Genomic DNA, 288,358 nt, shown 5'->3' on the forward strand with positions numbered 1-288,358 from the left:
GAAGCTAACTACCTCGTTGTGCTGTTCTTCAGAACTCAAGTCAAGTTCACTGCTTGTGATATTGATAAATAAGTGATTTAAGGCCCCTTTTACCAAGCGGTGGTAAAATGGGCCCTGCGGTTATGTTGGCGCATGGGTTTTGCAAGCGCCGAGGCCTCCTTTTACCACCACCTGGTAAAAGGGAATTTCCAGGCAGGGGACAGCAACGGCCCTGCGGCAAGCGAAACATTTGTTGTGTGGCCATTTCCTGGTGGAGCCCGGCAGTAGCCAGGCAGTGTGCAGTGCTGCCCCATTACCGCCAGGCATATCCGTACTGGTCGTGCTAAAAAAAAAAAAAGTGCAGGCAGGAAATGGTGTCTGGCAGTAGAGCCAGATTGCCACATGCCATTGCTGCAGTAGCTCTACCTCAGCATTTTAAAAGGGCCCCTTAGTGATTATCTCTGGCAGTCTTCAAATCTAAGCTAAAAGCCCACCTTTTTGATGCAGCTTTTAACTCCTAACCCTTATTCACTTGTTCAGAACCCTTATTTTATCATCCTCACTTTAATATTCCCTTATCTCTTGTTTGTCCTGTTTGTCTGTCCTAATTAGATTGTAAGCTCTGTCGAGCAGGGACTGTCTCTTCATGTTCAAGTGTACAGCGCTGTGTACGTCTAGTAGTGCTTTAGAAATGATTAGTAGTTTTATTTTTCTTTATTTTTGTTACATTTGTACCCCGCGCTTTCCCACTCATGGCAGGCTCAATGGTAGTTATGGTGGACTTTTGAACTTTTTATATTTGCGTAGATTATATTATACAAGGGCACATTGTGTTAATACACATTGGACACTAAAAATTCCTGATTATGCATTTATGTTTAAGAGAGTCACCGGTGATGTATAAAAACTGATTGCTGACAAGAAAGGCAGGCTTTGTGTTGGATGCATTTCTCAAGCTGTGCGCATTACATCGTGGGTCTCTCTTTTCACTAACAATTTATTAGCTTGTGATATTTGTTATGATTACATTTGTTCATGTTTTTTATTTAAAACTGTTCTAGCCCGCCTGCTCCTAGGCAGATTACAATACAAACATAAAAACTACTAGCAAAAAACAATGCAAGCTCAGACACATAATGATGTGCATAAAATGATACCATGAGTCCAAGACAGGACTGCGTGGATAAATAAATAGGTTTCCAACTGTTTCTTGAACAAAGGCAACTCTGTGATATTCCTCTACTTTAATCGAGCAACATTCAATCCTCTTGTTCTGTGTAGGGGAGTTATTAGATGATTGCAGATATTGTTCTCCTCTTTGACATCATTTAGGGTTCCTTTTACAAAGCGGCGCTACCATGGGAATTGAATGGGCTTCCTCACATTCAGCGCAACGCTAATTGGTATCTTTGTGAAAGGAGCCTTTATTGTTAAATTTTGGAGTTTATCTAACCAGTATGGTGTTAGGCAACACTTTTCCCACTGGATCAGTACTGAACCTGTGTCTCAAGATGGTGCTGAACAGCACTCTTCCTTCCAAGTTATTATATAAGAACATAAGATGCATCGAATTGGGTCAAACCTAAAGGCCTACTGAGCACAGCATCCTATCTCTAACAGTGGCCAATCCAGATCACAAGTATTTGGCAGATCCCCTGGATTACATCCATTCTTCTGAGTTGTAAAGCAAAGATTGTATTGTAGGACTGACTGTTCAGGTGACAACTTGTCATCTGAACAGTCAGTCCTACAATACAATTTTTGTTTATATCATGAATAGCCAAGTACCTCAGGGGCCTTTTTACTAAGCTGTGTAAGTGTCTACGTGCGCCCAACGCACGCCAAAATGGAGTTACCGCCTGGCTGCTGTGTGGCTCTTGTGGTAATTTCATTTTTGGCGTGCACCCGAAAAATAATTTTTATTTTTGGATGTGCGTATTGGGCGTGTGCCAAGTGGCATTTGACAAGCGTAAGTCATTACTGCGTGAGAATTTACCACTTGGTCAATGTCTGGCGGTAAGATCTCAGACCCAAAATGGATGCACGGCAACTTTCATTTTGCTACACATCCATTTTCTCTTTATAAAGGTGGTTAAGAAAGTCCTACAAATCAATCAATAAATAAATAAAAATTGTAAATATGCTATAATGGTTGTTTCCCCTGAGATAGTGTAGAGAAACAATTGAGGTAAAAATTCACAATAAGGAATGAGTATTTTTAAAACAGTTTAAAATCAATAAATATTATGACAATTAAAATATAGTGGGGCTTTTACAAAGCCGAGCAAGTGTTTTTAGCTCATGGTAGAAATCAGCTGGTGGTAAACGCCGAGAGCCGATTATATTCCTATGGGTGTCTGGGCGTTTACCACCAGCTGATTTCTACCATGAGCTAAAAATGCTACCATGGCTTAGTAAAAGAGTAGGAGGAGTAGCCTAGTGGTTAGTGCAGTGGACTTTGATCCTGTGGAACTGAGTTTCAATTCCCACTGCAGCTTCTTGTGACTCTGGGCAAGTTACCTAACCTTCCATTGCTCCTGGTACAAAATAAGTACCTGAATATATGTAAACCACTTTGAATGTAGTTGCAAAAACCTCAGAAAGGCAGTATATCAAGTCCAATTTCCCTTTCCCCTTAGTGTCAAAATATTAAGATGTTCAAACTAGCAGAACTTAAAGTGCTAAATATTTATGTGCAAGTTGTTAAAATGTTTGTATGTTAATAGCTTCAATGGTAAAAAAAAAAATTATGGTATAAAGCCATTTTAATTCAAATAAAATTTACTATTCCGTAGTACAGTTCCTTTGAACAGAACAATACCTTTAATCTAAACAGCCTTTTCCAGGTAAGTATTATTTAAATGGTTTGCTATACCAAGAACCTTTCATAATTTCTTCCAGGAATTATTAACACAACCTTTTTCTCTTACTGGTTTCCATGGGGCCCTTGTGCTAAGAAATAGAACTTTTGTATGGATTAGACTCGAGTATGGAGTAACAGCCTTCATTTCTCCTCTGAAGAAGCCTTTGGTGAAAGAGATCCTCGTAGGGATTGAAGAGCAGAGCTAAGTGTTTGCATAGCGACTTTACATTGAGTTGTTGTGGTCATCCTGATTATTTGTGTTTTGGGGACTGAACTTATGATGTTGCACCTGGCATGCTGAAGCAGTCATTGGTGATATAAAGTAGGTGTATCTGTAAAGAACAACTCGCAAAGAAACTCCAGACCGCTCAAAACACAGCAGCCAGGCTGATATTTGGTAAAACACGATTCGAAAGTGCCAAACCCCTCCGAGAAAACCTGCATTGGCTCCCAATCAAAGAACGTATTACCTTCAAGATCTGCACCCTGGTCCGCAAAATTATCTACGGCGAAGCCCCAGGCTACATGACAGACCTCATAGATCTACCAACCAGAAACACAACCAGATCATCACGAACATACCTAAACCTCCACTACCCAAATTGCAAAGGACTAAAGTACAAAGCAACCTATGCATCCAGCTTCTCCTATATAAGCACACAACTATGGAACTCACTGTCAAAAGCTGTGAAAACAACCTACGACCATCTAAACCAGGAAATCACTAAAAACCAACCTGTTCAAAAAGGCATACTCTACCAACCCAACATAAATGCCTACACTCTGCAACACAGCAAAACCAAAGCTCGTAATGGACACTATATAACCTCTCTTCTCTTCGATCCCCATTGTGCCTGAACCTAATCGACCACAACATCACCATGTATTTGTTTCTTTACCGGACTTGGCGAACACCTTTATGGTACTATGTAAGCTACATTGAGCCTGCAAATAGGTGGTAAAATGCGGGATACAAATGTAATAAATAAATAAATATTTGAAAAATTAACATATTTGCACATTTGAAAAATTGACATAAAAAATGAAGATGGGAGATTTTTTTTTTGACCTATGATTAGAAGAAGGCTTTCAATTCCTGGTGACTAAAACAGCCTGAGACATTTCAGCTATGATGCTGACCTTATAAGGTCTTTTCTCCCAAATCATTGATATATATTTAGTGCTGTGTTTCTACTGGGTTTTTTTTTTTTGGTACTGTATATCATCAGTGAATATTTACCATCTTATGCACCTTCTGTAAGATCTGGGCTGTTAACCAAATGTCAATATGTTTTAGCAGTGGACTGTATGTTCTGGGCTACTTAATTTTCTGCTATGCTCTCCTTTCCGTTCCTTAGTGAACTATACTGAATGTAGGATAAAAGCTCTATATAAATGGATACATATTTGTTAAAAAATAAATGCAATTATATCTTCTATAAATCAGGAGTCAAGTAGCTTAGGAGGTCTTTTACTAAAGATTAGCATATATTATCTGCAGCAGGGTCCATAGGATTAAAATGTAGTAAAAGACCCTATGAGTGATTAAAGCAACAGACTGAGAACCAGCAAAGCCTGGCTCACTGCTGCTCTCTTGAGCTGCCACCGCTCCATCGTTTCATCTACAAACTTAGAGGCTCTTTTACTAAAGCTTAGCTTGTGCTAACTGTAGAAACATGAAGGTCTGAGACAGCAGTACATTGAAATAGCATGGTAGCCATAGGCCAGGACTGGCCATCCAGGCCCTAAGGCTAGAAGAAAGTCACAGTGCTGTTGCTTGGCAGATCAGGGCTGCCGGGAGACTGAGCTGGGCCTGGGGCAAGGCTGCCTCTCCCCCAGGATCGCCGCTGCCGCTGGGCCCCCCCAAGGATCCGCCACCCCATCCTCCCCAATCGCTGCTGCTGCCCACCCGCCGTAACTGTTGGGTACCTTGGCTGGCAGAGATCCCAAGGCCCTGCCAGCAGAAGAGTTCATCCTCTAGAGCTGCTGTTCTTCCTTCTGCTGCATGGCCTTCTCCTGTGGCTGCTTTTTCCTTCAGCCTGCTGTGTCTGTTCCTCCAGTTCCTCCCCAGCCTGGCTGATCAACTTCCCTCACAGGAAAACTTAGAATCTGCAACTATTTATTTTTCCTGTAGACATTATAAGTCTAAACTGTACCTGTAGAAATAAGATATTAATTGATTTTAATTTGGAAATTGACAATAAACTAAATGGATTAGAAATAACTTGCAGTCTTGCAGTATTTTAGTGGTTATTTTTGATAATAAGAAATATTATCAAAGTTTTCCCGTGTTAAAGGACATCTTGGGAGAAACTACCCAAAGGTTTAGCTTCTGCAGCCTTCAGAGACAAAAATCATAACCCCTCCCATGTAAATTGGACAAGGGTGGGCTAAACATAATGGATATTAGCATGTACTATATGCCATGTGCCCCATAGTTATAAAATAAGATGTGCAGCATTGAGGGGCCCTTTTACTAAGGGGTTGACATGCGGCAATAGGCTTCCCATGCGCCAATCTGGAGCTACTGCTGGGCCACTGCAGGAGCCCAGCGGTAGTTCCCACCCCCAGTGCGTGCCATTTCCGGTGCTACAAAAATATTTTCAATTTTTTGTAACGCCAGTGCTTACCCGGCAGTAATATGAATGCTGCCCAGTTACTGCTGGGTTAGCATCGGATCCCTTACCGCCACCTCAATTGTGGTTCACTTACCGCACGTCCATTTCTTTTCCAGAAAAAAAAGACAGCCTTTTACCCACTGCGGTAAAAGGGGGCCTCAACATGTGTCAAAAACACATGCGGATGCTAGCGCAGACCAGGGGCATAGCCAGACCTCTGTGGGATGGGGGTCCAGAGCACAAGGTGGGGGGGCACATTTTAGCCCGCCTCCCCCAGCTGCCGACCGCCACTGCCGCTGACCTTCCCCCAGCACTTTTGACCCCCCTGCCGCTTCAAGGTACCTTTGCTGGTGGGGGTCCCCAACCCCCACCAGCCTTAGTCTTCTTCAGCGCCGGTTTCAGGCACATTCATTGATCTGTGCTGTGAGTCCTGGCATAGGAGCCAATTCTGTGGGTGCTTGAGCACCCCTAATATTGAGAAAATTCATTGTGTGTATCCAAGGAAGGGTTATTTCCACTGGGCTTAGCACCCCCAATAATTTTGAAAAGTTGGCTCCTATGAGTCCTGACGTCCTGCACATTCCTTTACATGAAACTGAGCTCAGTTTCACTTAAAGGAATGTGCTGGACGTCAGACTTAGGACTCACAGCACAGATCAGCGAATGTGCTGGAGACTGGCACTGATGAAGACTACAGCTGGCAGGGGTTGGGGACCCCCGCCAGAAAAGGTACTTTACAGCGGCGGGGGGGGGGGGGGGGGGGGGGGGGGGGGGGGGGGGGGGGGGGAAGTAGAGGGGGCCGGTACTAAATCTGTGGGGGCCCATGCCCCTGTGGCCCCACCTAGCTATGTGTCTAGTGCAGACCCCTTTTTACTGCAGCTTAGTAAAAGGACCCCTTAGTGCACACTAATGTCTGTTAGTGCGTTTTAAGCTTTAGTAAACGGATCCCTTACATTGTAAGTGTCTGGGGACAGGGAAATTACTTAGGGGCCCTTTACAAAGCTGTGGTAAGCACTAATGCATGTTTAGCACAGCAAAAAATGGCTTACCGTGTCCTGCAGTAATTTGGGGACGTGCACGCGCTACCTGTGTGCGGAGAGGGTGTGTTCTGTGCTAATTGGTTAGCGCATGGACATTGTTGCACACTAACTGATTAGCGCAGGTTTCGTGTGTGAGTCCCTACACCTTACAAAATAGGTGGCGGTAGGGACTCATGCTCTAATGGGACAATTAGTGTGTGGCCATTAATACAACAAATTGGAAAATCGACCATTTACCCCAGTGGTAAATGGCCTTAGCACGTGAAAATGACCCGTGTAAGGCTGCACGAAGGTCACTTTTTACTGTTGTTTGGTAAAAGGGCTCCTTAGTGTATCTGAATGTAACTCACCTTGAGCTGCTATGGAAAAAGATATGAATTTAATCCAAATAAATAAAAACAATCTTTGAGGTTCTACACAACATGGCACCAGAAACATTGTGATTAAAACCGGACTGATGACTCAGTGCTGGCCAGGGTTGCCAGGTGGAAAATTTTTTTCTAGCCCAATCCAGCCCAAAAACCAGCCCAAAACCCGCCCAAAGACAAACCCCGCCCCTGACACCCCCACCCCCGCGTCATCACCCCCGCCCCCGCCGTCACCGGCCCCGCCTCCCCGTCATCGGCCCCGCCTCCCCGTCATCGGCCCCACCTCCCCGTCATCGGCCCCGCCTCCCACGTCATCGGCCCCGCCTCCTACGTCATTGGCCCGCCCAAAACGTCACTAACCCCGCCCAAAAAACGTCACTAACCCCGCCCCCCCGCGGCCGAAAAAGGCAAAAAGCCGCCCAAAAAACCACACAGAAACCCAAAAAGCCGCCCAAAAAACCGCAACCCGCCGCGGGCAAAAATTTCCCGCGGCGGGTCGCGGAAAACCGCCCAATTGGGCGGTAAAACCGCCCACCTGGCAACACTGGTGCTGGCAGAGGAAGTGGGCTTGCTTTATAGTGCTAGAGGGGAAGAGTCCTGGCTGCTGTACACTAGTGACACCTAGTGGCATGGAGGGTTGCAGCAGGAGCTTCACAATAAAAATTTGCCTACATCAGATAAGAGGTGATATAAAACTAGATGAAAAGTCCCCAGGAAGTTGTGAGTGAGAACTAATGCTACTGTGACCCACCAAAGACTGTTTTCAATTCAGTTGAAACTGAAGAAACACAAGAAAACTGCTGGGTCAAAAATAGAAATGGTCATGTTGTCCTTCTGTTATCTTTCCAAATAGCAAATCTATGTATGACATTTATTTCAGAGCCAGTCCATGCCTTTTTTCAACTGATCTACTGGCTTGCCTTGATGTCTTGTTTGTTTTTTGAAATTCCTTTTTTGTTAGTGTGCCCAAAATAGTACAGCACAATGTGGATCGATGGAACCTCAGACTGTGCTTGTTGGAATGTTTCCACGCTTCATCAGCACAATGTCTATCCTCCATATTGCACAGTATAAAAAAAAAACAAAAACAAAAAAAAAACATTAACAAAAACACATCCAGCAAATCAAAACATTCCATTTCAGTAATATATTAACCGCTGTGTCATTGTTTAATAATCTTTGTAATACTGTGTCCCGTGTGTGTGTGTGTGTGTGTGTGCAATCTCATTTGTGACATTAGCAAGTGAGGTATATTCTAGCATAGTAAATGACAGCAGATAAAGACCTGTATGGTCCATGCAGTCTGCCGAACAAAGCAGCCAGAGTTGTACCTGCTGTTTTGCGCAGGTTACACTCCTCCATGTCCTGTTTAAAGTGGTAAGGTCATTTAAGTTTTGTTTTGATTTCATCCTCTTTCTTTCTTTCTTTATTTTTTATTTATGCATTTTCAATATTACATTCATATTCATACAAATGCAGGAATTTAGAAATATAATACACAGGAAACAAAATTATTCTTTTCTATAGGTTAGGAAAAAAATGACTAATATATTGACCACATTTGGAGAGGGCAAGAAACAAGAAAATTAAAAATATAGGAAAAATAAAGAGTAATCACTCAGAGAGGGGAGCACATTATGCTCGCAAGCAGATTTCTACAGCATATTATCCTGTGCGAATATTCAGGCAGAAACATCTCCCTTTTCCTTAGATATTATATATTCCTGCATTTTCTTTGGATCAAGAAATACATAATTTATATTATTCATAGCTACTAGACATCTACAAGGATATTTTAACACATATGTACCACCTAAAGCGAGTATTCTCTGTTTTAAAGCCATGAATGCTCGCCTTCTTTATTTAAATCAGGAAATATCTGAACTTTTTCACCAAAGAATTTAGCATTCATATGTCTAAAGTACAGTCGAAATATATTATTCCTGTCTGGCTCAAATGCAAATGTTATTAAGAGAGTTGTTCGTTGTGTTACCACTTCTAACGAGCTTTCCAAGAATTCAGTAATATTAAGTTCAGGTTGAGGTTTCAAGGCCCGAGTTTTGATTCCTGTTATATATTGAGCTCTAACGATGGGTGGGAAACCCTCCGTTGGAACAGATAAAACTTCTCCAAGGCAGGGCCGTGCCAACCCAGTAAGTAGGGTAAGCACTGTAAGGGGGTGCCTGCCTTCAAGGGCGCCGTGCCGGCCGCGGCACTGCCGTCCAGTTGTATTTAAAAAATTTAAAAAAAAACCTTACCGCGTCGGCGCCTATGTGCATGCGCTTCTGCTGCCTTCCCGCGCACAGCGCTCGGCTCTTAGTCTTTGGCACCACCCACCCAGCTCTTCCCACGCGCCTTGGAGCCTCGCTTCTAAAGTACCGTGTTCGAGAGAAGTTACTGGGCTGGCAGAAAAAAAGCCAGTCACAGTGAGCTACGTTTCTATTGGAAACAGGTATTTTGTTTGCATTTTCTGTTATCTTTTAAAAGGAAATTTGCGGTTCAGTGGTAGCATTCGACAGACCTGGGTTTCATTTCCGAACAATGCAATCCTGCCAAACGTCTTTCATAACTGTCTTTCAGAAAATAGAAAGCAGACTCTACAGAGCACAAGCACTGGCAAGTTAAAGCTGAGTGGCTACTATCTTGTCTGCAAGACAGTAGTCACTCAGCCAAAGGGCAGATTAGAAATGGGCTGATAATTTGTGCTGACAGAGGGGTGAGCTTTTGAAAATTTCAAAGATGGATGAATATTTGCCTGTTTCTAATGAGCTGGCACTTCTCCGTATGTAAGACTATAATATGGAATGAAGAAAAGGACACCCCCCCCCCCCCGAAAAATCGTTTAATTCTGTTATTTTAAGAGCAATGTGGGGATAGGATTCAGTATAGAAAATGTAGATTTTACAGCAAGTAGAGTCTCATCAATAGTCACACTTGTAAGTAAATTGAATGCCTGTAGCAAGCAGCAGATTGGGTTACTACCAATGGCCACACCCGTGTGTAAAAATGTATAATACCCCAATTAAGTACCCTATCCCTGGGGTTCTATATTTGATGCTCAAAATTGTGCATGCTAACTTGGACACATGCCTAATTTGCGTGTACAATTTAATTGAGTAACATGCCCATTAATTGGGTGTTAATTATTAGCATTAATTGGCAATTGGCATGCATCTGGTTAAGTACTATTCTAAAAAAGATGGACGCATAAATCTTTTTTTAGCACACAACTGAAAGGGGGGTGTGTGGCCATAGGATGTTCACTAAAGATGCACGCAGTTTTATAGAATTTTTATTTATTTGTTACATTTATACCCACATTTTCCCACCTATTTGCAGGCTCAATGTGGCTTACAAAGTACCGTAAAGGCATTTGCCATTTCAGTTGATAACGAATACAAGATTGTGTTGTGGTCAAATGAGGTAGAGGTGAATCAAGCGTCATGGGTCGAGGGGAAAGAGGATAGTAAATTGGCCAGTACGATCTTTGCTTATGCTGTGTTGCAGGGTGTGGGGATTTATGTTGGATCATTGGGGTAAGCTTTTTTGAAGAGGTGGGTTTTTAATGACTTCCTGAAATTTAGGTGGTCATGTTTTGTTTTCACAGCATACGGGAGTCCATTCCATAGTTGTGTGCTTATGTAGGAGAAGCTAGATGCATAACTTGTTTTGTATTTTAGCCCTTTGCAGTTTGGGTAATGTAGGTTTAGGCATGGTCGTGCTGATCTGAGTCTGTTTCTAGTTGGTAGATCTATTAGGTCTGTCATGTGGTGAGTGATCATTTTCATGGTTAAAAATCATAAAAAATTGTTTGCGATCAAGTATTTTGCAAGAAAGGCTTGTAAGCCTTGCCATGATTGCTATTGAGAATGATATATGTGCCCAGTTAGATATCAAAGATTTAATTACTAATTTCGTGAACATGAAAGCACGAAAAGCTAAGTGGTTGTAAACTATTTGTTCAGCAATCCCACAAAGATGCACTCCATCTTTCAGCTCCTATTTCCTTTGCATCTTGTGCCACGCGGGGGGGGGGGGGGGGGGCAACTGATAGTCTGCAGGGGGGCACCAGAGACCCTAGGCATGGCCCTGCTCCAAGGTATTTTTTTAGCATATCAGTAGCAGGAATCATGGGTGCTTTTGGAAAGTTAAGGAACCTTAAATTGTTCCTCCTCCCTTGGTTGTCAAGATATTCTAGTTTCCTAACCAGAATATCCCTGTCCTCAATCACCGTCCCTATTAAGCTTTGCAAAGTCTTAATTTCTTCACTTAATAGTTAAGTTTTAGCTTCATTTGTTTGAACTCTGCCAGTCAAAAGATATTGAGATTGTTTTATAAGCAAAACTTCTTCCTTAATTGAATTTGTTACCTGGATAAGGGAATTGTTCAAACCCTGAATGGCATCCCACAGGTTATCCATTGTTATCACTGCTGGTTTGTTGTAACCTCTGGTTTCCAAAGAAGTAGCTCCCGGCTTAAGAGAAAAAGTGGGGTTATCCACCCTCATGCTCCTCTTTGATGGCATTTCTGGGGTTGAAGTAGCGGTAGGACCTCCTCCCTCTGCTCGGAGGCTCGACTCTTCGGATGGCGTCTCCTGCTACGAACCTGCCGCCAACAAACTACTTCCGGGTTGTGGGGAGCTGTAAGTGAAGGCGGGCTTAAGGAAGTCACTTCTATGCTGCAATCCGGCTGAAGACCGTCGGATCTATCCTGCACGGGCATCTGTGGCTCCAGTTTCTGGACCCCAAACTTCTTGAGGGTTGGCTGTCGAGGAGCGGGACCTACTGGGTTGGAGGAGGTCTGTAGCCCAATCTTCCCTTTCCTCTTCCCCATGTTATTTCTGGAGTTTGAGAGTTGCTTCCCCGATAGCTTTCACTGGAAGTCAGGAGCTCTCATACACACGACCTCTCCGGATGCCATCTTGCCCCCAGTTAAAAACGATTTCATCCTCTTTCTGTATATGGATCTTTTGTGTTTATCCCACACATTTTGGAATTCCATCATGGTTTTTGTCCCCATCACCTTCCCTGGGAGGGCATTCTAGGCATCCACTTCCCTCTTTGTGAAAAAGTATTTTCTAATGTTACTCCTAAGCAGTGGTGTGTTGGTAAATTTTATCAATGGGCGCTCTCTCTGGGCATAGCCAGCCCTGCAATTGGAGGGGGGATAGGGGTGGACTGGGGGGGGGGCAACACATTCCTCTACCCCTCACCATGTGGGTGTGCTAGGCATACCTTTGCTGGCAGGGATGCCAAGCCCTGCCACCCAAATAAATGGATTGCTTCTGCTCCTCACTGCTTGTTTCCATCTCCGAGCAGAATGCCAGGACTTCTCACACATGCTCAGAGCATGCGTGAGAAGTCCCGACATGCTGCTCAGAGCCAAAAACAAGCAGCGGAGAATAGCGGCAGTCTATCTATTTGACTTCCCTGCCAGCATAGTAAAAAGGGAGTTCAGGAGGAGGCCAAAGCTCAAATTTGGGGAGCTGGTTATTATTTATTTATTTGCTGCATTTGTATCCCACATTTTCCACTTATTTGCAGGCTCAATGTGGCTTACATTACATAGCAATGGCATCACCATTAACAGAGTAAGAGGTTCAGCATATTGTTACAATTAATGCACAAGAATAACAGGTAGGTAGGGTAAATAAAATGATAATACATAACATACAAGTGAGAGTAGAAACAAATGTAATGTTCAATAATGATAATATGATAAAATAATCAAATCAGAAGGGATCAGTATTGGTTGGTTCTGGTATAGATTAGGAAACAAGTCATTAAGAAGGATTCTTTTTGTAAGTCTCTTTGAACAGGTACATCTTCAGTAACTTCTGGAAGGTTGTCAAGTCGTGCTTAGTTTTTATAGTATTCGGTAGTTTGTTCCATAATTGTGTGCAGAGGTAGGTGAAGCTAGATGCATGTATTGATTTGTATTTAAGACTTCTGCAATTGGGGTAGTGGAGGTTTAGGAAAGTACGTGATGAACTTTTGGTATTTCGTGTTGGTAAGTCAATTAGACCTGACATATATGATGGGGCCTCTCCATGAATGATTTTATGAGCTAAGGTGCAGATTTTGAATGCATTTCGATCTTTTAATGGGAGCCAATGTAATTTTTCTCTAAGAGGTTTGGCGCTTTCATATTTCGTCTTTCCGAATATGAGTCTGGCTGTGGTGTTCTGGGCAGTCTGGAGTTTCTTAATGGTTTGCACTTTGCATCCTGCGTAAATGGAATTGCAGTAATCCAGATGGCTCAGTACCAATGATTGCACCAGCCTGCGGAATATCTCCCTTGGGAAAAAAGGTTTCACTCTTTTAAGCTTCCACATTGCATAAACCATTTTCTTTGTAACATTTTTCACATGGCAATCAAGGTGTGGGGGAGGGGGCTACTTTAACAATTGGCTCCCAAAATTCTTAAAAACTTAACAAACAGCTCTCGCCAGTGGCATAGCTATGGTGGGCCTTGGGGGCCTGGGCCCCTGGTTTGGCTGGTGGGGTCTTTTCCAGCACTGTTCTCTGTGCATTGCCTGCCCTGCTTTCTCTCATGTCACGTGCATGCTCGGTTTTAGTGAAACTGAGCATGTGTGACTTTGCCAAACTGTGCCCCCCACTTTGGACTCTGGATCCCCCAAACGTTGAGGTCTGGCTATGCTCCTGGCTCTGGTAAGCCGGTATGAGCTGGCTTGAGCACATCACTGCTCCTGAGTCTACCACCTGCAACCTCAGTTTCTGCCCTCTAGTTCTGTCTTGTGAACATGGCTGCTGTAGAGGTTTGAGGGAATTATGATGGAAATACTTAAGACAGTTACACATAATGGGGTCAATAAGGGGTTTAACAAGGCAAGAGAGGCTTCTACCTGGTTAAACCCTGCTGAGTTGGCTGGCCGATAATATTCAGTGACACTTAGCTGGGTAGTGCTTCCGAATATTGGCTCTAACCAGTCATTCACTAACCGGCTAGATTAGGAGCAGTCCAGGGACAGAATTTGGAAGAAGTCTGTACTTCGCCAGTTAGTGGCAATATTCAGTCCACTAACTAGCTAAGAAAGTTGATAAAGTTAGGATAGCAAAAACGCCATCCTAACTATATCTGCTGAGTTAACAAGGGGCTGGTCTGAATATTGGTCTTTGCTTGTTTAACTTCCAGGCTGTGAGTGACTTATAAGCTGCTTACCACTGCAGGTTGAATATTGGGCCCAATGATTTAATAGAAAAATTGCATTGGGTGTAACCATGATTGCTTTCCAAGAGTGCATTTGTACTACAACTGTATTGGTCTTGAAGAAAGCTGAAGTGAAAAATTGAACATGTTTCTAGTTAATTTATATATTCTTTTTTGATTAATTTATGTAAATTTCAAGTTTTAAGACACAGATATAAAAAGGAATGGGATGGTATCGGTTCTGCTCGTGTATCCAGACTGGTGGCCAGTCTGTGCTCAGCTCTGGAAAATTTTGCAGGATATCGGATGGTATGAAAATGCAGGCACAGAAGATCAAAACAGTGCTTGGGTAGATTATTTATGCATTAGCCCCTGCTTGTGTAATAAAAGTTTACACGTTAATACAAATAAGTTAATGTTTCCTAAAAGGTTCAACTTTCGGCTGCTCTCTGGCTTATTCTGTTGCAGCCCGGATGCTGTCATCTGTAAAGTGATCACCAAGATGTGAAGGATGAATTTAATATTGTTGACATTCTTGAATCATTTCCACTCTAGAGATGTAATGTTCCTGCCACTGGTAAGGTCTCTGCCAGACTGTGGAGGGCGGTGCCAACATCATCCGGTATTACAAAGGATAATAAACAGCAAGGCAGGCGGTCCGCCAAATCCAATATGGAAGATAAAACCAAGGCAGACCTTGTAAAAAACACACTTTTTGTTAATAGATAAAAGCTCCCAGAATTTCAACATAAAATGCCTGACATGGCCATGTTTCACCAGTACAGATGGGCTGTGTTGGCATTAGCGCATGGCAGCCGCTAGCATGGCTTAGTAAACAAAGCGGTTAGTGTTCATTGCAATCTTAGTAGTAGGCCTCAAACATTTTGCAAAACTGCTGCTAGGGGGTCATGATCACATCCACCCAATGATCACTGGATCACCAATGAAAATAATAGGAAGATCTTTTGGGAAATGGGGCTGGTCCTTGGGGGGTTGCAGGTCTTGATTGGGGGTTGGAAATGTGAATGGGATGGGAGCTTGGATCAGGGTGGGTGTGAGATGTGATTGAGGGGGTGGGTATGTGATCAGGGGTAGGGGGTTGGATTAGGGGTTGGGGGATGTGATCAAGGGGGTGAGAGCTTGGATTCGGGTGGGGGGTGAAAGAAGCTCTGACAGTCCCTATAAGAGGTGGCCTGGGAGCATCAGCTGCAGCTTTAAGGTCCAATATTCCTGGGCTGCTGGAATAATGCTTCTTGCAAGGTGGCTCGCAAGCAATGTTATTCATTTATCATGGTACTCAGCAACTTGCAGAACTGTTATAACACAGGCTGATGACTCCTGTGATAAATCAAGGTGCAGTAAAACTCACCTTTTACTGTACCTTGATAACTTTCCCCTTAAAGTTTTACTTATCTGAGAGTTTTTACTTAACTGGGGGTTTTGTTCACCCATCTCCAATAATCCTAGTTTAAAGCCCTTTTCAGTAGGTTGGTCAGTTTGCTGCAGAAGAATTTTCATCCATTCTTCAAAAGTAGACACCATCTCTACACAGCAGCCCTTGGAAAATCATCCCAGGGTCCAGGAAGCTGAATTGCTCTCAATAATACCATCTGTGCAGCCATGCATTCATCTCCAGTATGTAAGCCTCTTTGCTTTGGCCTTTACCCTAGACAGAAAGGATCAATGAGAACACCACTTGTACATCTATCTGCTTTACGCCCTCTCCCAAGTCATGTACTCACTTTTGATATATTCAATGGGATACCTAGCAGTATTATGCCAACATGGAGGAGCAGCATTACGTAATTGTCAATAGGCTTGATGAGTCTTGACAACTTTCAGTAAAGTCTCAAATTTTGGCACCAGGCGGACAGTAAACCTCCTGAGACATCATGTCTGGTTGGCAGTTGGATGTCTCTGTATCCCTCAGAATGGGATCACCAACCACCACTACCCTTTGCTTCCTAGTGATCATTAATTCAGCAACTTTAGCGTATTTGAGCTTGGTTTCTTCTGTTGTTGGGATGTTCTTGTTTCCTCCACTTCCAGGGCTGCATACTGGTTCTTCAGTTTGAGTGAAGGTGTTGATTCTGCAGGCTCTGGTGATCTGTGTCCAGTTGTCCTCTTTCAGCAGTGCTTCTTTTTCCCCTCTACTGGAGATGTGTCAAGAAACATTAAATCAATGTATTTCTTATTGCCATGGATACTCCTCAGACTCGCCACCTCTGGACTCAAGTCTTCCACTTCTTTCATGAAGGATTCAACCTGCAGACATCTTGCAAGTGGACAATCTGGACAGAGGCCGATGCTGTAATACGATAACGACTTTGGTGGCACTTTAGTTGTAAGAGCTTTTGTACCTGTTGAAAGAATAGAGACAAAGACTTACCAAAGTCCTTACCTTTTCCTCAACTGTTCTGTGTCAAAAGGAGCAGCTAGCTTCTTTTATGTGAGATCAAACCACCTGCTCAGATTCCTGTTTTTAGTCCTGCTTGCTTTCTTTCCTATTATTGGGGTATGCTCAGGTTCACTAAAAGGAGCATGTCGGACCGTGAGGGGAAGAGAGAGCAGGGCAGGCAATGCGGTGGCGCTGGAGACCAGTGCTAGATGAAGGCTTCAACTGGTGGGGGTTGGGGACCCCCAACAGCCAAAACAGGGGTCCAGAGCAAATTTAGGGGGGCCCAGGCCCTGTGGCCCCACATGGCTACGCCACTGGTCTTAAGGCTAGATAAGCAGATATCCTCTCCAAAGACTTTCAATCCAGTGGACAGTCACCCCAATGTAAAATTTTCCATGTCTGTTAGGGTAGAGACATATATGCATTAGCTTCACTCCATTTCAAAGTGACCAAACTGATCATTGTTCTGTTTGGCTGGAGACCAGTAACCAGTTTAACAAACACAGGTAACTCCACTGTTCTCATAGGCTGTATTCCCTGAACTGCAGAATTTAAGATGAGATGATCTACTGTTTGTGTGATGAGGTTTGCAATTGCAAAATCCTGTTCCAGGTTTTGCTGTTTCATTTGGTTTCCTGAGGAATCATCATTTAGGTCTCTCTTCTGCTTTTACTTTTAACTGCAAGCAGCAGATGTAACTAGATAAAATTATTACTTTGGTAAAAGTAAAAAATGTTTCCTGTACTTCTTTAGAAGTAAAAGTGACAAAACCTTTACTAAAGTACAGTAACTAGTTATATTTACTTAATTACTGTTAAGAATATTACTGTTAACAATGGTTAACAGTAATATTCTTAAGGGGACTAGAGGATTCCAGGAAAAGATGTGCTTCAATGTCATTGAACTACTGGTTGTTTACTGCCCTTTGATCAGACACTGAATAGGGGTGGATCATAGCTCCCATTATCTTATAGGTGGAAATCAGAGACTGGTGCTTCAAAACTACATGATCAGTATCATTTTCTAGATTTCTAGGTGTGTGATAAGTTACTGATCTCACACACAGCCGAGCAGCTGCTCTCTGTGTCCTTATTAACAAGCTGATAAGCCAAAAACACCTAGAGTAGAATTTTTGGAGCTACTGTTCCGGTATCTGTCACAGGATTGCTAGACCAACGATGTCAAAAATGACCACCGATGAGCTGGTTTTCTTTGTGAATGGCAAAAAGGTAAACGGATGGCACTGCTGTGTTTTGTATTACTTACAGAGATTTAATTTTCTTACCCATTTTTCTGTTCTCTGACTCTCTCCTGGTCAGTGTGAGCAACAATAAGAATAGTAGCAAAAGGGTAAAACATTCACTTTCTCTGTCAAAATATGCCTATTGGCAATAAGATTTTCATATAGACTTTAATGGGACAAGTTTGATGGGAAAGCGTAGAGAGCAGTGAATTCAGCAGCCTTGAGGTGTTTTGCACAGTTTATGAGAAAACAACAACAAAAAAAATCCAAAAACAAAGAGGAAAAAAGGCTGTGACTGTAGTAAATCAGTGTGAAGCGTAATAGCGTTGACTTGTTAAGCCTCAAAAGTTTTCTATGGAAAAGATGTTTTGTAAGTTTATTTTAGAAAGGGAGCAGTCCTCTTTCTTGGTTGGGTTTGCTTTGGCTGTGATTTTTTTTTTCACACATCCATATTTGGTAGGTTTCCAGTGGCTGCTGCTGCTTGTCTGTTGGGTTACACAGATCAATTTCTCCATTAACCAGCACTATTCTATTTTCATTGTGTGCTCCTGATTTTCTCTAATTTTTTGATTGAAGCACTTCCCCTCTCCACCCTGGCCAGCCAGATTCCTTCCAGTCCTTTTGGGCTTCTAACTCAATTGGAACTTGTCCATACAATGAGCTCAAGCTTTTCCTTCCATCCCATCCATCGCAGCAGTAAGTCACAAACTGCAAACCTGGTATTGATGCATCCCTAAAGAAAGCTGGGGGGAGGGGGGCTTTAAAACTCCCAGCCTCAGAAGCTGATGTCAAACTTGGGAACAAAACCCAAGTCTCCTGCAGGGCAGTAGTAGTAATTTGTACTATTGAGAGAGGTGTACCTCATGTAAACTCTGTAAATATTTCATATTTTAAGGCAGTAGTTCATCATAATCTATACATATGGGGTGGGGACTGCTCCAGGGGAAGTATTCAGGACTGGATGCAATTTGAAGGTCATGGAGAGTTGAGAACATGCGAGTCACAATTTGAAAGGAGGAAATCCCTAAATGCTGTATTTCACTGTATGAAAATTTCTATGCTGCAGAAGCCGGAATTCTCCCATAGAAATGCACTGAGGGATCTTGTTTTTCTTTTTTTAGGGGCGGGGCTTATTTGTTTGGAACCCCCAGCTTGTTCCGGCCCATTTTTAAACTCAATTTATCTTTTTCCTGGGTCTGTCCCACCCCATGATAAATTTCACCCCATTCCATTTAAGTTTTAGAGAATTATTTTGTCCCCAGAAAAATGGGCAGACAAACAGACATTTCTCAATCCCTTATGTATAATTCTTTCCAACTTCCATTGGGTCAGAAAGAACCAGTGAGGAAAGCAATAGCTTAGAGAATTCTTTCCAACTATTCTATGTGTGTGTGTGTCGTCTGTCCGTGTTTTATCTGCAGGTGTATGTACATCTTTGTTTTATATGTTTATCTGTTTTGTTTGTGCGTATTTCTCTTCTGTGTGTGTGTCTTTGTGGGCTGGTATGTCTCTGCATATTGGTATGTATATATGTATATTTGTCAGTGCATGAATACTTGCATGTGTGTGTGTCTGTGCGTGAGTGGGCATGACCTGTCGTTTCTTTCTTTACAACATCTGTAAAATCCGCCCCTTTCTTTCCGAGCACTCTACCAAAACCCTCATCCACACCCTTGTCACCTCTCGTTTAGACTACTGCAATCTGCTTTTTGCTGGCCTCCCACTTAGTCACCTCTCCCCTCTCCAGTCGGTTCAAAACTCTGCTGCCCGTCTCATCTTCCGCCAGGGTCGCTTTACTCACACTACCCCTCTCCTCAAGACCCTTCACTGGCTCCCTATCCGTTTTCGCATCCTGTTCAAACTTCTTCTACTAACCTATAAATGTACTCACTCTGCTGCTCCCCAGTATCTCTCCACACTCGTCCTTCCCTACACCCCTTCCCGTGCACTCCGCTCCATGGATAAATCCTTCTTATCTGTTCCCTTCTCCACTACTGCCAACTCCAGACTTCGCGCCTTCTGTCTCGCTGCACCCTACGCCTGGAATAAACTTCCTGAGCCCCTACGTCTTGCCCCATCCTTGGCCACCTTTAAATCTAGACTGAAAGCCCACCTCTTTAACATTGCTTTTGACTCGTAACCACTTGTAACCACTCGCCTCCACCTACCCTCCTCTCTTCCTTCCCATTCACATTAATTGATTTGATTTGCTTACTTTATTTATTTTTTGTCTATTAGATTGTAAGCTCTTTGAGCAGGGACTGTCTTTCTTCTATGTTTGTGCAGCGCTGCGTATGCCTTGTAGCGCTATAGAAATGCTAAATAGTAGTAGTAGTATGTTAGTATATGTGTGTGTGTGTGTATATCTATATCTAGGTTCTCACGTGTCTCTGGTCAAAGTTCAAGGAAGAGATTTATTTATTTTATTTATTTATTGCATTTATATCCCACATTTTCCCATCTATTTGCAGGCTCAATGTGGCTTACATTATGCCGTAGTGGCGATCGCCATTATCGGAATGAGAAATACAGAGTGGTATTGCATTAAAGTTCATAAGTGACAGAGTACTTTAAGTAGTCAGGTATAGAGAGTTCATTTCCGGAAAGAGAAATAAAGTGGTATTGCATTAAAGTTCAATGGTGATAGAGTAAATTAAGCAATCAAGTATCGAGGGTTCAGTTTTGTCCAGTTCTGGTATAAGTTTCATTATCTGGAATTTAGGCTAGATCATTGTGGTATGCCTTTTTGAACAGGTTGGTTTTTAGTGATCAGACTGTTATGACTGTTGGAAGGGGTTGGGGGAACGGGTAGGGGATAGGGAAGCCTTGTGGGGCCCTTATCCAGGTATGGGCAGCTCCTTGAAGTCACCTAGGTGCACCACAATTCAGTGGCAGTATCCAAATAACTAAGCAGACATAGTTAAAACTACATTTTATGTGGTCCTTCTTGCCCAGCTGGTTATCTGGGTACCAGCATTAAAAACTGGCAGCAAGAGATGAGAGGGGAGGTCTGTTTCAAAGGTGCAAATCTGAAATTGCTATATTAGTTATTGTGAATCAGCGCTGGTATGCTGCAGCTGTTTAGGGGTGGCATCATTTCTTTTCCATCTGCCACCCATGGCAGACAAAATGAGTCCGATAGTCAAAATGATTTACATGGGCAAGAGAGGCTCTTGCTCGGTTAAATCACGTGGAGTGGGCCAGCCACTGATATTCAGAAGCATTTAACCAGGCAGTGCCAATGAATATCATCTCTGACCACCCCGGCACAATCTGCACAGTGCAGGAGTGGTCTGGGGGCAGAGGTGGGACAGACCCAAATGTTATGCAGGTACTGGCGATATTCAGCATCAATGCTTGCATACCTAACTGGGCAGATATGAATGCATAAAATGAAATCTCATCTTTGTCTGGTAAAGTATGTGGGTACTGGTACTGAATATTGCCGACACTCACATAATTTCTGGGTCCACCAAAGACCCAGATATTCAGTGCTGATGTTCAGACATGGTCTGGCATGGAATATCCGGGTCTAATTTAACTGGTGGCAGTAAACATTAAAAAAAAACAAACCATTGACTGCTGCCAGCTGAATATTGACCCATTCATTTCCACAGCAAAGGAACTTCTAGCTCAAAGTCCCTTCGTGTAACAAAAGCAGCCTTCCATTGCTCTGCCCCCATACCCTTCCAATTGGCTGGATCCTACCCACATACTTTGCCTAGAACAGTACAAAGAGGATTGATGATATACATTTATCAGTGTCTCATCTGGAACTGTTAAGACTTCTAGACTCTTGTGATTTTTAGACAGTTTAAACCAGTGTTTCCCAAGTCCGGTCCTGGAATACCTCTTGCCAGTCAGGTTTTCTGGATATCCACAATGAATATGCATGAACTTGATTTGCATACACTGCCTCCATTATATGTACATTTCTTTCATGCATATTCATAAGTACATAAGTACATAAGTAATGCCATACTGGGAAAAGACCAAGGGTCCATCGAGCCCAGCATCCTGTCCACGACAGCGGCCAATCCAGGCCAAGGGCACCTGGCAAGCTTCCCAAACGTACAAACATTCTATACATGTTATTCCTGGAATTTTGGAGTTTTCCAAGTCCGTTTAGTAGCGGTTTATGGACTTGTCCTTTAGGAAACCGTCCAACCCCTTTTTAAACTCTGCTAAGCTAACTGCCTTCACCACTTTCTCCGGCAACGAATTCCAGAGTTTAATTACACGTTGGGTGAAGAAAAATTTTCTCTGATTTGTTTTAAATTTACTACACTGTAGTTTCATCGCATGCCCCCTAGTCCTAGTATTTTTGGAAAGTGTGAACAGACGCTTCACATCCACCTGTTCCACTCCACTCATTATTTTATATACCTCTATCATGTCTCCCCTCAGCCGTCTCTTCTCCAAGCTGTATAGCCCTAGCCTCCTTAGTCTTTCTTCATAGGGAAGTCGTCCCATCCCCGCTATCATTTTAGTTGCCCTTCGCTGCACCTTTTCCAATTCTACTATATCTTTCTTGAGATGCGGCGACCAGAATTGAACACAATATTCAAGGTGCGGTTGCACCATGGAGCGATACAACGGCATTATAACATCCTCACACCTGTTTTCCATACCTTTCCTGATAATACCCAACATTCTATTCGCTTTCTTAGCCGCAGCAGCACACTGAGCAGAAGGTTTCAGTGTGTTATCGACGACGACACCCAGATCCCTTTCTTGGTCCGTAACTCCTAACGTGGAACCTTGCATGACGTAGCTATAATTCGGGTTCTTTTTTCCCACATGCATCACCTTGCACTTGCTCACATTAAACATCATCTGCCATTTAGCCGCCCAGTCTCCCAGTCTCGTAAGGTCCTCTTGTAATTTTTCACAATCCTGTCGCGATTTAACGACTTTGAATAACTTTGTGTCATCAGCAAATTTAATTACCTCGCTAGTTACTCCCATCTCTAAATCATTTATAAATATATTAAAAAGCAGCGGTCCTAGCACGGACCCCTGAGGAACCCCACTAACTACCCTTCTCCATTGTGAATACTGCCCATTTAACCCCACTCTCTGTTTCCTATCCTTCAACCAGTTTTTAATCCACAATAGGACATTTCCTCCTATCCCATGACCCTCCAATTTCCTCTGTAGCCTTTCATGAGGTACCTTGTCAAACGCCTTTTGAAAATCCAGATACACAATATCAACCGACTCCCCTTTGTCCACATGTTTGTTCACTCCTTCAAAGAGTGCATATCCTGAAGGGGTACTCTAGGACTGGACTTGGGAAACACTGGCTTAAACTAATGAATGGTCAAAAGGAGGCAGGTAGTTGTCATCATTGAGTAATGGAGCCAACTCCCTTCGCTGTCCCCTCCTCTGCAGTTTCCCCAGCCATGACCACTCCAGGGTGAAAATCAGGCCCATCAATCAAATTTGTGTCTTCTGTGTGGTGTGCAATGCAAAGCTACTAACCACCAGGCCAGGCCAATGGCCTCTTTCCAAGGTCTATGTCCTTGCTGTCTTCTTGTTCTGACTGATCTTCAGAATCAACTTTTGCATGTTTGAGAAAAGGACTGGTCTTGTTTGTGCTTGAAGTTCAGTATAACTGATTATGAAAATCAGTCAGATGCTGTAAATTTGAAGAATGATAGGTGTGGGGCAATCCAGTGTAACCCTGTAGGGTTAGATTAAAACAAAATTAATTACCTGGCATTGAGGTCGAGTCCAGGTGTTACTCCAGGTTGCAGGAGATAGGATTGGGGCTGGCACTGCTGTGGCTGAAAAATGCCACAGTTGCTGGTTCCGGCGGGGAAGAGAGAGAGAGTGCCAGACAGGAGCTTGAGGGTCTGGGTTGTTCCGCACTTGTGCGGTTTCTCGTGCATGCGCCAGACTTCAGGAAAGGCAGGCTATGTTGGGCCTACATTGAGCATGCATGTTTTTTCCCGTGCATGTGCTAGGCTGCTGGAGATTGGGCCTGAGCAGAACTGGCCTGATTCAGGGAGCTGGATCGGTTCTGGCAACGGGATGTAGACTGCGAGGTTGTGGGACTTGTGGGGAAAGCTCCAGTGAGCTTTTCTGAAGATTTTATTGCTGGGAGCAGTGCAGGATTGGGACTGCTCTGTTCATGAGGAGTGAGCATTGGGTGCCAGTGGCTGCTGGCTCATGAGCAGAGCCATACAGCAGAAGGTGAAGAAGGTGAATAAATATTAAATGGGAGTTTGCTGCTCAAGGAAGACCCTGGCAAGATAAGGGGAAGTTGTGGTTTTTTTTGTTTTTTAATATTTAAGGTTGATCAGAGGTGCAGGCTTTGGGAAAATCTTGTTCTGTCCCCATAGTCATGATAGCAGGGCATATTGTTATATATATTTAGTATGAGTATTATCTGTATTCAATTACATTGTCTGTGTATAGATAGCAGTGTGTACTAGGGCTGCTATTCCTATAGTTTGCAATATCCTGTGATTGATTCCTTGTGAACTTTCCCCCTATTGGCTCTTAGGTCTGAGCCAGGGCCAGCCCTCACTGTCTGCCCCTGGGGGCTGTGTGAGAGAGTCCCAGTCTTCCTAGCATATCTTTGTGATCAACAGCTGTTCTAGGGGCTCATCCCTCCTTAATCTACTGTGATTCCATCAAAATTCTTCACCATTTCCCAGGGCATTTTTCCAAAGGCATTAGTCCCAACAATTGATTCCCGATATTCCCACACTTTCCCTTTGAGAATTACAGCTTTTCCTCTTTGCTGGGCTGAGGTTCTGGCTATCTCCTTGCCTCTGCTTGCAGAAGGTAACAATTCTTTCCAAGCAACTGAACTGTAATTTGATTTTCTTTGTTTGCTATGATTGCTACATTAAAAAAAGAGTTGGATTAAGAATTGAGAGTCAACTAGTACAGTTTTTATTTGGGAATGGTTTAGCTGGCTGTTGAAGCTCTGTGACCTCACCTAGCCTAGAACAGCACACAGGCAGAGGAGATGTCTATGGCAATGTGCTGACAGAACTCCCAGGAGAGTTCTAAATGGGTCATGTTAGTCAGTTGGGTGGGTAATGTTGAGAAATGGCTGTATGCTGAATGTGTGTGTGATAGTCACAATTTTAAAAAGGATTTTGGTGGATTTGATTTCTGATTCAGTGAAGTCTGACTGTAGCAGTTAAATTGTGAAGCCTGTAACAGACCAATTATGTTATGCTATGCCAGTTCTTGTATTCCACTTATACCTATACAATTCAAGGACAGATTACAACAATCAAGAGTTGGACCAATCAATCCAGGACTTACAAACAATCAAAACAAACCAATAACATAAACAAAACATTAGATAAATCCACCTTACCAAATAAAAAAAACTTTTGAATGTTTTCTAAATAAAAGATAATGAGTACAAGACCTCAAAAACAGCGGAAGCTGATTCCACAAATTAGCTAACTGGTATTGAATAGATTGTGTAAGATGCTTGATTGATTTTAAATTCTTAAACATGGGAAATCTTAGCTGAAAGAGGTTACAAGTATTATATTTAAAAGAAGACCCTTGTAACAAAGATACTAAATTCAGCATAAAATTAGGATTTTCCCCAATAAGAATTTTAAAGGTGGTGATACATAATTTAAACTGAATTCTCTCAGCAACTGGTAACCAATAAAGTTTAGAATAATAAGACTGAAGTGACTGAAATCGAGATAATCCAAAGATCAGCCTAATAGCAGAATGTTGTACCAGTTGTAAAGGTAAATTAGTGATTTAGAGCAAATGCCAGTGTAAGACTACAATAATCCAGTTTAGGAATAATTAGACTGGACCAAAATTCTGAAAATCCTCAACTTTCTCAGCACTATATAATAGTGTTTGATGGTTCACTGAATATGACAATACATATAAAATAAGTGATCCATCTCCACCCCCAAAATTTTAGAATGAAGATCCAAGGGAAACTAGTTACCATCTAAAGATATAAACTCAACATAATTAAGCCTCTGAAGGGGATGTTTTAATTATATTGACCAGATTGTGAGATTGAGAACAAGCTGTGATCACAAAACGTTTGTGAAAAATTAATTTAATATTGAAAAACTGAATATAAAGGAATTGCTCAGAAACTGCTGTTGACACTAGTCTGCCTGAGAAAATACATCTCTACTTTACCCCCCTGCCAAAAATTGTGCACACAAATTTAGGTGCGATCCCGATTTGCATGTGCAATTTAATAGAATAACAAGCCAATAATTGACTTTTTAACAAGCAACTATTGGCACTAATTAGATTTAATTGGGACTTACGTGCTTAAAATTTACGCGTGGCCTGGAAAAAGGAGCACAGAAATGGGACAGTCATGGGCATTTTGGGGCAGAATGGAGGCATGGTTTTTAATTACATGCATAATTATAGAATAATGGCGCTCCATGTGTAAATTTAGGCATAGGCATTTGCACCACGTTTCGTTGGTACAAAAAGCAGCACCTAAATTTATGCATGACCGTAACCCTTAAGTGCTATTCTATAAACTGTGCTGAACTTTAGGTGCAGCTTATAGAATAATGCTTAAGTGTTTTTTTATTGACACTGATTTTTTTACGTGCCATATATAGAATCTAGCCCTGTTTTCAGGTTCATCAAAGAAAACGTTTTAAAGAGTACCGAGTACGTGTTGTAAAAAGAAATTTTGTGAGAGGGTATAGCATGGATTTTAATCATCTTTTGTCTAGATAGTTAGGGAAAGAGGAGAAAAAAACACCACTTGGTCTCACCTGAGATAGTGTAGAGTTTTCCTTCTGTAAATAAAGGCGAAGGCAGAAGATGTAAAAGAAGAAGAGTGATGAGAAAAAAAAACCAGAGACAGAATTCTTTCAACATAAAGAAAAAAACAGTAGCATTTACTTATCTGTATCCTGGTACTCCTTCAACTGTTGTACTTGAAAGAAAAAAAAACATCCAAAAATCAATTCCTTATAATAATGAGGAAAATAATCTAGAACGTTAGATAAAGTTATAAGAAATAAGTTGTTAAGACTTAGCTGATGCTGTTCTTGTTCCTCTTAATTTTGTGAACTGGATCCAGTTAGGACCTGAAAGAAAAGATAAACTATTATTTAAAATCCAATTGCTTCTTAGTGTTCGTTCTTTGAAGTAGTATCTATATTAAACTGTTCAAATATTTATGGGTTTTTTTTCTGTGCATTTTGCTTCTTTGTGGAAAAAAATCAGACCTGAGGTATTGGCCACATGAAGACTACAGACATTAGTAAAGTAGGGTGTGCTTGTTCCCAAAGAGGTCAAAGGTCACACCATTATATTCCAAGAAAAGGAATTCAAAGATGGTTTATTTTTCTATTTATTTGTTTGCAGGTGGTTGAGAAAAATGCTGACCCAGAGATGACTTTGCTGACATACCTGAGGAGAAAATGTATCTTACTGTGTGTGCTTCAAGCTTAGTGCTTGTCTGTTTACAGCTTTTCGTGTTTTCATTTTTGCACTGGGCAGTTTACCAAGCAGATCCAGGTAGTCTGAAAAGAGAACAGAGGTCAGATGGCACCTACAGGCTAATGTTTGCAACAGACTGACTTTCTCCCCTGAAGAGGTTTGAGATTTTGGCAGGAAGCAAAAAAGAAAGAATGAGGGCAATTTTTGAAGAACAGACAAAGATTATTTTATGTGCATAAATTAACTATCTGAAAATTAGCGTCTTTTGGGCCCCTTTTACAAAAGTGCGCTAGCAAGTTTAGCGCATGCTATCATTTAGATGCCCATAGGAATATAATGGGCATCTACATGGTTACCGGGCACTAAAAACACTAGCACACCTTTTAAAAAGACCCTTAGTGACATTGAAAGAACATGTTCTTAGCAACTATTTAGGCCAGGGGAGGAAATGTACTCATTTAAATGACATTTTCAAATCTTTAGCAAAAAGACAGTGGGAAGTGGGCCAATGACTCAAGAGACTAGGATAACAGACAAATATCTGGTTACTTTAAGATGTTATTGCGAATACACTGTTTTAGCTCCCTCGCTGATTCTTATTAAAGGTCTTTTTAAGACCAACTACGTACTACAACATCTTAAGGTAACCATCTTTTTGAGATTTACCCATTCACACAGCCACCAAGACTCCTGAGACAGGCCGGTGGCCGAAACACAGGTCTGTGTCGAGTCTTCAATAAATCACTACATATATTTGTCTGTTGCACTACTGAGTCATTGGCCTACTTCCCACTGTCTTTTTGCTGTTGCTTTCTCGTGGGATTTTGGCGTTCGTCTACCTCTGGTGGACTCTTTGCTTTATTTTAAAATCTTTGCCTGTACTTTTCCTGCAAAATTCTACCCACACAAAAAGAAAGTTGGAATTACCATGTCTGGGTTTTACTCAAGGAGATTTTCAAAGTGAAATTCCTCATGAATGCAAAGTTTACAGGCAAAAAGCATCTGTGAACTTTGCATCAAGGCGAGCAGGTTGAAAAGAATCCCTGGTAATTACTAACTCTCCTACCTTTTGGGGGTTGGCAAAACCAGGAAGAAGAGGCTCTATAAAATATGCTTTCCATTATAACCCTTATCAAAATGCTTGGTCTGAGTTATATTGGCTCCCTCTACAGGTATGAATCTTTTAAATGTTGCTATATGATTTTCAAGATTTGGCATGTTTTGATACCACTGCAAGTTATTGATCTGATCTCCTATTCATCCAGACTAGGTTCTACATGCTCAGTGCATAGGATGGATTTGATTGGCCCTTCATTTAAGGGAAGAAACCCTTGTAGAGTTCTTTTTCATACTAGGCCGTTCAAACTTGGAATGATTTACCTTCTGGATTTAAAACTCAGCCCACTTACACATTATTTAGAAAGGGACTAAAGACTTTTGTTTTTGAAAAATATATGAACTGAGATGTTTGACTAATTGTGTGTATGCAAGGTTATAATATGTAATTTTATTGATGTTTTAAGTTGTAAGCCGCTTTGGACCTTTTTAGGGATCTATTGGGTTAGGAATGTCATTTTAGATTAGATTAGAACATGTGGCTCATGTCAGAATGGACATACTACTGGATCCTAATATTTACGATATGTATCCGCATATCTGTAGCCATTTAAGCATACCTCAAAATTATCAACATCTCCCTTTTTAACACTGGAAACGCTGAAAGATCAGCCAGGTCAATTCTACCCAATTTTCAGTGAGGTGCTTCATTCCCTCTCTGTTAACTTCTCCTCTATCGAACAAAAAAAAAACATTCATATAATCTTCCAAAAAGTGTGCACTACAATGTCATAAAATGGATAGAGAGTGAAACATGCCTACAATATGCTTGCCATGGTGTAACTGGACAGGATTGTAGGTTAATGCAGATGGAGATGGCTTGTTGCATTCACCTGGATATAACAAAAGAGAGGGAACGAAGTACAAACCAGGGGCGTAGCCAGACAACAGATTTTGGGTGGGCCGAGGCAAGAATTGGGTGGGCACCAAGTGTTTCCCCCCCCCCCCAAATAAAAACCAAATTAGCTCAGTTGGTGGGAAAACGCTTCTTTCCACCTTGGCAGCCGGTGTCGTGGAGAGTAGCGTTTTCGTTACCATCAGGGGAAATCTTCAGCTGGTGGAGCTTGGGATTCCCACCAGTTACCACTAAGCATGTGCTAGTTGGGTGGGCCTGAGCCATAAATGGGTGGGCCCTGGCCCACCCAAGCCCACCTGTGGCTACGCCACTGGTACAAACTAAAGTCCAAACAAAAAAACAGCACCACGGGCCTTTAAAAATGGAACACAGTTCTTTAATGAATGAGCCTTGACAAAAAGACCCGAATATATTCCTCTACAATATATTATTCCTTACCCCAAAGCAACAAGGCACTTTTACTTTCTGTATCCAAACGGATACAGAAAGTGAAAGTGCCTTGTTACTTTATAGCTTTTACTATATGAGACGTGGGGTAAGGAATAATAAATTGTAGAGGAATATATTTGGGTTATTCCCCAAGTTTTCCTCGTCACCACTGTGACCCCTGATGCAGGTGCTAGTCACCGAAACACGGCCCGTGTGGGTCTTTTTGTCAAGGCTCATTCATTAAAGAACTGTGTTCCATTTTTAAAGGCCCGTGGTGCTGTTTTTTGTTGCATTCACCAACAGCTGTAACTGTGGACCTCAGATCATATTCTGCTGCTGCAACCTCTTCCTTAACTACTGCTCTTCCAGTGGGGTTGCCAGGAACCAAGCTGGGCTGCGGAGAAGGTGGCTGTGGGGCCTGCACTGTAATGATTTCCAGATTTGATGATGTTGAGAAGAAAATCCTGTATCCTTTGCAACCTGAAAAAGGTTTGCTCTTGGCTACAATTATAATTTGGATATTTCCTTCCAAAGGTTAAATTCATAGATTTCTTTGGTTAATCTATTATAATCAATTCACAAACAGCACATGCTACTCAGGGTACATTTTGTAGAGAGGATAAGGACTGTCAACTGAGCACATTATTGCAAATAAGACACTGTTTGAAATAAAGCAGTGCTAAGAAGGTACTTCACTGGTGAACAGAATTACTCATTGTAAAATACGTTGGGCCTAGAGAGAAGAGAGGTTTAACTTATCAATATATTTTTTACATTTTGCTCTCATATATTACTTATACACGTTAATTTGAAAATTCATACAGTATAAATTGTGATGGATCACAAAATATGATGTATCACATCACTACAGTTGCAATTGAATATAAGCGGCTAATTAATGTCTTGTGTAGTGGAACCATGATTTATGACTGTGTTGAGTCATGCTTTACTACAATGACCCTGCTATTTAATGCTGTAATTAATGTGTTGCTACTGCAGTAGCCCCCCCTTCTTTCTCCCTGTTTAATATGATTTAAGGACCTTAACTCGTAGCTGCAGTCACTATTCTATCAATGCTTGCTTGGCCCCTATCTGCTCTCTGCACCATAAGGCAGTGACGACTGTTGAAGGGATAGGAAACACGAAGACAAGGCTGCATCCTATCCAGGTGAGCTAGTTCAGGTGTCTATGAATTCAAAATATAATGTGGGAGGAAGGGATGGTTCAGAGTTTTCCTCTGGTGCAAAAAAATGCAAAAAAAATGTGAAGAAGGATGCTATGTTGGAGAGACAGGTCAAATACTTCCTAGGCTCTTAATTATATTGGCACTACATTAAACACTACAGTGCTAATCAGGGTGACATCTCTGTAGGACAGTATTTTGCCAGACCAGAGCACTGCATGAATAAGTTGATGGGGAAGATCCTACTACTCTTCCCCACAATCTACCCATCTACTGGGTTACTTAAACAATAGATGGTCCTACCCTGTTAAGGCATCTTCTGAAGGTAGGGAGGACAGGTTAGGGTGCTCTTTGGGGCTCTTCTACTTGTCTCTGCAATGTACTTTTTAAATTCCTACTGCTCTGCCTTCTCCATGTCCTACTTGCGTTGACACTCCGCATCATGGCTTCTGCACTTCTTCTGAAACTCAGTTGCTAACACTACTAGTGTCCTGTGACTTATTTTTAAAATTGCTGCTGCTTCTGCCTTCCTGCTCTGCCCCGGGGAAGAAGCAATTAAATTTATTTTAACCCCAGGATACATAAGCAACACAGAGGCTGGTGGCACCCTCTAGGCAAACAAATTTATTGAGGCATATGTGTTCAAAGATAAGAGTCCACTTTGTCAGATGGAAGGGGTAACTCCTATCTCCTGTATTACAAAAATCTGTTCCAGATATAGCAGAAGAAAAAAAAAATGAAGTGCAACAGTGAAATTCCATCCTGCCTTGCATGATCTAACAGATCTGGGTTTCTGGTTTTTCTCCTAGGAGAGACTAGCAAAGAGTCATGGGTCCCAGTGTGGCTTCTGCACTCCTGGTATTGTCATGTCCATGTATACATTATTACACAATAATCCTGAGCCCACTATGGAAGAGATAGAAAATGCTTTCCAAGGTAAGTATAGCAGGTCATTTCATGGCCAGATGCCACTTCCCATCGTTATGCCTCCTGTTCTTATCCACTGATGAGATTTTTGCAAGTGTGCTTACCTTACCACTCTTTCTTTCCCGATTCATAAATATCATATTGGGCAACCTGAGCCCCTCAGCTTCCTTTGGGCTGTCAGAGGTATTTCATAGCAACATACAGTGGAGAGGATCAAAGTACACAGTACAAGCATAAGTACATAAGTACATAAGTAATTCCATACTGGGAAAAGACCAAGGGTCCATCGAGCCCAGCATCCTGTCCACGACAGCGGCCAATCCAGGCCAAGGGCACCTGGCAAGCTTCCCAAACGTACAAACATTCTATACATGTTATTCCTGGAATTTTGGAGTTTTCCAAGTCCGTTTAGTAGCGGTTTATGGACTTGTCCTTTAGGAAACCGTCCAACCCCTTTTTAAACTCTGCTAAGCTAACCGCCTTCACCACTTTCTCCGGCAACGAATTCCAGAGTTTAATTACACGTTGGGTGAAGAAAAAAGCACAAAGGGCTGTCAAGAATGGAACAAGTGTGCTTTATTGATGACTCGACATGGGCCATGTTTCAGCATAAAACAACGCCTGCCTCAGGGTCAATTCTAAAACATGAACAAAAATAAAACATTACATTCATAATATACATCAAAAATACAATAAAATAAGAACTATACTTTAATTGGAATCAAATAAACAAAGTACAATGATTCAAGACTTATTTACAGCAATCATCCTAATCAAAAGCATACTGAAACAAATGCTCACCCTAATGTGATTTAACATTCATTTATGTGGAAAAGAATCAATGTAAATATAAATATATTGTAACCAGGTTCCTCTAAGTGCAGCCAAGGATCGAACAATCTCCTCCAGCCACAGGCTCCCGGTACAGTCAAGAAATAAATGTCCACCAGCAACTTCAATCTTAAGGACTTTATTCCATGCAGGTTTCTAGTAGACCTGATACACAATTCCCAACAGCAGCATTCACCTTCAATCTTAAGCACATATAAGCCACCTGAAAGTGTGTGGCAAATAGTCCCCTTTAAGCAGTAGGCTATCAGCACATATCAGGATTCAATACAAGCTCACAGTCAGCTCCAGTCTGGGCTCTTTATCCAGTGCACAATAAACAGTAGTTCAATTCCAAATAAAAGCAGTTCTTTCAGTTTATCATCACAGTTAAATCACAAAGCAGCAGTTTCTACCTTCTACTCTCTTTACCTTCAGGAGAGTTCAATACTTTAGGGACTCCTCATACCCAAGGGATTTCACCCTGCATCAGTTTCACTGGTAAATTCAATACTTTAGGGACCTCCCTTACCCAAGGAATTTTAGCCTACAACTGCTTCTCTCCCACTTCTTCTCTCCTCCTGATGAACTCCTCTGGGACTCCTTCCCACCTGCCTAATCAATCCCTGACTTCTGCTCTCACAACCAATCATTCTCCTTCCACTAGCTTCCCCCACACCCATACCAGCTGAGTTAGGCATTAGACTAATGAGGAGCTCCTGCACACAGGGTTTCCTATCTCTCTTTCCCCCTAGTAGCAGCCACTCTACACATCCTGCCAGCATACATCCATGTCTTCCCTGATTGCAGCTAGGAGTCCAGTCCGGATTCTTCATCTCACCCCCTGGCTCCTTGCCTGCAATGCCTTCTGGGACTTGTATTTCAAACTGAAACTGCCTTAACCCAACTATCCTGGATGTGACTATCACAATATGTTATGAGGCATCTGCTGCACACTGTCCAATTAGCGCAGGGTTAGTGTGGGAGCCTTTAGGTGGCGGTAATGGCTCCCATGTGACAAAACAAGCATCTGCACTAGGAGTCTGAAGATCACAGAGGTGAAGAAGGATCTAAGTCTCCTCAGTTACCATAAGATTTTAAAGGATTTGGACACAACAATGGATACTTGTGGCTCAAAAGTTAGATGATGATCAACAACCACTCCCAGTACTCTTAATGTAGACTCCAACAGATAAACAGTGTAGTCAATCGTAAAACTTTCTAAAGGAGTTTGATCAAAAGGGTTAGTGAGAACCAAGAATTTAGTTTTGTCCCTGTTCAATTTTAATTTGAATTCAGAATCCAGCAGGTCTAAACCTGATTTAAACACTAACAGAATTTCTTGAAAGTCTCATGTACAAGGGATGTAAATTGTGACATCATCTGCATAAATAAAGAGATGGTACCCTTGTGCCTCCAACAGACTATCCAAAGGTGCCATCATGACATTAAATAATATGGGAGACAGAGGAGAACCCTGAGGCACACCACAATCAGGAGTCCAGGGGGATGAGATAGAACCAGACAATTTTACCTAATTGGACCTAGCCATTAGGAAACCCTGGAACCACTTAAGGACTTATTCTGAAGTGACCTAGCAAATGAAATAGTATGACATGGTCGACTAAACTAGAACCCTTCTTCCTAAGCTTATTTCTTTCCTTAAATTTGCCACAAGAGTGATTAAAACCATTTCAGTACTGTAACATGGTCTGAAACCTGATCGCGAACTGTGTAAATGAGAGAAGGTGGAAAGATATTCCATGAGTTGATGCCTGACTAATCCTTCCATTACTTTCATCAATAAGGGGATGGAAGCAACTGGTCTGTAAATAGTGACATCACTTCTTGAAATCAGCGAGTTTTTGGGGGTGGGAGTCAGGATAATAGAACCCTTCCTCTCAGGGGAAAAAAACATGTGACAGCATATAAGATATGTCAGTTGTAAGGAGATTGATAAGGGAAAGGGTACATGGGACTTGATATACTGCCTTTCTGTGGATTTTGCAACTACATTCAAAGTGGTTATATACAGGTACTTACTGGGGCAATGGAGGGTTAAGTGACTTGCCCAGAGTCACAAGAAGCTGCAGTGGGAATCAAACTCAGTTCCCCAGAGTAAGCATCTGCTGCACTAACCACTAGGCTACTCCTCCACTCCACAAGCAGCCTGTAGTAGTTAATTTGGGCAAGCATTCAAGGAGCATTGCTCAAAGTAAGTGGCAAGCTGATCTTCAAAAGGAAGTACTTCATTAACAGGTGATAATTCTTTGGCATTGAAAAGATTACCAATTCGATTGAAAAGCTTTCTAGTGTTCAAGAATTTGCAATAGTAGTTAGTTTTTGTTTCCTTTATAGTGTTTTTATAATCTCTGAGTGCTCTCCTTCATGGTAATCTACTTTCATTTATGCGAGCTTTAAGCCATTTCCTCTCAAGTCTCCTGCACTTTCACTTCAAAAGAATATCTTGATTAAACCATGGAGACAACTTATGCATTGGTCTAACCTTGATCTTCATTGGGGCTCTAACATCAAGGATAGACCTACACAGATGGTCCCACTTGGACATGAAATCCTTCGAATCAGTCATGGGGAGCCGTTGACTATTGAAGACAGCAGACAAGAACTTTACAATGTCAGTCTTACCCATGGTATATGACTGAGGGTTGTCTTGGTACTTTACAGTTCTAGCAGTTTCCTTCCAGTTTAGAGTGAATACTAGCGTGCTGTGATCAGACTAAGGGATAGGGATCCAGAGTTCATTATTAACAGAAAACGTTCCTGGATTGGAGAACCGGAAGGCTGAGAGGTCCAGTAGATGGCCCCTAGAGTGTGATGAAGGAGCAGATAACTGGAGAAATTGCCAGTGAGGAAGTCACCAAGACTTTTTGTTCTTGCATCTCCTAAATTATCTAAATGAAGGTTGACGTCACCTACTAGCAACACATTTGCAAACCTGAGGCAGATGCTAGAAATTAACTCCTAAAAATCCCCCTCAGAAGCTTCCCAACTGCCAGGTGGGTAATAGAAAAGGACAAAACAAACAGATTTATTTATTTATTTTTGACATTTATACCCCACATTATCCCGAACATATTTGAGTTCAATGTGGCTAACAGTAAATAAACAACAGACAAGGTTTACAAAGCCATAAACAAAATATCCAGTATAGACTATTGATGGCCAGTTGCAATCTAAGATACTACATCAATGGATACAAATCTCTTAAAGAGGAGAGTTTTCAGTCTTTTATGAAATACCAAGTAATTAGGCTGACCCTTGATTGCCATTGGCAGTGAATGCCACCACTTAGCACCCTGGTATCTAATGTCAGCAGAGTGAACTGACTTATAACGCACTTTTTTGCAATCTTAAAGATGAAGTCTAAGGTAGTCCCTAGAACCAGAGATTATATTGCGTAGGGGAATAGTTATTCAGGGCTGCATATAATTTGGTGGCATGCCATATCATATTTGAAAGACAAAAACACATCATTTAAAAATAATCCTGACTTTAATGGGCAACCATTGTAGCTTGCATAATAATGGAGTGGCTCTATCAAAACATGATACCTTGAGGACAAACCTAGCTGCAGTATTTTGGGCCATTTGTAGCCTTTTTAGGACACCCTCCTTACAACCAGCATAGATGGAATTGCAGTAATCGAAGAGTTAAAACCAAGGATTGAACTAGCAGTCTAAAGATGTCAAGTGAGATATATGATCTGATTCTTCTCAGCTTCCAAAGAGACCTGAAGGATTTTTTCACTACTGAGGAAACCTGAGGCTCAAACTTGAGGTGACTGTCAATTAATACACCCAGTACCCTAAGCATAGAGTCTAGGGCGTATGACACGTTGTCAATAGTAAAATTATTATATGCGGTACGGTCAAAGGGGTTGGTTACCACAAGAAATTTAGTCTTATCTCTGTTTAACTTAAACAAATTCAGAATCTCAGGATTTCAACAAATCCAGACCCAGCCTAATCTTAGGGGCAATTTCTAGAAGACCAGTCTTGAAAAGGATATAGATTGCAATAGCGTCCATGTAAATAAAAGTGCAGAACTCCACTGCCTCTAGCCTTTTACCTAATGGAGCCATCATAACATTGAATAGGATTGGAGAAAGCCGTGAGCCCTGTGGCACCCCACAGTCAGGAGACCAGGAAGGTGAGAATCTGACAGCTTCACCTGATACGATCTAGATTTTAGGAAGCTGTGGAACTATTGGTAGACCTACCCACACAATCCAAACTGATCCAACAGGCCTAAAAGCAACCCATGGCATATCAAATTGCATCACTAAAAACTTAAAGCCTAGACTTAAAGGACCTGTTTTCCTAAAATCAGATATTAAGGGTCAAGACCATCTCGCTACTATAACAAGGCCTAAAGCCTGACTGGGTTTTATGTAAGAGGGAGAAAGAGGAAAGGTGATTCATCAGCTGAGTACCAACTATTCCCTCCCTTAGTCAACAATGGGATAGAAGTGACAGGCCTGTAATTAGTAACATCTCCCAATAAAGATGAGGTAAAGTATTATGGAACCTTTCCACTGAAGAAAAGCCCCTTGAGTCAGCATAAGGAGTGGCGTAGTGGTTAGGGTGGTGGACTTTCGTCCTAGGGAACTGAGTTCGATTCCCACTTCAGGCACAGGCAGCTCCTTGTGACTCTGGGCAAGTCATTCAACCCTCCATTGCCCCATGTAAGCAGCATTGAGCCTGCCATGAGTGGGAAAGCGTGGGGTACAAATGTAACAAAAAAAAAAAATAAATAAACGAGATATGAGCTTGAAGAAGGTCAATGAATCCTGCTAGTGCAGCTTTTAATAAATAGCTTAGACACACATCCAGAAGGCAATGTGAGGAAGAATACTTTGTGAGAAAGGATTTGACAACCTCATGAGTGGATAACAGAAAGGAGGACCACAGTCGGTCAGCTGCAATACTAGCATTCAGATTAGGCTGCTTGAAGCAAGATTGAACGTCAGTGGCTTTAAGTTGCAACACAGCCCCTCCTAATGTTTGTTGCTTTTTGTTCGAAATGTGTAGCCAGTGGCGTAGCCACAGGTGGGCTTATGGCTCAGGCCCACCCAACAGTAGCACATGTTTAGTGGTAACTGGTGGAAATCCCAAGCTCTGCCAGCTGAAGATTTTCCCCTGATGGTAACGAAAACGCTACTCTCCACGACGCCTGCGCATGCTCAGTTTTCAGTGCATTGCTGCTGCCAAGGTGGAACGAAGCGTTTTCCCACTAGCTGAGATAAAAAAAAATTGGGGGGGGGGGGGGGGAGAACACTTGGTGCCCACCCAATTCTTGCCTAGGCCCACCCAAAATCTGTTTCTGGCTATGCCCCTGATGTAGCTAATTGGCTGAAGGAGTGGCTACAGTTGCTGATGTTAAGTTTTCAGTCAATACAAGCTTATTAATAAGGTTAATGAGCTTATGGGTGTTTAAGTGGTTGTGACCAATTTGCTCTTTATAATAGAGGGTTTTAGCTTCTACAATCTTTTTCTTATAATCCTGATAGCTTTCCTCCAAAGCATTTTATTCTCATCAGATTTATGTCTGGACCACTTCCTCTCTAATTTTCTACACTTCCACTTCAGGAAGAGAATATCCTGATTGTACCAGGGAGACACCCTATGGGTGAGTTTGGGCAAAACTTTGATCGGAGCTATCCTATCCAGGGTAGAACTACATAACTCATTCCACTTACACAAGAAATTCTTGCTGTTTGCGTCTGGAAGTTGTGGACTATCAAAGATTCCTGACCAGAATTTTACAAGATCAATTCTTCCTCTCAATTTCAATTTAAAGAAGAAAAGGTGACAGTGGACTGAAACAATCTGGTAACTTCCCTCCAGTAAAGAGTGAACTCCAGAGTTTTATGGTCTGACCAAGGGACATGACACCAGGATGAGTTTCCCAAGTAGAAATTCTCCATATGCATAGTTCTTTAAGTTAGCAGATCCAGCAAATGACCCCTAATGTGGGAGGATTGGGAGCGCGGCAGAAGAAATTGCCAGGATGCAAGAAAATCAAGTAAGCTCTTTGTCTTGACATCCCTAGGGTTATCAAGATGCTAGTTAATATCACCTACTCATAAAACATTAGCATATTTAATACAAATATTCGAGAGGAATTCAGTAAAATAGCTTTCCGAGGCAGACCAACTTCCTGGAGAGTGATAGAACAGAACATATGGGCTCCAGCAATGCAGGATCACTTAATTTGCAGGCAAAAATCTCAAGAGCAGAAGAGTTCAGTTGGGACAATAGTTCTACTTTGAAGGCCTTATAAATGATGGCAATTCCACCTCCTCTCTGTTTAGCTCTAGTTTGATGAAGGATGTTGTACCCGGGGGACATAAAGCATTGCGTAAAAGATCTTCTGTTGAATGAAACTACGTTTCAGAAACCAGCGACAACCCAAATTGTTTCTCCACCAACCAGTCCCTAATAATGTCAGTTTTATTGACCACTGACCTAGCATTTATATATCCAATTGGAATAGGGAGACAGGAGATGGAAACTGAACTAAATGAAGGTAAGGTGATTAAATGGCATCTGGAGAAGGAAGTACCTTGCTTCGCATGAGCGTGAGAGAAGCTTGACCGGAACAAGGTTGTATGGGCAGGGACTGAGCGACTAATCCTATGAGAGATTATGATAGGGATCGAACATGGAACATCCAGCACAGCAGCATGAGGACACAGCCACAGTGCACAGATCAACAAGCAGCAGAGCCAAGGAATAAAATTCACTCGAAGCAGCATGGGAAGTATTTATTTGATTTTGATCCCTTTGTAGACAGGCTAATGTACTGGTTCAATCTTCATTTTTAAATTAGGAACTGATTAATGCAAAAATTGCTGTGGTGACAGATTAGTGCATGACATCATGTTAAATTTCTTATGCATTACAGAAACTTTGTTGAAGGCAGGGGATGACCTAATTTTATCACTGTGTTTTTCTTCTGGATTTCCTTTTTTTCTTCTCTGTGGATCGCATACATTTTATGAGGGGTGGGGTGGCAGTTTTGGTGTATAATTTTGTCTTTTACAAAGCTACATTAATTGATCAGCCATTAGGCGCAGAATAGGTATTATTGCAAATAGGGTTACACTCAAGCTTATCTACTTCAATCTATCTACTTATCATTTCTATAGCGCCACAAGGCATACGCAGCGCTGTACACCATACATAGAAGACAGTCCCTGCTCAAAGAGCCTACAATCTAGATAGCAATTATGATAGTTTATAGAGTGCTAAAATGTACTGACACTTCTTTCAGTGATCTTCCTTACTTAAACTCTTTTATTACCAGGGGATCATTTTACCCCCCTGTTAACAAAGTTGCACTAGCGGCTGTAGGTGCGGTAATGCCGATACAACCCATTCACTTTGAATGGGCTGTGTTGGCCTTGCCGCATGGCAGCGGATAGCGCAGCTTTGTAAACAGGGGAGTTAATGGGTATATTGATGTTTTATTTCCAGGTACTGCAGTTAAGCGTTGTTTTGCTGGTTTGAGTTCAAACTTCAATGCCTTAGGGCATTATCATGTCAGGAAGCTTTCTTCAACAGATCTTGTGACCCCCTGAAGCAGGAGGTCATTACGCTGAAACACGGTTCTGTGTCAGGTCTTCTGAGATCTTATGTGGTGATTTTGCAATAAACATTTTAAACTGATCATACCGTTGGCATCCTGATTTATTTGTGAAGGATCATTATCCATCCCTTCTCCTTTTTGTTCTCTAGTGGTTTGCATAGGTTTTTCTTTCTGGTTCTTTTTATCTTTGTATTGTACAACATTTACCATATTTCTCTTATATGATGTTCTACAGTGCTTTTAGATGTGTATATTTCTGATGCTGTTTCATGTTAGTCTTATTACTAGGTCTCAATTTGCTGTTTCCAAGTTTACATCATTTATTGTATTTATGTTTATGTTTGGTTATTTTACTGTTATGAAGCTTTTAACAAAATTGTAAGTTTTGTGTTAAACTGTACCTGCTCTGCATTGCCTTGGGTGACTCTCTTCATAAAGGCAGTTAATAAATCCCATTAAATAACAGTGAGGGTTAGAGGAAGACCTATAAAGAAAACGATAAGCTAGTTTATAGATTGTAGTTGAGTGATTACTGTAAGAAGATAAGGGGGGGGGGGGGGGGGGGGGGAGAACAGCTCCATTTGGAAACCAGCCTAAGACTTCCCCCTTATCAACTTGTAAGTGTTGATAAGGGGAATCTTACAATAGCACACAATTTATCAGATTTTTTTTAAATGATAAGATTAAAGCTATTACACATAAATTTTCTCAGATGGTGCTGAATGTATATGTGTCTTCTGATGAAGAGTTCCTGTTGTTTTCTTGTCTTTCTGAGAATGCTCTGCAGTGTTTAATACAAAAACAAACCCTCTGGCCAATATAGCTGGTAAAAAGAATGTGATACTGTTAAAGTGATTGAATAATTTGCTTCTAAGTTGTGTTTTTCTAGATAGGTTGAAAAAAGCTTTAGATCATCCAGTCCTCGTAAAGTATGATCTAGCTCAGTGGTTTTCAACCCAATCCTCAGGAACCACAATGAATATGGAAGAGGTGCACTTCCTCCATTGCATGCAAATATGTCTCATGCATATTTATTGTAGATATCCTAAAAACCCAACTGGCCAGGTGATTCCCGAGGACTGGGTTAAAAACCACTGATCTAGATGTTAATGACGCCTGTTCCTATATGCCAATCTCTAATCTACCGTTTTTGGGTATAGTAATGGAGAAATTTATTGTTCTTCAAGAACAAGTGTGGATGGATGAACAAGATATATCTTGGATCCTAGTCAGATTGGTTTCTGGTCAAGTTAAGGCACCAAACTTTCACTGCTGGCATTGACAAATATGATTTGAAGGAGTTTGAATCAGGGTATGGACTCTGTTGATTTTGCTGGACTTGACTGCGGCCTTTGATACCATGAGCCACAATATTTTGTTGTCATACTTAAAACCTTCAGTATCAGAGAGTGGGACATAGCTCTTGTGGGGTTTGGTTCTTTTTCTCTCACATAGGTCCTAGCTACTTCTGTTTGTGTTGAAAAGCTCAGAGGTTAAAAGTTTACAGTGTAGGGTACCTCCTCATTTGTTAAATTTTTATATTCACCTTTTGGGAGGACTAATAAGACAGTGGGATTCTCTATATTTGTTTTATGCAAATGATAGACAAATTTTCATTGAGGTTGGCCTAAATCATGAGGCAGTCTTGAGTTGGGGAGCTGAGTGTTTAGAGATGCTCATGATTTGGATGAGTGCTAATAAATTGATGTCAAACAGTAGCAAGACAGAGTCTGTCTGTCTATCTTAACCAAATTAATATAAGCCTGCTGGCTTCAGCTTGGCAGTTTGCTGGGACAAGAAGTCTCATCCTTTCAGAACTGAGAGTCCTAAGAGTCCTTTTGGATGCTGAGCTGAACTTGTAGCCTCAGACTGATAACATCGTTAGATTGGCTTTTCTTCCAGAGTCAGTTTTAGGGACTTAAAACCAGAGCAATTGTCCTGGGCCTCCATGCTACAGGGGGCCTCCAAGCCTGCCCAAAGCTGAAGTAAGGCAATCTGCTGGTGGGCTTTGTGGCCTTCTTCTTAATGTATGCCCTGGGTCCCAGCATGTGTAAAACGAGCTTTGGGTCCCCCCCCCCCCCCCCACTTAAGACTGTTGTGTAATTTGAGGCCCTGTCTTGTAACAATGATCTATGCTTGGTGGTTAGCCATCTTGAATTGTAACATTCTATATATGGGGTTGGATAAGAAGCAGCTAGCTAAACCACAGTATTTGCAAAATACAATACAGTGAATAGAATTCTTTTGGGTCTTAAGCTCTCAGATCATGCCTCTCTGGCTTTGGATTTTTTTTTGGAATGACTTCCTGTATAACCCTGAAATATGATTTAAAATGTAAATTACTGAAGACCTACTTCTTTGTTGCAACCTATTCCACTAGTTCCCCTGCTGATTAATATTCCCTCACGTTCCCCTCCCTGCTTAGTTTTCCGCTGTTAGTCAGTGCCCCCTTGTTTTTATCTTTTTCGCTTATCTGTATCGTCATAATTTGTAATTCCTCCTATTTTTCTGTAAGCCACATTGTGCCTGCATGTGTGGGAAAATGTGGGATATAAATGAACCATAAATAAAAAAAAAAAGGAATGACTTCCTGTTTGCTTTCAAGTGAAAGATAAAGCTTTGTTCCTTATTTTGAAGACTTTTTGGGTTTTGCATTTACAACACAGGTAACCTGTGTCGCTGTACGGGATACAGACCCATTCTAGAGGGCTACAGGACATTTGCTAAAGTAAGTAGCCTTTTGCCATATGGTACCATTTGGAAAGGATAAGCTGTATGTAGGAAGGATAAACAGGTTCCACTAAGAAAACATTTCACTTTCAATTTGTTAAGCAGAAACTGCTTGTGGACAGATAATAATTTTTATCTGAGTAGAGCACTCCAGTTAAGATAATACTCTTAAATATAAACTGGAAGAGCAATCAAAGTTCTGAGGTGAGAGATTACTGCTAAACTCAGGGTGAGTCACAGGGAGCCACATTGCCAGCCTGCGTGCTATGTGATTTCAGTTCATTTAAACATATAGGAGTCAGCGCTGTACAGCCTAAGTTGTGGAACTGCTATTAGATTTTTTTTTAGTTAAATTTGATTGTCTACATCCTTTACAGTTCAGATTTCGACTATATCATTCCACAGAGCCAGTTTTATTGGCCATCGTCTCTGAGATAAAAACATTCCCTCCAATATTCAGCGCTATTTAACTGGCTATCTGCAAATATTCAGCGGGAGATAGCCGGTTATCTCCTGCTGAATATTCCCAGTCAGTGTGTAGCAGTTAACCGGTTACATCGCGCGATATAATGGGCTATCCACTAATATTCAGCACATCGTCAGCTAAGGGGTCCTTTTACTAAGGTGCACTGAAAAATGCCCTGCTTTAGTGTAGGCATGGGATTTGGGCATGCGCAGATCCATTTTTCAGTGTGCCTGCAAAAAATGCCTTTTTAAAATTTTTGCCAAAAATGGACGTGTGGCAAAATAAAAATTGGCTTGCGTCCATTTTGGGTCTGAGACCGTACCACCATCCATTGATTTAGTGGTACACGGTCCCTTGTGTTAACCATGCGGTAATCGCTTATGCTCATCAAGTTGGAATTACCGCCCGATTTTCGCTATTTTCTGGTGCACGTATAAAATGAAATTACCGCACGGGCCACGCAGTAGCTGGGTGGTAACTCTGAATTGGCGCATGTTGGGTGCGTGGAGATGCCTATGCGGCTTAGTAAAAGGGTCCCTAAGTTTGGCAGCCAAATTGGGCTACCGAAATAGCAGGCCTATCTTTGGCTGGTTTAAACTTAACAGCCAGCGCTGAATATTGGCTTGGCTGGTTAAGTTTAAACTGGCCAAAAATAAACTGGATATTCAATGCCAATCACTGGAAACGGCCTGGCATTGAATATCCGGTCTCACCGCCAACTGTAGGAGTTAGCTGGGCTGCCTCCTGTGGTCTGAATATCGCCCCCATTGTTTGCACATGGCAAAACTGCCATTCTTTTGCAGTTTGATCTTACTGCAGCTTTTGACATGGTAGATTATGATATTTTGCTGTATAAAATGTGTTCACTAGGGGTCACAGGTAAGGTTTTGGCTTGGATAAAAGAATTCTTTACTCTTAGATATTATAGAGTCAAAATGGTAGACCAAATTTTGGCTAGCTGGATTCCATCGTGTGGAGTGCCTCAGGGCTCTCCACTGTCCCCGGTATTATTTAATGACATCTTTTTGTTATAATTTTTTTTCTCATGGTGTTACATTTTTTTGTATGCTGATGATACGTTTTTGTTGATACCAATTCAGAATATATCACAACTGCCTTTATCACTGATTTTGTCCTGTATAAAAAGATTGGAAATATTAAGTACAGCACATGGGTTCAAACTTCATAGAGACAAAGCTAAGTTACTCTAGTTAGATCAAGTGGGGTAAAATATTTCAAAAGAATTTTCTCTCCCTGATGAGATTACATTAAAAGTTGACAACATTTCTAAGATGCTTACCCCACAATATTCAGCCGGCAATGGTTAGCGTTTTTTTAAAATGCTGATCATTGCTGGCTAAATTATCCCCCGATATTCAGTGCCAGGCCTTGTCCAGGCACCGGCATTGAACATCGGGGAATAATTTTGGGTGGCCTGGCCTTCTGGACCATTCTTTGGAGGAAAGGGTGGGAGAAGCAATGAAAAAGAGTAGAAGCGTTAATTTATAGGCTTTTTATTTCCTTGCTAGGATGGAGGAGGATGTTGTGGCCAAAAAGCTAAGGACCAAAGCTGCTGCATGAATAGCACCAAGGAACAGTCGGTGAGTGACAGAGAGCACCCTCTTCTTCCAGTTGCCAGTGCTGGTGCAGTGATAGAGAGAAGCAGAACATTGGGTGAGGGACTCCATAAGGGTCCTACCTTGTGAAGCCTGCCAGGAATATCATAGCATCCCAGAGGAGGAGTATACCCTGAGATTGCTCTTGCACTTTTACTTTAAATCTGGCTATAATATTGATCATTTTAGTGGTATCACCATCAAACAGTATGACTCCCTCCTTATGGATAGTACTGGATAATGAAGGCAGGTTTCGTTTGATTATAGTAACATGACACCACAGTGCCCAGATTATGGTAAGATGACATCATAGTGCCCAGTTGACTTACTGACCAATCCTTCTGTGGAAATTGGAATTTGCAGAAATGAAACAGGCTGACTGGCCAACATTGGGGTCCTTTTACTAAGGTGCGCTGGAAAATGGCCTGCGGTAGCGTAAACATGTGTTTTGGGTGCGCGCAGAATTATTTTTTAGCACACCTACAAAAAAATGCCTTTTTTTGCCAGAAACGGACATGCGTCAAAATGAAAATTGCCGTATGTCCATTTTGGGTCTGAGACCTTACTGCAAGCCATTGACTAGTGGTAAGATCTCATGCGGTAACTGGGTGGTAATGGTCGATGCGCGTAGCTGCCGTGCCAGAAAATAAAAAATATTTTTCAGACGCGCGTAGTGGACACGTGCCAAAATTGAAATTACTGTATGGGCCACATGGTAGCTGGGCGGTAACTCCAATTTGGTGCATGTGGCAGCTTAGTAAAAGGGCCCCATTGTTCTGTAACCCTATTAAGATGACACCAACTATTACAAAAAAAAAAAAAGTCATCTTTCCTGCCTTACAGGGACTGTCTAGCCTTTCCCCTAGGATTTGTAGTGAAACTATGTTGTCTAGTAGAGTGGTTTTCAACCCACTTCTCAGGGACCACCTGGCCAGCCAGATGTATTAGCATGCAGGTCCTCCATTGCATGCAAATGTTTCTCATGCATATTTATTTATTTTATTTATTGCATTTGTATCCCACATTATCCCACCTCTTTGCAGGCTCAATGTGGCTTACAATTCATCATGGATACTGGAAGTAGAAGAGAATATACATTTGGTTTTACAGAGGGTTTTGGGTTATATTCCTTATGGATATACTAAAAACCCAACTGGCCAGGTGATCCCTGATGACTGGGTTGAAAACCACTGGCCTAGTACATCAGGGAAAAGGTGTGTCCAGGAAATGCAATTGGTCTAGTTGAGGTGCACAGAATATCAGATTTTCTATCTCCTGGCTGTATTGCTTTCTGTATGACTTGGCAAGACCGTGCTTTATGACTTTACATGTATCAATGCTACCCATGCAGAATGCAAATGTATGTAGCCAGTTCCCTGCTGTGCTGGGGCTGAGGGTGACTGCAGGGGCAGGTACACATATTATTTTTATTATCCGTGGCTATAAAATCAAAGTCTCCTTCGAAAATGCACCTCTAAGCACATAGAACAGATATAAAGAATTTATAATCTCTGTATGGTCTCTGAACAGGAACATAAAACCCTCACTGTAAAAATAACTGAAGGAGGCTGATAAGGGTTAAAATAAAAATATCTCCCCAGGCACACAAAAATATATAAACGAAGAGCTATGACAACCCTTTTACTAAACTGTGGTAAAATCTGGGCTTAACATGGTTTAAAATGGGACTTTCCTGCACTCTAAGCCCAGATTTGTAGGGCTTTATCTTTTCTATATTTTCTACTGCAGGGCGCTTACCTGGCAGTAATTGGCTGTTGGCGTGCCCTGGACACTTACCGCCCGGTTAGTGCATGAGACCTTACCGCTAAGTCAACGGGTGGTGTTAAGGTCTTGGGCCTAAATTGGACGTGCGCTGGTTTTCATTTTGCCACATGTCCATTTTCCAGCATAATAAAAAAAAATCCCTTTTTTTCCAGGCGCCCTGAGGAAATGGACCAGCAGGCGTTCAAAACACGCACCTACACCAGCACCAGCACAGGCCACTTTTGGGTGCGCCTTAGTAAAAAGGCCCCTTAGTGTGTGCTAATCATAATATGCTATCTGGAATGCCCACTCTCCACCCAAGACATGCCCCCTCTGAAAAATAATTTTCAAAAATCAATGCATGGGTTAGTGCATGCCAAGAGGCAAAATAAACATAAACATAATAAATACAGATTTATAAACATAAAAAAACATAGATTTATAAACATAAAATACCACAAAATGCTTTAATGAATTTCTGTGGTAGCTTGTTGGCACTCAATAACCATGCATTAAGGGCTTTGTGAGACCCCGAGCGAGGGTTGGAGACTGGGCTGGTAAAATAACACAGCTGGACAAAAGGGGGAAACTAAAAGAAGTATTTATTCAAAGGAAACCTCGGGCCTGTTCCTTTCATAGGACCTGAGATAGAGGGTAGGAATAACTTCTACAGTTCAGTACATTCAGTTTTAGCAGGCTTCTGGCGGTAGGCCAAACACAGTCTGCGACTGCCGGGGTTGCCACACCCCAAACACAGCCGATAAGTTCTCAGTTCTCCACCGAGGATCAGGTCTGGCTCTAGCCAGAAATCAAAGCAAAACATAATGTTCAATCTGACAAATCAAATGGCTTACCTCAGCCAGGTTGCGATTATGGAACAGTAGCTTCCATGTCATATGCTGAGGATTCCAATCTTCCCTCCCTGGGCCCTCCTTAACCTCAGCCTGGCCCTGTGTTTTACACTCCCAGGTATGGGCTCCAGTGCCTCTCCTGGCTCACTTCCTCCTGGGGCGGGACCAGTGCTCTTAAGGTGGCCCAGGCTATTGGAGGGACTGTTCTTAAGGTGGCCCAGGCTATCGGAGGGACTTTTCCTAAAGGTCCCATTAGCCCCTCCTAAATAGGAGGCACTATGTGCATATGCATTAATTGCAACCAGAGTACTTTGTGCTAATGGACATATTAATGCACAAACTGCATAAGACATGCTGAGCACAGCTCTCTCTCCCCCAAATAGGTGCCATGTTAAATTTGCACTTATAGCATGTTAATTTTTTGTGTTAAGACATGGTAACTGTTAAATTTATCACACTTTACTAAAACGACCCCAAAGTCCATAAAAACAAAGTAAAGTGATGGCAAAAATGACTGTGTTCAAATTATTTACAGTTCTTGATCTGTTCTGTGATGTGCCTTCTCCTCTACTCTCCTGCTATCCTTTCACCAGTGGACAGGTTTTGAACCCTCTGTTCCCTTGGTAACTGCTTTTTCTCTTTAGCCCCCAGTCTCCTCTTTCTCCAACAACTATTTATTTATTTGTGACATTTATACTCCACATTTTCCTGTACAATTTGAGTTCAATGTGGCTAACAAGCTAAAAAGAAGTCATTAAAAAATACAAAACAAAATATATAAAACCACACATATCAATAAAGAAGAATCATAAAACATAGAGAATTCAATAATAGGGAAAATATAAGAGGGAGATTAGGCACCAGGATCAATTGTCAGAAATGTTTTGAAAAAGAAAAATTTCAAAAACTTACAAAAAAAAAATAATCATGTTGGGATCTTATATTTTTCGGCAAGGAATTCCACCATTTAGTACCTTGGTATAAAAAAGTAGCTGAATATATAGATTTATAAACTACTTTCGTACAGGTAGGAAAATGAGGATGCAGGTAGTCTCTTGCACCAAAAATTGAATTGCAAAAAGGCAACGTAATAAGGAGCAATATATAGTCAAGGGTAATACTATACAAAATCTGAAATATGAGAGCACAGAGGTTGAATACAATCCTGGTCCTAATGGGAAGCCAATGCAAGTATATCAGCAAAGGAGTAGCCCTCTCAAAGTGTTGAATATGCATGACAAGTCTAGCTGTGGTATTTTGGACAGTTTGCAGTTTCCTTAAGATACATTCAGTGGTAATAAGCATAGATAATACCCTCTTCTCTTAATCCCACACTCTGTCACGCCCCAGATTCTTGCAGTGCTTATAAAAAGTCCCGTCTCTTCTCTTTAAGGTTTAGGGCCCCTGCAGGAAATGGCCGTGCGGCAAGTAATGCACTTCCTGCTCGTCCGTTTTGGTGGGGGAAGCCCTTACCACCACCCATTGAGGTGGTGGTAAGGGCTCTCGCATTAACCCGGCGGTAACCGGGTAGAGCCTACACTCCTGTTTCTGTACTTCCTTGCAGTTCTTGAGGATGTACTACTATTGGGCTATCTCCCTCAAAGTGGAGTGGAGGAGTGGTATAGTGGTTAGAGCACCAGTCTTGACATCTAGAGGTGGCCAGTTCAAATCCTACTACTGCTCCTTGTGGTCCTGGGCAAGCCACTTAACCCTCCTTTGCCTTAGGTACAAACTTAGATTGTAATTTCTCCAGGGATAGAGAGGTGTGGTAGCCATGTTAGTCCACTTTTAAAGGTAATCAATAGAAATAAAACAAAGTAAAACATGAAAAAGAAAATAAGATGATACCTTTTTTATTGGACATAACTTAGTACATTTCTTGATTAGCTTTCGAAGGTTGCCCTTCTTCGTCAGATCGGAAATAAGCAAATCTTGGGATAGAGAAATACCCAGTGTGCCTGAATGTAACTCACCTTGAGCTGTTACTGAAAAAGACACAAGTAAAATAAAGATCATTCTTTCATTATAGTAGTTTGGCTGCCTCTGCTTTTTTGGAGCACGGATCCAGAATGTTCCTCCTGCCACTGCATAGGAAGTCACATTGTGGTGTCCTGCTACATAAAAAAAAAGGATAATGTTTTTTCTTATATTTCAATCGCCAGTTTGAGATAGTTGAAACAAAGTTCTGTTTGTACTGCTGAATTAAGTCACTGTTGGCAAAACCAGCTGCTTTTGGACTAATTGGATGAATGGGGCATACTGATCCACAAAAGTGACAAATTTTGGAAAACTGACTAGGAACCTGACTCATGATTTTTCCCCACACAATTTGAAACAGGATAGTGGTGTGGACAGCAGGATGAGTTAATAATAACAACAACAAAGGTAGAAAGAACAAAGTCCATAAAAGCTGTCCTTTTCTACCAAAATTGTGTTGGTAAATACTCCAGAGAGAAAAAAAAAAACACATGAAAATCTCTTGTTTCTCTAACAGCTCCCAGTCTCATCCGTTTTGTTTAATCCAGCTGAATTCCAACCCCTGGACCCAACACAGGAGCCCATCTTTCCTCCAGAGTTATTGGTAGGTGCATTCACCTTAACATTTACACCTCACCCTTTGTTGATGTTTTTCTGTTATTAACTTGCAGAAATGTAGCATAGGCACTACTGTTGGAAGGGCACTGTGATCCCTTGCATGCAGTTATTATCCATGGTGGGAACATATACTCATAGTAAATCACGCTGAACTATCAGTGCAGCAAACATTATGCGCCAAAAGGTGTTCTATAAAGGGCCTAACTTAAGTCTGCTGAACTTCAGTGCAGATCAGGTGTATTCTATAAGAATGTGCATAATTCATAGGAACACCCCTGAAATGCCCCCTAAACATGCTCACAAAAAATATGCATCCTAGGATTTATGTACAGCTCATTATAGAATACAATCTGTGCTTAAATCCCAATTAAGGCCGATTAATGCCAGTGATTGAATTGCAAGCACAAATCGGCAATATGCTCTGATTTGCGCATGCAACTTTAGTTGCCATATATAGAATCCCCCCTATAGTGTCTTGATTCTTATTCTCCCACTCCCCCCACTTTCCTCAAGCTGGCTCAGGAGTGGTTAGAAAATGTCCCAGTACTGATCACCACTCTGCAGCAGCTATAGTAGCATCATGAGCAAGTTCAGAAGTTGCAGTACAGACACAGATATTTCAGAGTGTTGAGCAGCTGTGGGACAAATCATGCTCGCCATGAGCCACAAGAAGATGCAGCTGTGTTGTCCTGCAGGTGATAAAGATAGTTCCAGAGACATTGCAGAGGTTAACAAAAATGGGCCAGAGATGGCCCGCAGCTTCAAAAGCTGGAAGAATGATAAGGGGAAAAGTACTGGGTCAGGATGGGCAAGGGGGAGGAGCTGGGAAGGTGGGGGCAGAGGGAGTCCCTGGAGAGGATTGGAAAGGAGCAGGGATGAAATGCCTTCCTCGCGTGCTGATCAAATCTTTATCAGATGCATCACAACTGAAAACCACAAATATGAACAGTTAGTTCAGGTTAGAAATAAGTAATAAAGAGCAGAGAAATTTCATATAAGTTTTCTGCAAAAGAACCAGTAATGTATATACTCTTCTTTCCCTAGATCTCAAAGAATATACCTCTGAAGCAGCTGTGTTTCAAAGGGGAGCGTGTCACTTGGATTCAGCCCTCGGACCTCAATGAATTATTGGCTCTTAAGGCTCAATACCCAGAAGCGAAACTTGTGGTAGGGAACACTGAAGTTGGTAAGAGATTTAAAACAGGCAACATTTTATTGAAGTAGTTCTATGAACATCTCTGAAGGATTTCATAACTCCTTGACCCTCCCCTGCCAAAGCTTTGCCTTAACAGGGCATTTTGCATCCTATGGCTTAAAAACCTTTTTTCAGCTGCTTGAGGAAAACATCTTGTAATTGTTTATATATATAAATGAGAGTTATGCCATTTAAAAATGCACAAAAGGGTTGGGCTTCAGTGCTCATGGAACACTAGAACACACCTGACTGTGAATTCTCAAAATGGAAATTACCTGGATGCCCCACATTCATCTGAATGGAAATTGATGGCATCAGAATGTTACAAAAGAGAGAAGGGTAGATAGTGTGGTTCCCCAGGGGTCTGAGCTGGAATTGCTGCTTTTTAACATATTTATAAATGATCTTGAGATGGGATAACTAGTGAGGTAATTAAATTTGCTGATGACACAAAGTTATTCAAAATTGTTAAATTGCAAAAGAATTGTGAAAAATTGCTTTATGAGACTGAGAGATCGGGCATCCAAATGGCAGATGACATTTAATATGAGCAAGTGCAAAGTGATGCATGGAGGAAAGAGGAACCAAATCTATAACTATGTGATGCAAGGTTCCACATTAGGAGTCACCGACTGGGAAAAGGATCTCGGTGTCATCATTGATGATATGCTGAAACCTTCTGCTCAGTGTACAGCAGCAGCTAAGAAAGCAAATAGAATGTTAGGAATTATTAGTAACTAGGAAAAAAGGCCCGTTTCTGACACAAATAAAACGGGCACTAGCAAGGTTTTCCTCGGTATGTGTTTTACAGAGTGTGTGTGAGAGTGAGTGTGTGATAGAGAGAGAGTGAATGTGTGAATGTGTGTGACAGAGAGAGAGTGAATGTGTGAGTGTGTGTCACAGAGAGAGTGAGACTGTGTGCAAGAGTGTGTGTGTGTGAGAATGAGAGTGTGTGCCAGGAGCCCCCTCCCACCCAGTTTCAGGGTCCGCCTGGCCCCCCTCCAAGTTCCAGAGTCCACCCAGTTCCAGGGTAGTTGCCCCCCTCTCTCCCTCCCTCCCAGTTCCAGGGTAGTTGCCCCCCTCTTCCCCCCCCTCCAGCCACCCTGCGATGTTTAAGTGAAAAATTAGGGAGCTGTGAGTGTGTTTGTGTGAGAATGAGAGTGTGTGCCAGGGGCCCCCTCCCTCCCTCCCTCCCAGTTTTAGGGTCTGCCCGCCCCCCCTCCAAGTTCCAGGGATGGCCCTCCCTCCCACCCACCCAGTTCCAGGGTCGTTGCCCCCCCTCTCCCCCTCCCTCCCAGTTTCAGGGTCTCCCCCCTCCCTCCCTCCCTCCCTCCCAGTTTCTGGGTCCGCCTGGCCCCCCTCCAAGTTCCAGGGTCCACCCAGTTCCAGGGTCATTGCCCCCCTTCTCTCCCTCCCTCCCAGTTCCAGGGTAGTTGCCCCCCTCTTCCCCCCCCCCTCCAGCCACCCTGCGATGTTTAAGTGAAAAATGAGGGAGCTGTGTAATGTAATAAGACACACCTGCAATGTTGTGAAGCTGACTCCGTGGCTTCATTGAAGTGAAGGGTTCGTAAGGTTCGTCAGTCTGTCACCATCTCTCTGGGCCCCGCCCTCGTGCCTCTGATAGGTCCGCCGCCCTCGACGTCAAAACATGATGACATCGTGGACGTCAAAACGTGATGACGTCGAGGGCAGTGGACCTATCAGAGGCGTGAGGGTGGGGCAGAGAGAGAGATGGTTACAGAGCGATGAACCTTACGATCCTTACGAACCCTTCACTACAGTGAAGCCACGGAGTCAGTGTCAGAATTTTGAAGGTGCCTTTTATTATAGTAGAGAAGGGATGGAGAACAAAACTGCAGATATTACAATGCCTTTGTATAGCTCCATTTTGTGACTGTAACTTGAATATTTTGGTCACCGCATCTAAAAAAAGATATACTGGCTGATATTTAAAACTATTTAACTGGCCAGGAATGGCTCCTGGCCAGTTAAATAGCCTAAAGCCCGCAAAGTGCTAATATTCAGTGCAAGATAGCTGGCTAATATTGGCTGAATATTACTGCTTAGTGGCTAGCCCAGCATGCAACATAACCGATTAGCGCTAATATTCATTGGCTGACCAGCTAAGTTTAGAAGCCAGAAAGACTCATGTAACTAGTAGGTCTATTTTTGGCCGCTATAACTTAGCTGGTCAGCTGATGAATATCAGCTTAACCGGCTATGTTTTAGCAGCCAAAAAACAAAAAAGAAATTCAATGCTGGTCGCCGGATATGGCCCCAGCATTGAACTTCTGGGTCCACCGCTGACCATCCTGCTTATTTTCAAAGGTGATGGCCGGCCATCTTCCGACACAAATTGGGAGCTGGCCAGCCATCTCCTAAACCCGGCCAAATCAATGCAGGTCCCTGGAGCAGTTTTTTGTGGGTGCAGTGCACATCAGGCAGGTGGACCCAGGCCCATACCCCCCTACCTGTTACACTTGTGGTGGTAAATGGGAGTCCTCCAACCCCTCCCCAAAACCCACTGTACCCACATGTAGGTGCCCCCTTCATCCCTTAGGGCTATGGTAGTGGTGTAGAGTTGTGGAGAGTGGGTTTTGGGGGGCTCAGCACCCAAGGTAAGGGAGCTATGCACCTGGGAGCAATTTTTGAAGTCCACTGCAGTGCCCTCTAGGGTGCCAGGTTGGTGTCCTGGCATGTCAGAGGGACCAGTGGACTACAAATGATGGCTCCTCCCATGATCAAAGGGCTTGCATTTGGCCGGGTTTGAGATCGCCGGCGTTAGTTTCCATTATCGCCGGAAACCAGTGCCGGCCATCTCTAAAGCCGGCCCAAATGCTGAGATTTGGCTGGCTCCGACCGTATTATCGAAACGAAAGATAGCCTGGCTATCTTATTTTGATAATACGGTTGGGACGCCGCTTTATGGGGCCAGCCATATAGATGGCCGGCGCCGTTCGATTATGTCCCTCCATGGGAGTTAGCTGGGCTCCATCCCGTGGTCTCAATATTGGCTCCGTGTGTTTGCTTTGGCTCTCACCTGGGCAGATTACCCACCTGGCTCTTTTCTCCCGTCCCTGGGAGATGTCAAAGGAAATAAATTCATGTGGAGCAGTCACGGAGTCCACAACCTGGTGGAGTGACCTAATGGTTAGCGCAGCAGATTGCAAACCTGGGGAACCAGGTTCAATTTCCACTGCTGCCTAACAGCCAGCAGTAGGTTGAGATCCTAGGGAACTGGGTTTAATTCACTCTGCAGCTCCATGGGCAAGTCACTTAGTCCTCCATTGCCCCAGGTACTATGTACTACTTAGATTGTGAGCCCATTAGGGACAGTGCAAGTACCTGTACAATTGTATGTAAATCGCCTCGACTCATGCTCAGAAGAAGCAGTATATCAAATCAATAAATCTCGTTACCTTTGCCTTTTTATTGAGAGGTTCTCTGGCCATAAGGCAACAAGTCAGCAACAGGGGTAAATCCAGCTTCAGTCAGCAGACTTATGTAACTCAGGACAAAGTTCAATAACAGTCAATGATTTAATCATAAAGTCTAGCCATTATCGGAAATGAACCAGTAACAAGAAATTAATACAACTTTTGCATATATACTGATTTCTGCTTACACATGAGTATGTAGGCTAAGATGTAAAATCAACTCTTAGTTCCTTGTTCTCACTTGCATATTACATACTTGTTTTAGACAATTTCCAAAATCTGCACAGGATGATAGCTATATGGTGAAACTCACAAACCTGCTTTGCTCATCTGAAATGCTTGCCCTAATTATTCCTCTATTCTTGCATCTAACCCCCCATCTCTTCTCCACCAATGTGGTCCATCATCTCTCCTCTTTCTTCCTTAATGTGGTGCAGAGTGGAGATCATCTCCCCTTGCTGTTCCCTCCATCTCATATGGTTTATGGTTTCCTCTTGTCAGGGCTGGTGCTAGACATGATGGGATCCACGGCAGACATTAGGGAGGGGACTTTCAGCTCGAAGGTGTGATGCACTCCCCTGAAACTCATAAGTGAAACCATCACAGAGGCTGGTGCAGCTGGAACAGTGTCAGAAGGCATTTTGGCTCCAATTTTGTTTAGCAGGACAGCTAATATTGTGGACTCTAACTTAACTGGTTGTCTGTGGAGGCTTCTAAAAATGGAAGAGCCTTGAATATCACTGTCGTCTCTCTGATGAGAGCAAGGAGCCTGGGAGTTCAGGTTTAGTTTGGAGGGAGGTTATAGCAGCCATAGGTAAGAGGGAGAGATCTTTATTTGATTGACTTAACAATTTTACTGAGAAATTCGATGTTTTGCAAACCCAAGTAACAGACAGCAAAGAGGGATTGGGCAGCCTAGATACTTGTTTGGGTACACTTGAACAGTAGATTGGTGAACTTCAATCTTGTAAGTTGGTTTTGATTAAGACAATTGTTCATAATGTTGGAAGCCTTGGAAAATCAAATGAGGCATTTGGATTTAAGATTCATGGGTTTTCCTAAATCTCCATTGATGTCTCCAGTTGATATGGTGATGCAATATCTTTGGGAAGCATTATAAATTCCCTAGAAAGCTATCCAGCTCATTTTCGAAAGTGATCGCTGGTCATTTTCCAACATAAATCGGGAGATGACCGGCAATCTCGGAAAAGCGGCCAAATCGGTATAATCGAAAGCCGCTTTTTTGGCAACATCGCCGCTTTCCCATCGTGTCGCTGGCCAAAGTTCAAAGGGGCGTGTCGGCAGTGAAGCGAAGGCGGGACATGGACGGACATGGGCGTGGCTACCAGATGGCTGGCTTTCAGCGATAATGGAAAAAAAACCCGACAATAAGCAGTACATCGCCGGGTTTACTTGGTCCTTTTATTTTCACGACCAAGCCTCAAAAAGGTGCCCCAAATGACCAGATGACCACTGGAGGGAGTGGGGGATGACCTCCCCATACTCCCCTAGTGGTCACCAACCCCTCCCATACTAACAAAATAAAACTAAAAACCTTTTTTTGCCAGCCTGTATGCTAGCCTCAAATGCCGTACCCACCTTCATGACAGCAGAATGTGTTGTTTCCTCCGAAAGCCTTTCCCAGGTTGCGATGTGGCTCTCGGGTGAGTGTGACACCTTTTCTGTTAGGTGCCCTGCAGAGTCACATCAGCAATGCATTGTGGTGGGTGTAGGGTACTGGGCTCTACTCCCATGGTGCTTTTCCCCCCTGCTAACTGGTTCAGAGTGTGCCCTGTTTTGTTTCCCATAGTCCATGAGGTAGTGGCCATTTTTGTAAGCCAGTTTTAGATCCCTTTCATGTGTCACCCATGTTAGAGAACTTAGTTATTACCTTGAATGTTGCTGAAAGAGAGCATTGTACACCATTCTGCCAGCTCTGACCTACTGCTAATCTCAGTACCAGGGAGACTCTTTGCCAGTGGGGCACAACCTCTGATCTGCAGTTAACTGTGAGTAAACGTGCTTATTCAAATAAAGGACTTTTTCAAAGAGATTAGTCTTCAGGTGTCAACTGGTGTGCCAAGGTTATACAGCAGCAAAAAGTCCTAGAGGCCTGCGAGTATGCAGGTCCCTGGAGCACTTTTAGTGGGTACCGCAGTGCACTTAAGGCAGGCGGACCCAGGCCCATCCCCCCTTACCTGTAACATTTGTGCTGGTAATGGAAGCCCTCCAAAAGCCACTGTACCCACATGTAGTTGCCCCCTTCACCCCTAAGAGCTTTGGTAGTGTTGTACATTTGTGGGTAGTGGGTTTTAGGGGGGGTTGGGGGGCTCAGCACCCAAAGTAAGGGAGCTATGCATGTGGGAGGTTTTTCTGAAGTCCACCGCACTGACCCCTAGGGTGCCCAGCTGGTGTCCTGGCAAGTCAGGAGGACCAGTGCGCTACAAATGCTGGCTCCTTCCATGACCAAATGCCTTGGATTTCGCCGGATTGGAGATGGCCGACATTTGTTTCCATTATCGCTGAAAAACAAACCCGGCCATCTCAAACCCGGCGAACTCCAAGGCATTTGGCTGGGCTAAACCGTATTATCGAAAAAAAAGATGGCCGGCCATCTTTTTCGATAATATGGTTCCGGCCAGCTGTAGCGCCGTCGCCAACATAGATCGCCGGCGATCTATTTGTCCGGCAACGTTCGATTATGCCCCTCCATGTCTCCTATATCTAGGGCTTATTATAAAAAACTTTAAAATCAGCCTGTGAAGGTGTCAGCAGACAGGTTGGAGTTGACTAATTTTATGGAAGATTCTTAACAAGCAGCATTTTCTTGTGCAACTTTGATAGCTACTTTCATCCTTGACCCTGATGCCAGTTGAGTTTTGAGACTTTGTTACAGCTACCACGATTCTTTGTTTATGGGTCAATGTATATTTGTATTTCCCTCCAGGCCTACTTAGGCGGGATGCAGAGCTTTTTTGACCTTGCGTCTGCAGACATTAGCCACAGGGGCTAGTTTTTTCCTGCAATTTCCTTGCAATGTTGTATTAAGTTGGGAAGTATTAATTATAAGGGTAATTTTATAATGGGTGCCTAAATTTAGGTGTCATTTTAATGCAGTAATTTATAGAATAGTCACACCTATCATGTAAATGATGTCACTGACATTTATGCACATAGGATCTAGGCGCTATTCTAAAAACAGAGCACCTAAGTCGCACAGCACACAACTGGAAGAGGGTGTTAACATGGGAGGAGTATGGGTGTATCATGGGTGTGTCATCTATCAATATGTGCAAGTTATAGAGTGCTATTAGTTGCGTGCATTGCAAGGTGCACCCACTTACACCTGCCATTTTGACGTGGTATAAGTGATTGCACCTACCATTAAGCATGCCAAACTGTTTTTACACTACTGTTCACTAATGGCTTAGGTGCACCCTGAAGACATGATCGGTGCTAAGCATGCCCCTTTGAGGTGCCTAACATTGGGCACCACTTTATAAAATTGACACCTATGTGTTCTTTGACCCTAAGGGGTCCTTTTACTAAGGTGCACTAACAGATTTAGTGCATGTTAATGATTAGCATGCGCTAAATGATTAAGAGGCTCATAGGAATATATGGCTAGATTTTATATAGCTGTCCTAAAAAAAAAATCGGCACTGAAATGTAAAAGGCCTAAGCGTATTCTATAAAGTGCACCTAAGTTTAGGCGTACCTTATAGAATAAGCCTAAATTTCCCCGTGGTTTACAGAATACACCGAGTGCTCGTTGACACGACTAAATCTATTTGTGGTTATTTATGCCACGTTTTACTTGGTGTAAATGCCCCCACCTAAATTAGGCACAGAGCGGGTGTATTCTTTAACAACATGCATAGATTTTAGAAACGCCCATGACCCACCCATTCCATGCCCCATTTTCAAGTATGGGGCGGTTTTACTAAGCCGCGTAAATGTCTATGCGCATCTAACGCGCACCAAAATGGAGTTACTGTTTAGCTACCGCATGGCTCTTGCGGTAATTTCATTTATGGTGCGCATCCAATACGCATGGCTGAAAAATTATTTTCGGACGCATGCCATGTGGCATTTGATGCATGTAGGTTACTGTGTGAGACTTTACAGCTAGGTCAATGGCTGGCGGTAAGGTCACAGACCCAAAATGGACGTGCGGCAATTTTGATTTTGCCACATGTCCATTTTCGGCAAAAATGTAAAAAAAGCCTTTTTTACAGGCGCGCGGAAGAATGGATCTGCGCATGCCCAAAACCTGCGCCTACACTACTGCAAGCCATTTTCAGCACACCTTAGTAAAAGGACCCCTATGTGACTTAGAATTTAGGTGCATCATGTTATAGAATACTCTTTACAGTTTAGCATGTAAATTCTAATTATTGCCAATTAATGTCAATAATTGCTTGTTAATTGGCAATTGTCTGCGCTGATTGGCTTGTTAACTAATTAAGTTGCATGTGAAAGTCCAGAATATGACTGGATTTGCATGCACAACTTTAGTTGCTCTATATAGAATCTGAAGGATAATGGACATCTTATCATTTAGTGCACGCTAATCATTAGCGTGTGATAAATCCATTAGCACACCTTAGAAAAAAGGACCTCTAAGAGACTGAAGAGTTTTACCACTCCTTCTGGCTTTGTGGTTATTGTTGCTCTATGCTAATTGAATGTGCATTATTTGGTATAAACTCCTGATTTGTTACTTTTGTTTCTCTCTACCTTTTTGTTTTATTTCTTAATTCCCTTTGAGGTATCCAGCTCTTGGGGGTTTTTCCTAATAAGTCCTCCTTGGGAAGGGCGGTATATCAAATATGAAATAAACTAAACTAAATAATGTTGTGATAATTGTCCTTATTATTGGATTGTGTGTCTCATTTATTCTTTAGCAATATTATCTTTTCTGTATTCAAGATTTTTGTTAAACAATTTTTTTTGTAAAAATTTATAAATTAAAAAAAAAAAATCCACCCAATTAAGCCCAACTACCATGTCCTTTGCATTGCTATTTAAAGAGTAACCATTGCCTTTTAGAGCTATATCTGCTGCTCCAGGAAGGTTCCCCTAATGCTTTCTCCTTGTAGATTTAATGGAATCATTCCACTACTGTTTTTTTATTTTTTTTGCTGTAAATGTAATTGTTATGACAATTCATAAGCATAATTTTTGAAGTCTGCATTTGTTGTGTTTCATTGTTGCTGTTAGTGCACACTCCATGTTATTCCTGTTCTGTTGGCTTTTAAGGCATTGAAATGAAACAGAAAAACATGCTTTATCCAGTGATTATTGCACCAGCCAAGATTCCTGAACTGACCTCTGTTCGGCTTACTGAGGAGGGTAAGTAGGTGATCCTTACTCTACCTTAATGTAACCTGCTTTGTAATCCTACTGAAAAGGCATGAGCTAAATTCCCTTCCCCCACAAAATCCCTCACCTTCCCATCCTAACCCACTACACCTTGCTTGAAAGAACATCACTGACCCTCTACAAATTATTTAATTGCCTGGATAGATTAGAAAGTTTAGAACTTCTTTGTGTGAATGAAGGTGATACTAAAGAATAAATTGATAATAACTCAGTATTATCTTATAGAGAGGGGTTGGAAAGGAAAGGGTAATGGGAAACTGGCCAAGGTCAAAGTAACCAGTTCTTGGCCATTATAAATAGATGGTTCATGCTCACCTTAAATCTTAGAGTATAATTCACCATTTTGGTATCACGGATAGTTCTATTATCTTTCTCTTTGTGCAGTTCTATAAACATTTTACAAACAGGAATCCTGCCAAAGAAGTATGTTCATGCATATAATTTATTTTAGATCTGCAATAAATTTACTCATCCATATAAGTTCAAGTATGCATTTGTTATTTCACATCATATCATAAGCTATGAGTTAATTTTGTGGGGCAGACTGAATGGACTGGCAGGTCTTTATCTGCCATCATCTACTATGTTATTATGTAATTTTTGCATTTCTTCAATAACTTTGGGCTGGATATTCAAAGTGAGTTAAGTGAGCAGGAGAGGTTCCTGCCCACTTACACGGCTCCTGGCTACCCAACTTCCGATATTCAGCAGCACATAACCAGGCAGTGCCACTGAATATTGGCTCTGACTGGAGATCCAAAAAAAATGGTTAGGTCAGGGGCAGTACTGGGGGGCAGCATTAGGGAGGTGCCAACAGTTATGCTGGTGCTGGTAATATTGAGTGCCGGCACCCGCATAGCTAAGTGGATGAATTTAGGACAGCTCTAAAGCTGAATTTTGGCTGGGACCCTCATAACAAAAAAAAAAAGATTGTGCAAAGGCCTGCCAATCTCCCGCCCCCCCCGGGGTCTGGTACTGATCCCTCCCTTTCATCCTGATACTCCTTCCCCTCTGAAGCAAGTCTAAGCCTTCTCCCCTCTCTCCGACCACACATATCCCCAACCCCACCTCCCACCCCTCCAACAACCCCTGGTGATCCTGCAGGAGGTGGTGGGAGTAGGAGTGAAGCTCACTTGCTCCTGCCTGTAGTGACATCCTTTCTAAAATGGCTGTTGTGACCTCTAGCAGTAGCCTCATGATACTTTGGTACCCCTGGAGGCATGCTGTAATTCGTCCTGTTCTGAAGAAACCCATGCTTGATCGCTCTGTTGCCACAAATTATCAGCCAATTTCTAACCTCTGCTATGTTTCTAAACTTTGACTTGTATCTGAACAACTACTGCAACACATAGAGGCTCTTCATGTGCTCCACCCTCGCCTGTCGGGGTTCTGCTCTAGACAAAGTACATAAGACTATGGTTACTGCCTTCCTTAGTGAGTTGCACTCTGCTCTGGATGAGGGTAAAATTGCCCTAATAATACCTCTTGACTTGACCACATCCTTTGATCTTGTTGATCATACACAATTCCTTTTTTGGCTGTGGTCAACTGGCATATCAGGCAATGTTTACCATGGGTTTCTTTCCTTTCTTCATGGTAAGTCATTTTCAGTTTACTCTCCTTCATCTACCCACCTGTTCTTACTTACTGTCTTGTGGTGTCCCCCAAGGATCAGTATTAGTTCCATTACCCTCTAACATTTTTCTTAGTGCACTTGCCACCCAAATACCGGATTATGGTATCAGTGCCTACTATTATGCTGATAATGTACTGTACATCTCTTATACTGACTCCCTCTATTTAAGTATTACACAGATTAGGTTTTAATTTGTTTTTAAAAGATACTTTGAGACTGAAAGATAATGAGAATGGCTATGTGGAGAGTGATGAAGATAAAACAAACGTGCTAAACAATTATTTCTCTTCCGTGTTCATGGAGGAAAATCCTGGAGAAGGACCGCGGTTGGCTGCCGAGGGAATGTCTGGGAATGGAGTGAATACTGCGTCGTTTATGGAAGAAAGAGTTTATAAACAGCTTGAGAATCTGAAGGTGGACAAAGCTATGGGGCTGGATGGGATACATCCCAGGATACTGAGGGAGCTCAGGGAGGTCCTGGCGGGACTTATTAAAGATTTATTTAATAGATCTTTAGAGATGGGAGAGGTTCCGTGGGATTGGAGATGAGCGGATATGGTCCCTCTTCACCAGTGCTTTTTTGTGCTGGTATGCGCTGGTACGGTGTACTGGCACCTTTTTGTTTTAGGTCCGGCAGCTCCCCGACGTTTCTGCCCCCTTTAAGTATTTACCAAAATCGCAGCGGTGAACTGGCGGGCGGCGCTAGTAAAAGCAGCAAGCAGGCAGGTTCGACTCCGTCCTTTGCTTCCCTGCCCTCTCTGCATCCCGCCTTCCTCTGATGTCATTTCCTTTCCGCGAGGGCGGGCGGGATGCTGAGAGGGCAGGGAAGCGAAGGACGGAGTTGAGCCTGCCTGCTTGCTGCTTTTACTAGTGCCGCCCGCCAGTTCACCGCTGCGACTTTGGTAGAGAGTGGAAGTAGGACATGGGAGAGGGGAGGGCAGGGGAGAGAGGGGAATCGCTGGACATGGGAGAGGGAAGGGCAGGGGAGAGAGCAGAATCGCTGGACATAGGAGAGAGAAGGGCAGGGGAGCGAGGAGAATCACTGGACATGGGAGAGGGGAGGGCAAGGGAGAGAGCAGAATCGCTGGACATAGGAGAGGGAATGGCAGGGGAGAGAGGAGAATCGCTGGGCTTGGGAGAGGGGAGGGCAGGGGAGAGAGGAAAATCACTGGATATGGGAGAGGGGAGAGCAGGGGAGAGAGGAGAATCACTGGACATGGGAGAGGGGAGGGCAGGGGAGAGAGGAAAATCGCTGGACATGGGAGAGGGGAGGGAAAGGGAGAGAGGAGAATCTCTGGACATCAATGGGAGGGGAGGGCAGGGACGAGAGGAGAATCGCTGGACATGGATGGGAGGGGAGTGCAGGAAACAGAGAATTGCTGGACATGGATGGGAGGGCAGGGAAGAGAGGAGAATCGCTGGACATGGTGGGGAGGGCAGGGAAAAGAGAATTGCTGGACATGGATGGGAGGGGAGGAGAGGGCAGGGGAGAGAGGACAATCGCTGGACAGATGGGAGGGGAATGCAGGGAAGAGAGAATTGCTGGACATGGATGGGAGGGGAGGGGAAAGAGGAGAATCGCTGGTCATGGATGGCAGGGGAGGACAGGGGGCAGAGAAGAATTACTGGACATGGATGGCAGGGGAGGACAGGGGGCAGAGAAGAATCGCTGGACATGGATGGCAGGGGAGGACAGGGGGCAGAGAAGAATCACTGGACATGGATGAGAGGGGAGGACAGGGAAGATAGGAGAATCGTTGGACATGGATGAAGGGGAGGGAAGAGAGGAAGGAGATGCACATGGATGGGAGGGCAGGGAAGAGGAGAAATGCTGGAAATGGATGGAGAGGAGAGCAGGAGATAGAGGAGAATTGCTGGACATGGATGGATGGAGGGGTTGGCAGAGAGAGAGGAGAAATGCTGGACTTGGATGGAGGAGAGGGGAGAGAGAATTATTGCTTTATATGGATACAGGGGAGAGAAGAGAGGAGAAATGCTGGACATGGATGGAGGGGAGGAAAGAAAAAAGAAGAAGATGCACATGGATGGAGATGAGGGAAAGGGAAGAGAGGAGAAAAACTGCACATGGATGTAGAAAATAGGCAAAAGCTGGATCCACGTTATACCTCCTCCAGTCAATTCCATGGAGGAGGACCCAGCTTTTACTTATGGATGTATGGCAAGAAATGAAGAAGAAAGAAGGAAAGCAAAGAAATAAATGGAAAGGAAGCTCTGGAAATTGAGTTAAGGGAACAGAGAGAGCAGCAGGATCAGAGACTGGGACCAATATGGATAGAAAAACAAAGTCTCCAGACAACAAAGGTAGAAAAAAATCATTTTATTTTCATTTTAGTGTTTGAAATATGTCTGATTTGACAATTTACATCTGCTGTCTTATTTTGCACTGGGTATACTGGAGCAGTAACAGCTTACAGAAATTATTTATAATGAAAAAAAATCACATTATTTTTTTCTCCTATACTAGTATAATATTTTCAATGATGTCTGTTTATATGCACCATGGCTGGTATAAGGGGTGTGGCTATCATAGGGGTGGAGCCATATGTGGTGACTCGCCCATAATGAGTACTGGCACCTTTTTTTTCTACAAAACAAAGCACTGCTCTTTATAAAAGTGGAGACAGGGAAGAAGTGGGAAACTACAGACTGGTAAGTCTCACGTCGGTGGTAGGAAAAATAATGGAGTCGCTGCTGAAAGAAAGGATAGATAACTTTCTAGAAGCCGACGGGTTACAGGACCCGAGGCAACATGTCTTTACCAAAGGAAAATCCTGCCAAACGAATCTTATTGACTTCTTTGACTGGGTGACCAAAGAACTGGATGAAGGATGGGCACAAGATGTAATCTACTTGGATTTCAGCAAAGCCTTTGATATGGTCCCCCACAGAAGACTCATGAATAAGCAGAAAGGGTTGAACTTAGGACCGAAAGTGGTGAACTGGATAAGAAACTGGTTGACCGACAGGTGGCAGAGGGTAGTGGTAAATGGAATCCGCTCGGAGGAAAGGAAGGTGAGCAGTGGAGTTCCTCAGGAGTCGGTGCTGGGGCCTATTCTTTTTAATATATTTGTGGGAGATATTGCTGAAGGGTTGGAAGGAAAGGTGTGTCTTTTTGCGGATGACACGAAAATAGCCAATAGTGTGGATACCCTGGAGGGAGTAAAAATGATGAGAAGGGATCTCTGAACCTTAGAAGAATGGTTGAGGGTCTGGCAGTTAAAATTTAATCCTCGCTAATTACTTCCAGATTCAAACTGAAATATTCTCTGGTACATTAACTCAATAATTCTTATATATTGTATGCCAGTGCATCTAATATTAAATACAATTTTTTATTATTTTGCTGATAGAGTCTTGCTGACCTGAATATGTATACCTTAGAGGAAAAGAGAAACAGGGGTGACATGATACAGACGTTCAAATATTTGAAAGGTATTAATCTGCAAATGAACCTTTTTCGGAAACGGGAAGCCGGTAGAACTAGAGGACATGAAATGAGGTTGAAGGGGGGGCAGACTCAGGACTAATGTCAGGAAGTATTTTTTCACAGGGGGGGTGGTGGATATGTGGAATGCCCTCCCGCAGGAGGTGGTGGAGATGAAAACGGTAATGGAATTCAAACATGGGTGGGATAAACACAAAGGAATCCTGTTTAGTACAAGAACAGTGCTAGGTAGACTTCTACAGTCTGTGCCCTGAAAAAGGCAAGGACAAATCAAACTCGGGTATATATATAAAGTATCACATACCATGTAAATTAGTTTATCTTGTTGGGCAGACTGGATGGACCATACAGGTCTTTATCTGCCATCATTTACTATGTTACTACGTAAACAGAATACAGAGTTGAGTATTTAAGGGTTGTTTGATGTGATATTTTATTGTATTATTAGTTTTGTTTGTCCCAGTTGTTGATTTTAAATATGTATGTGCTGCTTGTACTCTGCTAAGGATGTAAGATTGTGTGGATTAAAAATACAAAAATGGCCGGGGGGGTGGGGGGGTGGGGGGGGGGGGGGGGGGGCGTGTGTAATGGAATAGAATTTTAAAAGAGGAGTGGCCTAGTGGTTAGGGTGGTGGACTTTGGTCCTGGGGAACTGATGAACTGAGTTTGATTCCCACTTCAGGCACAGGCAGCTCCTTGTGACTCTGGGCAAGTCACTTAACCCTCCATTGCCCCATGTAAGCCGCATTGAGCCTGCCATGAGTGGGAAAAGCGCGGGGTACAAATGTAACAAAAAAAAAAAACCCTGTCTAGACCAAGCAGTGCACTAGGGGTCTGTATTATTGATTAGAAGTAATTCTGTTTCATTCATTGTTTAAGTGGTATCTTAAAGGATTGCTATTCAACCCTGTTTTTGTCTGATGATACACTCTGAAGTCTTTTGTCTCTGACCGAAAGTAACTTCTCTTGGAATGCAGGAGATAAGACACAGCTCTAACTAATTTGGTATGCAAAGGGGAGGATGGTTCCTGGTTCTTTCCCAGGCCCAGCTTGGCCACCTGGACTTGGGAAAACATGTGACCACGTAAGCATAGAAGCATTCTGTAATTTTCCTTAGCTGTATCCTTCCCTAGCCCTGGACATGGGTTCAGAGCCTAATAAATAGGGAGGGCTTGTCACAGCAGGGTGGGGTTCATCTGTGGGCAGACGTGTCGCTCATAAGGCTTGTACCTGGTCCAAAAAGCTCCTAGCTCTCTCGCTGTGTAACGGACCTCCCAGCTGATGAATAAGAGCCTAGATGATGAGAGATCAGTGTTGTATGTATGTGTGTGTGTATATATATATATATATATATATATATATATATATATATATATGTTTCATAGCTTTCTCTTCCTGGTCTAAGAGGTGCAGAGACGAGCGATAGAATGATTGTAATGATAGAGCTAATCATTGTGTTTGCTTCTTTTCCTGGTCTAAGAGATGTAGAGATCAGTGATGTAACCATTGTTTTCATATAGCTAATCACTGTATATGTGCTAACCATTATCTATCTATCTATCTATCTATCTATCTATCTATCTATATATTAACCAATTGTAGAATTTAGTTCCTCTAATAAAGGTTTCATATATCTTATTACGAATCCAAAAGAATCCACGGTAATTATTGGGTAGTCTGTGTTACTGAGACAGGCTGTAAATCCATAGCAGCCTGTCAAGATGGTGGCCTGAGCGTGTACGCCGATCGATTGTGTTGGGTCTGCTGGCGATTTCTTACCTTTTCTTGCTTTCAAAATGCCCCATACAAAGAGGAAGGGGATAGTGAAAGGCCAAACGCCAATGGCCAGAACTTCCTCCCCGTCCCAGCAGTCGATAGAACGATTTGCTACGCTCATTCCAACTACTAGGGTGTGCGATTCCGAGCTGAGGACCGAAGGAGGAGTGTCGGTCCTCCCGGACTTAGAAACATCATTGTCGCCGCCTGATAATCGACCTCCGTGTCCCGCGTTCTAAGGGCAGAGTGAGGAGGTTCAGACCCATATGAAAGTCGTTAAGGGTCAAACCTCGGATGGCGTCAACCCTGCCCGGAACGCTGAGGGAACAACTTTGGAAGAAAGTCCTCCCACGGAGATTACTCTTCAGGCGATATGGAAGGCTTTAAAGGGATTAAATCAGACTGTTCTGAGCTCTGCTTGGGAAACCTCTCAGCTTGTGAGTAAAATTGATTCTTTGGCAATCTCTCAAGAAAAGACTAAGCAGGAGACAGCCCTTCAAACTGAACAAATTCAACAAGAAGTTAAAACTTTAAAAACAGCTACCGAATCTTTGATAACAGATAAAATTACCATACACAGGAAAACAGAACAAATTGAAAATTTTAATAGACGATTGAACTTGAGAATATTGAATTTTCCTTGGGTAAAAAATTTGAGTTCTACGGAGCTGTTTAAAAAATATTTACAAGATATTCTGCTGTACCCGGCTTCAGCTATTCCCCCTTTCAACAAAACGTATTACCTGCCAATTCCTGTGCAAGCTGAACCTGGAAATAGTGACGACAAACTGGAACAGTTAAGAAATTTACCTTCTGGTCGTCAAAATATACAAGAACCTTTGGATATTTCTTTAATATTAGAAACATCACTTTCTGAAATAGAGCAACGTAGAACTCTTCTGGTATCATTTGTCTTTGAACAGGATTTAAATTCAGTGTTGAAGTTATACTTTAAGAATTCCTTGAAGACTTTTTGTGGTCAAAGAATTTGGGTATATCCTGATGTCTGTCAGACAACCCAAGATCAAAGGAAAAAATTTCTGACTTTTCGAGAGGAGACCCGAGCTTTGGGGGCAACATATTTGCTTGCATATCCATGTAAATGTCTGATTAAATATTTGGGTATAAAATATATATTTTATGACCCAGAACATCTTAAAGTATTTTTGGAAATGAAAAAGCTAACCACTAAACCTAAAGAGTAATGTGAATGTTATCATACTGATTATCAGAGAAATTAAGGGAATGTTAAGGCCAGGCCATATATATATATATTTCTTCTTCTTTTTTGGATCTCCTATTATCCTAATCACTCCTCCCTTTCTTCCTCTTTTTTCGGATTGTGGTCTAAGGAATTGTATAATTTGATGTATGGAAATTCTCTGTGTTAAGATTCCTCTAGTCTTATGTATTCAAAGATATACCACGTGTTACAGATGCATGTTAATCGTGTAAGAATTTATGAATATATAAATAAATAAATAAATATAAAAATACAAAAATAACTAACCAACTAAAGAGAGAAAGAAAGAAAGAAATACTAGTGCTTAGTACTGATTGAAAGACGTCTGTGCCTGACTTTCAGGAATCCATCTTCTTCTTTATCCCACCAAGACAGTGGCTTGCTGCATAACTGGTTACTCTCTCTGTCCCTCTCTACAACATCTCTATTAGACTACTGCAACTTGCTTCTCACAGGTCTTCTGCTCAGCCATCTCTCTCTTCTTCAATCTGTTCAAAACTCTGCCGCACGACTAATATTTTGCCAAAGTCGTTATGTCCATATCAGCCCTCTCCTGAAATCGCTTCACTGGCTCCCTATCCATTTCCATATACAATTCAAGCTCCTCTTATTGACCTATAAGTGCATTCACTCTGCAGCCCCTCACTACCTCTCCACCCTCATCTCTCCCTACACTCCTTCCCTAGAACTCTGTTCACTAGGCAAATCTCTCCTAGTTGCACCATTCTCCTCCATCGCTAACTCCAGACTCCGCTCCTTCTATCTCACCGCACCTTATGCCTGGAATAGGCTTCCTGAGCCATTACGTCTAGCTCCATCCCTGGCTGCCTTCAAATCCGGGCTAAAGGCCTACCTGTTTGATGCTGCTTTTGACTCCTGACTTGTCACTTATCTTATCCTTGTGTCCTTCTGTCTGTCCTTCCCTTATCCTTATTGATCCTGTCTGTTTGTCCTGATTTAGATTGTAAGCTCTTTTGAGCAGGGACTGTCTTTCTTCATGTTCAATTGTAAAGCGCTGCGTACGACTGGTAGCGCTATAGAAGTGATTTATAGTAGTAGTAGTAGTAGTATTAGAACCACTCCAGTTACTTTGATGACTACATTTAAATATCTGGGAATTTATCTTGACCATGAACTATCTTTCAAATGCCAAATCACTTCTCTGGTGAAATCCCGTTGTTTTGCCTTGTGCCAGTTCCATTCTTTTCTTGATACCTCTTCTTAGAGGACTCTTCTTTATACTCTGATCAACCCTCGACTTGACTACTGTAATACTGTAATGCAATATATGTTGGTCTGCCTCTCTATTCTATCAAGCATATTCAGGTTATCCAGAATACGGCCCTTAGAATTTTTTCCCATGCAACAAGATCTGCTCACATTCTCTTCATGAAACATCACTGGCTACCAATATATTACTGCATTCAATTTAAAATCCTTACTATTTGTTTTATGTATTTATTTTATAATTTTTAACCTGTTTACACCTAAGAGATCCATAAAATAAAACATACACAATATTTAAAAACAAACAACATCTTGATAATCTTCAAATAACAACAAAGCTATTATCACTACAAATTAAGGGACCCTTTTACTAAGCTGCATAGACGTGTACGCATGTTCTTCGCACGTCAATTGTGTACTACCGCCCAGCTACCATGTGGCCCGGGTAGTAATTTCATTTTTGACGTGCGTCCGCTACATGTGCTGGAAAATATTTTTTATTTTCCGGCGCACGGCGCTAACTGGGCAGTAATCAGCATTGTACACACGCTAACGATTACCGCCCGGTTAACGTGTGAGACCTTACCGCTAAGTCCATTTTCGATACGTTAGTGTTTTTAGCGAGATAACCATGTAGGCACCTATAGGGATATTGTAGGCACATACATGATGAACACACATACATGGTTAACACGCCTATAATGCTGCTTAGTAAACAGGGCCCCTAGTGATTAGTGCAGTGGACTGTGAACCAAGGAAGCCACGTTCAAGCCAAGTTTAAAAATAATTCTGAGCCTTCCAGAAACAGAAAATACCTAAGCTACCTAAATATATGACATCTGCAAGCCTGAAGGCTATTGAAGTGGTGTGCATTCAGGTACAGTAGGTATTTTTCAGGTCCTGGAGGGATCACATTTATGAAAAAAAGAGTTATAATGGGGTTTGAGCCTGTGTCCCTTGGTTTAAAGTCCGCTGAACTAACCACTAGGTTACTCCTCTGTTCTGCAGGGATATCTGTCTGACTATATTTTTGAAAATGATGCCAGACAAACATTCATGTCCCTGGTTTTTTGTTGTTCAAAAGTTGGACATTTCACTTTGAGAAATGGCTATTCATTTTGGACATTTTCAGTGTAAAAATGTCTGTCTCACAGCCATAATTGAACAAGAAATATAGACATTTATTTCCCTGTTTGATTATGGCTGTTAGATGGCCAGTTTTTTTGGACTTTATGAGCAAGATTTTTGTTTTTGGACAGATGTTTTTTTGAAAATGCCCCTCTGAATGTAATATAATACAATGTAGTGAAAATATGGATTTATAAATATGGTCTCCCAGTGAATATTGGTCCTTGCCCTGACCCTAACCCTGACCCATTAATAAACAGTATTTATTTTAATAAAGTAACCTGCCTAAAGCTTATCCAACAAAATAACAGCAGGAGTACTACCTTATTAATAGTTTTGTTTTCCTTTCCCTTCCAGGTATTAGCTTTGGTGCTGCCTGCTCCTTGACCTGTGTGGAGGAAGTGCTGAGCAAAGCTGTGACAGAGCGTCCTTACTACCAAACCCAAGTCTTTCAAGCTATTCTGGAGCAGTTGCGCTGGTTTGCAGGGCAGCAAATCCGAAATGTTGCGGTAAGCCCTCCTGCCTATTCACATAAAATGCTCTTGGACCACATTTCCAAAAAGGACTCCTTCCTTTCTGTGCCTGTGGCAAAACTATTTTGGCAAATATATGTGGAATGCTTTGTATAATTTTGCAACTGAAGACCTATTTTACATAGTTTTTAAAATCATCAGTGCAAAACCTATGTAATGTGTGTTTAAGTCGTTTTTTGGTGTTAACAGGTTTGCAAATGTCAGTGCAACTGAATGTAAGCAGTTTACTTATCCCTAGGTCTGGTATAACCCCTACGTGGTCTACCATGATTTCAAAATCTGGCAGGACAACAAAATAAGCTCGTACTTGTGTCTAATTCTTGTTTCATTTGCTCAGCAGAATTAGGCACATGAGTGCAGGAAGTGAATAAATAAATTGATAAATGCACTCTTACCTTCAGCTTATCTGTGCTTATGAGCGTGATACAAATGTATTTCGTAAGTCTGTGATGCTACGTAACTTAGCTGTTGACTCATGTTGTTCAAGTTTCTCGATCACTCTTATAACCCGTCTACAATTATTGTTTCCAGGCCATTGGGGGAAATATAATGACAGCCAGCCCAATTTCGGACCTAAACCCTGTGCTTCTTGCGAGTGGAAGCCGACTAACTTTTATTTCTAATGGTGAGTCCTGGTCTGTCCTTTCTACCTAAAAAACAGAGGGCAAGATGAAGAAGCAGACACGGTGGAAGATGAACTTAACAAGTCTTTATTGTAGAGAGTGGGTAAAAGGATGCCCGACATGGCTGTGTTTTGCCCAGACGGGCTGCTTCAGGGGTGATATAATACTAATAAAGATATAAAAACATAAATTAAACCAAATTGCAAATCAAGGGCCCTGTTTACTAAGCTGCGCTAAGAGTGCACTAACGATTTTAACGCTAAAGATACCCTTAGGAATATATGGATGTCTCTAGTGTTTAGCACACACTAATTTTAGGCGTGCACTAAAAATGCTAGTGTGTCGTAGTAAACAGGGCCCAAATATAATCAATAAATGTAAATAAATAATTGAAACCATATCAACATAAAATCAAAGTAAAATGAATACTTAAGCTGGTCAATAAATGCATACTAATATAAAAATACATAAATTGTCTGGAAACCAGTTACGGTGTTCATGCATATGAGTCATATGTGGAAAGTGATAGGATAATTCCTTGAGGGTATGTAAGAACACCATAAGTTGCTCCTCATACACTTTCTTTGTATTACATTTTTATATGTATGTTACTAAGTATATACAAGTAATTTTATTCAATCTCATGGTATTTTCAGTCCACATGTTTTTTTTAATTGATGTAATTATTGATGGATTTGGATTGCAATATGACTCATATGTACAGTTATCTATGCATGAACATCATAACTGGTTTCCAGATACTTTTTTATGCTTTTATAATATTTATGTTGGTATGCATTTATTGACCAGTTTAAGTATTCATTTTACTTTGATTTTATATTGCTATGGCTTCAATTATTTATTTACATTTATTAATATGTTTGTTGTAATTGCATTTTTATATTTTTATTAGTATTATATTGCCCATGAAACAGCCTCACTGGGGTAAAATTGGCCGTGTCGGGTGTACTTTCTACCACAAGAAATTAAAAAATACATGGGTCAATATTGACCCAGCGATGGTCAGTGTTTTTATAAATGCTGACCGCTGCTGGCTAATTTAGACCTAGATATTCAGTGCTGGGCCATGTTTGAGCCAGCAGCAGTACCTGGAGGTTATGTGGGTGTGGAAGTCAGTGCTGTATTTGCATACAGTAACTAGCCAGGCAAAGGTAAGACTGCTATTTAACTGGTCCTACTTGCCTAATTAGCTATGTGGGCATCAGTTCTGAATATCCCTGGTGGTTGCATAACTCCCTGCTCTGCCCAGACTCTACCTCCGGACTGCCCTGGCACAGAGGGGATATTTAGCAGTAGTACCCTGTTAAGTGCCATTGAATGTCCTCTCCTGACCTACCTGGTAAATCATTTGAATATTGGATCCATAGTACCTATTCAGAGAGGGGGGCTCCTGGAGAAGAATCACATTATTCTCTCTAAAAAAAAGTCCTGAGATTGAAAAATATAACGATAAATGATGCTGTATGTTGTCATATTACGTAATGGGTTTGGGGCCAAAGGACTGTTCTCAGGTGAAAAAAGGACCACTAGTCTGCAACACCTTATTCTTTATCTAGGGGACACGCGATGAAGCTACAAAGTAGTACATTTAAAATGAATTGGAGAAAAGTTTTCTTCACCCAACATGTAATTACTCTGGAATTCATTGCCAGAGAATGTAGTAAAAACAGTTAGCGGGGTTTAAAAAAGGTTTGGACGGCTTCCTAAAGGAAAAGTCCATAGACGATTATTAAAACGGACTTGAGGAAAGTCCATTGCTTATTTCTAGAATAAGCAGCATAAAATGTATTGTACTTTTTTGGGGTCTTGCCAGGTATTGGTGACCAGGATTGGCCACTGTTAGAAACAGGATGCTGGGCTTGATGGACCTTTGGACTGTCCCAGTATGGCAATACTTATGTACTTATCTTTTTGGTTGTATACCATGGCTCTTTTACCTGGCCAGAATGTTTTCATAAGACAAACATTGTCACTGCTTGGTCACTAGTGCACTGGTCCAAAACTCCAAAGAGAACAAGCAAATCATCTCACCACTTCTCAAAAGTTATCAATTCTATCCCTGTGCAGTCCAGACACCCAATTTTGGATGGGCCTGGGCCCAAGATGGATGGGCAGAAGAACCCCACCCCATCCCACAGGTGATTTGGTCTCTCTTTCTCTCACCTGCATGCCATATGGTCTCTCAAATATCACCCCTCTCCTGCAAACCTTTTAAATAGCAGATTTTCACCGGCAGTAAGCAGCAACTAATACACAGTACTCATGTTGGCCCCAAATCCTTCCCTCTGATGCAGCTTACTGTTTCTGCATAGGAGGGAATACGTCAGAGGGGAAGGCTTTGGGGCTGGTGTGAGCAGTATGTATCAGTCGCTGCTTCTTGCAGGCGAAGATCTGCTATTTATAAGGTATGCAGGAGGGACAGTTGTTGGGAGTTTTCAGCTTGGGAGTCTCTGCCAGCCACATCATAGGTGTGCTGCTACTGGTGTGCCTGAGCTCACAGTGGGTGGGCCTGGGCCCACCCAAGCCCACCCTTAGCTACGCCACTGGTGCAGTCATATTCCAAGTACTTCTCCCAAATTCCACATATACTTTTTCAGTCTGTAGAAGAAATTTGTTTAAGCTCCTCCTGACTTTCTTGCTTCTGGTGGCCTCCACCAGAGGAGGGTGCTGAATCACACACATCTAAGGGTGGCTGGAATCCGGTGATCACTCCTCAGCATAGATTTTCTTCAGATTCCATCCTTGTCACCATATAACAGGAGGATTGTGCCCATCATTCAGGAAAGAATGTCACTCACAGGAAAAGTCTGGGTATTATTGCCAAAACACAGCTTGTGTTGAGATTTGATTGTTAAGCACATCCTGTATACTGTACTTCAGACTGTATTATGAACACACCCTTTGGCTGTTAAGAATAACATATTTTTGGCCATCCTGGGATTTTGCTTTGGTGCCTTCTACTCTTTTCTTGACTGCTGACTTTCTGTCAAAGGATTTTTTCTTTGTTTTGTTTCTCTGGAGAAGGGGACAGACAAAGAAGCAGCGGCATACCAAGGGCAGGGCGGTGGAGGTAGTCCACCCTGGGTGCATGCTGCAGGAGGGGTGCAGGGAGCAGATGCACGGCTGTCAGCTCCGCCGGTTCCCTGCTCCCTCTGATGTTATTTCCTGTTCTGGGGCAGAGGAAGCAGTGAACCGGCAGACCCGACAGCCGCACAGCTGCTCCCAGCACCCCAGGAGGTAACACCAATGCACCCGGGAAGGGGGTTGGAGGTAATGTGCCGGGGGGGGGGGGGGTGATGCTTCATCCAGGGGGGGGGGACGCTGTACCCCGGGGGGGGGGGATGATGCTGCATACCGGGGGGGGGGGGGGGGAGGTGCGCAGTGGCGATCCGCCCTTGGTTGCAGCTGACCAAGGAACACCACTGCAAGGAGGTCTGATCCCGGAGCACAGCCTTAGATTATGCAGCCCAAAGGGATGGGCAAGAGGACTGGATGAGTTGTAGATTTGTATATACTGTAAGACTGTTAAGAGAAACCACACATCAAGTGAAAGAGGCTGTAACAAATGGTCTTGGTGACAAGAAACCTCTTAAACCAAATACTAGATGTACATAAGAACTTGTGCAGTTTGAGCCCGTTGCAGAGTTCAGTAAAGTTGTTTGGCATAAAATACCATCCTTGGAATGAAGAGTGTTCTTTTGGAATGAGAGTGAGGTGACTTCCAGACTTGATAAGGACACTCAGTAAAGCTTGGCTTAACACCCTATGGCCTTCTGGATCTTTATGCGGCCCTGGCTGCACCCAAGCTTGAGTGAGAAGAGTTAAAATTGACTGTGTGTGAACTGTTGATGACCCAGGTCAGGAGTGTCTGATCCCGAGAGCTAGTTGGTGCCCCAGGACGCTGGGAGTGGACCTGGGTTACACATGTTATATTTAAACATCCCAGTTGTGTTTAAAGTATACTTCTCTCTTCTTGTATTCCAGAAGGCAAAAGGACTATCCAGATGGATGACACATTCTTTACGGGATATAGAAAGACTCTAGTAAAGCCTCAGGAAATCCTACTGTCCGTTGAGATCCCCTACACAAGAAAGGTGAGGTGTATCATGGAACTGAGACTCAATGAGTTTAAAAGAAAAATGAATGCTACATACACCAAACTCCATCATATTTCAAAAAGTAAAACATACCTCAAATTTTTTGTGAAATTTTACCTTGAAGTTCTTGAAGGCTGCCTGCCTGAAGTCCTAGAAGCAACAAAGTTCATTATAGCAGAAATTGTTTTTAATATACTTGGAGGCTTATTTTCAAAGCACTTAGGCTTACAAAGTTACATAGAGGGGCATAATCGAACAGGGCCGGCCATCTCTAAGGCTGGCCCCGTAAAGTGGCATACCCGACCTTATTATCGAAACAAGATGGCCGGCCATCTTTTGTTTCGATAATATAGTCGGGGGCCGGCCAAATCTCAACATTTGGGCCGGCATTAGAGATCGCCGCCATTGGTTTCCTGCCGATAATGGAAACTAATGGCGGCCATCTCAAACCCGGCCAAATCCAAGGCATTTGGTTGAGGGAGGAGCCAGCATTTATAGTGCAGTGGTCCCCCTCATATGCCAGGACACCAACCGGGCACCCTAGGGGGCACTACAGTGGACTTCACAAATTGCTCCCAGGACCATAGCTCCCTTACCTTGTGTGCTGAGCCCCCCCCCCAAAAAAACCCCAAACCCACTACCCACAACTATACAACACTACCATAGCCCTTATGGGTGAAGGGGGGCACCTATATGTGGGTACAGTGGGTTTCGGGTGGGTTTTGGAGGGCTCACATTTATCACCACAAGTATAACAAGTAGGGGGGATGGGTCTGGGTCCGTCTGCCTGAAGTCCACTGCAGTACCCACTAAAAACTGCTCCAGGGACCTGCATAGTGCTGTGATGGAGCTGGGTATGACATTTGAGGCTGGCACAAAAATGTTTAAAATGTTTTGTTTTGGGTGGGAGGGGTTTGGTGACCACTGGGGGAGTAAGGGGAGGTGATCCCTGATTCCCTCCGGTGGTCATCTGGTCAGTTTGGGCACTTTTTTGAGGCTTGGCCCTAAAAATAAATGGACCAAGTGAAGCCGGCCAAGTGCTCGTCAGAGCCGGTCTTCTTTTTTCCATTATCGGCCGAAGCTGGCTATCTTATAAGCACGCCCCCGTTCCGCCTTCCATACCCTGCTGAAATGCCCCCTTTAACTTTGGCTGGCCCTGCAATGGAAAGCAGTTGAAGCCGGCCAAAATCAGCTTTCGATTATACCGATTTGGCTGGCTTTAGGAGAAGGCCGGCCATCTCCCGATTTGTGTCGGAAGATGGCCGGCCTCCTTCGAAAATAAGCAGGATTATAACCTATGGAACTTTGTAAGTCTAATCCCCCCTTTTACAAAACCACACTAGTGGCTGCCAGTGCAGTAATTCTGACACAGCCCATTCAAAGTGACTGGGCTGTGTCAACATTATCATGCGGCAGCCACTAGTGTAGCTATGTAAAAGGGAAGGGGGGAGGAAGTGCTTTGAAAATAAGCCCCTTTGTCTCATTTATCCATATAGAACATTATATCATACTTGACGTTGCACTCACAGCGACATCGTTCAGAACACCATCTTGATTTTCAGAGGGCATTTGATGGAAATCAAAAGTCTTAGGATAGGAGGTGATGTCTTATGGTGGACTGCCAGCTGATTAAAAGATGGAAAACAAAAAATAGGACTAAACGGTCAGTTTTTCCTAAAGAACAGGGTAACTAGTGGAGTGCCTCAGGGATGTGTGTTGGGACCAGTGTTAACATATTTATTAACAATCTGAAAAAGGGAGCAATGAGTGAACTGATCAGCTTTGTAGATGACATGAAAATATTCAAAGCAGTTAAAACCCAAGCAGACCCTGAGGAACTACACAAGGACCTAGCCAGATTGGAGCAGTAAACAACAAAATGGCAGATTAAATTTAATGTGAACACAGGTACAAAATGATGCACATAGGGAAAAACAATCCTAACTATATTTTCACAATGCTAGGTTCTGTATTAGGAGTCTCCACCCAGGGAAAGGATCTTGGAGTCATTGTGGACAATATGTTGAAATGTTCAGCTCCATGTGCAGGAGTAGTCAGAAAAGCAGAGTGCTGCCACTGCAAGCATGCCTTCATCCAGGCGTGCCCCTAATGCTTTTGTCTTTGGATGCTAGGCCAGGAACAGCAACAGCTGCTGTGTTAGGACAGAAGAAGCTCAGTGAGAAGTCTCAGAGTCAGTCCGTGTGCAGTCTCAGACCCAGCAGAAGCTCTGGCCCTGCACGGGTTTCCCTATAGAGGAAAGGGGTGGGGTTTCCACTGAACCAGAAGCTGCACCTAGGGGTAAGGGGAACTTGGGAAGAGGGCAGTTTCTTTCCTATAACTTCTGTTATTAATTTCTAGGAGAACCCACCTCCCCCCCCCCCCACATTCTTTGATATATTTTGATAGTGATGGGGTAAGGGCTTCCTTTTTCCCCTCTCCAACCCCCCCCTCCCAGAGCCTACACATTGCCAACAATTCTGACCCTGAATGGAATGTTAGGAGTTATTGAGAGAGTAATAGAGAATAAAATAAAAAAATATACCGCCTCTGTATTGATCCATGGTGTGCTTGCCTCTTCAAAATTGTATGCAGTTTTGGTTGCCCCTTCTCAAAAAAGATATAGCAAAACTGGAAAAACAGAGAAGGTCAACAAAAACAATAAAGGGAATGGAATGGCTCCCAGATGAAAAATAGGCTCTTCAACTTGAAGAAGAGACATTTCAGGTGGGAATCGTGGGATATGATAGAAGTTTATTGTCATGGTCTTACTATGACTTCTGGATCGGCACTAGACCCTTTGCAAGGAAGAAGAATTGAGCCCACTCAACGCCATCCTACGAGGCATTGTTGGGGCTGCGCTAGATTGCATGAAACCTGAAATGACGTCAGACGCCTGGCAGGGCATTAAACTCCTTCAGAGCAGGGCTTGGTGTTTTTTTATTGTTAACTGCCCTAGATTTATTTATTTATTTATTTGTTGCATTTGTATCCCACATTTTCCCACCTTCTTTACATTATGCTGTGATGGCGATCGCCTTTTCCGGAATGAGAAATACAAAGTAGTGTTACATTAAAGATCATAGATATTAAAATAAATTATAAAGTAATTTGGATAAACAATTCATTTCAGGCATAAGAGATAAGGGGGTGATACATTAATGTTCATTAGTAACTAATTGAAGTAGTTAGGTGTGGAGAGTAAATTATAAAGTAATTTGGATAAACAGTCACATCTCAGGCATAAGAGCTAAGGGGGAAATGCGTTAATGTTCATTGGTAATAAATTGATTGAAGTAGTCAGGTGTAGAGAGTTCGGATTTAACTGGTTCTGCTGGAGTTTTGAAGTTAGGTCATTTATGATGGCTCATTCTGGTAAGTCTTCTTTAACAGGTAGGGCTTTAGTAACTTCCGGAAGGTTGCTAAGTCATGTGTTCTTTTCAGGACCATTGGTAGTGCATGTCACAGTTGCGTGCTGATGTAGGAAAAGCAAGATGCATGTATTGATTTATATTTAAGTCCTTTACAACTGGGGTAGTGGAGGTTCAAGAATGTGCATGATGATCTTATTGTGTTCCTGGTTGGTAGGTCTATGAGATCTGACATATATGTTGGGGCCTCACCATGAATGATTTTATGAACCAGGGTACAGATTTTGAATGCAGTTCGTTCTTTCAGTGGGAGCCAGTGTAGTCTTTCTCTTAGGGGTTTGGTGCTTTTGTATTTCGCTTTTCCAAATATGAGTCTGGCTGCAGTGTTTTGGGCAGTCTGGAGTTTCTTAATAATTTGTTCTTTACATCCTGCGAAAATGGCATTACAGTAGTCCAAGTGGCTTAACACCATTGATTGTAACAGGCTGCGGAATATATCCCTTGGGAAGAAAGGTTTAACTCTTTTGAGTTTCCACATTGCATGGAACACTTTTTTTTGTTATATTTTTTTGCGTGGCTTTCTAGTGTGAGATTACGGTCAATTGTAACCCCCAAAAGCTTCAGGCTATCAGAGACAAGAAGGGTATAGTCTGGTGTATTTATAGTGCTATGCTATGCTCTTCTGTGGGTCCTGTGATGGCTTCTTCATTTCTACTTGGCACAGTTTGCTTCGCTGCCTGTCTTCAGGTTGTGTGGGTTCCTGGAAGCCTCTTGCTTTTGAATCAGTGGGTTCCAGCTTTGCTGCCTGTCTTTTGTCTCAGTGGGTTCCAGTGAAGCCACTAGCTTCAGTGTGCGAGTGGGTTCCTGTGAAGCCACTTGCTTCAGTGTGTGTGGGGGTTCCTGTGAAACCGCTAGCTTCAGTGTGTGAGGGTGTTCCTGTGAAGCTGCTTGCTTCAGTGTGTGTGTGTGTGGGTTCCTGAGAAGCCACTAGCTTCAATGCATGAGTGGGTTCCTGTGAAGCCACTAGCTTCAGTGTGTGAGTCAGGGGCATAGCCAGACCTCGAGGTGGAAGGGGGCCAGAGCCCAAGGTGAGGAGCATGTTTTGGTGGCTGCCCCTCTTTGCTGTCGCCCCCCTCCACCACCTCGCTGCCCCCTGTCTGCCGCCCACTGCTGCCACTGTAAACATCTTGGCTGGTGGAGGTCCCCAACCCCCACTAGCTGAAGCACTGCTGACACAATACCTTGTCTGGCAGGGGTCCCCAACCCCCGCCAGCTGAAGACTTCATCCAGTGCTGGTCTCCAGTGCTGCCGCATTGCCTGCCCTGCTCTCTCTTCCCCTCACATCGGGCATGTTCCTTTTAGTGGAACTGAGCATGCCCAATTTCACTGAAAGGAGCGTTCTTGATGTGAGGGGAAGAGACAGCAGGGCACAGCAGGCAATGTGACTGTGTTGCTGCAGACCAGCACTGAATGAAGTCTTCAGTTGGCAAGGCTTGGGGACAAGAGGCCCAGAGCAGATTGGGGGGGAGCCCAGGCCCCTGTGGCCCCACCTAGCAACACCACTGGTGTGAGTGGGTTCCTGTGAAGCTGCTTGCTTCAGTGTGTGTGTGGGTTCCTGTGAAGCCACTAACTTGTGTGAGTGGGTTCCTGTTACACTGCTAGCTTCAGTGTGTGAGTGGGTTCCTGTGAAGCCGCTAGCTTCAGTGTGTGTGTGTGTGTGTGTGTAGGGGGGGGGGGGGGGTTCCTGTTACACTGCTAGCTTCAGTGTGTGAGTGGGTTCCTGTTACACTGCTAGCTTCAGTCTATGAGTGGGTTCCTGAGAAGCCACTAACTTCAGTGTGTGAGTGGGTTCATGTTACACTGCTAGCTTCAGTGTATGAGTGGGTTCCTGAGAAGCCACTAGCTTCAGTATGTGAGTTGGTTCCTCCACTTCTATCCCACTATCAGTTGCTTTGTCTTGGGACTCTTCTTTTTTTCCATCTATACTTCTTCCCTTGGTGCTCTGATCTCATCCCATGGTTTTCAATATCACCTTTATGCTGATGACTCCCAGATTTACCTCTCCACACCAGAAATTTCAGCAGGAATCCAGGCCCAAGTATTAGCCTGCATGTCTGACATTGCTGCCTGGACGCCTCATTGCCATCTGAAACTAAACATGACCAAGACTGAGCTTTTTATCTTTCCCTCTAGACCCACCTCACCTCTTCCCCCATTCTCTGTGGATAACACTCTCATCCTCCCAGTCTCATTAGCTCATAACCTTGGGGTTATCTTTGACTCCTCTCTCTCTTTCTCTGCACATATCCAACAGACTGCTGAAACCTGTCGTTTCTTTCTGTATAATATCACCAAAATTCATCCTTTCCTTTCTGAACACACTACAAAGACCCTTATCCACAGTCTTATTACCTCTCACGTAGTCTATTGCAACTTACTTGTCACAGGTCTCCCACTAAGGTATCTCTCTTCCCTTCCATCTGTTCAAAATTCTGCTGCATGACTTATATTTCACCAGTGTCGCTATGCTCATATTAGCCCTCTCCTCAAGTCACTTCATTGGTTCCCTATCCATTTCCTTATACAGATCAAACTCCTCTTATTGACTTACAAGTGCATTCACTCTACAGCTCCTCAGTACTCAGTACCTCTTCACTCTTAGCTCTCCCTACACTCCTCCCCGGGAACTCTGTTTATTGGGTAAATCTCTCTTATCTGTACCCTTCTTCTCTACTGCCACTCCAGACTGTCCCTTTTATCTTGCTGCTCCATATGCCTGGAATAGACTTCCTGAGCCAGTACATCAAGCTCCATTTCTGGCCGTCTTCAAATCTAGACTAAAAGTCCACCTTTTGATGCTGCTTTTAACCCCTATTCACTTGTATAGCACCCATGTATTTATTTATTAGGATTTTTTTTAGTTTTAAACAGTTTTTTATTGAACAATCAATAAAACATTACAATCTTAAAGTTGTGTATCATGTTCATTTTTTCCTTCATTAAAGAATGTCTCGTCCCATTTATGTCAAAACAATGTCATTTCTCCAAGTACATTGGTTTCCCAAACTATTTCCCATCACCAGAACATTAATACAGCAAAATAATGATGGAAAAATACCTCACAGTCCTGTCCCCAGCTACTTCCATAGGCTCACATGAGCCGTCTTCTACTACTATTATTAACCCCTCTTCAACAAATAAACGAGAGTTCTAATGTTAACCATCTTCCAAGTATCTTAAACTTGTCAATTTCTTCCCCCCTCTCTCCTATAACCCCTCCCCTCCCTCCCCCCGTCCCTCTCCCTTCCCCTTCCCCCCCTTCCCCAAGGTCAGTTCTCTAAAAGCTGGTTGTGGCTGTCACCAGGTGTAATAAGGTACACTCTATCAAAGGCCCCCTAATTGGTTGAGAACTGCACTGCGTGCTCTTGGGGCCAAAACTTGTATATAACATTTCCATATTAAGTAAAACTCCTTTTGTCTCTTAACTTTCCATTGCACGTCTCGCAGCTCCATTAGCAATAACGCATGGACTCTATTGCGCCACTGCCAATATGTGGGAGCCTCTTTTTGAACCCAATTGGCCAGAATACATTTTTTACCTATTAGAAACGCTCTATACAACAGTAAATTATGATAGACAGCACCAGAAACCCCCAGCGCCTCCTCCCCCAACAACACACTCTCTGGTCTCATTGGTATGTGTTTATTCAGTATGTATTCCATAAAAGTACCCACCCGTAACCAAAAGCGCTTTATCTCTGGGCAGTCCCACATGGCATGAAAGTATGTACATTGTGGCCCTCCGCACTTACCACATTGTGGTGATTCCACCCCTCCCATTTTATATAATCGAAACTTGGAGGTATATGCTCGGAATAGCACTCTGCCCTGACATTCCCTAAGGTCCGCGTTGCTTATTCTCTTTGGTATCTGTCGCATGCTTCTCAATAATCTTTGTGTAGTGATTTCTTTTTGTAAATCCTCTGACCACTTCCCCACCAAGTGCGCCAGCGTTCTCTGTGTAGTATTTTGCATTAGCCTTTTATGTAGTAGTGAGATAGAGATTGCCTCCTCATTGGGCATTTCAAAAAGGTTTTCTAGCATGGTAAGCACGTCTATAACAAGTGATTGATGTGGGATACTGGCAATGTAATGTGAAATCTGATGGTATGCAAATTTGTCCATCCACATTAAATCTCCCATTCCCAGACAATCCAAATTTATGATATTCCCTTCAGAATCCACTATGTCTTGTAAGAGGATTATCCCTTTTTGTGCCCATCGTTTGAATCTTGGACTTTCTATACCTGGTAGAAACTCTCCATTCCCTGTTATAGGTAAAAGTCTGCTATGGTGTTCATCAAACAACCAGAACCGACTCAGTTCTTTCCATACCATTCTAAGGGGACTGATCACTATATTCCTACGTAGGTGCGCTGGCAATGTGGTTAACCGTGCCTGCAAAACAAATTGTAGTTTCAAGGGATGGACCCAATCCTCTTCCAGTTCCCTTGGAGTATAATATGAGGTTCCCAACATCCAATCCCCTATATGTCTTAGCAAACATGCTTTATTATATTGCCGTAAATCCAAGACCCCAAATCCCCCTCTATCCCATGGATCCATCATATTTTGCCAGCCTATCTGTGGTCGCCTTTTATGCCAGAAAAATTTGGAAAGCAGGCCCATCAACTTTTTCCAATCCCTTTTAGTCAGATAAATTGGCAAAATCTGAAAACAGTAAAGCCACCTTGGGAAAAGTATCATATTGAACAACGAAATCCTCCCAGATAGTGAAATTGGCAAATTATCCCACTTCTCTAGCATTTGTTTCATGTGTGCAAATAATCGAGTCACATTTAGTTGATATAGGTGTACTGGATCTCCTAGCAACTGCACTCCAAGGTACAGAAACGAGCGATCCGTTCTCCTAAAAGGACAATTTAATTGTGTCCACTCTTCATCTGACATCCACAATGATTGTACTTCAGATTTATCTAAATTTAGGCAAAATCCTGAGAAATCCCCATATTCTTTAAATATTTCCAAAAGAGCTGGCAGCGACTCCTTTGGGCTCTGAAGGATGACCAAGAAATCATCCGCAAAGGCAGAAATTTTAAATTGCTCGGTGCCTAGGCAGACTCCCCGCACAGTCTCGATGCCCGTGATGTCCCGGATTAAAGGGTCCAACACCAATACAAACAATAAAGGGGAGAGGGGGCATCCCTGTCTTGTTCCTCTAGCTATAGGAAACTGGCAGGAAGTCTCTCCATTCACCGACACCTCTGCCACTGGGTTCTTATATATTGTGTGTATGGCCCTCTTAAAAAATCCTCCAATTCCGTAAGTCTCCAAGACTGCAAACATGAAGTCCCACCTCACTCTATCAAACGCTTTATGCGCATCAAAGCTGATAAGTAGTGAGGGGGTACTCCCATACTTTGCCTGTTCCAATGCTAGCAGTATTTTTCTCAAGTTCTTTGCCACTGAACGTTCTCGTATAAATCCCACCTGCGGGTCTAGCACCAATTGTGGAAGAAACCTAGCCAGCCTATTAGCTAAGATCTTTGCAAATAATTTAGCCTCAAATGATAGTAAAGATATAGGCCTATAAGATTCTGCTCGGCTTGGGTCTTTTCCTGGCTTTAGTAAAACAATTATCTGCGCCGTCCTCAATGAACTCGGCATTTCTCCTCTGTGCACATGGGAATTGAATACCCTGGCCATACAAGGTGCAATATCCTCCACTAGAATTTTATACCACTCTGCCGTAAATCCATCTACCCCAGGTGATTTATATAGGGAGCTAGCTCTTATGTTCCAACTGACTTCGTCTTCAGTAATATCTACTTCCAATATCTCCTGTTGTTGTCTGGTAAGTTGTGGAAGCTTTTGTCCCTCTAGGTATGCTTTCGCCTCTAAACCCTCCTCCGGGGGAGGAGCATACAATTGGGTGTAAAAAGTTTCAAAAACCTTATTAATGTCTGTATTCGTATGTTGGCTCTTTCCCTGTGTGTCTTGGATTTGTGTCACCCATCTTCTGCCCCCTACTTGATGAACCAATCGCGCCAACAATTTCCCCTGCTTGTTAGCATGCTTGTACATCTGGTACTTATAATATATTTGAGACTGCTGCGTGCGAGTGTGTATCAATTGATTTAGCTCCATTTGTGTCTCCATATACAATTTCCTGTGTGTAGCGGAATGTGTCTGCCCATAAATTTGTCTCAGTCTCCGTACCCTTGCCTCCAGTCGCAGCATTTCAGCTTCTCTAGCTTTCTTTTTATGGACCGAGTATGAAATAATATGTCCCCGCAACACAGCTTTGGCTGCTTCCCAGAAAAGTATTGGATCCCGCTGATAGCTTTCCCTGTTTAATTCCGCATAGTCCTTCCACTTCTCCCGTATAAAGGAATGAAATGTTGTGTCATGGTATAATGCCCTCGGGAATCTCCAGCAAAATGGGCGTTTTTGGTCAATACCCCAGTCTAGTGTAATCCAAATCATGGCGTGGTCTGATACTTGTGTGGGACCTATCTCCGCCTGTGTTAGGTATATCGCTGTGTTCTGAGAAGTTAACAAATAATCTATCCGGGATTGTGTCCCATGGGCCCTAGATAAATGAGTATAATCCTGTTCTCCTGGGTGAAGTAATCTCCAAGCATCCACCAATTCCAAACAGGAGCATACCCATGGCACTCCTCTATTGTAATTCACCGGCTTAGCTCTTGAGGGACCTGTGCTGTCCAGCCACGGATCAAAAACCATATTAAAGTCACCTCCCATGATTATTGGAGTTTGTTCAAAACTCTGCACCTGTCTGGCAAGAGTCTGGAAAATTATTAGGATTTTTTTAACCACCTTTTAGAAGGAATTCACTCAAGGCGGTGTACAGTAAGAATAAATCAAACATGAGCAATAGACAATTACAGCAGTAAAAATATTCAAATAACAATACAAAGCATGGCGTGTATACTACTTACAATGTCAACACAATATGTAATAGAACATTTTATTTAACAGCGTAGGGTATAAGCAAAGATGGAACATATATGTAGGTAAGAGAGTAAGAGGAGTTAGAAAATAAGGTGATTAATTTAAAAAAAAGTTCCTGTATGTCATTCCCACCCTAGTAATTCTCTTATCCTTTTATTGACCTGTTTGTGATCAGCTCTGGGTACTTTGGTGTTGTTTCAGGTAATAATTATAAAAAATAAATAAATAAAAAAGACTTGCCTAAGGTCACAAGTATTGTTGGTGAGAGAACTGGGATTTTAACCCTGGATTCCAGCACAGTGATTTAACCACTCAGCCATTTTTTCCTTCCCACAAATTCTGACTTCACTGAAAAAAAATCTACCAAGAGAATGTTTCATGAGAACATCAGTGAGTTCCTGGGTATTGTTCCTCTTTCTTTTCTAGCTGGAGTACTTCTCAGCCTTTAAGCAGGCTTCCCGCCGTGAGGATGACATCGCCATAGTAACCTGTGGGATGAGGGTAAAGTTTAAGGAAGGCAGTCACCAGGTGGAGGATGTGCAGCTGAGCTATGGAGGGATGGCTCCTAAAACTGTCCTGGCTAAAAGAACATGCAAGGAGCTCACTGGGAGGTAGGAGAATACCTCAGCTGTTGCGCTTGGCTGAAGCCCACAATTAATGCCACAAAGGTTGATATTCAACCTTGGGAGATCTAGTTAAAAATATCTTTTAATTTAGATAGACAAAGACTTGGTTAAAATTAACCAGATATTCCTTACATTTAAGAAAACAAATATTCCAGATTTGGTACAATTCATCTAATTAGAGTTTGTGTAGGGGACAATTGGTCTAATGGAAATTAGTCCATTGCAAAACTTTGCCTAATGGACAATCAGTCCAAGATGTCAGTCCATCTAATTGTTAATTCTTGTCAAAAAGACAAGAGGCCTAATGTTAGAGGTAAAAGTTTAAATGTACTATGAAGTTTCACGTTTTTAAAGTGGAAAGATATTAAGATACCAGTAAAGAAGTACTATCTGTTATCCATCTGTGAGAGAATGGCATTTGTTAGGCCTATATCAAAGGACATTAGTGATTGTTTGGTATTTGAAGTGTGTGAAGATGAGGCTTCTCCTCCCGCTCTCCAGCAGGCCTCACTGGCCTGTGGCTCCTGAGCAGGACTCTGGCCGGTCTCTTCCCAGCCCCCTGAACACACCAACCTTCAGGATCCTAGGTCCCTTGTTCACTCAGGGTGACCTTGTTCTTAATATGCAAATTAGATGTAGATTAGACAGTTCTCAACAACAGCATATTCATCAGGCAGCTCTTTATTCCAGCCCCCTGGGCACACTTCTTCCAGCTTAAACACTTTCACAGGTCTTCCCACTGAGCCCTCACACACAGACACCTGGGCCCAGTGCTAACAGCCCCTCTGGCCTGAACAGGATATTCTTCCCCCACTCTGATGGTACAGCTCTGTCCTCCAGCCCCTGGATGCAAGTTCCCTGTTCTTAATACATAGTTCTATCTACAACACAGTTCATCAAAAGTCCACAGAGTCCAGCCAGTACCTTCAAGGGGATCTTCCTCCACCAGCCGCCAGGTCTCCAGCTCTTCTCTTTTCTCTCTCCTTTCACAAACTCAGGTAGGTATAAGGAGGTTGATTAGCTTATCCACCCCATTAGGATCTTCCCCCTAATTCCAGGCAGGACCCAGCCCATAACAACTTACACCTGTTTCTAGCCCAGGACTCTCCTTGGTCCTAGCAACCTCCACCTGGACATTCCCCTACTGGCTCCCTCTAGTGACTCCTCAGTAATAACATAACCTGGACATTTTTCCAGCGCCCTCTAGTGCCTATCCCGGACAGGACAGCCCCTTATTCTTCACAAGTGGGTGAGCAAGATAAGCATTCAGGTCCTATGACATGGTAAATTGAGACCAAGCTATAAAAGGTGTGAGCAAAAGCATTGTAACCGTTGTTATAACATGTAATTTTCTGCAGATTATTGTAAAACAAAGAAATGGAGTTTTGTAATTGGGTAGAATCCAAAAAAGAGAAAGAGAAGTTGGTTGCCAGGGTCTATATAGTCAGCGCTGTAATAGTCCTTGGTTGGAATCATACACCAGGCAAACTTGCAGTTCTGGGCCCTAAATCTAATCACAAGGTGTCGCTATTGAGCAACCTTTTTCTTTGACTTAACCTAAGTAAGGACACACTGTACAGCAACAAAGGCTGAAGACTTGCCCAGTAGACTTGTTGCATACAAGCTTTGAACCTGTGGCATAATCCACCATATCTCTGTGTTTACTCCCATGTATTGAGCGTACACACACAGAGAAATGGTGGATTATGCCACAGGTTCAAAGCTTGTATGCAACAAGTCTACTGGGCAAGTCTTCAGCTTTTGTTGCTGTACAGTGTGTCCGGTTAAGTCAAAAAAAGGTTGCTCAATGGCGACACCTTTGCTATTCTGTGCAATCTAAGCAGTGCATTTCTAGCCATCGTTTTACTCTTTTTTTTCGCTGCAGAGAGTGGAATGAACAGTTGCTTCGGGAAGCCTGCCTCCTGCTGGCTGATGAAATGTCTTTGTGCCCTGAGGCCCCCGGCGGTATGGTGGAGTTTAGACGCACCCTCACACTCAGTTTCTTCTTCAAGTTTTACCTGACTGTACTGCAGAAATTGTTTGTGGATCTCAATACAAATGTAAGTGGCATGTGGCTGGCGGCAGGGCCTCTGGGGTCCAAGTACTTGAGAAATAAATAGCACAGCTATGAAATACATCAGTGGAATTTTTCACAGATGTTCTAGCACAAATGTGGTGCTCAAACATCTATCACTGGAACGGGGAGGGAGGATGTAATAGAAGATTAGACAAATATTCATATAGGTTGGTTTGCGTATGGCAGATCCTATCTGGCAGTAGGGAAAGGGTACAGGTGACCTAGTTTTCCACAGGATTGATAGTCTGTGGCACTTATATAGGTAGGAGAAACTCCTTGCCAGATAAGTGCCACTCATCATGTCATACACAGATTTTCGAAAAAAGAAAGCACAAAAGGGAGAAATATCTCTCCGAGAGATATTAGAACATCAAACAGTGGAGATAACCAGCATGTCAAAGTAACAGAATACAGTATACATGCCAAAGTCCTTAAATAGAGTTTTATTCAATTGCTGTACAGGACTCAACACAGACTGTGTTTCACCTAAATGCTTGCATCAGGAGTCCAATCGAGTCTGCAGTATTTATAATCAGGTTAACAAATAACCCTGTCCCAAACAATTATTGTGCAATTGAAATGTGAAATCATAAAGCCAAAATTGTGTTGCCCAAGGAGGTTTGATTAACAGGAGACAGCAGGAGTGTGCTTGGCGCATTATCTGGCCTGAAGCTAGTAGGCAAAGCTTGTCACCCTATCAATTATATTGTTTTGAGTGTACCAAGATGGTGGCAGCTGCATTGGTGCCAGGGTGGTCCAGGGTGGAGCCTGGGCAGACCTGGAAGTTATCTAGGCAGTGCTGATATTCAATGCTGGTGCCTGGATAACTGAGCAACTAAAAGTGCACAAAAAGCAGTCCTAACTTTGCCAGTTAGTTATCTGGGTACCGGCACTATAACTTTCAGGGCCCACTAAAGTCCCGAATATTTAGTGCCAGTACTTGGATAAGGGTCGGTACTGAATATCTGAGTATAATTCAACTCATGGTGGTAACTGTTTAAAAACTGCTGATCGTGGCAGGCTGAACCTCATCCATTATTATTTTAGGATGCCGTAGTACTGAGCACTCTTACGGCCCGATATCTATAAGTACTTATATAACAGTACCAGCTGTATGGATAACTGGCATTGGCCGGATCTGACCATTTTCAGCATCACTATCTGGATAGTGCCACTGAAAATCATTATTGATCAGCCTGGCTTTATATGGATGGTGCCAGGGAAGAGTGTGGATGGAGCATGGGCTGTCCCGGGAATTATCCAGATATGGTGATATTCAGGCCACTATCCAAATAATTTAGCTGGATAACTTGGAACAGCAAAAAAGGCGGAGGAGGGAGGTGGCCTCCCTCCTCTTCCATCGGTGCTGCCTCAAAAATGGCGGCGCCCAGCCCTGTCCAGTGCATTCTGGGATACACTGGGTGGGGCTTCATGCCATATAAGGGAGATGGAAGAGGGGGTTAGGGGGGTGGGGAATGGTCGCTAGACCACCAGGCGGGGGGGGATTGACCCGCAGCCCACCGAATCTGCAGCCCCCCTGAACTTGTGTTGGGGGATCTCCAGCCCCCCTGAACTTGTGTTGGGGAGGTCAGGGGGACTGGAGGTCCACTGGACCTCCAGCCCCCTGTCACTGGGGAGGGGTCGGGTCAGGTTCCTTCAGAGGGGCTTCCACATTGGGGAAATGGGGGCCTGCTAGCATGCAAATGCATGCTGGACAGGGCTCACTATCTCTCCCCAATGGTCTGCAAATTCTAATGCCAGCTTCGAGCTGGTGTAGGGTTTGCTGAGGCCAGCGTGCCAATCTTTGGCGCGCTGGTTGCTGATCATTAGGAATGAATAGGTTTAGCATGCATTTGCATGATACTTGCACTAAGAGACCTGTTTTGCATGCATTTGCATGCTAATTGCATTCAGAGCCCGCGAGTGCGTTGTTTCACATGCTCAGGGGCTCTGATCATGGGGCGGTAGCAAATGCAGGTGTAACACCCTCTAGCGCCTGCGTTTGCTTCTGATCATTGGCCCATCGATTAACTAAGCTGTACATGAGTGGAGACACAAGATTTGAACACAAACTAGTTAGCTGTCATTATCAGGCTTATTTTCAAAAGTGAAGGACGCCCATCTTTCAACACAAATTGGAAGATGGGCGTCCTTCTCACAGGGTTGCCCAAATTGGCATAATTGAAAGCCGATTTTGGGTGTCCCCAACTGCTTTCCGTCGCGGGGACGACCAAAGTTCACAGGGGCGTGTCAGAGCGTAGCGAAGGTGGCACTTGAGTGTGCCTAACACATGGGCGTCCTTGACCCTTAATGGAAAAAAAAGGGCGTCCCTGACGAGCATTTGGACAACTTTACCTGGTCCTTTTTTTCTTAGACCAAGCCATAAAAAGGTGCCCGAACTGACCAGATGACCACCGGAGAGAATTGGGGATCACCTCCCCTTCCCCCCCCCAGTGGTCATTAACCCCCTCCCACCCTCAAAGAAACTCTTTAAAAATTTTTTGTGCCAGCCTCTACGCCAGCCTCAAATGTCATACTCAGGTCCATCACAGCAGTATGCAGGTCCCTGGAGCAGTTTTAGTGGGTGCAGTGCACTTCAGGCAGGCGGACCCATGCCCATCCCCCCTACCTGTTACACTTGTGGTGGTAAATGTGAACCCTACAAAATCCACCAGAAACCCACTGTACCCACATCTAGGTGCCCCCCTTCACCCGTAAGGGCTATGGTAGTGGTGGGTAGTGGGTTTTGGGGGGTTCAGCACACAAGGTAAGGGAGCTATGTTCCTGGGAGCAATTTCTGAAGTACACTGCAGTGCCCCCTAGGGTGCACGGTTGGTGTCCTGGCATGTCAGGGGGACCAATGCACTACGAATGCTGGCTCCTTCCACGACCAAAGGGCTTGCATTTGGTCATTTCTGAGATGGGCGTCCTTAGTTTCCATTATCGCCGAAATTCAGAAATGACCAAGTCTAGGGACGACCATCTCTAAGGACAACCTAAATGTCAAGATTTGGGCGTCCCCGACCATATTATTGAAACGAAAGATGGACGTCCATCTTGTTTCGATAATATGGGTTTCCCCGCCCCTCCACCGGGACGTTTTGTGAGGACATCCTCAGCAAAACTTGGGCATCCCGTTCGATTATGCCCCTCCATGTATTTCTTTCATTGTGTTTTATTATAATATTGTCTTACAATAAAACATACATAGGAACATGTGAATCTTAACAGGAAGAAGAAAATAAATGGTAGCATTGGTTTGGGAGAAAGTTGATAGATTTAATTGTCCATCTCACTTAGGATTTTAACCTTGGTGACCACGTTCCTGTGAAGCACAGAAGTGCAACTGAGCTCTTCCATAAGGATTCCCCGTCCAGCATCCAACTCTTCCAGGTAAGAAGGAAGGACAAAACCTGCATCCAAAAATATCAATAAAAATACCCAGACATTATAGCCCCACAACAGAGACTTTTACCATGATTGCACAGCTATGGTACACCACGATTTTCACACATGCCATGTTTTATCTCTGCACCTCATCAATCCCTGATGCATATTACCCTCTCCTCCAACTCTTATACCTCAGTCCTGAAGAATATTATATCTCCCTAGCAGCTGTAGTTTACTCCTCAGATACACTACACCCCTCCACTGACTTCTGTACCTCAGTACTAAGGTACTGTACATTACTGCCCTTCTTTGGCCTCTGTACTTCAACCTTGAGGTACACACTTCCTCCCTCCATCTTATCACGCCATGGCCTCTGCACCTGAGTGCTTGTATACATTATTGCCTTTCTCTGGCCTCTATACCTCAGTCCTGTGGTACATTATTATCCCTTCTCTCAGCCTCTGCACCTCAGTTTGAGATACATTATTACCCCTCTTTCCAGTCTTTACATCTCAGGGCTTAGGTACATTACTTACCCTCCCTCTGGCCTCTGTATCTCAGTCCTGAGGTACATTACTAACCTCCCCCAGCCAGTGTACCTGAGGACTGAGGTACATTACCTCCTGGGGACCAATGTGGGGCTAAGGATGGCAAAAAGGGGCTTATGCTGGCAGATGGTGGGGATGACTGAAAGAATGTGATGCTGGGGGGGGGGGGGGCAGGTGGCCAAAGGGGGCTGATGCTATGGCTGGGACAAGGGTCTGATGTTGGGGTAGGAAGGTGAGAACTCAGAGATAGCAGAGATTAGGGATAGGGAGTTAGGGGCAGGGTTTGGATAAAGCCGGGGTGGGTTTGGGGCCAAGCTGGGAGCAGGGTTTGCGTGGAGCTGGGGTGGGGTTTGCGCAGAGTTTGAGAAGAGCTGGGAGCAGGGTTTGGGCAGAGCAGGGGAGCTGGGACTCCCCCCCTCCACACACAAAAGGTGTTCCGCTGCCCCCCTGCAAACAAAAAGGTGTTCAGCTGCCCCTGCCTCTTCCTACCTCTTCTTTGGAAGGAGGGACCCAGAGTCCAGCAGCATTAGTGGCAGCAATCACCTTCTTTGGTGGTAGGAGAGGGTGGGGGACCTGAGTTGAGCGACTGGCAAGTCATGAGAATGAGGTGTATGGTGAAGAAATTAGAGAAGGCATGAAACATCTCCCCATGCACATAACCTCTCTCCTTCTTGCAGCTTATTCAAGCAGCTGACTTCTAGGTTCCCATAGCCACAGCAGAACCCCCCCACCCTGTGCTGCACTGTGATAAGGAAAATGCCCAACTCTTCACTCATATCTCCTCCCTCTGTTGAGAAAACGTCTTCTACGCTGATACGTAGAAGACCTGGATTTGATTTCTAGGCCTGGTCTTTGGTCTCCTGACCAGCTGGGGTTAGGGGTGCTGCAGAGGTCATTTTCACAAACTCCTGATTGGCTAGTGTGTGCTCGAAGCTGAAGAAGATGCAGCCTGCCACTGTGCTTTGGGGCCATAGCATGTATAACCTTGTTCATATACCACATATTAATAGTACTTTTATGCTAGCTATTATTTTTTAATACCGGAATTTCAGGTAGGCTGTGCAAAAAGCTTTGACTCTTGCAAAACATGACTACAAGAATGATTTTTAGCTCTAAAAGATATGACAAGGCTACTCCACTCTTGGTGCAACTTCATTGGCTTCCTGTACAGGCATGTATATCTTTTAAACTGGCTTGTTTTATATTATAAATTCATATCATCAAATTTTTTTTTAAACAATGCTTATTTTTATGTCAAATCCCAGTCGTTGTCTTAGGACGTCAAGATTGCTTTTTACTCTCCTTTACTTTTGTAAAGTGTGTCTGCTTTAAGAAAATCTGGGATGGCTGCGCCTTTTTTCAAGCAATTAAAATTTGGAGTGCATTACCTCTCACTGTTAAACATCAGCATTCTTACTTTTTATTTTGGAAACATCTGAAAACTGTTTTTTATATTTTACTTTGGAAAATTGTTAATTTTAACGATTGTTGCTTTTGGTCATTTGTTCAGTTGTTTAATTCCCCGTCTTTTACTGGTTACTCTTTTGTAAATCGCTACGAACCCTTTTGGGCATGTGCGGTTTATACGTGATTTGATTAGATTAGATTAGAATACTATAAACTGCCTACATGGTTCTCTTGATTGACGATATAACACATTTTAATAAATTGTTGTTTGAGCAGTTTTCCTTCTGAACTCTTTCCCAATGATTGAAAGGCCATACTGCACACAATGGCATTGTTACCTTTCTAAGAATACGCTTTCCTCCTATACATTTTCATCCTGTTTTGTTACAGGAAGTTCCTAAAGGACAGTCTCCCGAGGACATGGTGGGACGGCCATTAATGCATGTGTCTGCTGCAAAGCAAGTGTGTGGCGAGGCTGTTTACTGTGATGATTTGCCTTGCTTTGAGAATGAACTCTTCCTAGCATTGGTGACCAGCACCAAGGCCCATGCCAAACTAGTGTAAGTATGTGTGGTTGCATGACTAAACATCCTCAGGACTAGAGAAACCTCTTTACAGAATAAGGTCAGAAAGTGAGTAATTATGCTGCCTCTGCCCTCCCCATGCAGTCAAGCCCAGGTGGTTTTTCAGTGTCACCCAGAAAGCAGGAACACTTTATAGTGCCTGTGTTTCGACTAGAAACATAGAGCTTCTTTTACAAAGCCATGCTAGCGATTCCTGTGTGGCGAATGAGAGAAGGCCCATAGGAATTGAATGGGCTTCCTCTCATTTGCCGCACTGAAAATTGGTACTGCGGCTTTGTAAAAGAGGCCCATAGAAACATGACAGCAGATAAAGACCAAATGACCCATCCAGTTTACCCATCCACAGCATCTACTGTCTTCATTGCACATGCCTGTCCTATGTTTTCTTGAAGTCAGTCACAGTCTTTTTCTCCATCACCTCTACTGGTAGGCTATTTCACCTTTCATAAAAAAGTATCTCCTTAGATAAAAAGTATTTGCTTAGAAATCGTATCAAGGGAGAATTACTAGCTAAACTTATTCCATCAACAGCCTGTCTCTGTTGATTGACATGGAAACTAGCCTCTGCTCCTTGCATTGACCTGTATAGACAGCTGGAGAAAAATCCTTGACGTCATGTGGGTAGATGGAATCACATGACCATTACGGTATGAACCAGGTCCCTAATAAATGACCAACATCTGTCTTTCGAAGACCAAGCTCTTGCAGTAATCAACAAAATGCTCAAGACAATGTGGAAACTAAAAAGAGTTAGAAATTAACAAGAATTCATTTAGGTTACTAGTTCAAATACTCACAACTGGACTATTGTAATGCAATATATGTAGGAAGTAAAAGAATCTATACTTAAATTGCTTCAGCAGCACAAAATACAGTAGCATGATTAATTTATGGGGTACCAAAATTTAATAAAGCCATTCCTTTGCTTACTGCACTACATTGGCTTCCAATCCAAAGTCGAATTATGTTCAAAACATGCACATTAATATTCAAAATTTTCTTTTGAATATTAATGTGCATGTTTTGAACATAATTCGACTGTTTACTAAGGTGTGCTAGTGTTTTTAGTGCGCACTAAACATTAGAGATGCCCATATATTACTATGGGCATCTCTAGCATTACCTAGCATGCACTAAAAACGCTAGTGCGCATATAGCATGGCTTAGTAAACAGGGCCCTAATTGTCTTATCAGCTAGAAATACAAAGCCAAAATCAAGAGAATATTTGTTACTGCATCTACCTAGTTGTAAAAATGTTACTTACAAATCTGTTCATATAACCGGATTTAGTTATCTAGGATCGAAATGGTGGAATTTACAAAAGAAATTAGAAGCATAAGCTCATACCTTTCATTCCATAAAGCTTAAAAAACTTACCTGTTTAAAAAACATTTCTCTATGTAATAATTAATTGAATAATTATTATTCCAGTGTATTTATACTGTTATATTCATTGTTTTATTGTAAGCTACATTGAACCAAAATTCATTTTTTGGATAATGTGGGATATACGAATGAATGAATGAATGAATGAATAAATAAATAAATAAATAAAATGAATCCATGTAAAACAAACAATGCAAGTGAGATATTTTATGCAGTTTCTACCTACTCCTTTGCACTTCTAGCTATATTAGACATGGGGGCTGAGATCTGAGGCTGTAATCCTTCATTTGCAAATACCTAAGTTTCCCACACTTTTTTTTTTTAATATTCCCCTCCCAACCTAGCCCAGTCATTGCAGTGACCATCCTAGGCCAGGCACCACAGGCTGAGGGTTCACTCTGGCACCTGTCTAATGTGGAGCTCTAACCCGTGCTTGCTAGATGTTGCTGTTTCATGATGACTCAGGCTTTATTCTCTCAGGAGCTGTGAATGGTGCTTAGAATATCTGAACTGGGAACTGTATCAGGACCCTAAGGAAGGGGACCAAGGGAAAACCCCAAGTCTCCCACTCCCAAGAGCCCTATACACTCACACTTTTTACAGGATTACTAACATTTATTTATTTATTTAATTTATATCCCACATTATCCCAATAGATCAGGTTCAATGTGGCTAACAACCTATTGTAATTAACAGTACTTAAAGTGATGCAGTGGCGTTTCTAGAGGGGCTGACACCTGGGGCGGATCGCCGATGCGCCCCGCCCCCGGGTGCAGCGCCCCCCCCCCGGCGAAAGGACCCCCCACCCCAGTGAAAGAACCCCCCCGGGTGCATGCCGCTGGGGAGGGGGGTGCCGCGTGCCGGTCAGCGTCGTTCGTTTCCATGCTCCCTCTGCCTCGGAACAGGTTACTTCCTGTTCCAGGGCAGAAGGAGCATGGAATCGAATGACACTGACTGGCGCGTGGCACCCCCCAGCGGCGTGCACCCGGGGTGGACCGCCCCCACCGCCCCCCCCTTGGTACGCCACTGAAGTGATGCAGGATAGTATAAAATAAGAAGTAATAACATAAATGAGGATTGAATAATTACAATATGTAATATGGAAATGAATGCTAGATGCACAAAGGTAACAATTTATAGTCACCCATGTATAATAACAATTATAATGGAACTGAGAAATGGAATAATTGTACAGTTAGGAGTTTAAATTAATTATGATCATCCGTGAGTAACTGCTTAAACAGAGAGGCTTTGAAGTATTTCTGGAATCTACTATAATAAAACTCACCCTCAACGTTCTGAGGACACTGACGTCAGTGAAGCCAAGCCCTGACTTCCTTCAAAAAGGTTCGAAGGTTCGTGGTGGTGAAGCCACCAAAATTCCTCCGGGCCCCGCCCTCGAGGGCGGAGCAATGGAAGAACAACGAAGGGGTTGGCAGGGAGGGAGGCAAGGAGGGAGGCAAGGAGGGAGGCAGGGAGGCGGGGGGGGGGGAAGTGTTGCTCTGAAACGGGCCTCTTTTACTAGTATCAAATAATTAGGTTCCCATCTGATGATCTTATACCATGTAAGCTCTTTTTCAATCTTAGGCACAGACTTAACCACTTGCTCCAAGGGGCTACCCATATTTCAGTCACTCTGGTAGTTAGGATAAGAGAAAAAAAGAATGTGGAAAAGTGCAAATCAAGGGTATTGGGTACAAGAACTGAACTCAAATCCTCTTTATGGCAATGCAAGCAAGTGAGCCACCAGGATGGCCCTAAAAGTATTTTTGATAGGACTATCACTTCATAACCGTTTTTCTACACGTACTTTACTAATGATCCTTTGTGCTTGTCCTGTACCTCCTTGAATTTTGCTTCTAGTTTTGCTTCCACGACCTCTACTGGGAAGCTGCTGTATGCATCCGCCATCATTTCCACGGGGAAATATTTTCTTATTTAGCTCTGCAGAAGGATGTCTTCATATAGATAACTGCTTTTACACGTCATAGTACCTACAGGAGAGAATAGTGGTTTCCTTCCATGAGCATTAATGCAGCATTTATATATTTATTTATTTATTTAACCACTTTATATACCATTAAGTCAATGAATCTCAAAACTGTCCCATTCCTTGCTAAATTGTTTATGAACTCATTGCAACCATGTGCCCCTGTTTTTCATGGCTTTCTATTCCTTTTCTCCACAGCTCCATTGATACCACAGAGGCCCAGTGTATGCCAGGCTTTGTGTGTTTCGTTTCGGCTCAAGACATTCCTGGGGAGAATATCACAGGTGTTTTTCATGACGAGACAGTGTTTGCTAAGGATGTGGTAAGACTTTCTTTGTGTGTATTTGCACAGGTAGAGGGAGAGGAGATTGGCAGTGGAGGGTAGGCATATCTTCTGAGGTGAGTTTGAGTTTCATAGCTATACTCGGGGTACTTCCACTTCTAGAATATTGCATGAGTGGGGGGCAGTGTTTGAAAGAACCTAGCGAATTTCCGCCTTCTTCTGATGTCATTTCCTTGACGTCAGAAGAAGGCGGAACACAGTGAAGGGAAGGCTAGAGACGTCGGGAGCGCCGCCTCCTTCACTGACGCTGCGCTGCCGGAACCGCCACGGAGGTAAATTTAAAAAGGAAAAAAAAAGAAAAGGGATGTTGGGGGGGGGGGGGGGGGGAGAAGAGGGCGGGCAGTTGAGCAATGGGCTCAGGGAGAGAGGGGAATTGCTGGAAAGGGATGAATGGAGGGGGCAGGGGACAGAGGAGCATGGATGGGCATGGATTGGGAGGGCAGGGCTCAGGAAGAGAGGGGAATTGCTGGAAAAGGATGAATGGAGGGGGCAGGGGACAGAGGAGCATGGATGGGCATGGATTGGGAGGGCAGGGCTCAGGGAGAGAGGGAATTGCTGGAAAAGGATGAATGGAGGGGGCAGGGGACAGAGGAGCATGGATGGGCATGGATTGGGAGGGCAGGGCTCAGGATGGATTGGGAGGGCAGGGCTCAGGGAGAGAGGGGAATTGCTGGAAAGGGATGAATGGAGGGGGCAGGGGACAGAGGAGCATGGATGGGCATGGATTGGGAGGGCAGGGCTCAGGGAGAGAGGGGAATTGCTGGAAAAGGATGAATGGAGGGGGCAGGGGACAGAGGAGCATGGATGGGCATGGATTGGGTGGGCAGGGCTCAGGGAGAGAGGGGAATTGCTGGAAAAGAATGAATGGAGGTGGCAGGGGACAGAGGAGCATGGATGGGAGGGCAGGGCTCAGGGAGAGAGGAGAAATTGCTGGACATAGAGGGGAGGGAAGAGAGATGAAGGAGATGAAATGAGGGAAAAGGAAGAGAGGAGAAAAACTGCACATGGATGAAGAAAATAGGCAGAAGCTGAGGACCAGAAATGAAGAAGAAAGGCGGAAAGGAAAGAAAGAAATGGAAAGGAAGCCCTGGAAACGGAGTTAAGAGGACAGATAGCAGCAGAATCAGATACTGGGCCAGCATGATCAGAAAAAGAAAGTCACCAGACAACAAAGGTAGAAAAAAATAATTTTATTTTCATTTTAGTGTTTGGAATATGTCCACTTTGAGAATTTACATCTGTTATCTTATTTTGCAATGTATAGCAATTTGTTTCTAAGAATATTGCTGACAATTCCTGTCAGTGTGGCAAGTGGTGAGCGATCTTTTTCACGGGGGGGGGGGGGGGGAGGGGAGGGCCGCCGCCGCCAACTGATAGTCTGCAGGGGGGGCGCCAGAGACCCTAGGCACGGCCCTGCATGCCCAGCAGTTCTCTCCCCTGCCTCCTTCTGCCCATCCATGGCCAGCAATTCTCTCCCCTGCCCATCCATGGCCAGCAATTCTCTCCCCTGCCTCCCTCTGCCCATCCATGCCCAGCAGTTCTCTCCCCTGCCCCCCTCTGCCCATCCATGCCCAGCAATTCTCTCCCCTGCCCATCCGTGCCCAGCAATTCTCTCCCCTGCCTCCCTCTGCCCATCCATGCCCAGCAATTCTCTCCCCTGCTCCCCTCTGCCCATCCATGCCCAGCAATTCTCTCCCCTGCCCATCCGTGCCCAGCAATTCTCTCCCCTGCCCCCCTCTGCCCATCCATGCCCAGCAATTCTCTCCCCTGCCCATCCGTGCCCAGCAATTCTCTCCCCTGCCCCCCTCTGCCCATCCATGCCCAGCAATTCTCTCCCCTGCCCATCCGTGCCCAGCAATTCTCTCCCCTGCCTCCCTCTGCCCATCTATGCCCAGCAATTCTCTCCCCTGCCCCCCTCTGCCCATCCGTGCTCAGCAATTCTCTCCCCTGCCTCCCTCTGCCCATCCATGCCCAGCAGTTCTCTCCCCTGCCCCCTCTGCCCATCCATGCCCAGCAATTCTCTCCCCTGCCCATCCATGCCCAGCAATTTTCTCCCCTGCCTCCCTCTGCCCATCCATGCCCAGCAGTTCTCTCCCCTGCCCCCCTCTGCCCATCCATAACCAGCAGTTCTCCTCCCTCCCCTGCCCTTCCGCTCCCATCCAGGTCTAGCGATGTCCTTCGCCCCCCCATCCTCCCCTGCCGCTCCCATCCGTCAGTTTCAAATACCTGCCTCGAAGTGCCGCATTATTTAAGGCCTGCCTGCTGCCCGTCTACAGCTGCCTTCCCTGCTTGCTTCTCAGGAGTTTGGTTCGCGCCCTTAGTCCCGCCGCGGGAAAAGGAAATGACGTCAGAATGATGTCAGAAGGCGGGACTAAGGGCGCAAACCGAACTCCTGAGAAGCAAGCAGGGAAGGCAGCAGGGCTTTAAATAAGGCGGCGCTTCGAGGCAGGTATTTGAAACTGACGGATGGGAGCGGCAGGGGAGGATGGGGGAGGCGAAGGGCATCGCTACACATGGATGGGAGCGGGAGGGGAGGTAAGCATGGCGCCCTCCTGCCATGCTTACCTCGTGCAATGGAGCCGGCTCGCCCCGTACAACAACCGGCTCGCAAGAGCTGTCAAAATTTAACAAGCGGCTCTTGCGAGCCGGTGTGAGCCGGCTCCAGCACACCACTGCCTGGATGGCACCCCATCTTACCACTGATGTAATGCTAAAGAAAAATAAATGAAAACAAAAAAAACAGGCCAAAGCTGTCCCTAGCATACATATATAACTTTATAATTCATGTTGTCTTCAGACGAATCAACATCATATGAATTATGCCTCTCAGTCAGCAGATGGTGACAAAACCTAAGATCTCTCAGCTGTCCAGAAGATAGTGACTGACATTTCATATAGTTGAAAACTAGTCTGGTGAAGGAGCTTTTGGGCTCAGTTGGAGAACTGGTTACCTAGTTGAGCCTTGAAGTTAGAGAGAGTTCCACCTAGAGGAATCCTGGTTCCTCCCCATCCCAGGCAGGCCTTGCTGTTTTTTTTAACCTTCTTTGTTCCCTCTTCAACCTTCCCCCCCCTCCCCCCCCATTTCTTCCCTCTTTTTTGTTTTATTGAAAGGAAGAGGAAGCAGGTACTGAGTGGGGAAGAGGGCACATCTCTCAGCGGCACTTCTGGAGTGGAGGCAGTGACGAGTGGTTGGCTGAGCAGAAACGCAGGCATTTGGGTCTGTTGGCATTTCTAATGCAGTGGGAACCACTCTATTTGGCCCCATCCTGGTAGCTTTGAAGTGTTAGTGCCAGCACAATAGTGGTGTATAGTAATGCCTTTTGTTTGCCGGCACCTCAGCAATGATTCAGGATCGTAGAGGCACCCTAACATCATGCCAAAAGTTGCTCCCATTGTAGTGCACACCATAGTAGCATGGACCAGTGTAATGTTTACCTTTGGAGAGCTCTAGGTCAATTTTATCCTGCAGCTGCAGCATCGGGGACATGTTCTGAGCTGGCAGAGCCTTAGATTGTGGGCAAGCATCAGGTATCTTGGCCTCCTTGCTCAGCCACAGGTATGGTTCCTGAGAAAAACATGGGAGAGGCGGCTATGTTATTTTGGCAGACATTTCTTTCATAGTTGTCCATCACCTCTCTGTGGTTCCAAAGAAGGTTGTATTGGAGAGAGAAATTTTCCTTCCTTGGGGTCTTTTGGAGAAGGGGCAGAGCCTCGGATACAGCCTGAGGATATTTCCTCAGAATTTGTTCTGCTGCTGTATAAGGCCTTTTTAAGTGGGCAAAGCACAGGGCTTCATTTCAGGCCAGAGGATCAGAGAACACGCTAGCATGGTAGAGGAGGCTTTGCAGCCAGAAAGGCTCTATCTTAGGTTCTGGGAGGACTGGAAGGTACAGTCATGAGTCTATGATGTAGAGTCAAACTGGGACTAAGAAAATAATGTATATGGCAAGGGAGTTTTGGAGGCACACCCCTTGCAGGAGGGGCAGATCCCTGTGAAGAAAGAAGATGACCCAACAGTAGTCTACCTCTTCCAGAAGGACGAATTTTTGAGTATGATCTCATGGGCAATGGAAGTGTATTTTTGAGCCCCTTGTGGAGGAGTCAAAATCTACGGGGGTACAATTTTGGAAGCACATTAAAGTCTTCATAGTGAACCAGACAATACAAGCCCTGATCTCAGCAAAGTGGGATGCTCCAGAGGCCGGCCTTAGAGTAGGCAGGGTCATGGGTAAAATTTACCCTTTGGTGTTGGAGGAAAAGTAGAAGCTGAAGCTGCCAAATGTGGACACCTTGCTCACAGCAGTTACCAAGAAGATGATCATTCTTGTGGAGCAAGGGTTCTTAAGCTTTTTGTACTATGGACCCCTTTGAGAGTCTGAGGACACTTATGGGCCCCTTCTCAGAAAGATTTATTCAAATGCATAAAACAAAATACATATATATTGTAAACATGATGAGGTTAATTGTGAGGATGGAGCTCTCACCTCAGGCTCCCAGGTCCCTCTTTCACTCAGGGTGAGCTGGTTCTTAGTATGCAGATTTTATGCAAATTCAGATCCTACCCCTTTTTACTCGGGGTGACCTGGTTCTCAAAAAAAGCAAACAGAGTCAGGTCTTATCAACAGGATTTCTTCCATACAAATCTTTATTTCAGCCCATGGGGCACACCTCTCTTAGCTTAAAACACTTTCACAAGCTCAACAGTTCTTCCAGCTTAACCATTTCCTTTCTTCCTCTCAGTGCAATCTTCCAGTTTAAACATTTCTTCTTGCACAGTCCCATGTCCCTTTATTTCTTCCCCCTGAGCCCTTTCCCACTGGCATTTTGGCTCAGTACTAGCTCAGTCCAGGACACCCAGTCTCTTCTCAATATTAACTCTGGGACACACAGTACCTCTTCACTGTTCTAACCACAGCCTTGGCATCTGGGACACACAGTAGCTCTCTGAACACATAGTTCTTATCCTGGCACTCTAGGGCCTTCTTACCCCAGCCAGCTTCCCTGCCTTGCACCCCGTTCACCATAAGTCAAAAGGGCTCAGCCAGTACTTCACCTGGGGATCTCCAGCTCCAGCCACCAGCTCCTAGCTCCAGCTACCAGCTCTCTTCTTCAGCTCTCAGCTCTCCCCTTCTTTCTCCCCCTCCTCAGGTGGGGTATTAAGGGTTTAATGGCAAACAGGACCCAGCCCATAACCGGCTGCACCTGTTTCCACCCCCAGGACTCTCCCCGGTCCTAGCGAGCTCCAGCTATACCTCCCCTTTGACTCACCTAGCTAGCCCTTCTCCCTGGACATTTTAGGGGGGTCAGCGCCCTCTAGGGGCCTAACCAGGGTAGGACAGCCTCATAATCCTTACAATATAGATTGTATTATGAAAGAAAATTATGCTCAAATACAGTTATCAAAATAATTAAAAATAACATATGTAATATAGTAATAGATATATTTTTATTAATGCAAATTGCTATCGTAAATTGCCTAACCTGCCAACCCTGACTAGATGAGAAAGAGGCAGAGAAGGGGAAAACACATCACAGAAAGCAAACATGGAGTCCATTGAATGGACTCTTCCTAAAACTGTAGAATTAATGGCTTATATGGATATTTAGATGCAAAAGAATCTTTGAAATGCAAATTGTGTTGACCATTATCAATTGCATGCTTTCAGAGAAAAAGATATTTCTTACAACCAACTGTATTCTACTTTCGTTGTTTTAAGGTGTAATAATTTTAGAAAGTGAGATTTATTGAACTTAACATTTTTGGAGTCTAGAAGATAAATTACTTTGTTGGCTACATTCATTATTGAATGAAAAATTAAATTTCCAGTTATGTTTATTATGATTTATTAAATACTTAATATACTACCTTTAGTACAGGGCACAACAAAGCAGTTTACATAATAAAATTCCAAACAGAGCATAAAAGAAAGAAATGCCATAATTTAGCTAGAACAGGAAAGACCCTCCTCCTAAACGAGAGTAATATAGTCAAGTGAAGACAAAATTATAAAAAGAGGAGCAGCGTAAGTCTGGTTCTAGACCCAGTGGGCAATCATCAAAATGCTTCACTAGTTAAGAAAGACCTGGGCAAAAAAAATGCCTTTAAGGCAGCTTTAAACCTAGGTATGGAGGGAGGGAAAATTTGATTCTTAGCTCATGTGGAAAGGAGTTCCACAGGTAAGGAGACAGAAGAAAATGCAGAATGTTGAGTAGACTCCAAACTGGAACACGATACTACTAGGACTAGGGGGTATGCAATGAAGCTACAAAGTAGTAAATTTAAAACAAATCGGAGAAAATATTTCTTCACTCAACGTGTAATTAATTTGTTGCCAGAGAATGTGGTAAAAGCAGTTAGCTTAGCAGGGTTTAAAAAAGGTTTGGCTAACTTCCTAAAAGAAAAGTCCATAAGCCATTATTAAAATGGACTTGGGAAATCCACTGCTTATTTCTGGGAAAAGCAGCATAAAATGTATTGTACTTTTTTGGGGTCCTGCCAGGTAATTGTGACCTGGATTGGCCACTGTTGGAGACAGGATACTGGGCTTGATGGACCTTTGGTCAGTCCCAGTATGGCAACACTTATGTACTTATGTAATGTAACAATTTTTGGATGAACGCAAATAGTGACATAGAAGGATGAAGACTTATTCAGAGGGAGACAATAAAAAAAACTTCAAATTAATTATGAGTGGACAGTGACTTCAGCCTGTGTTCATGGAGATCAGAGGCAATACCTGACTGTTCAGGTCTCAATCAAAACCCCAGTGGGGCAAGCCAAGCTGGAAGTTGGAGTTTTATTTTGGCTTGGGACTATCCAGAATTTGAAGCTGTCCGAACACAGCTAAATACCATGCCAGAAAAATTGAAAGAAGAATAATTTCTGGAGATTTTCCTGCCTAGAATGCCTAAACTCCATGGCAATGATGGTTAGAGAAGTCCTGCTATACTCAAAAACTAGGGTCTGCATTAGGCAGGACCCTGAAGCATAGGAGAGCACTCACAATACTCCAGGTCCCTGACACAGCTTACCTGAGTGGACTGGGGAAGAAAATCCTGGGAATTTTAAGAGAGCTCAAATTGAGAACCAGTCCCTTAAAAATGCCTGAGCTCAGGTTCAAGTAATATATGGGAAGCCTGTAGGCAAACTCTTCTAAAGGAGGTCTACTGTACTTTAAAATGACCCTACTTAAATGCGTCAACTCTGCAACACAACATAACCTTAGATCGTAGTGGACATTATATATTCCTAATTATCGTTGACCCTTTTTGTACCTTATACCTTAATCTTACCTGACCCCTATTTCAATCTATATTTGTTTACCCCTACCGGACGTGTCGTTCGTCTTTTCGGTATTTTGTAAGCCACATTGAGCCTGCTAATGGGTGGGAAAATGTGAGATACAAATGTTACAAACAAACAAACAAACAAACAAATAAATAAATAAATAAATAATATGACTACAGGAGAGAGGAAAGCTAAGGTGGGTTACCAGTATGAAGTGCCTTATGTGTAAGGACAAGCACAGTTAGAGGTTAGTAAAAACAAAGCTTTAATTGTTTCCCATCCTCTGAAATTTATCCACAGACCCCTTGGGGGTCCATGAACCCCAAGTGAAGAACCCCTGCTTTAAAGGGTGTTACAACACTGAAATATATGGAAACTCATGTCTTGAAGCAGGCCTTTGAAGTGGTTGTCCTGGGTGTTCAAGCTGCTGTTTGCAGTGCCTATATGTCAAAAGCATTTTGTGCTAGATTCAACAGACAGAGGAGGACTCGGAGCAGGGTGATCATAGTATAAGAGAAGAGGGCGTGGATTATGTTGCAGATCCTTGTACAACCCAGGGGCATAGCCAGACCTCAGTGGGAGGGGGGGCAGAGCCTGAGGTGTGGGGGGGCACTGTTTAGCCGCCTCCCCCTGCCACTTTGGACCCCCCCCGCCGGCCCAACCGCAACCCCCCTGCCACCACCGCCGCCCGCCCGCCCCCTGCCCCGCCGCCGCATCAGGTACCTTGTTTGCTGGCAGGGGTCCCCAATCCCTGCCAGCCGAAGAGTCTTCTTCAGCGCCGGTCGACTCCAGCGCCTTCATAGTGTGATCATCTGTTTCTGACGTCTTATGTCCTGCACCGTGCGTGTAACCCCGTGCAGGATGTAAGGCATCAGAAACAGATGATCACACCACAAAGGTGCCAGAGTCGACAGGCGCTGTAGAAGACTCTTCGGCTGGCGGGGATTGGGGACCCCTGCCAGCAAACAAGGTACCTGATGCGGTGGCGGGGCGGGTGGCGGGTGGTGGCGGGTGGTCAAATGTAGAGGGGGCCAGGGCGTAATCTGTGGGGCCCATGCCCCTGTGGCCCCATGTAGCTACGCCCCTGGTACAACCTCATTAGAGTATTCAGCCAGAATTATGGCAGTATTAATCTTGACTAGATGGTGTCTTTGGCTCAGTGGCGTAGCCAAGGGTGGGCCCAGGCCCACCCACTTTGGTCTCAGGCCCACCCAGTAGCAGCACACCTATGATGTGGCTGGCAGGGATCCCCAAGCCCCACCAGCCGAAAACTCCCAACAACTGTCCTTCCTGCATACCTTGTAAATAGCAGATATTCGCCTGCAGTGAGCAGCAACTGATACATACTGTTCGCACTGGCCCCACAGCCTTCCCTCTGATGCATTACCGATTATGCGGAAACAGGATGTTGCCTCAGAGGGAAGGCTGTGGGGCCAACATGAGCAGTGTGTATTAGTTGCTGCTCACTGCCGGTGAAAATCTGCTATTTAAAAGGTATGCAGGGAAGGGGGGATGTTTGAGAGACCATATGGCATGCAGACAAGAGAGTGGGACCAAATCACTTGTTGGACAGGGCAGAGTTCTTCTGCCCACCCATCTTTGGCCCAGGCCCACCCAAAATTGGGTGTCTGGCTTTGCCCCTGCTTTGGCTACAGAATTGGTCAGAAAATATGGCCTTGAAAACTCGTCTTAGCACATTGCACTTTCAAGGAAAGCTACTTTTTGGGAAGATTTGGAGAAGATAGTGAAGGATCTAGAAGAAGTGAATCCTCAGAGACTGCTACTTAAGCAAAGGAGTTCTTCCTGCTCTATAGCAAGGGTCTAAGTTCAGAGAGGCAACATGATACTACCCAGGCAAAGGGGGCTCTGATCAGCAGTCATGACTCCAGAATAGGTCATCTTCTTTCATCTCAAGCACAAAAGAGGTTTTCAGGGGCAGAAAGCCATGAGAGCCTCCAAAGGATCCTCTCTTTAACAGAGTGGATAGGAAATTGACTGTTTGCATTTTTCAAGGTGTGGACCCAGATCTTAGTTGACCAGTGAATTCTGAAGGTGGTGAGGAGAGAGTTTATATGTTAGAGTATTTTTCATCACCTCACAGACACATGTATAATGTTTCCTTGTCGCACTTCAGAGAAAAAGGTGGCAGTTGTAGCCACATGTAAAGGCTTGTGACCTTAGGGGCAGGGGTTCTCATCCCTAAGGAGATGTTACCCTATTTTATGGTCCCAAAGAAAGAAAGTTCTTTCCATTCTATTCTGGATTTGAAGAGGTTAAAGTGGGTGTCTGGATTTCTCACTTCAAGATGGAGATGTTGCATTCAGTCATTTCAGTGGTGCAATATGGGGAACTCCTCATAGCACTGGATCTCAAAGAAGTGTAATTACATATTCCAATTTGGGGTGCACATGAGAGTTTTATGAGGTTCACTGTTCTGTGCCAACACAACCAGTTTCAGGTGCTTCCCTTTCACCTAGCCATGGCTCCCTGTACCCTTTTCAAAGTCATGGTATTAGTGGCTGTGATGTTGCACAGAGAGGGAGTTTATGTCCATCCATAGCTAGACAACTGGTTCATCAAAGTGAATTTGGAGACAGAATTCTCAGATTACTACTTGGGTAGTTCAGCTGCTGCAGCTTCTAGGTTGGGTTGCCAACTTTGAGAAGAGCATGTTGAAACCTTCACAGGTATAGAGTATCTGGAAGCTCACTTTGATACCTATATAGGGAAAATGGTTCTGACCAGATAGAGAATGTTGAAGCTCCAAGCTCAGATACAGGCTCTTGTGGTGAAGGCGGCAACTTGAGTGTGGAACTATATGCAGATGATGGGCTCCAAGGCAGTGACTCTTGATCTGGTCCTAACATATGGCCCCTGCAGTCATCACTTCTAAACTGATAGTTGGCACAGAACCAAAGTTTTGAGATGTGACTCCTATGGAGGGAAGAGGCGAAAACCTGTCTGAAATGGTGGCTGAGCTTTCGGAGCCTAGTGAAGGGAATGCATTTGGAAGCCCCTGATTGATTGGTGCCGATGATGGATGTGGTGGCTCAAGGAAGATGGACAACAGCCAAAACATTATGGCCAATCGACCATCTAGAGTTGTGATCCATTCGGAGAGTTTTATGCGACTTCCAGAACCTAGTGCAGGGCAAAGTGGTTAAAGTTTTTTCCACAATGATCTAGTGATGACATATATCAACCAGCAGGGAAAAGCCAAGAGCAGGTGTGTTTAGCAGTGCACATTGCAGGTTCTGAGAATGTACAAATGCATTTCCTTAAGTATGTTCTTGATCTGGGAGAATAAGAGAAATCCTTTGACATGATCTGAAGCCAGTGAGGAACTCCAGTGATTGATTTGATGGTGATGTCTCAGAATACCATGGTACCTTTATTTTTCAGTGATCAGAAAGATCATGGGGCCCATTTGCCGGAGTGGCCTCAATTAGGAATATTGTTATCTTTTTTCCCTCTTGGCCTCTTCTGGGCTGAATATTTGCAAAAGATAGTATTGCATCCAGAATTGGTGATATTTGTGGTGCCAGATAAACCTAGACATCTGTAATACAAATGGGGGAGAGCTTGAAACTGCTGAACGAGAAGGGTCTTATCATGCAGAGGCCAGCTCTCATGGATGACCTGTCTTGGTTTTTTTTTTGTTTTTTTAAGGTCTAGCTCTTGAATGTGTGCTTGAGGTGAAAAGGTTACGCATACAAGGTTATCACAAATGTGTTGCAAGCATGGAATAGGTCTACCTCTTTATCTTATGCTAGGATCTCAAGAGCTTTTGTGTAGAGCTAAGGGTCCCCCTGTCTAAAGGCATGGTTGCTCAGATTTTGTTCTTCCTGCAGGATGGCCTCAAAAGGGCTTAGCCTTGGCTTCTTTAATGATTCAGGTACCAGTGTTGGCTTGTTTTTGAAGTTGGTTGGAAGGAAATTTGTTAGGATTGCACCTAGATGTGGTGCAGTTCCTTGAGGGTGCCACTCAGTTGTGTCTACTGGTGCATCTTGTGTGGAATATCAACTTGGTTTTGAAATCACTGAGTTCTTTGCCCTTTGAAGCTCTGAAAAGAGCAATCTTGAAAGATCTCACTTTAAAAGTGGTGTTTCTGTTGGCAATTTGCTGGCAAAATGTGTTTCAGAACTGCAAGCCTTATCCTGTCAGGAACTCTATTTACATTTTTCTGAAGCTGGTGTTTCTATCAAGATGGTTCCCTCTTTTCTGCCAAAGCTGGTTTCAGTTTTTCATGTTAGCCAGGTCATATTTCTGCCACCCTTTCAGTGAGAGGACTTGTGGGATGAGTTCCATTTCCTTCATCTCTAATATGCACATAGTTCACTATTACAGTACTTGGTGTTAATGAATGATTTCTGCAAGTCTAATCATTTATGTTATTTGGTAGTGCTAAGAAGAATGAATCAACTTCAAAGTCTATAGCTGCATGTGGATTGAAGGAAGCAGTGATGTTGGCTTATATTCTTAAGAAAAACTCTGAATAACACTCTTTTATTCAATCTATAGTTGAACATGGGACTTTGATCAAACATAAATTTTTATATATATAAAATAGCCTCAACAGCCCAGGGAACCTAACACTAGGACTCCACTGAAATGGCCAACATCATAGGCTGGTTGAAGACTCTGGATTTCCTACTTTCTTGGTTCTTATTTGGAAGAGGTTTTTTGGTCATCATCTGCTTTGTTACAGAAATACTGGAGAGCTAAGACCAGCAAGGTGCTTCTTATGGGGCAGAGCTCACAGCCTATAGTTTTCTGTTCCTTCTGTTGGCTGAGGGGCATAACCCATACATTCCAGACTGTTCTGGTTATACTCAAGGAAATGAATATAGCAGGTAAGATCAAATGTTTCCATCTGTTTCTATATCTACAATATATACAGTGGTGGAAATAAGTATTTGATCCCTTGCTGATTTTGTAAGTTTGCCCACTGACAAAGACATGAGCAGCCCATAATTGAAGGGTAGGTTATTGGTAACAGTGAGAGATAGCACATCACAAATTAAATCCGGAAAATCACATTGTGGAAAGTATATGAATTTATTTGCATTCTGCAGAGGGAAATAAGTATTTGATCCCCCACCAACCAGTAAGAGATCTGGCCCCTACAGACCAGGTAGATGCTCCAAATCAACTCGTTACCTGCATGACAGACAGCTGTCGGCAATGGTCACCTGTATGAAAGACACCTGTCCACAGACTCAGGTGAATCAGTCAGACTCTAACCTCTACAAAATGGCCAAGAGCAAGGAGCTGTCTAAGGATGTCAGGGACAAGATCATACACCTGCACAAGGCTGGAATGGGCTACAAAACCATCAGTAAGACGCTGGGCGAGAAGGAGACAAACTGTTGGTGCCATAGTAAGAAATGGAAGAAGTACAAATGACTGTCAATCGCAAAGATCTGGGGCCTCAACGCAAAATCTCACCTCGTGGGGTATCCTTGATCATGAAGAAGGTTAGAAATCAGCCTACAAGTACAAGGGGGGAACTTGTCAATGATCTCAAGGCAGCTGGGACCACTGTCACCACGAAAACCATTGGTAACACATTACGACATAACGGATTGCAATCCTGCAGTGCCCGCAAGGTCCCCCTGCTCCGGAAGGCACATGTGACGGCCCGTCTGAAGTTTGCCAGTGAACACCTGGATGATGCCGAGAGTGATTGGGAGAAGGTGCTGTGGTCAGATGAGACAAAAATTGAGCTCTTTGGCATGAACTCAACTCGCCGTGTTTGGAGGAAGAGAAATGCTGCTATGACCCAAAGAACACCGTCCCCACTGTCAAGCATGGAGGTGGAAATGTTATGTTTTGGGGGTGTTTCTCTGCTAAGGGCACAGGACTACTTCACCGCATCAATGGGAGAATGGATGGGGCCATGTACCGTACAATTCTGAGTGACAACCTCCTTCCCTCCGCCAGGGCCTTAAAATGGGTCGTGGCTGGGTCTTCCAGCACGACAATGACCCAAAACATACAGCCAAGGCAACAAAGGAGTGGCTCAGGAAGAAGCACATTAGGGTCATGGAGTGGCCTAGCCAGTCACCAGACCTTAATCCCATTGAAAACTTATGGAGGGAGCTGAAGCTGCGAGTTGCCAAGCGACAGCCCAGAACTCTTAATGATTTAGAGATGATCTGCAAAGAGGAGTGGACCAAAATTCCTCCTGACATGTGTGCAAACCTCATCATCAACTACAGAAGACGTCTGACCGCTGTGCTTGCCAACAAGGGTTTTGCCACCAAGTATTAGGTCTTGTTTGCCAGAGGGATTAAATACTTATTTCCCTCTGCAGAATGCAAATAAATTCATATACTTTCCACAATGTGATTTTCCGGATTTAATTTGTGATGTGCTATCTCTCACTGTTACCAATAACCTACCCTTCAATTATGGGCTGCTCATGTCTTTGTCAGTGGGCAAACTTACAAAATCAGCAAGGGATCAAATACTTATTTCCACCACTGTATGTGCTATTAGTAATCTAGCAAATATTTAGCTTTAGTGATCAGTGAAATAAATCTGGATATTCAGTGTCAGTATAAAGACAGGGACTAGCACTGAATATCTGGATCCAGATAGTGGCAATGTTCTCCCTTTTTGCTGTCCTAACTTTATACAGATTGTTATCTGGTTATCTGACTATCATCACTAACTGGATAACTCCAGGTTCTGCTCTTACTTTACCCACAGATTGCTCTAGCGCTACCTGGATAGAGGAAGGGAGGGCAACCTTTCTACACAGAGGGCCACATGAATATCAGTACTACCCATAGTGGGCAGCAACATTATGTAATATTGGAACTGGAAATGTACAGAGCTCCTAAGACCTGTGATAAATAAATGAGAAGCAAAAATTTTACTAAAAATGATGGAAACAAACTGGAAGAGTAAAATATAGTATTTATAATCACTAAAACTCTGGTTAATGACATTTTCTGGGTATACTTTCCATGGTCTCAGGAGCTGCGGAAAATTCAATGACGGGCTGCTGTTTGCCCACTCCTGGGATAGTGCTAGTGTGGTTTTTAATGATTTTTAGCAGGATTATCCAGATAAGTAGATTGCTCTCGTCAGCAGCATTTATTTGGGTGCAGATGCTGATACCTGGATAAGTGCTTTTGAATATTGGGCCAATTCTGTATTTAACAAGCATTGTTTGGAAACTTTTTTTCCTCCAGTCTTTGAGTTACTCAAGTTGTGTGGTCTAACAGCTTCTAATCTTCATTTCCCCATTTTCTTAATCTTTCTTCTGTTTCTGTTTTATTAAAATTTGCTATAACACCTTTTACATTTAGTAGCATTTCTTGCTGCACTAACCAGTCTTTCAAAAGGTGTTTTGAACTGCCTACTGCTTACGAAGCAGCCTATTACTTTGGCCAGGAAGTGGCTGTAGAGTTGAATCTTTTATCACAAACAATTTATATCAGATCAATAATTCAGCTCTTTCTATGACTGTATTAAACTACTCAGAATGTTTATTTGATCTTTTATCACCTCATTTAACCGGCAAAAACATTCCAAACTAGTCCAAGCAAATTAAATGCTGGCCAGTCCATCACTCACAATTCATGACATTTTGAATTGATTGCTCCTTCTCACTCATTTTTCTGCATACAGCTTGTCTAATCAGCTAAGTCAAAAGCTCATTTCTTCTGTATACTACTGGATATTAATTAAGAGAGAGAGAGAGGTTGGCACAGCATCATATTGTGATTTAGTTAAATAATAGTTTTAGACTCCCTAAGACTAATACAACTTAAATTGCTAGGAAAGGATTATAATCATTGGCTGCTCAATTAGCAGCTAATGCTATAGGGGAGCCACAGAGCAGTTTTTAATGACTGGGCTAATAAATCATCACAGAGTGCATACTTAACAAGGCTAGAGAAAACAGATCAAAAGGGTATTAATGTGGGGCGTGAATCCTGCTGTCCAAGGTACTGAAACCATAGAGTAACTATGAACCTTGTAAAACCTTTCTTGGTGCTCAGCCACCATCTGAATTGCAGTGCTGCACGCACAACAGTGGGAATGCCATGGGAGCCTTGCTGATTTGAAGTGAGATCCTGGTGATCAGAATTAAACTGCATGTCAGCAGTGAAGGGGTTATCACATAGGGCAGTTATGGGCAACCTTTTGAGCTTGATGTGTCAAAATTCGCCAAAAAACTAGAATAACCTCGGGTGGTGTGTCACTTCGAGAAAATCACTGTACTAGGACCGCCCCCCGGGCCCCCCCCCTACCCGAGATCGCTGCCCACCCGAGGTCGCTGGGCCCCCCCCTCCACCCGCTACCGGGCCCAGAACTAACCTTAAGCCTCCTTTCATGTCGCAGCAAGCAGCAGCAAGGGCAGAACCTCTCCTCCTTCCTTCTGTGCTCCGCCCTCGCGGACATTACGCCAGGCGAGGGCGGGACACGGAAGGAAGGAGTGGCCTGCCCTGCTGCTGCTTGCTGCGACGTGAAAGGAGGCTTTAAGGTTAGTTTCCGGGAGCGAGGAGGGGGAGGGGACCCAGTGCATTTTTTTGTAGAAAAAAAGGTGCCGGTACTCATTATGGGTGGGGTCACCACATATGGCTCCACCCCTATGATAGCCACATTCACATTAGCCACACCCCTTATATCAGCCATGGCGCATATAAACAGACATCATTGAAAATATACTAGTATAGGAGAAAAACAATAACTTGTGATTTTTTTTCATTATAAATCATTTCTGTAAGATGTTACGCTCCAGTATACCCAGTGCAAAATAAGACAACAGATGTAAATTCTGAAATTGGACAAATTCCAAACACCTAAAATGAAAATAAAATAATTTTTTTCTACCTTTGTTGTCTGGTGACTGTTTTCTATCCATACTGGTCCAAGTGTCTGATTCTGCTGCTCTCTATCTGTTCTCTTAACTCCGTTTCCAGAGCTTTCTTTCCATTTATTTCTTTACTTTCCTCCTTTCTTCTTCCATGTCCAGCATTTCTCCTCTCTCCCCGCCAACCCCTCCATCCATCCATGTCCAGCAATTCTCCTCTATCTCCTGCTCTCCTCTCCATCCATTTCCAGCATTTCTCCTTCCTCTCCTGCCATCCCATCCATGTGCATCTCCTTCCTATCTTCCCTCCCCTCCATTCATGTCCAGCATGTCTCCGCTCCCCTCCCCTCCCATGTCCAGTGATTCTCCTCTCTCCCCTGCCCTCCTCTCCTATCCAAGTCCAGCAATTCTCTCTTCCCTGCCTTCCCCTTCCATCCATGTCCAGCAATTCTCCATTCTCCTCTCTCCCCTGCCCTACTATCCCATCCCCTCCATGTCCAGCGATTCTCTTTTGCCCCCTATCCTCCCCCTCCCTTCAATGTCCAGTGACTCGCCCCAGCCTCCACCTGCCCCTGAGATCATTCAAACCCCAGCCCCACTTTCCCAGCCCCCAGCCCCACTTGCCCATACACACATACCCCCAGCCCTACTTGCCCACACACACACCACCAGCCCCACTTGCCCACACACACACACCCCAGCCCCACTTGCCCACACACACCCCCAGCTCCACTTGCCCCCACACACACACCCCCAGCCCCACTTGCCCACACACACCCTCAGCCCTACTTGCCCACACACAACCCCAGCCCCACTTGTCCACACACACAGACCCCCAGCCCTACTTGCCCACACACACACACACACACACACACCCATCCCTACTTGCCCACACACACCCCCCAGCCCCAATTGGCCACACAACCCCCACCCCAGCCCCAATTGGCCACACAACCCCCCAGCCCCACTTGCCCACACACACACCCCCAGCCCCACTTGCCCACACACACACACACACACCCAGCCCTACTTGCCCACACACACCCCCAGCCCCAATTGGCCACACAACCCCCAGCCCCACTTGCTCACCCTCCCCTGCTCGCTCCCTGCTGTTTGCACCGATCCCTGCCTGGTAAAACTTATTTTTTCGCGAACCGGCAGACTGAAGAAATAAAACAAACAGCTGACAGGCTTGCCTCCTTCGATCGCGTTGGCCGCTTCCTTTCCCTGCATTCTCAGCGTGTCCCGCCCTCGAGGAAAGGAAATGACATCATAGGAGGGCGGGACGCGCTCAGAATGCAGGGAAAGGAAGCGGCCGACGCGATCGAAGGAGGCAAGCCTGTCAGCTGTTTGTTTTATTTCTTCAGTCTGCCGGTTCGCGAAAAAATAAGTTTTACCAGGCAGGGATCGGTGCAAACAGCAGGGAGCGAGCAGGGGAGCACTGGGCGGACCACACTGCAGCGCCGCCGCGTGTCATCAAAAATGACTACGCGTGTCAGTGCTGACACGCGTGTCATAGGTTCGCCATCAGGGACATAGGGTAACTTGGGACACTTTAGGGGTCAAGTCTGGTTCTTCAACAGCAGAGGGCACCGTTTCCTACTGCAACAGGACAGATCTGAGCTGTTTGAGGCCTTCACACCATTTGATTTACACATTCCCCCTACTGCAGGAGTGTCCCAAACTGGAATCCCTACCTGTGTGGTGCACCTCCTAGTGTCCCCAGCCCCGTCCACTGTGATGCATCCACCACAGGGGAGACAATGGAAAGGTAGCAATTTTTGTTCCACTGTCTCCCTTGTGTCCTGTGCGATTGCACTGCTAACACAGTCCTCTGGATGACCCTGCCCTACTGTAAAAAGAAGGGGCAGGGCAGGAACCACTGGAAGGAAAAAGGGGGGAAAGACTTTTTTAAAAATTCCAAGGTACATTCCAGAAAGTAGGAAGGAGGTGTTGTGCTTACTTTGTACAGTACTGCACATCCCATCCTATATAATAAAAAGCACCTCCAATGTTCTGAATCTGACTCCGTGGCACTAAACCTTGAAGCATTCGTGCTGTCTGAATTGATGCCAGTACTTCCTGATACGTCACACGCAAAAAGCTGACCACCATAGGTGGGAGGGTGGGCACAAAAGCTGACCAACCAGAGGTGGGAGGGCAGGCACACAGTGGCGAATGGATCGATCGTTCAGCGGACCTGCATGCTGAGCTGTGCACTGCAGCAGAGGTTGGCTGGTTGGCAGAGGGCAAGAGATTTGGCCTGTATTGTTAGGGGCAGGGGAGAAAGGAGCATCGCTGGGTGGCTAGAGGGGGGGCAGAGGAGAGAGGGGCATCGCTGGGTGGCTGGAAGGGGGGGCAGGGGAGACAGGAGATTCGCTGGGTGACTGGAAGGGGGGCAGGGGAGAGAAGAGCATCGGTGGGTGGCTGGAAGGGGATCAAGGGAAAATGGAGAACCGCTGGGTGGCTGGAGGGGGGGCAGAGGACAAAGGGCAATCGCTGGGTGGATGGAGGGGGGGCAGGGGAGAGATAACAATCTCTGGGTGGCTGTAGGGGGGGCAGGGGAGAGAGGACAATCGCTGGGTGACTGGAGTGGGGGCAGGGGTGAGAGGAGAATCGCTGGGTGGCTGGAGTGGGGGCAGGGGTGAAAGGAGAATCGCTGGGTGGCTGGAGGGGAGCAGGGGAGAGAGGAGCATCGCTGGGTGGCTGGAAGGGGGGGCAGGGGAGAGAAGAGCATCGGTGAGTGGCTGGAAGGGGGTCAAGGGAAAATGGACAACTGCTGGGTGGCTGGAGGGGGGCAGAGGACATAGGACAATAGCTGGGTGGCTGGAGGGGGGTAGGGAAGAGAGGACAATCGCTGGATAGCTGGAGTGGGGGCAGGGGAGAGAGGAGAATCACTGGGTGGCTGGAGGGGGGGCAGGGGACAGAGCAGACAAACTCGCACCCAGCAGTCTCACTGTCACACACATACACTCGCACATTCACTCTCTCTTTCTCACACACAGTCACTCTCACACACACTCTCTCAAACATTCACACTCCGACAAAAACCTTTCTACAGCCCGTTTCATTTGTGTCAGAAACGGGCCTGATTTACTAGTAAGTACATAAGTACATAAGTATTGCCATACTGGGAAAGACCAAAGGTCCATCAAGCCCAGCATCCTGTTTCCAACAGTGGCCAACCCAAGTCACAAACACCTGGCAAGATCCCAAAAAAGTACAAAACATTTTATACTGCTTATCCCAGAAATAGTGGATTTTCCCCAAGTCCATTTAATAATGATCTATGGACTTTTCCTTTAGGATGCCGTCCAAACCTTTTTAAAACTCCGCTAAGTTAACCGCCTTTACCACATTCTCCGGCAACAAATTCCAGAGTTTAATTACACGTAGAGTGAAGAAACATTTTCTCAGATTCGTTTTAAATTTACTACATTGTAGCTTCATCGCATGCCCCCTAGTCCTAGTATTTTTGGAAAGCGTAAACAGATGCTTCACATCTACCTGTTCAACTCCACTCATTATTTTATAGACCTCTATCATATCTCCCCTCAGCCTCCTTTTCTCCAAGCTGAAGAGCCCTAGCTGCTTTAACCTTTCCTCATAGGGAAGTCGTCCCATCCCCTTTATCATTTTTGTCGCCCTTCTCTGCAACTTTTCTAATTCCACAATATCTTTTTCGAGATGCAGCGACCAGAATTGAACACAATATTTGAGGTGCGGTTGCACCATGGAGCGATAGAAAGGCATTATAGCATCCTCATTTTTGTTTTCCATTCCTTTCCTAATAATACCTAACATTCTATTTGCTTTCTTAGCCGCAGCAGCACACTGAGCAAAAGGTTTCAATGTATCATCAACAATGACACCTAGATCCCTTTCTTGGTCCGTGACTCCTAACGTGGACATAGCTATAATTGGGGTCCTCTTTCCCACATGCATCACTTTCACTTGCTCACATTATAATTTAATTATTATTATTAGCATTGTATAGCGCTACCAGACGCACGCAGTGCTGAACACCTGACACCAAGAGAGACAGTTTCATATCATCTGCCATTTAGATGCCCAGTCTCCCAGTCTCGTAAGGTCCTCTTGTAATTTTTCACAATCCTCCCGCGATTTAACGACTTTGAATAACTTTGAGTCATCATCAAATTTAATTACCTCACTAGTTACTCCCAACTCTAGGTCATTTATAAATATATTAAAAAGCAGCGGTCCCAGCACAGACCCCTGGGGAACACCAATAACTACCCTTCTCCATTGAGAATACTGACCATTTAACCCTACTCTCTGTTTTCTATCTTTTAACCAGTTTTTAATCCACAATAGAACACTACCTCCTATCCCATGACTCTCCAATTTCCTCTGGAGTCTTTCATGAGGTACTTTATCAAACGCCTTCTGGAAATCCAGACTCTATATAATTATATAATTAGAATATGGAGCCCACATTCAGGAGCTAATTACTTTTTGTTATGCCATAATATATTTACTGTGCTATACAATTTGCATGGGGCCCGGCTAACTTCCGCAGTTGGTGATCAGCCTGGATATTCAATGCTGGGCTGTTTCCATTGACCAGCATTGACTATGGGTGTTTTTTGGCTGGTTTAAATTTAACCATCCAAGCCAATATTCAGCACTGGCCAGTTAAGTTTAAACTGGCCAAAGATAATCCTTCTATTTCAGTGGCCTAATTTGGCTGCCAAACTTAGCCGGCGAAGTGCTGAATGTTAGCAGATAACCAGTTATGTCTTGTGATATAACAGGTTATCCACTAAGGGCTAACCAGCAATATTCAGCAGAAGATAACCAACGATTCCCCACTGAATATTGCTAGATAGCTGGTAAAGAACCATTTAGCCAGCCAGGAGCCATTCCTGGCTGATTAAATGGGTTTAATTATCGGGGGGGGGGGGGGGGGGGGGGGGGATGGTTTCTAGGTTCTTCTACCAAAGAGTGTAGTAGACCAATAGATAGAGATACTGGATGCTTCTCCATGATCCAGGTACTGTGTTACTCTGCCGAACCCAGCGGTGTCACCATATAATCAATAGATGGAGCCTAGCCCTCCCCCATCCCCCAGTTAAACAAATCACATCTGCAGCTGCTTTTCTTGTCCTCCTTCTTTGCTTTTTCACTTTAGCTCATCATTTCTCATTGAATCTCTTTGTGCCTATAATAGGTTGAATGTGTTGGACATATTGTGGGCGGTGTTGTGGCAGATACAAAAGAACATGCCCAGAGAGCTGCTAAAGCCGTGAAGATCACCTACGAGGAGCTGACTCCCATCATCATCACAATACAGGTATGAGGCTCCTTTTCTCTGGGCTAGCAGAATTGAGGGGCACGTTCAGGATAGGTGGGGCACACTGCTTCCCCAGGCCCCCCCAAGGGTCCTTTGTGAATGGAGACAATAACAGTCTTTCAGGGCCCCGGGCTTCTGAGATTATAAATTTCCATTCCAGTAAAAGAGATATGCAATACTCCAGGCATGGGATGTTCAAAACGTACAGCTTTACTGTAACTTGAAACAAATAGGAAAAACCAGTACAATTAGGGGGCGATTCTATAAAGGTCGCCAACAGTTAGGCGTGAAGATGCAGCGTCTAAGTGCTAGTTCTATAATGGCATCTGGGCACTCAGATTCCATTTTAGAAGACTAGTGTAGATGGCATTTATGCACGCTTACACCATGTCAATAGCAGGCATAAACGCACGTGCCTAAATGCAGCATCTTAGCGCGTAATGTACAGTATTGTGTAAGTCACTGCATAAAGATGGGACCCACCCACTTGTACACCCCCTTGCATTTACAGGTTGAGCAAGTCATGTGCCTATATCATAGAATACAGCTGAGCACTTTCATGTGTAGCTGTAACAATCACGCGCATAAGGGCTAGTATTCTATAACTCACATGCGCAATTGGCACCTAATTTTAGGTACTAAAGTTACAGAACAAGGGAGTTAGTGCAGCCAGTCCTGTTGTACTACAGACAGAAACAGGATACACAGTCCAGAAATTCAAATAGACAAATGGAGTTTAGGGCTCACAGTCCAAATGAAACACACTAGACAGTATCTGCACACAGCACAAACAAGGGGCTTCTTCCTGCTCCACTCTTTAGCTTCTGAGGCAGTCCACTGGGGAACAGAACCCTCTCTTATTATAGAAACATAGAAAATGACGGCAAGTAAAGGCCATATGGCCTATCCATGTCATCCACTATCCCTTCCTCCCCCCTAAGAGATCCCACATGCTTGTTCCCTGCTTTCTTGAACTCAGACACAGTCTTTACGTCCACCTCATCCACTGGGAGGTCATTCCATGCATCCACCACCCTTTCTGTAAAGAAGTATTTCCTTAGATTACTTCTGAGTCTGTCCCCTTTTAACTTCATATTATGCCCTCTCATTCCAGATTCCTTTCAGTTGAAAGAGACCTGTCTCCTGTGCATTTATGCCACAGAGATATTTAAATATCTCCATCATGCCTCCTCTCTCTTGTCTTTCCACCAAAGTATACATATTGAGGTCTATGAGTCTGTTTCTATACACTTTATGATGAAGACAACTGACCATTTTAGTAACCACCATCTGGACCGACTCCATCCTGTTTATATGTTTTGGAAGGTGTAGTCTCCAAAACTGTACCAGTACTCTAAATGGTGCCTCACCAGAGACTTATACGGAGGCACTATCACCTCCTTTTTTGTGCTGGCCATTCCTCTTCCTATGCACCCAAGCATTTTTCTGGCTTTGGTTGTCACCCTTTCTACCTGTTTGTCTACCTGGAGATTGTCAGAAACAATCACCCCCAAGTCCTGCTCTTCTTTTGAGCACAAAAGTACTTCTCCCAGTGGTGTAGCTAGGTGGGGCACCAGGGGAGTGGCCACTTCCCCAAACAGAGTTTCCGGCGCCTATTTTTTTTTGTCCTGTTGCATGAAAATGTGCACCGGCGCCAGCGGAAGTCCACTCTCGCTCCCCCCGTGCCGTCAACCTGCCTCATCCTGGCTTCGCTTCTGACTTCTCCCCCCCCCCCCTCAAATTTGCTGTTAACAAAATTGTAAGTTTTATGTTAAGCTGTACCTACTGTACACCGCCTTGCGCGAATCTCTTCATAAAGGTGGTTAATAAATCCCAATAAATAAATGTATACTCTTATAAATTTGTGCTATATTTTCAGCCAAACTTAGGAGCCTAAGGGGTAAATATTCAGCCAATGGCGGTGAGCATTTTGCTGACTGCCACCTGCATTTTTCCTGCATATTCAATGCCAGCCATATCTGGGCTTTAGCATTAAATATCCAGTTTATGTGGCACCGGATAATACATGGCCAGTAAGTCAATATTCAGAACTTAAGTGGCCATGGATTGTTGCATGAAAATAGGGCTGCCTTGGCCTATCAAGTGCGGACTCTGGTCCGGAATGCCCCCAAAATAGCTGGCTTTCACTTATTTTAATTTTGCTCACACCTTTTCAGTAGTAGCTCAAGGTAAGTTACATTTAGGTACACTGGGTACTTCCCTGTCACTGGTGGGCTCACAATCTAAGTTTGTACCTGAAGTAATGGATGGTTAAGTGACTTGCCCAAGATCACACAAAGCAGCAGTGGGATTTAAACCAGACACCTCTGGATGTCCAGAGCAGTGCTCTAACTACTAGGCCACTCCTCCACTCCACTTAGGTGCTAACTGCTAATTTTCAGCAGTGATAACCACCTAGGTGCCACTGAAAATTAGTGGATAGCCCTGAACAAGCCATTTAACCAGTCAGCTGCCATTTCTGACCAGTTAAATGATTTTGCGTATCAGCCAGAATGTTTTTAGCTGAAAACTTCTGTACTGAATAGCATATCTTAGGCATAACAATTGACCGCAACCTAATGCTAGAAAGCCAAGCTAAGATCACGACCAAGAAAATGTTCCACACTATGTGGAAGCTCAAACGTATAAAACCTTTTGTTCCCAGGGATTCATTCCGCAACATGATCCAAACCATGGTGCTAACCCATGTAGACTACTGCAATAGTACTTACGTAGGCTGCAAAGATCAAATCATAAGAAAACTACAGACAGCACAAAACACGGCTGCCAGACTCATCTTTGGAAAAACACGCTTCGAAAGCGTGAAACCCCTCCTAAGAAGCTTACATTGGCTTCCTATTAATGCTTGCATAACATTCAAAATATGCACAATAGTCCAGAGAATCATCTACTACTACTACTTAACATTTCTAAAATGCTACCAGGGTCACGCAGTGCTGTACAATTTTAAACAAAGAAGGACAGTCCCTGCTCAAATGAGCTTACAATCTAAAGGACAAGCATGCAGTCAATCAATTGGGCACACACCAGATTACATGACGGAACTTATCGATCTACCATTAAGAAATGTGACGAGAACAACAAGAACCTACCTAACCCTTCACTACCCCAATTGCAAAGGTATAAAATACAAATCTTCATATGCCACCAGCCTCTCGTTTATAGGCACACAACGTTGGAACTCACTACCCAAAGACCTGAAACTCACAGAAAACTACCTACAATTCAGAAAAAACCTGAAAACACATCTTTTCAAGAAGTCTTTCCCCCTGGATCTGCCTAATCCCGCACCACCATACATCAAGAAAAGTTCAGAAATGGAAAACAATAATATTAACCTCTCTCACAATATGCTAAAATATCATACCTAAGCGTTTATTGTACTTCTGTATTATGTACTAGACTTGTACAAATCTAAATTTTGTAACCGCCTTTTTAGCAATATGTAAGCCACATTGAACCTGCCATACTATGGGAAAATGTGGGATACAAATGCAATAAATAAATAAATAAATAAATAAATAAATAAATAAATAAATATGTCAGCCGAATACAAGTAATGAAAAATATAATTCTGCTGAATACAAATAACAAATACAAATAACAGGCATGGAGCTTTAACATAACAAATAATAAAAGAAGTAACATGAAATCAGAGATCAAGTGTTTATTTCAGTGGGATTTAGCACAGTAGAGCCCCGGATTATTCGTATTTGAATTTAAATCACTATTCGGACAAAAAAAGTATTCGGGGCCAAATCGAATATGAATATACAGTACAGTCCTACATAAAAGTTAAATTTAGAACTGCCATTCATTTCCCTTAATTTGTGCGTGCTAATTTGGCCACATGGTCAAATTGCACGCACAACTTAATTGATTAACAAGCCAATCAGCACTGATCATTGGTACTTAACAACCAATTAGTGGTGCTAATTGGCTTTAATTAGAATGTATGCACACAACTTTCTAGGTGTATTCTATAATGTGATGTTCATAAATCCTAATGTGTGCAGTCAAAAAGGGGGCATAGCCATGGGCAGGTTCTAGGCATTTCAAAAACCTATGCACACTATCATAGAATACACCTGATCTGCGCCTAACTTAGGCGCAGCTTTTTAGGCCTGTTTTAGGTGGCCTAAATGGATGTGCCTAAATTTTAGTCACAAGAACTGCACTTAAGAATATTCTATAAACTATGCCTAACTTTAGGCATAGTTCATTCATTTCATTTCAGTATTTATATACCACTTAGACCTAAATGGTTTACAGTTTCATTTTACAGGTTTTTTTTTTTGGTGCCGATTTTTAAGGCGCCATCTATAGATTTTGACCCTTTGCCTAGGCTTGTGAGTCTAATTTATGAGCCTAGTTTTAAAAATCAGTGCTAATCTCCTAAACGTTTTTCTCACCCTAAATCCACCCTTGTTGCCACCCATTATTTATGTTTATGTTTATTAAAACTTACTATACCTTTTGGTTTTAGCAGGTCATAGTGGTTTACATAATAAAATGATACAAATAAATAGAAAAAGAATTTCATTTAAAATAGGACAGTCCTAAGCACTCATACCAAATTAGAAGGACAGTAAACCTTGCACACATACCCGAAGTCAAGTTTCAATGTGCCATTTGAACTCCTGAAGCCTGCAAACTGTATGGCTGCATGAAAAGTGTCTTTTTAATAACACTGTATACAGTATTTATGCTCCTAAATTTAGCAGTTTAGTGAAATTTTGATTATAGATGTAGACCCCCATTTTATATAGAATACTAGCCGTTAAGCCCATAAAAACGGGGTGAGTATTGCAGCCCTCCTCTCTCCCCTGGCTCACCTCGTCCACCGATCCTCCCCCCATATCCAGCAACCCTCCTCTTTCCCTTGGCCTCCCCCTCCCCCCCATGTCCAGCAACCCTCCTCTCTGCCCTGCTCTCACCACATGTCAAGCAACCATGCCCTCTCCCTACTGCCCTCCCCCCATGTCCAGCTACCCTCCTCGCCGCCGCTCCCTCCCCCCTCTGTGCCAGGCCCCCTGCACTGACCTGACAGTGCCTCTCACCTCCGTGTGAAAGTGCTACAGGCAGCAGCAGATCGCTCTGCTGCTGCCTGCAGCGCTTCCACACGGAGGTGAGAGGCACAGTCAGGTCAGTGCAGGGGGCCCGATACGGAGGGGGGGCGGGAGCGACGGCGGGATGGGGGAGGGTGGAGTTTGGTTCGTGCAATGTTCGTTTCCAGGCAGCAGCGGCGGCGTCTGACAGTCCAACTCCGTTTCCCTCTCTGTTCCGCCCTCTGACGTCATGACGTCTTGACGCGAGGGCGGGACAGAGAGGGAAGTCTGTACTGCGCATTTGCAGGTGAGTCGGTCACTTGCCGTTTATATGTTTGATAGAGATCAGAATTGAGATGTCCAGATTGGGATGTGCTCAGTTGCGATTGCATTGTAGAAAAGATTCTGCCGATGTAGAGGCTTTTCTAAATTACCAGCAGGAGTGTGGCTTTGTGCAGCAGAAGCAGCCATTTTATAAGTATTAAAATGGAAGACAATTGGCAATTTACATGTCTACATAGAAACATAGAATCATGATGGCAGATAAGGGCCTTCCTCAGTAACCACTAGCTCCTCCTTTTTCTAAGGGATCCCACGTGCCTGTCTCACGCTTTCTTAAATTCTGACACAGTCCTTATCTCCACGACGTCCACTGGGAGGCCATTCCACACATCCACCACCCTTTCCATGAAATAGTATTTCTTAGGTTCTTCCTAAGCCTATTTCCTCTTAACTTCATCCTATGCCTTCTCATTCCAGAGTTTTCCCTTCATTTGGAAAAGGCTCACCTCCTGTGCATTAATGCCACTGAGGTATTTAATTGTCTCTATCATATCCCCTCTCTCCCGTTTCTCTTCTAGCATATACATGTTGAGGTCCATGAGGCTGTCCCCATTTGTTTATGACAGAGACCATTTACCAGTTTGGTAGCCACCCTCTGGACCGACTCCATCCTGCTTATATCCATATATCCATCCTTTTATCCTTGCATGCAGTACTCCAAATGGGGCCTCACCAGAGACTTATACAAGGGCACTATCACCTCTTTCTTCCTGCTGGTCATCTTTCTTCTTTTGCAACCAAGCATTCTTCTGGCTTTGACTGTTGCCTTTTTTTACCCGCTTGGCCTCCTTAAGGACATCGGACACAATCACCCCCAAGTCTCGCTCTTCTTCTGTACACAGGAGCACTTCACCCCCTATACTTTATCATTCCCTTGGATTATTGTAACCCAAGTGCATGACCCTACATTTCTTAGCATTAAATCTTAGCTGCCAATTTTCAGACCAATCTTCAAGCTTCGCTAGATCTTTCCTCATGCCATCCACACCCTCTGGGGTGTCCACCCTACTACAGAGTTTGGTATCATCTGCAAAGAGACAAACCTTACCAGACAGCCCTTCCATAATATCCTCATAAAGTTGTTAAGAAGGGCCAGCTCGAGGACTGATCCCTGCGGCACACCACTGATAACAGCCCTTTCCTCAGAGCAAGTTCCATTTACCACAACCCTCTGTTTCCTCCCATTTAACCAGTTTTCAACCCAGTCAGTCATTTTTGGTTCCATACCAAAGGGCACTCAGTTTATTTATCAGTCTCTTGTCAAACGTGGAACCGTGTCAAACGCTTTGCTAAAATCCAAGTACACCACATCTAGCACCTCTCCCACGTACATTGTGAAATATCGACTTACAGGTATAAATGTTGTCACTTACATGTGTTATGTCATCCATTTTGTAAAACTATGAGGGGCATAATCGAACAGAAACGCCTATCTCCATGGGCGTTTATCTCCGAGAACGGGTCCGTGAAGGGGCGGACCCAAGCGTATTTTCGAAAAAATTAGACGTCCATGTTTTATTCGCCAAGTTGTGAGCTGGGCATTTTTGCTTTTCAGCGATAATGGACAATGAAATCGCCCAGCTCAAAAACGAATAAATCCAAGGCATTTGTCGTGGGAGGGGCCAGGAGTCGTAGTGCACTGGTCCCCCTAACATGCCAGGACACCAACCAGGCACCCTAGGGGGCACTTTTACAAAAACAGAACAAAAGGTAAAAGAGCTCCCAGGTGCATAGCACCCTTCCCTTGTGTGTAGAGCCCCCCAAATCCCCCTCAAAACCCACTGCCCACAAGTCTACACCATTACTATAGCCCTAAGGAGTGAAGGGGGGCACCTACATGTAGGTACAGTGGGTTCGGGGGGGGTTGGACGACTAAGCATTAAGCAGCACAATTGTAACAGGTAGGGGGGGATGGGCCTGGGTCCACCTGCCTGAAGTCCACTGCACCCCCTAACAACTGCTCCAGGGACCTGCATACTGCTGCCAGGGAGGTGGGTATGACATTTGAGGGTCAAAATAAAAAGTTGTGAAACATCATTTTTTGTGGTGGGAGGGGGTTTATGACCACTGGGGGAGTCAGGGGAGGTCATCCCCGATTCCCTCCAGTGGTCATCTGGTCATTTAGGGCACTTTTTGGGGCCTTATTCGTGAAAAAACAGGGTCCAGGAAAAGTGCCCTAAATTCTAGCTAAAAACGCATACTTTTGTCCATTATCTGTGAAATGCGCCCATCTCTGTTCGGCAGATAACCACGCCCCAGTTCCGCCTTCGCCACACCTCTGACACGCCCCATCAACTTTGTCCGCATCCGCGACGGAGTGCAGTTGAAAACGTCCAAAATCGGCTTTCGATTATACCGCTTTATTCGTTTTTGTGAGATAAACGCCCATCTTCCGATTTAGGTCGGAACTTGGGCGTTTTTCTCGTTCGATTATAAGCTGGTATATATGTCAGTGCTGCTCGCAAACCACAGAGGCCACAATCATAAATTGGTGGTTAAAAAAAGAAACAATAGGGGACTGATATTCAAAGCAATATAACTAGTCAGAAACAGGTCTTGTCCAGTTAAATTGCTTATTCAGGATAGTGCTGCTAAAAATGTCCAGTTAGCGCCCAATGTGAAACTGGATATTTTGGGGGCATTCCGGGACAGATTCAGCACTTGACCGGTTAAGTGCCAATATTCATCACTTAACCAGCTAAGGTAACCACATAAATAGGACCACATAAAAGTCAATCCTATCTTTATGTGGTTTGCCATATCCAGTTACAGTAAGTGCTGAATATCACACTTAACCAACTATTTATTTATTTAATACTTACATCCCACATAATCCAAATTCAATTACTCAGTTGTGTGTGGCTTACAAGAATAATAAATGGTATAAAGCATACAAAGATACATGTTAGATAACTGTAAAATTACAGAACATAGTTGAAATATTGTATCAGGAGAACGTCAATTATATAAACATCCGGTATAGCCATCTAATAAAGGAATATGTTGAAAACAAAAGCTTTCAGGAATTTACAGAAGGGCAGCAGAAGAGAGGGTCCAAAAATACACAAGTCCAATAAGCAACACAAACAAAGCACAAAAGGGCCTCCAAGGTTGGAACAACGTAGCAACTTTAATGGAAGGTGACCCGACATGGGCTGTGTTTCGGCGCTCTGAGTGCCTGCCTTAGGGGTAAAGAGCAAATAGACCGCATTGTGGTAAACATTCTGTACTGATTGTCACAAAAGACTTAAGTGCGTAGCAGCGGGTTCTATAGATCGCGATCATTAGTATTCAAGACGTCATCTTCTTGACCCCAGAGGCAGGCGCTTTGAGCATCAAAACATGGCCCGTGTTGGGTCACCTTCCATTAAAGTTGCTATGTTTTTCCAACCTTGGAGGCCCTTTTGTGCTTTGTTTGTGTTGCTTAAAGGAATTTACAGAAGGTTAAATAGTTTCTAAGATGTCTTATCTTGCTTAGAGTGGATTTATATTTGATATTCTTGTGATTAGGGAAATGTAAAATGAGATAATCCCTTGCATTTAGAGTAGAGTTACAAGTTGGAAGGTCTATCATCTCACACATATAATCTGGAACCATCCCATATATGATTCTGTAGATAAAAGTACATGTTTTAAAAATAATTCTGGCTTTGATTGGTAGCCAGTGCAGTCTAATAAGGAGTGGTAATGCCCTTTTGAATCTAGTGGTTTCGCCAGCTCTATATACCCGAATATTCAATGCCAGAGCCTGGACGTGGTCTTGCATTGAATTTCTGGGGATAATGCCAGCGGTGGTCAGCAAAACGCTGATTGCCACCAGCTGATTATCTGGTCCTAGGGGATTAAGTAAAATACTTCCCTTAATCACTCCTGTAAAAGGCTGGCCAAATAGAACACTTTTGAAAAACTTCTACTTGCAAAGGAGCAGGTGTAAATCCCGATGTGCACATTTTCTCATATACACCTGTATTTTCTTTGTGAAGTGGGGAATAAACATGTAGATTTTAGTCTTGCCCAAACTCTGTCCATATTACGTCCAAACCACACCCCCTTGAAATCTCTATGTACTGTGAAATTGCACGTGTAAATTTTGGCTTTCTGAAATTGGGTATTACATGTGTGTATGATAGAAATGTGTAAATACTAGTATTTACATGTACAAATCACAAATAAGCCTTCTAAAACAGCCACCATAGGCACTCAATCCAAGTAAATTTTCAAAGAGGCCAAGTTAGGAGCATAACGCTCAAAGTTAGGAGCATAAATCCTTTATATTGGTCTCTAAGGGTCCGAAAGTCAAAGGATTATGCTCCTAAATAAATTGGCCTCTTTGAAAATTTAGTAGAGCCGGGTGCATAAATTTTTACTCAAATTGCCTAAACTCTTAAATTTAGTAGCATAAAAAGTGGATGGCAACAGGGGTGGATTTAGGGTGGAGAAAAGAAGTTAGGAGTGTAGCACTGATTTTCAGTACTAGGCTCATAAATTAAGCTCACAAATCTAGGTAAATGAATGTCAGGCCTACATTTATTAGCATAACTTTTAAGCTCCTAAATTACGATTAATTTTCAGCTGAAAAGTTATGCTCCTAAGTTTGGCTGAAGATAGGACACAAATATCGGAGGCTAACTTAGGAGCATAAATTTAGGGGCTCAGCATTTTCTGAATACCAGGCCATAAATCAATAAATAACTTCATACATCTGATGCTACTTTTCAAAATCATAAACTAAATTGTAGTACAGCACAATCCAGACTGCTCCTATCTATATATTTTAGTGAAATTAGCAGGAAACAAATCCATAGCTTTATGATATCCCACATTCTTCTAAAATATCAGTCTACCTTACCTTGATTTTTCCAGGAAGCCATAGAGAAGCAGTCCTTTTATGGGACTCCTAAGAAGATAGAGAAAGGGAATGTCCAGCATGGGTTTAAAGAAGCTGACCACATTGTGGAAGGTGAGGATTGAGTCTTTGCCTTTTTTTGATTTACTAAGTCCTCTACATTGGAAGAGAGTCTCCTGTTTCAGGGGTCCATTTCTTACTGTCCCACACAAGAAAGAGAAATGCTTGCCCGGTAAAGGAGATTTGGGAGACAGAACAGAGGAGTCAGGAACTGATGTGTAGAATCTACGCTCCATTTCTTCTTTGGCCGATATCGGGAAGAGCTTTGGATCTCATTAGCTGAAGTTCTGTTCTGCGGATCTTGCAAGATCAGAAACAGGAAATGTCCAGCAGGATCCAAAGTTTTTTTTTAATCACTGTGATGGCAGAAAATGTACAGACAGTAGGCTGCTGTAGGTCAGGCTTAGCTCCTGCAGGGAGAAAGCACATGAATGAGCAATTTTAACTCTCATGGTTGACACTTCCTGCAGCTGATAATATAACTTATGTTATACTAGATTAACAGGCAAGATGTGTCAGCTGTGAAGTCTGAAATTGTTTCTGGTTACCTCATCAGCAGAGTAGTGGGCTCCCCACAGAAGCCAGCAGTACATGTGCCAGTGGTTGCTGAGCACAGCCAAATAGCCAATATTAAGCTTGTTCCTTCTCTGAGTCCTGGGATGGGTAATTATGTACTGTGTTTGGCATCCCTAATCATTTTGAAATGTTGGCGCTGCTGACAGGGGCTCAGCTGCTCCTGTGAATGGATAAGAAAGGCATTATTCTGGTGGGAGGGTAGAGTTGTGTGGGGCCAAGGCAGAAGGGCAGGGGGACATGTATGGAAGACATTTCTGCTTGAAAAATGCTCCCAATTGGCAGCTCTATTAATGTTTGTGGCTAAGTAGAATCCAGTCCATTAATGCAGCCCAAGATCAGGCTACAAGTAATCCTTGCTAACTGGTTTTCAAGTTTACAGGTCTGCACAGTGTCTGACTCTTCCAAATGCCAAGAACACCTTCCTGCTGTCCCAGGATTCCTTTTAATATATTGTTTTTACTATTGTCATGCATAGTGTTTTCTGCTTGTAACTCACTTCGGGCCTATGTGGATAAGGCATGGATAAAATGTAATGAAATGAATAAAGCATTTGTTCTTTTAACTGTATGGAGAGGAAGTTTTCCTGGGAATGAGTTTAGGACCTGCAATGGAAGGAATGCATATAGCTTGTATATTCAAATCTGTGTCGTCTTTTTCATGAAAAGTGTAACTACAGAAGCAGATGGAAATGTCTGTGGGTACTTTGTCCCTGGGACAATGGAAACAAAATTATATGTGAACATTTGCTTAGAAAATTGATGCAAAATTCACAGATTGAAAGTTTTAAAAATTGCGCCTCGCTCCCCTTCTAGCCAAGATCATTTTAATGCACCTTTTCTGCCTCCACGTGCAATTTTTCCTTAAACTAGTCTGACTCCTGCTATTCTCTGTTATCTATCTATGTGTTCCACCTCTACTTACCCCTTATGCTAATTATTAAGATGTTTTAATGTCAATGGGTTGACATTATAAGTAATATACAATGGTATTATTCCCTTGATTTTATAACCGGTTGTCTAAGTTTAAGCTTCAATTATGTACTTAAATTTATAGAAAACTGTCTTCTACATGTGTAAGTGTACATTTGTGCACAGAAATAGCAGGTGTGTGCTTATTGGTATTCTATAATTTTAGTACTTCCGAGCTGTGTGTGCAAATAAATTGGATAATTAGCTCTGAAACTGATGTTAATTGGCACTCTTTAAAATTTGTGCGTGCATCTGGATGCGAGCCATCCTATAAGGCATGGTGCTTAATTCTCATGGCATGAATCTCAAAAGGGGGCGTGTCAGGGGCATTCTGAAAAGTTGCACATGGAATTAAAAATACTGCCTAACCATGCCTAACTTGCATTTACACCAGGTTTCAGCAGGCGTAAGTCTGGCGCCCAAAAGTTAGACACAGGATCTGTGCTAAACACTATTCTATATAAGGTGTATACCCTTTATAGAATAATGCTTAGCGCTGAAGTTTTTCAGCAGCTAAGTTTTGGTGCCATTTACTGAATCTGGCCCTTAGTGCTTAAATGCAAGGGGGATGTTTGGTGCATAGATGAGGCATGGCTGGGATTGACAGTTACAGACTTAGGGGCCCTTTTACAAAGCTGCGGGAGGGCTAACACATGGGTAGCATGTGCCAAAACGGCACTACCGCTGGGGTAGTGCATGCACCCGGCAGTAATTCCAAGTTTGGCGCACACTGAATCCCATGGATGAAAATATTTTTCTATTTTCTATCACGAGGGGCGTACCCAGAGGTAATTGACAGTGCTGCCATGTTGACGCTCGCTGCATGGTTACAATGTGGGTAGCGCGTGAGCCCTTACCACTGGGTCAATGGGTGGTGGTATGGGCTCAGGCCGTAAATAGGCATGCACTATTTTTTTTTTGCGCACACCCATTTCCCAGCCCATTAAAAAATAACCTTTTCCCCAGCCACGGTAAAAAGTGGCCTAGTGTGCGCCCAAAAGACACTCCCACACTACCGCAGGCCACTTTTACTGTGGCTTTATAAAAGGGCTTCTTAGTTTACAGCAGGGGTCCTCAAATCCAGTCCTTGAGGTCCACAATCTGGCCTGGTATTCAGGATTGCCACAATGAATATGTATGAGATCTATTTGCATTCACTGCTTCCATTGCATGCAAATAAATATCATACATATTCATTGTGGAAGTCTTGAAAACCATGCCGGGTTGTGGACCTCAAGGACTGGATTCGAGGACCCCTTGTTTACAGAATTTAATTGCATAAATGTAAAATTTAGGTGCTAGCATTTAAGCCAGTCATCGACTTGGCATAAGTGCACATGCCTAAATGTAGGCGTATTAATGCTGGCTTACGCTAGTAATCTGTAAGAGTTTTTGAGTGTGTAAGCACTCCTATAGAATAGACTCACAGCCCATTTAAAGTGGGCATCTAAACTGTGGCACCCAGTTGTAGAATTACCTCCATGTGTATTGTTTAAATATTTTCAACTGCTGTAATTGTCTATTGCCTACGTCCAGCATATGCTGTACACTGCCTTGGGTGAAGTTCTTCAAAAAGGCTAATAACTAAGGGGGTCTTCTACTAAGATGGGGTAATGTTTTTAGCTCGCGGTAGAAATCAGCTGGCGGTAAATGCCAGCTGATTTTTACCTTGAGCTAAAAATGCTACCACAGCTTAGTAAAAGACCCTCCAACTAAGTAAATAATGCTGCATCTACAGAGGTTGAGTCTCCTCGTCTGAAAAATAACCAAGATGTCCATATTCAGCCGTTGGCGTTATGCCTGAAAATTCCGTACTGGGCCATGTCTGGGTTTCAAAATTCTGGGTTTGCGGAGCCGGCTATGCCATAGCATGTTACTGGTTATGGGTTTCTACCTAAAGATAGGACTGACTTTTATGTGGTCCTATTTATGCAGTTACCTTGGCCGGTTAAGAGCTGAACGTCAGCACTTAACTGGCCAAGTGCTGTCTCCACCCCTGAATGCCCACAAAATAGCCAGTTTTGAGTTTGGTGCTAACCAGGCATTTTCAGTAGCACTTACCAGTTAAGTGACACTTAAAATTAGTGGTTAGCCACGAAGAGGCAATTTGACAGGCCAGGAGCCAATTCTGGCCAGTTAAATCACTTCGAATATCGACATTTAAGGGGTTGCGTATGTGTTTGCATGTGAAGTGGTGCTTAGATGGTGACTCTGGTTGCATCAACTAAGACCAGTTCTGGTCTGGGTTGTACATTCTGAGTACCGCATATGGCTTTCCAGTTTAGGATGGGCTGGAGAGAGCTTTGACGGAAACTCCAGTAATTTGGAACATGAGGACAGTGCTGGGCAGATTTTACATCCTGTGTCCCACAAAGGATAGGACTAATTTGGTTAGGCTGGAGTGGGCTTTGATGGCAACCCCAGTAGTTGGACGCAAATCGAGAGGGTAATACAGCATACACAGAAAGTATCAGGGCTGCCGAGAGACTGGGCCGGGCCCGGGACAAGGCCGCCCCCGAGCCCCCCCGGCCCTGCCCCCTGGGCCCCGCCCCCAGGTTGTCGTCGTCGCCCCCCCCTGAGGGGGGCCCGGCGCCGCAGTCCCACCTGCCACCGGGCCCCTTCCACCCGAACCCCCGCCAGCAGAAGTGCTGTCTTCTGTTCTGACTCCGGCGTGTGCGGCCCACACAGACACACTCCTCTCAGCTGATCTTCACTGTACTCTGCAGGGCTTCTGTGCTTCTGACGTCCTGCACGTCAGATGCACAGAAGCCCTGCAGAGTACAGTGAAGATCAGCTGAGAGGAGCGCGTCTGTGTGGGCCGCACATGCCGGAGTCAGAACAGAAGACAGCACTTCTGCTGGCGGGGGTTCGGGTGGAAGGGGCCCGTTGGCGGTGGCGGGTGGGACTGTGGCGCCGGGCCCCCCTGGAGGCCTGAGCCCTGGGAATTTTGTCCCCCCTGTCCCCCCCCTCGGCAGCCCTGGAAAGTATACAGACAAAAAAAGCAATACTGGACCTTCAAGACTGGGACAATTGAAATTCTTTATTAATGACCCAACACAGGCCGTGTTTCGGCATAAAACAACGCCTGCCTCAGGGGTCAAAGAGAAACACTGTAAATTGCACGTAGTGTAGATTCAATGCCAGTGTCTCTAAGATTGGAATCGGATAATGCGGTCTTAGAGACACTGGCATTGAATCTATACTACGCGCAATTTACAGTGTTTCTCTTTGACCCCTGAGGCAGGCGTTGTTTTATGACAAAACATGGCCCATGTTGGGTCATTAATAAAGAATTTCAATTGTCCCAGTCTTGAAGGCCCAGTATTGCTTTTTTTGTCTGTAATCCCAGTAGTTGGAACATAAGGACAGAACCGGGAGGACTTCTATGGTCTATGTCCCAGAAACAACCAAAGAAGGACCATGATCAAGTAAATAATATCACGTTTATTGTTGATTTAAATCTTGAATTGATAATGAATGTGACTGTTGGGCAGACTGGATGGACCATTCAGGTCATTATCTGCCATTACTTACTATGTTACTATACTATAAGTGATGTTTTTTGCTAACAATGTTTGGCTGCCTCTTCCTGCTACAAATGGGACAAATTCATATTTGGCCAAGTTGCTGACCACCCTTTGCTTGGTTCTTTAGGAGAGATTCATATTGGTGGGCAAGAACACTTTTATTTAGAGACCAACTGTGCCATCGCTGTGCCAAAGGGGGAAGATGGAGAGATGGAACTCTTTGTATCCACACAGAACCCAAGAGAAGCACAGGTACTGTACTATCTGATCTGGGCCCAGAGACTTCTCTGCTTGCCAGGTAGAAACTCAAACTGGGAAAGGCGCTGGAACTCCATCATTCCAAGGTCCAATGGGTGACCCTGAAACAGGAAGTTTAGAACTGTTACCTATTAGCTTCGGGTTTTCAGAATAAGCTCATTTGTTCCTGGTTCTAGCACATTGTGAGGGTAATTTCAGAAATCATTTCTGTGCCTAAAACACTGTTTTAGATGCATAAATGAAATCTTATAAAATCAGGTGAAGCCTAAAAGTTTGCATGATGGAAATCAGCTTGTTCAGACATGCTCAGGGAGGAGTTAGGGTGAGGCATGGACACAATTTATGTGTGCATTTTATAAATTATATACTTAATAATTAGAACAACTTGCTAAGTGTATTCTGTAACACACAGTGCCTAAATTCTAATGTGAGGAGCCAAAAAAGGACATGGTTATGGGTGGGGAAATGCCCCTCTGCGCCTAAATCTACATGCCGACATTTATGCCACATTTCCCTTGGTGTAAATGGATGCAAATAGTTCTAGGTGCTGGGATATCAACTAAGCGAATTCTATATACTGTGCCTAAATGTAGGTGCCGCTTATAGAATATGCTTAGGTGGAAATTTATTCCCAATGGTTTTTTCAGGCGCCATATATAGAATCTAGCCCTTAGGGGCCAATATTCAGACCATGGGAGGCAGCCAGGCTAACTCCTACGGTTGGCAGTGAGCCCGGATATTCAATGCCAGGCCATTTCTGTTGACCAGCATTGAATATCCGGTGTATTTTTGGCTGCTATGAACTTAGCCGGCTAAGTCAATATTCAGCACAGGCCAGCTAAGTTTGTAGTGGCCAAAGATAGGCCAGAAAACTTAGCTGGCCAGTGTTTGAAAGTTTGTGGCTAGCTGGCTAAGTCACATGACATGGAGGGGCATAATTGAACAGAAACGCCTATCTCCATGGGCGTTAATCTCCGAGAACGGGTCCGTGAAGGGGCGGACCAAACTGTATTTACGAAAAAAATAGACGCCCATGTTTTATTCGCCAATGTGTGAGCTGGGCGTTTTTGCTTTTCAGCGATAACGGAGAATGAAAGCGCCCAGCTCAAAAACGAATAACTCCAAGGCATTTGTTCGTGGGAGGGGCCAGGATTCGTAGTGCACTGGTCCCCCTCACATGCCAGGACACCAACCGGGCACCCTAGGGGGCACTTTTACAAAAACAAAAAAACAGGTAAAAGAGCTCCCAGGTGCATAGCACCCTTCCATTGTGTGTTGAGCCCCCCCAAATCCCCCTCAAAACCCACTGCCCACAAGTCTACACCATTACTATAGCCCTAAGGGGTGAAGGGGGGCACCTACATGTGGGTACAGTGGGTTTGGGGGGGTTGGACGACTAATAAGCATTAAGCAGCACAATTGTAACAGGTAGGGGGGATGGGCCTGGGTCCACCTGCCTGACGTCCACTGCACCCCCTAACAACTGCTCCAGGGACCTGCATACTGCTGCCTGGGAGGAGGGTATGACATTTGAGGGTGAAAATAAAAAGTTGTGAAACATCATTTTTTTGTGGTGGGAGGGGGTTAGTGACCACTGGGGGAGTCAGGGGAGGTCATCCCCAATTCCCTCTGGGGGTAATCTGGTCATTTAGGGCACTTTTTGGGGCCTTATTCGTGAAAAAACAGGGTCCAGGAAAAGTGCCCTAAATTCTAGCTACAAACGCATCCATTATCGGCGAAGGGCGCCCATCTCTGTTCGGGTGATAACCACGCCCCAGTTCCGCCTTCGACACGCCTTCGACACGCCCCCGTCCACTTTGTCCGCATCCGCGACGGAGTGCAGTTGAAAGCGACCCAAATTCGGCTTTTGATTATACCGCGTTATTCGTTTTTGTGAGATAAACGCCCATCTCCCGATTTAGGTCGGAACTTGGGCGTTTTTCTCGTTCGATTATAAGCTGGATAGCCAGTTAGTGGCTAGCCACTAACTGTGAATATTCAGCAGAGATAGCCAGCTATCTCCTGCTGAATATTAGTGGTTAGCTGGCCATACACTATTTAACCAGCCAGGTGCCATTCCTGACCAGTTAAATAGCGCTGAATATTGGGCATTTAGCATGTAGAATATGCATTAACGTTTACAGCTGCTGCCCAGTAGATGTAATGCCTGTGGCTTCAATCTAGGTGTGATTTCTGCAGGATTTGTGCTAGTATTTTATGTAGACATATAGGCGCCTGTGTATCTTTACAAAATAGGTGCTATCCTGCACTGTTAACCTCAGGGCTGGTCTTAGCAATTGCGGGGCCCTGTGCAGACCAGTTCAGTGGGCCCCTGCCTGTCCCCCGCCCGCCACCATAAGCCATAATTTATCAGAGATTAAAAGGAGGTTTAGAGCTCTCGGAACCCTACCTCACCCCATACCTTGATGTGTATCCAGCACATTTCAGTAGAGAGTGGCAGACAGTGGCAGCGATTTTCATATCCCGTCAGCTGCCGAGTCCAGAGCCTCCTCACTGCTGCATCCTGCCTTTGCGGAAGCAGAAAGTGACATCAAAAGGAGGCAGGACACAGCAGCAAGGAGGCTCTGGGCTTGGCAGCTGATGGTATATGAAAATCGCTGCCGCTGCCTGATGATCTCTACTGAAATGTGGATGCACATTAAGGTACAGAGCAAGGAGGTATTCCAAGACAGGAGGACAGATGTGCCAGAGATGCAGGGCCTCTAGGAGTGTGGGGCCCTGTGTGACCACCCCTGTCACCCCTGCCTAAGACCGACCCTGGTTAACCTAGTTACGCTGTTAGAAAACTGCTCTGATTAGTTGAATAAAAAGAAAACTTAAGTCAATGCTGAGCAGAACCAGAACTGGATTAGGCTGTTCTGGAAAGAATAGAGCATATACCTCATGAATATTCATTGTGGATAGTCAGAAAAATCAGGGCTTTGGGGTGGGAAACTGTAGGGTCAGATAAATAATACCTAGGGCAACAAGTACCCACAGATTACTTATACCAAGATTCCCTGATGCATAAGTCTGCCTAACAGACTCACTAGCTCTGTCTAGGGTGAGATACAGGAATCTTGCTTCTGGCACCTCTCCAGGTGTTTTGGTGTGTAGAGTGAAAAAGAAAGACACAGCTGATAGATATATATATTAGCTTTATTATGGATAAGAAAATAGAAATACTCTGCGCTAGCTTATGCAATAAAAATATCCCTTACTGATATGAGCACTACCAAAATATATTGTCTAAACTACACTCTGATTATCCTGAGACTAAGTACAGTAATGATTAGAACAGTACAAATGATAACCTAATAATCCTTATGAAACTTATCACATCTTATGCAAAATACACATTAGCTGCTTTCCCTGACCAAGAGCTGACATAAACCAGTCGTACTTAGATAAAACCACTGCCTAACCCCAGACCAGGAAATATATCACTGTGATCTTACCACGCTGTCGTGATGACGGCTTCAGATAAGACCGGAGCAGAATCTCCCCAGACGCTATTTTAGCTGTCGGTGTCTTAGGTAGTGCAGGTCTTTATTAGCCCACGTAGGTTCCCGTCACTCCTTTGGTTATCAGAGCCAATATCTCTGCCACAGGTATTTGCACCAGGATGCAGGTCACGATGTTGGTATCATACAAAGTCTCTGGCTCCCCCCGAGCCTTGCTGGATCTCTCAGGTCCTCTTACCAGTTGCCCCTCTTCCAAGGGTCCCCGACTCACTAACTTACTTCTGTTCCCGCTTTCCCCGTCCCTCTCGGTCAGGTGACGGTAGGAACCAATCGTGATCTTGTCCAGTTCAGTACATGGCAAGAAGAGTTCTTTGTTTTGTGACCTTGGAGAATGGTAACTTCTGGAGCCATGTCTGCCTCCCTACTCCGTTCTCAGGGTGATAGAAGGGGGTGTTTAGAACACAGACTGTCCTTGGCTTTAGCAAGCCTGTCAGTGATTTTCCACAAGCTGAAGCTGGATCTTGCTGACACAGAGATGCTGCAGCAGCCATCTTATTATACCAAGATGTCATAGGCTTGTATAGGCCAAGACCAGCTTAGGCTAGATCACAGGGAAATACCCCTACAAAACGCTCCTGTAGAAAGTGTGTTGGCAGCAGAAATGATCAGATAATTGAATTAGCTATCCCATTAAATGTTCTCATCTTTCACTTGAGACATCTGTGGGTATGGGCAGTGGTCTCATGATTTTGTTCACCATGGCAGCTGCTATCGCTCAAACCAAAACTGGATCATAAAGAAGAGAGATAATGACTAGCTGTGTCTGATGCTTTTGGGTTTTTAATAATATTGGTTATCTGTCTTCAGAACTTTTCTTTTTAATTTAAGTCATTCGTGGCTGGCGCCTTAGGGGTCCCGTTCAATCGAATCGTGGTTCGAGTAAAGCGATTGGGAGGAGGCTTTGGAGGGAAGGAGTCTAGATCCAATCTTTTTTCAACTGTGGTCGCGGTGGCCGCTCACAAGTAAGTTTCACAAAGGACAAAAGGTTTCTTCTTTACACAACGCAGGCATCAGCTGCAGCCTTACCTTCTGCAGCCCCCCCTCTACTCCAGTCACTCCAGAATATCCCTTCTCACCACTACAGTTTTCTTTTCTGAAGTGTCCACAAGCTCTGGGAGTGTTTCTTGGAACTTGGGCTGCATTTTATGGCTTGCTATAGTAGATTGACTAATTTCTATTTTTTTTTTTGCCTGTAAATATGTGTGTAAGAAGTCTTGCACACAAAGCATGATCAGTATGCACTACATTCCAGCAGTTTAACCTGAGAATGGAAGCGAGGGGTCTTCTGCTGATCATGCTGTGTGTTGTCTGAAGGATTTTGGCTGAGGAGTTGCAAGTGTGATTTGATGTGCGTGTGTGTGCATGTATGCAAAACTCTGTGAAATACTAGCCCTTTTCAACCATACTGTTAACCCGTTTTTGCCTTTTCACTTCCAAAAGCCTTGCAAGGAAATCAGAAGTCATGGGGTATCTTTAGTAAGTTGTACCTGTTAAAAAATAAATATAAGCTTGAATTGGTCAGTCTTAATACAAATATTGTCAGGATGAAAATTGTGACAGAAGGAAATCCCTATTGGGATGGATACAGAGAGGGCAGTGATCAGGACAAGGAGGAGAGATAGCTGGAGATGGAGGAAGCTCTGTGGTGACACAATGATGGTTGGATGCACCCAGAGGCCCTTCTTTTCCAACAGTTTATTATGAGCCCAGTATCCAAAGGATTTAAGCTCCTTCTTTTCCATGACCTAAATCTGCCCCTGTTGCTACCACCTTTTTTTGCTCCTAAATTTAGGAGTTCAGTGCAATTTTGAGTATAAAGTTATGCACTCAGCCCTAGTAAATTTACAAAGAGGCCAATTTAGGAGCATAACTCTCAATGGGACCCTTTTACTAAGCTGAGGTAAGCACTAACGCATTCTTACCTCAGCAAAAAAGTGCTTACCGCAGGGCACGCTCAGGTGTCCCTCTGTAATTTTTGCATGTTTGTGCTCTTCCCATGCACTAAAAATAAACTTTATTTCATAGAACTGGGGGGTGGGTCGGGGGCGGAATGAAGGCATGTTCTGCGTATGGCTAGCGCGTGAGCCCTTGCCACCTACAAATTAGGTGTAGTTAAGAGCTCACGTATGAATGGCCAGATGCTAATGGGAAAATTAATGTGTTGGTCATTAATGCTAGAAATTAAAAAAATCGTACATTTTACCCACATGGTAAAAGTGGCCTTGTGTGGGAAAGACCTGCATAAGGGCACACTAAGGCCACTTTTTACTACAGCTTAGTAAAAGGGCCCCAATTTAGGAACATAAACCCTTTGAATATCGGACCCTAAATTTATAAGCATATCTATTAAGCTCCTAAATTAAGAAGAATTCTCAGGTGAAAATTTAGTTTGGCCTAAAATAGGTCACAAAGTTCCAAGCTTAGCTGTTTTTTAAATATTAGGTCCAGTGTTATTAAGTTTGATATACTGGAAGCAAAGGATACGAAGATGGTGCGACTGTTACACCACTCCACTGTAGCTAGGCTAGTCTCAGCTCTAACACTGCTTCTATGTTTATTTCTGTTCCCTCAATAAGGATTTGGTTTGGTACAGCACGTCCCAAGTGTGTCTGGCAGTAGAGGTATGTAAGGCCATTTTCTAACTTTAGAAAATGGTGCAGTCTTGCATACCCCCTAGGCAGCTGGTGCTTTGGTTTGTGCCAGCAGAAGGTGTACAGGACCTTTCTGGGAATGTTCCAGGTGTGCCCTTTTCCTTGATAGTTGAGAGGGAGAGAGGGGTGACTGTGAGGGAGTTAGTTTGCCCTTCCACAGATGGCAGATGACTTAAAGGAAAGATCTTTCCTGAACTTTGAAGATGGTGTAGAGAGTCCTTTTTTGAAGAGCAAAGGGTGTCGAGTGAGAGTTTTCCCCAATAGAGGAAAGGAGTATGTCTAGAGAAACTGAGGGGGTCCTTTTACAAAGGCGCACTAGCGTTTTTAGTGCACGCTAAAAATAAGCGTGCGCTAAATGCTAGAGATGCTTATTTATTCCTATGGGCGTCTCTAGCATTTAGCGCATGCTAATCATTAGCATGTGCTAAAGATGCTAGCGCGCCTTTGTAAAAGATCCCCTGGGAGTCTTGTGACTAGCTTGTGGATGAACCTTCACAGCTTTTCCCATCTCCCCAGCAAAGGTTCCATGAGTGGGAAAGCGTATCTGAGAAGAGCCTGTTTAAATACTCCAATGGGATGGATGGAATATTCCCAGAGGTCAACATTCAAAGGGGTTTAACCAACCAGGAAAGGCTCCTGCTCAGCCAAACCCTTCTGAGCTGGCCAGCTGTTAATATTCAGCGGCACTTAACCTGTAGTGCCACTGAATATGGGCTTTAATCAGCCATACACAAACCAGTTAGGTTAGGGGTAGTCTAGGGTGGAGTTTGGGCAGAGGCACTACTTAAAGTTAGTGGTAATATTCAGTCTGCTAACTGCCTAAGTAAGTGGATAAAGTTAGGACAGTAAAAAGGTTGTCCTAACTTTATCTGCTGAGTTTACCAGGCACTGGTCTAAATATCAGCTAGCGCCCTGTTTAACTTCTGGGTGACCACATGTACCTGGATATTCGATACCAGAAGCCGGACATGGCCTGGCATTAAATATCTGGTCATGATTCAGCTCTGGGCTGTGAGTGGCTTACAAGATGCTTATTGCTGTGGGCTGAATGTCAGGTGCAGAGTTTTCAGTAATGGCTGAAGGGCATTCAACTAATAGAATTAGCTACATGGGTGGTTGATGCTGGAGAAGGGGAGGTACCACTTTTTAACTGCGACTGTCTTTACAATATGAAAGAGCAGACGGTCTGAGTTGTAGAACAGGGTAAGAGAAACATGAATATCGCATACTGCAACATGACTGTGAAGAGACTGTTATCTTTTTTAATGATGTGTGACAATTGTCTGCATCAAAATTTGTAAAGTCCTTTGAACATCAAACACATTTGTTGTGTGCAAAAAGATTTCCACGTGAGAGACCTAAAACTGTGTAGGTTTGCATTGTTGAAATTAATATTTGTGTACATAAGAACCAAAGAATTACTGTACCTGATCAGACCAAAGGTCCTTCTAGCCCCATATCCCGTTTCTAACAGTGGATTGGCAGAATCCGAAAAGTAACAAGATTTACTCCCATTCACTCTTCAAACTCACCAAAAGCAACTAGGCTACAAAGTCATAATATTTGCATTACAAAAGTAATTTTGTTTTAGGAAGTCTTTAGGTGCCCCTGGCGAATATAGTTAAGACAGTACAGGTACACAATGAAAGGGCAGCAATCCAATGACCCATGTTGCTGAAGACTTGGGTAGTTTTGCATTGATTGAATGACTTATGGGGGCTGCTACTTGTGTGACGGTTTCTTGGCAGACTATTAGCAGGATGGTTTGCCATTGCCTTCTCCAATCATCTGTAACCCCCCCCCCCCCCCCCCCCCTCAGCTCAGGCAAGTTACTCATTTACAGATTGAAGGTGAGTGGATAACTGAGCTGGCCAGAGGCCAAAAGAAATTCTAGTGCGGGATTCAAGCATCTACATGCATCTATGCTACCATCTATGCTACCATTCTAAACATTTACATAATTAAAGCACATGTAATTATCAGCAGCTACTTTATAGAATTGCCCTGTATGTATTTATACCATGGACACAACACCGAACAATGAATAGAAAAACCAAAGCAGAACTGGAGTCTGAGAAATTCTTTACTGAGATAGACCCGATGTAGCCGCGTTTCGCCAAATAGGCTGCATCAGGGGTTAACAAACCACTATTTAGAATACATATAGAAATGTAGAAAAAATATAAGGGTTAAAACATACACAAAAAAAGGTTGCATATCAACATGCAAAATTAAGAGCAAGCTAATATTCCAACATACAAAGGTAAAAAATACATATTGAGAATCTTAAAAGAATAAGATAAGAAAATATCAGACTAAGAAATCACTAAAAGGCGGACATAAACCAACAGACCTTAAAAGATGTGACATGTCAATAAAAGGTGCCTACAATCCAGTAGAAATGGTGTAACATATCAATCATATGAACTCAGAATGAAAATACATACAGTTAAAAGTGAAAAGTGGCATAATATGTTGTGAAATTGAATCAAGATAAACATTGTGAATCTGTGAGTGCCAAAGTAAAGTTTCAAACCATAGTGGACACATACCTAACAAAGGGTAAAGCAAAGCTTCCCCTGGCTAGTAAAAGCACATCCAAGACTGCCTAAAAATGAAAGAATAAAAAAAGCTAAAAATAAAACCTTAAAGGAGCAAAATGTATTAAAAATGAACAATTACTAAAAAAGAGAGGAGATAGTAATATTCTGCTGACAAACAGCAGCTCCTGAAAAGCAGAAAGATGTAGGGGCAGAGCCACAACTTCTCAGCTTACTTTCACAGAAACAGAGAGCAAGTAGCCATCTTGGAAACAGAGAACTGCTCTTTATGCATAATGCAAAGGTCAGAGGTGACGTAAAAATATATTAAAAGGCTCATAATTCATAAAACATATGAACCTGTTATCATAAAAACTCATTTGAAAGCACAAAAGAAGGTAAATAAAGCCACTTCGACCTGATCTTAAAAGTGAAAGTGTATTAAAAAATCATGACATAATTTCAAAATTAAAAGTCAAAAACGAAGGTGAATTCGACTTGCTCATACTGTGCTCTTCTCAAAACACTATTTTTATCTAAAAATGCTGCTGAAATCACTTAAAAACATTAAAATAGTAAAAAAACGCTATGCATTCCAGTGGTCACCTTGTATATGTTCCAATGATGTCATCGATGTCATGGGAAAATGAAGGATCCAAAAAACAGCATAAACAATGAATATTGCTGTAGCTTATAGATGCCTATTGAAAACTAATTAAAACTGATACAGATTGTATACAAAAGGCAATAAAACTTTAAAATAATCACATTAAACATTTTATAATGCAGAAATATATAAATACCCTTAATTGTTTTTTCTTTATTAAGGCCAGATTAAAATTGTATACAAAAACCAATAAATATAAAACTGTGTTAGACATCATATAAATTATTTGCATGGGCCTATACTCAAATTATGTAAATGTAGATATAAACTATAATAAATACATAAATATGACACAATATATAAATAATATAGAAATATATAATGTATTACTGGACCCATAAATTTTGTCCGGGTGTGTCTCAATAAGGAATTTCTCAAACTCCAGGTCTGCTTTAGACCATGGATGCTTCACTCTGGTGCAGAGCTTCCCAAACTGTTAGTTGAGACCCTAAATTGGGTCATAAAAGCTGCCTTTGGGGTCTTGACCCAGGTGGGCTCTCCATAGGTTCATCATTATTCTGCACCTCCAGGGGGTCACACAGTTATTTGCTACTCTCATGGGGTCACAGCCACAAAAAGATTGGGAAACACTGGGTTTGGTGTTCTAGATAACATGACTCTTAAACTAAATACCTGTAAATATATCTCATGATTGTTCTGAAAGCCACCCCTGTGTGCATCTCACAGGGTCTGGAATTGGTTATCCTTGCTCAACATGATCATTCCAAAGAGCACATCTGTGCAAACAGCAGTGACATCAGTGCTTGATACAGATCAGAAGACCTGTGTTTTATAAATGAAGAGTGAAAATTTTATAGTGATCCCACACATGGAAGGAAAGCCCTTCTGAGCTCAGGGGTCAGGCACAGGAGAGGCTTGCAGAAAATCTATGTTATTTTATTAATAGAATGAGGTTCATCAAGTGGAAAGCTATGATGAGATCTGATAAGAAATCAACAACTGGGATAAAACATTGGGTGTTGAGTGTGATTGTTGGTTTCATTGGTGTTTTGCTGCCTTGATTTCCAGTAGGTTTGGCCACCAGAACTACTTTGGGTGACTGAGCCTCTGTTCATCATTTTTTGCCTGAGGTTGTGATAATGCCTGGAACTACTAAAGGTTTCTGTTACAGGACTCGCCGCCCTATACGATGCATGCTGGATAGAGATGAAGACATGTTGATAACTGGGGGCCGACATCCTTTTCTGGGACGTTACAAGGTGAAAGGCTTTCTGATATAGCTAATGATAAAGGAAAAATAAGCTGCTATTTTTCATATTGGCCTAACTTAATAATTTTTTTTTACTAACTTTCAAAAGGAGAACTTTGAAGGTGCTCTCATTTTCACGGTCTCTTATTGCCCTTCTCGCACACTCCTCTCCCTCAGTGACCAACATCTCATCCTCCCAAGCCCAAAGCAAGCTTTTCTTCAATCAACCAGATGCCAGGCATTTTTCTTTCCTGCCTCAGCTCTCTGGAGCATCCTGCTCCCTCCCCAACACCATTAGAGCAGAAGCATTCATGAACAAATTGAAATCATTCCTCAAATCTTGGCTTTTTCTTAACCCATGCTGCCCCCCCTCACTGTAAGAAAGACCTAGGCAAGATCTAAAGACATAAATTTTAAAATTTAAATGTTTTGTGACTTTTGCTGCCTCGCCTTTTTATTTTGTCTGAATGTGTGGTTATCTTATCTTTTCTTTTGAATCATAAATTGTAGCTATTTTCCTACATGTTTTATGTTATAAATTTTGAAATTGTGGACCGCTATGAACTGCTTGCTAAAAAGGGCGTTACAGTAAGCTTCAATAAATAAATAAATACAATAAATAAGCACTAATATTCAGCATGAGATAATCAATTATCTCCGCTGAATATTAGCACTTACAGCATAGTGGCTAACCGGCTATATTGCGTGATGTAACTGGCTACGCCAATATTCAGTGCTTTGCCAGCTAAGTTTAATGGCCAAATCAGACCACATAAAAAGCAATCCTATCTTTGGCTGCTATAAACTTAACTGGCCAGCGTTGAATATTAACTTGGCTGGTTAAGTTTAAGCTGGCAACAAAAAAAAAAAAATCAAACAAAATGGATATTCAGTGCCAGTCACTGGAAACAGTCCAGCACTGAATATCTGGTCTCAGCGCCAATCATGGCATGAAGCCAGCCTGCCTTCTGCAGGCTGAATATCAGCCAGATAATTTATTTGTACAGCATTTATACTAACTACATCATATGCTGGAAGAAGTATAAACTGTTGGATGCTTGGTTAGAATATTTCCTCCCAAAGGGGGACCTTGGTGTTGCGTTTTCAGCAGAAACAGAATCACAAGATGATGAGTTGGATGCAAATATGAAGTGACAGGTGAAAACACGTCTAAATAATCTTTGTTTTTGCTAGGTTGGATTCATGAAAAACGGGAGAGTTGTAGCTTTAGAAGTCACCCATTACAGCAATGCTGGCAGCTGTCAAGACCTTTCCCATGCCGTAAGTCAACCTCAGTATTAGGGATGTGCATTGGTTAGCATACATTCAAGTTCATTGGCATGCCTTTAAAAATTAAGGGGTCCTTTTACCAAAAAGCGGTAAAAACTGGATTTAGCTCACCCTTATGAAGGTCATTTTTACTGTTTGAGTAAAATGGTTGATTTTCCAATTTTTTTGTATTAATGGCCATGTGTCCATTAAAAAATACAAACAAACACACAAACCTGAGAAGTTAAAATCCAGAAACTTAAATCTAGTTTGTGTGCAAAAAGCAGAGGAGTTGGCACATTGGCTTAACAATTCTGTTCAGTTCCTTTCAGAATTAATTACTAGGATTCACAAACAGATCCTTCTTAGAAACTGTTCTAAATCTCAAATCGCTTTCAAACATAAGAATCAGAATTCAGGAACAGTCACAAAATTTACAGAGCTTCATTCAGTTGAACTCTCTGAAAAAAAAAAGGAATTAAGTAATATTGTTTAAGTGTTAAACAATATTTAATTCCCTTTTCTATCAGAACATCTGTTAGTCCTGACTCAAAGTTGTTTCCACATTAACCTCAGCTTAGAAAATATTCTTTACACAGTAATAGCATCACTTCTAGTTTGAGCTTAATATTTCTCGCAAATCTTAACCAAATATGACAATATTTAAAATATTCTCAATCTTTACAGAGTCTCACACATATAAACATCCAACCTCATCCCCTTCAGCCCAACCCTCTTCTCCTCTTGATCCTCAGGAAACAGATTCACGCTTGACCTGTACAGCCAGATTCCTGCTCTCAGAATTTTGAAGTGGCAGATTGCAGGCTCACACTGCTGCAAAACTCAAATATTCATAAAACCACCAGTTTTATACAGTCAGGGGAGGGAGGTGAGAAAAATGCCAGGATTGGGGGGTGGGAGACAAGATGAAGGAAGAGGTAGCGTTGCAGGGCCCAGAAGGGGGAGAGAGAACAGAGAGGAACACTTGCTGAACCCCTGGGGAAGGGGGTAGGAGGGAGGGAAGACAGAGGGAGATTTTAGGGGGGGGGGATAGGGTTATGTTTGACAGGATAAGAACAGGGTCAGAGAAAGGAGAGGTGCTCAACATGGTGGGAGGATAGGGGCAGGGACACAGGGGCGATGCTGGGCAGGGTGGATAGGGATGAAGAGAAAAGATGGATGGTGGACATGGAGAGACAGGAAATGCCAAATAGACAAGGAGACCCTGGCAAGACAGTTAAGAATAGACAGAGGAGAGGAAAGGAAAGCAGAAACCAGAGTCTGGGACCAAATGAGAAGAAAAATAAAATGACCAGACAACAGAGGTAGAAAAATAATTTTATTTTCTATTTATGGATTAGAATATGTCAGTTTTTTTGGCATACATCTGCCAGAACTGGTTTAAAACCCTCCAGTATTCTCCAGCATTGAGGGGATACATTTCCAGATTTGGGTCTTTGCAGTACGCGTTTTATTCAATACTGTCAGTTAGGTGCCTAAATGCAGCAGTCAGGCACCTAACTGACAGTTTTTAATAAAGGGAGGGGCATGGGCAGGTCTTGGGATTTCTATTTCAACTCGTACTTTACTGTCAGGCACCTAACTGCTGCATTTAGGTGTTCATATTTACAACTGCCATAGAACTAGCATAAGTAGTGGCTGCAGCATGACTGATAGAAGGCTGCAAATGGCATGACCACATCACACCCTTCCCACAAAAACGAAATTGGCTACCAGTACCTTACAGGGCTAAATTTAAAACTATGTGTTTGATTTTCAAGGTCCTCAGTCAAAATGGGCCAGAATACTTAAAGAATACACACCTTTGAAACCTCTAAGGTCCTCTCAAGGAGCATCACTATCTGTACTCTCATCAAAAGAAATTGTACGATGTGATACCCGTCAGCGAGTCTTCTCAAGAGTAGGTCCCCTGCTTTGGAACTTGTCCAACTCTACTTCAGAAAGGAGGTGAAAGCCTGGCTTTTCTCCCTAGTCTTTAATATACAGGATGACTGACTACTATATACTCATTCCTCAGCTGGAGTAGCTTGCTGCACAACATGGAACTTAGACCAGTTCCTTATATCTTATTTAACTGTGCAAAGAACTTGCCTTATGTTTAGCCACCCATTTATTTATCCCAACTGACTCTGTACCACCCATCTTGTCCCCATCTATATATTTGCACTTGGCCCCTCGGCTACATAGTAAGCTATACTGTAGAAAATCATTAGTCAATGATTGAAAGTGGGAGTAGTAATGCTGTATTTTACAGTGATATTCACAGTCATAAGTAACCAAATTTTCTGAGGCTTTTACTACTCCTTGATAAGGGAACGGGATTTGATATGCCATATTTCTGTGGTTTTTTGCAATTACATTCAAAGTGGTTATGTAGTATTTGTACCTGGGGTGATGGAGAGTTAAGTGACTTGCCTAGAGTCACAAGGAGCTGAAAAAGAGTGGGTTTTATATACAACGTAAAAAAATAAGATAACAGGAAAAATGGTTAAAAGAATGAAGATGTATAATTAGGATATTTATAGGTTATTTTGGGTAACAAATCTGGGATATTTGAAGATATAAGTTATTACAGTGGGATTCTATTAGAACTCTTTATTAGAAAATCATTAGCATCATATCTATGTTATTTGAATGTTCTAATGCATGCTTAGGTGTTTTATTAGTATTATGCTGACATCGTATTATATCTCTGTTATTTGAATTTCAGTACTGTTAAATGTGTATATTTTTGATACTGTTTCATGGTAGCTCTATTATTAGGTTTCAATTTGCTGTCTTCAAGTTTACCTCATTTATTGTATTTATGTTTATATTTGGTTATTTTACTATTGTTATGCTATTAACAAAAATGTAAGTTTTATATTAAACTGTACCTGTTATACACCGCCTTGGGTGAATCTCTTTATAACAGTGGTTAATAAATCCCAATAAATAAATAGGTAATAAATAGAAATAAATCAAAACAGAGAAAATAAAATAAGATGATACCTTTTTTATTGGACTAACTTAATACATGTAAGATGTATTAAGTTAGTGCAATAAAAAATGTATCATCTTATTTTCTTTTCTATGTTTTGATTTATTTCTATTTATTACTTTTAAAAGTGGACTAACACGGCTACCACACCACTTTACTCAGTAAATAAAACTTTCAGTTGCACTGTCTGTATAAGCCCAATAAAACATTCACATAGTGGTGGCTGCTATACAGATAATTCCCTTTGAATATCCAGCCCCAAGTGTTGATGTATAAACTAACATTTTTACAACATTTATTTTGCTTGGTGTTCGTCAGGTTATGGACAGATCCTTGTTCCATGCGGATAACACCTACAAGATTCCCAACATCAGAGTTGTGGGCTACGTCTGTAAGACCAACCTGCCTTCCAACACTGCATTCCGTGGATTTGGTGGCCCACAAGGCATGCTGATTGCAGAGTGCTGGATGAATGACATTGCTGTCACGTGTGGGCTGCCAGCAGAAGAGGTAAAATCATACAAAAAAACCCAAGCAAAGATAATACTCCCAAATTTATAATCACTGAAATGTATTTAGTGCTCATACTGTAAGCAAGCCAAGGTGTGGCATGTACATATTGTGTAGTCAGCATACTCTGCCTACTCTGTATCTCCTTGTTTACAATCATTTTCAGCTTTCAAAAGATAATATTTTTGGTAGACAAATTATACCCCACCAAAAAAACCTATATCAAAACACAAATGGTTGATATTCAAAGCGATTTAAGCAGCAGGAGACGTTTCTGCCAGCTTAAATTGCACTCAACAGGCTAGTCATAGATATTCAGCAGCACTTAACTGGGCAGTGCCACCGAATATTGGCTCTGGTGGCCATTTTTGAAGTTTGCCGGAGACCAGCGTTCCGAGGTCAGAGCTGACAGCTGTATAAGTGCCAGCAATATTTAGCGCTGGTGCTAATTTATGTAAGTGGCCGAATTCATTTTTAACTACCGTTATCTGTGGCTGTTTCACTCCCATGTTGGTGATTAACTACCATTATTCCCGCTGTTTCACTCCCGTTTTGGCACTTAACTACCATTATCTGCTGCTGTTTCACTCCCAGTTTGGCATTTGACTACAGTTATCTGCTGCTGTTTAACTCTCGTTTTGGCACTTAACTACCATTATGTGCTGCTGCTTCACTCCCATTTTGGTGATTAACTACCATTATTGCTGCTGTTTCACTCCTGTTTTGGCGTTTAACTACTGCTATATGCTGTTGTTTTACTCCCATTTTGGTTTTTGACTACCATTATCTGCTGCTGCTGTTTCACTCTCATTTTGGCACTTAACTACAATTATCTGCTGCTGTTTCACTCCCATTTTGGTGATTAATTACGGTTATTGCTGCTGTTTCACTCCCGTTTTGGCACTTAACTACTGTTATCTGCTGCTGTTTCACTCCCGTTTTGGTGATTAACTACCGTTATCTGCTGCTGTTTCACTCCCATTTTGGTGATTAATTACGGTTATTGCTGCTGTTTCACTCCCGTTTTGGCACTTAACTACTGTTATCTGCTGCTGTTTCACTCCCATTTTGGTGATTAACTACCGTTATCTGCTGCTGTTTCACTCCCATTTTGGCATTTCCATTATCTGCTGTTGTTTCACTCCCACTTTGGCGTTTGACTACCGTTTTCTGCTGTTGTTTCACTCCCATTTTGGCATTTCACTACGTTATTGTCACTGTTTCACTTCCAATTTGGTGATTAACTACCTTTACGTGCTGCTGTTTCACTCCCATTTTGGTGATTAACTACCTTTATATGTTGCTGTTTCACTCCCATTGTGGTGCTAAATTACCGTTATTGCTGCTGTTTCACTCTCTTTTTGGTGATTAACTACCGTTATCTGCTGCTATTTCACACCCATTTTGGCGCTTAACTACTGTTATGTGCTGCTTTCGTGTCTAAAGGTAGGTGCCTAATTGGCACCTAACTTAAGGCACTCAATATAGAAGTATTCCGTATTTGTTTTCCTAAGATCAATCAATGTTTTTTCAATTTTCATTGCTTGGACAGGTCCGGAAACTGAACCTGTATGAGGAAGGAGACTTGACACACTTCAACCAACGCCTTGAAGAATTCACTCTGCAGAGATGTTGGGAAGAGTGCCTGATGAGTTCCAGGTTTCACCAGAGGAAGAAACAGATAGAGGAGTTCAACAGGTAGGCAGCAACCACTTGCTCAGTGTGAACAGAAAGCAAGCAATCAAAGCATGCTAAATCCAAACCATGAAAATAAGGCCATTGCATTGCTACTGGAGTAACCAAAACAAGAAGCACAAAAGGGCCTCCAAGACTGGAGCAATGATACAATCTTTAATGAAATAAGATCTGACATGGGCCGTGTTTTGGCGCAAAAGTGCGCCTGTCTCAGGGGTCAAACCAATGTCCTTAAAAGTAAAAAAGACTCAAATTTTCTTTTGGAAGACTTTACACAGCAGATTGTACTGAACACTTCTGAAGGTAACAGCGGTTCAATGGAATCAGCTGTTACCTTCGGAAGCGTTCGGTACAGGATTTCATGATTACCACATTGAATATATATGAGCTAAATGTGCATATATTGGAGACCCATTTTATGCAAATTTATCTCATGCATATTCATTGGCGTAATCCTGAAAATTGGACCTGCTAAGTGTGTCTTCAGGAGAGGGTTGAGAAGCACTGGGCTAAGAAGCACAGCTTGCAGATCCCTTTAGAACCTGGCACAAGTATGCTGTTATGTCAGTCAACTAGTGTCACCATTGGTCCAAGGTGCAGGAGCCAGAGTCAAACTGTGTTATTGTGAGCAGGGCTTAAGGCACTGTGCCTTCACAAATACAGGCAAACCATAATATAAAGGAACATTAAACTGTTTAATGGCATTTAAAGCAACCATGTGCACAAGCCTTTTCATTCTCTTCAGGCATAGAACTCAGTAGTTGCATAGATCAGTTTTCAATCCAACTATAACTCAACTAAAGAAGAATTGCTCCTGTCAAGCCTCAACAAGCCACTACTGCACAGGAAGGTCAGCTTGAAATGAGTATCACCTGATAGCCTGGTTCCTGTCAAGCCTCAGAATTATACTTTATGCAGTGTTACAAGTACCTACCTCAGCTTTGTGGTCTGCAGACCCTGGCTCCTACAGACACCCTGGAAACCTTCTCTTCCTGCTCTGGGCCTTCCCCTCTTGTTTATACTCTGGGGTTTTTAATTCCATTTAGCAGGACCCCACCCTCCTGGTTTAGCAGTCTAGTTAGCTTTCTCTTAATGTGGTCATGTGAGGGACTGCATTTAAGGGGATATGTGTTTACATGCTGCATCACACAAACCTTGGGAATCCTTCCTACATAGCATATGAGAGTGAAAAGGCATTTTCTGTTTCTCGACGAGTCAGGCCTTGAATAGCATGCATGTGAGTGTGATAGAAGGGTAAAGTATAATGTTCTCTTCTCAGTGTTTGCTTAGTGTGCCTGTGAGTTTAATGGAAACATGGGGTGTAATACTGTGTTCTTTCCAGGCAGCAACGTTGGAAGAAGAGGGGATTAGCCATTATCCCAACTAAGTTTGGAATCAGCTTTACATTTACTGTACTGAATCAGGTTTGTGCAGCTGTTTTCTATTTTCTTTTTTAAAAATTCCCTAATATTTAGAAAAGGGTGTGAAGTTGCTGCTTATGAAAGGACATTTTTTATTTTCTATTTACTGTGATGCCCTGTCAGAACCAGGAAATTTCACTACTCCTGATGATTAGAGGGGACGTGTCTTCCCTTCGGCACCACTTGTTATAACCATCAAAAGCCATCACAATAGTGGTGGCCATCTTCCCTTCCTCCCAAGGATCAAGTGCATCATTTACTCCTGGGGGAATTCTGTGCTACTGTGTATTGAGAATCTTAGAATTGAGACTACGGAAGCAGTGTGACTCACATGATTCGATCTTCACCTTCCTCCCCCAGTGCATATACACTAAGCTTAGTCCCTCTATCCCTTCCCCCAACCCTCACGGCATGGCCACCCCTCCTGCAGAACCCCCATTATGGTACAAATCATTTCTAATATTTGCCTTACCTCCCCTCCCCTCTCGTATCTTCTTCCTTCACTGCTTGGGGCTGACTGCAATATTTGAACTGCAGGACTCTACGGTGTCTCACACTGTTGAAATACTGCAGTTGGCAGTGGGTGGTGGAGGAGGAGGATGAAGCCTGCTATACAGCCACTTTCCTCCTCAGTGGCTTTTACAGCTTACATTCTGGGGGGCTGAGGCAAATGTATCAGAAAAAAAACAGGAGAAAAGACCTCTATGTCTGTACGCCAGTAGTGCAAAGAGAAGTAGAGGGTGACACAAATGACAATCAGCCGTTGGAAATGAAGTCAAAGGGTCTTTACTGAAAGCACCAGCATTCACGGGCCGTGTTTCGATGGGCACAGCCACCTGCATCAGGGGGTTGCAAATTAACCTCAGTATGCACAAAACAAGGAAGATCTGGTGCATAAAGATAACCAGTAAACACTGGACTGTACTGTGAACTTGATTCACAGTGACAAAAAAAACATATAAGCATTGGAAACACAGTCATGAAAGCAGGGAGATATGCAAGGAGGGTTGTGGGGGAGGGGGAGACAGAGCTGGAGGACTGTATGCATGAGGGGCTATGCCTGAGGGGAGGAGGGTGAGCAGGAGGGGTGTGTGCCTTGGGAAAGGCTGTGTGTGAGTGATGTAGATGGGGAGGGGGAGGGGAAGGCCACATTTTAGGTATGGAGGTAAAGAGAAGGAGGTGTTTACCTGCAGACATGCCAAGTCACATGCATTTGGCATGTGACACACACATTCAGGCACCTTCTCTAGCTCACAAGCTTAAGGGACCCAATCTCATGTATTGGCTCCTGGCTACTCCCACCGTCCAGCAACTCTCCCTCCTGTGGGTCCGGCAACTTTCTCCCCCTCTCCCCCCTACTACTGGTCCAGCTTCTGTTCCCCTGTCCTTAGAAACCAGTGACTTGTGGGCAGTGCTAAAGACGTGCTGCTGCTTCTTGCTGCCGGTCCTTCTCTCTGCAAATTCCTGTGTGCAAAACCAAGCACAGTGAGAGAGGAACCGGCAGCCAGAAGCAGCAGCACGTCTTTAGCGCTCTCAGCAACTCGCTGGTTTCCGAGGACAGGAAGGGGGAACATATGCTGGATCAACAGTGGGGGAGGAGGGAAAAGGGAGAGTTGTCAGACCTATGGAATGGGTGGGGAGGGGGGGGGGGAGAGAGGAAGAAGTGCCAGACCCACTGTTGGGGGGAGAGAGGGATGCCAGATCCATGGGGAGAGGGCAGGAAACAGGTGCTGTACCAGCTTGCAGTGATGACAGTGTTATTTCTTGTTTGCTTCATTATTAAAAATCAATTAAAAAAAACTTTATAGCTGTAGGCTGCTGCCTGCTTCTTTCATTTCTGCATTGCTGCTGGTAGCTGAATCCTGACTGAGCTTGGTTGGGAAAACCTTCAGCTGGGTGCTGCTTTTATTCTCCTCCTACTTTCAAGTTTATTTATACATGCATATATGAATTTAAAATGCTTTTAGACTGCCCACGCAGGCTGAATATATTTTTGTAGACTTGCCTTTCCATTCTATCCATTCTTACGCTAGCTGAGATTATATTCAAGCACCATTCTAACTTCATGTGCAACTTTCTTTAATTTGTCCCCTTATTTTCTAACTCCTGTTACTCTATCTTATCTATCTCCCCCCCCCCCATGTTTACCAAGCTGTGTCAACATTAACGGGGCTTAGTAAACAGGAGGGTATATGTTCCCTCTTTGCTTAAACATATGCTGTCTATTAAAATGATATATTGCATATTGTATTGACATAACATACTATGCAACACCTTGTATTATGCATTGCCTATTTTTGGCATACTGACTTCAGTGAATTTCTTCAAAAAGGCGGTAAATCAATGCTAATTAAATAAATAAATGAAGTTCTAGAAGTCCAAGTGAACTTTGCCCATTTGCAGTGAATCTATCAGCAGAATATTTAGAAATTCAGGTGCATTGAGCTCTGTTCATGTGCTTGGCAAAAGGCTGCATTATCTAACTTGGTTTTAATATTCTCTGTTATAGGCGGGGGCTCTAGTGCATGTGTACACAGATGGTTCAGTGCTTCTGACCCACGGTGGAACCGAAATGGGCCAGGGACTTCACACCAAGATGATTCAGGTAGAGAAATATGCAGAATACTATTACCCTCATGGGTAAATGTACACCTTATACATATAAGTGCCAGTCAAGTGACTAAGGGCACACCTAAGTGACAAAGAGGCATATTTTCAAAACACTTAGACTTGCAAAGTTACATAGAGGTGTATTTTCAAAGTACTTATAAAGTTACAAAATGACCTGTGGAACTTTGTAAGTCTGTGCTTTGAAAATGAGCCCCAAAGTGAATAAATGCATGGGGATGCATGGGAGGGGCAGGGCAGGGCTGCCATCTAATGTGCTCAATTTACAAAATGCTGTATGAACCACTGAGGTCATTATGTTCCTTCCAACAGGATTATTTTGTTGTTCCTAATGGATTTAAATTGTAGTCTACATGTAAGCAGTTTGTTGGAGTTCTGGGGCCTGAGCTGTGGAGTGGTCTCCTTTTGGAATTAAGTCATATGCAATGCTATGTGAAATTTAAAAAGCATGGTTATATAATAAGACATTTATGATTAAGAATTAAAATTGGGATAAGAAAGATTTGTGGGATAGAGAAATTAGTTTTGGTATTTTATTTGAATATCTTTATTGATTCATTAGAGTGATAAATAAAAGAGGTAACATTTTAACAGTATGGTAAGAACTTTTTCCATGAACATAAACACATCAAGAAAGGATGACTCCGTTTGTTTTCTTATGCCTCCTCCTTGGAACCCTCTAAATTTGTATTGCCACCCACCTCCCAAAACAAATCTCCCAGGCAATATCGTAGCCTCCATTCTGGACCCAGCGCGCAAGCTAGCTTTTAACCCATCAAGTGAATAATGTCTAAAATCTTGTTGTCGTCTATCCATGACATATTGCAAAGGATGCTGCCCCATCACCATTTGGTTACTTCATAGCAACAGCCTACAAGGCCCTTGTTGACTGCCAGGAAAGGCAAAAACTTGATAAAAATAGATTCTTGAAAATTAACTGCATAGTGTGATACCAACGATGAGGCGTGGAGGGGTATAATCGAACACAAACAGCTATCTCCATGGGCGTTTATCTCCGAGAACGGGTCTGTGAAGGGGCGGGCCTAACCATATTTTCGAAAAAATGGACGTTTTTGAGCTGGGCGTTTGTTTTTTTTTTAGCGATAATGGAAACTAAAAACGCCCAGCTCAAGAACGTCCTAATCCGAGCCATTTGGTCGTGGGAGGGGCCAGGATTGGTAGTACACTGGCCCCCCTGATATGCCAGGACACCAACTGGGCACCCTAGGTCAGTGTGGTGGACTTCAGAAAAAGCTCCCACATGCATAGCTCCCTTACCACGGGTGCTGAGCTCCCAACCCCCCTCCCCCAAAACCCACTACCCACAAATGTACAACACTACCATAGCTCTTAGGGGTGAAGGGGGCACCTACATGTGGGTACAGTGGGTTATGGAGGCCTCCCATTTACCAGCACAATTGTTACAGGTAGGGGGGGGGGGGGGTTGGGCCTGGGTCCACCTGGCTGAAGTGCACTGCGGTACCCACTAAAAGTGCTCCAGGGACCTGCATACACGCAGGCCTCTAGGACTTGTTGCTGCTGTATAACATTGGCACACCAGTTGACACCTGAAGACTAATCTCTCCGAAAACGTCCTTTATTGGAATAAGCACGTTTACTCACAGTTAACTGCAGAGGTTGTGCCCCACTGGCAACGAGTCTCCCTGGTACTGAGATTAGCAGAAGGTCAGAGCTGGCAGAATGCTGTACAATGCCCTCTTTCAGCCACATTCAAGGTAAGAACTAAGTTGTCTAACGTGGCTAACACAGGAAAGGGAACTAAAACTGGCTTACAAAAATGGCCACTACCGCATGGACTACAACAGGAAACACAACAGGGCACACTCTGACCCAATAGGCAAGGGGAAAAGTACCATGGGAGAAGAGCCTACCAACTACCAACATCGTGAGACTGTAACACAAGCTAATGAAATCACGGAGCCCAATACCCTACACCCACCACAATGCAATGCTGATGTGACCCTGTAGTACACCCGAGAGCCACATCTGACCCAGGGAAAGGCTGTGAGAGGATCGAACACATTCTGCTGTCATGGAGGTGGGTACGGCATTTGAGGCTGACATACAGGCTGGGAAAAAAGTTTTTAAAGTGGGTTTTTTTTGGTGGGAGGGGGTCATCCCCGATTCCCTCCAGTGGTCATCTGGGCAGTTGGGGCACTTTTTTGGGACTTGTTCGTGAAAAAAAAGGGTCCAAAAAAAGTGACCCAAAATCGCGGTAAAAACGCCTTTTTTTTTATTATCAGCTACAGACGCCCATCTCTCCTTGGCTGATAACCACGCCGAAGTCCCGCCTCCGACACCCCCCCGTCACCTTTATTCGTTTCCGCGACGGAGTGCAGTTGGAAACGCCCAAAATCGGCTTTCGATTGTACCGATTTGGGCACCTTTGCGAGAAAAACGCCCATCTCCTGATTTGGGTCGAAATATAGGCGCTTTTCTCTTTCAATTATAAACTGGATAGTGACTCAGTTAATAGTATGAATACTAATCATGAGCATGGATCTCATAGCTCTCTTTTAAAATGTTATAATCTATCAACTTAGCCTAATTTGTTTCTAGTAAGTGCAAGAGCATTGGCATTCCCTTGCCTGACCAATGCCTATAAAAGGGTCAGCCACCACCCCCCCTGGCAACAAATCACCATTACCCACAATCAGAACAATTGTGATTGTAACCCCAATTTTTTGTGTATGATAGCCCATGCCTATCTGATCGGTTTAACCAATATCTGTTGTTTCAATTGAATGGATATTGAAACAATTCAATTTCAATGGGTAAGGTTTTGAGCTCTAGCATGGAGAAGATACGATAATACCTGATTTCCTCCTATAAATTTCTCAAGAATTCTATTGCAGAAATCTGGGGTATTCTACCATACAATACAATACAATATGCATACAATACAATAGACTTTAATATCAGGGACACCCAACCTCCATCCTACCGTTAAAGTTGCAAATTATGTAGCCGCAGTCTAGCTTTCTTTGTTCCCCGCAGAAACTGCCACAAATTATCATTTTCAACAACTGGATCTTATCCCATAGAGAAAGGGGCAGGTGCTGCCATCTGCGGCAAAGGGTTTGTGTATCTCTGAGCAGTGGTCATACATTTAAATGATAAAGTTCAGACAACTGGCAAGGGATAAGGAAACTCAAATAGCACAGATGAGCACCCACCCAGTTGAAAGGAAATGTACCTATCTAGCATTTGCTAACTCTTTAGAGAGACTTAGGGCTTCCGATTTGTTGGAATTGACCAAAAGGCCTGACAAATGTCCATTAGATGAAGATGTGTATGGTAATGTAATCTGGGGTCTTGTGAGCATAGCCAACAAATATTGTGTACTCAGGGTAGTACCCTGGACTGTTGGGTCTTGTAAAAGTTTTTGAGCCAAGGGTTCAATGTACAATACATCAATGCCGGGGGCAAAGGGCATCCTTGACATGTGCCTCCCTCTTTAAAAGACTCATCTTCCAGTAATCCATGTGGCATACTCCACATAGGCGAGTGACCATGCCTGGCAAAATGGAAACTCAATTTATTCATGGCATGGTCTGAGATTCTTCAGATGATTATGTCTGTGAAGTGTTCTAGGACTAAAAAATAATGTAATCTGCTTTCCATGAGATGCGCTTGGGAAATTTGGGTAAATGTTCATTCTCAGGGGTGAAGCACTTGCCATTCATCTATTAAATGTAAGCTTGTACAAAGCAATTGCTCTCCCCACAGATTTGAATGCACTCCAAGTGTCGCTATTCCAGTTTTATCAATTAAAGGGTCTGCTACTGCATTGAAGTTGCCTTCCATTAATATAGTATTCCCTGAGAAACTCAATAAAGTATTCAATAAGTTGGGAAAGAATCCTCTGTCATATATACTGGGTGCATAAACTGACGCCAAAACATAAGATTTCCCATAAATTGAACATTGTACCACCACCCAGTGGCCCACATTATCTGTATAAACTTTAAATTTCTCAAATGGGAAATTTTTGTTAATGAGTATGGCTACTCCAGCTCTCTGATGTACTGGTGCAATCAAATAATAACAGTGGCCCACCCACTCACACAACAATTTCTGGTGCTTTATTTCACTAAGGTGGGTCTCCTGCTTTGGCATAGAGCAGTTAAGAACTTTTTCCTTTTAACCAGGGAATTAATACCACAAATATTCCATATTATTACATTTGTTCAAGTCATCATACTTTTAACTCTATGAAGATTCTATAATGTCTCCATTTCTGCTCCGAAAGGAGTATCAGATGTCTCAAAGGTGCTACAGATGGTACAGAGCAGATATCTACCAGTATCTACCAGGCAAATCTAAGGTCTCACCCTGCCTATCCATCCTCTTCCCCGATGATCCCATAGTCCTCCCTTATCCTTCCCCCACCAATGAAAGTAATATATTCAGATAATACATGCAGTGATGCCACAGAAAGGAAAAACATAATAGTGTTATAACTCCTACTGAAACTCTATTACCAATAAAGTTTACATTGAGAAACATCACTTAGAAACAGCACTCATTGATATTAACATCAAACTTTCAGAGAATAACCAGGCTGCTTGCAATTTAATTGTACTCTATTCAGACTGCAAATTTGCAGCAGGGGAAGTGTCATAGAGTGATAATCTGACTGCAATTAACGCTGGCAAATTGAATCTTCTACCAATTCTGAGGACTGGCACTTAAGATGCTTGCCTTGGTCCGGTAGCCAGTGCCACTTTGGAGTTACCCATCGAGTGGAAGAATCTTGCATGCAAGTCGGTTCAGTCTCTTTCCAGAGTCTTGCTTTTCTGAGACTGTCATGGGCCTCTTTCAGCATTTTAATTTTGTATGTAGTATCAGTGACCACATAAGTGAGCCAAAACGACATAACCACTTATATCGCACTCTATCACGTTGGATCAACATGGCCGCTTCCTTTAATTTGTGTCTTTTTTGAAATGTTGCAGCTAAGAGATCTTGAAAAAGCGATATTGGTATATCAAATATTTCAAAGATCCTATTCTCTTTACTTTATTCATCAGCTATTGTTTTGCAGAAAATTGTTGCAATCATGTTATAATATCATGGGGTCTGGTGTTGCGCTTAAGGTCTAATGCCCTATGAACTTGATCCATTTTAAGAATACAGTCCAATTCCACTCCTGCATATTCTGTTCCCAAGATCTTTCTGCCAATGTCCTGCACTATTTGGACACAGTTCTCCTTGCCCACAGGCTCAGGGATACTGTGGATAAGGATATTGTGGTGCCTGGAGCGATTCTCCACATATTCGATCTTCTCTATTAATGCCTCCAGTATTCCCTCTGCAGTCTCTTGCTTTTTAAAAACTACTATCATCGTCTCAGCATGGTCATCAACTCTCCACCCAAATTCTTCAAGGCCGCCGTGCAAGTTGCTGATCAAAGTATTTAATTCTTCCAAGTGGTCTGCCACATCTTTTTTAAGGGCATGCTTAAGTTCTGAGAATGTTAGTTGAAGATCTCTCTTAGTAAGCGGAGTAGTTCGGCATTGTCTGGAGTAACGGTGGATGCTTAAAAGACACCATGTGAGCCGCCATGTTCCTCTCTGTCCGGTGCCTGAAAATACTGCTTTATCTCTGTATTCTTCTTAGACATTGCTAAATGTGATGTTGCAAGTTTGATGCTCTTTCACAAAGAAAATAGCAGCAGTCCAGCAGAGGAATTGCTAATTACACTGCATTTTCCTTGTGGTTAATGTGGTGCTCCAGGCTGCTGTATCCATCTTCTAACGACGTCACCAGAAGCTCCCTGTAATGTTGGTATTCTATGTGCAAATCAATATTTTAATTGCAACTTACCTCAGGCTCATATGGTGAAACATGGCATCAAATATTGCAAAGTAAAGTAAAGTAAGTTTCACGTACACTTGCTGTGTTTACATGACCACAGTTATGGAGAAAGGAAGAGAAGAGAAGCAGACCGTGGTGGGAAGCAGGACTGGTGGTTGGGAGGCAGGGATAGTGCTGGGCAGACTTATACGGTCTGTGCCAGAGCCAGTGATGGGAGGCAGGAATAGTGCTGGGCAGACTTATACGGTCTGTGCCAGTCGGTGGTTGGGAGGCGGGGCTGGTGGTTGGGAGGCGGGGATAGTGCTGGGCAGACTTATACGGTCTGTGCCCTGAAGAGCACAGGTACAAATCAAAGCAGGGTATGCACAAAAAGTAGCACATATGAGTTATCTTGTTGGGCAGACTGGATGGACCGTGCAGGTCTTTTTCTGCCGTCATCTACTATGTTACTATATGTTACTATGACCATACAAAAAACAGTCTTTATTTGCCCAGGTGTAAGCAAGGTCACCTGACATGGCCATGTTTTGCCAAACAGCTGCCTCAGGGGTTGATGAATACCAGCTGGTGTGACATCTCAAGCCTCTCCAAACTGATAAAAATGGTCTGGCCGATATTCAAAGTGAGTTAACTGGCTGGGAACAGCTGCTGACTGGTTAACTCGCTTAACGGTGGCTATCCAGTCATTTACATCAGCACTTAACCGGTTATCATTGCTGAAAATGCCCAGTTAGCATTGAAGTGCAAGACAGCTATGTTCGGGCGTTCTGGCCAGTATTAGCGTGTAACTAAGACCACATAAATAGCAGTCCTATCTTTATACGCTAACGAAAGGCCGATTAGCTCTGAATATTGAGTTAACTGGGCACGTGCTAGCCAGCTTTTAAAAAATGGATATTCAATGCTGACAACCAGATATGTCCCGGCATTGAATATCTGGGTTAAATTCCGCCAGCGACTATTAACGGTGGTGCTCACCACCAGATGAATAATGGGGAGAATGTCTCCAACCTGGGTTAGTTTGTAGTCAGGCAGCTTTCACTTAGTCACTAACTGCTAATTTTCAGCATATGTGCCACTGAAAATGAGCGAATAGCCCTCAAACAAGCAATTTAACTGGTCAGCGGCCATTTCTGGTCAGTTAAATCATTTTGAATATCGACAGAGATATGAACAAGATAGGTCTCAAGGGGAACTGGAGAGAAAGGTCACTTGCAACATTTAACCTGTAAGTATAAGGGTTACAGGACCAAGTAGGGACATATTGCACATTACCTAAAATATATCTTAACTTGTCTATTCCATACCAGCTAGCCAACCTATGGAATCAACTTCCAATATTTATAAGATCGTGCACACATTATCTTCAATTCATAAAGTCTCTAAAAACCTTCTTATTTCATAATGCTGGTCTGCCAACTGTTTAACCTAATATCTGCTAATGAGGATACACTTGATGTTAAGATATGTCACTGGTTATTCCATCCATCTGTAATTTCTGCACTGATTAATCCAGCTCTTGGTTAAAAGTGATCCATCCTTGAACTGAATAGGTATAGGCGGAATACAAGAGCTGGCATAATAGTAATAATAATTAGCTAAAGGGTGTCAGTAGAATACAAGCTGAATGTAAACATGCATACATGGCAGTGGGGGCAGAACAGAAGCAACATCATGCATTTGCAGTTGCAGAAGTCCAAGGGCAAAATACCTTTTCTAGAGGTAAGGAACTAAATAGCTTCATGAATATTCTATAAGATCTGCACATTCATAAAACCACTTTCACTTCATTTCAAAGAGAAAATTCACCGGAAAATATAGAAAATGGCAAAATATGTTGTTTGTGCCTTTTAAACCTCAGTTTTTTAAAATTATTATTTATTAGTTTTTTATTATTAACAAGTTAAACTGATTAAAAACCTCAGTTTTAAAAGGAAAAATAACCATGGCCTCCATTATTTTTGTACTTTTTTCATATTAGAATTTGTTACATCCAAAAGACTGTTGCATCTGACTTCACTGCCTATGTATTATGGGGGAACTCTGAAAAGTGAGCTAAAAAACAGTGGTCCTTGGCTCCGCCTCCCCCAGATTGTCCCAGATAATGCTGGGCAGTTAGTGAAGATTTTCAGTGGCATTATCCAGGTAATGCTACTGAAAATCTGAGTAATGTCTCGGAGAACGACACTTATCCAAGTAGGAGCTCCTCCTAACAAATAAAAGCCACTGAATATCTGGCAATAATTGCCAACTCTTATATTTGGACGTAGCCAAAACTGGTAGTTCCCCATATATGTACTGAGAGTTATATGTGAAAGATACTGAGTGCTGTCACTCTTTTTCTGCATGTGTATGTTGCTAACATCACTGTTTTCGCTGTACATGTCACCAAGGGCCCTTTTTACTAAGCTGCGTTATAGGCGCGTTAACATTTTAAACGCATGTTAACCATGTATGCACATTAACCATGTAGGTGCCTACAATATCCCTATAGGCGTCTACATGGTTAATGTGTGCGCTAAGTGTAGGCGCGCTAAAAACACTAATGCACTTTGGTAAACAGGGCCCCAAATGTATGTGTGTTTGATGGCGTTCTTATATGTATTTTGCAAAATGTGTGAGTGTTCATCGAATCTTTTCTAAAACATTGGAATAATTGTGAACATCCTGTTCTGGACATCCCAATTCCTGCCTCAACCTCCTATGCAAAATAGGGTTTTTTGCATGATCATTGATTTCATTACCTTAGGGCATGGAGTACGGAGTAGATCCTTAACCAAATCCTGAAAATGAGTTTGTACCAGTGGCGTAGCCATGGGGGGGGGGGGGGGGGGGGGGGGAGGAGAGGAGAGGGGCATGGGGCCTGGCAACTCCACTTTGGGCTCAGGCCCCCTCACAGATTGAATATACCTGTGCAGCCATAAAGTGACTATTCAGGGAGTAACTTTTGTTCTGCAGGTTGCTAGCAGAGCCTTGGGAATCCCCACCTCCAAAATTCACATCAGTGAAACGAGCACCAACACCGTCCCTAACACTTCTCCTACTGCTGCATCAGTCAGCTCGGACCTCAATGGAATGGCCATTTACGTACGTATCTTCAGAAACTTTTTATGCTGTGAGAACAGGAAAACTTAGCAAAGTGATTAAGAAAACAGGAGAGTCTCCTGCCTGGTTAAATTGCTTGAAACTGGCTAACCAGATAGTGCTGCTAAATATCAGCACTTACCACCCCCACACTATTTGGATAGTACTGGGACAGTCTGGGAGTAGAGTCTGGGTAGGGCCTACACTTATCCGGGCACTGGTGATATTCTGTGTTGGGACCTGGATAGCTCCCTGGGCATATGAAACTACATAAAAAGCAAGCACTGGCTAATTTCAAGGTAGCAGCCTATCATGACACTGCCTAGCAGTATTTCCCCTCCCAACCTTCACCACAAGAGCTGACACCACTACTCAAAACCCCTCCCCTTAAGATCAGATGCCTCCCAGACCTTTAACTAGGAACCCTCCCTTTTGAGGCCTCATCAATCCTGGGTCTAGGCAGGTCATCAGGGGAGGAGTAAGCCACATTCACTTCTGCCTATGCTGGCTCTGGTCACAAAATGGCTGCCATGACTTCTAGCAGTAGTCTCGTGGTACTGGAAGGTGTGGTGGGGGGAGGGTTGTTCAATAGGAAAGGAGGCATCTTTGGATGGGGACAGCTATTATGAGTTGGGGGTGGGTGGATGGTGAACATTTGTCAGGGGCTTTGCTCTTGGGGAGAGGGATTGGACACTTGTCAGGGTTTGCTGCTATTGGAGGGTCAGAAGGGTGTAACATTTGGAAGGACTGCTGTTAGTGGGGGGTTGGGAGGGGTGGACACTTGGGGGGGGCACTGGTATTAAGGGGGAGGGATCTGGAAGAGTCCATGGCCGTGGAGGGGATTGGAATGGGGGGGGGGGGGGGAGGAATCTGGACCAGAAAGGAAGAGAGTTCCCTTATGTAGGTCCCAGCCAATAGTCAGCCACATAAAGAGCTGGTGGCCAGCACATGACTAGACAGCCCAGGATATTCAGTACCAATTCCTGGACAGGGCCTGGCATTGAATACCCTGGCCTAATTCAGCCTGCAGTGGTCAGCGCTTAAACACTGACCGCTTCTGGCTGAATATTGTCAAGTTAGCGATCTAAAGAGATGCTAGATGCTCTACACCTTGGAAACACTGTATTATTAGGAGATACATTAATTTTTTTCCTAGTTCTAAATGCTGCACTATACTGTGTCAATAACAAGAAAAATAAGGCAGAAGTTTAGTCAGTAATTATCCATTAATTAGCACATTACTACAGATGTGGTGGCTTGATCTGCTTGTTCATCCTGGGGCTTGATTTTCATTACAGTGAACTGATCAGGTTTTGACATTCATGTGAAGACCAATCATGGTGCTAGAATTTACTGTATTGGGGTTCACTGGAAACTGATCAGTGGTTGTTGCAAAATACATAAAACTTTATCCAAAGCATCCCATGGATGTCTGTTTATCCCTGTGTTGCTAAAGGCAAAAATGGAAAGATGAAAAGTGTTACAGATTTCATGCATCTGCTTGATTTTGTTAAATATGGTCATTTTTGAGAAAAAAGTAAGCAAAGAAAGCTGTATTAAGTATTGTTCTCTCTTTTTTTTCTTTAGAATGCATGTCAGACTATTCTACAAAGATTGGAGCCATTCAAAGCTTCTAAACCCAAAGGATCCTGGGAAGACTGGGTATACTGGCTTCTAAATAACCGTGTTTCCCATTGCAATTCTGACCACTGTATTTGTGTCCAGTGCATGCCTGTGACTTTCTCGTTTCTCCTTTGTCTGTCAACCTATGTTTGCCAGGCCCTGACTATCTGTGTGTTGAACTGGTAGGAGACAAGATCAGGTTTACCCTTTGGTTTCTTTTGTTTAGAGACATGTACAAGAAGCATTTTTCCACTGACATCAGCGCTCCACTCAGGCTGTCTCCAGGCAACCCGCAGTGCCTTTCCTCTGCCAGATCCTGCCCTTCTGATACAACTTCCTGTTTTTGGCAGGCGGGATCTGGCAGAGGAAAGGCACTACGGGTTGGCTGGAGACAGCCTGAGTGGAGTACTGCAACAGGGCCTTGCTGTTCCAACTGTGGGAACAGAAGCAGCAGTAAGTAAGAATAACAGGAGGGCCTAAACGTGTAGTGGGGAACGGGGGGAAAAGGAAACTTTTCTGTAGGTAGCCACAGAGCTAGCCCAACTTTTTTTGTGATGGCTGCTGCTCTGGATGAGAAGAGAGATGGTAGAAAAGAGTGGCAAGGAAGAGAGTAAAGGAAAGAGAAAAATAAATGAAAAGATAAACTATTTCAAGAAACTAGAAAACTGAGATTGAGCAAAAGGAGAAAAGTCAAGCCAAGGACACAAATCTTAGTAAAATTTTGTGATCATGAATTTGTCACATCTCAAAAATGTATGTGTATAAAATGGAAACTAGTTTAGCAGTGTCAATAATCAACAACATCACAGTATATTTTTTCTGTTTATAACACTGTATAATAATGGTCTTGTATTAAATTGTTAGAACCTTTTTTTTTTTTAATCCTAGAACTGTGCCAGAAATAGGCGTTGTTGGCAGACCAGTTAACTACATATGGCTGAAATCTAAAAGAATCCTTCCATAGGGCTATTAATCTGAAAAGAATGGAAAGTTTTTCATTTTCCCAAAGTAAAATCTTGTCCCGCTCATATCAAAAACAATTATATTAAATTATTTTGGAAAACCAACAGTTTGGGGGTATTTTTAACAAGCCATTAAAGTTATGAAAGGAAAACACCCCAGAACCCTGTCTGGAGTTCACTTTTCAACCACCAGACTTTCAAGGGCAATCACCTCATTGACTGAAAACACACCTTCCATAAAGTTAGTGGTTTCTTAAAGATACCCACAAAATGTTGTGGTTCTGTTCCAAAACAATTTAATATAATTGTTTTGATACAAGCAGGACAAGATTTTACTTTGGGTTGGGCTGTACTTGTTCCATTGTCCTTTAGTATTATTCATATGATTTTCTGATTTTCAGTGTTCAGCACCTGAACATTAACATCCATTTTGCTGTCTTTGGAAGAGTCATTTGCGTATGACTAAACTATGTTTATATGATTGAATAAAACTGCTGCATTCGTGTCATGTTCAAAAGTAAAGGAAAAGTAATTAGTTACTCCGATAACTGTAAGTAGTAATTAACTACTTTCCTGGATGGATAATTTATTACTATAACTAATTACTGTAAGCAGTAATTAATTACTTTTGATGGGTAATTGGCACAGCATTGCTGGTAAGCTCTTCTGCCAACAGAGTCAAGAAATCTGTATACTTTGTGTGGTGAGTTGCATTCTTGTAGATTTGGACTTCTTGAATGTTGACTCAGAGACCATGGAATTGTGGGGCAACTGAGTGTGAGAGTAGCCCGGGGCTGCTTGGACTGCATATTTAAGTTTAACGCACCAGGAGGTTGTCTTTTCTGACAAAGGCAATTGCCAGATGCTGAGTTGAAGGTCCTGCAGGAGTTGGTGGACTGGGAAGCACTAATGCCTCTTTGATGGTGCTGCAGGACGAGGATGGATTGGAAGTCTTTTATTTAGCAGAGTCTGGGTGGCAGAAAGTTAAAGAGCCTTGTTTAAAAGTTTTAGAGAAACCAAGGTTAGGAATAGTCCTCGGTTGGTCCTGGTGGGGAGATTTAGGATGAGGTAAGGAGGCAGAGTCCTCTTCCTTCTCAGCGGTCCAGTCCATATCCTCCAGCTGGTCTTCAGGCTCATCTCCTGAATAGTGAATGGAAACCAGGGACCAGTTGGGTCTGACAGTCATATGTGGAGAATGTGGGAGCCCAGAGGTTATGACTGGGGAGAATGGAAAGACCAGGGTAATGTAAGGTGGTTACACGGGTTTCTGTGTTCACAGAGATTGCTTGAGGAGAGTGGTGGTCTTGGTCACAAGCTTATATAAATGCTGGAGGGCCAAAGAGCTGGAGCCCTGAGGAGCTGGAGAGGGAGGAGGAGCAATGACAGGAGTGAGTTGAGGCATATTTGCAATTTCCGTGGATGGTGCAGCCCTGAGTCCAGACAGGAATGCTATTGGATTGCCATCTTGGTGGGTGGAGGGAGGCACTCTCTGATTCAGAAGATGACTGCCTTTTGGTAGTGCTCTTTGTTAGCTATGTCAGCAGGCACTTTTGGTGGGATTGGGGTGGTGGATTGGACTACCATGTTAAGGAGAGCTGCTGAGCCTGGGGAGGAAGAAGGCCCCAAAGTTTGTTGGGATGAGAGACCATGTGTCTCTATGCAGTTGAGATCAGAAGGAGAGAGCCATGTGTGGGCTGATGTGTGGTGTTACTGAACTGGGGATCAGTGGCGGGGGCCATAGATGTAGCACAGTTGGCAAGGGAAAGTGGAGAGGGCTTTTTTTTATTTGTAGTTGGTTGGTGATTCCTGCTTATGGAGAGGAGAGAGCTGTTTCCAGTTTAGACATGCAGATTAGAAAGACTGACCTGGAGCAGGAGTCCCATGCATGCTTACATACATTCAAAGGAAGATTCCTCTTGAGAATGCTTCTAGGAGTAACGGTGGCCATTTTGAGGCTAGATTCATGATGAGCAGGAGGGATTGGGTGTCACTTCTGCGTGTACAAACACTACCAGATAGATGGGGTGAGGGTGCTCAGGCCAGAACTATCATTCTCTTTGGTAGGGAAGAAGTTGGCATTAGGATGGGGAGGACACCCAAAACCTCTGTTGCTGCTACCTAGAAGTTTACGGTGGGTAGTGGATCATGAATTCAAGAGGCAAGGACAGTGATGTTAAAGTCAAACAAATTTTATTGATAAGAGATCAGAGTACTGTGTTTCGGCCACAGGCCTGCTTCAGGAGTCTTCTCAACGTGATCTCAAATATAAGAGTATACAATGTACAATACGCCTTGGGTATTGATGAGGTAGCCTGGCCTATAAAAAGACCTGCATAAGGTGCAAACCAAGGCACCAAGTGTGTACGTCTCACAAAGAAATGGCAAAACACTGAGCTGCCAAATCTCCCTCATTGAGTGGGAGACTCCAGCTTTGGCCGATCATCTCCCACACTCCCGCCAAAGCAGGAAATTCTCCTGCTGGTGCTGAGACAGACTGCCACCACCGCACCACCACTGCTGCTTCTCTCCATGAGCAGCAGTGGCGACAAAGCTACAGAAAGCAACTGCAGAGCAGTAGCTTTCAGGCATGCGCTGTTGCAGTGTTGTCAGGTAGTCATGGAAAAATAAAGTTTTGCTTAAAAAACAAGCATAAAACAAGAAATATCAGTTCCTAAAAACTGAGTGCCGGCTGACACGCTTACTTGCATTGTTATCACAGCGACAATTGTGGGCAATCAGCAGTAGATCAAGTCAAATAAAAGAAAAAAGAACAAGCTCAAAAACAAGCTACCCAAGAGTTCAGAAAAAATCCTGCAAACTAATAAGCCCAAACTCATAGGAAATAAGCTAGGTTGGCAACACTGTGCTGTCGGCTCTGCCAGTCCTCTGTCCCTGCAGATGTCAACTTTCCATTCTGGGGCAGAGGACCGGCAGAACCGACAGCGAGTGCCTGAAGGCTGCAACTTCACACTTGCTTTCTATTGTTTTGCCACCGCTGCTGCTCATCAGGAGAAGCTGCAGTGGGTACAGGAATCAGAAGATACCAAGGGGAAGGAGAACGGAAGGGAAGGGGAAAGGGGTGTGGGAGAGAGAGGCAGGAGATGCTAAATGATGATAGGGGAGGAAAAATGATAGAAAAGTGGTGATGCTGGAGGGATAGAGATACGGAAAGAAGGAGAGAGAGAGATGAGTGGAAGCAAGATGAGGAGAGTAAAGGGGGACACAATGGATGAAAAAGGGCTGGAGAGAGAGAAGATGGGGAGAAAGAGGGAGACCATAGCTGGAACGATGAAAAGAGAAAGAGGGAATTTGCTGGATGGAAGGAGGGAGAGAAAGAGGGAGGATGCTGGAAGGATGGGGACAGAAAGAGGGGAGACACTGGATGAGAGGATGCAGAAGGAAGACACTGGAAGGATGGGGAGAGAAAGAGGGAAGGTGCTGGATGGATGGGTAGGGAGAGAAAGAAGGAAGACACTGGATGGAAAGGTAGAGAGAGAAAGTTGGAAGGTTAGGGGGAGAAAGAGAAAAGATGCTGGATGGAAGGATGCAGAGAGAAAGAGGGGGAGACACTGCAAGGATGGGGAGAGAAAGAGGGAAGATGCTAGATGGAACAGTAGGAAGAGAAGGAAGGCACTGGATGGAAGGATGCAGAGAGAAAGAGGGGAGACAGTGGAAGGATGGGGAGAGAGAGAGGAAATGATGAATGGAAAATGATAGAGAGAGAGAGAGAGAGAGAGAGAGAGAGAGAGAGAGAGACTGTATGGAAGGAAGAGAGAGAGGGAGACATGATAGAAGAATCAGGGGAGAGGATGGAAGGATGGGGAGAGAAAGAGGGAAGATGCTCAATGGAAGGGTAGGGAGAGAAAGAGAGGAGACATTGGATGAAAGGATGCAGAGAGAAAGAGGGGGAGACACTGGAAGGATGGGGAGAGAAAGAGAAGACGCTGGATGGAAGGGTAGGGAGAGAAAGAGGGGAGATACTGGATGGAAAGGGGGAGAGGATAAAGTTAGAGACAGACTGGAGAATAAGAGGAAGGGGCATAAGGGTGAGGGAAAGATGAAAAGCCATAGATAGATGAAGTAAAAAGAGGGAAATTAAAGACTGGATAGTAAGAATGAATTAAATGTGGACAGAGAGGTAGAAAAAGAAATTGAAGAAAATTGAAAGAAACAGGAGAGAGAAAATGATAAATAAACAGGAAGCCCTGACAAGAGAGTTAAGAGAAGACGAAGGAAAGCAGAAACAAGAAAATGGGTGGGGCCAACACAATTGGAAAAAGTAAATGGCCAGACAACAAAGGTAGAGAAAATAATGTTATTATTAATTTAGGATAAAGTAATGTAGTTTCTGTGTTAATAAAGGTTAACAAATACAAATAAAACACAAAATAGAAAATAAGATGCTACTTTCATATTGGACTAATTTTTTATACATTTTTGACTAGTCTTCAGAGACCAACACTTCTTTCCTCAAGTCAGAAGATGATACCATATCAGCAGTGACCTGACCTGAAGCAGAAGGTTTTGGCCTCTGAAAGCTAATGGAAAAAGGTATTAGGCTAGTCTAATAAAAAGGTACCATCTTATTTTTCATTTTCAAGTGCCTGAACTGAGCATATGCAGGAGGTCCGGCTGAAGCATTCTGCTGACTGCTGCACTGCTTAAACAGCACGGTAGGGAGCTCATGCAGTGGACCTCTTCAGCTAGCGGGGCTTGGGCATCTCCACCAATGATTCAACCAGTGCCACAATTTTGGAGTGGGCTTAGACTCAAAATGGGGGGCTGAGGTCCCCTTGTGGTTATACCCCTAGGAGGAATAGATGCTGGATAGGGTGTATAATAGAGTGAACTGAAACACTCCCTCTTAACCATCCCTGCAGTCACCGGTGTAAATAAAATATTTTCTACAGTGGCTGTGGGATTGAGATGTGCCAGGGGGTGGAGTCATGAGGTAGAGTGGGTGGGGCTGAGGCAGAGTGGGGCGGGACTAGGGGTGGGTACTGAAATCTCCTTGGAGATATTTAGCAGCACTTAACTAGACAGTGATGATGAATAACCCCCTCTAACTGCCTTTGCTGAAATCAGCTAGTTTGTGGGCAGTTCAGGGGTGGAGTTAGGGTGGAGCGGATATCTAGCTGGTATGCAGAGATTTTCAGTGTGCTAACTGGATGAGCAACTGCCTAAAGTTAGGACAGAAAAAAGGCTGCCTAACCTCAGGCTGTTGCGGTCAGAATTAGCCCCAGGTATTCAATGCCAGGCCATGTCTGGCCACCGGCATTGAATATTCGGGGCTAAGTCCTGAGGTGCTGGCTGCTGAGTCTTATGTGGGACCCAGCCAATATTCAGCCAGGATCCACATAAGACACTTCTGTCAGCCGGGACCCACATTACTACTACTACTATTTAGCATTTCTATAGCGCTACAAGGCGTACGCAGCGCTGCACAAACATAGAAGAAAGACAGTCCCTGCTCAAAGAGCTTACAATCTAATAGACAAAAAATAAAGTAAGCAAATCAAATCAATTAATGTGTACGGGAAGGAAGAGAGGAGGGTAGGTGGAGGCGAGTGGTTACAAGTGGTTACGAGTCAAAAGCAATGTTAAAGAGGTGGGCTTTCAGTCTAGATTTAAAGGTTGCCACATAAGTATATCTGCCTCCTTCTGATGCACACTCTTCCATGCCTCCCGGAAGCACATTAAGAACCTATCCTCCAAAACAGCAAGTGCCCCCCCTCCCCATGGTTGCATGTTTACCTGCCCATTTCTCTAGTGGTCCAGTGAGGAAATGGGCAGAAGCAATGACCACTCACTCCTGCCCATTGCTTCTGGCTCCCTGAAATGGCTGCTGCAACCTCTAGCAGCAGCCTCGCTATACTCCATTTTAAGGAGGCAGCCACAATGGGCAGAAGCAAGTAAGCATCGCTCCTGACCATTTCCCCACTGGACTACTAGAGAAACGGACAGGTAAGCCCGCGAGTATGGGAGCATTTCAGGCCAGGACCCAGAAGTTAACCAGGTACTGGCTGATATTCAGACTGGTGCCTGGTTGATTTTATATCTACCCCTATTTATAAATGTTTATCTCTTCAAAGCAAAGGAGTCATTCAGGCTTATTTTCAAAAGAGAAAGGCGCCCATATTTCAACCCAAATCGGGAGATGGGCGCCTTTCTCCCGTGGGCGCCCAAATTGGTATAATCGAAAGCCGATTTTGGGCGCCTCCAACTGCAGTCTGTCGCGGGAATGAACAAAGTTGACAGGGGCATATTGGAGGCGTGGTGAAGGCGGGACTGGGGCGTGTTTATCGGCCAAGGAGAGATGGGCATGCTCGGCCGATAATGGAAAAAAGAAGGGCGGCAGAAGCGAGAATTTGGGCCGCTTTTTTTGGACCCTTTTTTTCACGAACAAGTCCACAAAAAGTGCCTCAACTGCCCAGATGACCACTGGAGGGAATCTGGGCTGATCTCCCCTGACTCCCCCAGTGGTCACTAACCCCCTCCCACCAAAAAAAAGAACTTTAAAACCTTTTTTTTCCAGCCTGTATGCCAGCCTCAAATGTCATACCCAGCTGCATCACAGCAGTATACAGGTCCCTGGAGCAGTTGTTAGTGGGTGCAGTGGACTTCAGGCACGTGGACCCAGGCCCATCCCCCCCTACCTGTTACACTTGTGCTGGTAAATGGAAGCCCTCCAAACCGCCCCCAAAACCCACTGTACCCACATCTAGGTGCCTCCCTTCACCTATAAGTGCTATGGTAATGTTGTAGAGTTGTGGGCAGTGGGTTATGGGGGGATTTAGGGGGCTCAGCACCCAAGGGAAGGGAGCTATGGACTTGGGAGGTATTTTAATTTTTAATTTTACTTTTTACAAGTGCCCCCTAGGGTGCCCGGTTGGTGTCCTGGCATGTGAGGGGGACCAGTGCACTACGAATCCTGGCCCCTCCCATGAACAAATGCCTTGGATGTGTTCATTTTTGAGCTGGGCGCCTTCGGTTTCCATTATCGCTGAAAACCGATACCGCCCAGCTCAAATCTGCCCAAATCCGATGCATTTGCCAGGGCACCAACCGTATTATCGAAACAAAAGATGGACGCCCATCTTTTTCAAAAATATGGTCTGTCCCGCCCCTTCGCGTACCCGTCCTCGGAGATAGTCGCCCATGGAGATGGGCGTTCGCGTTCGATTATGCCCCTCATTGGATCTCATGTTTTAGGTACTATATGTTAACAGTGCCATGTCATGGCATGAGCCATTTGAAAAATTTTTCTTAAATCTGTGTGGAGGCAATGCACCTTTCTTTTCTTGTTTTGAAAGCGTATCCAAACTGAGACAATTACTAAACTGCAGCAAAATTTGCAGTTCCTGTGGCTTAACGCCGGACTTTACTGCGTGGTAGCTGCAAATTTAACACAGCAACTATTAAGGGCTGTCCCAGTATTTGCCATAAAAGGTGTTGCATTAAAATGGCACGGAGCACATTGTACTATTCTTGGAGTTAGTACGGAAGCACCTAGCGCCTTCTATTTAGGAGGCGGTTAGTGGTCCTGCATGAACTTGAAAAGTGCCAATTAGCATGTGGTATTTGCAGCGCACTAACTACAAAACACCTTCAACGTCTGTTCTCTGCCCATGACATGCCCCCTAACACAAAAGCTCTTAACATAAGTTTACCACACAAGAATTCAAAACTACCTCAAAGCCCGATATCGTGATTGTACGCTAGCAGTTTTCAATGCTTCTGCTTCTCAACGTACACAATGGTCTTTGCTGCAGAGTAGGCAAACACAGCGAAGGTAACACAAAAGATGCTGTAGGAGAAAACGTCTAATGGACTCAAAGACCTCACATCTGAAGTTTTATTCAAAAATATGCAATGCACTTGACATCTAGAAGTGTGCGTTCTTGTGTTTCTTTTACCAGATACTGGGTCATTTCTTTCAGATGCTATAGAATGCTGAGAGGTTCTCCTTTAGCATTATACAGGAACTCCTGAGGCCCTTGTGGCCAAAACACGATTCGTGCCGAGTCCATTGCATATTTTTGAATAAAACTTCGGATGTGAACTCTTTGAGTCCATTGGACGTTTTTTCCTACAGCATCTTTTGTGTCACCTTCGCTGTGTTTGCCTGCTTGCATTGACCTGTGCAGAGGTTTTTTGTTCTTCTGTGCTTGTCGATTCAGTCTTTGCTGCAGAGTTACCATGTTGCATTTAAATGTGTAATTGTTTCATGTACACATCAACACCCAACATAATTTAATAGTTTAATGCAAGATTTTCCAGGCCTATCCTAGTGGCCCCACATCATGTTGGGTTTTCAGGATATCTACAGTGAATATGCATACGAAAACCAGACTGGCTGTGGGTTCACCAGCACAGGTTTGGGTAGTCCTGCATTAAGTCCTGCATCACATTAAGGTGGCAGATTTTGGAAATTTTGTTTGTTCTATGTTGTACTCCTTTCCAATCTTGTTCACTAATGCTTCTTCTTCTTCCAGGTCAATGCTGCCTATGAAGACAGAGTGAGTCTGTCAGCTACAGGATTTTACAAGTATGTGACTCCTGTTAACCCAGTGCCACACTTATCTCCTTATCACTCTGGACACCGTCTTTCCAGTACTAGGCGATATGACTGGTCATGATTTATTTCCAAATGTAACGACCCAAAATCTGGGCTTCTTTCCATGGTCACCATACAGATAGAGCCTTGTGCTTTCTCTCCTGTGATTCCTATCGCTCAAAATCAGAACCCAACTCCCACACAGTCACTATGAGATTATAATTGAGAGTGATTTGCCAACCCACTGAGTATAAATGATATTCCTCACCTGCCATTCTCCCTCTACATAAAGAGAAGTGGCGAGAGCATAGAAAATGCAAGTAGAAAGCAATTCCCTAAAACAAGAGTTACAGGGTGAGGCAAAAAAAAGAGTAACCCCTTAGAGTTTTTTGCCATTTTCTCTGCAACCTCTTTGAATTTCAGTAAGAAATGACATGTACTTATTTAGTCATCATACTTATATATTGCTATTAAACTATATTTAATTATCTTAAACTATGTTGATGTTACTGACATTTTAGTGTACTGCCTAGCAATTGTTGTGCGTTAAAAATGTTTCAGTTCTGTCACTTTGGGAAGTTCATAACAGCTTTGTTGATCGGTCCCAGTGACAGGCTGTCCTAGATCACCTGAAGTGCTTCCATGAGTTTGGCGATTGTAGCTTTGGGTGTAGCTTGTGATAAGCCTCCAACATTGCTCCCCAAACAAAAGTCTCCAAAGGCTAGTTGAAGCGTTTTTAAAGCTTTCTTAAAAAGCATTAAATTATATTCCTACTGGAGTGAAAGGGGGAGAGTATCCTACAAAGATGGGGCTAAAAAGAAAAAAGCTGTCTTCCTAGAGGACTCCCATCTTACACTCGAGTGGCATGTAAATGTGGGCATCCAGATATTGTCTTTTTGATGTCTGGTCCAGTAGCCTCTCCGTTTATCAGGAGGGTTTATGTTTCTGATTGTCAGGCCATAAAGGGCCTTATTCTACAAAGGTTATGCTCCTAAATGTATGCTCCTAAATTACGAGCATAATCTATTGGAGCATAGATTATGTTTGTAATTTAGGAGCATAAATTAGGAGCATAACCTTTATAGAATAAGGTCAAAAGTGGCAACTTTCGATGGCGTCAGGTTAAGACGTGATAATCCTACCTCGGATGGTCTTACCTTAAATTTTTCTGTTTTCCTCCGTAAACTATGCCCAAAAGGAAGGGAAAGACGAGGGGGGGGGGGGGGGTAAAAGCTCCTTACCCTCCACGATACCTCCTCGAGGGCAAATTCCGATTACGGATTTCACTGTCTCTGTCGCTAATCTGGGCGCTCCGCTAGCCGAGGCAGAGAGGAGCCTTGGCCAGGAAAGTGAATTATCACTTAGCCCAAGAAGCCCGCTTTTGCCCCGTGTAGCAGGAAGTGACGCCGGAGGAAGTCCTGTCCAGCAGCCCGAATTCGAAGCTGCGGTCTTGGGGAAGGAGCACTCCCTCGACGCTACGCTGTTCCCGCCGAGTTTTTCCGGCGAAGACCCGAGCCAAACATCCACCCCTAGGAGTAGGGGCAGCATGAATAACATCCAGGTGGAAGCCCGAACCGCACAGGAGATGGCGGATCGACAGCTGGGACCTGTATTGCAACTCCTACCCCTAGAGAAGCCATCTAAGGTGACGTTGGAGTCTTTGTGGGGGGCGATGGAATCTTTGCATAAAATATGTTTAACTTTTGTTTCTAGCTCACAAGCTAACACTTTAAAGATAGAATCTTTACAGAACAATTTGGCTTCTCAAGCTAGTAATTTAAAGCAATGTGAGACTACCATCTCTTCTATGAAAGAACAAGAATGTAAACTGTTCCAAAGTGCGGACTTGATGCACAGGAAGATTGAAAATCTAGAAAATGGGGCTAGAAATTTAAACTTGAGGTTTTTGAATTTTCCCTTTGTAAAATACACCCCATTAAGAGACATGTTTCATAAGTTGCTGAAGGAAACTTTCAATTATTCTGATACAAACTTCCCCCCAATACAAAAACTTTATATGATTCCTGCTCGAGCATCTAAGGAAAAAGATAATGAGCATACTGAAAAAGTTTTGGAACATTTAGATGTATCCGCGTTGCTCGAGCAATCACAAGAAGTGGTTGAGTATAGATCCACTTTGTTGGTATCTTTTGTTTTTTTGGCGGATAAGGAAGCTATCTTGAGGCAATATCTGAGACAAACCTCTTCTATGATTTTTTGGGGGGAACGATTCCAACTATTTCCAGATGTATCGAGAACCACACAGGAATGGAGGAAAAAATTCCTGATGATGAGACAAGAGACAGTACAGATAGGAGCTAAGTTTCAGCTCCGATTTCCTTGCAAATGTGTAATCTCTTATGAAAATAAGACTTATCATTTCTTTGAGCCTTTGCAACTTCGTTCATTTTTGAATGCAAAGCTCCCTAACCTGCCATAAGGATCCAACAGAGCGGACTCCATGTGTTTATTAGTGACAACCTGACGCCATACTTGTATTATAATTTTTATATTTCTTTGTCAAATATCCTTATCCTCTTGTAAGGTTTCATTTCAGTCTCCCTAAATAGAGGACTATGAAGGCTAATAGTTTCCTATGGGATTCTCCCAAATAATGATTATTGTAATTGACATTATTGTATTATTTCTTGACAAAGCTTTGCTTTGGTATGTAATTTAAAAGTTATAAATAAAAAAAAAAAAAAAAAGTGGCAACTTTGTTCTAAAATGGACAGTCTGAAAGTTGTCTCTTCGAGGTATTGTTACGGGCATAGTGCAGATTTTTCAGGCTCTAAGCAATTCACATAGCAGGATGCTAAATGTGGAAGCAAACTAGCTGATCAGATGACTCTGAGAGGAAGGGAATGAAAGCATGTGGTGTGAGCAGGGCTAGGGCTACCACAGGGAGAGGAGGTGCAGTGCTTTTACAGCCCAGTTTTCAAAAGGATCACTCCATTTCACCTCTGTGGGCAAACTCTTAGAAATACTTACTTTACTCATGATGTCACCAGAGAGGTTGGAAGGTGAGATGAAGAAGCAGAAGGGGCAGAAAGCGAAAACGAAAAGTGGGGAGGATGGGAAAATGAGACCAAAGAAGAGCAGGGGCAAGAGCAAAATAATTAGGAGAGTGGGGTTGAGATGGAGAATGAATGCAAATCATGGGAGAGAGAAAGGTGAGAGTCAGAGCAGGGGATGAGACAGAGTGGTGACAAACAGCTGGCCTGCTCTTGAAACCGAGCTGAAGATGAAGTGAGGAGCAAGCTGGAGAAGAAAGGGAGGCTTCAGAGGTTTTGAACAGGTCTTGTGTGACGTGGGAGCTCACTGTGGAAACATTGAAAATGGGGCTATGCAAAAACAGGATTGTATTATAATTTTTCTGATTGCTTTTTAAACTCCTTTGTCCAAATATATATAGAAAACTGAGACATATTCCACAAAATCCACTTTATAAAAAGTACTTCCTTGTTTATTTGAAGTAATAAGGTTGTTATATTAATCTACTTGAACACTACAGCTAATCATAAATAAATATGTTTAGTCTTATAGATCAGCTACCTCTTTGCTTTCTTTTTGTGTGTCAGACACAAGACTGTACAGTAGTTTTCTTTTTTCTCATGAAGGACACCTGACATTGGATACAGCTTCGAGAAGAATGAAGGCAGTCCATACAGCTACTTTTCGTATGGGGTAGCTTGCTCTGAGGTTGAGATCGACTGCTTGACTGGCGACCACAAGGTTTGAGCAATGCACTAGAAAATAAAAAAACGGTTTTATTTTTAGATTAACTATAAAAAATAAACAATGAGCAAGACTTGTAAATGATTTACCAGCATTTCAGTTGTATAACTTGAGGTAGGTTTTATTCTTTTTTATGTTATGTTGTTTTTCAGCGGACTAGCCAATCTGAAGTAATTGGTTTTCTAAAGGTCATATATAAGACCAATGATGAAATACAGAAACAGAGAAAATGGCAGTAGATACAGACCATACAACCTATCCAGATTGTACATCTACACCAACTACTAAGCACTATAATCTCTTCCTTTCCCATGCGTTCTTTAGTACAGATACCTCTTCTCTGCCACCTCATCTGGGAGACCATTCCATGTATCCACCACCCTTCCTTTCCATATAAAGATATATTTCCTTCAATTACTCCTGAGGCTATCATCTTTCACTTTCATCTTATGACTCCTCATTCCAGAGCTTGTGTTGAATGAAGTCTGCCTCCTGTGCATTTATACAATGGGGGTATTTCGGTGTCAGTTGTATCTCTCCTATCCTGCCCTTCTCCAGAGTATGCCTGTTTAGATCTTTAAGTCTCTCCCTATATGCGTTGATGCAGTGGTTCCCAAACCTGGTCCTGGAGGCACCCCGGCCAGTCAGGTTTTCAGGATACCTACAATGAATATTTCTATGTATGCCTAGACTGTAATCAAAATACTTTGTGTAAAATGTGATATAGAGAGTCACAGAAAACAATCCATTGGATTCTTCACTCATAGCATGACTGCCTTTCTTTGATCTCTGCAGAATCTTCGTACAGACATTGTAATGGATGTTGGAACCAGCCTGAATCCAGCCATAGATATAGGGCAGGTGAGTGAGATTTAACATGCAATATTACTTATCCCCTTCTCACTATGTGATCATGTTATCATGTAGCTACAGAAAAAAACATCAAATTTATGCAGCAGCCCAAGAGAAAAATAACTTATCATAGCAGCTCTCATGATGTTCTGATGATCATGATATATACAAAAGACATCATATGAGTAGGAAGGCAACTGGATGTGAAATTATAGCTTAACAACTGGCTCCCTGATTTTCTGTTGAACATGAGCAATCATTTTACACTCTGAATTGGTGCTCAGAGTTTGGACTTATAGGCCATTGGCATAGAGAATGTTAACAGAAAATGACCACTTACCCAGTTTGACCATTTGTACCTCGTTGTTTTGTCACAGGTCTTTATCAGATATTCACCTTGCCTTGCAAACAAAGGTCCCTATTTATCCTGTATATGTTTGAATTCTGCCAACATTTTAGAGCTTATAACCTTCACTGGAAGTTTATTCACTCTCTCAGTGAAAACACAGTTTCCTTATTGCCCTACAGATCAGTCCAGAACTTATGGGTTATGTCCATCAACCAGTGGATGGAGACAGAGAAAGAAAGTAGTTCTTTGTGATCTTCCCCTTAAGGGTATTGTGCAGCTATAGGACATCAGTATTATTTGTCTCCAGTGGAAAATGGTGCTTTGTGCAGTCTCTTGGCTTCTAAGCCCTTTTGGCTTCTGAACTAGTTTATTTCTAGAAACCAGACACTTAAAATTTTCTTACCTTACAGGATATCTGCACGTAGGAAATATTTAAGCCCTGTCCTATTTCTCCTCCTTCCCTGAGAGGAGTGTGGGGTTGAGCTGCTTCTGAACTATTCATCTGTGACTAAATGCTGGTCCAGTTTCTTGGCTGGAAACCAATTGAGTATGGGGTGTGCTTTACTGGAGATGGTTAAAAACCAGAGGGCAACAATCAGTGGTGCTGTCCCTTCCCTCACCATGAAGACCTACTGTCTGGAGATTTCCTTCTGCAAACAGCAAGAATACTCTGCCTTTGTTTGCGTTTGGATTAATTTAGTACTTTAAATGTTCTCTGGTTTCAGACGTATATTTCCTCCCTGCTGTTTTTAATGGAGTGCTTAATATTATGGCACTCCTTTCAGTTATCTGTGAGGAATTACTTTCCAGCGTAATGGTGACACCATTCTCTTTGTCTCCTTCCTGCCCTCTCCCTTCCAAAAAAGTGGCAATCTGTCATTTTATTTCTCTGTATTGACACTTCTTTTTCTCTCTACAAACTGTTTTTGCTCTACTTATGCATCTTTGCCCTCAAATTAAAATGTTTTTTTCTTACTGAGGATGGTATTTTTAGACTGCTAGTGATTGCTTCACCGCGATGCCATAGCTGTGTGGTTGGGAGCTTCTGCCACAATTAAGTTTTTTTTGTGCTTGTATTATGTCTTTTATTATTGGGCATATTTAGTGTTCCTATATTATTTTATTAAGCTCTCAATGTTATACACCTTTCATTTAACGGGCCTGAGTCCCCTCGTTATTTTGACAGAGGTGGTTACTTAAAAAAAAAAAAAAGAGAGAGAGTAAACCCTGGAAGGCTTACTTACCCATACTTCATTAGTGAAAATTTCTTCAGTTTGCTTCAGTGGGGACAGCGGTAGCAATTTTGTCCTAGCCCTTTTGTGTTCTGCCTACAGACTATTGGATCAATGTTCAGCCAGCAACGGTCATGCTGCTGTTGCCAACTAAATTTGTGCCGGGCCATGTCCAGCCACCTGCATTGAATATCCAGGGCTAATTGTCCCTGTGCTGGCTGCTGGATCTTATGAGGGTCTTGACTGATATTAAGCCAAGGCCTACGCAAGACAGTTATGTGGGCCCAAGCTGAATATTGGCCAAGACCCGAATAGTGCTGAGCCATCTCGATCCCCCCATCTATTCTGGTCCCGATCCTCCCACCCCCTCCCCAGTGATATCAAGTCTGTACCGGGTAGATCAGCTTCACTGATTCAGAGAGGGAAAAGGCTGGGATGAGCATATGAGGTGAATCCCAACAGAGTCTGTTAAACATAAGACACTTGTGTCGGCCTCAACTGAATATCAGCTAGGACCTGTGTTAGGTGCCCTCTGCTTCTACTAATCTCCCCTCCTTCCTCTGTGACCCAGATCCCTTACTTCCTCCCAGCCTGCACATATCTGAGGGCCTACTAAGGCTTTCCTGTCCACCCCACACCACCTGTAGGCCCCTCCAGGTCTACTTATAAATACCTGGTGATCCACTGGGGTCATATGGGAAGGAGTAATGCCCATTTCCTCCTATCTGTCATGGCAACTGTTGTAAAATGTCTACTGTGACCTCTAATATTGTGAGACTTCTGCTAGAGGTCATGGCAGCCATTTTACACTGGCCGGAGGGGGGGGGGGGGGTTACAGGGGTAGGTGGTGGGTGAAGATGCCTTAGTTGGCCTTAAATACATATAGGGTGGGAGAGGGATAGAGGGGGCAGTAGGACAACTAGTGCTGCAACCTGGAAGCTAACTAGGCGCTGGCCAATATTCAGAAAGGTGCCCAGTTAGCTTTGCAGCTAAAGTTAGGACAGCCTTTTTTCTGTCCTAACTTTAGTTGTGTACTGTCAGCATTCATTGTCTAGGGATGGTCCTGGGTCCAGTTCACAGAGGCAGTGGGTTCCCAAAGAATACACAATCCACACTCTTTAGCCTTTATTTTCTTTTCAAAGCAAGTGGCTGATAAAATAAAGGCTAAAGAGTTAGCATTCCAGAAATACAAAAAATCTCAAGTAGAGGAACACGGGGAGGAATACCGGATGAAACTGAAAGAAGCCAAGAGAGAGGTACGTCTGGCGAAGGCACAAGCGGAAGAACAAATGGCTAGAAATGTACGGAGGGGAGACAAAAACTTCTTCAGGTATATTAGTGAAAGGAGAAAGACTAAAAAGGGGATTGTGAGACTAAAAGATACAGCAAAACGCTATGTAGAAAATGATGAAGAAAAAGCCAATTTGCTAAATAGATACTTTTGTTCTGTTTTCACTGAAGAAAATCCTGGGGAAGGACCGAGAGGGACTGGCAAAAGTACACCTGAGAATGAAGTGGATAGAGCACCGTTCACGGAAGAGAGTGTATATGAACAACTTGGAAAGCTAAAGGTGGACAAAGCCATGGGGCCGGACGGGATCCACCCCAGAATACTGAGGGAGCTCAGAGAGGTTCTGGCGGGTCCTCTTAAAGATTTGTTTAATAAATCCTTGGAGACGGGAGAGGTTCCGAGGGATTGGAGAACGGCGGAGGTGGTCCCTCTTCACAAAAGTGGTGATAGGGAAGAAGCTGGAAACTACAGGCCGGTAAGCCTCACTTCGGTTATTGGAAAAGTAATGGAAGCCATGCTGAAGGAAAGGATAGTGAATTTCCTGGAAGCCAATAAGTTGCAAGATCCGAGACAACATGGTTTCACCAAAGGAAAATCGTGCCAAACGAATCTCATTGAATTCTTTGACTGGGTGACAGGAGAATTAAATCAAGGACGTGCTATGGACGTCATCTACTTAGATTTTAGCAAGGCTTTTGACACGGTTCCCCACAGGAGGCTCTTGAATAAACTAGAAGGGCTGAAGATAGGACCCAAAGTGGTGAAGTGGATTAGGAACTGGTTGACGGGCAGACGCCAGAGGGTGGTGGTAAATGGAGTTCGCTCGGAGGAGGGAAAGGTGAGTAGTGGAGTGCCTCAGGGATCGGTGCTGGGGCCCATTCTGTTCAATATATTTGTGAGTGACATTGCTGAAGGGTTACAAGGTAAAGTTTGCCTTTTTGCGGATGACACCAAGATTTGCAACAGAGTGGACACCCCGGAGGGAGTGGAAAACATGAAAAAAGATCTGAAGAAGCTGGAAGAATGGTCTAACGTTTGGCAATTAAAATTCAATGCGAAGAAATGCAAAGTGATGCACTTAGGGAGTAGAAATCCAAGGGAGGCCTATGTGTTAGGTGGGGAGAGCCTGATAGACACGGACGGGGAGAGGGATCTTGGGGTGATAGTATCTGAGGACCTGAAGGCGATGAAACAGTGCGACAAGGCAGTGGCCGTAGCGAGAAGGTTGCTAGGCTGTATAGAGAGAGGTGTGACCAGCAGAAGAAAGGAGGTTTTAATGCCCCTGTATAAGACGTTGGTGAGGCCCCACCTGGAGTATTGTGTTCAGTTTTGGAGGCCGTACCTTGTGAAGGATGTTAAAAAAATGGAAGCGGTACAAAGAAAAGCTACGAGGATGGTATGGGAGTTGCTTTCTAAGACATATGAAGAGAGACTTGCTGACCTGAACATGTATACTCTGGAGGAAAGGAGGAACAGGGGTGATATGATACAGATGTTCAAATGTTTGAAAGGTATTAATCCGCAAATGAATCTTTTCCGGAGATGGGAAGGCGGTAGAACGAGAGGACATGAAATGAGATTGAAGGGGGGCAGACTCAGGAAAGATGTCAGGAAGTATTTCTTCACGGAGAGGGTGGTGAACGCTTGGAATGCCCTCCCGCGGGAGGTGGTGGACATGAAAACGGTAACGGAATTCAAACATACGTGGGATAGGCATAAAGGAATCCTGTGCAGAAGGAATGGATCCACAGAAGCTTAGCTGAAATTGGGTGGCGGGGGGAAGAGGGGTTGGTGGTTGAGAGGCTAGGATAGGGGAGGGCAGACTTATACGGGGTCTGTGCCAGAGCCGGTGATGGGAGGCGGGACTGGTGGTTGGGAGGCAGGAAATACTGCTGGACAGACTTATACAGTCTGTGCCCTGAAAAAGACAGGTACAAATCAAGGTAAGGTATACACATATGAGTTTATCGTGGGCAGACTAGATGGACCGTGCAGGTCTTTTTCTGCCGTCATCTACTATGTTACTATGTTACTATGGTTTGGCTATATATAGAAAGTATATTGTATGTGCATATATAGGCTCACAGCACTTAGTACAGGGAAATAGTACAATGCTGTATCTGTGTGTGTGTTTAGATGGGAATCAATGAGAGAAAGAAAGGATAGTGGTGTTCAGAGGAAGAGAGACGCTTTGGGGTAGAGCTGGAGAAGAAGGGGGGAACAGAGAAAGAAAAGCGAGAGCAGAGCCATGTGCTCTGGGGCTCAAGATGGTGGCGTGCAGAGAAAGAAAGAAGAACTGCCAGCCCAGAGCCCTGTGCTCAGGGGCTCAAGATGGTGGTGTGCACAGAAAGAAAGAAAAAGGAGCTGAGCAGAGCCATGTGCTTCTGCTTTATATATATATATCTAATAGGAACAGAGAGAAAATCAAACAACTTTCTTTCTTCCCAGCCTTTGTTTGTCAGCTCTTTCCTTTACAAACTCCAGTTTACTTTCCTGAAGTCAAGGTGACCATTTTCACAGGTTTTTCTATTTGAAGTCCCTAGTTCTGGAGTCTATCTGTCTGGCTTTGGTTCTCAAGCCCTGCTTCCAGATAGGACAAAAGGTATGTTAATCAGGGGTAATTGAGAAACAAAAGGGCTATCAGGCCGCTGGGCAGCATTTGGTCCATTTGCCATCCTTAGTGATTCCTGAGGGAGGGGGGAGTTCTCAGAAGTCAGAAGCTGGTTTCATCAATCCTGACATGCAGCCATCCTGACTTCTCCACCGCTTTTTTTTTTTCCATGGAGGCAAGATGGAAGCAAACCTGGATACCTTTCATGTTCCCATACCTCCAGTTATATAGCTCCTGCTGCATGTCAGGATTGACGAAACCAGCTTCTGACTTCTGAGAACTCCCCCCTCCCTCAGGAATCACTAAGGATGGCAAATGGACCCCAGCGGCCTGATAGCCTTTTTGTTTCTCAATTACCCTGAGTAACATCAGGGGCGTAGCCAGCCTCCCGTGGGGGAGGGGTCCAGAGCCCGGGGGAGGGGCATATTTTAGCCCTCCCCCTGGTGCCGCCCCCCCCGACATTGCCGCCCCCCCTCCCGCCGTGAAACCGCTGCCGCTGCAGCCTACCTTTACTTTTGCTGGCGGGGAATCCCACTCCCCGCCAGCCAACATCTTCTTCTCAGTCGCTTCCGGCTCTTCAATTTGTTTGCTGATGTCAGACTCAGAGAACAGAACTGTTCTCTGAGTCTGACGTCCTGCACGTACAACGTGCAGGACGTCAGCAAACAAATTGAAGAGCAGGAAGGACTGAGAAGACGTTGGCTGGCGGGGAGTGGGATCCCCCACCAGCAAAAGTAAAGATAGGCGGCGGCGGGTTCGCCGGGAGGGGGGTCCGGTGGCGAATCTGCGGGGGCCCCGGCCCCCTCAGGCCCCACGTAGCTACGCCACTGAGTAACATACCTTTTGTCCTATCTGGGAGCAGGGCTTGAGAACAACCAAAGCCAGACAGATAGGCTCCAGAACTAGGGACTTCAAAGAGTAAAACCTGTGAAAATGGTCACCTTGACTTCAGGAAAGTAAACTGGAGTTTGTAAAGGACTCTAATTTGGTGTTCTACAATAGCTGCTGATTTTATGATTCATCTGATTATTATTTAATTTCAATAGTTTCTGCTTCACTTACAAAGTTCATATCAGTGTGCTATGTTAATTCATCTTTAAATTGGACAACTCTATCTCAGTTGCCTAGAATAGCTTATGTTTCAGATGAACTTTGAGGGCCTCTTCGTTGCACTAGTGCCTTCTTGATTTAAGTAATGCTTGATTATATTACATGCTCTCTATAAATAACCTCCATTGCTTGATCATTTAAAATACTGAGGTTCTATGACTGCACAATACCCTTAAAGGGTGGGTCAGAAAGAACTACTTTCTTTCTCTGTCTCCATCCACTGGTCAATGGACATAACCCATAAGTTCTGGACTGATCTGTTGGGAATAAATAAAAGTAAATTATCATGTAAGACATACTTTTTCCTTCTCACATTTCCATCTTTCAGATTCATACGTTGACCTCTTGTTCTTGAACTTTACATTCTGTGGAAAAAGCTACATTAGGGTAGAGTATCTCTGGTGATAAATTTTCTGTGGAGCACTCAAGGAAAGATGTTTTGCTAATCTTACAATATTAGTTCAACGGTTCAAGGAGAACCTTGAATTGCTAGTGCTTTAGCTGTTTTCATTCGGTTGAATGAGAGAGGGGACCTATCTGTAAAATGACAGCCTGTTTGTTCAAGCCCATTTTCATTCAATTCTTTACCATACACATGCAAGAAGCCTCCAGATCTCTAGTTTTTACGTTTACATTGCTTTTAGTACTCCTAAGGGAAGGATGAAATAAGAAAAAAAAGAGACTTGGCGTAATAAAATTTGTGTAATTTTTTTTTGTTCTGCAGATAGAAGGAGCATTCGTGCAAGGCCTGGGTCTGTTCACCTTAGAGGAGCTCCGCTATTCCCCAGAGGGTAATCTGTATACACAGGGGCCTGGTTCATACAAGATCCCTGCATTTGGAGACATCTCCACAGAGTTCAATGTATCCCTCCTCCGTGACCATCCAAACAGCAAAGCCATTTACTCCTCCAAGGTAAAGATAGCATTTCAGCTTCTGGTTTACAAGTATTGCCATGTGCATTTTTTTGGCAACCAAAATAGCCTTTGTGTATCTGGCACAAAATAAGTAGGCACCCTCATTGGGACATTGGTCTCACATATGTGTGTTTACGTATGTTTTCTGCGCTTAAAAAATCCATGCAGAAAACATTTCCACCTAAGTGTATTCTATAAGTGGTGCCTAGATTTAGGCGTAGTATATAGAATACGCTTAGTCAATATCCTAGTGCCTAAAACTATATGCATTTACATCAACGAAAATGTGGCATAAATCCCAGCACATATATTTAGGCGCAGAGGTCCATATTCTATAACAACACGTGTAAATTTTGGAATGCCCACAAAATGCCCATTTCCCCACCCATACTACACCCCTTTTTTCCTGCACACATTAAAATTTAGGCATAGTGTTTTACAGAATACGTTTAGGGAGTTGTGTGCATAAATTCTAATTATTGCCAATTAGTGCTCATTATTGCTTGTTAAGTGCTGTTAACAATGCTCATTGGCTTAATCAATTAAATTACACATGTTATTATAGAATACGCTTGGATTTTGGCATGGAATGCTAGGCACGCTATATAGAATCCAGGGAATAACACCAGCAACCAGATTATAATCCTATGGGTGAGAATGCACCAACCAAATAAAGCACACAATAAGCTGATTCCCTATTCTACTTGCTATTGAGTTCTATATTTCTTGGATTCTAGCTTCCTTGATAATGAGTTGAGTGTTTACTGGCTCACTGACCTTCCTCTGCCATTTTTAGTTTATCTTCCATCACTGCCTCTGATAGGTCCTTAGGATCTTCATTTCTCCTCCCTCCACCCCCCCCTAATTATTAAGTCAGAATAACTTAAACATTTACCTCCCGATATTCAAAACCATTTAACCTGCCAGGAATGGCATCTGGCTGCTTAAATGGTTCTTAGCCGCTGATATTCAGTGGAACAAAGCCAGATATCTCTTGCTGAATATCCCCGGTCAGTGGATAGCAACTAGCCAATTATATTGCGTGATATAACCGACTAGCCAGGAATATTCAGCGCCAGTTAAACAGCCAAATGTGGCCAGATGTGGCTGTGTGAAAAGGTGGAATATCTTTGGCCGGTTCAAACTTAACCAGCTAGCGCTGGATATCAGCTTGGCCAGTTAAGTTCAAACCGGCTAAAAATAAACTGGATGTTCAATGCCTGTCACTGGAAACAGCCTGGCATTGAATATCCGGGCTCAGCACTGACCGCAGGATGCAGCCCGGATATCTCCTGTGATCTGAATATCGGCCCTCACTACTTAGAAAAAAGTGAGGGCAATAAAACTGTTACAGGAGAAATGACTGCCATCTGAGTCTGGGGATGCTGCAGAGGGAGCAGTCACAGCTTTTGGAATGGGGTGGGGGATGGGAGGGGGAGGGTGGAGTTCAGGACTTTATTCATTTCACATCTTGATCAGGCTCAGGTTCTTTCACACTGGGTTCCAAGAGGAGCAATAGTCTACAGTCCTTTATGAATGCTAGGCTAAATGGTGTGGAGTTTTAAAAAATGGGGTGGAAAGACTGGGTAGTTGTGAATGGAGGCTCTTGACACAATAAATATTTCTGGATGAACTGGATTTTCAAAGGAGCAAGAGAAACTGCTGGGCAAAGTGAGAGAGAGACTGCCACCAAAGAAAGACTCAGGTGATCCACTGAGAAGATATTCTAGCCCTCCCTCTGTAACCATAAATCCTTTTTTACATTCTGAGCAGCCTTCTGGGACTCTGGTGAGTTGGTAAGTCTCTGTGTTCTTTCCCCAGGCTGTTGGAGAGCCTCCTCTCTTCCTCTCTGCCTCGATCTTCTTTGCCATCAAAGACGCCATTGCCACAGCAAGAGCCGAGTCTGGCCTGACCGGTTTATTCAGACTAGATAGCCCAGCGACACCGGAGAGGATACGCAATGCTTGTGTTGATGACTTCACCAAACTGGTATGTCCTTTTTTCTTTGACTCTTCCGATTCTTTCCTTCCACCCATTTCCCAATGTATTTTTCCTCTGAATCAAAAGTTGGATGATGGGGAATAAGCTGCAATTGAATGCATCTAAAACAGAATTTCTCTGAATTCAGAGAGATAGCTATAAATTTTCCCATCCATCTCTATTTGGGGAAAGGGCTATTGTAGTAGCTAAGGATCAGCTTCGTAGTATGGATTTCTTTTGGATGCAGGACTAACTTGATAACCAGATCTCTCAAACTGGTTTCTTCTTCTTTTTATTATTTGTGCCAATTGCGTAAGATTGAAGGTTATTTTTCTGAGTCTGATTTTGCCCAGTTATTTAATGCATATGTAATCTCACGCATAGACTATTGCAATGCACTGGTTGTGGGTTGCCTAATAAGAGTTTGAAAAGGCTTCAGCAGGTCCAGAATTTGCCAGCCACAGGTGAATATATAACTTCATTTGAACATTGGCCTGATATTTTTAATAAAACTAAAAGGAAATGTGGACAGAAGAAAACCAGACCAAAATTCAAAAGATATGAGCAATGCAACAAAAGACTCATCTTGGAAACCAAATTAGTGTAACCCCAGGCTGCTGATTTCTGTAGAGTCATGGATTTGGTATACCACCTTTGTGTGGTACAGCCAAAGTGGTTTACATTTATTATATGCAGGCACTTTTTCTATCCCTAGTGTGCTCACAGTCTAAGGGGTCATTTTACCAAGATGTGGGAAAAAGGCCCTGGGCTAGCAGCGGTGGCCGTTTTTCCCATGCTCCAAGGCCCTTTTTACCACAGCGGATAAAAAGCCCCCAGACACATATGGCCATGCAGTAAGAGAACGTATTGAGGTGGCAATAAGGGCTCCCACGCTAACCTGGCGGTGTGTACTGCCTGGTTACTGCCGCGCAAGCCATTTCCAGGAGTTTTCTTTTTCCCCCGGAAATGGCGTGCACTCAGGGCGGGACCGCTGGTGGTAGTCCTGGAAGAGCTAGTGGTAAGCCCATGTTGGGCTTACTGCCGCTCTGTAAAAGGGCCCCTAGGTTTTTGTACTTGGGGCAATGGAGGATTAAATGACTTGTCCAGTGTCACAAGGAGCTGCAGTGGGAACTGAACCCAAATCCCCAGTGGGTTCTCAGTCCACTGCACTAACCATTGGGCAACTCCTCCACTCCAGTGTGTGGAACAGGATTGTACAATAAGGAATGGCAATATGATGTGATACCCTAAGAAGATCATCCTCTTAGTCCCTTCACAGAAATACTCCAGACACTGAGTTTTGTTCCAAACAACAAACTTTATGGGGGTACAATATTACAGGCCAGAAAATCACAGGGAACAGTTTGTATGTTTTCACATAAATACACAGATCAAAAACAGAAAAATATGACATCCACACAAATAAGTTCTCAGGTTTTTTAAGTGATCTGCTGGAATCTCTCTGGGGCTTCCAGGCCTCTATCCCTCCAGGACCCTTCTTGCAACCTCTTCTTACGCATAAAACATTTATCAAATATCTGTTTTTTGTCCCTGTTGAATATAAGTAGGTTTCCTTCCATCAGAGAAGTGAGACAAATACCCTCCAAACTCAGTGGACTTGAGTTCCTCCTGGAACTCTTTCGAGCTTCTCTTTGTTTCAAAAATGTTTACTCAGATTTCCAATTAGCAAGTATACAAAGAAATAAAAATAACCAAACTTTAACCTTAAGGTATCTACAGTAAGCAATAACAATGTACAGGAACAGATCCTTTTGTCTTCCTGGAGACTTGCCTCACAGTCCACCATTGTCCTTCAACTTCTTTAAGGCCTTTGCTGACTCCACAGCTCTTTGGACCATGTCTGCACACATTTGACCAAATTCTATAAATAGCGCTGAAAAAATAATGTGCTGAGCACTATTCTAAAAACAGCGCTTGAAAGTAAGGTGCCGTTTATAGAATATGCTTAGGGCTGGGATTGGCGCCTAATTTAAGTGAGGATTTACACCAAGTAAGTCCTGGTGTAAATCCTTGCATCTAAATTAGGCATGGATCCCCCTTATTCTATAACAGCGTGCATAATTGTAGGACCTTCCCATGGCTGTGCCCCCTTTTTGCAGCCACGTGCAAAATTTACACACAGATCTCCACAACTAAAAATGCACGCATACATTTCAATTAATTCTAATTAATGCCGATAATTATTAGAGTTGAATGTGACAAAATGAGCTTATATATAAAATCCTACTTGTAAAATATATTAGAAAAGATTTTTGGGGGGACCTCAGTGGAGAATTTAGATAGAAATAACTGTTTGGTTTTTTTTACCACCAGAATAATTATCTCCAATATCGTCACTGGTCCTATTTTTAACTTTATATTATCTTGAGATCACTCCAAAACTCTTCATAAATTTATATGTTCTCAAAAGTGTGCAAACTTATAGATGTGTAGAAAATCAATCACTTAACTTAAAAGCGTCGGATCTGGGGGTTCTTATGGTCCGACATGAGTCATGTTTCGCCTACTGGTTGTATCAAGGATGAATGGTATGGTGAAAACATTTTATGGTTGATCCTTTACACTGAAAGTGAATTCTCTTCTTCATTTGCGAATGTTTGAAGATGCTGCCTAACAATATGGTTAGCTAACAGCAGAATTTCTAAAAGGCTTATAATAAAGTAATTCAGTAGCCATGTTAAGTCCATGTGGGTATGAAGAAGGTCAACAAACAAAGCTGAAAACATTTTATTAGATTAACAGATTAGTGACTAACTGCTCAGGTCATTTGGCAATGTCATCCTTAGCTCAGCTCTGAAGGAAGCTCAGCTGTTGAAAGCTAGTTTGAAATGAATTATTAGGCATCATACACAAGGTGCCTATACTTACAAGACTTTGGCAACCCCCTGCATCTCATTATTGCCTTCGTTTTTGTGGCACTTAACCAATGTATTGCTGCTGCTCATATCCAAGCACTACTGCTACAGAAAAGCAGCTCCAGTAAAAACTCGTACAAGACCTGAGAACTAGACAGAGATCAAATTAGTACATCTGTATTATAGTCTGTCTTTGATTTTGTCATAGAAACCCTATAACGACCACCTTCAGGACAATCAGTAATGTGGTCAGCATCTTTGTCTTAAATTTACAGAATGCAATGGACATTGCCCCACAAGTTTGGTTGCAATATAACACCTGTATCCTACTTTTCTGTTTTTTTCCAGTGTCCACCTGCTGAACCAGGGACGTTTAAGCCATGGAATGTGAGAGTATAGTGGATGCATACGAGTAACAACACTGCTGGACTATTAATATAGTTGGTGATGTCAGAGGCCACCTGCAGTCTAGCAGCATTGACTTTGTTGTGGTTGTGAAGGGGTTGAGGAAAACATGTTCAGACTTTCATTAAGAAGTTTAGATGCACTTTAACCAGATATTCAAAACTGTATCTAGCTATATCACCGCCACTGAATATACTTATTTCAAGCTAAATGGATAATTTTAGGTAGTTATGATTCCAACCAGAATTAACCGGCTACCACTGAATATCAGCACTATCCAGTTAAAGTTTAATTGCACTGTAGTCATACATGGGTGTGGGAGTCCTTTTCTACTCTCCAAACAACTGTGTTCACCAGCACACTTGGGTTTTAACACAGTTTGAGTCAGGGTAGAGAAGTGAGACGGTCTGGGTTTTATGGTTTTTATTTTTTCCATAAACGTTTCACTTTTAAATCCCAATAATCCACTTTCAAATCCCATTAAGGGTCCAAAACAATAAGAAAAAGAGTCCAAACAAGTAAAGAAATGTTATTACTCTTTGCAATCCTGGTAACAATTCCCTTGAGGTATATTCCAGGTTATACATTTTAGCAGTTCCTCAGCAAGGATTCCTCCTAGGTATGCTTAGCTTGTAAAGTTCAACAGTTCACAAAAAAAAAAAACAACCTCTCAGGCCTCAGCAATTAGCCCTTATGTCAAGAAGGGCTGGCAGCTCACCTCCCTCTACGCAGCTTGATTCTGGCTGTGTCCTTCCACAGCTGCATTTACTTGTTAGGCCTGCTTTTGGTCAGTGGCTTCCCACTCCATTTCACCATTCTGTCTCTAGCAGGTTCTAGGGGTATCTCCTTCTTTTCCTCAGTGTAGTCCATCGGTTCCTCAGGAAGTCACCAGTTGCTTCTGGTTCAGGCTGGGCTGAGGGGAGCTCATCCCTCAGCCTCCGCTCTCCAGGTCACATAGGGGCCCTTTTACTAAGCTGTGTAGGCTCCTACGCGTGTCCTACGTGCATCAGTTTTGAACTACCACCCGGCTACCACATAGCCCGGGCAGTAATTTCATTTTTGATGCACGTCCGCTACGTGCACCAGAAAATATTTTTTATTTTCCAGCACGTGGCGGTAACCGGGCGGTAATCGGCATTGTACACGTGCTTTTGATTACTCCCGGTTAACGCGTGAGACCGTACTGCTAGGTCAATGGGTAGCAGTAAGATCTAAGGCCCAAAATGGACGCGCGTCAATTTTCATTTTGCCAGACGTCCATTTTCGGCAAAAAAAGGGCCTTTTTTGCAGGTGCGCTGAAAAATGGACCTACATGCACCCAATACAAGCATTTATACCAGTGCAGGCCATTTTTTGATGCATCTTAGTAAATGGATCCCAGACTGTCTTTTTATCCAGGGGAACTGCACCTCATCCCTACTGCCCCCTCTAGTGATCACTTGTGAGAATAGCAAGACTTTCTCTAAGAGATTCTTCCTGATTCCCCTTCCTGGAGTACTATCCAGGTCTTTGGCTTCTCCTTTCTGTTTATGCTTCAGGGGGTTCTATGGGTTCGGTTTTCCTAATGTTTCTCCTTCTGGTGTGGTTTCCTAACCTTGCCTTATCACACCTCTCTCCCTTCCCCTATTTAACTGGCTAACATTTGTCCCAGGCTGCAGGATGAGAAATTCTCTAGGTAAAATTGGGGGGGGGGGGGGGGGGGATAACGACACTTCCAAAATTTCCCAGATAAATTTTTTGAATATCAGCCTCATTGCATTCACATTCTGCAGCTGCTTTCCTTTTGTATTGGTAAGTTGTAAAATCTGTGGCACTCGCTCCCTGGTCCACCCCTGTGATAGATTCACTGGGTAAAAGATGTAGAGCTGTGGGATTTGAAGTTTCCACTGCACGGCCTAAACCTACTGCATGTCTTTCTCTGAAACCTATATATTATTTTACATCATTTCTTATAGTCCACCTCCACCTATGCAGAACCAATGTGTCCGGGAATTACAACAACCAAATATAATTACCAGAAAAAGCATCAAAAGGGGCCTTTTTACTAAGCAGCAGTAGGGCTAATGCGTGGGTAGTGCATACCTAATCACTACCAGTGGAGTATGTGGGCACCTGGTGGTAATTTTGAAGTTGGCGTATGCTGTTTAACATGGTAGTAGAAACAAAAAGGTGGGAATATGAGCCAGACTATCCAATAATTGGACCTGAAGTTAAGTTAAAATAAACAAAATTTAATTAATATTCAAACAAATATTCACCATTAAAAATGACTCTAAAAATGACTCGACACAATGTTGTGTTTCAGCTGGATGGCCTACATCAGGAGTCTTGTGGCTAGTGACGATGATAAAATATGATCATCAAGTGACGTGATGAAAAGAACTCAAGTCATGAATGAGAAAAGTGCAGACAAGGATTTTAAAATGGTCTTTAAAAAGACCGTTTGTTAAATGATCCGTCTGACGCTGCACGTTGCAAAAACAATTACAATGTAAAAGCTAACTGTACTTTAGATTTCCCCCATTAAAAAAAGCCTTTTTTCCTAGCCACAGTAAAAAATGGGCCCAGTGTGCATCAATTTAATATGTCCAAACTACCACAGGCCATTTTTTACCGCAGCTTAGTAAAAGGGCCCCTAAGGCCTGCTTTGTGAAAGAAGAAAGGTTTTCACATTTTTCTAAAACAATAAATAATGTGGGCAGCTTCGCAGAAATAAAGGTAAAGAATTCCAAATGTTAGCTATTTGATATTGAAGTGATGAAGAAAAATGTTTAAATGATTTAAATTGGGAAACAGTCGGAAATCGCAGGAGAAACTGATTCCTAGTACTAACTCTATGTAGTAGCACCACTAGATCAGTCATGTATGAAGCAGCATCACCATAAAAGATTTTAAAAACCATTACACTCACCTTAAAATAAATATGGGCATTAAAAGGCAACCAATGTAATTTTAAATAATCACTGACTCATACCTCAACAGATCGAATATCAACCTAAGCGCCATATTTTGCATTACGTGTAAGCGGTCAAGAAGAGCTTTAGAAAATCCAATCAACACAAGACTACAGTAATTAAATCCAGATAAGCGATTGGACGAACAACTGAAAGTTATCCAAAAGAAAATATTTTTTAATAGCTGTGAGTTTCCTAAAGGTAAGATAAATGTTCTTCAACATCACAGACACATGGAGGGGCATAATCGAACGGGGCGTCCAAGTTTTCCTGGGGCAGTCCTCGCAGGACGGCTCTGTGAAAGGGTAGGGAAACCCATATTATCGAAACAAGATGGGCGTCCATCTTTCGTTTCGATAATACAGTCGGGGACACCCAAATCTCAACATTTAGGTCGACCTCAGAGATGGTCGACCTAAATGTTGAGCTGGTCGACCTTAGAGATGGTCATCCCTGGTTTTTGGCGATAATGGAAACCGAGGACACCCATCTGAAAACGACCAAATCCAAGCCCTTTGGTCGTGAGAGGAGCCAGAATTCGTAGTGCACTGGTCCCCCTGACATGCCAGGACACCAACCGGGCACCCTAGGGGGCACTGTAGTGGACTTCACAGATTGCTCCCAGGTGCATAGCTTCCTTACCTTGGATGCTGAGCCCCCCAAAACCCACAACTGTACACCACTACCATAGCCCTAAGGGGAGAAGGGGGGCACCTACATGTGGGTACAGTGGGTTTCGGGTGGGTTTTGTAGGGCTCACATTTACCAAGTGTACATTTACAAGTGTAACAGGTGGGGGGGGGGATGGGCTTGGGTCCGCCTGCCTGAAGTGCACTGCACCCACTAAAACTGCTCCAAGGACCTGCATGGAGCTGGGTACGACATTTAAGGCTGGCGATTTGGGCGACCCTGAGAGAAGGACACCCATCTCCCGATTTGTGTCGGAAGATGGGCACCCTTCTCTTTCGAAAAAAAGCCTGCTGGTGTTCTATCGTTAATAGATTATCTACCTCAAGAATTTTTAACTGCAACTCTAAATAAAACCTGTTCCCATCCACAAAAAATGTGATAGATATCTTGTATCCTCCTTGGACTTAAGGAAGATACAAAATATTTGGGTAAAGAAATTTGGTTCTCTCGTTATTTATTTCAAATGATGAGCAGAATTCCAAGTATCAATTAGTTTCATGCATAACTGAATATGAGACAAAGTTTCAGACCAAGACGAAGAATATGGCAAGAATGCAGTTATACCATCCACATAAATGAAGTGGGTAAATTTAAATTGATCTAACAACATGCCCAGAGATCTCATCAATAAGTTAAACAATATAGGGGATAATGGCAAACTCTGCAGGACTCCGCTTGGAGTCCTCCATTTAGCAGACAAAACTCTGTCCTTGTTAACCATATAGCAACAATTCTTCAGGAAACCCTGTAGTCAGTCCAGTGCCTTGTCCTGGATTCCACATTGATTGCAGATATTAATCAAAGTCCGTCAATCTGTTGTCGAGCTGGAAGATAACAGCACACTGACTCTTACACAATATACTCTTTCCATGAGAAACCAAGGTGCCAAGAACTGTCTCTATACTATAATTTGCTCTAAAGCTGAATTGAGTAGCGGGAAGAAGTTCATGATGGGTTAGATATTTAATGAATTGTTTGGTAACATAACCTTCCATTATTTTAATAAACATAGGGATGGAAGCAATCAGATGATAGTTGCTAACCTCTGAGAGGCTGGCTTTAGGATAATTCTCCCCAGTCCTACCCATTGAATTTGCTGAATGCTTTTATTTTATTCTGCACAGCACTTTGATTTAAAAAATGTTCATAAAAACATATATGCTAGTGATAACAATCACAATAATACTTCTACTTTAGGGCAAGAATTCTAAAATTGATTATTGTAATACTTTGTACCGTGATCTCCTTTTGACAGCACTTAATGACCTGCAGTCAATCAGATTATATTGATTAAATTGTTAGAAAGGGTGAAACGATTCAATCATGCCTCCACATGTCTTGGCCCTGCTGTACTGTTCATTTCTTTGTTATGTTTCGAATAACAATAAAAATTATTTGAAATTTTAAAAAAATGATTGTATTGACTCTTTTGCTCCACATCAATCAACCTTATACCTTATTCCCTTGCACAGAGCCTCCTCTCCTCTCAAGTTTCATTATTCATTCCACCTCAGACTCGGATATGTTTAGACACCTCATACCACTTTTGCTTTTTTTGTTCCTTCTCTTTGGAAAGTTCTTTCATAGTATTTACTGCAGGAACCTTGCTTTGTAAAATTTAACAGGGATTTGAGTCTGGCACTGAGGGTCTGGCACGGTGGAGTATTCTGCGACTCTGTTAATTTCTGATAATTTGTTTATTTTATTTTTGTGTTTTGATGTTTTACTTGCTATTTTAGTTGTGATTGTTCTACACCTGCTCGATGAGCTTGATCTCAATGGGTGGTCAAACAAAACTTTTATATGCAAATGAATAAAACAAAACTAAAGAAATACATATATTTGATGTTTTGCATCATGTTAATATCTCGAAGTGAAGTGCAACCATAAATTAAACATAATAAGGTAGCACAGACTTAAAAAAAATAGAAATATAAATCTAAAAAAATTGGGGGCCCGGTACGTTAACGCACGCTGAGTGGGCTGGTTAAGTTATTCAGTGGTACTTAACTGGGCAGTGCTGCTAAATATCAGCAATTGGCCATGTCAAAATTGGGCAATGGAGAGGCAGTCCAGGAGCAGAATTGGGGAGGAACCAGGAGTTAGGCAGGTGCCAGTGAAATTCAATGCTGGTGCCCACATAGCCAAGTGATCAGACATTATCGCACAAAGGGATGTTGTATGTCTGAATAGCTATGTGGGTGCTGGCATTGAATATCAGTCAGCACCCACATAACTTCTGAGTCACAGCCTAAATCCTTCTCTGTGCTCTCCCCTTCCCTCCCTCTTCCCTTCCGCCTCCCCCTCCCCTCAACAAGATTGGCCTATCTCCTAGCCCCCAAGAAGATTGGACTAGTGGTGTAGCCAGGCAGCCAATTTTGGGTAGGCCTGAGCCCAAAGTGGGTGGGCACAAAATTTTCTCTCTGCCCCCATCCCCCTCTTCCCCCCACTCTCCACCCCTCCCTTAGCACCTTCCAACTCAAAATATACTTTAGCTCATAAAGATCCCCAAATTCTGTCAGCTGAAAACTTCCTCCAAAGACAGCCAGAAATCCCTTTTACCAAGCTTGGCAGCCAGCAGTAGCAACAACTCCTTGAGTTACCGATGCTGGCACCCCATGCATACTTAGTTTTTGGTGGCTCAAGGATGTTATCGCCATCTGCCAAGCTTAGTAGGAAGGAGTTTTGGCTACCTTCAGAGGAGGTCCTCAGCTGATGTAGCTTGGGGATCCCCACCAGCTACAGCAAGGGTCAGGACTAGTGTTAGACATGCTAGGCCAGAAAATAAAGAAGCCCCCTTCCCCCAATTCCCTCTTTTCACTGCCTCCTCTCCAATCTTCCCACCTACCATTACAATCACAATCACAGTGGATCACAAATTAGAAATAAAAATTAATAGACAAAAATTGAACTCAGAACCTCAGCATATACTGCTACAGTGGAGAATTAAAATCAGAAACGTATTTATTTTTCTACTGAACACAATGAAATGATATCTGCTATGCACATTTCTCAAGCTAACATATTTCAGTTTCTAAATTCAAGATAAAATGCCTTTTCTACCTTTGTTGTCTGGTCATTCTATTTTTCCATCATGTAGGTTCCAGTTTCTCTTTTACACATTCCTGTCTTTCTGTTAATTTTCCTTCAAGCAGCTGCTGTTCATTTGCCTTTTGTCCACTCTTGTTCAATTCCCTCACTACACTTGCTTCTGACTTATTGATCTTTCATTTCATCTCTTTCCTATCTTTTTTCTTTCCTACATAAGTACATAAGTATTGTCATACCGGGAGAGACCAAAGGTCCATCAAGCCCAGCATCCTGTTTCCAACAGTGGCCAATCCAGGTCACAAATACCTGGCAAGATCCCAAAAAAGTACAAAGCATTTTATACTGCTTATCCCAGAAATAGTGGATTTTCCCCAAGTCCATTTAATAATGGTCTATGGACTTTTCCTTTAGGAAGCTGTCCAAACCTTTTTTAAACTCCGCTAAGTTAACCACCTTTACCACATTCTCTGGCAACAAATTCCAAAGTTTAATTACACGTTGAGTGAAGAAAAGTTTTCTCCGATTTGTTTTAAATTTACTACATTGTAGCTTCATCGCATGCCCACTAGTCCTAGTATTTTTGGAAAGCGTAAACAGACGCTTCACATCTACCCGTTCAACTCCACTCATTATTTTATAGACCTCTATCATATCTCCCCTCAGCCGCCTTTTCTCCAAGCTGAAGAGCCCTAGCCGCTTTAGCCTTTCTTCATAGGGAAGTCGTCCCATCCCCTTTATCATTTTCGTCGCCCTTCTCTGCACCTTTTCTAATTCCACTATATCTTTTTTGAGATGCAGCGACCAGAATTGAACACAATATTCGAGGTGCGGTTGCACCATGGAGCGATACAAAGGCATTATAATATCCTCATTTTTGTTTTCCATTCCTTTCCTAATAATACCTAGCATTCTATTTGCTTTCTTAGCCGCAGCAGCACACTGAGCAGAAGGTTTCAATGTATCATCAATGACGACACCTAGATCCCTTTCTTGGTCTGTGACTCCTACCGTGGAACCTTGCATGATGTAGCTATAATTCGGGTTCCTCTTTCCAACATGAATCACTTTGCACTTGCTCACATTAAACATCATGTGCCATTTAGACGCCCAGCCTCCCAGTCTCGTAAGGTCCTCGTAATTTTTCACAATCCTCCCGCGATTTAATGACTTTGAATAACTTTGTGTCATCAGCAAATTTAACTTCACTAGTTACTCCCATCTCTAGGTCATTTATAAATATGTTAAAAAGCAGCGGTCCAAGCACAGACCCCTGGGGAACCCCACTAACCACCCTTCTTTATTGAGAATACTGACCATTTAACCCTACTCTCTGTTTTCTATCTTTAAACCATTTTTAATCCACAATAGAACACTCCCTCCTATCCCATGACTCCTATTTCCTTTGGAATCTTTCATGAGGTACTTTGTCAAACACCTTCGGAAAATCCAGATGCACACTATCAACCGGCTCACCTTTATCCACATGTTTGTTCACTCCTTCAAAGAAATGTAGTAGATTGGTGAGGCAAGATTTCCCTTCACTAAATCCATGTTGACTTCGTCTCATTAATCCATGCTTTTGAATATGCTCTGTAATTTTGTTCTTAATAATAGTCTCTACCATTTTGCCCGGCACCGACATCAGACTCACCGTTCTATAATTTCACGGATCTCCTCTGGAACCTTTTCTAAAACTAAGGGAAAAATGCCTATTTCTAGAGAAACTTTCAGTTTAAAACTATGGGGAAAGGGTTTGTACACCACGGCAACTAGTTAATAATGCTTGCTTCTCTCTCTCTCTCTCTCTCTTATCCCCCCTTAATACTAAACTAGATCCTGCAGTGCCTGCTAGATTATATCTGTTAATGCTGTGGTGTAAAGTTTTTAAAAATAAGTGGAAAAAACTAGGGAGATTAGTTGATAAAATTTGCTTTTTATATTTTATCTTGCCTATCACTAACCTATAATTCCTCCTTTAAATCTCAATCTTTAAGTTCCCAAAGCACAAAGCAAAATAGTGTTCACTTACCAGAGAAATGTCCTTTTCTCTCGGAACGTCTCTACTACATACATGTGTGCATGCATATGCAGACACATACCAAAATACAAACACACATGCACAGACACACATAAACCTGTACACACACACACACACACACACACACACACCACACACACACATACCCCAACCTCCTCCTCCAACAGATACATAAAGTCACACACATGCATTTATATGCAGAGAGATTGGAAAGAATTCCATGAGCCATGTTCTGGATACCGTCCTCACTTGCTCTGTATCTGTACCCACTCAGGTTTTACCTCCAGTCATCAATGTCCCATTTTTACTGCAGCTATTTACAGCTTTCCATCTTCTTCACATCCAGTGGAATAGCTATGGAGGGTGGAGGGGCTTGGAGGCCTGGTCTCATCTTCTTCACATCCAGTGGCATAGCTATGGAGGGGGAGGGGCTTTGCGGTCTGGCCTCTCTTAACTGTGGGCTCAGGCCACCTCCAAAATTGTAGCACTGTATAAATGGCTAGTGGGGATGCTCAAGCTATGCCAGCTGAAGAGATTCTGTGGCTGAACCCTGTCCGTGTTGCCTAAGCAATGAGAAAGCTGGCGGGGCACTTCAGTCACAGGTGCCGGCACTTTTACTCATACTTTGAAAAATAAGAGAGACTAATCTGCGGAAAGGCCGGCATCCACAGCTGAAGCACCCGTTGGCTTCCTTGTTGCTGAAGCAGCATGGGCGGGGGCTCAGCTAGTGAATCTCTGGCTGGTGAAGCTTAAGTGTCTCCGCCAGCAAAGATAGGAGTGGTGAAGGGGAAGTAGAGAGCAGGTCATGGTTTGGGGTGGGGGCCAGAAGAAAAGTGCTGAGAGAAAATTCTTGGCCCCCCACAGTTCACCTCTGGGTCCCCCTCCCCCCCCCAAAATGGACATCTGACTATGCCCCTGCTCACACTAGTCCTCCCCCTCTCTTTCGCTCCTTTCTCTGCATCTCACTAACTCTGTCTCATGTGCTAATTCAACCCTTTTTCAGGGTTTATTTAAACAAGGGATTTTCAAAGGCCCCACTTCAGAACACCATGACACCAGGAGAAGTCATCTGCTTTATACAGGTGTAGTGGACCTCTTAGATAAGTGGCATTGAGGCAGATAAATAAACCAGGATAGTGGTGACTGTGGCAAAAACAAAATATGTATAAATCTCCTCTAAATCCCTTTCCCTATGCACATAAACTAAAACAAAACTTCCCAAACTGTGGGTTGGGCCCCAAATGAGGTCACAAATCCCACATTTGGAGTCGTGACCGAGGTAGATTCTCCACAGGTGTATCAGTATTCTGCACCTCCTGGGGGTCACACAAATTTATTTGGCTGTAATCATGGGGTCACAGCCACAAAAAGGTTGATAAGCACCAAACTCCAGGAGGGTCTCCTAAATGGTAGAGAATTCACCTAGAACAAAGCCTGCGACAGACACATTAAAATCACTTTGAAAAATAAGAGCCTAATCTGCAATAATAAAATTCTTATTTAGTGGGCTTTTCAAAATATGGCCATGAAAATGTAAAGTAGCTGAAAAAGATATGAAAAATGCAAAAAGAATCATCAACGTGCAATAGGATTTTGCCAAAGTGCAATAGGATTTTGCACTAACCATGTGTTAGCAGCAAAATTTACTTTAAAACAATGGCATTCATCTCCAGCATTCATACCCTTCTCACATATCCTTCTAACTTTCATCTCCTCTTTGCCCACCCGCCCAGGAGAGGAGGAGAATCATCAGTATTAAAAAAGCCCTCCCACTTTCCATTTGGACTGCTGCAGCCCTGCTGTCCACTGTCTCTGAGGGGCATGGTTTTTAACAGGGTACACATCCAAATCTTTGCGTATCCAAGGAACCTTGGTTCCCACATATAGAATATACATCAAGGGTGTCAAACTGCCTGGAGGGCTGCAAACTAGAATGGTTTTCAGGATATGCCACGTGAATATGCATGATATATATATATATATATATATATATATATATATATATATATATATATGCAACCAATGGAGGCAGGACATGCAAAAATGACTCATGCATATTCACGAGGGATATCTTGAAAATCTGACTGCTTTGTGGCCCTCCAGGATTGTGGTTTGACACCTCTGATATATACTGTAATGACCTTATGTTTAGCACTCAGAGATACTGCTTCCACTCTTCTTTGAGGATCATCCTCTAATATTCAAAGCCAGCGTTAAAATGCAATAATAGCTATGTATAGCCAGTGATTCTCGGACTTTGTATCTATATCTAGATTTGTGTGGCTTTTGTTTTGGCTTCCATAATAAAAGAACAAATTTTACTTCCACATCATTATTCCACTGCAAAAAAGTGATGTCTGTATTTAGCACATTCGGTCTGCAAATGTTTTGCAAAATTCACATACTCAGAAGATTATTTGCAGTAAGTTTTAATAGGAGAACTTCCACAGAAAGAGCAGAACTTGAAGAAACTTTGACAGATTAAAACAAAAAAAAAATGGTAGGTGCAATCAGAATGTCATGAAAAGGATAAATGTCACTGTTTGTTTTTATCAAAAATGTCTCCCTCTTGTTTTGTAGTACAACTAGCAGGTATATTTCTCTGAATATTTCCACAAAGGTGAAAAGCTCAGCTTTTACAGTGTTTGATTTTCTCACATTTCTCTGAAATCCAAGATGGTTCCTGAAACATGTCCAGCTGACCCGAGGAGTGAGTGTGAGCTGGAAATAATCTCCTATGTGTCTGCAAAGCACAGGATTAACTCCTCCTCCACCCCAGTTAGATTGGCCATGCATGACACTATTCTCTCCTCCATAGGAGTGAAAAAGGTGACAACTTAATTTTGAAGCTGACTGTCAGGAAATCCAAAGGCAGCAAAGTCCCACAGAAAGGCCTTGTGTAGCTGCTTTTTCTGCTCACTTGACAGCTCACTTGCTAGCTGCTTGCCTAGCCAGCTATCAGTCCATTTGAACTGTGCGTCTGCAAACTCTGGCACCAGATCAGTGGGCATTCCCAACCTGCCCATCAAATGGTGCACCTCCTGCCCTAGGAACCCATACTTCAGAATGTAATCATAGTTCACTAGGCAGGGCCAGCACAGGCTGACCAATGGCTTCCACAGAACATCCACCTCCCTGCTCTTGGTTCTGAGAATCATCTGGATGAAGTCATTAAAGGTGATCTCCCCTGCAAATCTTTGCATGTAGGCAGTAACCAGTCTCTGGAAAGGGTCCTTGATGAAGAGGACTTTGGTGTAAGATCTCAGGATCATCGCGATCGAGGTTGCATTGAAATCCCTCAGGTAATTCACAGGAAGAGCTGAAAGTGGGACACTGATGGAATTCACTGGTTTCCTCATGGTTAGATGTCTGCTTTCTGCAAGTGTGTGCAAAAGCTGTTCCCAACTGTCCATTCCTAGTGCTGGTACCCAGCAGTACACAAACTCAAGCTTGGTGTTCACCATCATATGCAAGATGACCTGTTGAAGATTATCTTGGCTGAGGAACTCTTGGAATTCAGTGTGGCTTCTGCAGAAAGACCTCAGTTTCTTCTTTCTCAGCTGCTGCACATGCAGAAAGGTGTCAACTGTAAAGGTGAAATTCGTTTTCAAAGGATCACCTGTAAAAATAACAGTTCAGCAGAGACATTTTATTACCAAATTGCAAACTGAATTTCAGAGAGGTGATGCAATTTTTGCACAAAAAGAAAAGACATTTTACACGTGGAATGATCCGTCTTTAAAACAGATATGAAGGAGGTTTTGTTATAATAGGACTTATGAACGTTATTAGTAGAGATAGATCAGGGACAGATTTGTGCATACGCTAGACAAGCTATAACTTAGGGCCTCACACTTCACTAGCATGGAAAACAATTAAACCTAAAATTTACTTCCTACTGAATCAGGGGAGGGTATTTTTTTTAAGTGTTACAGCTTAGGGGCCACAATACTCATAACTCTGGCCCTGAGATGGAGACAGAAAAGCAGACAAGTTGAGTCAGAATCCAGATGAGAAGTTAGGACTGCTTCTTAGAATTAAACAAAAGCCAAATTGAATGATTTAGCATTGAGGAAACAATGTCCAACTGGCATCCTTCCCAAGTCTAATATAAATGCTTTCTAGTCTTTGGCATGTCTGTTTTCCTTCTCTCTTCCGTCCTACTGTCTCTTCTCCTTGCTTTCTCTTGTCCAGACTTTCTTTCCCCTTTATCTTCACCTCTAGCAGCCTTGCCTCCTCCTCTCATTTCAATATATACACATAGGAGGAGGAGGAGCTTCAAAGTGGGAGAAAAGGTAATGGGGGAAAGAAAATGGAAGAGAAGAAAACGGTGGCAAGGGATAGAGGAAGTCAGACAGTAAGAGTGGAAGAAGTGAAAAATGTGTTCATCTTCTCTTTGTCCAACCCTCTGAATTTTTGTTGTCTTTCTCACATTCCAGTTTCTTCCCTTGTTTGATATTGCTAGTGTGTGCTGTTTTGTTTGTTTGTTTGTTTGTTTTACTAAGGTTTAGTATTCAGTGGGACTTAATTGAGTAGGAGCAGCTTCTACCCAGCTAACTCTTGCAAACTGGCTTCTGGCCAAATATTCAGCGGCATTTCACTGAATAATGCTGCTGAGTATCTTGTCAAACCACCTTGGCACTATCTGGGTAGTTTGATAACACATGCACAGATATACTAGAAGAGAAGAGCACTTAGGCACTCACCACAAAGTGGAGAAAAAAGCCTCAGTATAGCCACCCAGCCAACCAAAGTTATAAGGCATAGGCACGGCTCACCATCACAGGACTGAAAAAAATTCCACTTCTACCGAGTGCTCAAAGTGCTTCCAAACATCCAGCAAAGCATCAAAACGCATGCATATCACACAGGAAATCAAAAATACAGTCACCATTTAAACGGCTTCTAACATGCTGGGCTTCTAAAGTGCCGTTTAAATGGTGACTGTATTTTTGATTTCCTGTGTGATATGCCCAGCCAAGCCCACCCGTAGCTACGCCCCTGGGTAGAAGTGGAATTTTTTTCAGTCCTGTGATGGTGAGCCGTGCTTATGCCTTATAACTTTGGTTGGCTGGGTGGCTATACTGAGGCTTTTTTCTCCACTTTGTGGTGAGTGCCTAAGTGCTCTTCTCTTCTAGTGTATCTGTGCATGTGTTATCAAAATACACACAGAGATTGTATCAGATAGATTTTCTGAATATATTTTTTGGCTTGTGTGAACTTTTTGTCATTAGACTATCTGGGTAGTGCCAGGTGGTCCAAGGGCTGAGTGAAGGTACAGCCGAAAGCTTTCTGGGCATCATTGATATTCAACGCCGATGGCCAGATAGCTACCCAGGTAAGTGAAGCCAGAGGAAAAGCTGTCCTAACTTGCTTGGATAGCCATACCAGTATTGGCGCTTACACTGGCAGGCGCCGAAGAGCCCACTGCTATTAAGGTATGGACTAGAGCTGAATATTCAGGCCTAGGAACATCCACAGCAGCCAGTGTTTAAAAAATATTGACTGCCGTGTGCTGAATATCAGGTGGTTAGTTACTTTTTGCTAATGATCGTCTTACCATATTGTGCTGGACAATTTTTCTAACTCTATTCCTCATGTATTGTTTTGTCGGATTTTGCCTCTATCTTTTGGCCTACTGGTCTTCAGGGTAGGAAGGATGCCCAGTCACTCCTGCCCAGGCCAGCTCCCTCGTCAAAATGGCTATTGTGACCTCTAGCAGCAGTCTGGCTGTAGTGCGGTACTGTAGGCATAAAAAGTGAGTGGAGAAAGCAAGATGAGCTAGGGGAGGATGATAGAGTGCTAGGGGGAAGTGCTCTTTTCCGGTGTTTATCAAAAAAAAAACAAAAACACCTTTCATTTTTTGCTTCAGAGATGTTTTGTTGGTTAAAACCTAAAATCAAAAGCCTTACTATTGTATAATGCCTTAATGTGTTTTTTGATGGGTGGTTAACCAAATTCAGACTTAAATATTCAATATTTTTCTTGCTGAAGCAAAATAATTTCTCATAGTAGAATAGTTGAACATTCTGACCCTTGGACTTGTTGATTATCTTCCTTCCACTAGTAGACCAACATCAACCCAACCCCACCTTACCTGAGTGGGCAGGTTGGTCCTTCAGTAGCCCTGCCCTCTTCTCACACACAAGATTCATGTTCAGTAAAGAACCCCATGGGGGAGAGAAAGCCACTCTGGGCCTGTAATCATGGGTTCAGAGGCCCTGTGCTCAGTGAGTGCCACCACTGCCACAACAGGGCAGTAACACACAGGGTATAAAAGGTGATAGCATCACTCTGTGCACAAAGAGGCCAATATTTGGCAAGGTGATGAGCAATTAAGTTATCTGGGTGACTTTACTCGGGTTTCAGAAGGATTGACAGATAAGTTTGCGGCTGAATATAACTGGTTAAAGTTATTTGGACAAAGTTGCCCAGATATCTTTAGGAGAGCCATCCACCATTATCCAACTCATCTGGGTAAGTTTAGCCTGCCAGACAGATCCAGCTATGTGGGTCCCTTTGTTTACTTTTTTTAAACGTATTTTTATTGATGAGATTTATTTTATGTTTCTACTAACAATACAAATTATTTGAAATAAAAAAAACTTGATACCTCACTTACCACTAGTTAGCTTGAATAAACATAAAAATAATGCCAACACAAAACTGACTTTCAAAAAAAACATGTGAACAAGCAGTAATGTAAAAGAGAAACAATACCGACCATTACACAGTCTAATCATTTGCACTGAATACAACATGTATTATCTCCTAGTTGGTATGTGTGTATTCAGTGCAAAGAGCTCCTGCCTCTGAGGGAACAAATCTGATCTCTGGAGGCTAGAATAGCAGACTTGAAGGAGCTGAAGTAGGCTCAACAGGAGACCTTAGGACATAGTAAAGAATTCCCATCTCCAGTCCAGCATCCTCTGTGCTGTCATGGAGAAGAAAGGTCACTTGAACGAAGAGCATCACCTTGATGTGGCAGGAAGTAATCCTGTAGCCAGGACTTGCCCTCCCAGTGATCCAGTATCCTCTCATTACAAGGATGTGTCTCCAAGGGCATGTGCCCAGAAAGGGTTAGGGAGGCTGTTGTAGACATGTAGATACCTGGGAAGCTGATAGACATGAAGTTTGTTTGATAACTTGTTTGCTTGATGTGAATGTGGCAGACCTTATATGCCACCTCGTAGATGAGATTTTAGAAAGCAGTAGGGAGGAGCCAGCTGTCGGGGTACATGTGGGTACCAATGACATATGAAAGTGCAGGAGAGTAGTTATAGAAGCCAAATTTAAGGTTTTCAGTAAAAAAAAAAGTTGAAATCCAGAACTTCCAGGATAGCATTCTCAAAATGCTCCACATTCCTCACACAGGACCAAAGAGACAGAGAGCTCTGGAGTCTCAAAGTGTGGATGAGACAATGGTGCAGGGAAGAGGGATTTAGATTTGTTAGCAACTGGGCAACATCCTGGGGAATGTGGCTTATTCTGGAAAAATGGATTCCACTTTAGTTGGGGTGAACTAGTGTAGAGCAAGCTTGAGAAATAGAGGCGAGACACAGGCACAGGTGAAGGACTAGGCTGTGGTTTATGTTTCCTGTGACACAAGAGTCACAAGCTTTAAGCTCAAAGACAAGTACTGCTGAAAAGGCATTTTTGCAGAGCCAGTTTGAACAAGTTCTGAGAAGACGGTGAGCAAAGGAAACACGTACAAGGAAATTCAGGAAAATTTTAGTATATAAATAAGTATGTAGTACTAGGATTCAGGCATTGTGTGTCTGGATTCCTTGGTTAGTGAGTAGAAATTGCAATGCTCCCTCAGGAACCTTCACATATTTGCTTCTTGAGCCTTTATTAATTCTCTCTTCATTTCTGTAACATTTAAACCACTGAATAAATCTTGCTTGACTTGATTAATTATTTTTTGTAGATCCCATTTATTTCAGGTTTTTGAGCCTAGGGTCTTAGAAGGCTTTTGGGCTCATTTTCGAAAGGGAAGGACGCCCATATTTTGACCTAAATCGGAAGATGTACGTCCTTCTCCCAGGGTCATCCAAATCGGTATAATCGAAAGCTGATTTTGGACGTCCCGAACTGTTATCCGTCGCGGGGACGGCCAAAGTTCAAGGGGGCGTATCAGAGGCATAGCGAAGGTGGGAATTGGGCGTGCCTAACACTAGGACATCCTCGACCCATAATCGAAAGAAACAAGGGAAATTACAGCATCCTGATAGAAAGATTGCAAGAACAAACATAGTTGAAAGATTACAAATTATCCCTGTCAGCTCCTTATCCAAGTCTGATCTCATCTTCCCATATGGGGTGCCTATTTGGAGGCAAAGGAAACCACCAAAAGGTGGAGGAACACAGGAATCCCCATGGAAACAAGAACACAATGTCCAAAAGAAATAGAGAGATGGGATGGCTCTTCAAAAGCATACCAAGGAACAAAATGTTAATAAAATATGATGTTTATTGATGGTTGATACACTCATACACTTTGAAGACTCAAGACGGAATCATGTTTCGGAAAGATGCCTGCCTCAGGAGTCCTTGGTCTTGCAGAGATATAATTTGAGTGTAATGAGAAAACTGAACCAATTGGACACAACACTCTTTAAAAAGATCCTTTGTTGTTTGGAGAAGTTGCAAAATTCCTATGCGCTGGTACATTGCATCACTAAAGGCTCCTGAGGCAGGCATCTTGCCAAAGCACAGTTCTGTGTCAAGTCTTCAAAGTGTTTGAGTGTACTGACTATCAATAAACATCATATTTTATTAACTTTTTGTCCGTTGAAGAGTCATCCCACCTCCCCATTTCTTTTGGACATTTTGTGTCTATTTGGACTCTATTCTATAAAGCAGTGCTTCTCAACTCTCTCCAGAGGCACACCTAGCCAGTCAAGTTTTCAGGATTATCACAATGAATGTGCATAAGGGATATTTTCATAATACTGGGTCTCCAACAAATGCAAATGTATTCATGCATGTTCATTGTGGTAAGGATAGATGTGCCTCAAGGAGAGGATTGAGAAATAGTGCTATAAAGGAAAATAGGTACCTACTAGCATAACAGGGCAAATATATGCGAATATTTTAGGCACAGTCATTTACACCAGTCCACATCTAGACTGCTAAAACATGTGCATAAATTAGAGTTTTTATAATGTATGAATATAATTGTGCACCCTGCCTATACTCCACTCATGTGTACACCTACCTTCAAACTTCATGCCATCACATTTAAGCTCCATTTTATATTTTATTTATTTATGCCACTTGTTATACCACCATATGGCCTGGGCTAGGCTTCAATGCAGTTAACAACATTAAAAACAAAGAGGAGGAGACAGTAGAAGAGGATGCAAGAGGGGGAAATTAATTAACAGACATTAACAGCAGGGCAGAAGGACTGGGTAAAGAGATGAGCTTTGAGATTTTTGAAAGCAGGAAGAGTGAGTTGATTCCTAATATGGAGGGGAAGTTCATAAGTACATAAGTATTGCCATACTGGGACAGACCAAAGGTCCATCAAGCCCAGCATCCTGTTTCCAACAGTGGCCAATCCAGGTCACAAATACCTGGCAAAAACGTTAAAACATTTTATGCTGCTTATCATAGAAATAAACAGTGGATTTTCCCCAAGTCCATTTTAATAATGGTCTATGGACTTTTCCTTTAGGAAGCCGTCCAAACTTTTTCTAAAACCCACTAAGCTCACTGCCTTTACCACATTCTCTGGCAACGAATTCCAGAGTTTAATTACATATTGAGTGAAGAAAGATTTTCTCTGATTCGTTTTAAATTTACTACTTTGTAGCTTCATCGTATGCCCCCTAGTACTAGTATTTTTGAAAAGATTAAACAGACGCTTCACGTCTACCCATTCCACTCCACTCATTATTTTATAGACCTCTATCATATCTCCCATCGGCCATCTTTTCTCCAAGCTGAAGAGACCTATCCAATTTAGCCTTTTTCCTCATAGGGAAGTCACCCCATCACCTTTATCATTTTCGCTGCCCTTCTCTGCACTTTTTCTAATTTCACTATATCTTTTTTGAGATGTGGTGACCAGAATTGAACACAATATTTGAGGTGCAGTTGCACCATGAAGCAATACAAAGGCATTATAACATCCTCATTTTTGTTTTCCATAAACCTAAGTAGTGGAAAGCAGTTTTAAGTGATGAGGTGAGGTGTAGGTCTGATAATGAGGGTAATGAGAAAAGATTGTTATCTGTGGAGCGAAAGAACTGGGGAGCATGTAGAGAATGAGAAGCTTACTTAGGTAGAAGGGGGCAGAGGGTTAACATGATTTGTGAACAATAATGAGAAGCAGCGATGTACCTACCTTATATGGCACCCAGGGCAGAGCACCCCCGGGAAGTGCACACTCCCCTCCTCCACACAAGGCAGTGCATAGACCTGGTGTGCATTGTCAGCTCTACCAGTCCCCTGCCCCCTCAGACATCAAGTTTTTGTTCTGGGGTAGGGGACCAGCAGAGCAGACAGCGCGTGCCTGCTCTGCTCACCCCATCACTGCTGGCACCAAGGGCGGACCGCCTCCACCGCCCTACCCTAGGTATGCTAGAGGTGAGAAGTTTGAATTTGACCCATGCAGTGACCAGAACCCAGTGTTCAGATTGAAAGGGGGGGGGGAGGTGATGTGATCAAAGCATTATGTATTGTGAAGTAGTTTAACAGCTGTAGATTGAATGAGCTGTAAGCGCTTGAAGGAGTAAAGGGGAATACCAACATAAAGGGAATTGCAGTAGTCTAAGTGTGAAGTTACTGAGGCAAGAATAAGTGGGCAAAGAAGCGAGGCAGGAAGAAAAGGTCGGACCAAGTGATTATGGTGGAGAGTGAAGAAAAAGGTGCCAATGATTGAATCTTTTTGAGGCTTAAATGTAAGCTTACTGTCAAAAATGATGCCTAGAACCTTGGTGTTCTCTTTATAGAGAAGGACACGGTCACCAACAAATGGTGAGGGGGAGTAAGGGAATGTGCCATAGGGGAAGGGAAAACAGATAGATTCATACTTTGTGGTCTTAAGACAGAGAAGATTAGATTTGAGTCAAGTGGAGACCTGCTTCAAACAATCGTTAGAAGAGAGAGATAGAAAGTGAAGGATCCATTACACGGCAAATTATTTGGATGCCATCAGCAGCTTCAATCTGATCAACCACTCCATTTTACTATATCACCTACATTGAATAGGGATTACTGACACAGTCCTAGATTGGTTTAAATCTTTTCTTGCAGATCACTCATATACCATAACTTCTAATGGTTCCACTTCTGCACCTTATCAGCCTGGTCTTGGAGTCCCACAAGGATCTCTTCTTTCATTGACACTCTTCAATATTTTTCTGGCACCTCTACTGACTTTAGCTCAATCATTAGGTCTGACAATGTACATTTACGCAGATGACGTCCAGATTCTTTATCCTTTAGATTCCTGCACTACCCTAGAACTAGAAGAAATTCAACCAAGGCAGTGTACAGCAAGAATAAGCTGGACATAGGCAGTAGACAATTACAACAGTGAAAATATTCAGATCACAGTACACATTACAGCATAGCATGCAATTTACAATTTCAACACAATACACATTAAAACATCTTTATAGACAGCAAAGGGTGTAAGCGGAGGTGGACCATGTAGACAGACTAGAGTAACAGGAGTTAGAGGGTGACTAATTTAAGGAAAAATTACATATGATGTCTGAAAAGGTGCAAGAAAATGATCTCAACTAGAGAAGGACTGGTTAAGCAAGACCTGCCATAGTATGTGTGACTAGTGAGTTAGCTGCTTCTTCCATTAAAGACTTGGGAGAAGAGTCAGGTTTTTATTTGCTCCCTGAAGCAGAGATGATATCCAGTTCTTTTTTGCATTTGATGACTTGATGTCTGATACTTTGCTTAGATTAGGATTGCGTCTTTCTGCTATTTTTATTGTAGGAGTTACCTGTATTCTTTTGTGATTGAAGGAACAATTGAGTGGAATTACTTGTCTGTAGATTTAAGGATGATGCTTGACACACATTCTTTTAAACGGCAAGTTGAAAGCACTTTTTAATATTTCTAAATTCTCTTTATGAGGTTTGGCAGCCATGCCCATACCATTTTAATAGATGTGCTTTGCAGGTTTATTTGGTTGTTGAGGAGTGAATTGGGCACTGGCAGTCCATTTTTGTATTGTATTAATTTTGTTTTTATTATGATTGAATTTTGTGTTTGTGTTATTGTACATATAATTATGCTTGTTTAGATGTATGATAGGCAAACTTAAATACCCAAAATAAATAAATAAGTAAATAACTCCTCCTTTTACAAAACCACGCTAGCGGCTGCCAGTGTGGTGATGCCGACACAGTCCATTCAAAAGGGGCCTTTTACAAAGTTGTGCTAGCATTTCTAGTTTGTGATAAAAATCAGCCGGTGGTAAGTGCTGAGATGCCCATAGGAATATAATGGGCATCTCAGCGTTTACTTCCAGCTGATTTTTACTGCGAACTAAATATGCTAGCGTGGCTTTGCAAAAGACCCCCAAAGTAAATGGGCTGTGTCAGCATTACCGCATGGCTTTATAAAAGGAGGGTAAATAAATAACAGTAACTGAACAGAAAGTAATGAACGCACAATATCTGAACCCCTAAACAGTACAAAGCCACGTAATGGTCTTACAGTAGATTGCAGTTTCTATAATATGATAGCTTGTAATTTGTGGTGGTTACTTATCTATCTGAACAGATTTCACTAGGATTTCTAACGTTTCATATTAAACACTTCAGCATTGATTCTGGCATCCTCGATATCTAATGTTGAACTACATAAATATGCCATTATGATCTAAATTTACTAGGAGGAAGGTTTAGAGGAAATATGAGAAAAATAGCTCTTTATTAATCAGGTGGTGGAAACCTGTAGGGCCACAAAATTCAAGCATGCCTGGAATGGATAAGGAGAACAGTGCTTGGGTGGCTGCAGTATTGAAAACAAATCATCCTTCACTGAGAGATGCAATGGGACAGGTGATATGGAGAAAAGAAGGCGGCACACATAAGGAAACATGAACCTGGGACACGACTGATCTGGGATAGCTGGGTGGCAGGCAGCGGGATACAATCACCTAGAAACCAATGAGATTGATGCTAGCAATGGAGACATAAATGACCAGAGGTTCAGGCAACAGCCTCATTAATTCTGGTACCTATTAAGTTTATTACAAAGCAAGACTTGGGGATGGGAGGGCCTGAATTTTGAATTAAACATGGAAATTTGTATGATTTTCTACCCCAGATCGGAAGATAAGATCTGACTTGGATAAGAAGCAATATCCAACAAGCAACTTCAACGAATGGCAACCTTAGCAGTGCAAAAGAGAATAATTGGGCAGACTGGATGAACCAATTAGTCTTTATCATCTATACAGTACAGCATGTATCTAGTAGCAGGTAACCCCCTTTAATTTGTTTAATATTATGGTGGGGAGAAATGAAGTGTCCTTGAAGCATCTTCAGTGCTTAGCTGCTAGCACAAAATTAAATCCCCCTTTAAGAAGGATGCCTGTTGGATATATACAGTGCCTCCAATTTTCAAAAGGTGATTAGGATGCTCCGGGCATGTCTGTACAACATTGTAACATGACCACTATCATACTTCTTTCAATCAGAATAAAAATGCAAACTTAAAGGGAAATCTACAGCAGGAAGAAACCCTTTCCCTAAGTGGAAATGTTAAGTGCCACTCAAAGGCTCACCTTTCTACACCTGGTCCAAGAACACCCAAACTCAGATTTCAACTGCCTATTCCTCACCTTTGTTCTCGCATGGCTTCCTTGAACCAGGATGCCAAAAATGATTTTTTTCTTCTTCTTGGAAAACACACAATATTTGAAAACAAATAGACACACAATAAGAATCAAAAGTGTAGGGTACCAGCCAAGTGCAATTGAGATGGAATGTCAAGCACGTGAATCATAAGATCTTCTTTCTTGCATCTTCAACATTATTGGGGTAGATTTCTTTTGCCTTGATGTGCAAGAATCCATCACCACTGATGAGCAAGCATACAAAATAGACTCACAGACATAATACTATGCAGGCATACAATGTTCTCCCCTGTCTGTATTCAAAAGAACACTGTGCACTTCCTCACATGCTGTAAGCGTGCACATAGCTAGGTAGCTGCTCATTGCCAGGTACAGTCATGATACAGGCATGCAAAGGAAAGCATGATATTACAGATATGCCACTTGCATTAAGCAATCTCCAAGGTCACCTCCCAGCCCTGCAGAGATGATACAGCAGGCTCACTGTAGCACTTCCTAATCCTCCCTTCAGAAGACAGAAATAACCTCTCTCATTTGGCCATAAGTTACCAGGTCTCTACTTTCTCCTGCAATGTTCATTTCAGTGGGGGCTACACTAGATTAAGAAAGATTAAACAACACCAGAATGGGCTTCTGAATATAATTTTTAACTGACAAACACTGGTAAAACACCCCAATGCAAAAATTTTAAGTAGGTATTTATTGGATAAAAACAGAAAAAGCCCCATTTCTCTCTCCTGGCTTGTTTTGTATCCTCCTCTCAGTTTTGTGCCTTTTCTACACTAAGCAACACAAATGCACATGTTTAATTGCACTGGAATGGTCTGCAGCAATAGCGCGTGTGACACGAAAACACTGGTGGGTTGACATTCAAAGCGATTTAACTGGCCAGAAACAGCTCCAGGCCTGTTAAATCTTTTGGCAACCCCCCCCCCCCAAAAAAAAAAAAAAAAACCCAAAACAAAACAGAAAAGACAAAAAAAAAAAGAAGTACAAGTGTTTTGCTCATCAGGGGCAAACAGTGTTGAAAACTGGACACCTCTCCACATATGTCAGAACAATAGAACACAAAAAACACACACAATGGCATCATCAATCCACCAGCGTTTCAGCTTACCAGCCTGTGTTGGGCACTGTTGATTGATTAAATTTACTTCGGACTTCTTTTTTTGTGTCTTTTCTGCTTTTTATTTTTGCCATCTTGGATTGTGCAGATAAACTGCCCTGTTGCTTCCTCGGTTATTTAGCGGCACTTAACCAGTTAGTGCCCCTGAAAATGTCCAGTTGGCAACCAACTCATACCTGGCTATTTTGGGGGCGTTCCAAACTGGCCAGTTAAGTGCCGATGTTCAGCAATTAACTGACCAAGGTAACTGCATAAAAGCCAGTCCTACCTTTATGCAGTTCGCCATAGCTGGTGAAGTGCTGAATATTGCACTGAGGGCCCCTTTTACCAAGCTGCGGCAAAAGGGGGCCGGCGCTGGCATTGGTGCTTGTTTTAGAAGTGTGCCGAGGCCCCCTTTTACCGCAGCTGGTAAAAGGGGAGTCTCGACTTCCTGCAGAAAATGGCCATGCGGCAAGTAAAGCACTTGCCATGCGGCCATTTCGGGGGAGAGCCTTTATACCACCACCCATTAAGGTGGCGGTAAAGGCTCCCATGTTAACCTGGCGGTAACTGGGCAGTGATTACCGCCAGGTACACTCCAGTGCTACAAAAATAAATACATTTTTCTGGTGCCGCAAATGACGGTGTGCTAGAGGTGGGAAGTACTGCTGGGCTGCTGCGGTAGCCCGGCGATACGTCCTGTGTAGCAAGTGGTAAGCCCGCGTTGGGCTTACTGCCGCTTAGTAAAAGGAGCCCTTAACTGGCTATGGTTTTGCCGTTTTCCATAAAACCTGAAACTTCAATGCTGGAGCCCAGACATGGTCCAGCATTGAAGGGTCCTTTTACTAAGGCACACTGAAAAATGGCCTGCGCTAGTGTAGACGCGTGCTTTGGGCATGCGCAGAATTAATTTTTCAGCACACCTACAAAAAAATGCCCTGTTTAAAATTTTTGCAGAAAATGGACATGTGGCAAGATGAAAATTGCCGCGCGTCCATTTCGGGTCTGAGACCTTACCACAAGCCATTGACCTAGCAGTAAGGTCTCACGTGATAACAGGGCGGTAATGGTCTATGCACGTCAAATGCCACTTGATGTGCGTAGCTGCCACGTCAGAAAATAAAAAATATTTTTCAGACATGTGTAGTGGACACGTGCCAAAATTGAAATTACCGCAATTTGGCACACATTGGGCACGCGTAAATGCCTACGCGGCTTAGTAAAAGGACCCCTAAATTTCCAGGTGTAGCGCCACCAACTGAATATCGACTCCTGGTTTTATGTATCTTCAAAAAGCCCCTAATTAGCTGAAAATAAACACCTAAATTTACAAACACCTAAGAATAGAAGCCCTAATCAGATTACACTGCTAGCACACATCACATTAGGTTGCCATAACCAACACTGCAACACAGTCACTGAACTGACTGCTCACATGGGAATCATTACACTGGGGAACTTCAAAATCCTGCCTCTGTGACTCCCTGTATGAGTGTGTGGGTGTATACACTGTTCCCTGACCTTACAGGCTGCCAAGGGCATCTTAGAACTGGGACCAGCCTTTTCTGTGTCCAGGGCAGTTATTAAGGATTTCCCCCCTCCAAGCTTCTTTATTTGAGCTCAAGTTAGTTGTAGAAACCCGGAACTGTGCAATCTCTGCAGCGGCATCTCTGTTATGGAATAATCTGCCAGACTAAGATGTTATGTTAGTTTACAACAGTTCAGGAAATTGTTAAAAACTCACTGTGTTGTAAAGACTTTTAAAAAGAAATTTTAAGGATGTTATTGAAGTACTTCATATATAGGATTTAATGTTCTAGAAATCTTGTTCTTTGAATAGATATGATCTTGTCTAATTATGTGTGTATTTTGATTATGTATGTATTTTTGTAACCCGGTTTGGGTATAAGCGGGATATAAATTTTAAAATAAATAAATATTGCCCTTCTCTCCACTCTGATCCACCCTCTTCCCTGCAACCACCTCTCTCTCTCCCAACCTCCTCCTACAAGTCTCTTCTCTCGCTCCCCATCTACTTAGCCCCATCTCTTTCTTACTACTCTCTCCTGATCATAATCATTCCTTGCTCCCTCCCCCTCCACATCTCACCCAGTATTACCCTCTCACCTTGCCCCACCCACAGCTATCACTCTCCCTCTCTTTCCAGTTACCCCTTCCCAACACCGCCTTCCTTCTCCTCCTTGCACAGTATCCTTCTCTTGCCCTCTCCCTCCATGCAGCATCTCCCTCCTTCTCCAGCAGCATGAATCAGACTCAGGGTTTATAAGGTTCTGGGATTGAATTAGTTAGGGCTGGGTTGCTATCGGTCTCTGCGATCACTCCCTCTGCCACTCACTTTCATTTAGAAACTAAAAGTCCAGTCCAGGGTTTGTTCTGAACCAAGAAAGGTTTCCTGAGAGGTTTTTGCAGTGGACAATAATCCAATCACAGGAGAACTGTATATAAAAATGGTTAAAATATCATTCATATTTCCTTCCTGGTGTTCTCGTCCTAAGCAGAGGACAGTCAGTGGTTCGCCATTTCCTCTCCCTTTACTTCTTGCTTGAAGGTACAATCTCTACCCTTTCATCATCTGCAGTCACATGAATTTTTACGTGTTAAAATGGGATCACATTGGATAAAAACTTGGGAAGCACTGGTATAGAGTAATTAAGGTCACACAGGAAAAATGACAGGAAGAGGCAAAATGTGACTTGCCTGTTGTCAGAGATAGAGGCTGAAACCAGCCCAAAATCTCTTTTCTGCCCAGTGTCGGTTTCGGCTTAAAGGTTATTTTAATATTTGGCCATGCTTTCGGTTTTGGCCGAACTCGACCACATGTTTTCGGTGGAAGCTGAATATTTGTGCTTTGTCCCATTTGTCTCCCTCTCCTCCCCGAAGAGAAGTAACCCGTCCTCCCACACCCCACCTGGGCCTACCTTACAATCCCTGTAGGTCTAGGGGTGTAGTTGGGGCAGGAGCAATCCCCAGTTATGCCTGCCCATTCTGACTCTGCTCTCAAAATGGCTGCTGTGGCTGGGGAATCATTTCTACCATGATCTCAACACTATCACCAGGAGTTGTAAGAAAGTTCTGGGGCAGAAGAGCTACTCTTTCTATTATTATTTTTTGTACTGAGATTGCAAGTCATGCAGTTATGATCTTGCACAATAGCTTATATGGTAAATAGAGCGCTCCTAATAAATGCTTTTGATACAACGGACCCAATTTACTAAGCCGCGCTAGAGGCGCGTTAGTGCTTTTAGCGCATGCTAACCATTAGTGTGCACTGTGTAGGCGCCCACAATATTCCTATGAGTGCCTACACAGTTAGAACGTGCTAATTTTGTGCATGTGCTAAAAACGTTAGCGCATCTTAGTAAACAGGGCCCAACATTTTAGCAGAAATTTAAATATGCAAATTTAGGATAAGTTCCTTAGGAATTAGCCTCTCTGTGGAGTTATGACATCAGTTGTCATTCCACCTGTGGTGCAAAGTCGACCACTGTAAAAGCACTGTGGCTTTTAGTTTCAGTTTTCATTAGCTGCTGTCTATGTGCGTGGAGGCTATTTTGTTTGGAGGTAAAATGGTAAAATTAGGGCTTACCTAATAATTTTCTTTCCTTTAGTCGCAGCAGATGAATCCAGGAACTGGTGGGTTGTATCCGCCTACCAGCAGGTGGAGATAGAGAACACTAAAAGTAGGCATAGACCTCCTGAACACAGGTCTCTCTACCTTTAGTATAGAAATAATTCCAAAGCAGAGAAAAGAAATAGAAACATCACTTAACTCACAATGAAAGAAACTCGCTCAACTGGAGCGAACCATACTCAAAACAGAGTAACTAATGGAATAAAGACCATGAAAGTCTCTCTTAAATTTGTACAGACAGTGTCTGAAGGCTTTTCTTAAATTTGTATCAGACTGTAAGCAGGGAGGGATCCTGGATTCATCTGCTGCGACTAAAGGAAAGAAAATGATCAGGTAAGCCCTAAGTTTACCTTCCTTAGCCTCAGCAAAAGATGAATCCAGGAACTGGTGGGATGTACCCAAGCACTCCCTAAACCGGGTGGGAAGCTGCAGCTCCTCGAGAGAGAACCGCCGCTCTGAAACGTGCATCCTCTCGAGTCGCAACATCCAGGTGATAATGTTTAATGAATGAGAGATGAGACGCCCACATCACCACCCGACAAATTTCTAGAACTGAAAACATGCTAGTCTCCGCCCAAGAGGAAGCCTGCGCCCACGTGGAATGTGCCTTCAAGGCCTCCGGAGGAGATTTCCCAGCCAAAAGATAAGCTGAAACGATGGTCTCCTTGAACCATCGCGCAATTGTGGCCTTAGAAGCTGGAAAACCTCATTGCGGACCCGAAAAAAGGACAAACAGGTGATCAGAGCACCGAAACTCATTTGACATTTGTAAGTACTGCAAAAGTACGCACCGGACATCTAAAAGGCGTAGTTGTCGAAATGACTCTGGACAGTCCTCCTTTTGAAAGAAAGAAAAAGAGGTTGATTCAGATGAAACACAGAAACCACTTTAGGAAGAAACGATGGACCCCGGATTCTGAAAACTGCAAGAAGGGATCTTGACATGAGAGAGCCTGAATTTCCAACACCCTACGTGCCAACGCCAGCACCACCAAAAAAAACTGACTTAACCTTCAGATCTTTCTCCGAAGCCTGTTGAAGTGGGTCAAAAGGCGCCAACTGCAAGGCCCGCAGCACCAGCCACAAGCTCCAAGTAGGACACAGATTACGCAACGGAGGATGAAGCTTCAATGCCCCCCGCAAGAAGCGCGCAACATCCGGATGAGCTGCCAGCGAAGAACTCGCTACTCGGCCCCTAAAACATGACAGAGCTGCCACTTGCACTCGAAGCAAATTGTATGCCAGACCTTTCTGCAGACCCTGCTGCAAAAAAGCCAAGACCTGGGATACTGAAGCCTGCATCGGCTTCCGATCATGCTCTGAACACCACTTCTCAAATGTTTGCCAGACCCGAGCGTAGGCTGTAGCCGTGGACCGCTTCCATGCTCTAAGCAAAGTTACTACCACTTCCTCAGAATAACTCTTCTTCCTCAACTTCGCCCTTTCAAGAGCCAAGCTGTAAGATCAAAGCAGCAAGGATCCTCCATAACCACTGGCAGGAGTGGTGTGGAAGCAGGAGCCAGAATTTCCTGCATAGCTCAGGGGGAGAACTGATCCAGAGAACAAAGAGAGAAGGGAGTGAGCAGTGCATACAGATGAGTGTCCTAGAGCAAGCTGCTGGCAAGGAGCAGTAGAACCCTTTATGCTCTCATGCTGAGAAAACTGATGCTCCTAGAAGGCTTATGCTATACAATACATTTGGAATCTTCCCTGCTAAAGGTTTTAAGTGAACCCCCACCCTGAGTACAAAGGAATTATTCTTTCAGTAGAGTAGCAGAGTGAAGTAGACCGCAACCATGTCAGTAATAGTGAATAGAGAATGCTAACACAACTGGAAGTGGAAACTAGCACAGTTCTGCCCCAGGACGGTGCATTAAATCCAATAACCCATAAAACGTTAGTATTTATTTAATTTGCTGCATTTGTATCCCACATTTTCCCACCTCTTTGCAGGCTCAATGTGGCTTACATTATGCTGCCATGACAGTCGCCATTAGCGAAATAAGAAGAACAAAGTATTATTTTGATTAACGTAGATGGAATTCATGAGAATCAGAAATAAAGAAATAATTAATACATTACAAGATATGCAAAGAGTAAAATGACAATATGATTAAAGTAGCCAATTTAAGGAATTCAGTATTGATTAGTTCTAATATAGATATGAAATGAGCATCATAGTTCAAATACTCAACACTGATGTTTAGAACAGCTAAATCTCATGGTATTGGTCCCCTCTGGAAAAACAAGCTGTTTAGCTTCCTGTGGAAATAAGGTCAGACCAGTTTTGCAACCACCATTCTATAACTGTGTTTCTTAGGATACAACAGACTGGGATTGTATGTACTGTCACCCAGATGATTATCACCTCTACAGTATGCCCTCAGCTAGAACCCAGAGCTGCCAAGTTACCCATTCCAGGAGGGAGATTTTTTTGCCCATCCTGGATTTCTGCCAACTTCATCCTGGTGCATTATGGGACCTGCAGCACTGATTTCAATGGATAGAATTATGGACTACAAATACTACACGACTTTGGGATGTAAGTTTAAAATCAGGACTGGCCAAGAAGTCTCTCTCCTGGAATGGATAACTTGGCAGCTCTGAGAACCCTAAACGTACTCAGACATTCTTCCCTGAATACCAGTTACATACTTAGTACTGGAAAATACAGAAAGCAGGTGCTACATTACACTTCTCTCCTATGTGGAAAGAAATTCCACTTTCTTAAATGTTGGAAAAGCTGATTGTGCTACTCCTATTTGTTCTTCTTACATTTCAATGACTTAACAGTTCGAGCAGAAATAATAATTTTACCTGGTGCCTGTAGAGGTAAAGAAGGACCAGCATGCAACCACCAGCAAAACAGGGACATTGTGCCAATGCAGGCTAGGATGATGATGATACGGGAGGAGAAACGCATGTTGTTTGTCTTTCTTGTGGTCACTCGACCCTGTAGAAAACAAAAAGGTTCCAGGTGCTTTATGGGGAAACCCCCCCAGAAACAGCCATTGACGAGACCCAAGAATCAAAAATAGCCTTGCAAAACTCTGTCCCTGCCTTTGCCCTTGTGGTTAGTCACCCGGAGGTAAGGTTAAAGTACTGTTTGCTTATAGGCTGGACATTCCACAGTGCTGTGCATGACTTTTTCCAACTTCTTTATATGAGCTCTGGACTCACAATCAACAACAGATTGAGTGCAACTCCTGGATATTAGATGACAAAGCAGTCTGAGACTGAAAACCAAATAAAAAAAGGAGCGGAAAGGCCCATTTCAGCAGGAGCTGTGTTCTTGTAGTTTTTCAACAGTAGAGCTCAGGGCCTGGATTTTTCTTCTTTCTGAGGCTCTGCGTGAGAAAGTTATAGGTTCAGGAGATAGTAAAGGTTAAAAACAGGATCCTGATAAAGACTGTGGAACTGAATGGAGTAGGGAAGAGATTTTTAAGAGGGTGAGGCCTTTGAGGTCTGTGCAGGCATGTGGAGGTAGGGTTACCATATGGATTCTGAAAAGGTGGACAGATTGAGCCAGTCTGGGTTTTATTTCCATTGCTTTCACTAGAAGCAAAACCTGGACTGGATCAATGTGTCCTCCCTTTTCTGGATCTCTCAGTGTTTTTATAGTGCTACTGTCCCGTCTGTGGCCGTGACAACCCTCAGACTTACCCTGTTTCTGGGAGTCAGTGTCTGTGCTGGCTTCTGCTTCTCTCTGTGTCTGTGTCTGTCTTAGGTTCTCTCTGGCTCTGTGTGCTGATTGCCCTACTGAACCTCACCTGTGTGGGCTATGCCTCTTCCAAGATGGCTGCCGCCTCCTCCTCTTTGCCAGTATCCAAGATGGCTTCCGCTGTTCCTTCCTATGGGCTGACTGCTCTGTGTGTCAAGCCTCTGTTTGGTTGCAAGGTGATTGCTACAGCTGTGGCCCTGGTGTTGATGGGCTTTATTAGTCACTTGGAGACTACAGTCCGGGCCTTTGCATCTCATCTAAAGGTCCTGGTGTATAGAGTGCTCTGTACACAGTTTCAGTGTTTGCTCTGTGTGAGTTTCTATGTTTGTTAGACTAGCTAGCTTAGGCACCGTCTGGCTTGTAGCCTGTGTATAGCTTTGCTAGTGTTCTATGTTTGTTTAGACTAGCTAGCTTAGGCACCGTCTGGCTTGTAGCCTGTGCATAGCTCTGCTAGTTCTCTGTGTGTGTTTCCAGTGCATGACTAGTTAGCTTAGGCACCGTCTGGCTTCTAGCCTGTGCATAGCTCTGCTAGTTCTCTGTTTGTTTCCAGTGCATGACTAGTTAGCTTAGGCACCGTCTGGCTTGTAGCCTGTGCATAGCTCTGCTAGTTCTCTGTGTTTGTTCCTAGTGTTAGACTAGCCGCCCTTGCTAGCCACTATCCCAAGACTGTGTTTGTTCCTAGTGTTAGACTAGCCGCCCTTGCTAGCCACTATCCCAAGACTGTGATTGTTCCTAGTGTAGACTAGCCAGCTTAGGCGCCGTCTGGCTTGTAGCCTGTGCATAGCTTTGCTAGTTCTCTGTGTTTGTTCCTAGTGCAGACTAGCCAGCTTAGGCACCGTCTGGCTTGTAGCCTGTGCATAGCTCTGCTAGTTCTCTGTGTTTGTTCCTGGTGTAGACTAGCCAGCTTAGGCGCCGTCTGGCTTGTAGCCTGTGCATAGCTCTGCTAGTTCTCTGTGTTGGTTCCTAGTGATAGACTAGCCAGCTTAGGCACCGTGTGGCTTGTAGCCTGTGTAAAGCTTTGCTAGTGTTCTGCGTTTGTTTCCAGTGCATGACTTGTTAGCTTGGGCACAGCTTAGTTGTTAGCTGGTGTATAGCCTTCCAAGTCTCCTGAGATTGCTCTGTGTATGTTCCTGTGTATGACTGGTTTGCCTGGGTATAGCGTTCCTATTAGCCTGGGTACAGTTTACTAGTCATTGTGTTGAATCCTGCCGACTGCCAGAACCCGGACAGTCCCTGCTTGTCTGCCTTGCCTTCGCCTAGGTGCCAGGGGGCACTCCTGGATCTTCATTCCTGCTGTTCCTGTAAGTCCTACCGGCTGCCAGAACCTGAGGGCTCAACCCTCGGGGAAAGGCAGTCAAGTGTAGGTGAAGCCTAGGTCCAGGGTGTTCCAGTTCCGCGGGTTCCGCTCCAGTGTGTTCCAGCCCAGCGGGTTTCACTCCTGTATGTTCCAGTCCAGTGGGGCCACTCCAGTGTGTCCAGTCCAGCGGGCCCCACTCCAGTGCGCACCCGTCCGGTGCGTTCCAGTTCCGAGTGTTCCGGTGTAGCACTCCAGTCTGGAGTTCCAGTCCAGTCTTGTTTCCTCTCTACCTGGAAGGTGATTTTGCCTGCCACTGCCGCTCCACGGTAGTGGCCTATGGACTCACAAACCCCGCGCTCCCGGGGAAGAAGCCTGAAGGTATGCCAAGGTCCTCGAGAGCGCGGCAAGCGCGAGAGACGCGACAGCTACCAGCAGATTGCCATTATGTACTGCTCAATCCAATGTTTGTTTAAATCAGCCACCTGGTGGTCAGTATATGTTACTACATGTATCCAATGCTTGTTCCACATCCTTTGCCTGGAAATGTCACATGACAGAATTTTAAAAAATATTATCCCTGTTTCTTAAAGTTTTTTTGTTTTTTCCATTTTTATTTTTACTTATCTGTTTTTGAGATGTCCACAGTATTTTATATACACTTTTATTTGGATTAGTGGGTTCTTGTTCTAGAATTCTCTTTGACCTTTGAACTCTCAAAGGGGATATTTAAAGGACCAATCAGAGTGTTTGTTATAATGCTGCCAGTCAACATAGCATTGTGAAGTTTGCTGAGTAAGCTTGGGAAGCACTTATGTAAGGTAGGATATAAGATACTCCATATGGAATTTAGATGGTGGTGTGTACTGTTTAAACAGCTTGGCTTGCTTTAAATATGTTTTGTCAGTGCAAATTCTAAGTCAGTTATTTTTTCTAAACCAGTTGCTTGATGCTCCATGTCTGTTTGATTGAAGTTTGTGTAATCTGATCAGCTTAGTGTTGTTGTTAGCTTTAATACTTAAAGGGGGTTTGGGATGTTGCCACAGTTATGATTGAAACAGATGATTGTATATCTACCTATTCAAGTATCAATAAAGAGCACTGCATTACATGCCAGTTGTGCTGAGTAGGATTGCTAAATTCTTTCTAATGATAAAATCATTAGGGTTTATGTATGGATATCCACCCATTCAAATAGCAGCATAAAGCACTAGATTGCCTGTGAGTTTGGCTGAGCGCCTCTGAATCAGTATTGCTACATCCATTACAAAGTTTTTTCTAATGACACAAGTATCAGGGTAAGCACGTTTGGTGCGTTGCAACAGCACAATTTCAATTGATGTTTGTACGTTCAAACAACAGTAATGAGTGCTGGATTGCTTGTGAGTTGTAATCAGTTTTTTTCATGGCCACTGTGGAGTTCTTTTTAATGATATCATCAGGATATATGTGATTGTCATAGAACAGTATGATGTTTTTAGGTACTTTCTATTGATTTCTATTGATTTGAGTTGCTATCTATTAGAACATGGTTATCAATAGAGATCAAACAAAATAAAACATGGAAAAGAAAATAAGATGATACCTTTTTTATTGGACATAACTTAATACATTTCTTGATTAGCTTTCGAAGGTCGCCCTTCTTCCTCAGATCGGAAATAAGCAAATGTGCTAGCTGACGGTGTATATAAGTGAAAACATTCAAGCATTACTATGACAGTCTGACAGGGTGGGAGGATGGGGGTGGGTAGGAGGTATGCATGGGGACATCAAAGCATATCATTGATATTCTAACAGGATGGGTGTGGATAGGTGAGGGGTGGGGTGATCAACAGAGACATACAGCTTTATGGTTTATAATGGGCTAGGAGCCCCAGATCCTTGTTAAGTCTTCACCCAGTATCTTCTTTTTGTAATTATAGGGTTGAAACCCCTTCCCTCACGTCCCACTCCCATGCAGACTTCTGTTGTCTCAGTCCATGTACCTTGCCAGGGGAGAAAGTAGAAAGAAGAAGAAGAGTACGATTAGAAAAGGGAAAGTGACTGACAGACAGCAAACTTCTCTGACCTGGCTTTCACTCACCCACCCATTAGAACTGGTGCCTTTTTAATGCAATGCCCAAAGGTGAAGATAAGCTGTCAAACATTTACATTCTGGTGAACTTTGGAAAGAAATAATAAGAGAAGCAGGTTTTGACCCACTGATAATTTTCCTTGGATTACCATTCACTCATTTTGAACATCTTAGAGTAGTTAAGACTGGCAGTTCCGAGTAGAAAAAGAACATAAGTTTTATTCCGGAGTACCTTGCTCTGGAAGCATTGGAGCCGACTCTGTGGGTGCTGTGGGTGCTTGAGCACCCCCAATATTGAGAAAATTCCTTGTATGTGTCCAGGGAGGGGTTATTTCCATTGGGCTTAGCACCCACAATAATTTTGAAAAGTTGGCTCCTATGTCTGGAAGTATTTATAAACTTTGCAAAGGATCTCTGAGGGCAGCTTTCCTATGTGCAGTTTTGTGCCGAGGGCATTGAACTTGATTAAACCTGCATCATACTGGCAGTTAATTATCTACATCACACTGGCAGTTAATTAAAATGGAATTGAAATTGCACTGTGAAAGGCTTGGACTTTTTTGGTGTGCATTTTTAAAGCAGCAGTGCCTCCTGCTGGCTATAGAAGTGAAAGGCTGATGAGAATGTCTGTTTTGCCCTCTCACTGGGGTGATTGGCATGCAGTTGAAACCAGAGTATAAAACATCACCAAGAGAAGACTCAGAACTCTTGAACCAAAATCTTCTTTAATACAGTAATCAAACAAGGAAAAAATAACTTACAGTTCAGATGTACTAGACAAGAGTTTTGCTTTGCAAACTGGGAGTCTGTTCTCCATCAGCTCTCTCTCCATGCAAGAGAGAAGCTGGGAGTAATTCAACAACACCCTCAGCAGTGATTCTGTTTATACTTTTACACTGGTAAAATCTTGATAGTGCCACAGTAGCTTGAAGGGGAGTCATACAACTAAATACAGCATAGGCAGTTTCAGTCCACAGAGGAGATATGCTGCAGACTAACTCTTACAGACCCAATATGGAGAGAAGTGTATGTATGTGTGTGTGTGTGTGTGGGGGGGGGGGGGGGGGGGGGGGGGGTGACAGACAACTTGCCCAGCAATCAGAAAGAACAAGGTAAGCCAATACAAATAGCCCCATAAGACACAGGAAGCTGGACATGTGCTCCGAAAGAGCCTATCACAAGGAACTACAGGATTGCAGGGATTTGTAGTTCAAGGGCATGACCAAATTCCTGCCTCCATGTAAATAGGGAAAGAACAATGTCAAAAGTGTGTTACATCCAATATCATGATAATGACTAAGATTTGAGAAAACATTCCTTTTTCCTTTCATCTTCCACCCCCATAAGAGAAGGGGGTAGCAAACATGTGGCAGGACGCAGGAAATTATTCACACCCTGGGAAAAAAAAACTGAGTTCACTCCTAAATACTCTTTCTGTATTGTCCTGCTTCATGATTCCTAACCGATGGATTCTTGTGATTAAAATTCAATTTGAAAAAGTAGATGACAAGCTGTTTAGGAGGGAGGATATGAAATATATGCGAACCAGCATTTATCCTGAACTAAAGCTCTCTCAAAAGTTATAAGCTACTAACTTTCTCCATAAACAAAACCTATACTGCAGTAAGACAAGAATGTAAATATTATTTCTGGGAGAATTCTGTCAAAGCAGAATGTGTGCAGAATTCCCCACCTGAACAGGACGTTACATTTGGGGAGGGGATTCTGCATAGGTCACCCAAAGTGAGGTGCTCAATTTTGTGTGCAAATCAAAAACCTGCATGCAAAGTAATTGGCATTAACAAGCACTTAATTGGCAGTCATTAGGAGTAATGCACGGATCTGTGAGATCTATTAATGATCTTTTGGTATTTTGTAAGGCTATTAAAACTTACTTATTTTAATCTAGCAATTTGATGAGTTGAAGTGGAAATGGTCAAGCTGGAACCATTATTTAATTTGATTTTACTGTGTTATATGTTGTACTGTTTTATTATATTATGAATGTAATTTGGTAATCATTCTAGGTGCTGTCGGGAGGAAGGGCTAAATAAATGATGAATGAATGAATGAATGAATGAAAATCTGTCCTATGTCCTATTCTGCAACATGTGCCTAATTTTCATAGCATGTAATACCAAAGGGGGCATGGCCATGTGAGGGGCATGGGCAGGTCAGGGACATTCCCAGAATTTAGGAGTAGTGTTATAGAATGCCCACATTGCCGGGCCTAACTGCCACGAGTTGGGTGCAAACACTTACACCAGCCTTTGGCTCAAAGTTAGACATGAAATGCGTGCTAAGCTAGTATTCTATAAAAGCCATTTCACATGGAACGGCCTTTATGAATTTGTGTTTAGCACAGATCATCCTGGTACCTAACTCTGGGCAACCTATACGGAATTCCTCAGTTGGTGTGCAGAATTCTGTGCAGGCACTGGTAGCTCTCCTTAATCTCTCTCTCCCTCTCTGGCAAGAAGAGGAGGAGGTGTAGGCAGTGGCGGCCCTACCTTTAGGCCAACTGAGGCGGGGTCTCAGGCGGCACTCTTCTGAGGCAGCATCACTCCTCGCCCTTCCTTCCTCATCCCCCTTCCTCAAACTTACCTTTTCTAGTTTTTTTTTAAGTGGTAGCAACAGCGGCTGCAGTGATTCCCATAGGCTACCCTGCCACTGGTCGCGGCCCTTTATCTCTACTGCGGCCCTGTTTCCTCAGAGGCAGGCCATGGCAGTAGAGAGAAGGGGCCAAGACTGGTGGCAGAGCAGCCTATGGGAATTGCTGCTGCTGCCTCCAGCTTTTGAAAAACAAGGAAAGAAAAGGTAAATTTTGGAGAAGGGGGTTGTGGAAGGAAGGGGGAAATGTCAGATCATGGCAGGGGGTGGCAGAGGACTTGCCTCAGGTGGCAGATTGTCTTGGGTCGCCCAGGGTGTAGGGCTGCAAATCAGGCCATGTCCTTCTCCACTACTTGCCTAGGAAGATTGTGTCCTTAGCACAAATGTTAAAAGTCTCTCTTTTGATATAATGTTCAATGTCTGTTCCATAAATGTCATGACAGTGCAACAGCTTATATGTATTAACATAAATCTAACCTGACATATGGCAACTGCTTATTTCCTATTTGGCCACTAGAGGGTGGCAAAAGGTTAAATTTATGGGGTAGCTGAAGACACTTTTCCTGGTTGTTTTTTTTTTTTTTTGTTTTTTTTTAATTTTGAAGCCCATTTCATTGAGAATAGGAAGAACTCTGATTTTTTTTTTTGTTATAAAATGCACATGGAAGATTAATAATCAGAAATGTTTTTGTCATATCTTCCCTCAAACCCCCTGCAAACATGATGATCATTTTTGAATAAAGCCAACCAACCAGCAGTGTCAAAGAGTTTTCTACCCAGGGTAGGTATTTTGTCGTTTCTGTGTTGTATTCCCATTTCCTCTTGCCTATCAAATTTTCTGCTCCCTTCCCACACTGAACTGTACTACCTGGCATTTGCATGGCTACATGGCGTATCCTTCTCAGAAATTTTCTCTTCTCAAAGATCCTCTGCTTTCCTGCCTTGCATTTTCTTTGCTTCAGCTCTCAAGTATTGTACCTGGCTGATCTGCTCTAGACTCATATTCACCTCAAAAAGAAAACTACAGGCAAAAACCAGCTGTTGCAAAAACAGGCAGGACAGACGAGCAGCGGATGAGGCAGTCGGCTGAAAACCAAATTTATTAAACCATCAGTATAAAATGAAATAGAAATGTCCAATAACTTTATCAAAGGTACATTAGTCCAACATGTTTTGGGACAAGAATGCCTGCATCAGGGGCAATTAAAACTTTCATTGAAGCCTGGGTAACCTACATACACACAACCACCTGTCCTAAATGAAGAAACATAAAAATACAATTAAATGATAACATACAGAACACAAAAAAAAAGAAAAAGAAAAAAGAAAAACCTAAAGAAAAGACAAAAGGAAGAGATGAACAGATTTATCTCATCTGTTGCTCATCTGTTCTGTCTATCTGAGGGTAATTTTATAACAGGTTGCCTAGGTAGGAAGTCAAAGTAGACAGCTATTCTGGGACTATTTCATAAAGACAACATAGATGCCTATGAGTGTTAATTGATTTGTAGTGTCTGATCTTGCCCATTGAAATTGGTGTTGCAAATCCCACAATGCACCAGGATGTAGTGGTCAGAAATCAAGGAGTGCCCAAAATCTCCAGCCTGGAACTGTAAACTTGGGGAACCCCTCTTCCTAACTCATCCCCACTGAATGAAGCCGTCCTAACCCATCCCCACTAAAATCATGTTCTGCTATCATGCAGGGTAGCCCTTTCAAAAAAAAAAAAAAATGAGTAAGCTTGGTGGTTAGTTACATTACTGCACTTACTTGGCAGTCACTAATTACATGTAATTAATTCCTTTTTATTTATTCCTGTCACAGACTAATGAGAAGAGGCAGCTCTTTGACCTCTATTATCCCTGTAGGCAGTACAGCATGGATGTGAGGTTTGTACCGCACCAGTGAAAAGTATCTGGAGGTCATAAAATTATGAAAATGATAATTACAATGATAAGCTGCTGGGTGATATTAAACCTGTCTTCTGAATGGCATTGCACATGGCCTTTCTCATAGTAATGTCTCCAAATGGATTATTTTGCACATCAAACATGCAAAAAAATCACACTGGAAGACCAGTCCAAAAATCAACATCAAAACTAAGGTAATCCACATCATAAGTATTAGAAATATCAAAAGTCCCTCAGTATATATTATGAGGTATATCACTACACTGAAAATATTGTTTTATAATTATTCAGCCTACGTTTTAATAATCCTCTTCATATAATTCAAAACTTGTGGCAATCATCAAGCAAAGCAAAAGTTTGCACATACCATGACAGGAGTGAACCCCATCTTTATGTAGGCTATGGTGGAGATGATCTCAGTCTCTTAGATTCACTGCTGTTTGTGTCAACACCTGTATTACTCCAAAGAGAGTTCAGAAGATGTAACATAGACAATATACAACGATGCACTTATCCTGCCAGAGTGTCAGGTTCTGAGAGAAACTGAATGGTACAGAGATAACCCCTAAACATTTGTGTCTTTGCCTAGGGGCATGGCCCAGTGTGAAAACCCCAAACAGAATGCTAGGAATTATTAGGAAAGGGATGGAAAAGAAGACAAAAATTATAATGCTACCTCTGTATCATTTCATGGTGTGACCTCACCTTGAGTATTGTGTGCAATTCTGGTCGTCGTATCTTACAAAAGATATGGCGGAATTAGAAAAGATTCAAACAAGGGTAACCAAAATGTTAAAGAGGATGGAACTCCTCTCATATGAGGAAAAGCTACAAAGGTTAGGGCTCTTCCTTTTGGAAAACAGATGGCTGAGGGGGGATATGGTAGAGGTCTATAAAATCCTGAGTGGTGTAGAACGGGTAAAAGTGAATCGAATCGATTGTTTTGCTTTTTCAAAAAGTACAAATACTAGGGGACACTCCGCAGGTCTTTTACAAAGATGCGGGAGCGTTTTTAGTGTGTGCTAATCATTAGCACACTCTAAATGCTAGAGACATTAGAAATTTATGGGCGTCTCTAGCGTTTAGCACACACTAAAAATGTTAGTGTGCATTTATAAAAGGACCCTTCAATGAAGTTACATGGTAATATGTTTAAAACAAGTGAATAGTTAAGCTCTGGAACTCATTGCCAGAGGATGTGGTTACAGCAGTTAGCATATCTGGGTTTAAAAAAGGTTTGGACAAGTTCCTGGAGGAAAAGTTCATAGTTTGCTATTGAGATAGACATGGGGAAAGTCAGTACTATCCCAGGGATCGGTAGCATGGAATCTTGCTACTATTTGGGATTCTTCCAGGTACTTGTGACCTGGATTGGCCACTGTTGAAAGCAGGATACTGGGTTAGATGAACCATCCGTCTGGCCGGTATGGCTGTTATTTTGTTTTAGGTAACATATGTGTGTCAGAATGTGTGTCTATAGGGGTACGTATACATTATAGACCTCATATGAGGGCAATTCTATAAGCTGGTGCCTAGAGGTACATGCTACTTATGTCCTTCAAAGCACCATTAATTGACAGGTGTCTATGTGCATTAGGCACTATTCTATACCTTGTCCGGGAAAAAAACTCTTACATAGTTTCAAAATACTTTGCAATTGTTTAAACATTTTGTAGGACCTTTGAAAATACAATAATATAATGGGTTTTTTTCTTAGTTAATTCATAATTTGTGCTCAAAGTGCCCTCCTTCAACCCTGACACATTCACAAAGCCTTTGACGCCACTGAGCTGTTGGCTCAATGAATTCTGGGGTTTCATTAATTAAGAGCTCAGCTGTTTTGGGAACTTGATGCACTGGAGCTCCATCCTGTTCAGAAGTGTCTCAAATTTCAGGCAGAAGGTTCTGCTGCAATAGGACATTTTTGGGTTATTAGGAAAATGTTGGGGGTGCCGCTTTTTCCGGACACCTTGTATAAGGTAGTTTTTAAGTGCCATAGTACCTAACTCCAAAGGAGGTATGCACATGGTCAGAGCTTGTGTGGGCCATGGTTGTGTCCCCCAGATATGCATGTGTTTATAGAATACTATAAATTATGTGTGTCACCTAGTGCTCCTAAGCACATCAACTTATGTCTGCCAATGACATGGCATAACAGAGAGTGTGCAATTGTGAGCATACAAGTCCGACCTTATGCTAGTATTCTATAATGGAATCTTGGCGTCAAGATTAAGTACTGTGTTGACATTGGAAGTAGTGTACTATGCCATACTTTGTATTGTTATTTGAATATTTTACTGCTATAATTGTCTATTGCTTATGTTTGATTTATTCTTAATGTGCACTGCCTTGAGTGAATTCTTTCAAAAAGGTGAGAGGGCACATTTTACTCCCCCCTGGCACTGCCGACCCCCCCTGCCATTTTACCCCCCTGCCACCACCGCCACCGCCACCACCTTTGACCCCCCCGCGTCAACCCTTTCGACCCCCCCTTCCTGCCGCCGTCAACCCGCTGTCGCCATCGGGTACCTTTGCTGGCGGGGGTCCCCAACCCCTGCCATCCGAAGTCCTCTTCTCCAGCGCGACCGTGTTGCTGATCTGCAAGTAATGCTTCTGTTTCTGTGAGTCTGACGTCCTGCACATTGTACATTGTACGTGCAGGACGTCAGACTCACAGAAACAGAAGCCTTGCTTTTAGATCAGCAATGCGACCGCACCAGAGAAAAGGACTTCTGCTGGCGGGGGTTGGGGACCCCCCGCCAGCAAAGGTACCCGACGGTGATGGCGGTGGGGGAGGGATGGCAGTGGGAGAGAAGGTCGAGAGGGTCAGCAGTGGGGGGGGGGGCAGGTTCAAATCTACGGGGGCCCATGTCCCCGTGGCCTCACGTAGCTACGCCCCTGGTTTGAATGCAAGTGTTCCATCAGGAATCGCTCGCCAGTAAAGACCATTTTCGTCACCATTGAAAATGTCACGAGGTGCAAACTCGTTCAAGATGGTAGGAAGAACTGCAACAACCCAATTTTAGCACCAAAGTCATCAGCGTCTTGTTTTTCACCATGCTGTTTCTTGAATTTTATGTTGTTCCTCTCCTTCCATCTTTCCAACCATCCAACAGTGGCTTTGAATTCAGTTAGTCCAAGACTTTCAGCTAGCTGATTAGCTTTCTCCATTAGCAGTGGACCACTGATAGGAAACTGTCTGCTCCTGACTTGAGGATGTAGAAGAGCATCTTTTATATCCTCAGCTTTTCCCGCCCGTTTTCAGTTCCTGTGTGGATTTGTATTGTTTTGCCAGTCTTCCAGAAGCTGATATTTCTGCTTCAAGATACGTGAAATTTGACTGGGATTGACACCATATTATTTAGCAATAGATGCTTGACTTTGTTTGTTTTCTAATTTTTTAAGAACTTCTATTCGTTCAGCCAGTGTTAAAGTCTTACAGGTGCGCGACGATGACTCCAGTGTACACTCTAACAACATTCTTTCGCTTATTCTGCCTGTGGCAGTTAACCAATGAGATTTCAAATTTACCGCCCCTTTGTCACGTGCCAATCGGCTTCCATATTCCGTGCGTGCGCTTATGCGGAGTCTTTCCTGCAGAGGAGCGGTCTTAAACCAAGCATATAAGTGAATCTTGCACTTATCAGTGGTGCGCTAAACCGAAGTTTGTCCCTGTAGAAATTGATGGCGCCAAAAACGGGACCGAAGTACGGCATGCAGTTAAACAGAGCATGCGCTTACCCGACATGCACTTAAATGGAGTGCACTGTAATATGCCATTATAGAATTGGAGTTAAGTGTACGGCATAGGGGTGCCTAGGCTAAGGCATCGATTTATAGAACTGTTCCGATAATGTGGTTTAACATATGTGGGATCACTTATATCGTAGCCAAGGGTTGGACCCTCAGTTTTTTGTTATTGTGTATTACACTATAGACCCTACATAACACAGCTTCATTTATAATGCTGTCAAATATCTTAGACCCCCAATGTTTTTATTATATGGGATGTTCAATGTATTTATTTATTAGTGTACTAGTGACTAATTCCTGTACTAAATATATCCAAGGTGAGGAATAGAATAAAAATTTGTTTAATTTTCATCACACCTCAGCAAAATATATGTAAAGATCAGGTGGAAATAAACAATTAACAGTATAAAAATAAATACAAAAAAACCTCCCTATTATAACATTCTTAGGGCCTGTTTACAAAGATGTGCTAACGTTTTTAGCGCACGCTAAAAATTAGCATGTGCTAACCGTATAGAAAGGAATATTATGGGCATCTACATGGTTAGCGCGTGCTTATTTTTAGTGTGCGCTAAAAACGCTAGCACACCTTTGCAAACAGGGCCCTTAATATATTAACCAATGTAAAAATCTAAAGTGCATAAACTTACATTTAGTTTTAGCTGTAAAATACCAAGTAACATTAAAAAAAATTACAAAGTAATATAAACGTTCATGCGCACAGACTAACCTTCATAATCCTGAAAAAAGACATGTCTTTAACTGACAGTGAAGAGATATAGATGCAGGATATGTGTGGGTATGCATATGTATAAGAGTTTGTACATATTAAGGAGAGTGTCCTGCTTATTTTTGAAGGAGAAGGTCAGCCATCTTCCGACACAAATCGGGAGATGTCCGGCCTTCTCCTAAAGCCGGCCAAATCGGTATAATTGAAAGCCAATTTTGGCCGGCTTCAACTGCTTTCCGTCGCAGGGCCTGCCAAAGTTAAAGGGGGCGTTTCGGCAGGGTACGGAAGGTGGGACGGGGGCGTGGTTATGAGATGGCCGGTTTCGGCCGATAATGGAAAAAAGAAGGCTGGCTCTGACGAGCACTTCGCTGGCTTCACTTGGTCCATTTATTTTTAGGACCAAGCCTCAAAAAAGTGCCCCAACTGACCTGATGATCACCGGAGGGAATCGGGGATTACCTCCCCTTACTCCCCCAGTGGTCACCAACACCCTCTCACCCCCAAAATGTTTTTTAAACATTTTTGTGCCAGCTTCTATGCCAGCCTCAAATGTCATACCCAGCTCCATCACAGCACTATGCAGGTCCCTGGAGCAGATTTTAGTGGGTACTGCAGTGGACTTCAGGCAGGTGGACCCAGGCCCATCCCCCCTACCTGTTACACTTATGGTGATAAATGTGAGCCCTCCAAAACCCACCCGAAACCCACTGTACCCAAATGTAGGTGCCCCCCTTCACCCATAAGGGCTATGGTAGTGTTGTACAGTTGTGGGTGGGGGGTTTGGGGGGGGGGCTCAGCACACAAGGTAAGGGAGCTATGCACCTGGCAGCAATCTGTGAAGTCCATTGCAGTGCCCCCTAGGGTGCCCAGTTGGTGTCCTGGCATGTTAGGGGGACCACTGCACTATAAATGCTGGCTCCTCCCATGACCAAATGGCTTGGATTTGGCCGGGTTTGAGATGGCTGCCATTAGTTTCCATTATCGGCGGGAAACCAATGGCGGCGATCTCTAACGCCGGCCCAAATGTTGAGATTTGGCTGGCCCTGACCGTATTATCGGAACGAAAGATGGCCGGCCATCTTGTTTCGATAATATAGTCAGGTATGCCACTTTATGGGGCCGGCCTTAGAGATGGCCGCCCATATAGATGGTTGGCCCCGTTCGATTATGCCCCTCTATATGACACTGACACAAGAATGTGGGAACTATACTGGTAAACAATTTTTTATTTCACAATACTTGATCAACTGTACCTCCAAAGCAAAGGGCACAGTGACTTAAAGTAAAACAAAATGGTACAAGAAATATTACATTTTTCAATGGTGCAAAACAGGCCTCAGAGAGAGAGAACTTCCCCACACTTCCCGCCTCTATCTTAATAGCACCCAAAAGCCTGGAAGAAGAACTAGACCTTCACAGATTTCCTAAACAATAGCTAGTTCAGTTTCTGGCGTATTTCCAAGGGCACAGAAATTCCATAGCACATATGCATGAAAACTAAAAGCCTGTTTTTATTAATGCCACTTCAGTTTGCCCTAACTTGGTAATAAGAGAGGAGCAGGGGAAAAGGTCATGAAGACAGAGAGAAATAGGGAAGATATTATTGCAAGAGGGAGTTTATTCTAAAGCAGGGGTTTCAGCCCAATCCTTGGGACACACGCAGGCAGTCTGGTTTTCCGGATAACCACAATGAATATGCATGAGACAGATCTGCATGTAATAGAGGCTGTGTACGCAAATCCATCTCATGTATACTTATTATGAATACCTTGTGAACCTGTCTAGCTGGGGGAGTGTCCTGGGGACTGTGCGGTTTTACTGGGAACTGCTTTGATCTATTTTTATGTTTAATGGTAGATTTAAAAAATTAACTAACTGCTGTTCTAAAACAAGGGTGATGGTAATGGAAAAGCTGCATGCCAGTGCAGGATAGAGGTCCGCTGCTTCCTACAGCGCTTGCAGGAGATTTTCTTAAGGTAAGCAGAGCTCAAGGCCTGCTTACAGTAGATCTAGGCTTTATTTTTCATATGGCCAGACACTTTTCCTGACCAGACATCTATTCATTTTACTTCAGAATCAATAGGCTCCACTGTGCCTTCTTCGGCTTGCAATGGCTGAGTGCTGAAATCTGATCTGAATTGATGACTCCTTATGGAAGAAGGTCCTGGTATATTAAAAGCATGTGTCAGACCTAGTGCATGTCAACCACTCGCATTGGGGCTGGTATTCAACCAGCGGCAGGCAGCGCGGTTAGTTGCCACCACCACTGCTGCTGAGCCCGGATATACAATGCCGGGCTGTTTCTGGCGACTGTCATTGAATATCCTTTTTTTTGGCTGGCTCAAACTTAACTGGCTAACTTAGTATTCAGTACTGGCTGGTTAAGTTTATAGTGGACAAAGATAGGACTGTTATTTAGGTGGTCCAATTCGGCTGCTAAACTTATCCGGCCAGCATCTGAATATTCACGAATAGCCGGCTATATCATGAGATATAGCTGGCTATCTGCTATGCACTAATATTCATTGGAGATAACCGGCTATCTTGCCCTGAATATTAGCACTTAGCCGGCTTAGCGCTGCTTAACCAGCCAGGAGCTATTCTAGGTCGCTTAAATAGTGTGAATATCGGCCAGATTGGAATGCTGTTTACTGGAAGGTTGTGGGTCAACCACCACCCAACACACCTGGCCTCTTGCAGAGCTGCCAAGGAGGCCCGATGATTAAGAGAGAGATTTCAAGACCCAACCCCAGCCCTGCCCCACTCCACCCAATCTCACTTCCACCCGAACCCTGCCCCAGCTCCATCCACTGGCTCCTGGCTCCACCCCTGGCTCAGCACAAGACAAAGAGTGGGAACAGTGTCAGGCTCTTCAAAACAGACTAGAGACATTGGATATGGATTGAAAACTTTACTGGAGTCCAATAAAGTTTTCAATCCATATCCAACATCTCTAGTCTGTTTTGAAGAGCCTGACTCTGTTCCCACTCCTTGTCTTGTCCTGTGACTCCTCATGGGATATTTGTGTTCTCTCCACTTCCTGTGGCTTTGATCTGCCCCTGGCTCACCAAAATTCTGTGGACCACAGCACCAATAAGCCACCTCCCCCTTTGGCAGCAGGAGATGTCTTGATAAAACATCATCTCCTGCTGCTGTAAGACCAGTCTCGTAATAAGGGCTGTGAGATTTTGCAGCTCTTGTCACAAGACTCGGCCCACGGCAGCAGGAGATGAAGTCACATTAATACATCTCCTGCTGTTAGATGGGGTTTTCTCTTTCAAAAAGTGGTCAGCCCTGCTCCATGCCCCTCCCTTGCTCCACCCATTCCTTTCCGTAGCCCTGTCTCGTCCCTTGCATCCTTCTCCTACCCCACCAACTGCCCACACTAGGATTGCCATCTCAGAAGAAAAAACTGTCACATATTCTAGGATTTTTTCACAAACACTGTCTGATATTATAACAAACTACAATTATATTAAAGTTTTCAAGTCCTCTCAGTAAGACCTAAACACAACCCTCCACTGGAAAACACTATGCACAAACTTGTGCAAAAACATACTCAGAACCTTAAACCATACAGGCATATTTTCGAAAGAGAAGGGTGCCTATCTTTCGACACAAATCGCAAGATGGGTGTCCTTCTCACAGGGTCGCTCAAATTGGCATAATCGAAAGCCGATTTCGGGCGTCCTCAACTGCTTTCCGTCGCGGGGATGACCAAAGTTCACAGAGGCGTGTTGGAGGTGTAGTGAAGGCAGGACTGGGGCATGCCTAACACATGGACGTCCTTGACCGATAATGGAAAAAAGAAGGGCATCCATGATGAACTCTTGGACGACTTTACCTGGTCCTTTTATTCTTATGACCAAGCCACAAAAATGTGCCCTAAATTACCAGATGACCACCAGAGGGAATCGGGGATTACCTACCCTTACTCCCCCAGTGGTCACTAACCCCCTCCCACCCTCAAAACAATTTTGAAAAATATTTTTTTCAGCCTCTATGCCAGCCTCAAATATCATACCCAGCTCCATCACAGCAGTATGTAAGTCCCTGGAGCAGTTTTAGTGGGTGCAGTGCACTTCAGGCAGGTGGACCCAGGCCCATCTCCCCCCTACCTGTTACACTTGTGGTGATAAATGTGAGCCCTTCAAAACCCACCACAAACCCACTGTACCCACATGTAGGTGCCCCCCTTCACCTATAAGGGCTATGGTAGTGGTGTACAGTTGTGGGGAGTGGGTTTGAGGGGGGTTGGGGGGCTCAGCAGACAAGGCAAGGGAGCTACGCACCTGGGAGCAGTTTCTGAAGTCCACTGCAGTGCCCCCTAGGGTGCACGGTTGGTGTCAGGGGGACCAGTGCACTACAAATGCTGGCTTCTCCCACAACCAAAGGACTTGCATTTGATTGTTTCTGAGATGGGCGTCCTCGGTTTCCATTATTGCTGAAAACCGGGGACGACCATCTCTAAGGTTGACCTAAATTTTGTGATTTGGGCGCCCCCCCCAACCGTATTACCGAAACGATAGATGGATGCCCATCTTGTTTTGATAATACGGGTTTCCCCGCCCCTTTGCCGGGACGCCCTGCGAGGATGTCCTCAGGTAAACTTGGGCGCCCCTTTCGATTATGCCCCTCATAGCATAACTGCACTAACTCCTAGGACTCAAAGGGCAACAACTTTATCTGTGAAAAGGAAGCACAAGTTGCCTCTGGCCTCCCTGTTGTTTATACCACTCCAGACTAACGTGAGCTATCCTCTGGAAATAATGGGGCTGATATCTAGCAGCAGTGATGAGTGACATAATATGAATGCTGGCATCAGTATTTAAATTATCATTTATCATTTATTTGTTTACTATATCGTCACTTATTGCATAGCAAGTCAGAAGGGTTTACAAGTCAAAAATTGTACAATAACACACAATGTAGTTTAAACTAGGAAATCCATTATATGATAGGACAGCACAGACAAAACTTCCATACTCATTTTGTCATACATAATTATCTAATGATTAGTATCTTCTTGTACAGGATTAAGCATTCTGCTCACCTGTGTGGTTTTCCTACTAAAAACAATGTTACAGTTCAAAGGCTGTTTGGTAAAAATAAGTTTTCAGAGCTTTACGAAAAGAAGGTATGATTGTTCTAACCTAATTGATTATGGTAGGGAATTCTACAGTGCTGGGGACAAAAAGAAAAATGCTGATGCACGGGTTGATTCCCACCTACCCATTGAAAGTGGTGGAATCACTAGTTTATTGTCTGTGAGTGAATGAAATATTTGCGACGGTGTGTATGGAATAGTTAAGGTCGCAAGGTAAGATGGAGTAGCTGTATAAAGCACTTTATATGTTACAACGAGAACCTTAAATTTTACTTTAAGTCTATCGGGATCCAGTGAAGACGGTGTAAAAGAGGAGTGCCCTGTTTTATTTTGAGGCTCGACAGATAATATATTTAGCATCACTATATGTATAAGCAACATATATGCAGAAGGTAATTCTATAAGGATTACCTTATAGAATGCACCTATATGAAGCCTGTTCTATAGAGGAAAATAGGAACTGCTGCTAGCCAGTTAATTTAAGATTATTTAGATGGTAGCAGAATATCGCTAAGATCCAGATCATTTCCTGCACCTCCCTTGATCTACCCTCCCTCCGCTCCTCACTAAACAGATACCCCTGATATTCAGCTGGTGGGCAAAGATAGGACTGCTATTTAGGGGTATGTTTACTAAGGTGTGTTAGCATTTTTAACGCGCCTGTAAATTTAATGCTCGTTAAACTCTAATGCGCCTATACATTTCTACAGGTGCATTAGCGTTTAACACGCGTAAACCATTTATGCGCGTTAAAAACGCTAATGAGCCCATAGCACCACTTAGTAAACATAGACATTAGGAAGTCCAATTTGCCTGCTAAACTTAGTCAGCCAGTGCTTGAATATTTGTGGATAGCTGGCTGCATTGTGTGATGTGGAGGGGCATTTTCGATATGACAACTAAATCTGTATTTAGACGTTTTACACAAAACATCCAAATTTTGAATAGGAAAGAAGGTCATTTTCAACAACAAAAAAATACTGTTATGAAAACCTTTTTGTGATTTGGACGTTTTGTTTTTCAGTCCATTTTCTAACAAAAAACGTCCAAATGGAAAACACACAAAATCAAGCCATTAGCATACAGACCATAAGAAACGTTTCAGTCACAGGAAAGCATTCATAGAGGATAGCAAAGTTCAAACTGCTGTAGAATCAGTTCTGTTACACTTGTGGAGGAAATTGTGAACCCTCTAAAACTCACCAGAAACCCACTGTACCCACATATAGGTGCCCCCTTCACCCGTAAGGGCAATGGTAGTGGTATACAGTTGGGGGCAGTGGGTTTTGGGTGGGTTTCGTGGGGCTTAGCAGAAAAGGTAAGGGAGCAATGGTGAGATGTGTACCTGGGAGCATTTTACCAAGTCCACTGCAGTGCCCCCTAGGGTGCCCTATTGCTTTCCTGGGATGTCACTTTTCCATTATTTTACCTGATGCCAAGCTTTCTATTTTTATAACATCTGAGCCTTGTGTCTATTGTTTACCAGTAGATTTGGGCTTTGAATTCAGATCTATAGATAAAAAGGAGGTCTAATTACATGTATCCAAATACCAGAGTACTATTTTTCCATACTTCATAGCAAGAGTGTACATTCCCTAATTACCTGTCCCAATGCAACTGAAGATTTACCTCCTTAGTGCATGTAAATGGTTTCATCCCTGTGTGGATTTTCTGATGGCTTGTGAGGCTTTCTTTCCAACCAAAGCTTTTTACCACACTCAGAACATGTAAATGGTTTCACTCTATTGTGGATTTTCTTGTGTATTGTGAGGTCTGCCTTCTGCCTAAAGCCTTTACCACACTCAGGGCATGTATATTGTTTCACTGTAACATAGATTCCATTCAGAAGTTAAAACAATTGCATTGTTATGTAAGCCACATTGAACCCAAGCTCTTTTTGGGTTAATACAGGATAAAAATTTCATAAAGAAATAAATTGATGTAGGTTACCATTAAGATGTATTATTTTACCACTAATTCGTGCTATTTTAGTACAGGTCCCATTTTATGCAATCAGAACTAGTTACTAATAACTGAGGACGGTTAACAGTAAAATAATGTCCAGCCCTTGCTGATTACTTCCCCCCTTGGCAGAGATTACACATGTAGTGTACACATGTAGGTTTGTAAAAGGGGGCAACTACACATGGAAGTGGCGCCACTTATGCGTGGAAGCTGCCAGGTTCATGCCATTCATTTTTCTCAACTTGTATATTTGTAAAATGGCTGGTCCCACTACATATGCCAGCAAATATATGTGCACGCCTGCATGTGTATTGGAAAGGCTGATCCTTTCCTAAAGTACTATTGGAACTGAGCATGTCATAACCTGGATACCTCAATTCTGATCTCTGTGTTCTATATATAATGGGGCTTCACAGGGCCACGGAGAGACTGAGCCGGGCCTTGGGCAGGGCCGCCACCCTCCCTCCCACGATCCTCACCGCTGCTACCCCCCCTAAGATCGCCGCCACAGCTGCCCCTGGATCGCCACCGCTGCCGCCACCGCAACTGCAATATAAATATCTTGGCTGGCGGGGATCCCGAGACCACGCCAGCAGAAGAGAATTTCCTCCAGCGCTGCTCTTCACTCTGCCCACTGCCGCGCATGCTCGGTTTCAAAACCGAGCATGTGCAGCCTGAGAGGAAAAGCAGCTGCTTAGCCAGCAATGGGTAGAGTGAAGAGCAGCGCTGGAGGAAGACCAAGGGGAGGCCTGGTGCTGGAGTTTTCTCTCTCTTGCTCCTCTTGAGATGCGATCACCCGGGTCCCATCAGGAGCAGGAGAGGGAGAGAGAGAGAGACCCTGGCGCAGGGCCCCCCCCCTTAGAGGCCCAAGTCCGGGGAATTTTGCCCCCTGCCCCCCCCCCTCTCGGCGGCCCTGGAGCTCCACCTGTATAGTGTCTGTAAATACACAGATCTAGAGTTATATATTCCCTGGCTGCCACTGAATGTACAACTCCATTCTGAATAGCAGGCCCAATAATAACCCACCTTTTTGATGCTGCTTTTAACTCCTAACCCTTATTCACTTGTTCAGAACCCTTATTTTATCATCCTCACTTTAATATTCCCTTATCTCTTGTTTGTCCTGTTTGTCCTAATTAGATTGTAAACTCTGTCCAGCAGGGACTGTCTCTTCATGTTCAAGTGAACAGCGCTGCGTACGTCTAGTAGCGCTTTAGAAATGATAAGTAGTAGTAGTAGTAATTATTCTTATTAACTGCAGAATTACTTTTCTTGCAGCTATGCAACTCCAAATTCCTAAGGCAGTCAGGCAGTGCTGTGCTTGTGGGTCAGCTGTGCTTACATAAGAAAAGAGAGATTGGAAGATTCTTCTTTCTGAGAGGAGATGGGCAGGTACTAGAGGATAAGGTTTGGAAACTCTGCTTCCTGTTGTTTCCAGGCAGAAGCTGTGATTAACTCCTTCATTATTTTACTTCTTATCCTGGGAGGACAGTATTAGGTTGCAAGAGGGCAACAGGATGTTTGTAGAATGACTCAAAAGTGCCTTTACTACAGCAATGAGCCGTTTAGTCATGCTAATTAAATTCTGGGTTAAAAATAGGAAGGCAGAGTTGTTTTTTAATGCACTCCCTCTCCGGGTATTTCAGAGAGGCCAAGAGTGGTCCATCCCAAAGCTGGAGATTTACCACCAGAATGAAAGTCAATGAGTGAGGTTTTTCTCACGGGCCCCCAGCCATGTCTAAAACCAGGCAGATGCACATGACAAAACACTGAATATTCTAATCAACAAATAGAAAATAAAATTCTTTTTTCTACCTTTGTTGACTGCTTCATTTTATTTTTCTTATGGTATTAGTCCCGGTCTTTGGTTTCTATTGTCCTCTGTCTTCTCTTAACTATCTTTCCAGAGTCTCTTTGTCTTTTTGGCACAAGGGTGGAACTTGCGCAGGGTTTAAAATGCTCTAAGTTATGTGTCCCCGCTGCATTTAGGTGCTCACATAAATCCAAATTATTTTATTTTTGTTACATTTGTACCCCGTGCTTTCCCACTCATGGCAGGCTCAATGTGGCTTACATATTATATACAGGTACTTATTTGTACCTGGGGCAATGGAGGGTTAAGTGACTTCCCCAGAGCCACAGGGAGCTGTCTGTGCCTGAAGTGGGAATTGAACTCAGTTCCTCAGGACCAGAGTCCACCACCCTAACCACTAGGCCACTCCTCCACTCTCTGGTGGCATTGCTGCTGGTATTATGTGCGGAAATTCAATGATGGGCCATGTCCAGGCTCCAACAATTAATTTTTGGGGTTTTGGAGCCGGCTAAACGTTAGCCGGTTAAGTGCGATACTCAAAGAAAACGAAAGCAGGTTTTGTTACTGAAGTCTGAAGTGTTGAGATTGGGTGCAACTTTTTTTCTTCGTTTCCCTTGCAAATGCATAATTTGTTATAATTCTGTTAAATATGTTTTTGTTGACCCAATACAGTTAACAACATTTGTAACATCTAGAAGACTGGAAGGAGCGAACTAGAATTAACCTTGATGGAAATACTCCTAAATGTTAATTTTTTCTTTTTTTACTCCTCTAATTAATCTGGATCACCCCATTTAAAGTGGACTTGAGTGTAAAATTATATGATCTGCTCTATGGGCTATGTTAATTTGTATCTTAAAACACTTTTCTTTTTTCAAGTGTAAATTCTTGAAATAATTGTAATTTCTAATCAAAATAAAATTTAAAAAAAAGTGCGATACTCAGCACTTGACCGGTTATGCAGACCGCATAAAGATAGGACTGACTTATGTGGCCCTGTTAATGTGGTTACCTGGCCTGTTAACTACTGCATATTGGCATTTAACCATCCAAGTGCTGAGTCATAGTAACATAGTAGATGATGGCAGAAAAAGACCTCCACGGTCCATCTAGTCTGCCCAACAAGATAAACTCATATGTGCTACTTCTTGTGTACAGTGGGGGAAATAAGTATTTGATCCCTTGCTGATTTTGTAAGTTTGCCCACTGACAAAGACATGAGCAGCCCATAATTGAAGGGTAGGTTATTGGTAACAGTGAGAGATAGCACATCACAAATTAAATCCGGAAAATCACATTGTGGAAAGTATATGAATTTATTTGCATTCTGCAGAGGGAAATAAGTATTTGATCCCCCACCAACCAGTAAGAGATCTGGCCCCTACAGACCAGGTAGATGCTCCAAATCAACTCGTTACCTGCATGACAGACAGCTGTCGGCAATGGTCACCTGTATGAAAGACACCTGTCCACAGACTCAGTGAATCAGTCAGACTCTAACCTCTACAAAATGGCCAAGAGCAAGGAGCTGTCTAAGGATGTCAGGGACAAGATCATACACCTGCACAAGGCTGGAATGGGCTACAAAACCATCAGTAAGACGCTGGGCGAGAAGGAGACAACTGTTGGTGCCATAGTAAGAAAATGGAAGAAGTACAAAATGACTGTCAATCGACAAAGATCTGGGGCTCCACGCAAAATCTCACCTCGTGGGGTATCCTTGATCATGAGGAAGGTTAGAAATCAGCCTACAACTACAAGGGGGGAACTTGTCAATGATCTCAAGGCAGCTGGGACCACTGTCACCACGAAAACCATTGGTAACACATTACGACATAACGGATTGCAATCCTGCAGTGCCCGCAAGGTCCCCCTGCTCCGGAAGGCACATGTGACGGCCCGTCTGAAGTTTGCCAGTGAACACCTGGATGATGCCGAGAGTGATTGGGAGAAGGTGCTGTGGTCAGATGAGACAAAAATTGAGCTCTTTGGCATGAACTCAACTCGCCGTGTTTGGAGGAAGAGAAATGCTGCCTATGACCCAAAGAACACCGTCCCCACTGTCAAGCATGGAGGTGGAAATGTTATGTTTTGGGGGTGTTTCTCTGCTAAGGGCACAGGACTACTTCACCGCATCAATGGGAGAATGGATGGGGCCATGTACCGTACAATTCTGAGTGACAACCTCCTTCCCTCCGCCAGGGCCTTAAAAATGGGTCATGGCTGGGTCTTCCAGCACGACAATGACCCAAAACATACAGCCAAGGCAACAAAGGAGTGGCTCAGGAAGAAGCACATTAGGGTCATGGAGTGGCCTAGCCAGTCACCAGACCTTAATCCCATTGAAAACTTATGGAGGGAGCTGAAGCTGCGAGTTGCCAAGCGACAGCCCAGAACTCTTAATGATTTAGAGATGATCTGCAAAGAGGAGTGGACCAAAATTCCTCCTGACATGTGTGCAAACCTCATCATCAACTACAGAAGACGTCTGACCGCTGTGCTTGCCAACAAGGGTTTTGCCACCAAGTATTAGGTCTTGTTTGCCAGAGGGATTAAATACTTATTTCCCTCTACAGAATGCAAATAAATTCATATACTTTCCACAATGTGATTTTCCGGATTTAATTTGTGATGTGCTATCTCTCACTGTTACCAATAACCTACCCTTCAATTATGGGCTGCTCATGTCTTTGTCAGTGGGCAAACTTACAAAATCAGCAAGGGATCAAATACTTATTTCCCCCACTGTATACCTTACCTTGATTTGTATCTGCCATTTTCAGGACACAGATCGTAGAAGTCTTGCCCAGAACTAGCCCCACCACCCAAACACCAGCGGCTAAGCTTCTGAGGATCCATTCCTTCTGCACAGGATTCCTTTATGTTTATCCCAAGCATGCTTGAATTCCGCTACCGTTTTCATCTCCACCACCTCCTGCGGGAGGACATTCCAAGTATCTACCACTCTCTCCGTGAAAAATTACTTCCTGACATTTTTCTTGAGTCTGCCCCCCTTCACTCTCATATCATGTCCTCTCGTTCTACTGCCCTCCCATCTCCGGAAAAGGTTCGTTTGCGGATTACATAGTAACATAGTAACATAGTAGATGACGGCAGAAAAAGACCTGCATGGTCCATCCAGTCTGCCCAAGACAAACTCATGTGTATACCTTACCTTGAATTTGTACCTGTCCTTTTCAGGGCACAGACCATATAAGTCTGCCCAGCAGTATTTCCCGCCTCCCAACCACCAGTCCCGCCTCCCATCACCGGCTCTGGCACACACCGTATAAGTCTGCCCTCCCCTATCCTCGCCTCCAAACCACCACCCCCTCTTCCCCCCACCTGCTCGGCTAGATTTACTAAACTGTACTACTGTGATCATGTGTGTTAAATGTCTTAGCACACACTATTACTAAATAGCTTTCATTTCATATAGTGGGACCAGAGGTAAACATATTAATTCATGCTAGTGAATAAGGAGAAATTAGACCTTACCTGCTAATTTGCTTTCCTTTAGTCCTTTGCGGTCCTTTAGTCCGGACCGACCCAGATTGAGACTGATGGGTTGCGCACGCCTTCCAGCAGGTGGAGACCGAGAACCCCGACTCCTTTCAGTGAGAGACAACAAGAGCCCCTGCCCGACACAGAATGCTCCAGCAAACTGTACCAAAGCAGCAAATAAAGAACTCGGTCTGTGCATCTGGAACCTGAGCAACCATGTGCAGCGAACCTACTCCGGGCTCGTGCAACCTGTCCTCTGCGCCTACTTACTTAGGCACTGCAAAGCTGCAAGAATGTGAGAGGACTGACTTGAAATAAAAACTTTTAACCAGAAACTGTAAAAAGGAGAACACAGCTTTCATAACCAAGAACAACAACAGACACTGTAAAAATTACGGGAGAGCTCTGGGCCGGTCCGGAGGGACTAAAGGAAAACAAATTAGCAGGTAAGGTCTAATTTTTCCTTCCTTAGCATCCCTCCAGACCGGACCAGATTGAGACTGATGGGAAGTAACAAAGCAGTGACTTTAAGGGCGGGACCCCAACAAACCCGCTGTGAAGACACGCGCACCAAAAACTGCATTCTGCCTACACTGCACATCCAATCTGTAATGCTTTGAAAAAGAATGCAAAGATGACCAAGTGGCCGCCTTACAAATGGCCAAAGGCCATTTGAACGTCTGTATCATATCACCCCTGTTTCTCCTTTCCATAGGGTCCGCCCCCAAAATACCCGATTTTTGTGTTAGGTGCTAATTGGACATTTTCAGCAGCACTTACCAGTTACCCAGAACAAGCAATTTAACTGGCTTGTTAAATCACTTTGAATATCAACCCCTCTGATTATTGTAACTATTATTTACACAGAAGAGAATCAAGGCCAGTGGGAGGTGCTACATGACCATTCCATGACTCATGATGCCAGTGGAAAGGTGCATATAGGTGTTATTTATTTCCTGTTTACAGCGATCTCCCTAGGGAGATGGCCAGGTTAATCTGTAGTCAATCATATATGCCTAGAACTGGACCACGGGTGAAGAAGTTATGTAATGGCAACTTAGGGTTGAGTTATAGTGGTAATAGTAATCTACTATAATAAAACTCACCCTCAACGTTCTGAAGACAACGTTCTGAAGTCACTCAGTCACTCACTGAAGGGTTCATGGATTCATGGTGGTGAAGCCAGAACACTGACCATGTCTCTCTGCCCCGCCCTCGCATGATGGACCAATCAGAAAAAACACCCTCAACATTCTGAAACACAAAGGACCATCACAACACCAGGCAACGTAAGACAGACCAATCAGAGGAAACTACGTGACAATAAGGGAGGAGCATTCCCCAGCAGAATGGCTCATTATCTGTGCAGCACGGAGAGCACAGAACCACCGCTGGAACGAGAGAAGAATATTCCTGCTGTGGGTATCTGCAAAAATAGACCGGGGGGGGGGGGGGGGGGAGAAATTTTTAAATGCCTAATGCCAGTACTGAAGAGTGCCAAAGGGCCTATATCACAGACTATATTTGGGATCGCTTGACATGGAGTCAGAGGAGCCGGAAAACAACATGCCCGTCACCATCTGGGACGTGGGCGAACAGGACAAGCTGTGGCCCAGCTGGAAGGATTACCTGCGACCCAGCCAGCAGCAAACAGCGACCAAGGAAGGGGGAGGAGTACTCCTTCCCTGCCTAGGAATCGCTGGAGACTGGCTGCCAAACTAACGAAACAACCGCACACCGACGCACCACCTCCATCATCAACAACCTGCACACACACCGCACCCTCACACACACACACACAAAATAACTCTGTGACACATACACACACACACACACAAAAAAAACCACATGCTAGCGCCCGTTTCATTGGTTTCGGAAACGGGCCTTTTTTACTAGTAATAGATAAATGCATCTCTGCTCCAAACAAAGGCTACTTCCTACATACATAAAGTAGGTTTAAATCACTAGTTTTATTCCAGTTCATTCAGTAGAAATTAGAAGCCATTGCTTTTTTAAAGGGACAGGCACAGTGAAATTCAAATAGGAGATAACTGAATACCTCTGCACACTACTGACAGTGCCCAGGAATTTATCTACAGAGGAGAAAAATTAAATACACAGGAACCAGATCAGTTTTCAGTCAAGTGCTAGTCCACTAGCAGGGTCAAGTTTTTCCTTCAACCCAGATTTGAAGAATAGAGTCAGACTACCAGAGCCTCTTCCTCTTAAGGGAAATGGGACTTGATATACCACCTTTCTGTGGTATTTTGCAACTACATTCAAAGTAGTTTACATATATACAGGTACTTATTTTGTACCTGGGGCAATGGAGGGTTAAGTGACTTGCCCACAGTCACAAGGAGCTGCAGTGGGAATTGAACCCAGTTCTGCAGGACCAAAGTCTGCTGCCTTAACTACTAGGCTACTCCTCCACTACAAGGAGAGCAACAGGTTCCTCTTAATTTTATGCTTGTTAATAGGTTTACTGTTCCATGTTCATGTTTTGGAGAAGCACATAAAAGGGAAACCTAGAGTTACAGCTGGCATTTTTCCTTCAACTTTGGCCTCTACCATGCTAGCAACAGGGTCTACTGGCCTTCCACTTCAGCCTGGGAGATAGGAGGGAGGTGGGGGGGTGGGGGTTGGAAAAATAAATCACATGAAGCAGAAATTTGACTGGGCTCCAAGTGCCCTTCCCTCTGGAGACTCCATCTGGTGTTTCTCTGGCCTCCCCTAGCTGTGTACAAGTGGTTCCTTTTTCAATCTGATTCTAGAAGTCTATGATGAATATGCATGAGCTAAGATTTGTCTGTGCTTCCTCTCTGATTAATCTCATGCATATTCATTGTGAATATCATGATCTGACTGGCTAAGGAATCATTCTACAAAAAATGGGGGGGGGGGGGGGGCTTGGGAGAGTGTACATAGGGGGGGGGGGGACCACAAAGGGGTAAAACAATACTTTTAGCCAAGAGGTTATGTGGAGTTGTAATTATAGATAATAATTATTTGCTCAGTCCTTTCCATAGTAACATACAACAATATGACAGAAAAAGACCTATCTAGTTCATTCATCCAAGGCCATTTATAGAATCCGGCCCTAAGTGCTTCTGCATTAACTGGGAGGAGGCACCACACATTAATCCGAACGTTAACACAGAACTCCGATAAAAAAATACTGTAGATGCCCATTCTTGATGCAGTTTTAGTTTTGGGCTTTCTGCACGTTAAAATCCTGCGTTAAGTGCATTAATCCCAAAACGTAACGCAGTTTAGTAAATGGGCCCCTTAGATCTGCAAGTGGTCCTCATATGCCTTATGACAAAGAGCATTAGATCATTTTAGTAACCACCTTCAGGCCAGCTCCATCCATTTATATCCTTTTAAAGTTGTAGTCTGAAGAACTGCACATAGGCTTGTGACTTCTAGCCTGTAGTCTTTACACAACACAGGAAGACTCCTGAGGCAGGCCATTGGGCTGAAACACGGACGTGTCGAGTCATTTTTGCTGAGCAATAAATCTTCTAGATCATACAGCATCATTGCTTTATTTAGTCACCTTCGCTGTCTCCCCAAGTATAGAATAACACACAGCCAGATGCATGTACAAATCATAATTACTGCCAATTGACATCAATAATTGGTTGTTAGTGGACAATTTGAATGAGGGTGAAAGAGGTAATCACAAGATAATCTAAAGTGTCAATTTTCAAAAGCATTTATCTGGATAAGAGCAACTGCTATCTGGATAAGTGCTGTTGACAAGGATAGTGCCTGTGAAAATCCTTACTGACCTCCTCTGCACCTTCACCCAGATTCTATATGTGGCGCTGAAAACTGTGTGCACAAATTTGGCCAATTAGAGCCAATAATCGGACACTACCAATCAATTATTGGTGCTAATTGGCAAGAATTTAGATTTGCGTGCACATCTTGCTATATAAAGATGCATGCTTAAATCTTTTAGCTTATGACTGAAAAGGGGTCTTGGTCATCGGAGGAGCATGAGCGGTCAGAGGTGTTCACTAAAGAAGTGCACAGTCTTATAGAATTTGGGGGATCCACACCCAATTTATGCACAAGGATTACACCAGGACTCAGTTGAGTGTGGATCTTGGCACTGTGCGCTATTCTATAAATAGCACTCAACTTGGTGTGTTGTTTATAGAATAGTGCTCAGCACTCATTTATTGGCGCCAAAATTTGGGCCATTTATAGAATCTGCTCCTGTGTGGATAGGGCTGGGGCAGAGTGGGGGCGGGCCAGGGTGGTAATACTGACCCTGCTATCTGGATAACTACTTTGTCACATCCTCCAGCTACAAATTCCAGAGCTTAACTGTGGATTTGGTGAAATGATTTGTTTTAAATGTATTACTTAGTTACTTCATTCCATGCCCCCTAGTTTTTGAAAGAGCAAACAACCCATTTACTTGTTCCACCCTACTCATGATTTCATAGGCTCAATCAGCCATCTTTCTCGAAGTTGAAGATTCCTACCATCTCTATGCTGATGACTCCCAAATCTACCTTTCTACCCCTGATATCTCACCTTGCATCCAAACCAAAGTTTCAGCGTGCTTGTCTGACATTGCTGTCTGGATGTCTCAACGCCACCTGAAATTAAACATGACCAAAACCGAGCTACTCATTTTTCCCCCCAAACCCACCTCCCCACTCCCCCCATTTTCTATTTCTGTTGATGGCTCTCTCATTCTCCCTGTCTCCTCAGCTCGAAACCTTGGGGTCATCTTTGACTCTTCTCTCTCCTTCTCTGCTCATATCCAGCAGATCGCCAAGACCTGTCGTTTCTTTCTTTACAACATCCGTAAAATCCGCCCCTTTCTTTCCGAGCACTCTACCAAAACCCTCATCCACACCCTTGTCACCTCTCGCTTAGACTACTGCAATCTGCTTCTTGCTGGCCTCCCACTTAGTCACCTCTCCCCTCTCCAATCGGTTCAAAACTCTGCTGCCCGTCTCGTCTTCCACCAGGGTCGCTTTACTCATACTACCCCTCTCCTCAAGTCGCTTCACTGGCTCCCTATCCGTTTTCGCATCCTGTTCAAACTTCTTCTACTAACCTATAAATGTACTCATTCTGCTGCTCCCCAGTATCTCTCCACACTCGTCCTTCCCTACACCCCTTCCCGTGCACTCCGCTCCACGGATAAATCCTTCTTATCTGTTCCCTTCTCCACTACTGCCAACTCCAGACTTCGCGCCTTCTGTCTCGCTGCACCCTATGCCTGGAATAAACTTCCTGAGCCCCATCCTTGGCCACCTTTAACGCTAGACTGAAAGCCCACCTCTTTAACATTGCTTTTGACTCATAACCACTTGTAACCACTCGCCTCCACCTACCCTCCTCTCCTCCTTCCTGTACACATTAATTGATTTGATTTGCTTACTTTATTTTTGTCTATTAGATTGTAAGCTCTTTGAGCAGGGACTGTATTTCTTCTATGTTTGTGCAGCGCTGCGTACGCCTTGTAGCGCTATAGAAATGCTAAATAGTAGTAGTAGTAGTAGTTAGGGAAGTCATCCTACCAGGGCTGCCGAGAGACTGAGTCGGGCCCAGGGTAAGGCCGCCGCCACCAGGCTCCCCAGGATTGTTGTTGTCGCTGCCGCCGCCCCTGATCGCTACTGCTGTCGCCACCCCGGTGCCCCACCGATCACTGCTGCTGCCGCCGCTGCCACCCCACCCTCCCCAATTGCTGCTGCCGCCTGCTTGCCGTAACTGTTAAGTACCTTGGCTGGCGGGGATCCCAAGGCCCCGCCAGTAGAAGAGTTCATCCTCCAGTGCTGCTTTTCTTTCTTCTGCCACATGGCCTTCCCCTGCAGCTACTTTTTCTCTCAGGTCATGCATGTGCTATACGGCAGACTGTGAAGGAGAGCAGCCTGTTGTGTCTGTTCCTCCAGGTCCTCCCCAGCCTCCAAGGGGGGCCTGGCGCTGGAGTTTTCTCCCTCCTGCTTCTGTCAGGACATGATCACCCTGGTCCCATCAGGAGCAGGAGAAAGAGAGAGAGAGAGACCCCGGCACTGGGCCCCCCTTGGAGGCCTGGGCCCAGGAAATTTTGCCCTCCTGCCCCCCTTCTCGGCGTCCCTGCATCCCACTCCTTTTATCATTCTGATCATCTTTCTCTCTATATCTTTTCTAATTCTCCTTTATCTTCTTTGAGATGCAGTGACCAGCATTGCATACAGTACTCAAGAGACTGTCACACCATGAAGCGATTATGATATTCTTCATTCTCCATTTTTTAAAATAGTTCCTAACATGCTGTTTTCCTTTTTTGCCTGCCGCCAAATGTATTGTTCATGTGACGTCTAGATCCTTTTTGTGTGTGGTGACTCTTAATATGGAACCTATCATCTTGTAGCTGTAGTTTGGATTTTTCTTCTCAACGTTCGTCACTTTGTACTTGTCCACGTTAAATTTCATCTGCCATTTGGATGCCTAGTATCCCAGCCTCACAAGGTCCTCCTGCAATTTCTCTCTATCTGCTGGTGATTTAATAACTTTGAATAATTTTGTTTGCAAATTTGACTACCTCTCCCTTTATTTCCATTATCTAGAGTATTTATAAATATGTTAAAAAGCAGTGGTCCCAGTACAGATCCATGGAGAAGAACTCCACTGTTCACTTCCTCCATTGAGAAAACAGACCATTTAGCCCTACTCTCTGATTTCTATTTTTAACCAGTTCCCATTCCTCATTGGGAAAAAGCCTCCTATTCCATGACTGAGGGCCCCTTTTACCAAGCTGTGTCAAAAGGGAGCCCACGTTGGGCTTACCGCTGCTTTGTAAAAGGGGCCCTTAGTGATCTAGCGACAATATAAGTCTGAAAGTATTGGAAAGCTCCATTGCATTGGGAATTTTAAGTTAATATACTTACCCAAGAGCATTGTCCATTTATCCCCAATGGCCCATATGTTTTGGAAGTTCCTTCAACTCTTCTTTGATAGGTGGATGCCTTCTCTGATCAGCAGCGGCAGCACCACCACAGTTCATAAAGCTAAAATATTCTAATTGGAAGCACCTACATAACCATGCGTTCATCTTCAGAATTTGAGCTTCTCTGCCTTGGTCTTTATTCTTGACTCAGAGGATTGAGGAGAATATCACCCATAATCTACTTAGATTTCAGCAAAGCTTTTGACACGGTTCCCCACAGGAGGCTCTTAAATAAACTGGAGGGGCTGAAGATAGGACCTGAAGTGGTGAACTGGATTAGGAACTGGTTGACGGACAGACGCCAGAGGGTGGTGGTGAATGGAATTTGCTCGGAGGAAGGAAAGGTGAGTAGTGGAGTGCCTCAGGGATCGGTGCTGGGGCCGATTCTGTTCAATATATTTGTGAGTGACATTGCCGAAGGGTTAGAAGGTAAAGTTTGCCTATTTGCGGATGATACTAAGATCTGTAACAGAGTGGACACCCGGGAGGGAATGGAAAACATGAAAAAGGATCTGAGGAAACTAGAGGAATGGTCTAAGGTTTGGCAATTAAAATTCAATGCCAAGAAATGCAAAGTGATGCACTTAGGGATTAGAAATCCACGGGAGACGTATGTGTTAGGCGGGGAGAGTCTGATAGGTACGGGCGGAGAGAGGGATCTTGGGGTGATAGTATCTGAGGATTTGAAGGCGATGAAACAGTGTGACAAGGCGGTGGCCGTAGCTAGAAGGTTGTTAGGCTGTATAGAGAGAGGTGTGACCAGCAGAAGAAAGGGGGTGTTGAGGCCCCTGTATAAGTCGTTGGTGAGGCCCCACCTGGAGTATTGTGTTCAGTTTTGGAGGCCGTATCTTGTTAAGGATGTAAAAAGAATTGAAGCGGTGCAAAGAAAAGCTACGAGAATGGTATGGGATTTGCGTTACAAGACGTATGAGGAGAGACTTGCTGAACTAATCATGTATACTCTGGAGCAGGGGCGTAGCTACTGGTGGGCCTGGGTGGGCCCAGGCCCACCCAATTTCAGCCCAGGCCCGCCCAGCGCCAGCCCCAGCACCCATTGCCGGCCACTGCTGCTTTTCCTGTTGAGCAGCAGGGCCGGCGCTACAAAAAGAAGAAGCGCTAACGGCGCTAAGGACCGTAGGACGAGAAATGTTTAAAAAAAAAAAAAAAAGGGGAGTCACGTGATGTGTTAGAGGGAGCAGGACGTGTGCTTCGCTCTCTCTGAGGGAAACCAGGCCCAAAATTGCAATTTGACCCGAAAATCGGTTCCAGAGCAACCTTTATTTGTTGGGGCATCAGGAGACCGCATGGACAAATTTGTAGAATCCTCCCCGAGACCTATGGCGAGCAGAAGCGCTAAACGGGAGAAAGAAAAACCACGAGCGTGCGACGAGCCGCCAGAGCGCAAAAGACCGCTAAGCGGGAACGGAGGGTTCACAAAAGAACAACTCGAACAACTTACCGCCGCAGTGGAAGCAGCCCTGGAACCACGACTTGCCAAACTCTCCAGCCAGTTCGCTAGCTTTGAAGCAGCGCAACAAGTTCTTGAACGCCGGACTGGAGAGCTCGAGCAACGGGTCTCAGACCTGGAAGACGCAGCGGCATCCACCCCCCAGGGTATAGAGCAGCTTCAGCAAACAGTAGCTTCTTTATTGGCGAAAATGGACGACCTGGAAAACAGGTCACGGCGCTCCAACCTACGATTGATTGGGATTCCGGAGTCGGTGGGGGACAGAGTACTTGCGGCTGAGCTGGAAACTTGGTTAAAAGCGGAATTCGCGCTATCAGACCACGCGGGGCCATTAAGCCTGGAGCGGGCACACAGAATCGGGAGGCCCCAAGATGGCCGTACAGGGTCGCGCACAGTGATCATTAAAATACACAACTACCTCCACAAGTTGGAAATCCTTAATGGCTTTCGGATGAAACGTGAAACTACTAAATTTAAGGGCAGCGCAGTGCGCATCTTCCAAGATTACTCGGCAGCGCTTCAAGAGAAACGAAAGGTATTTTCGGCCACGTGCAGCCGCCTCCATGATCTGAACATTCAATTCATGCTGATCTACCCTGCTATTCTAAAGATAAAGAGGAATGGAAGTTGGCAATCTTTCACTTCAGCCTCTGCTGCAAGAGAATTTGTGGCTGGACTCGAGCACCAAGGATCCAACAATCAAGAGGAGCCTCCCGTGAGATGAACTATCTGGTCTCTGCCTATAAGGGCTAGGACTCTGGTATTTGGGTATGATAAGTAACAGTAGTAGTAATTCCTATAGAGGATATGTTAAATGTACAAAAATGTTTGTTTCATACATTAGGGTCTAATGTTATTGCTTGTTAGGGCGTGGTTTTCCCCACAACATCTAAGTGATTCCACAGTTGTGTGTTATGTGGGAGTTGGGGGTTGAGGGGGGGAAGGGAGGGGTGTGGGAGGAGGGTGGTCTGGGGCACGGGGGGGGGGGGGGACGGGAAGAGCACACGGGGTTAATAAAGGGAAGGGATAGGGGGAGGGACATTAATCAATGTAAGATCATGGTGGGAGTGTGTGAATACATGGGCGAAAAGTGGATGCCATCATTTGTGGATCTGGATACTGGAGAGGAATCCCTGCTCTGTGTGGAGGTGGATCCCCGGGGGGGGGGGGGGGGGCTGGCCCCTGGGGGTGGCAAACGTACATTACCGCTATCATAACCAATGAAACCCCAGTGACTGGCTGATCACTCACAGTTTAAAATAGCATCCTGGAATGTTTCAGGGATCACGTCCCCGGTGAAGCGTTATAAAATTCTGACACAGTTGAGACGTAAGGGCGTCACAATAGCATGTCTCCAAGAGACCAAGCTCACGGACATAGAACACCAAAAATTGAAGCAGCTCTGGGTGGGCGAGTGTTTCTACTCCTCCTCGGGGGGTAAGAAAAGTGGGGTTGCCATACTAATCAAAAAAGGCCTTCCCTGTCAGCCCAAACTGGTTTATAAAGATTCTGAGGGCCGAATAGTATTGCTACAGTTGAATTACCAGGGCCTGAAATTCTATTTATGCGCAGTGTATGGCCCCAATGACTACAGCCCAACCTTCTTTCAAACACTTACATCATTGGGGCTACAACACGCAGACGCCCCTTGGATATGGGCAGGGGACTTCAATCAAGTATTGAACCCGGCCCTGGATAGGTCCTCTCCCAGGGCGATCCCAGGGGTGGGGAGTGGGAAGGGCATCCCGGCGCTATGTCACCAACTTCACTTAGTAGACCCCTGGCGGGTGCACAATCCTACTACTCGAGACTATACACATCAGTCCAAAGTTCACCAAACCTGGTCAAGAATTGATTACATTCTAGTCTCCCAATCATGGTTTTTCAGGGTTAGGAAAGCAGAAATGGGCCCGATAGCGATTTCTGACCATGCAATGATCTGGTTGGTACTGGATCTGGCTGTGGGCCCACCGGGGGTAAGGTCCTGGAGATTCCCATCATATCTACATCAAGACAAGCAATTTCTAGAGCATCTGCAGACAAAGTGGCAATTTTATATTGATACAAATGCTGACTCGTGTGACTCGTCCATTACGTTCTGGGAGGCCTCTAAGGCTGTCATGAGAGGGGAGGTGATTGCGCACCTAAGTGCAAGGGCCAAGAGACTAGCTTCAGGGGTACTCCGCTTGGAAGAGGAGTATAAGCTATCAAAAAAAAAAGTATATCGCGATCCCTTCTCGTGCAAATAAAGAAAAAATGGACGCTTCCCTGGTGGCACTCAACTCCCTCCTCCATGAACAAGCCCAGAAACATCTATTGGCAGGCCGGCTAAAATTTCAGTGTTTTGGTAACAAGTCGGGTAGATTATTGGCAAGAGTAGCACGGTCGTATAAACCGCGTCAGTTTATCCCCACGATCGTCAACCAGGGGGGGGCCCGGGTCTCCACCCCACAAGCCATTCTGGATGGGTTTCGAACCTTTTTTGAGGACATGTATGCCACGGGTGACCGCGTACTCGGGCCCTCGCCATGGGATTATCTTGAGGATGCGGGGATGCCCAAGTTGAGGGTAGAAGTACAACAGGCGCTATCTGCTCCAATACAAGGGGTAGAGGTGCAAAAAGTCATCAAGACATTGAAGTTGGGCTCTGCCCCTGGGGCCGACGGATTCTCTAATGAATACTTCAAAATATTGGCACCCCAGATCTGTGGCCCCATGGTGGCTTATTATGATGAGGTGATAGAGAGGGGGTACTTTTCTAGGGGAGAAAATGAAGCCCTCATTACATTGATACCTAAACCTGGCAAGCCGTTAGATCAGATGGAGTCCTATCGACCTATATCTCTGCTTAACGTGGATATAAAAATCTTGGCCAGAGTCTTGGCAGATAGGCTAGCAATCCACATTCCATCCCTAGTGGGGGAACACCAGGTGGGGTTTGTAAGGGGCCGGCAGGCGGTCACTCATGTACGAAAGGTGCTGCTAGCTACGGCCTACAGCCAGGTTGCTGGAGACCCACTGCTTTTGGTGAGTCTCGATGCAGCCAAGGCCTTTGATAAAGTGAACTGGGATTACTTATTCCATGTCTTAGAGTTTGTCGGAGTGGGAGGGCTGTTCTTGGCTGCCATAAAGACTCTTTATCGCAATGCTGCGGCGCGAGTGCTGGTCAATGGGCTCCGCTCGGCCCCCTTCTCGGTGGCGAGGGGTACAAGACAGGGGTGTCCCCTTTCCCCACTGTTGTTCCTCCTGTACCTGGAGCCGCTTTTACGTACAATATTGAAGGATCCAGACATTAGGGGAGTGACATGCCGTGGGAGGGAGACGCGAGTGCTTGCCTTTGCGGACGACCTCTTTCTGACCCTCACACAGCCTTCCGTCTCAGTCCCACATGTACTCGAGGTTATAAAGGAGTTCGGTTTCTTCTCTGGTCTTACTCTCAACCTACAAAAATCAGTGGCTCTTCCGGTTCAATCTGCGATAAGGGAGGAGTGGGTGGGGGATTTCCCATTCCAATGGGCTGAGGGGAAGGTTCGATATTTGGGTGTGTGGATTCCGTCTGACCTTGCCAGGTTATCCGCCATAAACGTAGCACCATTGAGGGATAATCTTCTGAATACTCTGCGGGGATGGAGGGGGCTCCCACTCTCGTTACAGGGCCGCATTGCTTTATACAACATGATCCTATTTCCTAAATGGACATACATCCTACAGATGCTACCACTTGTCTTGAGTCACAAAGAAGACTTGTGGCTTCAAAAGCAGCTTAATGGGTTTCTATGGCAGGGGAAAAGAGCACGAATTGGGATCAAGACACTAATGCGACCACGGGGAAGGGGAGGATTGGGGCTTCTGGACCTGAAACTCTTCTCCTTAGCCAGCTGTCTACGCCATATATCGGATTGGTTTAGATCCACTGAGTTCTTCTCATGCACGGGGATCGAGACTACCTTAATGGAGCCTCTTCACTTTGCATATTGGCTGCAGGCCCCCTCGGATCAGCTTCCCCCCTTGGGCCCCTATAGAGTCATTTTGAACCCTTTACGTAAAACATGGCAATGGCTCAGTAAAACTTTTAAATGGGACAAATTAGTGTCGCCCTTATTGCCAATCCGGGGTAATCTGGCATTCCCGGAGGGGGGGTCCTCAGTTCTATGGAGGAGGTGGTCTTCCCGGGGGATCCGCTTTCTATTCCAGGTGGTCACGGAGCAGGGATGTATAAAACCGTTCCAGTCCATATGTGAAGAATTTGGTTTGGACAGGGGTGACGCTTTTGCTTATTTACAACTAAAAGATTATGTGCAGTCACTGCCGGCCAGTTCCTTGACTAGAGGGGTGTGGGAGCGTCAGGATGAGCTACTGGGGCTAGAGGCGCAGCTGAGAACTCCTCTGAAATATTATCATGGTTGCTTACGAGACTCTCTGCCACCACTTGACATCCTTTCCGTATGCACACGGTGGAGTCAAGAGCTGAAATGGCGTCTGGAACCCCAACAGTTGGAGCTTTGTCTGAAGTTGTTGTGCAAAGTGACAGAGAATGCGGCGTGGTGGGAATTGAGCTACAAGTTCCTACTGCGATTACACATCTCACCCCATAGGGCCTTTAGAGCAACCTTGAGAGAGTCAGATGATTGCCCTAAGTGTGCTGGAGAGAGCGCCACTCTAGGCCATATGTTTTGGTCTTGCCCGATGGTGCATACATTTTGGTTGGCCATGGGAAAGCAGGTATCAAGACTGTGGAAAATGCGATGGAAGCCAGCCCCTGGCCAGCTGTTTGACGTGTTTTTGGTGCAAGGGCCCATGCCGGAGGGAATGAAAGACTTTTTGAAGAGATCTGTGCTGATGGGGAAAAGAACTATCTTGCAACAATGGCTCACCAGGGAGGCCCCCTGTATGGCGCATTGGCGAGGCGCCATGATGCAGTGCTGCTCAGTGGAGAAGCAGAGGGTCCGTGATCTTGCCTCCAAGCGGGGAGACCACTTTTGCAGGATCTGGTCTCCGTATTGGGACTCGCTCACTCCCACGGCAAAAAGTAGATTATTAAATTGTTAGGGGGGGGCGGGGAGGGGTGGGGAGATAGGTTGGGGGGGGTCTATGCGGGGGGGGGGGGGGGTAGAGGGGCATAATTGACTAATGGAAAATTGTATGATGGCACCTTTTATATATAGGCCCTATCCTGTTCCTATTATTCAGTGAAATGTTTGTGGGTTTGGCATATTGTACCATATTTTGTTGTGCCAATAAACAATATTTAAAAAAAAAAAAAAAAAAAAAGCGCGGCACCGGCAGGCACTGTCTCGGCAGCCTTGAGGCATTGGCTGCTGAGGCATTGGCTGCTGGCTCGCAGGCTCCTCCCGCAGACGGAAGGATGGCAGAGAATGAGGGAAAACATGGAAGGATGGGGAGAAAGAGGGAAAACATGGAAGGATGGGGAGAAAAGATAGAAAACAGATGGAAGGATGGGGAGAGAAAGAGGGAAAACGGATGGATGGGGAGAAAAGAAGGAAAACAGATGGAAGGTTGGCAGAGAATGAGGGAAAACATGGAAGGATGGGGAGAAAGAGGGAAACATGGAAGGATGGGGAGAAAGAAGGAAAACAGATGGAAGGATGGGAAGAAAGAGGGAAAACAGATGGAAGGATGGCAGAGAATGAGGGAAAACATGGAAGGATGGGGAGAAAGAGAGAAAACATGGAAGGATGGGGAGAAAAGAGGGAAAACAGATGGAAGGATGGCAGAGAATGAGGGAAAACATGGAAGGATGGGGAGAAAGAGGGAAACATGGAAGGATGGGGAGAATGAGGGAAAACTTGGAAGGATGGGGAGAAAAGAGGGAAAACAGATGGAAGGATGGCAGAGAATGAGGGAAAACATGGAAGGATGGGGAGAAAGAGGGAAAACATGGAAGGATGGGGAGAAAAGATAGAAAACAGATGGAAGGATGGGGAGAGAAAGAGGGAAAACGGATGGATGGGGAGAGAGACTCTGGATGGAAGGATGGGGAGAGAAAGGGGAGAGACTGGAAGGATGCAGAGAAAGGTGAGAGACTGGAAGGATGTGGAGAGAGAAGGGACACTGAACAGAAAAGGGTAGAGTGATACAGAGACACTGGTTAGAAAGAGGGAGAGAGACATTAGATGGAAGGATCAGGAGAGAGGATAGATGGATGGAAGGATGGGGAGAGAAAGAGGGAAGACGCTGGATGGAAGGGTAGGGAGAAAGAGGTGACACTGGACGGAAGGATGCAGAAAGAAAGAGGGGAGACTACTGGAAGGATGGGGAGAGAGAGAGGGGAGACTGGAAGGATGGGGAGAGAAAGAAGAGAGCTGCTGGATGGAAAAGGAGAGTAGTGAAAGACTGGAGAATAAGAGGAAGGGGCATGGGGAGAACAAGGGTGAGAAAAAGATGAAAAGCCATAAGTAGATGAAGGAAATTAAAGAATGGATAGTAAGAATGAATTAAATCAGGACAGAGACAGAGAGGCAGAAAAATATTGAAGAACGCAAAGAAAAAGGAGAGAAAAATGAGAAATGGCCAGGAAACCGTGGCAGAAGAGTTAAGCGAAAATGAAGGAAAGCAGAATCTAGAGACTGGGAGCGACACAATGAGAAAAAGTAAATGGCCATACAAGAAAGGTAAAGAAAATAATTTTATTTTTAATTTAGGATAAAGTAATATGGTACCTGTGTTAATGAAGTTTCAGAGACCAATACTTCCTTAGGTCAGGTGAGGATACCGTAACAGCATTATACTGACCTGAGGCAGGAGGTTTTGGCCTCTAAAAGCTCATTGAAAAGGGTGTTAGGCTATTAAATAAATTTTCTGAAATCTGATGCACTGAAAAGCAGCACTTTACCCTGTGTGACAAATGCATCTGATTAGCGTGACTAAATTTTGCTGGGGGACGGGGGTAGAGAGAAAATTTTGTGCCCACCCACTTTGGGTTCAGGCCCATCCAAAATTGGCAGTCTGGCTACACCACTGCTCTGGAGGAAAGGAGAAACAGGGGTGATATGATACAGACGTTCAAATATTTGAAAGGTATTAATCCGCAAATGAACCTTTTCCGGAGATGGGAAGGTGGTAGAACGAGAGGACATGAAATGAGATTGAAGGGGGGCAGACTCAAGAAAAATGTCAGGAAGTACTTTTTCACGGAGAGAGTAGTGGATGCTTGGAATGCCCTCCCGCGGGAGGTGGTGGAAATGAAAACAGTAACGGAATTCAAACATGCGTGGGATAAGCATAAAGGAATCCTGTGCCGAAGGAATGGATCCTCAGGAGCTTAGTCAAGATCGGGAGGCGGGGCTGGTGGTTGGGAGGCGGGGATAGTGCTGGGCAGACTTATACGGTCTGTGCCAGAGCCGGTGGTGGGCAGCGGGACTGGTGGTTGGGAGGCAGAGATAGTGCTGGATAGACTTGTACGGTCTGTGCCAGAGCCGGTGGTTGGGAGGCAGGGCTGGTGGTTGGGAGGTGAGGATAGTGCTGGGCAGACTTATACGGTCTGTGCCAGAGCCGGTGGTTGGGAGGAGGGGCTGGGGTTGGGAGGCGGGGATAGTGCTGGGCAGACTTATTCGGTCTGTGCCCTGAAGAGCACAGGTACAAATCAAAGTAGGGTATACACAAAAAGCAGCAAATATGAGTTATCTTGTTGGGCAGACTGGATGGACCGTGCAGGTCTTTTTCTGTCATCATCTACTATGTTATGTTACCTGCTTCTTCCTCTCTCCCAGATCCTTGAAGTCATTTTTGGTACATTTGGAGTGACACAACAGTGTCATTCATGCCAACACAGCTGAGCAGCAAAGTTGGCATAGGGGGTGGGTGGCGGCTGGGGGCACGATATATCTACTGCCCAATATTTTGTTCTTAATTTGAAAGAATTTCTGTTCATTGGAACCCAATGCAGTATATTTATAGAAGCAAGTATGCTAGTGCACACTAACATATGCCATGTCCCTGAAAATAAATCATTTCATTAAAGTCAGTCCATTTTCCTCTTACTAATATTCATTAAGTGAGTATCTAGATGGCTTAATTAGCACATGGAGGGGCATAATTGGGCGGGGACGACCATCTCTAAGGGCGTCAATCTCTAAGGACGTTCCGGCGAAGGGGTGGGGAAACCCGTTTTATTGAAACAAGGGACATCCATCTTTCATTTCGATAATATGGTCGGGGACACCCAAATCTCAACATTTAGGTCGACCTTAGAGATGGTCAACCTACATGTTGAGATGGTCGACCTTAGAGATGGTCGTCCCCAGTTTTCGGCCATAATGGAAACCGAGGATGCCCATCTCAAAAATGACCAAATCCAAGCCCTTTGGTCATGGGAGGAGCCAGCATTCATAGTGCACTGGTCCCCTTCACATGCCAGACACCAACCGGGCACCCTAGGGGGCATTGCAGTGGACTTCACAAATTGCTCCCAGGTGCATAGCTCCCTTACCTTGGGTGCTGAGCCCCACAACCCCCCTCCCCCCAAAACCCACTACCCACAACTGTGCAACACTACTGTAACCTAGGGGTTAATAAAATAAATAAAATTACCTGAGTCCCAGAGTTCCGTTGTGGCCAGCAGCATAGGTCCTTGGAATTTGCTGAGACCTGAGCTTCTGTTGGCTTGGTAACAGCAGCTGGCAGTTGGCAGAGAGAGTCTGACAGCTGAAGAGAGTGGAAGTGCTGTGCAGAGTGAGAGAGGGGAAAGAGGATTTAAGGGAAGAAAAGGAATAGATTGGAAGGGATTTGCATGTCTGTGGAGTGAAGTGGTGAGTGGGGAAAGTGAAGGAGTCTAGGAATAGGGTTATCTTGTAATTTCTTCTGAAGTTGGGAATGTGAGTGCATGTTGAGGGATTGTCAGAGAAGACAGAGTTGAGAGATCCAAACATAGCCAAATGAGAGAATAGTAGTTGTGTTAGAAAAATATTTTAGGAAATAAATTAGCAGGAGAAAGAGAAAAAAACCTGTGGTGTTGGGTGAATATAGGGTAATACATGGGATGGAATGTTGGTAAAAATACTGAGTATGGAATGTTGAAAGAGGTGTATTGAGTGCATGGTTGTCAGACACTCTTTCTTAGCTAAGGCAGTAAAACCTATAGAATAAATAGCATAGGCATGAAAAGAAAAGGGACTTTATTTAATTTTATTTGATTAGAGTTATTTGGCCAAAGTCTAATTAATAATTTCACCAGATTGGAAATTGCCTACAAAAATTCAGGGAGATAGGGTTTTGCCTACGGTTCTTTTATTTAAGTGTAAGGTGTAGGAAGAAGACCTGCTCAAAGACGGTTGGACGGACCGGATAACGACACGGACCCCCACACAAGAAAGCCACGCAACATACACGTCACGTCAGCGGAAAAGAAGTCAACCTCAGCTGTGTTGGGAAAGGGGAAGTATTTGGGAACGAGACTAAGAAATAAAAGGGACTCAAATTGAAGGGAGTAAAATTAAGGAATTACTTACCTGGTTACTCCGGGAACATTATTGAAGAAAGGAAGTTTTCTGTAAAAGAAAAGAAACACACACAAAGAATCAAAACTTTTGGGAAGGCTTGTAAAAGAAGGAAAAGAAATTTATTTTAAGAAAATTTTGATATGATGTGTAATACTTATCTGACAAAGGTTCCATTCTGTTGAAAGACGTTCCTATAGGGAAAGCAGAGAATAAATAAGGTTACTTGACAGAATACTCTAAGGGATACATTGTTTTTTGTGAAATGTTCTGATGATACTGAAAGTTTATTTGTTACTAATATCATATGAGAAAGAAAAATGTTTTAAAATAAAATTGTTACATTGTTTGAGAGAATCTGATTTGCCTCTTTTAAAATTTGGGAAACAATCCTTAACTAGTTTATTTTCCTCTCTCGCCCTTCAAGGATGAGAGACGAGGATAGTGAACCTGAATTGCCCTCTGTGCTCAGTAGTGAGTTTTCAAATATTGGCCACGACTAAAAACAACAGGTTTTGGATAACTCACGGAGTACACTGAAGCACAAGGGGTCAATTACACTACCATAGCCCTTAGGGATGAAGGGGGGCACCTACATGTGGGTACAGTGGGTTTTGGGTGGGTTTTGGAGGGCTCACATTTACCACCACAAGTGTAACAGGTGGGGGTCTGGGTCCGCCTGCCTGAAGTGCACTGCACCCACTAAAAACTGCTCCAGGGACCTGAATACTGCTGTGATGGAGCTGGATATGACATTTGAGGCTGGCATAGAGGCTGGAAAAAATGTTTTTTAATTTTTTTAGGGTGGGAGGGGGTTGGTGACCACTGGGGGAGTAAGGGGAGGTCATCCTTGATTCCCTCCGGTGGTCATCTGGTCAGTTTGGGCACCTTTTTGAGGCTTGGTCGTGAAAAAAAAGGGACCAAGTAAAGTCGACCAAATGCTCATGAGGGACTCCCTTCTTTTTTCCATTATCGGAAAAAATGTTTTTTAATTTTTTTAGGGTGGGAGGGGGTTGGTGACCACTGGGGGAGTAAGGGGAGGTCATCCTTGATTCCCTCCGGTGGTCATCTGGTCAGTTTGGGCACCTTTTTGAGGCTTGGTCGTGAAAAAAAAAGGGACCAAGTAAAGTCGACCAAATGCTCATGAGGGACTCCCTTCTTTTTTCCATTATCGGCTGAGGACGTCCATCTCTTAACCCCGCCCCGCCCCACCTTCGGTACACTGCCAACATGCCCCCGTGAACTTTGGCTGTCCTCGCGACAGAAATCAGTTTAGGACGCAAAAAAAATCGGCTTTCGATTATGCTGATTTGGGCGACCTCGGGAGAAGGACACCCATCTTCCGATTTGTGTCAGAAGATGGGCATCCTTCCCTTTCAAAAATAAGCTAGAAAGCAGTTTGATATTGGACTGATTGCTTTAACGTCATGGACGTAGTTTGCCTGCTTACTTGGTGGTGAGGTGGAGCAAAGAGAAAAGAAGTCATGTTGGCAGTGGGAGGAAGGGGCAAATTCAGCATTAGCACCAGAGTATTCCTAGTGGTTCTACTAAATGCAAAAGAATACATACCCCAGAAATGTATTATAAAGGAAATGAGGATCCAGAACTAGCCAAAAATGTCCTGCTCATGGGAGTCATCTATATAGTTCACCACCTGCTGAGCCACTAACAAGTCAGAGTTTCTTATACTTCCTAGAGATATACAACAGTTATGGCTCTTAAGGTGAAAGACTGGGGTACAGACATTTAGCCAGGTGGTTCAGAGTGTGATTGTTTTTGTTATGATGTCACCCTTATAATGACTGAGTTCAGAGATGTGCATCTGATTACCCCGAATGCTGATGCAAGAACACAAAAACATAAGAATGGCCAAAAATAGCCCATCTCCAACAGTGGCAAAAAGCAGGAAAGGGCATGTGCAGAGCTGTGTATCTGCATCACGCCCTTCCTTTTGCTAGCACTCATAACTTAGGGATGTGCTAAGCCCGAGATGACAGCCCTGTTATATTGACATAACATTGGGATTACTCGGTTGCATCAGAGTAAGGCATTGAGCCATGTAGTCAACTGCAGCAAATGAACAGTGTTCCAGGAGTTAACTTTTTCAGTCCTCCATGGCACATTCACTTCCTAGACCCTAACCTTTCTAGTAGGGCAAGCACCAGTTATTTACATGCTGACTGACTATTCCTGGGACTGCAGCTGAGAGTTTGTACTGAAACGCTGAATCAGCTCTTTCACATACACAGCACAGGGAGAGAGAGGTCACCATGCAGAACAAGTTAGCTTTTGTAATTTCTCTTCTTGTAAATTGTGCTTGGAGTCAGAGGGAGCAGTGGTGTACCTATCTTATATGGCACATGGGGCTGAGCACATTCCCTCCCCCCCCCCCCCCCCCGGGCAGCACAACCCCCTCCTCCAAGCAAAGGGGTGAGTGGAGAAGACGCATGCTGTCATCTCTGCTGGTCCCCTGCCTCCCTGGACATCAACTTCTTGTTCCAGGGCAGGGGACCGACAGAGCCGACAGTGCGCACCTGCTCTGCGCACCCCCTCGCTGCCAGCATCCAGGGTGGACCATCCCCACTGCTCCACCCTAAGTATGCTAGAGAGTCGAAGCAAACACAATCAACACTTCCATCCTCTGATACAGAAACATAAGAAATATAGGGGCCATTTTACTAAGGCACGCTGAAAAATGGCCTGTGGTAGTGTAGACGCGTGTTTTGGGTGTGCGCAGAATTATTTTTCAGCGCACCTGTAAAAAAAATGCCTTTTTTAACAATTTTTGCCTAAAATGGACATGCGGTTAAATGAAAATTGCCACATAACCATTTTGGGTCTGAGACCTTACCGCCAGCCATTGACCTAGTAGTAAGGTCTCACGCGGTAACCGGGTGGTAATAGTCTACGCGCATAAAATGCCGATAACCCTCCACATGCCAGTAAGTAAAAATATTTTCCGGCATGCATAGTGGGTGCGCATAAAAAATGAAATTACTGCACGGGCCACACGGTAGCCAGACAGTAACTCAGAATTGCCTCACGTTGGGTATGCGTAGGCACTTACGCGGCTTAATAAAAGGGTCCAATATTGAGTATATAACTGCACAAAGGGGCCCTTTTACCAAACAGCCGTAAAAAGTGGCCTTAGAGTGCTCTTATGCAGGTCATTCCTGTGAACTAAGGCCACTTTTTAATGCTGAGTTAAAATGATCAATTTTCAGAATTTTTCACTTTATCACGGGGTCACTAGCATGTGAGCCACTGCCACCTATTTTGTAGGTGGAAGTGGGACTCACATGCTAAACCTGCGCTAATCAGTTAGCAAGGAACACGCTCACTCTCCACTCCCAGGTATGCCTCCTGCGTGAAAAAATAAAAATGAATTTTTAGCATGTGGGTAGCGCATGAGTTGGCATAGCTTGGAGGGCACCAGGCGAGCAGCCGCTCCCCCAAATGGACTTCTGACTGTGCTGGTGCCTAATTTTTACGCGATCTGTCACATTTAAAACATGTGCCAGCACCGAAGGCAGTCCGCTTTCTGCTCCCCCCATGCCTTCAACCTTGCTATGCTTCTGAGCGCAAGCACATGGCAAAATTACCACAGGATACCTCAGCGTGCCCCACGGTACACCATTTTTTGCTGTGATAAGCACGCTGTGGTGCTTACCACAGCTTTGCAAAAGGGCCTCTAAGTCTGCTTCAGTAGTTCTGCATTAAATTTTTAAGACAAGACACTTGTCAGACAGTGGACAAATACAGTTCATTTACATAGAGACATCAAACCTGTGGAGCCAAATCCAGGACCTCATGTACTAAACCATGAAAATGTTTGTGGGTTATGGCATGTTTTTAAAAACTTTAGCTACTCATTTACATCCCTCAGATAAATATTGTGCAAAATTTTTCACATGTTGTCAGATGTGGCAATGTGTGAAAAACTGCCTGTTTGCATGGCAGTGGGCAGATTGAGCCACAGTGGAGACTCCTAGACATCCATTCCCCTTGGAGGCTGGTGATCCCTGGTAGCTAGTGGACCCAAAGGTCCCCTGCTCAGATGCAAGGCATAAAAATCTTAAATCCTCCCAGATGAAGCCCCACCCTTTAATCAAATCAATCTGAAGGTCAGCCCTGGCCCCAATCCTCTCACTATCCCACCTAGAACCCTTTCTTAGTCTAAGGAATCCAGAGAGCGACAAGGGCAGTAATGATCAAATTAAACAATAGGATATCGTGTTCTACTGTGTTAAATTGAAGATCGATCAAATTGAAGTAGAATGAGGGCTTGACATAAAGGGCTAGATTCTCTATATGGCACCTGAAAAATTCACACAGAATACATTTCTGCCTAAGCGTATTCTCTAAGTGGCGCCTACATTTTTTAAATTTTTGTTACATTTGTATCCCACATTTCCCCACCTATTTGCAGGCTCTGTGTGGCTTACATAATACCGTAAGGCATTTGTCAAGTTCGGTAGGGGACAAGTACAAAATGTTATGGTGGGATAGGGAAGATAAGATTCAGTCACATGGGGTTAAAGGTAGGAGGGTTTGATAATGTCCAATACGGTCTTTGATAGTGAGGTGTTGCAGGGTTGAAGCATTTAAGTTGGGTCAGTTGGGTATGCCTTTCCGAATAGGTGAGTCTTTAATGATTTCCTGAATTTTAGGTGATTGTAGGTTGTTTTCACAGCTTGTGGCAATGTGTTGCACAGACGTGTGCTTATGTAAGAGAAGTTGGACGCATGGGTTGTCTTGTATATTAGTCCTTTGCAATTAGGGTAGTGGAGATTCAGGTAAGTCCGTGATGAACTGGTACTATTTCTGATTGGGAGATTAATCAGGTCAATCATATAATCTGGGACTTCACCGTAGATAATCTTATGGACCAAGGTGCAGGTTTTGAAAGTGATACGTTCTCTGATTGGAAGCCAGTGCAGCTTTTCACGGAGTGGTGTGGTGCATTGGAATCGTGTTTTACCAAACATCAATCTGGCAGCTGTGTTTTAGGCGTGGTATATAGAATGTTTAGTTGACATCTCAGTGCTTAGACCTACGTACATCCAGTTACACCAAGGGAAACGTGGCGTAAATGCTGACATGTAGATTTAGGTGCAGAGGGGCATATTCTATTACTGTGCACATAAATTTTGGAATGCCCACAAAATACCCATTTCCCCGCCCATAGCCATGCCCCTTTTTGGCTCTGCGCCTTAGAATTTAGGTGCTGTGCGTTACAGAATACACTTAGCATGTTATGTGCGTAAATTCTAATTATTTCCAATTAGTGCAAATTATTGCTTGTTAAGTGCTGTTAAAATGCTGGCTTGTTAAGCCAATTAAGTTAACCTCAGAAATAAAAGCATTTGAGTTCCGAAGTGATATGTGATGTTGGAACAGGTTCTGGTTGAGATTAGAAAAAAAAGTTGTAAGTAGAACAAAAATCTCAGTCACTTTAGAGTCTATAACAAGGATGATTTTTTAAAATAAATCACTCATGCACAAATGTGTTATAAATAATCTTTGCAGAAATTTAGAACTTTCTCCTGATCCAATTCTTTCATCACCCAGTCAAAGAAACTGGTCAGATTTGTCTGATAAGACCTAGTACTGGTAAAATCATGCCTCAGATCCCTCTTTTTTTTTTTAACAACTCCATCAATTTACTCATCGTTCGAGACACAAGTAATTAACCAACCTGTATTTTCATTTTTAAATATAGAACCTATCAATCTATATGTACTGAGGGTCACAAAGTACACCTTTTTGATCCTAGGCCTTGAGTTCTTTGAACTGATTTGAATAAATCTGTTGCTATTTAATTGCCTAATAAGGGAACTGGGAGGGGGAACTGGGACTTGATATACCACCTTTCTGAGGTTTTTGCAACTACATTCAAAGCAGTTTACATATATTCAGGTACTTATTTTGTACCAGGGGCAGTGGAGGGTTAAGTGACTTGCTCAGAGTCACAAGGAGCTGCAGTGGGAATTGAACTCAGTTCCCCAGGATCAAAGTCCACTGCAGTAACCACTAGGCTGCTCCTCCACTTCTGTGAGGTGCCTTCAAATATAAGCTACACAGCTAGATGTTGGAAAATGCAACTTTATAAGCACAATAGAGCATTCTTTTAATCTCATGCAAGCAGACACCAAGAAGGCAGTTCTAGAACTGAGCACCACCATTAAGACACCATAATAATGAAGGGTTCATATAGAGCAGGCTCGCTATCTTCATTATTTAGTGTTCTTATAGAATACTAGCGCAAACCTGGCATCGTGGTACCAAAATGTAGATGTGAAGATTAACACCATAAGTACATAAGTATTGCCATACTGGGAAAGACCAAAGGTCCATCGAGCCCAGCATCCTGTTTCCAAACAGTGGCCAATCCAGGTCACAAATACCTGGCAAGATCCCAAAAATGTACAAAACATTTTATACTGCTTATCCCAGAAATAGTGGATTTTCCCAAAGTTCATTTAATAACAGTCTATGAACTATTCCTTTAGGAAGCGGTCCAACCCTTTTTAAAACTCCGCTAAGCTAACCGCCTTTACCACATTCTCTGGCAACGAATTCCAGAGTTTAATTACACGTTGAGTGAAGAAAAATTTTCTCCGATTCGTTTTAAATTTACTACATTGTAGCTTCATCGCATGTCCCCTAGTCCTAGTATTTTTGGAAAGCGTGAACAGACGCTTCACATCTACCCATTCAACTCCACTCATTATTTTATAGACCTCTATCATATCTCCCCTCAGCTGCCTTTTCTCCAAGCTGAAGAACCCTAGCCGCTTTAGCCTTGCCTCATAGGGAAGTCGTCCCATCCCCTTTATCATTTTCGTCGCCCTTCTTCACCTTTTCTAATTCCACTATATCTTTTTTGAGATGCGGCAACCAGAATTGAACACAGTATTCAAGGTGTGGTCGCACCATGGAGCGATACAAAGGCATTATAACATCATCATTTTTGTTTTCCATTCCTTTCCTAATAATACCTAACATTCTATTTGCTTTCTTAGCCGCAGCAGCACACTGAGCAGAAGGTTTCAACGTACCATCAACGACGACACCTAGATCCATATCTTGGTCCATGACTCCTAACGTGGAACCTTGCATGACGTAGCTATAATTCGGGTTCCTGTTTCCCATATGCATCACTTTGCACTTGCTCACATTAAACGTCATCTGCCATTTAGATGCCCAGTCTCCCAGTCTCGTAAGGTCCTCTTGTAATTTTTCACAATCCAGGTCTAATGGCTGGTGTAAATGGCCACTCCTTAACCCTTTAGTGTCCAATGTTCCCATCAATCTGTTCCCATATGGCTTATTATGGGAACATTGGACACTAAAGGGTTTTTAATGCAGCAGGACTCTTAAGTTGCACGTGTCAGTGGGAGCCGGGCCTATGGCCCATGTGAACTCTTCCATAGCAATTACATGCTATGTCATCATAGCATGTAATTTCAGAATACCTCTTTGGTGCGCTATTGCTATTTACATGTGTAAATGTACACGTACCTGCATGGATGGCAGTATTCTATACATTTAAGTAGGGAAAAGGCGCTTAAATTTAGGTGACCCGTTATAGAATGAGGGTGTAAAGGGGCAATTCTATAACAGAAGGTCTAGACTTAGGGGCCCTGAAGGGTGCACTAGAGCCCTATTCTATAAGGGAACTTAGGCGTCTACATTCCTTTGCAGAATACCAGCATAGCCAGGTATCTATGCTGTCTTGATGCAGCCTTCTTCTACACAGTGTCTGGCAAAAACAGGATCCCCCCAACATTTTAAAGAGGCAGTAATTTTCATGCTCATTAATTATAGCATACCTCGGTAGGTTTTTTCGTGGTACTTTGTGGTAGCGCTGCATCTGTACTGTGAGGTTTGCTGAATCTGCCCCTGAAACAGAGAGCAGGCAAGTAGAGGGAGGCAGGTGTATGGGAACTAAGAACTCTGTTCCCAAGCTGTGCTTACACCTGCAGAGTTTGGTGGGGGGTGGAGAGGTGGACAAGATAACATTACCTTTCCCTTGCCTTCACAGACACTTTCTTTAAGGAGAACTGTTGCGACTAGGAAAGCGTGAGGAGGTTCCAAAAGAATGCAGGGAAGTAAAAACAAAGGGTTTCCAATCAATACTATAGATTTGATATATTTAAAGAAACTTGGTGAAGAGTAAACACTTCAAAAAAGGGAAGATGAAAGAGAACAGCATAAACTGAATGGATTATACACATTCATGTCACATAAGACACAACATTTGGCAGGATGAGATTGGAATACATTGCAGAATCAACCAAAGTAGAATCTATGGACTAATTGGTATATCAAAGATAGAACAGGTGCTTAAGGATGAAACACATGCATTTTGCTCTATTTAGGCTCCATTTCTTAGACTTTGTGAAGGAAATTAATATTGGCAGTTTTGTGGTAACCACTGAAAACAGTTACATGATGCACCTAATGAATCAGTACCCTCTCTCCCACTCCCTGCCTCCCCAGGTTCTGCACCTCTCCCTTTCTCCCTCCACAGTTTCAGCACTTCTTCTTCTCCCCTCATGGTCTTTCAAACCTATCAGCTTTTGTGGCAGCAGCAATAAACACAGGCTGCCTGCATTCTGCCAGAAATCCTTATCTCTTGCATATCCTGCCCCTTCTGACTCAACTCCCTGTTTACACAGGGGCACTGGGGCAGAATGTACCAGGATTCTGGGCAAGTCACAGGCAGCGTGTGTTTATTGCTGTTTCCGCCACCGAAGCAGATAAGTTTGAAAGACCATGGGGAGAAAGAAGTGCTGGACCTGTGGGGGCAGGGAATAGGAGTGATGCTGGATCCTCAGTCAAAGCGACAGGAATGGGAGAAAGAGATACCACTGCAAAAAAGATTTACCCCCTCCCCCCCAAAAAAAGAAAGAAAACAATTGGCAGTGTGATGACAGGGCTGGGGATTCACTTAATCCCCTGAAGGCCCTGATCGCCACTACTATCTACTCATACATGCAGCCCCTGCATTGATTCCTACACTCACTGAGTCCTTCTGACACTTATAGTACCTCCATGCACTTATTTACTCAGTGTGCCCTACTAATTATAACCTCCATCTACTCATTTAGTCCACCAAACATTTTCTTCTTGTCTTCTCTTCCTTCTCGTTTCCTCTTTCTATTTTTCCTGCCTGTTCTGTCCTGGTTCCTCTTCTTCTTCCTCTCTTCATTCTTCTGCACTGTCTCTTCCTTTCTTCATCATCTTCCTCCCACATTATCTTCTTGGGTTTTTCCACCCATCTCATTCCAGGGTCATCTTCCTTATCCACTGTGCTTTCTTCTTCTAGGCCCTCTTGTTCCTCCCTTTCCTAGGTCCCTTCCCATTCTCCTCCCCAATTGTGAGTCCTCTATTCTTCTTCATTGCCCTCTTCACATTCTCAGTTCTCTCTTGCTATCCTCAGATCTCTTTCTCACTTTACTTTCCCCTGCTTTCGCCTCTTGCCTTTTTCTCTCTTCATTCTTACACTTCCTTGTCTCCCTCAATACTCTTGCTCTGTCATTCTCCTCACCCCAGTTTCCAACCCACCTTTGTTGGGGTTTGCGGATGGTGCTTCAAAGCATGGCTGCTGCATTTCTTCTTCATGCTGCTGATTGGCTCATTCTGCTCATGGGTAGAGGAGCAGCCTAGTGGTTTGAGCACCTGTCCTGACATCCAGAGATGCCTGGTTAAATTCCCACTGCTGCTCCTTGTGATCTTAACCCTCCATTGTCTCAGGTACAAACTTAGATTATGACCCCTTCAGGGACAGGGAAATACAGTGTACCTGAATGTAACTCACCTTGGGCTACTACTGAAAAGATGTGAGCAAAATCTAAATAAATAAAAACCTGCAATGGGAGGTAGGGAAGCAGCAGTAGGTTGAGACACTTCTTCCTGGTTCCTGCCTTTGCTCTGGTCCCAGTGTCCTCCCAGTGTTGGCTTTGTGAAAAGAGAAGGAGCCACACTGGCTGTGGAGAGTAAATGGGAGGGAGGGAGGAATAATTCTTAAGGGGAGTACTTGCTTCCTCAGGTCCCCCTCTGAGTTGGATGGTGGTAATCCTGCAGGATCCAGAGATTGCATAATCTTCTCCATTGGCATCCCAGAGTGAAGTCTCTAATCTCTGAGACTCTATAGAACTCTTTGCCTGAGGATGTGGTAACAGCGGTTAGCGTTATCTGGGTTTAAAAAAGGTTTGGACAAATTCTTGGAGGAAAAGTCCATAGTCTGCTATTGAGACAGACATGGGAAGCAACTGCTTGCCCTGGGATTTGTAGTATGGAGTGTTGCCACGATTTCGGTTTCTGCCAGGTATTTGTGACCTGGCTTGGCCACTGTTTGGAAAACAGGATACTGGGCTTGATGGACCATTGGTCTGTCTCAGTATGGCTACTGCTATGTTCTTATAGCAAAGGGAGAGTGCTCCTAGATATACTTCTAACTGATAAGGCAGCTGTTCTGCCTAACAGTATAGTTGCTCAAAAGATAATGCAACCATTAGTTAATAATGTAAGCTAATTGTTGTCACATGCAGCAGGAATAATTACAGCTTTAAAAGTTTTTGCACTTTGCATTCTATTTCTCAGAAGAGTAACTGCACAATATGTACAAACATTGTTTAGCCACCGAAATGAGCAGATGTGACCAGAAAGCCATAGAACAGCTGCACATAAGTGACCTGAGGGGTCTCACTTTACAAAGTGACTTATCACAGCAGGGCTCCTTGAATTCCCACCCAATGACATCTGCAGCTCTTCTTATTTTATTTGGGAAAACAGAACCACAGCCTTTGAATGCTGTTACAACAACTGGACCAAACTGACATATCCCGTTAGGGGTCAACTGGTCATCCTTTGCCTGACCTGCCACATCCCCATCCTGGGAACTCGTCAATCCTACGCCAATTGTGGTGTCCATGGGAAGCTGGGGTAGAAGTGGCTGGCTAGACGTAACTATCTGAAATAGAAAAAAAGAGGCAGGATACAATTCCATTGTTATATAAACAATCACATTGTTTTGCTCAAGAGAACACTCAAAGATAAGAGGTGGGGGAGTGCGGCTCAAGGAAAATGCGAAGAAATCCTGCTACTAAAAATATATTGCAGGGGATCAATCTTCGGTATTAATAACGACGTTTCCTTTACTGCCGGAGACAAGAAGAGGGAACGAACTGAATGCACCTTATCTGTGGATATTGTTGTTAGTGCTATTTCAACCAGAGCAGATACAGTGCTTGCTTCCCAAAGAGGGAGAGGGAGGCATCAAACAGGAATCTCTTATCAGTACAACAGGAAATTCGATTTAGCTGTTATTCTATTTCAAATGAAAAGTAGGGAAATACATTAGTGCCACATCAGATTCACTACGCCCACTATTTATTTATTTATTGCATTTGTATCCCACATTTTCCCACCTTTTTGCAGGCTCAAAGTGGATTACAATACATCATGGATAGTGAAAATAAGAGGGGAGTAAACATTTGGTATTACAGAAGGATTTGGGGTTGCATGGTAATGGAATACATAATAGTAATATAACAGAAGGCATTATTAACATTTCTGGATATATGTTTCACATGTTTTGATCTTTGTGGTATGTCTTGTCGAAGAGATGGGTCTTTAGTAGTTTGCGGAAGTTGGTCAGTTCATAGGTCGCTTTTAGGTTATGTGGCAATGCATTCCAGAATTGCGTGCTCATATAGGAAAAGGTTGACACATGCATTAATTTGTATTTCAGACCTTTACAGTTGGGGAAATGAAGATTAAGGAATGTACAAGATGATTTTTTGGCATTTCTGGGTGGCAGGTCTATCAGGTCGGACATATAGGCTGGGGCCTCGCCATGGATGATTTTATGTACTAGGGTACATACTTTAAACGTGATGCGTTCTTTGAGTGGGAGCCAGTGCAGTTTCTCTCGTAGGGGTTTTGCACTTTTGTATTTTGATTTTCCAAATATGAGTCTGGCTGTCGTGTTCTGGGCTGTTTGGAGTTTTTTGAGTATTTGCTCTTTGCAGCCAGCGTAGAGTGAGTTGCAGTAGTCTAAGTGACTGAGTACTAATGATTGTACCAGATTACGGAAGACGGTCCTTGGGAAGAATGGTCTTATTCTTTTTAATTTCCACATTGAGTGGAACATCTTTTTGGTTGTGTTTTTCGCGTGATTCTCAAGTGTTAGGTGCCGATCAATGGTGACTCCAAGAATTTTCAAGGTGTCCGAAATTGGTAGATTTAGTTTTGGTGTGTTGATGGTGGTATGCACTGTTTAGTCAGCTAGGGTGCAAGAAATGCATTGACCAGATGGGTAATAACCTCCAAAAAATTGATTTGGTCATAGTAAGGGAAGATAATTAAATAAAATCATTTTCACACTTATTGGCCACATATTTGCATCAAGGAGCTGCTATCAAATTCTGACCTTAAAGAACCCCAAAGGAAGAGAGAAATAATCAAAGATCAAAAAATAGAATCAATCCCACTGTATCTATGATAAGAGGAAACTGAGGAGCAGCTCCTCAGTTTCCTCTTATAAATATTACAGATACAATGGGATTGATTCTACTTTAAATATTACAGATACAATGGGATTGATTCTACTTTTTGATATCAAATTCTGTCTGACATAAAAGTATGTGTGTTGACATGATGATTTATACTTTGATTGTAGGTGTTTACAGGAGCAGTGTTTGGACAGAGTGTAGGCATTGAAATTACATAGATTATAAAACAAGCTAATTTACATGCATACATAAATATTCTAGGCACAGACATTTACACCTTCTTGCTCCTGCTCTTACTAGACACCAGGGACCCCTAGTAAGGCTGGGAAGTAGAAGAAGGTGGGTTCTGCTTGAGGTTGCCTGGGGAGGGGGAGTAATCTGTCCTGAAGGAGGCACCTCAGGGGCTTGGATGTGATTGCTGAGGGGTTGAGGGGAAATTTGTAGCTGGAAGATATGATTGGGGATGAACCATGCCTAGGGGGAAGATGAGGAGAGGAGCTGAACCTTGGTATTGGCAGTTGTCTCTTAACAGAAACTTATGCATGCCTGGGGGCAGGTATAAATGCCAGTCTTATTCCTATCAAAGTGGATTCCCCTTATAAGATGGAGAATCCATGTTAATATGGTAGGCCTGCCCTAGCCACTCCCTCTCCCCATCACTACTGGGGCTACAGGGAACCAAAGACCTCATGTACCTCATTCCAATCCCTTTTATTATTTCTGCACTCCACTCCCCTGCTGCCACTCACCACAGGGATCCTTTCCTCTGCAACTTCTCTGCCAACCACTCCCTTTGGGCAGGCCTCTCAACTCACTCTCCAGCCCACTGGAAGGGACCTCCCTCCCTCCAGAACCTCTGAAAAATCTATTTCTGTCTCCTCTAGTAATACCAACATCATGGGGTATTACATGGACAAGGAACTCAGGGCCAGATGCACTAAACTTAATAAGCCAGCAACAATAAACCAATTCTAGCCAGTTTAGCGAACAAGTAGTAAAACAAGACATGCACAAAAGGGTTCTCTGAGCCATTTTCCTGTCACGGTAGCAGCTAACGAAAACGGAATGCAAATGATCTAAAAGTTATTATAATGCGCACCTCTCGTTGGGGCTGCTGTGAGCGGGACCCATGCAGAGGAGGACGACCATTGCAAAAATCGGAAGAAAAAAAAACGTCCAAGTGCTCATCAGGGACGTCCTTTCAAGTGACTTGGACATCCTTCACTCAACACTTGGACGTCCTTCACTCAAAAAAAAGGACATCCCTGACGAGCACTTGGACGTTTTTTTTCTTCAGATTTTGTGATGGGTGTCCTTCTCTTGGTGTCAGCTAAACGCGCTGTGATTGGCTGAGAGAGACCTGGAGGGGCATAATCGAAAGGGATGTCCAAATAGTTTTGATTTGGGCGTCCTCGCATGTCCCGAACCCCGATTCTCTCTTTCTAGGGTCCCGATCTCTCCCTCTGCTACACAGTTGGTTGTAGACAGCTATTATACACGCACCTTGTCTGTGTGTATGAAGCCGTCTTTGGCATGCACAGAGCACCCAGCATAACGCTTGGCTGCTCTGTGCATGCTCAGCTGGCCGACTGGCTTCCCCTCCTTAGGAAGGAAATTGCGTGCAAATGAGCTAACAGCGAGCAGCTCATTTGCATGCGATTTCCTTCATGCATGCCTGTTTTTTTCAGATTCGCTAAGGGATCGGTAAGGGAAGGGCTCTTTCCGTGGAGTTAGTGCATCTGGCCCTCAGATCTTACAATTGCTTAGATGGTTAGCAGGGTCAACTTCCACTGAGGCTACCTGCAAAATTGTAGCACCACAAGATATCTGGTTTTTCTCTTACCATAATAATAAGTTCATATTTTGAAGAATCTAGATAGGACTGCTCTGTGTAAGGCCTCCTAGTAATTTGGGAAGCATTCTACCCAATTGACCCTTGACCCAAGTAACACTGAGACCAAAAAGATGGAGACAACTATGAGAAGGTTTACAAGGAAATACTGAGCTTTCCAAGCAAAGTAACCATTCACCCAGTAGTTTTTAGCAATCAAAGCTTGCTGGGAGCTAGATTCTTCCATTATTTTATCATAGGATATTCTCGCATGCTGTGGAGGAAATGTCAAGTACTTCTATAAAAAAAAAGAACATGCCCAGGGGGTCGTTAGGTCACTAGGTACAAAGATGAAATTCCAAGATGTTTAAACTCATCCAATCTGACTTTTGACTTGGCTTACCCGACTCTCCTCCCACGAAACACTCTCATCTATGTTTAGACTTCTGCCGAATGCCTAAGACTAAATAGTCAGAATTAGTAAATGGGAGAGGAAAAACCAAAATAAAATGAATAATGCCTTTGTTTTGAGTTGGAAGGCTGAGATAGAATAGTGCTGAACATTTATGAATAGATAACATAAAAAAAATAACAGGAATCTCTTATCAGTTGGGCAGGAAGTCCAATTGCTTGGTGGAAGTGGTAGAACACATTGCTGTTCCTTTTAGGAATGACTTGTTTTGTAATTTATGATTTGAGACAGGCGTCAGACCTGGGTGGAATGAGATGTGGTGAAGCATTCATGAGGAAAGCCAGTATCCACTCTACTTGATAACGTGCATTGTCTGCCTTAGCATGTTATCTTGTTTTTATTCTCCATTTAGAGCAAGAATGGATGCGTTTGCTTTGTGTACATGACCCCTGCTTCAGCACCCCTTCCCTGTCTTACCTCCTCCTTTCTCTTTGGCTGTAGACAGTAGTGGAGAGGTCAATTTTCCAAAAGATGTTCAGTGCTTCACTACACTCCTAAATGTAGGTAGATTTTCAACTGAATATAGGAACTTGAATTTCAGCTGAAAAGTTTTCTAAATATAGAATAGCTATCTAAAATTTAGGAACTTACACCCCCCATAGTCAGGCTGCAGTAGAAGCGTAGCCAGGTTGAGGGCATGGGGGGAGTGAGAGTGGACTGCCAATGGTGACAGCGCTTAATTTAAATGCGACAAATCGAGTCAAAATTAGGCGCCATCGCCACCAGAAATCCATTTGGGGGAGCAGCCGCTCCCCTGGTGACCCACCTATCTATGCCTCTGCCTGCAGCAGTCAGTGTTTTTAAGCCACTGACTGTCACAGGCAGAATTAAACTCAGATATTTATTCCCCAGCCAAGTCCAGGCACCATCATTGTCAACCCAGAAGTTATGTGGGTGCTGGCTGATATTCAGTGCCGACATATGCATAGGACTGCCCACGGACCATCCCAGCACTAACCATTTAGTGCCGCAGCAATCAGAACCGATATTCAGCAGCAGAGCCTGGTTGTGTCGTTGAATGTAGGCAGTTGGGACACTAAAGTCTTCATTTGCTGTCATCTACTATGTTAAATGGCAGTTCTGGGTGATTTCTTAGGGGCTGTTGCATCAGAGCTCTACGAAGGACATCACAAACGAGATGAGATGCTGCTTTACATTGCATTTAAGGAGAATATTTCGCTGGCAGCTTGTAGTCTGCCTAGCACATAAATTAATGCAAATATTTCAAAGACACAGCCTGTAATTTGGCATGCACCAATCTTGCAAGTATTGATGAAATGTGAACATATCCATGAATGCACATCACCATTGAGCACTGAATAAATGAGAAAGCTGGCACATTCTGCAGGTTACACTATAATATTCTTGGCCAGGAAACCTCAAAAGGAAGGGAAGTAGTAGGTATCAGTGATGATACAGATCATGTACAATATAATGTTTACATATAAAATCTCGGACCTTCATGGCTGAATGTGCATATGGCAATACACAAGTGATCCTATGATCCTGAATTTTTCTAGATGGTTGCAATAACCAAGTTCTATGTGCATTATAAGCCCTCTTATAAGCTTTACGTGCAATTTTAAATGGGTATCCCCTTTGTCTAAACAGATATTCCATCTCACATGCTTGTTGCTTAAACATTTGTTGTCGAGTACACAATCTATAAATATGCAGAAATTGTCCTGCAGGAATGCTGTCCTTTTAATTTAATTGGATGATGACTACGATAATGCAGAACAGCATTCCTATTAGTGCCCTTACGAAATGCTTGAGTAATTAACTCTCCACTTATATATTAAAGTTGAACATCCAGAAAATTCATATTGTGACCACCATTATATAATTTAAAGGATATATTACTATCACATCCATTCATATATATATAAGAAATGATTGTAAAGTGGTCTCATCTCCTCCCCAAAGAAGAAGAACCTCATCAATATATCATTTCCACTGTATGATATAAGGCATATATTAGGACTTACATACAAAATTCTCCTCATATTGGGCCATTTATAAATGTGCCACCATGGGAGCCACGGTGACACCCATGGCTACTCCCTTATTTGCAAAAAAGAATTGTTTTTCAAACATAAAATATTTTTTCAAAATAATTATTTTACTAATGTCATACAGTAGATTAAACTGCTGTTCCGAGATGTTCAAAGTTAACAACTTCATCTTTATCATCAATAAAGCTGCTCCTTGGGGTATGTTGGGATATAAAGCGTATATCTGCAACAGATGTATAGAATCCTTTACATAAGAATCAATTTGATCTAAACATGATCTTAAGTGAAAATCTACATACTGTGACAGGGGCTATTACAAAGAGCCCCTGTCTGGTGGTTTTTAGGTAGATGTGTGTATTCTTGATACAAAACAAACAATCTGTATAATTGGAAACTGTCTATATAGATATTTAAATTCTTTGCTGGAAATAATTCCTGCATAATTTGCCATGGATAGTAAGTTCATGATTTGATGCTGATTTTCCTCAGTCGGATCAGTATCCAATAACCTATAAAATGACGTATCCATCAATTGTCTATATGCCTCCTCCTAACAATCAACTCTATCTTGTACCACTACCCCTCCACCCTTATCGGCCATAATGATCACAATAGTGTTGTCCATTTCCAATGGTTTCAAGGCTCGTAATTGTTCTTGAGTTAAATTACCATAGATTTTAGGTAATTGTTATTCTAATCTTTCTACATCTTTTATAACCCATTGTTAGAAAGTGGACAACAATTTGGGCTTATTTTACAAAGCCGCGCTAGCGATTCCCATGTGGCAAATAAGAGGAAGCCTTTAGGGGTCCATATGGATGGCAAATGTGTAGAAATGACTAATTGCTGATGGATATTCTAATTATTTTCTCCAAAAAAATAGTCTCAATCTTAATCTTCGAAAAAAAAATCGATATAAGAACATACGGATGGAAAATGCATCATAATATTGAGTGGGTACAAAAGACAAACCAAATGGCAAAACTTGCTGTTGATGAATACTCAAATGTGTAGAAGACAAATCAAATACTATACATTGTGTTTCCTGTTCTGTCTGACACTTTGCTGTTGACTTCCAACTGTTACATTTATTCTGTATTGGTTATGGATAAAAAATGTCCCAACATGTTAACACTACTAACTACTATATACTTTGAACTGTGCACAAATCCTTGATTAGTCTCATCTTCCGATGAATCACTAGAAGAATTTATAAAATTAACCTTTTTAGTTTTCTTATTTCATCGTGATCTGCGATCCATCCAAGGCAAAACACATCCCCTGGGGTAATCTTGTTCATCCCTTTTATATTTAGCAATTTTCTGTGCTCAAATATCTAATTTATATTTTTCCATCATTTATAGATGTTCTGCATATTATTGTTCAAAAAGACCTTCTGATCCCTTGATTTTCATACTTTGAATCTTTTTTCTAATTCCACCTGATTTTCCTGAATTATTTTATTTAAATTATCAATCAGAAGAAGCATTAAATCAAGGGAGCATCTCGATATTAAATCATTCCATTGTCTAATGCATTCATTATCATCAAGAAATCCAGGTTCTTTGTACAGTAGTAGACTTCGCGACACATGTCGTACATGACAATACTTGACTAAAGTCATAGAATGGTACTCCATTCCATAACCAAAATAGAAGGCAGATAGCAAGATTCATTAATGACACAGCTGAGTTTTGACTGCATTCTTCAGCTTTATATAAAAGCTCCTATATATATGAGCATACATTTTTAGGAAATACCTTTATTTAAAGGCCACAATATTTTTTAATTTTGAAAGGAGAAGAATGTACTTTTGACATATATTAATATAACATTGGTGTGTAGGAATTGTGTACTCGTGTTTAAAATCAGAAACTGATGGAAAATGATGTGGTTATTTCAAGTTGAGAAAAGGTTTACAGCTGCCTGAAGTAATAATATTGGTTGACATTTAAGTATGATTGATTTATTGAGTAGAATGAATGGAGGAATGAATGGAAAGGGTTGATTGTTGTATGTGAGAGACATATGGGGAGTAGGTTCCATGCAAGTATTATTTTATGGAAGTTTTGCAATTAATAGGTGCATTTGTTATTGCATTAATAAAAGAGTATATGATTTTTGATAACAAGTCATAGTTGCTGTAATTTTGGACAATGAATATGCATGAGAGAAATTTGCATACACTCCCTCTACTGTATTCAAATCTATCTTATCCATATTCATTTTGGAAATCTGACCTACCTGGAATAATTCCACAAAGGATGCCTATAGGCCATTGCTAAGCAAAAATATAGGACTGGGATTTTAATGCTTAACTACGCTAAAACACGAGGAACGCACTGATTCAGGCCTGTGTTTTTCTCATTCTTGTCTTTGAAATGTCTTCATCTTCTCTTGATACAGATCCTTAATGGAGAAAATTCTTTAGAAAGCAGGACTGGCTCCTAGTGTCTCTCTCATTCCCTGGAGTTAGAAAATCAATCTGTCTGCACCTTTCAGGGCCTTCATCAAGGATTTTTCTCACAGACACAGAATGAGAGAAAAGCCCTTGCTGAACTGGGCATTTAGATAGCTGAGTCACTCTGCAAGCAGTCTTATTCCTCAAGAATCTTTGCAGCAGCCAGAAAAAGCATTTCCTGAAATGGATTAATATATAATTACATTACTGTTCAAGAAGAGCTGGATATTTTTATGAATACCTGAGACATTTTCAAACAAGCTATTTCTTTCTACAGATCACACAATCTTCTTTTTGGTTTGATTTTTGGCAAGATTCATGTAAATTAAGAGATAGCAGGTGTTACAGCTTCTGCCAGGGTAGTATCTCCAAATAGATTAGTTTTAGCCCATACCATAACAGGAATAAATATCGTCTTTGCCAGGATATGTTGCCTGTGATCTCAATTTCTCAGACTTACTCATAGTGCCTGTCTCAGCATTCAGGGCCGGTTTTAGCAATTGCGGGGCCCTGTACAGACCAGTTCACTGGGGCCCCTGCCTGCCTCCCGCCCACCACCATAAGCTATAATTTATCAGAGATTAAAAGGAGGTTTAGAGCTCTCGGAACCCCACCTCACCCCAGACCTTGATGTGCATCCAGCACGTTTCAGTAGAGAGTGGCAGCGAATTTCATATCCCATCAGCTGCTGAACCCAAAGCCTCCTCGCTGCTGCATCCTGCCCTTGTGGAAGTAGGAAGTGACATCAAAAGTGGGCGTGACACAGCAGCAAGTAGGTTCTGGGCTCGGCAGCTGATAGGATATGAAAATCGCTGCCACTGCCTGATGCTCTCTACTGAAATGTGGATGCACATTAAGGTACAGAGTAAAGAAGTATTCCGAGACAGAAGGACAGATGTACCAGAGATACGGGGCCCCTAGGAGCGTGGGGCTCTGTGCGACTGCCCCTGTCGCCCCTACCTAAGCCCAGCCCTGTCAACATTTGCATTGTGCCAAACAGCTCCTCCTTTTGGAGGTCATAAGTTATAATATGTACAGGAAACAGGTGTAATATATTATACAGGCAGAAAAACTGGTATGTTCTGTGTATGTTCATAAGTGGTATAGTGGCAGCTGAACTGCATGCTGTATGAAGAAAATATCTCTGTGTGTTCATAAGTGAGCATAGATGTTGCAAATTGCG

The 288,358-nt window shown here is 43.4% G+C and overlaps 2 protein-coding genes across 3 annotated transcripts; one reads left to right on the plus strand and one right to left on the minus strand.

Moving 5' to 3' along the window:
• The first annotated feature begins 17,448 nt into the window (after nucleotides 1-17,448).
• On the plus strand, nucleotides 17,449-194,683 carry XDH (xanthine dehydrogenase). Of its 2 annotated transcripts, XM_030196110.1 has the most exons (36): nucleotides 17,449-17,665; nucleotides 27,031-27,088; nucleotides 29,876-29,972; nucleotides 30,566-30,674; nucleotides 31,499-31,625; nucleotides 42,722-42,783; nucleotides 44,781-44,852; nucleotides 49,977-50,063; nucleotides 51,122-51,263; nucleotides 59,972-60,064; nucleotides 70,928-71,079; nucleotides 71,635-71,728; nucleotides 75,732-75,841; nucleotides 86,635-86,819; nucleotides 88,720-88,894; nucleotides 92,212-92,304; nucleotides 94,647-94,816; nucleotides 98,416-98,539; nucleotides 119,873-119,995; nucleotides 130,270-130,366; nucleotides 135,511-135,635; nucleotides 139,994-140,127; nucleotides 146,156-146,243; nucleotides 147,428-147,514; nucleotides 150,822-151,013; nucleotides 152,566-152,711; nucleotides 154,051-154,132; nucleotides 156,639-156,734; nucleotides 165,557-165,685; nucleotides 167,270-167,344; nucleotides 176,763-176,815; nucleotides 180,445-180,559; nucleotides 181,358-181,423; nucleotides 188,732-188,920; nucleotides 190,744-190,911; nucleotides 194,127-194,683. In XM_030196110.1, the coding sequence occupies exons 1-36, from the start codon at nucleotides 17,615-17,617 to the stop codon at nucleotides 194,175-194,177; spliced, it is 4,017 nt and encodes a 1,338-aa protein (XP_030051970.1). In that variant the 5' UTR covers nucleotides 17,449-17,614; the 3' UTR covers nucleotides 194,178-194,683. The 2 variants fall into 2 exon arrangements, with proteins under 2 accessions (XP_030051970.1, XP_030051971.1); XM_030196111.1 differs by lacking the exons at nucleotides 17,449-17,665; nucleotides 29,876-29,972.
• Nucleotides 194,684-205,329: 10,646 nt separating this feature from the next.
• On the minus strand, nucleotides 205,330-224,965 carry LOC115465561 (carbohydrate sulfotransferase 9-like). The gene is made up of 2 exons (XM_030196112.1): nucleotides 224,328-224,965; nucleotides 205,330-206,535 (listed from the first exon to the last, which is right to left on the minus strand). Exons 1-2 carry the CDS (start codon nucleotides 224,431-224,433, stop codon nucleotides 205,754-205,756), a joined length of 888 nt encoding a protein of 295 aa, XP_030051972.1. The 5' UTR covers nucleotides 224,434-224,965; the 3' UTR covers nucleotides 205,330-205,753.
• Between the last annotated feature and the right edge of the window lie 63,393 nt (nucleotides 224,966-288,358).

The sequence above is a fragment of the Microcaecilia unicolor genome, chromosome 3 (assembly GCF_901765095.1).
Source record: "Microcaecilia unicolor chromosome 3, aMicUni1.1, whole genome shotgun sequence".
Lineage (NCBI taxonomy): Eukaryota > Metazoa > Chordata > Amphibia > Gymnophiona > Siphonopidae > Microcaecilia > Microcaecilia unicolor.

What these genes read in the sequence shown, in the direction of transcription:
- XDH (XM_030196110.1), top strand. Translation starts at nt 17,615, where the DNA reads ATGTCAAAAATGACCACCGATGAGCTGGTTTTCTTTGTGAATGGCAAA. An exon ending in GTCGCGGTGGCCGCTCACAA is followed by an intron (nt 140,128 to 146,155) that starts GTAAGTTTCACA and finishes TTTCTGTTACAG; the next exon opens with GACTCGCCGCCCTATACGAT. An exon ending in GTCAAGACCTTTCCCATGCC is followed by an intron (nt 147,515 to 150,821) that starts GTAAGTCAACCT and finishes GGTGTTCGTCAG; the next exon opens with GTTATGGACAGATCCTTGTT.
- LOC115465561 (XM_030196112.1), bottom strand. Translation starts at nt 224,433, where the DNA reads ATGCGTTTCTCCTCCCGTATCATCATCATCCTAGCCTGCATTGGCACA. An exon ending in TTTACCTCTACAGGCACCAG is followed by an intron (nt 206,536 to 224,327) that starts GTAAAATTATTA and finishes TTATTTTTACAG; the next exon opens with GTGATCCTTTGAAAACGAAT.